We start from the raw sequence: 288,358 nt of genomic DNA on the forward strand, positions 1-288,358 counted from the left end.
AAATAATTAATGAAGCAGCTGGTATTTGTCAGCGATTATTTCAGGGTGGTATCATGGATGTTCACGCGTATCGAGAACTTATCGATGAAATCATTGACTGAAATCATCGAGTTAGATAAAAAAATAAATAATAATGATCATACATAACGCTCACCGTGGACCCGTCGTGGTCAGGGTAATAAATTCACGACTACCTGTTTATAGAGCAATTTACGGAGATGGACTAGGTGATGCTATTCAAGGTTTATTCAGAAGACTAGCACCCAAGGCAGCGCCGATTGCAAAACAACTATCAATGAAAGCTATTGATGTTATTAAAGATAAAGCTCCTGGTGCTATCGGTAATATTGCCAGCAAGCATTTACTGCAATCAAGGAAAGATTAGCGCGATTACGCAGACCAGTCAAATTACCAGCCACCGCAGAGATGCCTGCAGATGTCAGTAAAGTAATAAATCAAGCTGCAAATAAAAAACTAGCAGAGATATTGGATTAACCAATAAATACAAGTATGATATCAGGAAGTGGTTTTCTTTTTAGATGACTATGATTTACTATAAAATGTTTAAACGCGTGTCTGATCCAGCTTTCGATATGGATGCACCAGTACTCAAGGATGAGTCTGTGCGCGATTATCAGTACTATTCTTATGAAGCACGAGAACCAAATCAGCGGGGCAGAATTGAATTACATGTGCAGGATACAAGTAGATATTTCTTGCCCGCGGAAGCATTTATTGAAGTTACAGGTGAAATCGTAACAAATGTTATCGCTAATACACCATATGCAGCTGATGTCCAAGCTGGCTTTGTAAATAATGGCATCATGGCACTATTTTCCAGCGCCAGATATCTCATAGACGGCAAAGAAATTGAGACAATTCAAGATAATGTTGATGTTGCTACGACAATTATTGGGCTGGCAAGATATTCAGATGATTACACTAGATCAGCTGGCCCAACAATGATGTTCGCCAAAGACAATTCTAACTTTCCTGATGGAAGACCTAGCATCGTAAGGCGACCACAAAACAATGCCAGAAATGCTAATGCCGATGTGGAAAATTTACCCTTTCCCAACACTGAATACAACTTAGGGTTTGGAACACGAAAATTAATGTTGAAAGGTGATAATAGAGAATTTTCATGTGCGATTCCACTGTCTCACATCTTTGGATTTAAATGTTTGAAAGGCCATTTTTGGAGCCAAACACACAGTTGTTCTTGTGAGAAAAAGTGATGACAATGATGCTATCTGGCGAGCAGCTGGCGTTGCTGACGGTAAAGTAAATATAAAAAGACTTGCTCTGTGGATGTCGGTGATGACTCCGTCACTCGCTGAAGAACAGCAATTAATTTCTTTCATGGATCAAGGTGGTAAATCAATACTGTCGTGGCTAACAACAACCACTGACGTTAATCAAAATTATGTTGATGGGCTATTCACGTGGCATATTTCACAGCAAGGTGTTGCGGCACCAAGACATGTCTTTTTTGCGTTTCAACTTAATTTACGATTAAACAATCAAGAACGTTCTCATATGATATTTGATCAACTTGGTATCACTGCAGTATCCTTGCGAATAAACGGACATCAAGAACCATCCGAGGATATAATATTGAATTTTGGCACTAATAATGTAGCACGTGTATATCAACGTTTGATGACATTTATGGGACGTGATCAAAATATTGATACTGGTTTGCAAATATCACAGTTGGATTTTACGAGTATGTATCCGATTTATTACTTTTCGCTGGAGCATCTTGATTTAGCTAAACAATCTGTTGTTGATGTACACCTCAGAGCTAACGTAAACTCAGGTAACCCTTACAGAGCAATCGCGGTCATACTCTCTGATAAAACAATGCTACTTGAAGGTGCTGGTGGACGAATGAGTGTCCTTGATGCCCCAGTGGAAAATATGTAACATTGCTAAAAGCAATATGTAAACAATTAGATCAATCTCGTATTAAATAAAATGTCATACAGTCATGTTAATGTCACTCTGACTCCTGGTCAGGTGAAGAAATTACAATCGAAGAACGCGAGCACATGTGGGACACAAATAACACTAAAACACGATCAGCTAATGGGCGGTCCAAACAAACTGTCATTAACTAAACCCCAACTAAAACATTTCAATAAAGCAAAGCAAGCAACGACTGGAACTCAACTTGATTTCTCTCCTGCAGCTGTCAAAGATATGGTTAAAACCGGCGGTATATTTCCTCTTCTCGCCGCGATACCAGGACTGATAGCTGCTGCTGCTCCCGCAGTCGGAAAAGCAGCCGCGTTAGGTGCTGTTGGAATAGCTGCTGGAATGGCTCTAAAGAAAGCAACAGGAAATGGATACAAAAAAAAGGGACGCGGGCTAAGACTTCCAGGAACTCCACCCTCATGGTACCCAAAACGGTTCTGAAAACCGCTGGTTTTCTACCGATGTTGAAGCTTCCAGCTTCTAATTTTGATTTGCTTGATGCTGTTAAACAATTAAATATAAAAAATTTCAGAGGCGTCTTTATGCGAGATCAATTACCAGCACGAACGAATAATCCAGAAACCGGAATTATTAATCTTGATAACAGTGATGGTCCAGGAACTCACTGGGTTGCTTACGCGATCGATCCACGTGGAACTATATATTTCGATTCGTACGGGCTAGCACCGCCACTTGAATTCCTTCGATATGTATCCCGCCGACTTCGTCAATGACAAAGTCAGCAAAGGTTTGGTACTCAACGTTGCCAACACAAACATTAACTGATCCTCCGATATGTGGTCGTGAAGTATTAAATGTTCTTGATGCAATCTCGAAATCAGCGAATTCTCCTCACAAAGTCGTGCATGAATACACGTTGAAATCACAGATGTGATTTCCAAATTTAAACAACCACATAACTAACAATGGTTGATATTTACGGAAGATCAAGCAGAACAAAGGAAGAAAAAAAAGATATCGATTTATCAAAGTATGCGACCAAAGATGAAATTGATAATCTTTTAAATCTGACCGGGATAGACCCAGATGAGATTGTAATTTTTCAAGATCGACATGGCAAGCTAAAAACCAGTAACATTAAGTGGAATGACATAATTCGCAGGGTTATTGGAGCTACCACGGACAACATCGTTGTATTCACTGACAGCGGCAGAATCAGAGATTCGCTGATATCAATCGCGGCGCTTCGAGATGATACACGAAAAGCCGCAGAGGGACGTGTAAGTAAGTCCGGTGATACAATGACAGGTGAACTCAGCATGAACGGTAACAAAATAACCGTGTTGGCGGATCCAACATCCCCGGAAGATGCCGCAAACAAACAATATGTAGACGCGTTGTTTACAACCGTCGGAGGCGTACTCGTTACTCGTTTAAGAAATACCGGCGACACAATGACAGGTGAACTCAACATGAACAAAAATAAAATAACCGTGTTGGCGGATCCAACATCCCCGGAAGATGCCGCAAACAAACAATACGTAGACACCGTTGACGGTAAATTAACCACGTTGCGGGCAGAGTATGATGTTCACGTGAGCGCGTTTACAAGACTTCGAAGAAACTTCGTAAAAACTGATGATGCCGTGGATAAGTTCTTTGGGGCTCCTCCAGTCATCGACATGAAACTTTCTGATATCAAGACCAACATTGACACGATCAAACAAACCCAGCAAGATATCGTAAGTGGAATTCCTGATATCGTTAACAAAACCAGTCTGATTAAAGTCCCCACTGGAGTTACCCCCGGGCATATCACCAACATCGTATATACAATATCATCGGGATCCGCAACATGGTCCCGACAAAATAATACTATCAAATATACAGCAACAGCCACTGGCGTGTATAGACTGTCTGAATTCAGTGCTGCTAAGTTTGAGATCTTTACAACATATCCCTGGAGACATTCCACCGATAAGTATTCCGGGGTTGTGACTATCATATTAAACAAGGGAACCGAAGAAACATTTATGCTGGAAGCCGCAGACAAGAAATTAACCGCAACATCTTACTGGTGGTGTTTGGAATTTGTAGCTGAAACGCCTCAATTGGTTACCGCGTAAAATAATAAAATGGCATCAACGACATCTCTAATGACAGAGTCATTAAATGCTCAGCAATATAGATACGATCAAGTACGCGAATGGCAGTCAGAGTTAAAAAACACTATTGACAAATGCGCAACAAAGATAAAAAAATACAAACGGCGTGTAACTGTATTAGACACAATAGTGTATTCGGTATCCGCGGTAGTTGCATCTACTGGGGTGCTATTATCAGCGCTGACACCAGTGACAACTGCAATCGCGATTACAATTACAGTTTCAACATCAACGACAATTGCAGGAGTTGCTAATATAATTGCGAAAAAAATATCCTCGTGTGCGCTAACAAAATTACACGAGTATGAAAAGTTAAACAGCGCGGCCACAAGCACCTACTCGAAATTGTCCTCGTTGATATCATCCAGCCTTGACGATACAACAATATCAGATTCCGAATTCGCGCAGATGGCAGCCGCGTATAACGATTACAAAAAGAACTTTGATTTGAAACGACAGCAAATAAATAATGACGGAGATACTTCAAGAGATAGCCGCAAATACAGCTCCGGTAAAAACATCAATGATAACAATATCTTCGACGCAACCAGAGTTTAATATTAATTTTCCAACTGCAATTCCAGTAAAAGAAATCACACTGGCACAATTACGAGTATATCACAGCTGGCCCAACATCAGGTCGACATCATTTCACGGACAGTTGCCAGATAATTCATTTGTATTTTCGTATCAGAATAACCCCGACGGTACTCCAGATTGGAACGTCATTCATTTACCAACAGGGTCTTATCAGATAGAAGAAATCAACAAAGAAATACAGCGTCAAATAAAGCGTATCACGGGAACAGAAGCAAAAATATCAATAAGTGCACAGGAGCCAACGTTGTCAACGATCATCGAAGTCGTTTCACCGGGTTACGCCGTAGACATTTATAACAGTTCAATCAGAACAGTATTAGGATGGCCTGAAAATCCACCACCGACACCACCGATATCACCAGAACTAAAAAAGTCTGATTATATCACTGACGCGCAGTCATATCACGGAATTACACCGTCATACAAAGAACATCTGGATGCTATAAAAAGTGCAACGTTGTTTAACTGGATTAACTTTCCTAAAGATAGCAGCGATATTGAGTGGAATTTTGCTTATAGGCAAAATCAAGATAGGTCGCATGATGCACTTCGTATTCGTCTAAGCGAAATTACTGAAAATGTTAAAATTATTAATGTGTTGCATAGAGCGCAACTAGCGCATCTACGGCAACGCTTCCAAGAACATCTTTTTGATATAAGTTCACGCAGCGAAATTATTAAACAAATTGAGATATTAAATCAAATTGCCGCAGATATGGAATATCTTAACCAGCGAGCAATTCAGGTAGTAATTAACGGTAGCCCCTATAATAAACAACTATTTTTGGATAAGTTCTCGCTGAAAGAAGCTGAGCTACCGAATTTTAAATTACCAGGATACGTTTCCCCGGTCATCTTGAAAAAATTTGTTACTGATATCGTCGATGATTACTTCGATGACATACTTGACCAGCACAAAAAAATACTGCCACCGCCAACTACCCTCAGACATGACAATTCCACAGCCAGTGATGGCAGACATATTTCTCCGGGAATCGTAAATATCACTGAAGTGGTCGGGGTCAATCTTGTGTGTGACGCAATTGATGGCAGTTACAACATAGACACAACAGTATCAAATCAAGCCCAGCAAGGGTTTATATTATACTCATTTACTCCTAAAGAACCACCTGGGTTTTTGATTGTACAAGAGCCAATCAATCCAGTATTTCTGCAGTGTTTAAGTCCAATGCTGACAAGGATAAATTTTAAAGTCACTGACCAACAGGGTAGACTTTTGGACCTGAGAAATGAAACTATTAGTATTAATTTGCTGGTAAAATCCTAAAGGATTTTCAATTAATAATATCATATTATAATAATGTCCAAAAAATCTTCGATTTTCAAGTCAAATACTTCCCAGAAATGCAAAACATTTCCGAAAAAATATGATGATGATGATGAAAATGTCTCTGACATTTGCACCGACAGTGACACCGACAGTGATTTTATTGTTAGTGACAGTGATCTCTCTGACATTTCCACTGACAGTGACGACACCGACAGTGATGTCGGCAACAATAACAGTGCCATCACCATTAAAATAAATTATATTAAATAATAAAAAAAATATAGCATGTATCAGCACGTGAAATGTTCCATCCACGACAAACAAGTACTTGAAGAATATATCAAAAAAGTATTCAGCGGATCGTTGATAGGTGAAGTTAAAATAGTTATTGATAAATACGGTAATGATGATTTTTTACTGACAGAATCACAGTTGAAACAACTACAAGAGAATCATATCACAATGATCATGTGTTTTCCAGACCAAATCATGAATTATGCTCACTCGTGTATTTCACGGGATCATCTTAATAAGATATTGCAGTGAAAACGCTAGCGTTTTCAAATCCTTTATTCTGGGGTATTTACTAGTAAATCGGACGGTAAAAAAAGTAATATTTTTTTTTTACTTTCGATTTCACTTCCAAGTATTTGACGAAGTCAGTGACGAAATCAAGGTGAGGTATTTACTTCCTCGTCACTGACTTTGTCATCCTTGACGAAGTCAAGGGACATACAATGCTTTAATTTTCTAACCCGATTATTTATTATCTTTTTAGTTTCATACTCGGCTGCCAGTACCAGCCTGATCTTTTCAATTGCACTAGACAATGGAACAAATTCATTTATTTGTGCTTCTTCTACGCTGGCCAGCGATTTATACAAATTATTTTGAATCATCTTTATGAATCGATATTGAGCAGGAAGAATATAACGCCCTGCGCATTTAGATTCATATAACGATTCAAAATCAGACAGAATTGTTTCAGGATTTAGTGATAAATTAAATTCTTGTTTTTCTAATTTTTTAATAGCATCAATCACATTATTGATATTTTCGTGATTCATATTTATATATATTTTTATATATTTAAAATAAAAAAAATCACATCTCAGGAGCGGAAACACTACCCCCAATGAGCTCCTAAACTGTCAAATAACAGTCTAGAAAGCCCAGAGGGTGTGTTTGCGAACGACGAGACATTCCCCCATTTGTGAACCCCTAGCTTACCATTTGATATGCTAGCAAGGTTCATATAGGGACAACACATAACATGTAGTATTTACATCTGTAAAGCTTCTAAATTGCCACCGCATTTCAGCAAGCTTACACAGTAGTATAACTTAATTCTAACTTATCTTAAGACGGTACAAAAATATAACTTAATTCTAACTTATCATAAGACGGCACAAACACATAGTATTTACAATATTTACAGTAGAAGCATATTTACAGCAGTTGTATTTACAATATTTACAGTAGAAGCATATTTACATCAGTTGTATTTACAATTATATAACTTATCCTAGGACGGTACAAACATATAACTTAATTCTAACTTATCCTAGGACGGTACAAACATATAGACAACACAGACAGATGCGGGGTTATATTCTACGTCCAACGAAGTTGCACCCCCATCCCCAAAATCAATCCCGTTGGGTGGTAAAAGACCACCCTTGACGGGGCGATAACGGAAAAAGTTGTGCAACTTCGTTGGGTTTCGAAACCCCGTATATTATTCGGACGATATTGTATATAAACCAACTGATACCTGGAAGTTCAAAAATAGCTCAGCGTGACTTGTTTAAAATGTTTTTTCTTAAATATGATCGTGTGGAAAATACGGATGAACCATAAACCCGAACAAGTGTAATAAAATAGTGATATTGTCTGTAAAAGAAAGATAAGTACGCGTTTGTCCCTGACAAAGTCAGGGATAAAACCATTCTTGACGCTGTCACCTTGATAAAATCAAGGGTGATAAAATGAAGGGAAGTTATTTACTTCCTTGTGCAGAAAACCGTCTGCTGTTACCTGTAAAATAATATACCTCTGTAGTGGTAACAAACAGATAACAAATTCTCAACTGAATTTTAAAAACTGAATTTAAGCTCTGATTTATGAAAATACTGACAAACGCGAGACTGTGACGCAGTGTATATACAGTTGGATGTAAAAAAAAAAATACCGCACTGGATAAATTTACTTGTCAAGGAGTGTTGCGCAACACTTCCTGACAAGGGGAAATAATTGTATCATTGACTTTCACGCAGTCGCTGTAGAGTTATCTCCGTTTGGAAAATCCTCGGATTATAGTAAGTTACCTAACAATAATGAAAAGTAATCCTTTCCTTGTTATATTTTTTTGACAACGCGGATTTATATACATTTTCTGCGACTTTTCGTACTGAGGGTGCACAGATACCGAAATACTTGCCAGCTGCATATATCGATTGAAATATTATTTCTTCATTTGTACCTAAATTTATGGAAACAACTGCCCTAGACTCTATCTTCCCCCCAGTATTACCAACCCTACAATTTTCGCTCTGCGTCACAGCTCTCAGATTGGATAAATTATTATTAAGTTTCTGTCCATCAGTGTGATCGATCACAAGACCGTCTTTGATTATCCCAAAGAAACACTCGTACACGATCCTGTGATTATGATAATGTTTTTTTCCAGCAGTAAATCTTAGATAACCAGCATTACTAACAGAACCAACTGTTTTTTTTCACTCTGCAGTGTCTCACTATTCCCTCGCGAGATGCTTCATAATTCTTAATGGTTGGATGTGAGACAAATTCTTGATTCATTTATATAATAATATATTTGTCTAATTTATAATTTGTCTGAAAACTTAGTTATATAATCACTCTCGGATTTCAGCGCATCTCCATTATTTTTTTTTATTGTAGTATCGCTTGAGTTCACGGTATCGTTTCCCCCCGCATCCCGCACATAATTGTGTTTTACCCCTGACACCAATGCCACATCGCAGGCATGGGATAGGTCCTGTGCTTCCTCGTTTGATGCTTTATATGTGTTCACCGCAGAATTCCTTCCTGCAGGGCTTATTACAGACTGTTACAGAAACAACTTTTAACCACTTGCAGTTATTCATTTGTATATATAATATTTCTTATTTAAATATTTGTCTTAAATATAATATGGTGGTATTTTCGAAATTATCCGCAGTTGGCGCCGGGAGATTCGATCTTGACAGACTAACCCCGGATTCACGACGACGGAATCTAACTGATCTATTTAATATTATCAGGGATGCCAAAAAAGAATTCCGCGACGACGGCGCTTCTCATGTATGGTCGTCATTTAAAATTATCCGCGATATTGACGAAATCATCGATGACAGCATCGATGTTGACGAAGTCATCGATGCTACAATGACTGATGCCCGAGCAAAAACAATTATTGATTATCTCGCTGATGGACATCAACACGGTAAAAAATATTTTTTTCAGAATAAAATTTATTGTGCAAGCAGATTCCGATACGTGGATTATCCGTGACAAACTCGACCCTGTTCTTGCTAACGGAAAGACCATTCTGTTAAGTAGAGATTCCAAACCAGGAATGCTGACCGGGATTGAAAAACCATATTACGCTCGAGCGTATCCTGCGACCGCAGTCGTTTATGGAATCTATCTGGCAAAAAAAAAACAAAAATTGATAAACTCGCCCCGATGAAAATGACTTCGTCAACATTGACAAAGTCAATGACTAAGTTAAATTGTGTAGCCGAGCGAGTAATGGAACATTTTAAAAAACGCAAAACGAGGAAACGGTTTAACCGATCTGCGACCTGAAAAAATAACAGCATGGGCTGAGCAAGTCAAGGATACTGGAGCATCAATAAATGATGCTGCTGTGCTATCAAGTAAATTAAAATTTTCAATAACAGTAAAAAGACTAAGCGGGGAAATATTATATAATTCGAAGCATTATAAAAAGTCAGGATCACCGATTGAAATTATTGATCATAACTCTCATGCCTGGACTGATGCGGTTACAATATTTCCACGAGATCGTGTTGTAAAATTTTACTCGGAAAACATATTTGATGTTATTTACACGCTGAGTAAAACCGACCCTGTGTAAGTGTAGTTATTTAAGAGTTCCGAAGATGGCAAATATGATCAATTTGTAAAACCCAACGGTGAATTATACCGGACGGAGTCGTTGCAGCAACAAATGAAAAAACTCGCAGAGAAATATGTGAAAGAAAACATTGAGCAGTTATTGGTTAATTGTTTTACAGTTCCAAGTGTTGCCACTCACGCCGCAAGAGAAAGAAATTCGTGGAGACCAACCCGAAGTCAGTTTCTTTCGGATATACAATTAAGTTGTGTCGAGTATGGGCATGGCGAGTTGTGGAATACCCGGTATGACTACCGGGATATGATTTCCGTGGATATGATTGCTTGCTACCCAGGAAGCTTTCTCGGGATGGGCGAGTGTCGCGAATACTTTAAGCGATTTGGACATCCCACGAACTCGATGACACGAGTTGCTATAAACGGTCCTTTACCCGATTTTGACCTGACAGGATTTGCTCATGTGACTTCGTTTGAATTCGCCGCGAGACTTCATCCGTGCTGTTATGTTTGGTTTGGCAGACACTTCAGTGAAAAGCGCTGGGTACCAATAGTGTTATTGCGATATATGCTTGACAGCCGAATACTGGTATCGTTGACTGTCAGTGAAGCAATCATATCATATCAACCGCAGACCTCAGTTTGGTTGCCAACACCGGAGCGTGTCAGTGTAGATGAAGTTATTAGCGAGTATGCACGAGAGAGTCCAAATACCCCGATGGATGTCATTATTAAAGAAGCTCCTAAAGTTCTCAAGATCAAACATAGCAATAGTGAAAAAATAGCAAAAGATCTTGGACGAAGAATAATTGGTAAATTTACTCAAGGTGCTGCATATGATCACAAACTACATCACTTGCGACTGATTGTCGATGATGCTGAATTGGATTTTATAATTGCTGACGCTGTTGCAAAAAATATATTTTGTAATCGGGAGGATGTGTTCTTGTCTGACGGAAAAAAGTAGGGCACAGTTGTAAGTTATATCGCCGGAGAATCGCCTCAGTACACACATCTAAGATCTTCAATGCTGGGTTATGTTTCTATAAATTTGCTATCAATGATAAATCGATTTCCTGACACCGCAGTTAGAGTTGCAACGGATTCATTTTATATCAATAAAAGATATTCAGAATTACTGGCTTTTACAAGCAACGATGAATGGAGTTCGTGGAGAATAAAAGCGGAGATGTTACATGAATATTGTGAATCCGCTGATGTTGCAATTAAGGATGATTATTGTAAATTATCAGAAATGTCGACGACAAAGTCAATGTTGCCATCTGTGTATGATCCAATCACTAGACACAAAACCGTTTATTTAAACGGGCCGTGTGGGTCTGGTAAGACAACTCGAGCGATTGAATTATTTGGAAAATCGGATATGATTGTGCTAACACCTACACACAGGCTTGCCAGGGAGATGAAACAACGAGGAGTCAATTCTTGGACTTATCACAGCTTTTTCAAATACAGCGGCGGTGTGTGGACGTCAGATCGAATGGGAACAAAATATATTCCCGAGAAAATAATTTGGGATGAGATATGTACGGTGCCGTTGGAAACATTAAAAACATTTCTTGATTGGCTGCTAACGAAAAATACTGCAGTGATTATGTGCGGCGATCACGGTCAACCACCTCCGTTTGTCGGCGCATCTCCGCATGATTGGTTAAAAGATTTTGTTGATTATTACGAAGAAGTGTCTGATGATCATAGAGCACTTGATGCAACGTTGAAAGAATTTAAAACATTAATCAGATTACAACCGAATAAAATTCAATGTGAAATTATACGCGAGATGATTCCTGAAACTTCGATGAGCGACTTTTGGGATGTGTGGAAACCAGACGATTTGATAGTGGCAAGTAGAAAGATAGTCAGAGACACACTTCAACAGCAGTTATTTCAATTACAACAAGAAAAGTTTCCAATGTTGCCAGTGCCGTTATGTTATAGACCAGCTGATACGCGGTTACAAAATATAGATGTTGATATTCCTGGTAAAACAGAGAAACAGAATTTAGTACTGAATGATATTGTGTTAGTTGATATTAATGCTGTCAAAGATGCACTAAAAATGAATAAATCCCCGTGGACGCTAGGATACGCAATGACAATTCATTCAGATCAAGGACTAACTATCAGTGATACATCTGTCTGGATTGTTGATGATCGAATCGAATGGTCAAACTCAGTCTACTTGGCTGTGTCCAGAGTCAGAAGAATATCTCAACTGCGAAGAATTGTCTTGGAAGATTCAATAGCTGATAAAATTAATAATGAAAACAACAGCATCACCGATGGTGATGTAATAAGAAAAAAACTCGCCGGTTACAAACAGAGTGACAAAAAAAATAATCGCGACTTTGATCTTGATGTTGAATTTATTATTGAGTTAAAACAACAGCAGAATAATCACTGCGCGAGCTGTAATTGTATAATGCTATGGCAGTATTCGAATAAAAATTCAAGACAATTTACCGTAGACAGAGAAGATAACAATCGCGGTCATACACGTGATAATATCATGTTGACCTGTCTTGAGTGCAATCGACGTCGGAGTGCTAGTTAAGTGATCGCGGTGGTAATTGTGTGTCCTCGGGAATTACTTGTAATTGCTCACGTGTGGATCCGCGTTGAGGAGCAGTTGAATCCAACCTATAGATTGCTGGTCTACCAGTGGATCTTGTTATGTTAGATATCTTGTGTGTGGTAACACTCCAAATAGGATCAGTTGCTCTTCGTTTACCACCTTCAAGTTCACCCGGTTCATATAAATATCTAACTGTAACATCACCCAGTATTGGCTGCGCTGAAGAATCACGTCGTACGGGTATATGTTTTTTTGTGTGATCGCGATGGCAGGTTTCATGTTGGTTGTTCGTGTAATCTCATTATTTAGTGCAGCTATCACGCTTGGTAATCTTGCAACCCATTCGCGAGATCTCGTGTCTTGAATAAATTCCTTCGCGTATTGATATCCAAATAAACGCTCAGCAAGTGTTCGATTAAATCGCTCAACAATTGCCTGATCGCGATGAATTTCAGTATGTCCTCGTCTGATGGTGACGTTATGTTGTTTCATCAGTGATGATACTGCACCCTGAAATTCTTTGCCAGGATCAACTTGTAATAAATTTGGCCATCGCAGACCACCTCGCTGGTAAATTCGTTTAAACGCAGAAGCAACCTCAGATGCTGTTTTAGTCGTTAACGGTTCAGCATCTTTGTATCTACTTGCAACATCAACTACAGTTAACGCGTACCTATATGTACGTCTTCGGATAGTATCATGTGGCAGAAATAATATATCAGCCTGATGAACCTCATTTGGCACACTAACACCAAAATGTGCAAAGTGAATTTGTTTAGGGCGCGGTAGATAAATTTGCCATATTGCCTGTCGGGATAACCAATTTTTAGCAGTAACTTTTGTAACTTTTGCTGCTTCAGCGAGTTTACTAATTGCTGCGCTACCTCTCCAGTATCCGCTTGGGGAATAATAAATCGACTCCATTATATACCAGCACCTAGCGCTAATTTACCTTTCATTGCGGATTTTATTAACCAGGATGCTAACTTTTCTTTGAAAGATTTATCAGTGATGGCATTTAACGCATGAATTAATTTCACGTCTGCGAGATGGCGCTGTTGCAAATCCTTGCTTCGGTAAGCTACATCATGAGCATGACACGCCTTATCAATAGCATTTATCGGATACTCACCTGGATTGGGCTGATCCTGCGCATCAAGTCTGATATCAAGTCGGGTTCCAGGACCACAGTAATTATATCCTGGAAGATGTTTTTCTCCTGGGTATTTAGCCCACGGTGTTCCTGGTAACTTGGCTAACTTGGCTGCGATATCACCTCCTTTTTTAAAAAAATAAATTTAAACTTTTTGTGCCACATCGTTCACACTTGCCTGTAAGCGCTTGTCGATTATTTTTTGTTGTAATTGTTGTCATATCCGCAGTTGGGGTACGTGCTCGGCATTTCACACAATATAAATCCATATTATTTTTATGATATATCTAATGGAGATTACTGACTTTTCTGCTACAAAACGACGAGAGCCAATCAAACATAACTCAGTGCTACCAAATTCAATTCGAATGATAATTATAGGCCCATCTGGGTCGGGTAAGACACAGTTGTTACTTAATTTAATAATGAAGTGGATGAAGTGGGATAAATTATATTTGATAGCACCATCGGTGGACGATCAGCGATGCTACAGCGTGTTAAAAGATTTTAACGAAAGTGCAAAATCGATAAGTGAAGAAGATGTTGTTGATTTTATAACTGATATTGATGAAGCACCGAGTATCGATGATATTGATGGGAGTATTAATAATTTAGTCGTGTATGATGATGTAATGTTGGACAAACAATCAAACCCTGCCAAGATATTCTCACGTGGACGACACAAAAACGTTGATGTGATTTATGTAACTCAGCGGTATACACAAATCCCGAAAGTGATCAGAGATAACTGTAACGTTCTCGCGGTATTTAACGGCGTTGACGCACACACGTTACGAAATATACATCAGACCTGGTGCAGCGGTGACAAGGACATAAATAAATTTAGAAATTTCTTTAGTCGTGCTCAGGCAAAACCACACGGATTTGTAACGATAAATTTACATGATCCTCGGACACGGTATCGAGTTGGGTTGGATACAATTTTTAGTTAGAAATACTTTGCATTTTGAGCAGCACAGAGACTGAAACAACACCGAATGTTTCGTCTAGTAGACCCTTGTATCGAGAAGTAGTTATATAGGTAGATATTTTTCATGAGATAACCCTTCTGGTCAGCGAAGAAAGCCTATTTATCAGTGTTTTCTGAATAGAGGGTTTATTTTGTGAAGACAATACTTCTATCAAGAGTGTTTTCGATAGAAGGTTCTGTTTGACGAAATAGTTGGTGGGCTCAGTCTCTCTGCTGCTAGAGTAAAATCAGGAGTATTTTTCCTAACAGTGATGAAATGTTAAAAAAAAATAAACACCGATTTTGAATCTCCATACTTAACACCTCTACAAAAACATACTAGTAATAGTTTATAAAAAAATTGAAGCCTAAGATGTATTGGTAAATCCAAATGTTCTAATTCTTTGTTAAATATACAGATATCCTTTGGCAAAATAAAAATGTCTCCTACATTGTTACAAAAATGTTTTCCGGCATTGAAAAAATTCCAGTTTTGGAGATTACCCTCAGATTTATTTTTAACCACCACAAATTTATATAAATTCACTTCTAACTTAACATTTCTTTTCGCTTTTTCCTCTGTTGCCAAATATAACAGTCTAGCTTTGATTGTCTTTACTTTCAATCTCCAAATAGAACGCATTGAAATTACTTTGGACGCATATTTCATTGTCGCTAATGAAAATGCATCGTCAGCATTTTGTGGTCTGATCACATTTATCAGTTATACTATTTAGTCGCTAAACGTGGCCAACTCAACTGCTTGATGTGAGTTTAATAAACAAAATCAAGGGGAGGGGATCCTCTTCTATATAATTTAATAATAACGACAAAAATTTTTTTTACAAGTTAACGTTCGCAAAATGTCAACAAAGAAAATCTTACCTAAATCCTGCTATAACCTTTATTTCAATTTTTATTTTCTTTTTATTATATAGTCGACATAATTTATACGATGAATAGAAAATGTAAAACGAACAAAATACAATTAATTTGCTCACGGAGTTTCAGAGATCCCGTGTGAATTTGGTCTACGCCCTAGTGTATTTAACTTGCAAACAAATCGGGCATATATCTTTATCACCAATCCAGACAATGTAGTATTCTGGTTCATAGTACTAACCTGTACTAATACTGACAGTTTGACATGACTGTGAATCGATTACCGCGCGGTACAAAGTTACAACTCATTGGCCACAAATACCTATACTAACCTCTGGAATGTCGGCGGATATATGGGAGTACATGGTGTTTGTAAAATCCTTGTCACCCCTTTGTAAACATGGAATCTTCCAATTGTCCACCAATCAAATTAAGGATTATTATTTGTTTCGGTGGTATGTAGCCACAAGATCAAAGGACTGCGAAGTGGAAATACCTTACTTCCGCAATAGCCAGTTTACTAGAGAACATCAATTATGAATTCTTATTTACACAAAGTGTTTGGCATTCTTGTTGCCTGACTGTAGCAAATGCGCGATTCGACATGGCCTATACGGGTCGGAATTCTTATGAGCGAGGCTACAATCCGGTACCTCCGCCACCCCGGGGACGCGGTGCTGGGTCTTCCCCTGGGTATGCGAACGAGCCCCTCAATCTACACACGACGCAAGCGCCGCCGACGTTAACGACAGGGCACGCCAACGCTCCGATGTATAACGGTCCCAGCATGTCAGTAGCAACGGACAAGATATCTCCAGTTAGCCCCTCCTCACGAAGTCCGCGTTACAAAGATACCACTGATGCTCATAACAGGTTGGCTAATTTATTATTTGGGCTTAACACTTTGACAGATTATTTTCTTACAGTTCGGCGCACCGACGCTTTTACCTTGAATGGTGGTCAGTTATAAATTATTTATGAACCAGTTATCATCTACTTTAGGGCATAACTTTGGTTGTAATTAAAAAATCCGAGCGTTTAAATAGTTTATACGGTAATTCATTGCTTTATAAGTAACACAAGTAACCGTGTAGAGTGAGAAGTAATGCAAGCTAAACGTAATAGCTTATGCAGTTGAATATTGCAGTTATTTATTATATACTTGAGTGTGAAATACATATAAATATATTGGTGAAATAATTTAAGTTTTTAATACCTATATTTGCACATATGATAAATATATAAATATATTTTCACATGTACAAATACAGTATTTCCAAAATACATGCGAACTGCATTAACTTTCAGACATCAGAATTATTTTTTGCTGAGGACATCTGACTCAATGCCACTTATGTCTGTAAAGCTATTTCCCCATGCTACCTTGAAAACAATGATGAACATGTGATGCATAGCTGGATCGGTCTTTCCTTGTGGTATTGTAGGGTCTTTCCTTGTGGTATTGTAGGGTCTTTCCTTGTGGTATGGCAGGGTCTTTCCTTCTGATATTGTAGGGTCTTTCCTTGTGGTGTTGTAGGGTCTTTCCTTGTGGTATTGTAGGGTCATATAGTTGACAGAATTACTGCAGCAGACTAGGTCATATCAACCTTACAGTTCTCTTAAGATGCTGATATTAATATAATTAGCTAATGAAAATGATGTGAATTTAGGAAAAGGGGGTAGTATACTGAAGACCAAGTATATAATCTTCTTAGCTGTGATAGCAGGTGGTATATTATACCAAGAGCTTTTTTCTTTTCCTGCTTAAATGCCATATCTCTCTTCCTCTCTTTATATATATATATATATATATATATATATATATATATATATATATATATACATGGGAAATGAAAATATCCTCTGTGTACACTTTAACATACTGTGATGTCTTCTCAGTTATCTCCCCAGAAATATTTGACAGCATTGCAATAAGTATGTGTTAATTTCATAAAATGCTTTAACAAATACACGTTATCTGTAAAATGCAAAAAATATCAGTGAAATAAAAGAAGTAAATATATTTGCATATTATTCTTCATTTCCCGAAGTTATATTATCATTTAATGTCAAACTTAATTGTCTTTGAATTCAAATAAATTATATCCTTTTTTTGTTTTCTTGACAAATGAAATCTAAGGTTTTTCAGGAAAAATCCGTCTGCATTAGCTGTCATAAGGTAATTCAGCACCTGTAGTGTCCACCTGTTCCGTAACACACTTTTGATTCTTTTCATTGCAGAGAATAAACATTCACAGTTTGAAAAAAAATTAACATCAAATTTATTTTTGGACAAAAAGTTTCAAAGAAACCTACCTGAATCCTACATTCCAACTGCAAGTAGTTTATTGTTGGAGAAATATTTCAGATTTCAATGAAGGAATAATCCAACAGTCCAACTGTTCCTTATTTGGATAGGCAACAAAGAGAAATGAGAAGTTTAGAGGGCAACATCCACTTAAGTTAAAGTTTGACTGGTCCACTATTTTTCTCTTACTCAGACTACACAATTTTACTGAAATTAACGACAACAATCACAGTTACAACTATTGCTAACACCATACCATAGCAACACACAGCTACAATTATTGCTAACATCATACCATAGCAACACTATTATACTGCCATAAGATCTGAGGAATTACACCTTCCCCACCCCCTGTCTCACCTTCAGGATTCTCCACCCCCTATCTCACCTGTTGGTAGCTTAGAACATCTGAACCAAAATTTAGTAGTATAGAAAACAGCAATGAAAACTTTAGGTTATTAGGATTTCCAATGAGTATTGAACTGCATCTACTGTTTCTTATGTTCTTTCTCTGGGAAATTGTGCTATTTGAAACAGAATTGACATGGTGACACCAATCTCTGTTCTTCATGGCCTGGCCAACATGGGACTGGCTGGGCTCCTGGTATATTTTTATTTTTTAAATTTTTTAAAGGGTTTGTGTCATACACAGGCAGATGGCAAGTCATGTACAAAATATATTGGCTAAGTCAGTGAGTAATTAATTATCTGGGGTTATCTTACTTCGGTATGCAAGAAGAGGTAAGAACAGAGCTTTGAATAAAGTGACAGACTCTTATTTAACAACAAATTTTATAAGAATAGTGGGAAATGTAAAAGCATGTGGCATATGTGTGCAATATAGCTGAAAGATTCGAAAGTTGTATAGGCTGACTTAATAGTGTAGTGGGAACTTTACGGTAAAAGGCCCAGGGTGAGAACTCTGGTTTGGTCAACCTATCTGTCCAGGTCTGACACTGGAACTGCCAGATGGAAATGTACCAGATTTAGATTCTCTGTGTGATAGCCATCTGTAAGAAGCGTTAAGCTTTAGGGTCCCAGAGATTGTGTGTTGGGGGAATTGTGGTAAAAGTTTTAATATACAAAACAGGAGTGACATGGACATTTTTGGATCAAACAGATTTTGGGTTACACCTCCCATGTTCATTGGCTGTGGTAAGATGGATAGTGCTGTATAATAAAAGTCATGGAGATGTACAATATTTGTTTCAGTATATTAGTCAAATTAATGCTCATTGGAAACTGAGAATTCTCACTTGATCAGTGTTATTACCTGAGTACAACATAAGCTGCATTGTTAATAGGGCATCAAATGCACAAAGCACATGAAGAGAGAGACGGATCAAAATTGTGTAGTGGCTGGTAAAGCACTAGCTTTGTATTGCTGCAGTTCTTTGTTACATTGTATAAGGGAGATCAATCAGATATTTGCTCCCATATCTTACAAATTCAGTAAGCTACATGTGCCAACCAAGTAAAATAAAATGAAAACACTAGTAACTACAGTAAAGCCTCATTATCATTGTTATTCATTACCAGACCCTTCCATGACCATCACTGTGCCTTATTTGCAATTGTGTAGAATATACATATGACTATGAAAGGCCTGACTTTTAGTGAACAGTATACACCCTAGTCTGCCTGACCATTATGCAACAGCAGATCTGGGTGTATGATGGTATAGAATATATATTCAATTTCATCCTTATTTAACATATTACATACTGTATGTGAACCACTCCACTAACCAACTACACAAAATTACCAACTGGAACAATGCAAACAGACATGAAGTTTTGTTTGTCACACAAGTACTCTGTGAAATTTAAGATAGAGACTGGAAACATGAGGACATGATTGGGCATGGTTTGTAGGTGTCAGCAAGGTTTAGTATTTTTCTCCATGGTGTAGAGATGAGTGTGTGTGTGTGTGTGTGTTGTGTTGTTGAGACTAAATCATATTGTATAAACCATGTATTAATTTTGAATTTTGTTTGTTGTGCAATTCCTACATGGTTCAGGATAGACAACTTCTACATGGTTTAAGACAGACAACTCTTACATTGTTCAGGATAGTTTATATCTTGGCAAATTATAGTTTGTAAATGTGTAGAGCAACTTCCAAATTGCAATTCATCCCTATGGGGGATGGGGTAGACTTAAATAAAAGTAATTCCTAAATAGTTATTTATATTAGAGTCTTCTTGCCACTAGTCAAAACTTGGAAATGACAAGCTCCCTTTATGTTCTGTTGTTTTGTTAAACAGTGATTTCAGAATACTGTAATGTAAGAAGTAAATGAATTTAGTATTACTTGCTTGGGAGGGCTAGACGATTTCCATGGTTACCAATGGAACAATTTGTGTCAAGTCTACCCCTGTAGAAGTTGGAACAGTTTATGTCAAGTCTACCCCTGTATAAGTTGGAACAATTTGTGTCAAGTCTACCCCTGTAGAAGTTGGAACAGTTTGTGTCAAGTCTACCCCTGTAGAAGTTGAATGTTCAACTAAACAAGAACCTTATTTTCATAAAACAATAGATCTATCAAAACATGTAATGATGTGAATTTCAAACATGAACTTCGGCAAATTTTATGGCATGTAATTGAAGTTGGTCCAAACATCTTCTTGCCCATAAAATCTTAAAAAAGTTTAATGTGTCCATAAAATCTTGAAAAGTTTAATATGCCCAATAGCATGATTGGATTGTACTTGAGATTTCAAATGCCATAAAAAAGAGATAACTTAAAAGCCACATTAATTGAGGAAGTTTTCTGTTTGCAGGCAAAAGAGAAAATTCAGTTTAAAAATTAATGTGATAATTTATCTAAAACAATAACATTATACAAATACCATTGAAAATACATGTAATTGAAACAGCCAAATGCTATTTGCAAAGTTTCAGTGAGTTTGGAGGTAGAAGAATTTAGTAACAGTAAAATAATATCATATCGCTGAAATCCTAATGATATGGCAGATAATTTCAATGATATTTCACTTACACAGTTTCACCCTGAAAAACCCATTGAATTTCCCAGTCAGCCTCTTAAAGACTTTTGTTCAGAAAGGCTTGCAGGTGCGCTAGACGTTTGGTTTGAAAGGCTTGCAGGTGAGTAAGACTTTTGGTCTGAAATGCTTGCAGGTGAATCAAACTTTTTGTTTGAAAGGCATGCAGGTGGGTTAGACTTCTGTTCTGAAGGCTTGCAGGTGAACCAGATTTTTGGTTTGAAAGGCCTGCAGGTGAATCAGACATCTATTCTGAAAGGCTTGCAGGTGAGTCAGACTTTTGGTTTGAAATGCTTGCAGGTGAATCAAACTTTTTGTTTGAAAGGCATGCAGGTGGGTTAGACTTCTGTTCTGAAAGGCTTGCAGGTGAACCAGACTTTTGGTTTGAAAGGCTTGCAGGTGAGTCAGACATCTGTTCTGAAAGGCTTGCAGGTGAGTCAGACGTTTGGTTTGAAAGGCATGCAGGGGAGTCAGACTTCTGTTCAGAAAAGCATGCAGGTGAGTCCGATTTTTGGTTTGAAAGGCATGCAGGGGAGTCAGACTTCTGTTCAGAAAGGCATGCAGGGGAGTCAGACTTTTGGTTTGAAAGGCATGCAGGGGAGTCAGACTTCTGTTCAGAAAGGCATGCAGGGGAGTCAGACTTTAGGTTTGAAAGGCATGCAGGGGAGTCAGACATTTGATTTGAAAGGCATGCAGGGGAGTCAGACTTCTGTTCAGAAAGGCATGCAGGTGATTCAGACTTTGAAATCCCTCACATGAACTGTGGCAATTTTCTTGAAGTCCTTTAGCAAATAAATAAGGAAAATTCATAGGACTTTATCATTTTGGACCCCAATGGAATTAATAATGAGGTCAACAGCATACTTATTTCCATTACTCCTTCCTTATTAAAATTAGTAGAAAAAAAAAACTGCTTGATTATCTTTTTTGGGACATTCTTCTTAGCTGAAAATCCATCACTGCAGCAAACACAAATGTTACATGTTTGAATTATAGCATATCACCATCACAACAACAACAAAAACCCATCATTTATTTGATTGCCACAAGTCTCTAATTGTAGAATATCAGACAAGTGCATTAATATGTCTCAAGAACTTGTCTCTAATTGTAGAAAATGCTCATCAGACAAGTGTACTAATGTCTTAAGGACTTGTATCTAACTAGATTATACTCATCAGATAAGTGTACTAATATGTCTCAAAGACTTGTCTCTAATTGTAGAATATAATCATCAGACAGGTGTAGTTATGTGTCTCAAAGACTTGTCTCTAACTGTAGAATATACTCATCAGACAAGTGTAATACACTTGTCTCAGGAACTTGTGTCTAATTGTAAAATATACTCTTAAGACAGTTGACATGTATGCAGATGATACAAATTCATTAGACACAAAAAATCTCAAAGAGAACATGAATGTACCTATCACTAAACTAACTTAAGTCATGGTGAAATAATAACATTCCTTTTAAAACATTGCATTATGCTCTACTGAAGAGTGTTCATTAATATTTTGACTCTTGCATTTTTTATGGGGCTAATTCTGCAACTATGAACCTTCAGAACTGTTAAATGGCAGAAAAGAGCTAGGTAAGCTGTACTTGATACTGCTTTGAACATTATTTAAGTGATGAGAAAGCAGATAATTTTATTTATACACGACTTTGCTAGTCAAGGTTCTGATAACTCTATCTACACCTTGGCATACCAAGCAGATATTTCTGTGCTTCAGGTCTGATAACCCTATCTACACCTTGGCATATCAAGCAGATATTTCCTTGCTTCAGGTGTGATAACCCTATCTCCACCTTGGCATACCAAGCAGATATTTCTGTGCTTCAAGTCTGATAACCCTATTTACACCTTGGCATATTGAGCAGATATTTCTGTGCTGCAGGTCTGATAACCTTATCTACACCTTTGCATATCAAGCAGATATTTCCTTGCTTCAGGTGTGATAACCCTATCTCCACCTTGGCATACCAAGCAGATATTTCTGTGCTTCAAGTCTGATAACCCTATCTACACCTTGGCATATCGAGCAGATATTTCTGTGCTTCAGGTTTAATAACGCTATCTACACCTTGGCATATCAGGCAGATATTTCCTTGCTTCGTGTCGTTGAATTTCATTGTATGCTGCGGCAAGCCACCACATCCAATCAAAATTAATCTGTTCAAAATTGAATGCCATTCCTGCGTGATTGAGACAAGTGGAGCACACAACTTGAATGGACTGTTCATAAGCAATTTTCCAGAGTCTGTCCATGTTTGCACAAATACATTTCACTCAATTACACCTTTAATGGTTTCCCTCTGGTATGTAGTCATATGTTCGATGTTAAACTTACAAAGTATCCTTTTTAGGTCAATTGTCCCTACCGTTTTCAGTGGATGTGCAATGCACCACACTATTGGTTAGTTGGCATTATATACTAAGGGAGGTAACACATGAAATCCCATAGATGTTGCTAGGACAAAGCACCGGTATAGCTGTTTGATCTGCGAAGGTGTAGATAGGGTTATCAGAATCTTGGCTAGCGAAGATGATGTATACATGTACATCCACTTATATTTGTCAGAAAAGCAAAAATGACATGTACAATGTCAAACAAGTCAGTTTCTGATTGTCTTCACCATCTAGACCATATACATACCCCTAATTATTTGAAGGCCATTGTGTCAAATAACTAGAGATTACCAACACCCCCGAAATGAATTTTTTGAAAGAAGCTTTCGTTAGGTTCACTTTTATGGAATAATATTCCAAAGGAATTAAACATGCTTAACCTGTACAATCCATTTATGAAAGGATTGATGAAAAGATGAAATGTAAAAGTTAGATATTTTCCAGCAGCTCTGCAGGCATTTCCATGTAAATTTGAATACATACACTTTTTTGTAACGCATTTGTATTTGTTTTTGCATGCAAGGCAGTAAATATTGAGTTGCATTTTTTTTTCTCATGCAAGCCAGTGAAAAGTGGGTTGCTGGTTTTGCATCTAACAATGGCCTTTTCATGCAGGCCAGTGAAAAGTGGGTTACAGATTTTGCATCTAACAATGGCTCTTTCATGTAGGCCAGTGAAAAGTGGGTTGCAGATTTTGCATCTAACAATAGCCCTTTCATGTTTTGCCAGTGAAAAGTGGGTTGCAGATTTTGCATCTAACAATGGCCCTTTCATGTAGACCAGTGAAAAGTGGGTTACAGACTTTGCATCTAAAAATGGCCCTTTCAAGTAAGACATTGAAAAGTGGGTTGCAGATTTTGCATCTAACAATGGCTATTTCATGTAGGCCAGTGAAGAGTAGGTTGCAGATTTTGCATCTAACAATAGCCCTTTCTATGTATTGCCAGTGAAAAGTGGGTTGCAGATTTTGCACCTAACAATGGCTCTTTCATGTAGACCAGTGAAAAGTGGGTTGCAGATTTTGCATCTAACAATGGCTCTTTCATGTAGGCCAGTGAAAAGTGAGTTGCAGATTTTGCATCTAACAATAGCCCTTTCATGTATTGCCAGTGAAAAGTGGGTTGCAGATTTTGCATCTAACAATGGCCCTTTCATGTAGACCAGTGAAAAGTGGGTTGCACATTTTGCATCTAACAATGGCCCTTTCATGTAGGCCTGTGAAAAGTGAGTTGCAGATTTTGCGTCTAACAATGGCCATTTCATGTATGCCAGTGAAAAGTGGGTTGCAGATTTTACAGCTAACAATGACCCTTTCATGTAGGCCAGTGAAAAGTGGATTGTTAGTTTTGCATGTAACAATGGCCCTTTCATGTAGGCCAGTGAAAAGTGGGTTGCAGATTTTGGAGCAAACAATGGCTCTTTCATGTAAGCCAGTGAAAAGTGGGTTGCATATTTTGGAGCAAACAATGGCTCTTTCATGTAAGCCAGTGAAAAGTGGGTTGCAGATTTTGCATCTAACAATGGCCCTTTCATGTAGGCCTGTGAAAAGTGAGTTGCAGATTTTACGTCTAACAATGGCCCTTTCATGTATTGCCAGTGAAAAGTGGGTTGCAGATTTTACAGCTAACAATGACCCTTTCATGTAGGCCAGTGAAAAGTGGATTGTTAGTTTTGCATGTAACAATGGCCCTTTCATGTAGGCCAGTGAAAAGTGGGTTGCAGATTTTGGAGCAAACAATTGCTCTTTCATGTAAGCCAGTGAAAAGTGGGTTGCATATTTTGGAGCAAACAATGGCTCTTTCATGTAAGCCAGTGAAAAGTGGGTTGCAGATTTTGCATCTAACAATAGCCCTTTCATGTATTGCCAATGAAGAGTGGATTGCAGATTTTGCATCTAACAATGGCCCTTTCATGTAGGCCAGTGAAGAGTGGGTTGCAGATTTTGCATCTAACAATAGCCCTTTCATGTATTGCCAATGAAGAGTGGATTGCAGATTTTGCATCTAACAATGGCCCTTTCATGTAGGCCAGTGAAAAGTGGGTTGCAGATTTTGCATCTAACAATGGCTCTTTCATGTAGGCCAGTGAAAAGTGAGTTGCAGATTTTGCATCTAACAATAGCCCTTTCATGTATTGCCAGTGAAAAGTGGGTTGCAGATTTTGCATCTAACAATGGCCCTTTCATGTAGACCAGTGAAAAGTGGGTTGCACATTTTGCATCTAACAATGGCCCTTTCATGTAGGCCTGTGAAAAGTGAGTTGCAGATTTTGCGTCTAACAATGGCCATTTCATGTATGCCAGTGAAAAGTGGGTTGCAGATTTTACAGCTAACAATGACCCTTTCATGTAGGCCAGTGAAAAGTGGATTGTTAGTTTTGCATGTAACAATGGCCCTTTCATGTAGGCCAGTGAAAAGTGGGTTGCAGATTTTGGAGCAAACAATGGCTCTTTCATGTAAGCCAGTGAAAAGTGGGTTGCATATTTTGGAGCAAACAATGGCTCTTTCATGTAAGCCAGTGAAAAGTGGGTTGCAGATTTTGCATCTAACAATGGCCCTTTCATGTAGGCCTGTGAAAAGTGAGTTGCAGATTTTACGTCTAACAATGGCCCTTTCATGTATTGCCAGTGAAAAGTGGGTTGCAGATTTTACAGCTAACAATGACCCTTTCATGTAGGCCAGTGAAAAGTGGATTGTTAGTTTTGCATGTAACAATGGCCCTTTCATGTAGGCCAGTGAAAAGTGGGTTGCAGATTTTGGAGCAAACAATGGCTCTTTCATGTAAGCCAGTGAAAAGTGGGTTGCATATTTTGGAGCAAACAATGGCTCTTTCATGTAAGCCAGTGAAAAGTGGGTTGCAGATTTTGCATCTAACAATAGCCCTTTCATGTATTGCCAATGAAGAGTGGATTGCAGATTTTGCATCTAACAATGGCCCTTTCATGTAGGCCAGTGAAGAGTGGGTTGCAGATTTTGCATGTAACAATGGCCCTTTCATGTAGGCCAGTGAAGAGTGGGTTGCAGATTTTGCATCTAACAATGGCCCTGTCATGTAGGCCAGTGAAGAGTGGGTTGCTGGTTTTGGAGCAAACAATGACCCTTGTATACATCCTATGCTGTAAGATTTGATCATTTTGAACCTCAAACTTGGGGCTGGGGGTCACAACACATAAACATGGAAATGTGTCTTGTAACTGCAAGATTCTAGTTTCCCAGCACCCTCCATCACTTGGGTGTGCATCCAGGCTCAGATAATTTTTTTCATTTGCTTATCCTTGTGAAAAATCAAACCAGACATGACACCACTCTATTGGGGGCATTTGGATTTTGACCTTCTTGCTGGGAAAGTGGGTACAACAATCCAAATTTTCACCCTGTTACTTGGTTAGAATGATGTATAGAAAATGGTCTCTGAATTAAAGTATTTGTTCTTTTTTTCTGTTTAATAATTGGGCTATTTGCTTGAATTTCACTTAGTCAAATATGAATTTTAGTTCACCAAACCATTATTGATTGCATAGAGGTGTTATTGGTTCCATAGAAGTGTTATTGATTACATATAATTATTACTGAATACATAGAGGTGTTATTGATTGCATAGGGGTGTTATTGATTCCATAGAGGTGTTATTGATTGCATAGAGGTAATATTGATTGCATATGAGTGTTATTGATTGCATAGGGATGCTATTGGTTGCATACAGGTGTTATTGATTGCATAGAGATGCTATTGGTTGCATAGAGGTGTTATTGATTGCATAGAGGTAATATTGATTGCATAGGGGTGTTATTAATTGCATATAGGTGTTATTGACTCCACAGATGTAGTATTGATTGCATGGGGGTGTTATTGTTTGTTCATGGTTTGTAACCACCATGAAATTGCCCCAGAAATACTTTATGAATAATAGTGGAGTAATAGTAAACATGATTGGGCTATCTTTCCAGAGTATAGTTAGAGGATGAGACTGGGTTGTCATTTCTGGAGTATGGTTATAGGAAGACATTGGGTTGTTGATTCCATAGCTTTGTGATCGGAAGAAATTTAGTTGTCATTTCCAGAGTATGATTATAGGAAGCCATTGGGTTATCGATTCCAGAGTATGGTTAGTGGATCACACTGGGTTATTGATTCCAGATTATGGTTATAGGAAGACATTAGGTTGTCGATTCCAGAGTATGGTTATAGAAAGACATTGAGTTGTCAATTCCAGAGTATAGTTATAGAAAGACATTGAATTGTCGATTCCAGAGTATGTTTATAGAAAGACACTGAGTTGTTGATTCCAGAGTATGGTTATAGGAAGACATTGAGTTGTTGATTCCAGAGTATGATTATAGAAAGACATTGAGTTGTCAATTCCAGAGTATGGTTCTAGGAAGACATTGAGTTGTCGATTCCAGAGTATGGTTATAGGAAGACATTGAGTTGTCGATTCCAGAGTATGGTTATAGGAAGACATTGAGTTGTCGATTCCGTAGCATGGTTATTGGAAGACATTTAGTTGTCATTTCCAGAATATGGTTATAGAAAGACATTGAGTTGCCAATTCCAGAGTATGGTTATAGGAAGACATTGGGTTATTGATTCCAGAGTATGGTTATAGGAAGACATTGAGTTGTCGATTCCAGAGTATGGTTATAGAAAGACATTGAGTTGTCGATTCCATAGCATGGTGATCAGAAGACATTTAGTTGTCATTTCCAGAATATGGTTATAGAAAGACATTGAGTTGCCAATTCCAGAGTATGGTTATAGGAAGACATTGGGTTATTGATTCCAGAGTATGGTTATAGGAAGACATTGGGTTATTGATTCCAGAGTATGGTTATAGAAAGACACTGGGTGACATTGGGTTGTCAATTCCAGAGTATGGTTATAGGAAGACATTGGGTTGTCGATTCCAGAGCATGGTTTTATGATAAAATTCGTTTGTCGATTCCAGAACATGGTTATAGGATGACATTGGGTTGTCTCTTCCATAGTATAATTAGAGGATGAGATTGGGATGACATTGGGTTGTCAATTCCAGAGTGTGGCTATAGGAAGACATTGGGATGTTGATTCCAGAGTATGGTTAGTGGAGGTCATTGGACCATTTTTTTCCATAGTATAAGGGATGTTCTTCACTGAAGTGTACAAGTATGGAATGAGCTAATAAGAGTTTAGTTACAATTAAAAAAGTGCTGATGCTAGACCATTTGCTATCTGTATATTAAACTGATTCATATACTTACTGTACAAGCATGGAATCTTTTCCTTGTCAAAACAAAGTTTCTGATTGCCCAGTTTTATTACTTGAGTTTTATTACTTCTTTTCCAGATTTCATCGTGGGTCCAGTACATTTGATCAGATTCGTATGGATTGTCTACGTAAGGGGATAATGTATGAGGATGCAGACTTTCCTGCCAATGACCGGTCCTTGTACTATAGCAGGAATCCACCAGTAAAATTTGAATGGAAACGGCCTACGGTAATTATTGCATTCTTTGCTTTCAGTATATATGAATGTCTATTCTGTTTTCAGTAAGCTGGACCATGATCCTTCCTTTACTTGCATTTTCTTGATTTTCACTGTTTATTTGTGTGAAAGTTTTGTGTACAAGTTTTTGAAAATGTTGTAAAATGCAAGATAGCATGTCATATAGGTTTGACAAAATTCCACCACTAAACACACATACATTTATCAGTTGATTGATTTAGTTCATCGCTGTAGCACCAGGAACAAGAATATTGCACCCTCTATTTCTGTTTATGTTGTAACTTCGACAACCATGGTATAGTAACTTGTCAACATCGTTACCATGTTTAAAAATAGTTTTCTTACTGGCTCCTTCCCGTGAAGTCTCGCCATAGGGGTCAAAGGTCAATAATAACAAAATTCAGACCAAACTTTGTATGTGTAGTCACATAAAAAATACATAATATTTGTAGCATATTTATGATTATGGCCCCCATTTTTTTTTTTGTGGGGGGGGCATTTGGTTCACGTGCTAACATCTGTCAGTATTTTTGTTTCAGTGTGTTTTGGCCTCCTTACTATAGCATAGTACTGCATAGTGTGCAACACAGAAGATGATAATGTAATTTTTGATCATTTGAATTAGATTCTCTTGCACTCTTAATGGACTTGCAGTCTTTAAATTAAGGTATTTTACTACTTCGGTATACAACATGCTATTCAAGTTATTCATTAGCATTCAGAGATTGGTTTCTTAGTCATATTTTGGTATCCTGATCTAATACATATAATACATGTAACACTTTCTATTACATCATATTGCTTCTGTTTGGACATTTCTTTGATATCAACAATTATTAGTGTGGAACATTAGCCGGAAGATGTCGTCTGCTTCTGTTGAAATTGTACATGACTTGAAGATAAAGCAAAGTTGCATTGTGAAAACCCTTCTCATTGACTGCTGGTCATAAAGTTTTCAGTGATTTTAGAAAATTTAGTTGCAGAATTAAATTCACTTAAATATTATACTAAACTTTCAGCATAGAACTTTAATTTGAATTTTTTCCTAGGATTTTCTTAAGATAATGACTACTGCTATACAAAAATGTAAGATTTTGAGAATCATTACATTGTTTGTGTGTTATTTCTAATAGTTTAAATGACTGAAGGAATTTTTACTACAGTGTTATTTCTAATAGATTAAATACAATGGTAATACTAATAGATTAGTTTAAATGACTGAAGCAGTTTTTACTACAATGGTAATACTAATAGATTAGATTAAATGACTGAAGCAGAGTTTTACTTAAGACTTCTTTTTTAAGAAAGCTTGTTATTATTTCTATGAATATATAAAGGTTTGTAATTTATCATGCTATACAACATATATAATGTTGGAACTACTATACATGTATGGCATGGTTTTAACTTGCTGCAGAATTCAAATAATTAACCAAATGGAATGCAGCTATGTAGGTAATTGCATATACATGTGGTAGCTAATGATTTCATACATTGTATGCATGTCATTGTTGTGGCCAATCTAAAAATACATCTTTTTTTAATTGTTTCAGTATTCACAAATTGGAGCTATTATAATCTCAGGGCTATGTACTGTAGCTTCCAATTGTAATGAAGGTTTATCTTTATTCCTACCTGTAATTTTGGTGGACTAAATTGATGACAGGTACACGAAACACTATAAATGGCTTTACTTACCTCTACATGAGCATTCAGCTCAGTATGAATGATCATTCAACCTAAAATACTGGTCATTTAACATAAGTGATAAGTGAGTGGTGTGTGAATATATATATATATATATATATATATATATATATATATATATATATATATATATATATACACACACACACACACACTTGTATTCGGAAATGGATAAATGGTAATTTTAAATGAAAATAGTGAAGTAGTACATGTCATAAATCATATAATATAGAAGTTGAGATAAACCTTTCACCTACCTAGCCCAGCATCGATGTTAGTTTGGGCATTTGAGTCTGCATATAGGTAGCCCAGCATCAATGTTAGTTTGGGCATTTGAGTCTGCATATAGCTAGCCCAGCATCAATGTTAGTTTGGGCATTTGAGTCTGCATATAGCTAGCCCAGCATCAATGTTAGTTTGGGCATTTGAGTCTGCATATAGCTAGCCCAGCATCAATGTTAGTTTGGGCATTTGAGTCTGCATATAGCTAGCCCAGCATCAATGTTAGTTTGGGCATTTGAGTCTGCATATAGCTAGCCCAGCATCAATGTTAGTTTGGGCATTTGAGTCTGCATATAGGTAGCCCAGCATCAATGTTAGTTTGGGCATTTGAGTCTGCAAATAACTAGCCCAGCATCAATGTTAGTTTGGGCATTTGAGTCTGCATATAGCTAGCCCAGCATCAATGTTAGTTTGGGCATTTGAGTCTGCATATAGCTAGCCCAGCATCAATGTTAGTTTGGGCATTTGAGTCCACATAGAGCTAGCCCAGCATGTGTCACTGTTGGTATTGGGGTCAGCATCTAGCCAGGTGACAGTCGGCATCGACATTCTAAATACCCTTTTAATGGGATTAATCCCATACAAAGGGTACAAAGGGTACAAAGGGAACCCTCACTTAACTTGGCCTGAATTCACACTTTAGGAAGTTTTGTTTTTAACTCATTAATTAACACATTTTGTTTCCCCAGCTTCATCATTGTCATAATCTGCTTGTATACGTAGTCATCATAATTAGTACATCAAAACAACCATTGGTTATTATATTAGTCATCATAATTAGTGTGACAAATCAGCCTATGATTAATATACTTACTCATAGTAATTGTCACAGTGATCTCGGAAATGCTAAATCAGGTGTATATGGATGCAATTTTTTAAATCTACGATGTAGAAAATCACATTTGCAGGAGTCCTCCATACTCATACAGTAGCTGGACGGCAAATTCAGAGGCTTGCCAGTCCTACTTACACTACCTGCTGAATGGGAAATTATGTTGGTCAGTTGGTCATTTTAGCTGTGCTGATAATTACAATTCGAGAATTCACTGACTGAAAGATTCCCAAATGTACATGTTGTCATTGTAAGAGTACATCAGAAGAACATGAGACATCAGCTGGGTGGAAAGTTCCAAGACATCAACTGGGTGGAAAGTTCAAGACATTAACTGGGTGGAAAGTTCCAAGACAACAATTGGGTGGAAAGTTCCAAGACATCAGCTGGGTGGAAAGTTCCAAGACATCAACTTGTTGCTGAGTGGTGGGAAAATATGCTGTGTATAATCACTGAATTCAGAGGCAGAAAGACCCTGTGATGTACATGTGATCATTGTAAGAGCACATCAAATGAACAACTTTAGCTTTCATTATTGTGTTCATTTCCAGGGTGTAGCCGAATAAGTAGTGCATCTGACTTCAAAATCAAGATACATTGAGACTTAGACAAAATGCTGTTGCAACTTTAAATGGTTAAATGGCAAATCGACTAAGATTGTAGTGAGATTCAGGAGAGTGCTACTGATGCCTGGCTTAATGAATGAAATAATACCTTTCCTTGGCCTGACTTAATTCAGTCTCACTCTATTGGACAAACAAGAGCTATATGTCATTGTGTGAAAGAAAACAAATTTAGAAAATTAAACTCAATGGCAACCATTGGTTCTTCTCATCCAGAAATTTAGCCACTTCAGGTATGCCCAATATGCTTCTGGAAGAGGACTGTCACTTTTGCTGATTTGACTCCTATTTTTCCCAAAATAGGAGTCCTAGACTCCTAGTTTTAAAAATCTTAGCGGGACCTATGTGTCATATCCATCTGGGTTGGGGTGTGGGATAAATTGTTCATTTTTGTCTCACCTGCAATTCTTACGGATCACTTTTTCTGATACTATCATTGTTAACATTGTTTTTTTTTGCATATGTACAATGAAGAAACTGAATATATTTACATTGTAGGGTACTACTCAACACAGGCAAAGGTTGATCACAGTGACCTACTATTCACACTTCTGGATTTGTTAAGTTTATGCATTCAGCTTGGTTTCTATGCCACTATTCTATGTACAGTCATAAATTGTACTGAACATATTCATCTTGAAGGTTACTGTTTATCATGGGCAAACTTGACCTTGAAAACTACTCTTTCATCGTCTGGTTCTGAGAGAGTGAAGAACGTCCATGATGAAACTCTTATTAGCTCATTTAACACATGTACACTTCAGTCCTGTCAGTCCTATCACCATGCCTGAATCATTGATAGGGCACTGAGTCCACTTTGAGGGTTTTCAGCGCCTCTGGATATGCCAGTTCTTTTTCTTTCCCACCAATAGAACATTAATCCCTTCAAGTGACTTATGCTGGGTATTTTGCAGTGGGTCATGACTGTATTTTGCAGTGGGTCATGACTGTATTTTGCAGTAGGTCATGACCATATTTTGCAGTGGGTCATGACTGTATTTTGCAGTGGGTCATGATTGCAGTGGGTCATGACTGTATTTTGCAGTGGGTCATGACTGTATTTTGCAGTGGGTCATGACCATATTTTGCAGTGGTTCATGACTGTATTTTGCAGTGGGTCATGACTGTATTTTGCAGTGGGTCATGACTGCAGTGGGTCATGACTGCAGTGGGTCATGACTGTATTTTGCAATGGGTCATGACCATATTTTGCAGTGGGTCAAGACTATTTTGCAGTGGGTCATGACCATATTTTGCAGTGGCTCATAACTGTATTTTGCAACAGTCATGACTATATTTTGCAAAGGGTCATGGCTGATTTTTGCAATGTCACCACTCACCAATAAATAGGTTGTACTTATTATAATACTCTCCATTAACAATTTTCTTACATGTTACACTTAAGACAATTCTACATTATGTATAACCAGTCTATCTTACATGTTAAAACGAGGGTACTTCTAGATTATGCTTAGCCAGTCCATCTTACATGTTAAAATGAGGGTACTTCTAGATTATGCTTAGCCAGTCTTTCTTTTATGTTAAAATGAGGGTACTTCTAGATTATGCATAGCCAGTCCATCTTATATGTTAAAATGAGGGTACTTCTAGATTATGCATAGCCAGTCTATCTTACATGTTAAAATGAGGGTACTTCTAGATTATGCATAACCAGTCTATCTTACATTTTAAATTGAGATAATTCTAGATTATGCATAACCAGTCTATCTTACATGTTAAAATGAGGGTACTTCTAGATTATGCATAACCAGTCTATCTTACATGTTAAAATGAGGGTACTTCTAGATTATGCATAGCCAGTCTTTCTTATATGTTAAAATGGTAATTCTGCATTTTGTATAACTAATATATCGTACATGTTACACTTTGGACAATTTTACAATATGCATATTCAGTCTATTTTACATATTAAAATAAGGACAATTTTGCATTTCTTAAATGGGTCACAATCATTTCCTTTATAGTTCTTTAATAGATTCTGGCTTTTTTAAAGAGTTAGGTTACATTAGAAGCAGCTACATACGTCATCCTGTACAAAGGATAAGGAAATTAACCTATGAGTCATTGTTAAACTTGTTCATTCTTTTGAATCAATCTTCATGGAGTTTTGTCTAAGTAAATATAGGAGAAACTAAAAATGATACTCATGGGAATATTCTTTTTGTTACACTAAAATGATTATCCAATATGAATGAATTACAGCAGAGCAGCAAATGTCATGGTGGTACTTGATTCTGTCTTTCTAGGCATACATATAATCATCTGATAATAATTTAGCAGATACATCAATGTTTTTATTTTTAGAGGTAAGTTAACGCAAATAAACTAAGTTTAAGAGTGCACAAGGCAAGTTAATATGGCTAAATTCAGTTTAAAAAGCATAAGGCTACTTAGCACAGCTAAAGCCAACTTGACACAGCTAAAAGCTACTTAGCACAGCTAAAGCCAACTTGACACAGCTAAAGCCAACTTGACACAGCTAAAAGTTACTTAGCATAGCTAAAGCCAACTTGACACAGCTTAAGGCTACTTAACACAGCTAAAGGCTACTTAACATAGCTAAAGGCAACTTGACACAGCTAAAGGCAACTTGACACAGCTAAAAGATACTTGACATAGCAAAAGGCTACTTAATGCAGCTAAAGGCTACTTGACACAGCTAAAGGCAACTTGATACAGCTAAAGGCAACTTGACACAGCTTAATGCTACTTAACATAGCTAAAGGCTACTTAACACAGCTAAAGACAACTTGACACAGCTAAAGGCAACTTGACACAGCTAAAGGCAACTTGACACAGCCTAAGGCAACTTGACACAGCTTAAGACTACTTAACATAGCTAAAGGCTACTTAATGCAGCTAAAGGCTACTTGACACAGCTAAAGGCAACTTGACACAGCTTAAGGCTACTTAACATAGCTAAAGGCTACTTAACATAGCTAAAGGCTACTTAACACAGCTAAAGGCTTTTTGACACAGCTGAAGGCAACTTGACACAATGAAAGGCTACTTAACACAACAACAGGCTACTTAACACAGCTAAAGACTACTTGACAGACCTAAAGGCATCTTGACACAGCTGAAGGCAGCTTGACACAGCTTAAGGCTACTTGACACAGCTAAAAGCAACTTGACACAGCTTAAGGCTACTTAACACAGCTTAAGGCTATTTAACACAGCTAAAGACTAATTGACACAGCTTAAGGCTGCTTGACACAGCTTAAGGCTACTTGACACAGCTAAAGGCTCCTGACACAGCTAAAGGCTACTCTACAAAGATAAAGGCAACTTGGCACAGCTTAAGGCTACTTGACACAGCTAAAGGCTACTTAACACATCTAAAGGCTACTTTACACAGCTTAAGGCTATTTGACACAGCTTAAGGCTAGTTAAAATGGGGTGCAAACCTTTTTTGACAACTAGCTTATCTGTATATTGAAAAGTATTTTGAAAATAAAGATTTGCCAAGTTTTGCAAAGATTGGATGAATCTATCATGAAGTATGTGTTTGTCACATATTAATTAGGATCATTGTCATTATATAGGGAATATGAGAATAACATTAGAATGAAACTAAGGTTGATGTTCTAAAAGAAACATTTAAGCTCAGGTGAAAGTTTTGTCCTGAATAAAAAGGTGTAATGCCACATATTATAGCTTATAAGACGAATCCAACTACAAACTGCACAGGGGGGCCACGAGTGGCTGAGTGGTCTAAAGTGCTCTCCATTACGGATCACTGCCATTTCACCTCTGTCTGCATGGGTTCGAGTCTAGGATTTAGCCAGTGTGGGTATGTGAGAAAGCTTGCCAGTAACTTCTCATGGGTCAGTGGGTTTTCCCGGGTTCTCCCTCCACCATTAATACTGGCCCCATGCATAGCCTATCATGTGCTGAAAAATGGCGTTAAACCTCACAACAACAACAACAACAACAACAACAACAAACTGCACAGACCTACATCTGCTGGTACATAATATGCTGGCAGATCTGAGTCTGTGCAGTTTATTAGGACTAATCAATAGAACAAACAACATAGACCCTGATCTGTGGACACATTATGCTATGGCAGATCAGGATCTTGTTGTTTGCAGTTTGACTCAACTTATAAGTGAGTATATATGGAATGTATGGGGTTTAAGACAATGTATGTGATTGCAGTCAATAGATGGAAACTAGGACTTATGGTCCAACCTGTTTTAACCAGTCTGGAAAACAAGAAAAAAATTTATCTTCAAAATAGATCTCTGCATAATACAGGTTGAATCCCACAATTTTATGGAAGGGATATTAAAATGTTGGTTGTTTATGACAGGTGATTGCTTAATACAGGCAAATTTTTATGATCGATTTGACTGCGTACATCCTATGAAAAAAGACGGAGTTGACACAAACTTTTAATAAAAATGTGAAGAAATTGCAGTCATAACCTTAAATCACTGATGCATTCTCTTTGGGTGTTGAAATCTTGTTGAATGAAATAACAGATTTAGTTAAAGGTAATTTATATCCACCTTATACATGTATGTGTCTTGAATACACATTGATAGATTGTCGGAAGTTAATTTAATGACTGTACATAGAAAAGCCCATACAAAGTGAATACATATACTGTAATGTCTGTATGTTCCCATGGTTACATTATGCACTAAGAGAAATACACATCTGTGAATTTTATGTTATAAACATCCACAGATGTCAGGTCAATGAATCTGTAATTTTAAAATGTTTGAAGCTATCTTCCAGATCTCTGAATCAGAAATGGGCATTATTTATTTCGATAAATCAGGCCCATACCTATTTTTGTATTGATGGGTGGTTTGGAGACTGATCCCACAAACACATTGTCATTAAAAAACTGCACTTTAGTGCAGATAGATTTGTCCACAAGACACAAGTGCACATGTCAATTGTATTTAGATAAGCACTTGCATTTCTTACTACCATTCTTGTCGAATTATGGTTGATTGAAGGACTTGTCAGCAACCTGTACAACATATTACCTCAGACCAGATGTTTGACAATTTTGTAAATTCATTTACTTACTGTAATATGACCCTTCTTTCTGTCACTATTACAAACTACTGGGCTTCTCAAATGGATAATCAGATGTTCCATCAGCAGTGAGGAACCAGTCATATGCAACCTTGTACATTTGAAACGGTTGATTTGGTAATAAGAGGTAAAATATCTATGCAAATAATTAAGGTTGGCATGCAAGTAGAACAAGGTTGGCCATCAAGATGAGTGAGGTTGGCAGGTACATTATCAGTGGCTTGCTAATAAATAATTGTCAGGTGTAAGCTTACAATGCAGATTGGGGAAAGGTTGAGTATCGAATTGGTTAAATTTTACAGCATATTTTTGGATATTACCTGTCTTGTACACATTTAAACATTTTAGTAAATGTTGCAGCCTTATTTTGATTTGTGTGGTTCACCTGAAAAATGTATCAAAATTGTATAGTTTCTATCACCTGATCTGCTGAAGACTGATAAACAGTGGCAGTCATTGCTTTCTGACAGCCTGATTCCCAGGGCCCCACTCCTTTCAGATCATGCCCTTTCTGTATTCTAAATGAAATGCTCATTGGGTTTGTCAAAGATAAATCTAATGTGCCAGAGAAAAATTTGAGTATGCTGGTGAAATGCAGCATTTTATTTTCAAGTTGTTCAAAGACCAGTAAATTATTAATATGTATCCCCATGCATGCCCATTAACCATTATTAAAATTGTCTACTAACCATACTAATATTGAAAGCTGTAGGCTATGTGTACAAAGCAAAGCATGGAACAGGTTGCCTTGGTTACCTATAATTAGTGCTCACTTGGCTTTAACATACATGTGATTCTATCGGTGGTAGGACAAAAATGCAGTTTATTTCTTGGCTGTCTACAATATATACCATTTTGTAGTTGAAATCTACCACTTTTGAAAATTAACAGATTTTTAAACACAATTGAAGAAAACCCCCAGTATTTTCATGCATTTAATCCATGCATTACAGAAACAGTCAGCTGGGTATCCCAGAACTGTTCTGGTCATTACAACTGGTGCAAGTGATGTGCTGTTGAGTAATGAAATTTAGGCTAGCATATGTACACAAGTTGTTAATTGATTACCATACCTATATGTTGTAATCTGGAAAGAATAGGCCAAATATTTTTTGAAGTGCCATAGGTAATAAAGAGATCCATGATGGCTTTCAAAACTTGTATTAAAAATCGGTTGTCCTTTGGCTTTGGTGAGATAAAATTGAAAGACCAGTCAAACATTTATTTTTGGAATAAACACTTGAGTAAGTATTTTCAGAATAATAGAAAACAGACGACAATTCAGAATTTCTTTTCATCCAAAATACTAAGGACTAATTTATTAATTAATTAATTAAAGTACTAATTTACTAGTCATTACATTATTGCAGAAAAAGAGATGCTTTCACATAAAAGTGATCTTTTTGATTCATTGGCTGATACATGTGCATGTACTGCATGATAATACCTTCAATGGATGGTAAACTTTAAGATTTGTCTTTTGGTTTTCTTCATGATAACATGTATGTATGTATGTGTATGTGTATGCGTTTCTGTGTGTGTGTGTATGTATGCAAATTTGTTGTTTTTTGAGAGAAAAAATTTACCACTATATATGAGTTCTGACAGTAGTCATACCAGTATAAATTGTTTACTACATGTATGTCCAGCATCATTAACATGGACAAGTACATAAACATATTGAAAGATAAACAAATTACGAATTTGGATATAACAATTTTATAACAATTTTCTTTTTTAATGTTCCAAAATTCTGTCCACTCTGAAACACTATAAACTCTCTTTTTGATATATATATATATATATATATATATATATATATATATATATATATATATATATATATATATATATATATATATATATATAGGCACTACGAAGATATTGTTACATACTGTATCTTAAGTTATGGGTCACTATTTCAGTATCCATGTGTACATAAATCCTGTGAGAATTTATTATAAGCAAACACAATAGTGGGAAGTGTTTTCTATACTGATTACACATAGACTGTTTGTATTCATGCAACTGGTACTTCTGTAAACTGGTCAAAAATATTTCAGAAAAATCAAGTCAAGATTTATCAATATTGAAGCATTTTTCTTTCTTTTGATATGAATGACATCATACCTAGCTCAAGCAGGTAATTTGGTAGTAATTGGCATGTTCCAAAATCAATAATGGCTCTCATACCAGGCATATTATCAACTAATGTTGTTTTTGAACACCTTTTGTGCCTGGACAGTATAGAAAGTTGCAATTTTCATACCAGTCCTTCAACAGAGAACAATGGCAAATGTTAAGATCCTGTTATGTACCGTATATACTCACTTATAAAGTCATGTTGAACTGCAAACTGCGTAGACTCAGATCTGCCATCCCATAATACTCCAGCAGATCTGGGTCTGTGCAGTTTGTTAGGGTAACCAGTATAACAAATAACATAGACCCTGATTGGCAGGCAAATTATGCTACGGCAGATCAGAATCTTTGTTCTTTGCAATAAGTGAGTGTATATGGTACTGACATCACTCTGTAATATGTGTATATTATTTATGTTGTTTGCTTTGGTTTTGTTGTTTTATTGTACAGCAACATATGAAGGTGATTCATTGCCAGTTGGAGCCAAGTGCCTTGCTTAGCAACATACCCTTATAGCTGTTGTTGTTGTTGTAGGGTTTAATGCCATTTTTCAGCACACGATAGGCTATACATGGCGGCCAGTATTAATGGTGGAGGAAGAACCCGGGAAAACCCCGGAAAGAACCACCAACCCTGGAGAAGCTACTGACAAGCTTTCTCACATATTCACATTGGCCGAATCCAAGACTTGAACCTACGCAGACAGAGGTGAGATGGCAGTGATCCGTAACGGAGAGCGTTTTAGACCATTTGGCCACTTGGGGCCCTCTGTTATAGCTGACCAGGCCGACTAAATGATAGGACTAAAACACATGCACCCTTCTGGTCAAGAGTCCACATACTAACCACTGAACCACACTGGTCATTTTTAGTTCTGTACAGGCGGGAGCATCAGGCCTATGGTACATCCACAAACTCCCAGGCAATAGCCTCCATCAGGCAGCACCCTCTATCAGGCCTATTGTACATCCACAAACTCCCAGGCAATAGCCTCCATCAGGCAGCACCCTCTATCAGGCCTATTGTACATCACTGAACTTATTTTTAGTTCATTCCCAAATATTAAAATCTGTAAAGTTGAAATAAAAAAGTTCTTTATCCCAGGAACAACAAATACAATTCATAATCTCAATGGATTAATGAAAAGAAAGATTATAAAATCAAAGACAGTAGAGAACTTGGGAATATATTGGGCTAGGATGAACCTGGGGTGGAATGCAGTGAGGAAATTGATTTCAGTTGGGTCAGCTTTATAGAATAATCTGAATAAAGTATGTTTTCTTGGTGTTGTACGTTTAATGAGAAGGCGTACATTTGCCTTTATGCAGCAAACATGGAATATTCAGTCTGCTTATTAACAATACAATATTTTTTAGGGTCTTATTCTGACTCCCATGGGTCCCAATATCTAACTAGTCACAGATGATATCAAGCATGCAAAACCATATATTGTTGTATATTATTTTTTAGGATCTTATCCTGAGATCCATGGGTCCCAATATCTAGTCACTCCATGGTATCAAGCATGCAAAACCATATATTGTTGTATACTATTTTTTAGGGTCTTATCGTAAGACCCATGGGTCCCAGTATCCAGTCACACCATGGTATTAAGTATGGAAAATCATATACTATACATTGTGAACATATTTTTATGTCATATGTTTTCATTGCACATCTTTATCCACATGTTTCATCACTCATCTCCATGCACATCTATATCCACATGTTTCATCACTCATCTCCATGCACATCTACATCCACATAGTTCATCACTCATCTCTATGCACATCTATATCCATATAGTTCACCACTCATCTCCATGCACATCTATATCAACATGGTTCATCACTCATCTCCATGCACATATATATCCACTTGGTTCATCACTCATCTCCATGCACATCTTTATCCACATGTTTCATCACTCATCTCCATGCACATCTATATCCATATAGTTCATCACTCATCTCCATGCACATCTATATCCATATAGTTTATCACTCATCTCCATGCACATCTATATCCATATAGTTCACCAATCATCTCCATGCATATCTATATCCATATAGTTCATCACTCATCTCCATGCACATCTATATCCATATAGTTCACCACTCATCTCCATGCACATCTTTATCCACATGTTTCATCACTCATCTCCATGCATATCTTTATCCAAATGTTTCATCACTCATCTCCATGCACATCTATATCCATATAGCTCACCACTCATCTCCATGCATATCTTTATCCACATGTTTCATCACTCATCTCCATGCACATCTTTATCCACATGTTTCATCACTCATCTCCATGCACATCTATATCCATATAGTTTATCACTCATCTCCATGCACATCTATATCCATATAGTTCACCACTCATCTCCATGCACATCTTTATCCACATGTTTCATCACTCATCTCCATGCATATCTTTATCCACATGTTTCATCACTCATCTCCATGCACATCTTTATCCACATGTTTCATCACTCATCTCCATGCACATCTATATCCATATAGTTCATCACTCATCTCCATGCACATCTATATCCATATAGTTCACCACTCATCTCCATGCATATCTATATCCATATAGTTCACCACTCATCTCCATGCATATCTATATCCATATAGTTCACCACTCATCTCCATGCACATCTATATCCACATGTTTCATCACTTGTCTCCATGCACATCTATCTCCACTTGGTTCATCACTCATCTCCATGCACATCTTTATCCACATGGTTCATCACTCATCTCCATGCACATCTATATCCATATAGTTCACCACTCATCTCCATGCACATCTATATCCACATGTTTCATCACTCATCTCCATGCACATCTATATCCATATAGTTCACCACTCATCTCCATGCACATCTATATCCACATGTTTCATCACTCATCTCCATGCACATCTATATCCACATGGTTCATCACTCATCTCCATTGCAAATCTATATCCACACAGTTCTTCTTTGATCTCCATGCAAATCTATATCCACACAGTTCATCTTTGATCTCCATGCACATCTGTATCCACATGGTTCATCACTCATCTCCATTGATGGGGCCCTGAGTGGCCGAGTGGTCTAAAGAGCTCTCCGTTATGGATCACTGCCATCTTACCTCTGTCTGCATGGGTTCGAGTCTGGGATTCGGCCAATGTGGGTATGTGAGAAAGCTTGCCAGTAGCTTCTCATGAGTTGGTGGTTTTCCCAAGTTCTTCCTCCACCATTAATACTGGCTGCCATTCATAGCCTATCATGTGCTGAAAAATGGCATTAAACCCCGCAAAAACAACAACAGCATCTCTATTGCACATCTATATCCATATAGTTCACAACTCATCTCCATGCACATCTATATCTACATGGTTCATCACTCATCTCCATGCACATCTATATCCACATAGTTCATCACTCATCTCCATTGCACATCTATATCCCTATAGTTCACAACTCATCTCCATTCACATCTTTATCCACATGGTTCATCACTCATCTCCATTGCACATCTATATCCATATAGTTCACCACTCATCTCCATTGAACATCTATATCCACATAGTTCATCACTCATCTCCATTGCACATCTATATCCCTATAGTTCACCACTCATCCACATGCACAGCTATATCCACTTGGTTCATCACTCATCTCCATGCACATCTATATCCACATGGTTCATCACTCATCTCCATGCACATCTATATCCCTATAGTAGTGAAAGAGAAAACTGAAAGATAGAAATGGATCATCCAATCCAAACATCTTAATTTTTTAAGCTATAAGGCCATTGGGGTAAATACCATTTGAAAATTTTGGTATTTAAACATGGAGCAAATACCATTTGAAAGCTTTTACATTTGAACATGGAGTAAATACCATTTGAAAGTTTTTACGTTTGAACATGGAGCAATTCCATTTGAAAGTGTTTACATTTGAACATGGAGTAAATACCATTTAAAAGTTTTTGCATTTGAGCATGGAGTAAATACCATTTAAAAGTTTTTATATTTGAGCATGGTGTAAACACCATTCGAAAGTCTTTACATTCGAGCATGGAGTAAATACCATTTAAACGTTTTTACATTGAGCAGGACTGTAACAGAAAAAGGGCTTGCAACCAGTCATTGTGCAGTACATGTACGTCCATATTTTTGTGTACTACAGCAAATGATAATAAGCACTGTATTGCATTCATCCAGGTTGTTGGAAACAACTGGATTAATGTGACACATGACATGCTGTACTGTACCACCATTAGTTACATGTCATTTTTCTGTAACCATCGCAGTGTAGGCTATTGATAACTTGTCGTGACAAATAGAACTAATGAGAAATCCTGATAAATGAGTGTTGTAGATTCAAAGAGTCATGTTAGAAATTGTTATCCATCTACATGTACAGTCTGTTTTCAGGGTATACTTCTGGATTTATCAGTTCACTGGACCTTTCACTGAGACTGAGGATTTGTTGTAACATTTGAAAACTTTTTCTCGATGATTTAGGTCAATAAATATGAAAATATGTGATCTTTGAACATGTTACATTAAATCACCTTAATCTGATGACAGATTATTTCCCTTGCTACGTCAGTTTCACACTGCATTTTTGAAATAATCAAATTATTCCCCATGTTATGTCAGTTTCACACTGCATTGCTGAAATAAATTATTTCCCTTATGATGTCAATTTCATGCTGCATTTCAGGAATAATTAAATTATTCCCCCTGGTTAAATCAGTTTCACACTGCATTTCTGAACTAATCATTTGCATGTGAAATTAAATGCTGTAATGCCAAAAGAAACTTGCCATTTATCCTTATTATTAAACCAGTGGAATTTGATCTGTGGATTTTAAGCGTTTTTTTGATTATGGATTTTAAGGTGAACCTTTTTAATTTTCTGTAGAGTTCTTAGTTGTCTAAACTACACTTTTTTATGCAACCATTCAATTTACAAGACACTATTAATTTGAAATAATTGTTTGCAGACCATCTAATATCTCCTTCTTGCCTGAGTTCCAGGTTAATTTTTACATAACTTGGCCATGGGCCAGATGAGCTGGTGTTATGGCCCCATGTCAATCACGTATGTATCATCTGTCAGCCATCATCATTCAAGAATTGCTTGTTGTGATAGTGGAGGCTTTATTTTTGATCAAATCTTGTTAGAATTCATAATTTGGGCTTGTGCCACAAAATCTTGGATGAGTTAATCAATAATCGAGAGACAATGAGTTTGTTACTACGCAGGAAGCTTATATCAGATCTGATTTTGATTAAACTTGGAATATGTGCTTATCTGATAAAAATCTTGCATGACATTGATAATGAGTGAGATATGTGGTCGTGCTTAATAATTTTGCTACATTGAATCTGACTGATTTTAACCCCTATAGAAACTACTTTTTGATTGGATGAGTTTGTTACCCATACATCTGCTTGGCTGCGTTTGTTACCTGTCTAAAGTTCACATTATATTTCTCATTCAGTTGCAATACAACTTAACTAAATATGAATTTATCATTTTTATCAAACTAGTAAAATACATCAAATTATATATAAAGTTTGGAAGATAGTTTGCTATGGATTGTTGTTCTTGTAATACTGCTGTACATACTATAAACCAACTTTGTGAAATGGTCAGCTGTTATGTTATGTAAACCAGTTGAGTGGAATCATGTCCATTTGGGGCACTTGTTACATTAATGGATAACAGTTTGCTTTGGATTTACCCTCAAGTTTAAACTAATGATATCAGTACTTAGAATCACACAGATCTTGTGTTCAGGCTGCTACCATATATTAAATTCAGGTAGCCCAATGGGCTACTTAATACATTATTATGGTTTGTTCATTTTCAAATTCCAGTTAAAAAATATTTCACAAAGTAGAATGCTTGTTACTACTTATAACAAGGAAACAAAGGAAAATGTATAAGGAACAATTTCTTATTTAGGTACCATCACAAGATCACTGAATTTAATGGGCTACCTGATTGTTTTCATGGATCTCTTCTTGGCTACCGTCTACATGAAGTTACTGATCTTCTATGGACACCTGTCTTGTTGGAACCAATAAACAATACTTGCAGTGTGTGTGTGTGTGTGTGTGTGTGCATCAGTTATACAGCATCCTATCAAAGTATAGTATTTATGATTAATTTTTATTTGAAAATGCATTTGTTGGTCTCTGAGAGCAAATATGAGGGTCACTATTCTCTCTTTGATATCAGATGATATACATGAAATGTTGATTCATATGTAGATACATGTAGCCATGCTATAATAACTGTGCCAGGTGATAGAATAGCCTGTGCACACATGACAGCTATGACCCACACAACACTGATATGGTATTGTTATGTTATTTCTCATCACCCTACATTGGAGGAATGTCAACTTGTCACCTATAAAATGTACTCCACGCTCACATTTATTGGTCCTTGGGACCAGGGTTCACATGAGCTGAGTATTTTATTGATATTGGTTGATGAAATTTATTGCCAATACATGTATTTACATCCAGTTTGATTGAAGAAGATGGGCTAATTGTCATTACATGTCTTTGCATGCAATTTGATGGAAGAAGATGCACTAATTGCACTATTTTAGGCAATTGGATAAATGTTACTGCAAGTGACCCCCCCACTTTGGAACATGCACAACAAGTATTTAGAAAATAGAGTATCTTATGCAGAATACCCAAACATACAGGAATACTTAGCTTGTAAATGACCACTGGTCATCACACAACCATATACAAGAATATTTACCTTGTACATGATCATAGTACTGGTCATCATGAAGGAAAAGCAGAGAGAGAGAGAGAGAGAGAGAGAGAGAGAGCTAAGTCTATTTTTAATGCCATGCTTGGACATAAAAATGACAGGACTTCTTAAAACAGTAGAACATTCTATGCATATGTAAATAACCTTTGACAAGGGCATACACATGTATTTTATCAAATTCCTTTTTGGTGTGATCACATTAAGCATGTTCACATTTGGAGACCAATTACTGTTGGTTAGAGAGAGGGAAAAAGTGCAGGCTGTCGTTCATGTGAACAGTAGTGTTATCTTGAGACTAAAATTGCAGTACTCTTTTAAATGAGATCATCTTCACATGAAATGATTAGGATATTAGTCTCTACTATGTGTTATAGTCAATTGGAAATGGATTTACTTGGGCTGAGGATGGTTGGGTGATATCTCAAAGTTTTATGGTATCACTGATCTATAATTTGTTTGCCTTAATCATCATTAATCTGAGTCTGACGATAGTACATTGTGTTGACTGTGTATAGTACATTGTGTTGTCTGTGTATAGTTCATTGTATGGACAGTGTATGAAACATTGTATTGCCAGTGTATAGTACATTGTATGGATAGTGTATGATACATTGTATTGCCAGTGTATAGTACATTGTATGGATAGTGTATAGTACATTGTGTTGACTGTGTATAGTACATTGTATGGACAGTGTATAGTACATTGTATAGACAGTGTATAGTACATTGTATGGATAGTGTATAAGTACATTGTATTGACTGTGTATAGTGCATTGTATCAACAATGGATATTACATTGTATGGACAGTGTATAGTACATTGTATAGACAGTGTATAGTACATCATATTGACAGTGTATAGTACATTGTATGGACAGTGTATAGTACATTGTATGGACAGTATAAGTACATTGTCTGGACAGTGTATAGTACAATGTATTTACAGTGTATGTTACATCATATCGACAGTATGTATTATATCATATTGACTGTATAGTGAAATGTATTGATAGTGTATAGTACAATGTACTGACAGTGTGTAGTACAATGTATTAACAGTGTATAGTACATTGTATGGAGAGTATGTAGTACAATGTATTGACATTGTATAGTACATTGTATGGACAGTGTATAGTACAATGATTGACATTGTATAGTACATTGTATGGACAGTGTATAGTACATCATATGGACAGTGTATAGTACATTGTATGGACAGTGTATAGTACATTGTATGGACAGTATAAGTACATTGTATGGACAGTGTATAGTACAATGTATTTACAGTGTATGTTACATCATATCGACAGTATGTATTACATCATATTGACTGTATAGTGAAATGTATTGATAGTGTATAGTACAATGTACTGACAGTGTGTAGTACAATGTATTGACAGTGTATAGTACATTGTATGGAGAGTATGTAGTACAATGTATTGACATTGTATAGTACATTGTATGGACAGTGTATAGTACAAAGATTGACATTGTATAGTGCATTGTATGGACAGTATGTAGTACATTGTATGGACAGTATATAGTACAATGTATTGACAGTGTGTATTACATCATATTGACAGTGTATATAGTACAATGTATTGACAGTGTATAGTACATTGTATGGACAGTGTATATTACAATGTTTTGACAGTGTATAGTGCATTGTATGGAAATTGCATATTACAGTGCAACCCCACTATAACGCACCCCACTATAACGCGAATTTGGATATAACGAGGTCGTGGCGTGGCTCCCGAAATTTTGTATATTCATTTGCACATGAAAAATCTGTGTGCAATTTTTCAATGGAATTACATGCATTATAGATGAACTGAATGCTACAACGGCACGATAGTGAACGGTGTTGATACCCTATTCATCATATACATTAGACAGGAGTACACGTATATGTGCAAATGAGTTATTCTCTCAAAAAAGTAAAATACTGTAAAACCCCACATTAGTGCGACCCCGATATTAATGCGATCCAATTTTGTGGACCCCAATTATCGTGTTATAGCGGGGTTCCACTGTTCCACTGTACAATGTACTGGCAGCGTTTAGTACAATATATTGACAGTGTATAGTACATTGTATGGACAATGTATATTACAATGTATTGACAGTGTATGATAACTTCCCTTATGATAAGTACATGCATTTGGCTTTGTCAGGTGTAACCATACTAATATGCGTGCAATAGAATAAGATAGATCAGCTCTGATGACATTTGTCATGGCTTCAGATTTAAATGACGTATATTTTATTTGTCTTTATAGTAAAAGTCACACTGATCATGTATGCGCATTTACTCATTTTACATTAAATATAAATTGTTCTTTTAAAATTGAACAAAAATTTTCTTTAGCCAAAGACTATTCAGTCTTGATTATTGAATGCTGTGCACCTTAACTGTCATCAAGAAACTTCCAGATGAAAATTATCAATCTCATAGGTCTTTTTCAATGGTGGCCATGTACTAAACTTTAGTCAAGAAAAGAGCAGGTCAAGTGGAATTGTCACATTATATGATAGTACAGATTTGTTTGTCAATATAAATAGCTTTCATTGTGACATCACAGCATGTGACATTCAATCTGGATTGTTCTGGATCACAACTTTAGATTCATTATGTCCAAAACTGTCTTTGTACTTTAACATTAAGTTTGCTATATGCACTTTTGGGGGTGTCTAAATAATGACCTTCCAAAGGAATGTGGATGTATAAGAATCCAAATGAAGTGAATACTTCCCACTTAAAGATATGTAGAATGAAATTCTAGAAAATGACACCCATGACCCATGTACTTTAGATCTTATTTATGAATATAGATACATGATCCACAACAATCAAAAAACTAATCCTTTATTCTCGTATGACCTGAGTCTCTGTACAATTATTACAGTCCTTTATTTTCATATTACCTGAGCAGTTGCCAGTAATAAAATTTGCTCTCTCTGTGATCCTGCATATTCCTTTATTCTTGTATTACCTGAGTAGCTGCAAGTTATTAAACTTACTTTTTGTATGATTAGTACAATTCATTATTCTAGTATTACCTGAGTGATTGCAGTGTAATAAAATTTACTTTCTCTATGATTATTAGAATCCTTTATTCTCATATTACCTGAGTGGCTGCAGGTAATAAAATTTACTTTATAATTATTAGAGTCCTTTATTCTCTTATTACCTGAGTGGCTTTAGGTAATAAAATTGACTTTTTCTATGATTATTACAATCCTTGAGCCGCATATGACCTGAGTGGCTGCAAGTAATACAACTTGCTCTCTGCTTGATTACAGTGCATGTAACTAATGACCATCAACTTCTTTTCTAGGAAATAGCAGGGTATCATCGAATGAAGCCTCAATTTTTTGTTGATGGGGCCACAAGATTTGATGTCCAACAAGGAAAGCTTGGTAAGAGAGTGATTGGGAATGATTGTAACCTTTTTCTTGTTTGAAAATGAACAGCATGTTGTTGTCTAGCTAAGCGTTGTATTTAATGCAAATTGTAAAGTAAAGAAAGATAACTCTTATATACTAAGATCTGAAATGCAGATTTCTGTTCAGATTTATCTCTCTTATGTTAAGATGTATCATATTTCCATTAAATTGCTCTTTCAACATAAAATTCTGAAACATCATTTAAGGAAGCTGTATGGGAACAATGTATAGCTGTTGTTTGCTGTCTTTAAAGCTATTAAGCAATTATTCATAAAATATGATAGCACTGATTGGTCCAACTACAGGGCCAAATGTGGCCCACAGGTCATTAATTTTTGACCCACACAAATACAGTCACTTTTTAATTGATGTATAATTGTCTCTCTCTCTGTTTCTCATGTATGGCCCATGAACTTTACATTTTTGGTCCATGTGGCCCATGGTTTTGAAGATGTTGGATGACCCTGTGACAGCATATTCTACTTTATTAATTACTATTGAAGATCCTGTAAAGTTACCTTGATAACATTTTGATGAACCTTTCTTCATTAAGATGCAATTTACATGGGTAGTGGTGAAGATCAGACAGGGAGAATTATTAACATTATTATCCTGTGACATTATTCTGTTGTTTTCATTTAATAAAAAAGGTTATAATTATGCACTTTGAAAAAAAAGATGCTTTTCTTCACCTGGTGCTTCACTTTGAAAAGAGGAAGAGTGTTGCCATGGTGATTTATTAATTAGAATGCTTGGTAATTTATGTTTTAGTTGAATGGTATTTTATTCTTAATAAGTGACATTTTTGGTGTGATTGGAAAAATTTTTTATACCATTTTTAAAGAAGAATGTCATTAAATGTTCAAAATATTTTTAATGAAATTTGGCACTGTGGAATTATTTTTGTGAAAGCAAACCTCTAGTAGTGGCTTAGAGCTGATGAGAGAGTGCCATGCCTTAGGTAATCAGTGGGCATATGCTCCCTTTGAGCATGGCCTTAAAGTTTGTAAGTCAAGATACATGGGGTTTCATTCAGTTTTGACTTTGATGTGTTTCCATTCCTTGTCATGTTGCCATACCAGTTGTTAACAGTGATCAAGATTACTTGCTTATCAGTTTGGCTGGCCAGCTGGCCATCCAGCTCACTGCACAGTGTTCTTTCCAGCCTTTCGGCCATTCTTACTACCTTCAGGCCAGGCAGAATGGATTGCTTGACCACTAAACATTTGCAGGGAGAATCTTGATCTGTTGAGTCATGCTGATCCCACCATGGAAAGGATGGAACGTAGCAGACTGGTGGAAGAAATTTATAGAATTTAAACTCTCTTGAATTCCCCACTTCCTCTGTCTACATGCCACAAGTACAAAGTCAATACTTTGGTAAATGTTGGGGATGAGGAAGAAAGTCACTCAGTTTGTCTTAAGCAGTTGGCAAATATATGATGACAGCTTTGGAGTCTTTTAGGCAAAATCCATGAGCAATGGAAGTAACATGCCTTCTTTTCTGGGAGGCTGTTACCAGTATCATATAATACACCATGATACCTTACACACTCAGAAATTCATAGCACTGACATTCTGAGTGTTGAAAAGATGTTGTTGTAGGGTTTAACACCATTTTTCAGCACACAATAGGCTATACATGGCAGCCAGTATTAATGGAGGAACCAGGAAAACCCCTGAAAGAATCACCGACCCACGAGAAGCTACTGGCAAGCTTTCTCACATATCCACATTGGCTGAATCCAAGACTCGAACGTGCACAGACAGAGGTGAGATGGCAGTGACCTGTAATGGAGAGCGCTTTAGACCACTCGGCCACTTGGGGCCCCAAGTGTTGAAAAGAACATTGTTGCATTACACATGTTCAACATGATGTTCTGTGAAGTCAACTGCATAGTATTTGACATGATTTCAAAACTGTTGTTAAATAGTGAGGTGAAATCATTGATGCTAGACTTCGTGTCTTTGGCTTTTCTTGCAAGTCAATAAAAGTGGTGAATGATCATGCATGGGAGTTGACAGTCTGCATAACCAAACTGTTTAATATAGCACTTCACCAGTTCATGGGAAACACCCTGATGACTTCATGAGATCTTGATCCGATAGGGCACAGCACTTTTCCAACATGAATATAATGACTATTGATGACAGTGTCATAAATGTATGCAATGTTTACATGATAACAGTGTATCATAAATATATTAAATGGTTACATGATCGCAGTGTCATAAATGTATGTAATGGTTACATGATAATAGTGTATCATAAATGTATGTAATGGTTACATGATAATAGTGTATCATAAATATATGTAATGGTTACATGATAATAGTGTATCATAAATGTATGTAATGATTACATGATAATAGTGATCATAAATGTATGTAATGGTTACATGATAATAGTGTATCATAAATGTATGTAATGGTTACATGATAATAGTGTATCATAAATGTATGTAATGGTTACATGATAATAGTGTATAATAGTGTATCATATATACATCTGCATTGTATCGTGAAGGGCAAAAAGAAGAAAAAAGAAAAATGTAAAGAAACCACTTGGAATACATACATTCCACAAGTCATTGTAAAATGTAAAGAAACCACTTGGAATGCATACATTCCACATTTTCCCTAAAGTGGTTGGAATAAACATCTACAGCATACCCTTTTCCCTTGAATGGTTGGATTGAACACGTACAACAGATCCTTTTTCCGTGACTGGTTGGATTGAACATGTACAACAGATCCTTTTTCCCTGACTGGTTGGATTGAACACGTACAGCAGATCCTTTTTTACCTGACTGGATGGATTGAACACGTACAACAGATCCTTTTTCCCTGACTGGTTGGAATAAATGTGTATTCAGTTCCTTTTCATTCAGTGGCTGGAATAAATGTGTACCACAAATCCTTTTCCCTGAATGGATGCTAAATATTTATTGGATTCAATGTCTTCTTGTATTATGTGGAATTTTTTCCCAGTTTGTTCTGTTCCACAGGTTTGGCTTGAAAATTTCCATCACTTCATATAAATGCAACTCCTGTAAATTTCATAGACTTCATGGATGACATGTCTATGAACCTTTTACCTTCCTTTGAATAAAACTTCCAGAAAATTTTTGGGCCGTCTTTTCCTTTGCATTCTATCAAATGATTTCCATTTAGCTTACCACAAACAAATTGAATTGTTTCAAGGGCAGGGTGTTCAGGCGTTCCTCTAAATATAAATAATTTGCAAAGTCAAGTCATCCACGTCTTCAGAAGTTGTAAGAAATTGAATTCGCAGCTGTGATATCTGTCCATTTTCATCAACTGCGCACTGAGTGAACCAGAGCACCTACCCTATTCTTTCACATTGAAAAACACAAAAGTTTATACAGTTGTGAGAGTATGTGCTTTATATGCTGTTTTTGCATAGTATCAACTCTGGGACTCTGCCCTTGGAGATACTTCACGGCATGGTTGATGGAACATAATATCACTTCAGGGGCTTCACACACACACACACACACTCCGGAGACATTTCACAGCCAGCATTGGTGATGGTACATAGCATCACCTCAGGAGATTCATCCCCCTCGAGATATTTCACAGTCGGGGCCCAGAGTGGTCGAAAGTGCTCTCCGTTATGGATCACTGCCATCTCACCTCTGTCTGCACCGTGTATAGCCTATCGTGTGCTGAAAAATGGCGTTAAACCCAACAACAACAACAACAAGATTTCACAGTCAGTATTTGTGATGGTACATAGTATCACCTTGGGCTTCACCCCAGTAGATACTTTATGATATATTGTTTTGTGTCATTCTGTAACAATTACAAAGAATGAGTCTTATGATTTGCAACATGCATTTTAAAGTTAATAGATATTGGGAAGGATATCATCTTGAAAAATTAAAGTTTAGTTCTAGACACATATTAACTTTTCAAAATATTCATAGAATAAGATTAGTTAACATTACAGTGAAGTATGGAGCTTAATCTTGTACAGTAAACATAATTTAATGCTAGCTTTTTCCCCCACAGGTGATTGTTGGGTGCTAGCAGCAGTAGCTTGCTTAACAAGCCCAGATCATCGGGAGCTTTTCCGACGTGTTATGCCTGCAGATCAAGGATTCCAAGATGGCTGGTATGCTGGTCTGTTTCGATTCAATTTCTGGCATTTTGGCAAGTGGGTAGAGGTTATTGTGGATGACCGCCTACCTACTTATCGTGGAGAGTTGATGTATGTACATTCCGGCCAGAAAAATGAGTTTTGGGCTGCCCTGCTAGAGAAGGCTTATGCCAAGTACGTTAACTTTACTTTGTACATGTAGACAGTTTTTCCTGCCAAACATGGCATATGTCTCAGCATTATTCATCAACAACTTAACATTTTGAATAAAATTATCGTGCATATATGTAAATCTTGTCATGAGTTCTGCAGACAGAAACTGGTCTCTCTCAAGCCTGGTGGTCTCAATAGAGGTTGGTACTTTTTACAAAGCTTTGATTCATGGAAGAATTATTGGGTATTGCATGATAGGTGGTAATCCAGAATAGAGATCTTGCAAGAACATTTTACTTAATTTGAACAGGTCTCTATTAGTTTACTGAGAAAATCAATTAAATCATGCTATATTTTTATTTGAGCTTTGGAGAATGTTCAAAAGCTTGAATTTGAACCAGTGCAGTTCTATCTTGTTTATTTCACTCTTTGAACTTCCATCATTTCCATTTATTTATTTCTGTAACATTCTTGCACTTTTCTTATACTGGTATTTGTGAAGTCTAATGATGTTCTGGACTGCTTCATGTGACTGGTTGTTGTACTAGTATTATTGATGCATGTTGGTATTCTGGGACTTGTTCTTATACTGGCAATATTGTTAATTTATTTGGACTTTTTCATGTACTGGTATTACTACAGTTTCTTATATTGCATAGGGTTAGAATTTTAATGAAAATAATTTCCCCATATTTCCTCACTGGTTATACTGGCTGTTTAAAAAAGGCCTTGTATATCTTAGGTATTGTTCAAAGAACCTTTTATTCCCATTCTATTTTGGTGAATGATTGATGGCTGTAATATGGGTTATATAGTATGCAGCTTGGCTTTACTTCAGATGTGTACCTCTCAAAAAACTGCTAGCTCCAATTGGTCATTTTCAATTCCTGGACTTGAGAGGTAAATTATAAAAAAGGAGCCGAGAACCTATTTTTACATGTTATATATTTGGTAATTCATTCATTGCACTTTTAGAAGCTGGTATTGTCTAGTCCAGCAAAATATATTTTTCCTATTTTAATAACTGCTAAAGATAGTGTACTTTAGACTAATTCAGGCTGATTTTTTGAGCACAAAGGAGCAGTTTGTTATAGTTACCTGTGTGCTTAGTTCATGTAAGATGTACACAAGTACAATATCCAAAGAAATTTCAGCAACAGTACATGAAAGTAACATAGAGGTATTCCAACATTCTCTCCATAGTGCGTGTTGCAATTGTAAACAACTTCGCCTTATACTGGCACTCTCTCAGAAGTTCGTAATATTTATAGAGCACCTCCTGTTGCAGTCTGTTGATATTCTGGGACTGGTTCCTGTACCAGTATTTTTGAAATCTGTTGTCTTGGACTGGTTCTTGTACTGGTATTATTGAAATCAGTTGTCTTGGACCGGTTCTTGTACTGGTATTATTGGAATCTGTTGATAATCCTAGGATTGGTTCTTGTACTGGTATTAAGTCTGTTGTATTCTGGGACTGGTTTTTGTACTAGTATTATTGAAGTCTGTTGATAATTCTTGGACTGGTTCTTGTACTTGTATTTTAGGAGTCTGTTGATATTCTGGGACTGGTTCTTGTAATGGTATTGTTGCTATTATTATTAATCCCAAGTATAAATCTTCCATAGCAAATGAGAATTGATTACATTCAGATACTGTGTGTGGGAAACAGCATAATTCTCTATACAGGCAAAAGTGTCTTTAGCATTCTGTCATGGGAACAAGCCAGTAGTGGTCTTTATTGGCAGGTGGCTTTATACAAGCAAACTTGTTTATATCAGTCTTGTCATGGGGAATAGTCAGTAGTGGTCCTTAAAGACAGGTGACTTTATGCAGGCAAATTTATGGTAACCACTCATGGATGATCTATTGGTGGTCTTTATAGACAGGTGGATTTTGTCCCTCCTGCTATAGCATGGACAAGACTAATAGAACTCAAAATAAGTACTGGTATGGGGTAGGGAAATTACACTTGAGGGCAGAATTTGTTGATAGGAATGAGTTCTTATCAAGTTTTATTGAATTTTTGGCACCTAACATTTGTTCTAAAATATAATTTTTGTGAAACCTATTTGCTTTGAGTATTTTCAACTAACATGTATACAGTGAATCACTGTAAATAATCTTTTATTGTCTAATTGCATGTTTTGCACACCATTTATACCCCCCATTGGTTGAGAACTTTCATATATTATCCTCATCATCTCATCACTTTGTTCTTTTATCACTTGTTGATTATGAACCACTTTTCATATATAAATCACTCAATCATATAAACATTTTTTTGGCATTATATAGCCTTACAGTGCTGGTGTGCCATAAAACCACAATCAGTTAGTTGTTACTTTATTGCAGACTGTACGGTTCCTATGAAGCCCTGAAATCAGGAAATATGGCTGATGCACTGACAGACTTCACAGGTGGAATCACTGAAGGTTATGTGTTGCGAGGACCAAACGCTAATGTGCCAATAAATATTGTCAACATTCTCTTTAAGGCACTGGACCGGCAGTCTCTTATTGGATGTGGAATAAATGTAATCAGAATACTTTGAAACAAGTTGTTTGCTCCTTCAACTATTGTACTGAAAGTACACCCAATATATTGTCTAATTTTACACTAGTTGTTTGCATCTGCAACTACTGTAGTCAGAATTACACAGAATATGGTGTCTACTTTAATGCTGATCATTTGCTCCTACAACTACTGAGTCAAAGTACACGAGGTGTGGTGTCTAATTTGACACTAGTTGTTTGCATCTGCAACTACTGTAGTCAGAATTACACAGGATATGGTGTCTAATTTAATGCTGATCATTTGTTCCTACAACTACTGAGTCAAAGTACATGAGGTGTGGTGTCTAATTTGACACTAGTTGTTTGCATCTGCAAGTACTTGAGTCGAAATATACTCTATATATTGGCTAATTTGACATGTCTCATGTTTCATTAGTAAATCGTTTGTTAACATGTTCTTAATAAACTATTATTTCCTGCACAATACTCAGTATATTCTGCATGCATTTGTCATCAGAAACTGCTTTTAAAATGTTTTAGATGTAAGATTTGGTGGGTCACGAAGTCAGAGTTTAGTGTTGAGTTAATGGTATCTGTTGTAGAGAAACATATTTATTAAAATGATTTCTTTTTATTATGAAAACGGTATTTCATCTTCCAAATCACATTATTTTGATGTTCATAACTCTAATAGGCATTCTACATAGATTATCAGTTTTTTATTTGGATTTAATGTGAGTTGTGGCAAAAACCGATTGGGTATCACATTAGACGGCTTTACTCTGGATATACTGGACATAGATGTAAACTTGACTGTTGCTGTTTTGTACTGATCAGTTCCTAAACCTTCCCTACAGATGCTTGATTCAGCACACAACCAGGTACTTAGACTCTGTCTGGGTGCATTTAGAACTTTCCCTTCAGAAAATCTCTCATAGACAGGCAAAAACCCATCACTTTATTACAGACCCATGAAATAGGCTCTTTATTATGCTACCAGACTATCTAATCCAGACTGAGGAAGTTTCTCACATAAGAGAAGTATAATGCATCAGTATCTGTCTCTATATTTCTAACTATTCTTCGGTCTTATCTTTTTAAAACTAGTTTTTCTAGCTTTCTTAGAAGAACAGCTTTGTCCTATGAGATACATGTTGGCACCATTTTGTTATAACCTGCCTAGGTCACTAATTTATTCTTTCAGTTATGTGTACTGGCTTATTATATGTTCACAGTAACTAAATGAGAATTAGAAGATCAGAAATGTTGTGTAGACAATTCCTGTAGACTTTTATTTGTTTATTAGCATCCACTTCATAGTAAGTTTATGTGGTAAGCAATTATAAACCACAGGCCCAGCGACCCTCCCAGAACAAGTAACAGAGAATCACAAAAACCCAACCCTCCCAGGTCATGCCCAATGGGAAAACAACATTATAGGCCCTGTATGCATTCAAAGGGCTAATGATATATGAAACTGTGATAGGAGGATCATTTATTCCATTGTTTCTTTCGATGCCTGCCTCCTTCCCTAGAGAATGACTATATGGTCACACTGCCATTGTCACATATTCTGGTGGTGGGGAAGACTAGGTCACTTTGCTGTGGAATGGAAAAGACTTTGCCACAATGATTCATGGATGCTACAAGTTGTCTTGATACCAGATTACATTCATCACCCCTCCCAATTGTCCAGGGCCCCTCTAATTCCCCCAAATCCTTTCAAGGATAATGTTCTGCAGCAGGAAATAGAAAAAAACAAGAGTAGAGATTGCATTTTATTCAAGACTGTTCCTAGTGCTAAATGCCAACAGCAATTTTCAGTTTGTTAGAGACTTTAACTCCCACAACTTTTTCTTATGGGCATCATGGTTCAGAAAAGAGATGCCAAGACTGGCTCTAGATCTGCAAAACGCATACTTCCTTTGTCCAATACACAAGTCTTCCAGGAAATTCCTGAATTTTGATTTCAGAGATAGAGTATTCCAATTCAGGGTCTTGAAAACAATAATGTATCTCACTTCAGGATTATCTCCACATGCAAGACATCCAGATACCTGATGCCTAAAAAACATGAAGTGGGTTATATTTTAGGTCAAGACATGAATTTCCTTTTTCAAACTCTACTTCACCTTGGATTCCCTGTAAACAAGGAGATCTGACATTTTGTTCCACTTCAACATTTCATGCATGGAGTTTTCATCTGAAGACTATATCAACATGGGATTTTCATGTGAAGACTACATCATCATGGGATTGTTATCTGAAGACTATATCAGCATGGGATTTTTATCTGAAGACTTTATCAATATGATGTGATTTTCATCAAAAGACTATATCAACATGGGGATTTTCATGTGAAGACTATATCAACATCAGGTTTTCATCTGAAGACAATATCAACATGGGGTTTTCATCTGAAGACCATATCAGCATGGGGTTTTCATCTGAAGACCATATCAACATGGGGTTTTCATCTGAAGACCATATCAACATGGGGTTTTTATCTGAAGACTATATCAACATGGGAATTTTCATGTGAAGACTATATCAACATGGGGTTTTCATCTGAAGACTATATCAACATGGGGATTTTCATCAGAAGACTATATCAAAATCGGGTTTTCATCTGAAGACTATATCAGCATGGGGTTTTCATCTGAAGACCATATCAACATGGGGTTTTTATCTGAAGACTATATCAACATGGGGTTTTCATCTGAAGACTATATCAACATGGGGATTTTCATCAGAAGACTATATCAAAATCGGGTTTTCATCTGAAGACTATATCAACATGGGGTTTTCATCTGAAGACCATATCAACATGGGGTTTTCATCTGAAGACTATATCAACATCGGGTTTTCGTCTGAAGACCATATCAACATGGGGATTTTCATCTGAAGACTATATCAACATGGGGTTTTCATCTGAAGACCATATCAACACCGGGTTTTCATCAGAACACTATGTCAATATGGGGATTTTCATGTGAAGACTATATCAACATGGGTTTTTTATCAGAAGACTATATCAACATCGGGTTTTTATCAGAAGACTATATCAACATCGGGTTTTTATCAGAAGACTATATCAACATGGGGTTGTTATCAGAAGACTATATCAACATGGGGTTTTCATCAGAAGACTATATCAACATGGGGTTTTTATCTGAAGACTATATCAACATGGGGTTTTTATCTGAAGACTATATCAGCATGGGGTTTTTATCAGAAGACTATATCAGCATGGGTTTTTTATCAGAAGACTATATCAACATCGGATTTTCATCAGAAGACTATATCAACATCGGGTTTTTATCAGAAGACTATATCAACATGGGGTTTTTATCAGAAGACTATATCAACATGGGGTTTTTATCTGAAGACTATATCAACATGGGGTTTTTATCTGAAGACCATATCAACATGGGGTTTTCATCTGAAGACCATATCAACATGGGGTATTCATCTGAAGACCATATCAACATGGGGTTTTCATCTGAAGACTATATCAACATCGGGTTTTCATCTGAAGACTATATCAACATGGGGTTTTCATCTGAAGACTATATCAGCATGGGGTTTTCATCTGAAGACTATATCAACATGGGGTTTTCATCTGAAGACTATATCAACATGGGGTTTTCATCTGAAGACTATATCAACATGGGGTTTTTATCTGAGACTATATCAACATGGGGTTTTCATCAAAAGACTATATCAACATGGGGTTTTTATCAGAAGACTATATCAACATCGGGTTTTCATCTGAAGACTATATCAACATGGGGTTTTCATCTGAAGACTATATCAACATGGGGTTTTCATCTGAAGACTATATCAACATGGGGTTTTCATCTGAAGACTATATCAACATGGGGTTTTCATCTGAAGACTATATCAACATGGGGTTTTCATCTGAAGACTATATCAACATGGGGTTTTTATCTGAAGACTATATCAACATGGGGTTTTCATCAAAAGACTATATCAACATGGGATTTTCACAAGAAAACTAATAACGATATCTAGTTGGTCCGGAATGAAAATGTTAACCTCAAATATAGTTGCCCTAATGAACAGAACTAAAATCATTTGGCTGATTCTCATTGATGGTAATGTCAACATAAGAATTTTACCAAAAGTTTTCTAATGGTATCAGGTGTACTGTAAATGAAAATGGTGATGATATTATGTCCAGTATGTCTGACACTGTGGGTAGTTTAAAAATATTGTTGCACAATACTATCAGAGAAGGTTTCAAAACAAAGCAGTTACACAAGAAGGAAGCGTCTTATCTCAAATTTTTAGAAATTACTTTTGAAGCGTAGAACATCAGTACCTTCAAGGTATTCATGTATATCTTTATATATTTATTTCTAGAACTTTTAATTGGTACTCTCTGGCCAGAATTGTGCTTGTGTACCATTAAACCCAGTACTTACATTAATAATGCATGATTATATCATTGTACAGATAAATGTATACATTAAGTAAGAGAAACCGTATCGATTTCTTCTGGGTAGTGAACCTACAATCTCAGTACATGTATCTTGTTTTCTTTCAGCCACTGAAAGGAGGTGCTGGTGAATCCCAGTTACCCAATGGTCTGGTAGCTGGACATGCCTACAGTATTACAGACTTACGAGAGGTTGGTATGACAAATAGCATAGTGAGAATAGAACATGGCTTATATCACAGCCGTGATTACACCAACATTTTGGTTTATCTTTAATGGTATTCAGTTAATCGGATAATCTTCCCTATTCATGACTTAGTATGAAGGAAGTCAAATCACTTGAGTTGCTTTTTTGACTTCAAGGGATTATGAACTTGCAACAAAAAAAAAAATTCTATTAAAAGATCGTAGAGAAGAAAAGGAAAAAATACTTTGATAACCAGGTTACATGTTCTTAGAACAATATTAAGTTTTGCTTATGATCATAGAATAAAACAGGTCCATCCATATCTCTTGGTTCTGTTCATCCATATCTCTTGGTTCTGTTCATCCATATCTCTTGGTTCTGTTCATCCGTTTTGATCTTGTAGTTGAAACAGCACTTGTAGCACTGTATTGTCTTTATCATGCTGAGGAGGAAAGGGGAGCTAATCACTTTTGCTGAGGGCACATCAAGGCAGCTAAGCGTGGAAGGCCTGTGTGGTATTGATCCTAATAATGTACTGTAATCCCCCCACCAAGTTGTCAGAATTCATGAAACATTTTGTTGTGACAACTTTTATAAAAGTACCTAAAATTCGGTATGAATAAGCAGACATTTTTACATTATAGAATGAATTGGAATTATTAATCACAATTTTCTCAATTTTATTGTCAGATAATTTTTTTAATTTTGTAAATTTTACTCAAGAAATCAGGAGTTTGTAGCAGACATGGGGCAGAGTACACTGTATTCTGGAGTCCTGAGAATCTTGTACTCTTATTGTTAGGGAATTTCATGATCTCTTACTTTGAAATGGAATTCCAGGCAGTTATAGTTGTGAGCCTTTCATCCCGAACACTTCAGGTTAATAATAGAAGTTAGTGTATAAAACTAAGCTCTGCTGATTACACAGAATTGTTCTTCTTGAGTGACTTTTATTTGTGAACCTGGAAAGAATCCTATTCCTGGAGAAGATGAAGAATGTTTAATTGCCTGTTTCATTTGGAAACCATGCACGTGTGTATATAGTGTGGAGCAAGTATAACATACCTGACTGATATATCAATTAATTTAATCTGTCTTAGCCACTTGTATTAGAACACCTGAACGGTAGAATATATTTTGAAACCTAGTATTTTTAACCACACTATCGTTAAATCTAAAGTTTTTCTTTTGCTATTTTTAAAAATTACATTTTCAGATATATCTGTGTATCTAGCTAAACAGTAATATATTCGAAGATATACGTTTGCTGATGGCCATTATAGCCAGTCAGTACAGTCAAATCATTAAAGCTAACAGTTTTCATTATTATTCTAAAATTAAGTTTTAAAAGATTGAATTACATGTATTATTACATTACCGCACTCCGTTGAAAATAAAGATACACTTATGCATAGGATTTACCATTTTGTCATTTCAGTGAATTATTCTTGATTTAATGGTTAACTATGGGAACCTGTTTCAATTAATGTTTGCTTTGTTTTTATTGTTAATCATATGGTCAGAAAAAGTAAAAGTAACACATTCTTTTAAAACTCTTGTTTAGAAGAAAGGAATTTAATAAGTAATGAAACATGGTGTGATTCTATTTTTCTTTTATCCAAATAGTACAAGCTTTTGAATTGTTTGCAATTTTATGAGTACACTTTCTATACTTGTGAGTACTTTTGAACTTTCATACCTATACTCCTAATAAGGAAGTACTTAAATATAGTGCTTCTACTAATACTTGAGCACTTCAGAAGTACTTGGCCCTTGTCTAATTTGTAGATTGCCTGTTGAGTTTTTTCATGCAACAAGGAACACTGTATATCTCTTGCTTTCATTGTATTTGCAGATCTTGCTAATGTCTGAGAAAGGTCAGATACCCATTACATTAATACGAGTGCGCAATCCATGGGGAGTACACGTTGAATGGCGGGGGCCATGGGGAGACAGGTAACAGAACATTGGAAGCTTCTAAGATAAATTTCAATAAAACAAGTTATTTAAATGAGCAAATAATACACCTTATGAGTTATTTGGAATATATTGAATCTCAAGAAAAGTATAAAATAGCAATATAACAAGTAATACTTTTAGTAGATTAATTGGAAAACAATGTCATGCCAGTGGGTCATTTCCAAATGGTTTGGAACGAAGGAAGATGTATCTTCCAAGAATACATTGTAAGCAGTTTACCTTGTCTCGCTCTTGTGTCTTGGTATTTGGATCATTTGGGACTTTTTGTATTAGCTTTAAATCTTAACTGATCAAAATCTGATCAAAATCTGTCTCTGAAATGTTTGAAAAAAATCTAAGGAATTCAGACTTAAACCAGCTGGGCTCAATAATCTCTATTTTTGCATCTTTGTACACTATTTTGTTTTCTGAAAATATTGTTTAGAGGAAAATTAGAGACTTGAACTTAACCTTGAGTACAGTGGCCCGACTCTTGAATGACCCCACCCCCCACCAGCGGCTAACCACTTCTTATGGCCAGAATCCCTAGGCACTGTGTGTTCAAAAGCACCCCTCATGAAAGGCCACCCTGCTAATGTGACCAGCGGCCAGCATATTGGTGCAAAAATGTAAAATTTACCCCTCACGAACGGCCACATTTTGTTAATATGTATCCAGAACCAGTATTTAATTCATAACTTGTTAAGTAATCCGATTTGTGTTTCCCGGTTTTCGTTACTGAAAGAAGTGTTGACTAAAGTACATGTACCATTAAAGTTAATATTATATCATTTATGCCTCACGAGAAGCCACAATTATTCCACAAAGCTGATAAAGACTAAAATTTTAATCCATACAAAAGGGTAAGTACATGTAATCTGATTAGCCTTACTGCTGTGTTATCATAAGATGTCCGGTTTAGTCACTGATAATTGTTAAGATTACAATTATTGTAACAGTAGCAACAGCTGAGAAGTGGCAGTATTGATGTACACAAGTCAGTGGGAAAATGGTTTGATAGCCTTTATGGCTTCCCATAGTTAGAATGTTGAGCTTGTTCACTTTGATAATTAGTGGCTATTACCACTGACAATAATTGTGAAGATTATAGAATCCTAACGTCCTGAAGGTGCTGTTTTTCAGGCCAAACCTAAGTGATGTTAATGGTATCAAAGCTGTTTTGGCTTCTATCATGTAGTGTAAAGAAATGTAAAAACGATAGGGTACCAGACTGCGACCAATGATTCACATGACAAGATCACTTACTTTAAAAACACATGGCATTTTGTTTAAATGCAGAAAAATTGTTTATCAGTCTTGTAATTGGCAACATAGGAATAAGTTATTGCAAAAGATCAGCATGTCATCAGATAAAAGAATATTTCTCAGTTTAGAAGATAAAGTGAAAGTAATTCAACTGAACAAAAAGGGTGAGACTTTGAGGATCCTTGCAGAAATATTTTATGTAGGAAAGACTCAAATAAGCAATATTGTGAAAGGGAAACAGTTCTGAGGAAATGGGAAGGTGGCATGGACAGAAAAAGGAAGATTGTTAGAGCCAGGAGATGTTTGTACCCTGATTTGAATGACAAGGTTTTTGAATAGTTTTGCACTGCATGCTAAGAACATTCCTCTCACTGGTCGAGTGATCCAAGATAAAGCAATAATTTTATTAGTTGAAATGGGATATAACAACTTTACCTCAAGTAACAGATGATTGCACAGATTTCAAGTCCGACACAATATTAAGTGTTCTGTCCTTAGTGGAGAATCAGCTGATGTTAATAATGAAGTTGTCAAAGATTGGAGCAAAAGACTGAATGATATATGCAGGGAATATGACAGCAAGGATATTTTTAATTGTGACAAGACTGGTTAGTTTCTTAGACTGTTGCCAACAATGTCACAGGTACAAAAGGAGACTCGTGTAAAGGTGGGAAAAAGCAAAGGAGAGATTTACAGTTTTGTTTTGTGCCAGTTGTTCTGACAAGAAACTGAAGTCAATGGTGATTGGAAAATTGCAAAATCCAAGATACTTTAAAGGATATAGTCGGACACATTTAAGAGTTACATATGAAGCAAACAGAAAAGCATGGATGACAGGACAGATATTTGAGTCCTGGATCAAAAAACTTAATCAGCAGATGAAAGTGCAGAACAGAAAGATCCTGCTTTTCCTCAATAACTGTGCCACACACCCAAAAATGGATTTGTCAAATGTCAAGGTTTCATACTTTCCTTTAAATACAACTTCAAAACTTCAGCCCCTGGATGCAGGGATAATCCAGAAGGTCAAATTGAATTACAGGAAAAAGCTGCAGAGACAGGTTTTGTTCCTGATGGATAATATATCAACTGCATCAGACATAGCACAAAAGGTGACTCTGCAATCCAATGGCTGACATCAGCATGGGATGTCCTGACAGCCAAGACGATTCAAAAGTTCTTTCAGAAATGTGGGGTTTTACAAGAGGTATCAGGTGTACCAGAGGCAGAGGATGAAAACTGGGATGAAGAGGACTATATTCCTCTTATACCACCTGGAACAAACCTTAAGGATTATGTTCAGTGTGATGATGCATTAGCTACAGAGAACACAATTAGTGATGACTGGTAGTCGTTAACTCATTTGGCCCCAATCCCGCCTCTAGGTATGATGAGGCTGTACCATATTTCTGAGCTCTGTAGCATCAAGGTCATTTAAGATACACCAGCGTGGGTGGTATTACAAAAAAGCAGACAGATATAGCTCAAAAATGATACCAAAGAATCTGGAAGTTCTAGTTGCACTACAAAATACGGAGGGAAAAACCTCATTTTTTGGACCTGTTTTTTTCTCACCCAAAATTCGCTCGTGGTCGGAATGTGATTTTGTGTCAGGATTTTAGACCTTTTGGCCTCAGATCTAAGGCAGACTGGTCTGAACTGCACACAGATAGGTGAACCTTTGCAAAAACTAGGATATGGTGGGCGTTTGGAATAAAGAGCAGTTTCCATACGAAAATGACGGGTCCATTAGGCAAAAAAAAAGAACTCCAACTTTTACCCTTCTGCTCATGCGCAAGCAAAATAACCAATGGAAAATGATGTTTCTAATACAACTAGGCATTAGTCTCATGTAAAATCTGTTGAAAGCCAATGTATGATGATGTATTCAGAAATAGCCTCCCTCAAAATTACAAAAACCTCTGGGGTCGAATGAGTTAATGACAGAAATTTCTAGAAATTCCTGTGAAACATTGCCAGGATGAGATAAGTGGCTGGCAGAGTGACACATGTGACAATCAAACCCCAGCCAAACAGTGCATTACTCTGCAGACTGCATGGTTACATTCCACAGAATTGATGGATTATGGCCTCGCAACAAACAAATGTTGAACTTGTGGACATAATTATGAAAACACAAGACATTCTTAAACAAGACAAAAGGAAAGCTGTAGAAAGCATGGGACAAATGACGCTGGATAACTGTTTCAAGCCAAAGAATTCTTAGGAACATCTGTATTGTATTGAAGGGTCTACTGTTGATAGATGATGTGATCTGTAGCAGACAGTTTTAAAACTATATCGATGGTTTTTCATAACATTCTTTTGAAAATGATGAAACAGTTTGTTTCACATTGATTTCACAACATGAATTTAATTTGTAAATACAAATATTAAATATTTTCAAATTATGTATTTGTGACTTGTGATCCACCTCTTGAAGACCACCCTCATTATAAGGCCATTTCCCTGCTGCAATAGGGGTGGCCTGATAAGAGGGGGACCACTGTGTAGCATGTTTTTGAAGATGATGGAGCAAGTTTTTGACTATAATTATACTAACGAGTGTTTCACAGAAATGATGTAGCGCACCAAAGATGCCTAAGTAGTAGTAATGTCAGCATTTTTTTGACTGATTTCTTTTAGACCAGTTGTTGCAATTGACCAACATAAAATCATTGTGGCATTGAAAAAATGAGATTGATTTAGCTGAAACTACAATCAAACCATCATTTGATGGATGGGATGGACACTGAGTCATTATTATGATACGCATGTATTTGGAAAAGGACCTTTGCCATTGAATGTGTGTGTGTATATATATACACCACTCCCTCAATAACTCGCAAACCCGCTTATAACGTGAGTTATCAAGGGAGAGGTATATATATATATATATATATATATATATATATATATTGTTACGAGTCTAGATTCTTACAAAAGGTAACAGAAACGAGTGAAGACAACAAGCATTGTAAAATTTAACAAATAATTTATTTCCCTAGAATATCATTTCAAAAATGAGAAAACAGAACTTAAAGTTTACGAATAAAATCCAAAATTATTCCAAGAATTAAAAAATAGAAGTAACAGTAATAAAAAGTCCTGAATGAAACTGAGTTCAAATCCTGATGAAAATCCAAAATGGAAGATGATGACGTCTGTTGTAACCTGCAAAGTGCTGTTATGTCAACAGCTTCTTGTTGAATCACAGAAAATATTATTCCAGTTTTGAATTCAGTATAAATTCCAATAAATGTTTTTATCCAAGAATTTTATAGGAGCACTTATGTATTTCCAGGGAAAAGAATCACTTGAATTCAAAATAATTTGAAGAAAATAAAATAATTAGCCCAAACTGGTCACAACATAAAACAGCTTACTTTAAAAGTGTTAAGGCATGACTGACTAAGTTCTTATCATAATATGAGTTATAAGACTAACTAAAATGCAAAACAGATGCCCGGATGGGGGTCAAGAGTTCACCTTTCCAGAAGGAATAGAAGTTTGTTACATGATAATTATCAGGTCATCTAGGTATGGCCTTGACTTAACTTAATAATAATTCTTACTCTGAGAAAGATTTTTAAAAAAAAAGTTGTTTACCAAAACTGTCACTGGTTCTAAATCAAGGTAAGAAACTAGATACAGTGTTTCTATTATTAGGTGTTTATCAATTAAATAAAAAAGTCAGGTCAAACAGAACTGAACTTTAAAAAATAAAGTCCAGTAAACAATATTACATTACAATAAAATGTAATGGAATTTAAAAAAATTTAAGCTAACAAACAAATAATTAAATTACATATACATAACAATATATATAATTATAGATAGATAGATAGATAGATTGTTTAATATTACTGAGGCAACTGTTTCAAAATAATTGCCCTTCCTTATCATTTTAAATGTAAGAGTTATTATGCCTACACTTTTTAAAAAAGTGTTGGGAATATTGCAGTACAATCTGTCTGTCCATTTACTGCATCACCTTCTGAACCAATGGGTAGAATTCAATAAAAACCTTTGTCATCCCTGTAGTAACCATTGGCAAGAGTGATGTTATTTTTGATACATGCTGTGGGGTCCCTGGATGGGGTGGTCGATACCACTGTGGTCCCTGACAGGGATGGTTGATGCCCATGTGGTCCCAGTGAAGGGCAGTCGGTGTCCCTTTTGTCCCTATGAGGGGTGGTTGATGCTCCTGGGGTCACATGGAGGGGTTGATGGCACTTTTGCCCCAGGGAGGTGGGGGTTTAATGCCCTGTTATCCCAGGGAGGTGGGTTTATACCCCTAGGCTCCATGGAAGGTGTGGTCAATGCTGCTGGTGGGGAACTTTTGAGGGGTGGTCAGTGGCACAGGGGTCCCTGGGAGGAGTGGTTGAACATCAGATATGCAGACATTGCAGTTACAGTCACATTTTCAACGATTTTGTAACTTTATATATGCAGTCATAGTTGAGCAATGCATCATTTGTGAGATGGACTTTGCATTGTGACCTCTGGTGACTCTTGGCGGAGAATTAAAGGGGATCAGGTGGCAGGTGTTTGGAATATGGTCGCATGAAAGTGTGTGGATTTGAGATGGGGAGCCAATGCAGTTGCTTAGTTTATATATTACAATTGATGAATATATGTACAGTAATTTATCCGAATCATTAGATCATTTCCATTTTGTTATTCATTTTATATTAAGCCTTAGGCCACTCCTTTTCTAGAGACTCAGTCTTAATCCAACTGCATTGGACACAAAAATGTATATTTACAAGACCTGTTGCTAAGCAGGACAGTAAAAACCATAGGTCTGGTTGCCAATGTCAAGTCAAATAATTTTGCTGGGTGATTAAAACTGTTGCTTACCCAGAATTTCATTTAAAACATGGAAGAGTCTGCTATCTGTTCAATGTCATGCAAAGTCACTGTTGTGGGCATGTGGTTTTATTATGATTTTTCAATTCCTTTGACTGTTGATAAATTGTTGTACATCTTCAGGTCCTCTGAATGGAACAGTATTCCAGCAGATGAGAAAGAGAAAATGGGTCTCATCTTCAGGGATGATGGAGAATTCTGGTGAGCATGAGTTCATTTATCAATTAATAGATGTTAAGAATTCTTGAGAACTAAATGAAATTCATTCTTCCATAAAATCTGTGTTTGTATTTACCCTACAGCTGGTTTTTCAGGTTTAGATCCTAGAACTGGTCAAGACATTTTCATGTTGCATCATTTAGCAATAATCAGGAGTGATGGTTGGCTTCCTTTATTTCAAGAAATGACATCAAGAAAATATTCTCAGCTGTTTTCCAGTGATTTGAAATTGTATGCCTGTCTAATTACTTTTGTTTTTGAAGTAAAACCAGTCTATACGGACTCTCAAGAGGTCTTTATAAACAGGTAGTTCTTTATTCAGAGGTAAAATAAATACAAATGAAGTAATTTCCTTTATGAACAGGCATTTTTTTTATAGAAGTACTGTTAAAGCAGGTTTTATTATCAATTTTTTATGATTGATAATAAGAGATGCATTATTTACACCATCACACTGTCTGCAGCAAATAAAACTAGTAGCACTGTTACCACTACAGTGGGGGGCCCCGAGTGGCCGAGTGGTCTAACGCGCTCTCCGTTATGGATCACTGCCATCTCACCTCTGTCTGCGTGGGTTCGAGTCTCGGATTCAGCCAATGTGGGTATGTGAGAAAGCTTGCCAGTAGCTTCTCGTGGGTCGGTGGTTCTTTCTGGGGTTTTCCCGGGTTCTTCCTCCACCATTAATACTGGCCGCCATGTATAGCCTATCGTGTGCTGAAAAATGGCTTTAAACCCAACAACAACAACAACCACTACAGTGGCCTTTGTGGTTAAAGCATCCATTTCTATAATGGGAGGTCATGGGTTCGAATCTCAGCTGAGTTATACCAAAGACTTTTGCGCTAGGCACTCAGCATTAAAAGGTTTGTGTTAGGATTTGTTGGAATGTTGTCATGATAATGTGATTGGGTGGGAAATGATGCTATGTGTCTGTGGAATGATGCTTCATTGCTAGACATCACTTATAAACTGCAGACATCATAGCAATATAATGAAAAATTGTTAAAGCTACATTAAAAATTCAAATTACACACACAGTAACTCTTAGTTTAGGAGAAAGTCATGCAAAGATCTGCATTGAATCTGTGATTGTTTTCATCAAGTTGCGTTTAATCACAGATGCTTTAAATACAGTATATGGAGAAACTTCCAGAAGCTTCAATTTTTGCAATTTTTGCCGTCCGGTTAAAAAGTCAGGAAATTTAACCTCGAAGAATATTAAGCTAAACAGAACAAATAGCATGCATGAATATTTATATCTGTCATTTGACAAGAAAATGCAAGCAATGATAGTCTACAACTGAGATAATAAAGTTAGTATACATGAATATTTATATTTGCCTTTGGACATGAATATTTTCTATTTGTCTTTGGACATGAATATTTATATCTACCTTTGGACATGAATATTTATATCTGCCTTTGGACACGTATGTTTATATCTGCACTTTGACATGAATATTTATATCTGCCTTTGGACATGAGTATTTATATCTGCCTTTCAACATGAATATTTATATCTGCCCTTGGACATGAATATTTATATCTGCCTTTTGACATGAATATTTATATCTGCCTTTGGACATGAATATTTATATCTGCCTTTTGACATGAATATTTATATTAGCCATTGGACATGAATATTTATATCTGCCTTTTGACATGAATGTTTATATCTGCCTTTTGACATGAATATTTATATCTGCCTTTTGACATGATTATTTATATCTGCCTTTTGATATGAATGTTTATATCTGCCTTTTGACATGAATATTTATATCTGCCTTTTGACATGAATATTTATATTAGCCATTGGACATGAATATTTATATCTGCCTTTTGACATGAATGTTTATATCTGCCTTTTGACATGAATATTTATATCAGCCTTTTGACATGATTATTTATATCTGCCTTTTAACATGAATGTTTATATCTGCCTTTTGACATGAATATTTATATCTGCCTTTTGACATTATTTATATCTGCCTTTTGACATGAATGTTTATATCTGCCTTTTGACATGAATATTTATATCTGCCTTTTGACATGATTATTTATATCTGCCTTTTGACATGAATATTTATATGTGCCTTTTGACATGAATATTTATATCTGCCTTTTGACATGAAAACACAGACATTAATAGTATACAACTGAGATAATAAAGTTAGTGTACAACTCCCTCACAATAATAACCATTATCAGCAGGTGTATTTTGTATCTCTTTAGTGTCAGCATGATGGTAGCTACTTGGTTACATTAGTTGAATGAAGACAAACTTTTTTCTTTCATTCCCATATATATGTGAGATGCACTTATCTCACATGTGAAAACTCATGGACATTGTAGACAACATGATTTTCATGAACATTTGTATTGCTAGTTTTCTTTTTAGTATTGAATTTTGATAGGCTATTAACAGTTATTTCTGTTTACAGTGAATTCAGTGTTGTAAACTCAATTATTTGTGCTCTTTCTAAAAACATTTAGAAAATACTCTGTATTTGTAAAACTACATTCATGCTGATAATAGGTCATATTTTTCCTATTGAGAAATGAGAGAAAAGTAATCCATTATATATGCTGGTAAGGTATTTAAAAATTCCATCCTCTTGATAAAAAATTATGGACAGTAACTTTGCAAAGTTTTGTTCTTGCCTAAGATGTCTGACATTTGAGATGGATTTCAAAATCATATACACAACAGTGTACATGAAGAATTCTATTAATTTTTAAATATGCCGCTTAAGAAACACACTTTTCGAGCTACAGTAAGGTTTAAAAACTGTCAATTTACTTTCTCTTATGGCTTAGGTGAGACTTGGGGATATACTTGTCTGCCTTTGTCATTTTTGTCTCAATTTTGCTGTTGTTTGCATTTGCATGAAAATGTTAAATTCATGAAATGAGCTCAGTTTCTCATTCACATGTATATTTATAAAACTTGATGTGAGCAGGGATAAAAAAAAACTCCACTGGTTCACATGTATGTACAAGCGACATGAGAGGAAGGGTGAATCACTTTTTCAAGATGCTTGCCCAACTGGACTAATGCAGTATCAAGCCAGTTTTCAAATTAAAAGAAGGGGGTGTTTTCTTTTATCTGTAGCATCTGTAATTTATTGAAATAATATTATTGCTGTTTTCTGGGCATTTGGAAAATGCCGTGTCTGAGCAGGTGATACATGGCACTTGGAATATACCATGGCTGAGCAGGCGATGCATAGCATTTGGAATATGAAATGGATGGACAGGTGATACATAGCATCTGGAATATGCCATGGCTGAGCAATTGATACATTGTATTTGGAATATGCCTTGGGTGAGCAGGTGATACATAGCATCTGGAATATGCCATGGCTGAGCAGGTGATACACTGCATTTGGAATATGCCATGGCTGAGCAGGTGATACACTGCATTGGAATATGCCATGGCTGAGCAGGTGATACATACGGTCTGGAATATGCCATGGCTGAGCAGGTGATACACTGCATTGGAATATGCCATGGCTGAGCAGGTGATACATACCATCTGGAATATGCCATGGCTGAGCAGGTGATACACTGCATTTGGAATATACCATGACTGGACATGTGATACATAGCATCTGGAATATGCCATGACTGGACATGTGATACATAGCATCTGGAATATACCATGACTGGACAGGTGATATATAGCATCTGGAATATGCCATGGCTGAGCAGGTGATACATTACATTTGGAATATGCCATGACTAAGCAGGCAATACATTGCATTTGGCAGATTCTTTTTCTCGTTTCCATTTATGTATTCATAGATGTCATTGTTCTATTTTTGCATTTATCCCAGTATCTCAGAAAGTTTTCTGTTTACTGTTATTGAACTTGATGGATGAATTCTGATTATTAATGACTGCTAGCAGAGAAGGTCATATGGGACTGCTTTTTTTCAATGATTTTTGTATCCTCACACTTTAGTTGTTGATATTATGATACCCCCCCACCCCATCCATCCATCTGCCTTTATCTGTCCTTTGCCAAATGTCTTCCTTAACCACTAGTTGTAAATTCACTAAACTTTGTAGTTATGTTTTTCTTGGAGTAACCATCGGCAATAAAGGTGATGTCTTTGGCTCCCGCACCTGGGGTTCCTGGAAAGAGATTGAAGATCAAATATACAAACATTTCAATTACAATGACAGTGACATTTAAAACCTTCTGTATGCAGTCAAAGCTGGTAGATACATTAGCTGTTTTATATATTTTGCATTATGACACCTGGGTCAGTGTCTGGGGTTGAGGATGAGTACTGAGAAAGCAAGGTAATGAACATGCAATAAATGGTGTGGGGTGTGGGGGGATTGTTGTAGAGACCCATTGCAGTTAATGTTTTACATTAATTATTCTCTTTGATGACTCATAAATTTTATGCTAAAGTACTACATTATTTTCATCTTATTAAACCTTTACCAGTGTAGTGGGTGAGACAAAGTATTAAATTTAACATTTCATTTGCTGTTTTATTTAATATGTTTTTCTTAAACAGGATGGATTTTAGAGACTTTCTGGAGAATTTTGACACAGTAGACGTATGCAATTTAACCCCTGATTCACCAATAGATATGCCACGTCAGTGGCACACATCAGAATACCATGGGCAGTGGGTAAAGGGTTTCAGTGCTGGAGGCAGGCCAACATTTACAGGTATTCTGGATTTTATAGTAGGAATAATAAACTCAAATATAAGACTGTTGTTTCCTTTTTTATTATGAGTAAATACATATCAGTTGCTATTGCATAGCTAGTACTTTTCCAGGGGGTGGGGGGAAGTATCCTAACCATGTGATGAGAATTTGTTCTCCCTTTAGGGTGAGCCAGGAGATTACAGAATACTGTATCGCCCCTGGGACACCTCATAGAATGTTGCTTATGTGTACCAACCACTATTTTTTGTCACGTCGCTGTAATGTTTGTCTTGTTTTAAATCTATGAACATTTACCTTCATTTCATGGGTCAGCAAGTGAAATTACTGTATCTTGTATGTACATTATCTTTAGGATTGTACCCCTGATCAAGATTTTTTACTGTTGATTTAAGCTCTCTTGAGAATTATTACCTCTACATGTTGTGTATGGCTGTGTTTTATATTTTTCTTTTTTCAACCATCTAGTGTCGGTGTTCAGTCTGGTTGTGCATTTTTCTATCTCTCTCCTACACATTAGTCCACAGATTCTCCTCCTTCATGCTTGGCTTGTCTCAAACCAAATGATTTCTTCACAACAAAAAGTTTTCAATCAAAGTTGACAGATGCTTCATTCAGTACAGGAGACAATGATATCTAAGGTGTATAATCCCTAATGAGGAATCTTTTGTGATTGTTGTGGTAGAAAATGTGTCAGTCCTTGCTGTCCCTCTAAGAGCTTCATGGTTGATTTTCCTATGTTCTTTTTTGAAGAGAAACATTAATTGGTTTTTAGCATTAAGGGCAATCAAGCAGCCTTATTCAGCACTCATAAATTTTCCAATGTCCCAGCCATTAGTACAGACTTTCACTCAGCAGACCTGATAAGGTATCTCAAGTTGCAAAGACCAGTGTCTTGCTTGCTAGTGCCTGAATGGAATCTTTCTTGTGCCTTGTGGTCTCTTTATAAAACCCCTATGAACCTTGCCATCAAAACCTTTACCCTCAAGACAGTTTTCTTGCTGTCCTTAGTGTCTTTGAGATGAAGGGGCAAGCTTCCTGTCCATAGAGTAGGATTGTATCAGTTAAAAATCAGTTGTGATTATTCACATACTTGGTCATGCTTGAGAAAAAAGTATACAAGGTGACTGTTACATTTATTACTTGTTTTGTTGACTTGAGCATTGCCAGGGTGAGCTAGATGATTGTCACTGCCATGTGAATTTCCCCCAAAATACAGAATTCTTTGCATTGAAATCTAGCTGTAAGTCACTGATCTCTTTGGGATTTGGATCTGTAGTGAAATCTAGCTCTAATTTGCGGAGCTGTATGGGATTTGGATCTGTATTATCAGAAACTGAACTGGAGGTCACAAAGGCTGAAATCTGTTTTACAAACATTTTAGTTGTGTATATTGTTGTAGTCATTGCATCAGATCATGCTTTTAAATTATTCAAAATGAATGTTTCCCAAATGGTCATTAGCAAATGGTTATCAATTGTAGTCGAATGGAAGTTTTTTGCCATTGTATTACAACATTGCAAGTCAATTCAGGAAGACATTGTGTTATGACTCTATGATCTTAAACTTACTAACAGAAAAAGAGTAAAATCAACAAGTTTTTTAAAACTTCACAAATAATTTAATTCTCTAAGTTATGAAATTACAATTTAATAAGAACTTAACAGTATTTTTATTTAAATTTAACAGTATTTTTATTAAATTCTAAATAATCATACAAGTTTGATCAAAAGTCCATAATAATAGTGTTCCAGGTCTTGAATATGCTAAGTGCCAGTAGTCTTGATCTATCACAATGGCATTGTCCAGAGCTCCTTTGAATGTATTAACAATCCCACCATTGTGTTTAGTCCAAACAGTAATATGAGCACTTTGTGATTCCAATAAATAATTTAAATGATTCCTCTTAAATTAAACTGAAACACAACATTAAATAATTTTTCAGACTTAAAGTGAAATAAGAATATTAATAAAAGAGGAAATGGGAATGAATTAATTGTTCTCTTCTTCCTTCTTTCTTGTTACAGTCATCCCAACAATTCTATTCTGATTATGTATTGTTGATACCTTCCATGTGACTTAGGTTTCAATACAACCCACTTGACCTATGTTGCAACACAGCCCACTTGGCATATGTCAAACACAACCCACCTGACTTAATCATCCAATGGATAATTACCCCAAAATGTAAACAGGTTCATTACATAGAACCTGAATAAATAAACCATAGCTCATTATCTTAAAATAAAATCTCAACTCAGGGACAAATATTAGCTATTTAATATCTTGTTTGTAAATGATCATTACAATCTATAATCATGAACAAAAATTAACAATACATCATCTCAACCCTACAGCATAGCAACTGATGGTAGCAATGATTCTGGCAATTTGTAGCAGTTGCCTCTAGTTATTTTGATCACACATTGGAGGCAGTAACTGAAGCTGTTTTCTCAGGTCCATGTGATGGAACCTCTATTGGGGGAAATAGTTTTACTGATTGGATGATCATTTGATAAAGAGGAATGTAAGCTGGGATAACTGTATTGCATTTGAATCAGACTGTGCTGCAGATGAGAGGATTGCAGTAAAGTGTTTGGACATAAAACTAGGAGAATCATTCAGTGTAATTGGGTGGATGTTCGTGCCATTTGATACATTTAGCAGCTAAAAAGGGGGGCTGATAAACTGTGAGTCATGATGGCTTGTTAGTGAAGATATATTATTTGGATAAAAGTATGAATTGACAAATGGAACTGAATACAAGGCTGAAAGTAAGCTGTACGAAATGGGTCTCTGTGAATTATATAAAGATGTAAGGGACTGTTACTTAAGGTGGCGCTATACAGTTTCGCATTTTGCATAGGGTTAGGAATTTAAAGAAAAAGAATGTCCCCGGCTTTCTTCACTGGTTATACTGGCTATTTAAAAAAGACCTTGTATATCTTAGGTATAATTAAAAGAACCTTTAATTCCCTTTATTTTGGTGTATGATTGATGGGTGTACTATGGGTTATAGAGTATACAGCTTGGCCTTACTTCAAATGTGCACCTTTCAAAAAAGTGCTAGCTCTACTTGGTCATTTTCACTTCCTGAACTTCAGAGGTCAATTGTATAAAAAAGAGCCGATAACTTTTTTTACATTTTATATATTTGGTAATTCATTCATTGCACTTTCAGAAGCTGGTATTGTCTAGTCTGGCAAAATTCATTTTCCCTATTTTAATAGCTGCTATGTATAGTGTACTTTAGACTAATTCAGACTGATTTTTTAACACAAGGGAGCAGTCATTTTAGTTAGCAGTGTGCTTAAATCATGTAAAATTTCCAAAAGTACAATATCCAAAAGAAATATCATCCACATTACATTAATGTAGCATAGAGGTATGCAGACGTTCTCTCCACTATGCATGTTTTAAATGCGAACTACTTCACCTTACATACGTCACTCTCTCAAAAGTACATATTATCTGGTGAGCGCCACCTAAGTGGTGAGTGTGAATTCTTTAATGATGTAAGGGACTATTACACAAGTGGTGAGTGTCAGTTCTTTAAGGATGTAAGGGACTATTGCACAAGTGGTGAGTGTAAATTCTTTAATGATGTGAGGGACTGTTACACAAGTTTTGAGTGAATTCTTTAATAATGTAATAGACAATTACACAAGTGGTGAGTGAATTCTTTAATGATGTATAGGATTATTGCACAAGTGGTGAATGTGAATTCTTTAATGATGTAAGGGACTATTACATGTGGTGGCGCTCACCAGATAATATGTACTTTTGAGAGAGTGACATATGTAAGGTGAAGTAGTTCGCATTTAAAACATGCACAGTGGAGAGAATGTTTGCATACCTCTATGCTACATTAATGTAATGTGGATGATATTTCTTTTAGATATTGTACTTTTGGAAATTTTACATGATTTAAGCACACTGCTAACTAAAATGACTGCTCTCTTGTGTTAAAAAATCAGTCTGAATTAGTCTAAAGTACACTATACATAGCAGCTATTAAAATAGGGAAAATGAATTTTGCCAGACTAGACAATACCAGCTTCTGAAAGTGCAATGAATGAATTACTAGATATATAAAATGTAAAAAAAAGTTATCGGCTCTTTTTTATACAATTTACCTCTGAAGTTCAGGAAGTGAAAATGACCAAGTAGAGCTAGCACTTTTTTGAAAGGTGCACATTTGAAGTAAGGCCAAGCTGTATACTCTATAACCCATAGAACACCCATCAATCATACACCAAAATAAAGGGAATTAAAGGTTCTTTGCATTATATCTAAGATACACAAGGTCTTTTTTAAATAGCCAGTATAACCAGTGAGGAAAGCCGGGGACATTCTTTTTCTTTAAAATCCTAACCCTATGCAAAATGCAAAACTGTATAGCACCACCTGTGGTGAATGTGAATTCTTTAAGGATGTAAGGGACTATTGCACAAGTGGTGAGTGTAAATTCTTTAATGATGTGAGGGACTATTACACAAGTGGTGAGTGTGAATTCATTAGTAATGTAAGGTGGCACTCTACAGTTTCATATTTTGCATAGGGTTAGGATTTTAAAGAAAAAGAATTTCCCCGGCTTTCCTCACTGGTTATACTGGCTATTTAAAAAAGACCTTGTATATCTTAGGTATAATTCAAAGAACCGTTAATTCCCTTTATTTTGGTATATGATTAATGGGTGTAATATATGTTATAGAGTGTACAGCTTGGCCTTACTCCAGATGTGCACCTTTCAAAAAAGTGCTAGCTCCACTTGGTCATTTTCACTTCCTGAACATCAGAGGTAATTTGTATAAAAAAAGAGCCGATATCTTTTTTTACATTTTATATATTTGGTAATTCATTCATTGCACTTTCAGAAGCTGGTATTGTCTAGTCTGGCAAAATTATTTTCCCTATTTTAATAGCTGCTATGGATAGTGTACTTTAGACTAATTCAGGCTGATTTTTTAACACAAGGGAGCATTCATTTTAGTTAGCAGTGTGTTTAAATCATGTACAATTTCCAAAAGTAGAATATCCAAAGAACTATCATCCACATTACATTAATGTAGTGTAGAGGTATGCCACCATTCTCTCCATTGTGCATGTTTTAAATGCAAACAACTTCACCTTACAAACGTCACTCTCTCAAAAGTACATAATAACTGGTGAGTGCCCCCTAAGGGACTATTACACAAGTGGTGAGTGAATTCTTTAGTGATGTATGGGACTATTGCACAAATGGTGAGTGTGAATTTTTTAATGATGTAAGGGACTATTACACAAGTGGCAGATGTGAATTCTATAAAGATATAAGGGTTTATTTGCATAAGTGGCCAGTGTGAATTCTATAAGCATGTAAGTGTTTGTGATTACATGGGAGGTTTCATTTGAACAATGTACATCTCTAGCACATTGCAGTTGCTGATATGTCAGGAAGAATTATGAATGATTTCAGCAGTGTAATGCATTTCCCAAAGAGATTCGTATGTATAGAACCCAAAGAAGCCAACTGGTAAAATTGCTTTGAAACAGTTTTCAAATTAACAAGTGGAAAAGTTGAATCCAAAGATCATAAGCACTGAAAAAGTTGACAAACAATGGGATCTTATCAGTAAACTCAAAGATGCAAATGGCCAGTCGAAATACAAATGTTGTCATGGAGACAAGACAATGGTAATTGTTTCATATTCAGATGTAGGTTATGAGAGTATATTCCCTTTTTGTTGTAAAAAATAATTCCCACTATGTCAGTTGATAACATGGAAGCAATACTAGTCATAAAGTTTCTCAGAAAGTGCAAAAGTGTCACATGCCAGTCACAGTATATGGTATAGGTTAAAACAAGGAAATAGTAATGGCACAAAATGTGACCCAAGCTGATACCAACTTACAGCTAATCAGATCTTCAAATATCAATAATTATGATGGTAGTAAATTTTAATATGCTTACAAATTTGTGAAGTTTTTGAACTTTTTTGACAAAAACCTTAATAGCATAGTTAAGCAAAACCACTCCATGTAGACACTTGTAATTTATTATGTGTGTTTATATTATGTGTAGATAAACCAAGCTTAGACTTTTGCTTTGTGGAAAAACTGTTTGGCCCTTTTATGTGAAACCTGTTTCAGTGGAAAATGAAATTTGTCAGGCATATTTTATGTATATGTAAATGACCTTATTTGGCACAATTTATGACAAGTTGATGACCTGATTAGATTTTTATGTCATTGCGGTCTGTCCAGTTTTAAGAAGACCTGATTAGGCATATTTTATGACAAGTTGATGATGTGATTTTGATGCCATTATTGCAGTCTGTCCAGTTTTGTAGAAGACATGATTAGGCATATTTTATGACAAGTTGATGATGTGATTAGATTTTGATGCCATTATTGCAGTCTGTTCAGTTTTGTAGAAGACATGGTTAGGCATATTTTATAACAAGTTGATGATGTGATTAGATTTTGATGCCATTATTGCAGTTTGTCAAGTTTTATGAAAAATTCCTTTTGGACTTCATCATTTTGTCTGCATTTAAAGTATTTTGTGTTTCATAATCACAATCTAGTACCAAGTTTGAAATTCAGCTTTGTTCTAGATTTTTAAGTTTATCATATAACAATTAAAAAGGAAAGTGTGGAAAACACAGTGCAACCCCACTGGTTGGGGTCCATCATGTGGAATATACATTGAAATTTTACTATAATAGCACAATTTACAGAGTGTGGAAAATACAGTGAAACCCCACTTTAGCATAATGATCAGATTGCATTGTATGGAAAATAGCAATACAACCCCACTATCACATTATAGCTGGGCTCCACAGAGTGGAAAATACAGTAAAACCCTACTATAGCACAATGGTCAGGGTCCATACAGTGTCAGCTTGCTGTATATTGTATCATGATATAACCAATTAAATCAGATTAAAAAGATGATGCATGCAGTTTGAGGGGGAATTAATAAAACTGGGCTAAAAAATGTGCTTCAGCTTAAATCAATGCATATTAAACAAGAAATTCAAATGTAGTGAAAACAGAGATATTTCATGTGTATTATTTTACTTTATTCAGAAAACTTTGCATTAGTACATATATATGTACATGTCTAATGTATATGATGAATAATTAAAGTATTAATACATGTAGTCACCAACTGATCTCATTGCATCTGTATGAGTCAGTACATAATAATTAAAGTATCAACATGTGTACTCACTGACTGATTTCATTGCATCAATAAAAGTCAATCCATAATAATCAAAGTATCAACATGTGTACTCACTGACTGATTTCATTGCATCTGTATGAGTAAATCAATATAAAGTAATCATACATGTACTTACTGACTGATCTCATTGCATCCATAAAAGTCAATCCATAATAATCAAAGTATCAACATGTGTACTCACTGACTGATTTCATTGCATCTGTATGAGTAAATCAGTATAAAGTAATCATACATGTACTCACTGACTGATTTCATTACATCCATAAAAGTCAATCCATAATAATTAAAGTCTCAACACATACATAGGCTAAAATCAAAGTGCATTGACTGACTATTGACACAGTTGGAATTGACATTCTTTAAAAAAAACTCCTTTTTTTTCTACAAGAGCAATAAATATCTTACTATATTATTAAATCAAAGTCTTGTTTAGCACTAAATCTTTGTATTACTTAAATAAATCAATGAAATTGTTGTAAAATTTTGGGGACCATGCTGTGATTGTGTTATATCTGAATTAATGTTAAATGCTAATGTGGGGTTTCAGTACACATTTAATGCTTCTGTCATCAGAAATTGTCTGGTTCAATTTTGTCTTATATTCCAGCTGATTAAGTTTGTCTGTGTCATATCGACATGTTTTGATACCTTTTGGGATTAAAATAGTTTATCATAATTGTTGAGTCTGCATAGGATGCAATACACTGACTATGTATCAGCAGATTCAGTTTTTTGGTTAAAGTTCTGTTTTACATGAATTTCCTAAACTTTCTGATAGATTTTCTATACTTGGCATGAATCATTATGTAGTTAAGACAATTCATTCTGTGACAAGCTTGCATTCTCCTTAGGGTCAAGGTCATGGTCATAATTTTGCTTAAATTATGGTTTTGGTAAAAAAAAAATCATTTGCTTATATTTCTAAAAACCCTGATGGATTTTTTGTACTTTGGGCAAATCTATATAAAGCTGTGACAGTTCATTTTGTGACATACAAACTCAGCCTTTTTTCCTCATGGGGTCAAGGTCACATTATGCCCTGATGCTTTAGTCCTGGGCAGGTCATGACCATCCTGATGTTTATTTACAGTCTTAAGAATTAGTTTACTTGGTGATGAATTGATAGTTGGATTAATAGACCAATGGAAGTTTGGTTAGAAAATGACATAATTTCATTGAAATCATGATTACCAGTTTTCTTTTCATGTAGATACCTTTTGGACAAACCCGCAATATAAAGTTACTCTCCAGGATACAGATGAAGATGACGATCATGTGTGTAGTTTTATTATTCAGCTGATGCAGAAAGACAGCCGGAAAATGAAACACAAGGGACAAAAGTTGCTGTACATAGGATTTGTTGTATATAAAGTAAGTCATCTTTTATGATGAAAGAGTACCATATACTAAAACATTTGAAAATGAGACCTTGATTATTAATGATATTTAAATCAGTTGACTTTCTGAGGTGGGCACATTTTTAATGGATGATGAGATAATGGTTTCTGTATATATAATATTAAGTTCCAATTAAAGATGCATGATACCCAGGGAAGGCACATTTGTAAACAATATATGCCAGAGTAATCAGATTGACTAGAGTTCATATGAAAATGATAAAAAATTTCTAAATTGCATCTTTAGGTTGCTACTTCTTGTTAAACTCCATGCCTTCTCTGGGTACAATGTATGTATTACTGGAACAATACGTGTATACTACAAGAAGAGGTATGATTTTAAAAAAAAGAGAAATTTAAGTACTGAAGAATATTTTATCTTAATACATAGTTACACTTAGATGACATAGTGTTTATTCTGTCTGTGTTCATTCTGTGAAGACATTGTTGGTTGTTGTTGTTGTTGTTGATTTGGAGTTTTATAGCACATTCTATGAAGACATTGTTGGTTGTTGTTGTTGTTGTTGATTTGTTGTTTTATGGCACATCAACACAAGTTGGTTATTCATTGCCTGGGCAATTGAAGTAAAGCGCTTTACCGAAGGACACAGGGCATGATGGTTGACCTAGGATTATCCATTGGTAGGATGAGTCTAGTTCTGTATGTTGACTTACGTACATACAGGATATGTATTTAAATGTATTTAATTTCAAGGTTGCCTCAAATTACCAAGAAAAACTTGTCAGCCTTGCCTAATTTTGAGTTTAGCTTCAGTTCACATTTTAGGGGTATTTTTCCAGTGTATAACACACATCCATCAACATCATGGTCTGCATTGTTGATGAAAGTGACACAGCCATCTGCACCTGTATATCAGGGTCTGCATGGTTAATGAAAGTGACACAGCCATCAGCACTGGTATACCAGGGTCTGCATGGTTAATGAAAGTGACACAGCCATCAGCACTGGTATATCAGAGTCTGAATGGGTAATGAAAGTGACACAGCCATCAGCACTGGTATATCAGAGTCTGAATGGGTAATGAAATTGACAAAGCCATCAGCACTGGTATATCAGAGTCTGCATGGTTAATGAAAGTGACACAGCCATCAGCACTGGTATATCAGGGTCTGAATGGGTAATGAAAGTGACACAGCCATCAGCACTGGTATACCAGGGTCTGCATGGTTAATGAAAGTGACACAGCCATCAGCACTGGTATATCAGAGTCTGCATGGTTAATGAAAGTGACACAGCCATCAGCACTGGTATATCAGAGTCTGAATGGGTAATGAAATTGACAAAGCCATCAGCACTGGTATATCAGGGTCTGAATGGGTAATGAAATTGACACAGCCATCAGCACTGGTATATTAGGGTCTGCATGGTTAATGAAAGTGACACAGCCATCAGCACTGGTATATCAGAGTCTGAATGGGTAATGAAATTGACAAAGCCATCAGCACTGGTATATCAGAGTCTGCATGGTTAATGAAAGTGACACAGCCATCAGCACTGGTATATCAGGGTCTGAATGGGTAATGAAAGTGACACAGCCATCAGCACTGGTATACCAGGGTCTGCATGGTTAATGAAAGTGACACAGCCATCAGCACTGGTATATCAGAGTCTGCATGGTTAATGAAAGTGACACAGCCATCAGCACTGGTATATCAGAGTCTGAATGGGTAATGAAATTGACAAAGCCATCAGCACTGGTATATCAGGGTCTGAATGGGTAATGAAATTGACACAGCCATCAGCACTGGTATATTAGGGTCTGCATGGTTAATGAAAGTGACACAGCCATCAGCACTGGTATATCAGAGTCTGCATGGTTAATGAAAGTGACACAGCCATCAGCACTGGTATATCAGAGTCTGAATGGGTAATGAAATTGACAAAGCCATCAGCACTGGTATATCAGGGTCTGAATGGGTAATGAAAGTGACACAGCCATCAGCACTGGTATACCAGGGTCTGCATGGTTAATGAAAGTGACACAGCCATCAGCACTGGTATATCAGAGTCTGCATGGTTAATGAAAGTGACACAGTCATCAGCACTGGTATATCAGAGTCTGAATGGGTAATGAAATTGACAAAGCCATCAGCACTGGTATATCAGGGTCTGAATGGGTAATGAAATTGACACAGCCATCAGCACTGGTATATTAGGGTCTGCATGGTTAATGAAAGTGACACAGCCATCAGCACTAGTATACCAGGGTTTGCATGGTTAATGAAATTGACACAGCCATCAGTGCTGGTATATCAGGGTCTGAATGGGTAATGAAATTTCTGTTGAATTCCTTTCACACTGTCAAGCAGAAAATATGTGGACAGCATCAGAGGGGGGGATTAATTAGCACCAATACCAAACCATATTTAAATTTTGTTTTTTGTTGTGGAAAGAAATCACTTGATGTTTAAATTCAACCATATAAGGAAACATGCTTTTTATCTTAATGAAGACTCATGAAGCTTTTTGCTAATGATTCAGTCTACTGAGCTTATTGAGTAGGTTCTCAAACAAAATTTTAAATTCTACATTTTTCTCACAATTTCATACAGCTCACAGTTCATAAGGGGGATAACTCTGTTAACAAAATATACATGATCTTAAAAAGAGCTAATTATGCATTACCAAAAATTGACTTTAATGTTACAGTGAGAGTTTATTTACCTAAAGTGACACAAATCCTGAAACAGGTTATGTTACAGTTGAAACTAAAATGAAATTCAAACAGAATGCAGAATGAAAGCCTATAAAATAATGAATGCAGAATGAAATAATAGAAAACACAAGTATGGAAAGCTGAGCAAAGAACGATAAATGAAACTGAAGCAAAATGCAACTGGTATAGCAAAAGTCACATGGGTCATGTATGTGCATTTACTCATTTTAAATCAAATATGAAGTGTTCTTTTAAAATTTAACACTAATTTTCTTTAACCAGAGTCTATTCAGTCCTGATTATTGAATGCTCTGCACCTTAACTGTCAATCAAGAAACTTCCAGACAAAAATTATCGATGTCTGTGGTTTTTTACAATGGTGGCTATGTACTAAACTTAAGTCAAGAAAAGAGCACGTCGAGTAGAATCGTCACAATACAGGGTAGTACAGATTTGTTTATGAATATGCGTAGCTTTCATTGTGACATCCCAGTGTGTGACATTCAATCTGAATTGTACTGGATCACACTTTTAGGTTCATTTCATCCAAAAATGTCTACGTACTTTAACATTAATTTTACCATATGCATTTCCCTGGGCATCCAAGAATCCAATTGATGTGAATACTTGCCACTGAAAGGTATGTAGAATCATTCTAAAAATTGACACCCGTTGCTGAAATAGTTGGTGTTAAAATGGTTACTTGACCTACCGTATTTACTGTATATGTATTTGTTGGGAACAATAATTTTGAATTATTTATTTTTTTGCACTATATGTTCTGGGACACATTGTTTTCTCAAGTCGTAAGTTGTGGGACACCTTTTAAATCATTCCAAAATTACGTCAGAAACTGCACTCCAACTGAAATTTTATTTGAAAAAATATAAAACCGTGTACTTGAGATAAAACTCTTTAATCCACTGAAGCAGCATCTCATCAACTCAACCTGTCTCCTGCACACATATGGTCTATTCTTTTGGTGCATAAATATTTATTTTAGCTTTCTCATACCATGAAAAATTATTGTAAGAGGCAACACATCACCTAAAACAGAAAAAGCAAGGACTAAAGTCAGATTTTTTTCAAATCTGCAGCAGTCATGCTAATTCTCACACATTTGACCACCATCTTATCATCAATCCATCCAGGAAAAAGATCAAAGTACACTAGAATTTCATCCATGTTAATGATCATATTGTCAGAAAAATCATCTGCTTCTTTTCTGGCCTTCACAAATTCATCAAATGATTTTATTTTCTCCAAATCTTATGGGCGATGCAGTGTTATCAATGTCTATGCACAAAGCACTGTGTTGCATCACTTTAAAAATTGTTCCATTGTTTCAATTTATTTTCAAAATTCCCATGAATACTGGTGAAAAGGAACCAAAGTTATCTTCCATATCTTGGCCATCTTTTTATATTAAAAGCAAAATCAAAAAACAAAACATTGGCAGACTTAAAAGAATCCAATGTTGGCTTCTGAGGTCAGCTTGCTTTGCAATAAAATAATCTTTGCATTGATATCCTTTTAAAAAAAAGGAAAATACCAAACCAGCTTCAAAGTATCCAAAGTCGGTATCCGAGATCGCTGTTATTTTAATTCACCACCCGGGCTTCTATGTGTATGGCATCTGTAGTTATAATTAATACAAATGGGTATTGATGTTTGCAGGTAAATATAATACACAGCAATAACTTACTTTATTGATACTTTTGTAACCTGTGCTAGCGAAAAAATTGTCACTTGCACTCAGGTGAATGTATTTTCAAATAATTATTTTTATTTGTGAGATACTGTCCTATAGTTGACCTTGATATATTTCAGTCTTGGTTATTTTGCACCTAACACCATGTCATGCATGAATGATGGTTGTCTTCAAGATATCCGTTGATTATTTCCCTCTTGTTTACAAAATCATCTGCTTCTCTTCTGGCCTTCATGAATTCATCAAATGATGTTATTTTCCCCAAATCGTCTGGCGACACAGGGTCATTGATGTCCAGGCATGAAGCACTATATTGTGTCACTTTAAAATTTGTTCCATATTTTCAATTTATTGTCAAAATTCCAATGATTGCTGGTGAAAAGGAACCAAAGTTAGCTCCCATATCTCAGCCATCTTTGTATATTTAAAAAAAAAAATTGGCGCATTTAAAAGAATCCAGAGTTGGCTTCTGAGGTCAGCTTGCTTTGTAATAAAAATAACCTTTGTCTTTGATGTCCTGTCGGTAAGTTCAGATAATGAGTTTGCTGCTTGCTGCCAGTTGTGTTTATTCACCACCCAGGCTTCTGTGTGCTTGGCATCTGTAGTAATAATTAATATAAATGAGTAATGATGTGTGAGGGTAAGTAGTATACAGAGCAATAACTTACTTTATTGATACTTTTGTAACCTTTGCTAGTGAAAGATTGTCACTTGCACTCAAGTGAATGTACTTTCAAATAATGATTTTTATTTGAGAGATACTGTCCAATAGTTGACCTGGATCTAATTCAGTTTTGGTTATTTTGCACTTAACACCATGTCATGCGTGAATGACAGATGTCTTCAAGATATCGGTTGATTATTTCCCACTTGTTTGCAATTTTGTTGGATCCAGTTTTCAGTTGCATAACATATTCAGACCTTTGGGCACAACCAAGCACAATTTGTTTTTCAATGTTCGTGTCAATGAACAGTGTGTTGTGTGTTATTGGACATAAGCGATATACACTACATGTACAGAGTTTGTTGATATATTTTATTCCTTAATGCTCATGATGAATAAAAAGGAATAAATTATAACAATACAAGGTTATTTTCTGTCTTTTTATTATCAGATAAACATTTTGTTTATCTATTTTATTGCAATGTGAAGTCGGGGTGGGGTCACAATGTCAATACAAATTCATTTTGTTTCTCAAGTCTTGGGACATATGACCTGGTGAAAAAGTTTCACCATAAATTCTTAGACAGGAAAAAAACTATGGTATATAACTGTTACTAAAGTTGTATCTGTACAAATGTTATTTAAATGTATTGAAATAAGAAATCAGATTTGCTGGCAGATATTCTACAACTATATTTTTATATGTTCTGAATATGTTGTTATATTTGTATTTATCATAAATTTATTCCCGTTTTTAGATTAAAGCACACTTATAAGAAGAGCATACATAGCTCATTCCATTTAATACTGTAAAAAATGAAAACCTTGCCTTTGGTAAATGCATTCCAAATGAAAAAAATAAACGAGAAAGATAGATGCAAGCAATTAACACAAAATCAGATTGCATTTCAAATCAATACTGGTCAGTGTAACAAGAATTTATAGTGTATTTTTTGCCCATTTCTGTTCTTCATTTCAGTATTTGAAAACCTATCCACTACCTTTGAAGAAAGACTTTTTTGACCACAACGAAAGAGTTGCCAGCATTGATTACTTTATAAATTCAAGAGAGATAATTCAGCGTCTTGTGCTAGATCCAGGAGAATATGTTGTGATACCATGTACATATGAGAAAAATGAAGAAGCCAGATTCTACCTCCGATTCTTTTTTGAAAACAAAAACAGCTCAGAGTGAGTTTCTAAGAATATTTTTATTTTTAAATCAAGCTTCTTTAGTAGTTGAATTCCAGTAAGGTTTATCGAGTTTCTTATGGACTTATATGTTGAGCTCTACAAGGTCTAAGATAGTTAGAATCAGTTGCTCATTTATGCAAGACACAGTTTTAACATCCGAGCAAACTAGACCATTGATAATTTCATGCATTCATCCACTGTAATTTATTGTATGTGTTTTACAGATTATAATTTAGATGTAAAGATAAAGACAGGTTGTTGAAGTTTTCATTCACAGAATGTCTGTCACTGATTCATCACAGTCTTTGAAGTATTTGAGGCAAACTTGATGGCTTTTATTGGTTGAACTGTCCTTACTTTGATTTTGGACAAATCGCTTATGAATTTATGATGCCTTACAATCCATATGTACACTCAATCTGTCTGATATCCACACTTAGAGGTCAGTCCATGCTTAGAGGTCAATCCATTTGGTTCTCCACACTTAGATGTCATTGCATCTAAATACTCAATCTGTCTGGTGTCCACACTTCGATGTAACTCCATCTATAAATTCAGTCCCCCAGGTGTCCACACTTAGATGTCATTGCATCTAAATACTCAATCTGTCTGGTGTCCACACTTCGATGTAACTCCATCTATAAATTCAGTCCCCCAGGTGTCCACACTTAGATGTCATTCCATCTAAATACTCAACCTGTCTGGTGTCCACACTTTGATTTAACTCCATCTATAAATTCAGTCCCCCAGGTGTCCACTCTTAGATGTCATTCCATCTAAATACTCAACCTGTCTGGTGTCCACACTTTGATGTAACTCCATCTATACACTTAGTCTCCCAGGTGTCCACTCTTAGATGTCATTCCATCTATTCATTAAGTCCATCTATTGTATATATGTTGATGTCAGTCCATCTAGACACTTTGGTGTTCACACTTAGATTTCATGTTTAACTCAGTTTGCAGATGCCTTTGTCAACAAAGTCATGTAACCTGACAAGACGTATCATGGATTACTAAAATATTCATACAAAATTATGTAACTAATTTTTATTTATGTTCCAGGCATTTGCATTACATTTTGTATTTAGTTTCTTTGATTTTTGCTTTGCAATCCTTCATTTTCAGTATTGGCAGTTTTTGTTTTCATCTACTGTCAAGTAATAACCTTCTCAGTTAAAATGCTGTCAGGTGGTTACTTTCTCAGTTAAATTGCTGTCATATGGATACTTTCTCATTTTAATTGCTGTTATGTGGTTACTTTCTCAATTAAAATTTCTGTCAAGTTGTTACTTTCATAGTTGAATTGCTGTCAAGTGATTACTTTCGTAAAATGCTGTTGTATATCACTTAAATTCAACTATTACATTTTCTTGAAGACTATTCCAATTACCATACTCATTTTGAGTCAAAAATAGAATGTAATTGACAAAATAATATCCTTTTATTTTATGACAGGGTTGTGGATGAGAAGCCAGAGAAGGTTGACATTCCACTTTCTTCCCCTGACACAGAAAAAGAAGAGTATTTCAAGCGCCATTTCTACAGCATGGCAGGAGAGGTAGGAAACCATATGTGACTCATTGATATTATAAAGAACTATCTCTTATTATAAATTTCCTTGCAGTTAAATTTGCAACATTTTTGTGAGGTTTTCATCAATATTGAATATTCAACCTCGCAGAGAGGAATAACATAATTGAAAATTTGCATGGTCATAAATTTCTTTAAATTTTACATCTGTGAAAATTTATAGACTTTACAATTATTCCTTAAACAGTGAATTGTTATTATGAATTTAATGTTGAAATACTCATGATTGTGTGTGTTAATATACATGAAAAGATACCTTGCTTCATTTTGGACATATTTTTTATTTGTCCTACCCAGCACCTCGAAATCATTGTCATTGTTATCAACCTGATCATCTGATAAATCATCTTTTTTCTATTTTGAATGACCTTTCTGTTTTCCAGTAATGACATTTTAATAAAACAATAGCAAGAGAAATGTTTGTTTAATGTGACAGGATTTCAAACACTCTTCATTCCTGCATCTATAAGTTAGGTAGTCCAGTGGACTAATTTATGATATCACATTTTTTAAAAAATTTTACACTTAAATTAATAAATGAAAAAGTTTATGATGCTTACATTCAGTGAAGTAGAAAAGACACAATGCAAATCTTTACAAAGGCTTTGAAGGCAAAATATAATATGAGAATAATATTTCATTTAAGCTGTTTATTTATGCATAAATATCAAACTGTTAAGCACTTGAACAAAGAAAATGTTATTTCCAGTTTTCTGTTTAAAAATCAGTCTCATTGCTGGTATTTGGACATCTAAGTCTAATGTAATACTAATTTACTATTTTTTTTATATAGGATATGGAGTTAAATCCATTTGAACTTCACAAAGCAGTAAACGAAGCGCTGAAAAAAGGTAATTCCCTATTCCATACCTAAAATCTAAAAAAAATGACATGTACTGGACTGCAAAGCTAATTGCACTCTAAAGAATCGCTGCCAGTGTCTTGAAAAAAATGACATGTACTGGACTGCAAAGCTAAACGCACTCTAAAGAATCGCTGCCAGTGTCTTGATAAAATGACATGTACTGGACTGCAAAGCTAAACGCACTCTAAAGAATCACTGCCAGTGTCTTGATAAAATGACATGTACTGGACTGCAAAGCTAAACGCAATCTAAAGAATCACTGCCAGTGTCTTTAAAAAATGACATGTACTGGACTGCAAAGCTAAACGCACTCTAAAGAATCACTGCCAGTGTCTTTAAAAAATGACATGTACTGGACTGCAGAGCTCTGAGTAGCTATACTGACTGGCTCTGAGTGTTGACAACTAAATATATATATTTTATAAACCTAACTGTTGGTTGATTTCACATTCATTAGTGACTTTCTGTGTTAATATTGACACTGCTCAGCCTGCCAGAATGCTATACATACCTTTGTAACACTATATTGTAATAATATGAAGAATTAAGCTATGCAGGGCTGTGTTGGTGATTGTCAGAAACCTATAAAACTGAAAAGACTTATGTTCAACAGATTATATGTATGTAAGTTTAGGGTTTAATGGCAGGTCAGGAAAATATTGACTATAGGGTGCTGGTTTAAAAAGGGGAGATCACTCTAACTGCTACCTAGGTTGGCAGATAACTTTTAGCTATTTATTTAAAAGTTTTAACCTGGGAGGGCTGGATTTGCAAGGTAGTACTATTGATTCCAGATAAGGGAAAAAAAATACAGAAACCTACAAATTGGTCAAATATGGTCTGAAGGCATCAGAAAAAGTGTGATACACTATTTTAAGAAAGATTTCTTACATGAGAGGGCAGATGCAGCCCTGTGATAGAATGTGCAAACTGTATGTTGACAAAAGTTGATAGAAACGTAGTTGGTCAGTATGTAAGAAAACTGAAATGCCAGAGGACTTGTATTTTGCTCCACAACAGCCTGGATCTATGACTATCAAGGACTGGATAGGGTGGTCTATTTTGCCAGTATACTTTGACCCTGGTTCAAGGCAGATATCAAACAGCAACCAGTCAGTGCTAACATTGTACAGCTGCCAACCTAAACCATTCCTGGATAATCCATCAATAGAATTCAGCTGTCCGTCATCATCTCTAGGACCCACTTATAGTACAGTGTCCATGGCACTCCATCATGACACAGACTACTGGGTTAGTACCAGCATGGTAGCCTGACACAGCTGAACTGTCCCTGCACTTTTAACCCTTAAAGTGCTAGTCGCGACAATAGTCGCGCTGATGTTCGAGGTCTCGTAGTGCTTGTTGCGACTTAAGTCATTTTCCAGGTAGGCAACAATGTACGCGTCCTATTACTTCAACTTGCCATGACTGCTTGTAAAACTATATTTGATTGATTTATAAAGGCCCGGAACAAGCATTCTGTTGTACTTTACTAAACATGGAACAAAGAAGTTTTACAAATACTCTCTTTTGAGCACGTGGTACCTAAAAAAAATTAAATTGGCTGACGCTGAATACGATGGTGATTTCTATCAACAAATACTGAATTCTGATAGTGATGATGACAATGATTTTGAAGGATTTGAGGAGGATGAAATTATTGGAGCTGGCGAATGGAAATACCCATGAGTGATTTTGAGACAGGAATTGACGTGGAACTGGAGTCAGATGTACATGCTGGCTGGACGAGAAAAGATGGCACGCCTGTCAACCCCCCATTCACTGGTACTTCAAAATTAAATGTTGAAATGGCAAAAAGTGAACCTATCGACTACTTAAGACCTTTTTTTGATGACGAGTTATTGCATTTGATAGTACATCAAACAAATCGTTGTGCAGATCAGAGAGTTCATGGGGCAGACTTGAAGGAGAACAGTCGCATGAAAAAATGGCAGCCTGTCACACCTGAGCAGCTAAAACTCTTTTTCTCATTGATTATAGCAATGGGTTTGGTACATAAATCTGATCTCGATTCATACTGGGCTACTGATGATGTGATATCAACCCCGTACTTCAGCAAAAAAATGAGTAGGGATAGATTTCTAGCTATTTTAAGCAATTTACACCTGGCAGACAACGAGAACAATCAAGGTGACACTTTACACAAGATCCGCCCAATGATTGAAAAAACTGAAGCATTTGCTGAGGTTTATTCACCAGATATGAACCTCAGTTTTGATGAAGCTACCTGCCCTTGGAAAGGTCGTCTGAAATTTCGAGTTTATAACCCTGCCAAACCTAACAAATTTTCATGAACATTTACTACTGACTCTGAGGGTCTAAATTTACCTCTGACATTCATGGATTGCATGTTTACAAAACTGTTACCTTTTCTTTACCTGTGATTTTCACAATTTAGATATAACATTGTGACAGACATAACATGTACATGTACATGGTTGAACTACAAAAGAATATAACATTTCTTAGATATATTGGAGCTTTTTCATTAAAAAACAAACAAAAATACAGATGAAATGCAGTCAAAACTTGTAATTTTACCTGTATTTTCACCTGTACATGCAAATATGTTGAACTTGCGCATGTACCTTGATGCTAATCTTAAAGTTTACACATCCACCATCATTTTTCATATAGGGTTTGTGTGTCTATTGAGTATATTTATTGAAATGCATGCAGTTTAAAAACTGTTCAGTTTTCTTCCTTGTTTTTCTCAAACAATTCAGCACTGAGGGATCTTGTGGTGCAAAACAATATAGCACTTTAAGGGTTAATCACCTCACAAAGATCATGATATTGGCTGATCATTCTCAATAACTGGTACCAGACTTGGGCACCAAAACATATGGGTCCCAAATCACATCTCCAGCTCCAACACTGCCTTAACCTATGCAGTCTACTACCAGAACTGTGTTTATCAATCTTAATAGAATATTCAGTCCAGTCCCAAAACACAGTTGGCACTTGGTCGTGTCATATCCAGTGTCACCCCTGTTGGTTGACAGGAAATAGCTGCGTTCTGCCACAATAGCCCTCATGATGGTCACTACTTTCATTGTCAAGAGCAAGCTCCCGCTCATGGAGGTAAGCCCATTGTCGACCCTTCATCTCAGGCATCCACAGAACACTATCAAGGCTCCAGAGGGATATTTGAAGTGAAGTGAACTGATCAGAAGAAGCAGACCCCACTTTTTTTTAACACTCAAAAGTGAAATGGTTCAAATTTTCACTCAGACTCCATATTTCCACTCAGAATCTCTCATCCTGGATTTTATGCTTTGTCTACAGTTAATAAACCCATGTCCAGTTGAATTTCTTATGTATATCAGCTTATGAGGTTAGGGCTGTTTAACGCAACAGCTCCCAAACCAACATAATCCAAGCCATGGGATTGAATTCAGTGAAGATATTGTCAAGATTTTAACTCTAAGACCTTCCATCCTTAATGGTTCAGTTTGACCCAGTAGGACCTACACCAGCAACACAGCAGGCTCCCATCCCAAATCATTTATCGGCTTATTAAATAATATGTACTCTACTTCTGCTGGATTTGATGGAGTGACATTTTTTTGTCCTCTGAGCATTGTCCATGCATAAACCATGTGCTAACCCTAGCCCATATCTCATGAAACTCAAAGCTGTTTTACATGCAGTTGGACAGTGGAGACAGTCCAGGAGTATGGGATGTAACTCCATCCTCATCTTACCTATTCCCCTAATGTTTATGATATTTACATACTCCAAGTAAAAAATTTCTTCAATAATACTTAACTAATCACAGTATGGGACATTCTGGCAAGAGCGTGAACATCCACTCCAAAAGTAACTGATGATTGATAGGATTTGGTGCCTGATTTCCACCTTGTTAAACAGATGACCTTCTGTTGCTGAAACAGATGTCTTGTTTGATTTTTGATTATTGGACTTGTGCGGTAGTGGAAGTACTGCCAACATCTTACATCAGATGAGTTTATTGAAGAAACATATTTTTAATTTAAAGCTTGTTTATTTTCCTGCATAACATGTAATTGTTAAATGGGCTTTTTTATTGAATCAATGCTATTAAATATCATTTAGAGGAGTTATAACTCCTTGTTTTTCCAACTAACTCACTTTTGTTGCCCCACATTACCTCTTTTTGCTGTTTGGATGTCAATCAGGGTTTCAGGCAGCTTTGGCTCAATAAATCTTGGACAGGTTAGGATGTCAGCATTTTACATAATCATTCATTTTATGGTATTATGACCCTTGTGCACTGCATAGGTGTAATAATGATAGTTATTATTGGGCTTTTGTATCAACTTTGTGGTGTGACTGTTTTTTGAGAAGCTCTTCAGGGACCTCCATTGTTAGCATTCTTTTAGAAGATCTTCAAAGATAGGGTTCCCACACTACTGGGAAATCGGGAAAAAAGTCAGGAAAATTATAATTTTTTCCCAACCGTGAAAAGTCCTTGAATTTTGCAAATGTTGACAAAAGTCGGGAAAATCCCAGGAATTTTCCTTCACAACTTGATGCCCGAAACAATTACATGACTGAGTCGTAACTGAACTGATCATGAGTTAAATTTATTGAGTTCTAACCAGAATATTAGGAAGCTGCAGTATGGATCATTTGGGTGTTTGCCATATCTAAATTTGAGACAATCCAAACACTCAATGGATTAGATTCATCTGGTAGACTTTTTATTTCATGCATATCCTTATATATTTTTATATGGAAGGTATGAAAACCAGTCTAGCATCACAAGAGGCCAACATGGTGGCGTTAAAGCATAGTGGCTTTGCAGATGGCTAGCAAACTTAAACATTGTTAAATTGAGTTATACCTGGATGAAATCGATATGAAAATTATCTATTGTCTGAGAAATTGCAAGTATTAAAATTGTTATGTCTTTTATCTGCTGAAAGATGATAAAACTAATGCATTGATGATATTTGAGCTGGTACTAGTGATTTTGATTGCTAGGTGCATGAGCACACAGAATCTCACAACCGTCATTTTCCAATGTTGCAGAGAAAAAAAATTAAAGTTGTATACTGGTTGTAATAAATTTAAAAAAATGAAAGAGCACAAAATTCTCCATATTTATTCTGAGACCAACTTCCGGAGTTTTGTTGTATCATGTGACTACCACATTGACATGTGCTCTCTCACGCAGGGAGCATACGAAGCAGGGAACCAGACTACTCAGCTTGATGAATCAGACTGGCCAAGTTTCTTGTAATTGTTCTCAAAATAAATATGTTGAGAATTATATATTCTCTCTGGTTTTTGCAATAGGTATCAGACTTTCATTTAATATAATTGATATTTTGTACAATGACATTAAAAAGGAGTTTGTTGTTGATATCGTGTGACTATTGGACTTCCCATGTCGTTGTTTGAGAGTTGTGAAGTCATGTGACTATTAACGCAAATGACGAGTACTGGGTCAGATTTCTGGGTCAGATTTCATCTATGCCGAGTTTTGTCTAGTTTGTCTAGTTTGTCAGCGGATTAAAGACATAATGATTATAATACTTGCCATTTTTGAGAAAATAAATAATTTTCCAATCGATTTCATACAGGTTTAAGTTGATATACCATAGTTTAAATTTGCTAGGCCTACTGGTAAGCTATCTAGCGGTGGCAGCAGATTCCAAATATTTTACATATAATTGCTCTGAACCCACACTCCATCCTAAATGTCCAAATGTGAAAAATGGGGTTGGAATATTCAGAGGAAACCCGAATTAGAAAAATTTCAAATCTCTCAACTGAACTTTGGTGTGAAATTATTACACAGTGACATGTAGCGTGAAGCATTGGTTTCATATCTTAAGTAGAATGCAGGTGAAATGGGAAAGTGTCGTCCCTTTTATTATATGTTAAGAAACGATAAGAGCCCATGTATCAATACAGGTTTTGGGACTGGTTTTTTAACTACAAGAAGACAAGTTGATTTTACAGAAAATTCAGTCCTTTTTTGTACAAGAATATATAATTTTGAAGGTCTTTATTAAAATTTAAATCAGCCCTTTTTAAATGTCTTTAATTGATGGAATTTTAAGATTTCATTGGCACACATAAATTCAGGGTTAAACTTTGTTTGTTACAAGATAAGATTCTAATACTTTGCATTTTTTTTCTTCTTCTTTCTGTGATAGGAAATGTTTACTTTGTATAACATGCACATATATTGTTCTAGAATTCTTTGGAATCAAAGGTTTGAAAGGAAACAAAATAATCTATGCTCATTAGGTTATTTCCACGTAGCAACATAATGCAGGTCAGCAAAGTAAAGTTAGGATTTGTATTCAGCACATTGAAATGGCTTTAAATGCCAATTTATAGGAATACAGTCAGATTTGTTTCGTGTGACTCATTTTGTGGTTTCATACATGATCATCTTTCCTGACATATATGTTTTGGAGAGTCTTGAAAGAGAAACGTCTTCAGATTCGGAAATTGCATGTTTTATAATCCACCTGCATGCACATACTTGTATATACAAAAGACATGCACACACAATAAGAAATGTTGGCATTCATCCTGAAGGTTTTTCTTAATTACTCTGAGAGTTAATATCTGGGGCAATTTCATCATTTTTACATTTTCACAAATCTATGGATTGTTTCAATTTTTCATGATTTTGCAATTTCCTGTTGCAGTACTTTGTATTTTATAATATTAAAATTGTTCGATTTGCAACCACATCATGAAAATTGCAACCTATTAAACCATTTGAAAATTTCTCCTGTGATTGTTTGCCTTGTCTGAAACCTGGAAAAGACCTTGAAATTTATATTTTGAGAAGCTTGGGAACCATGCAAAGAACTCCATTGTCTGCATTCTTTGAGAAAATCTACAAGGAACTTCATTGTCAGCATTCTTTGAGAAAATCTTCAAAGAACTCCATTGTTAGCATTCATTGAGAAAATCTTAAAGGAACTACATTGTCTGCATTATATGAGAAACTCTTCAAGGAAATCCATTGTTAGCATTCTTTGAGAAAATCTTCAAAGAACTCAATTGTCAGCATTCTTTGAGAAAATCTTCAAAGAACTCCATTGTTAGCATTCTTTGAGTAAATCTTAAAGGAACTCCATTGTATGCATTATATGAGAAACTCTTCAAGGAATTCCATTGTTAGCATTCTTTGAGAAAATCTTCAAAGAAACTCCATTGTCTGCATTCGTTGAGAAGATCTTCAAGGAGCTCCATTTTTTAAATCAATCCACATTGTTTAGCAAAAAATGTTTTTGAAATCAATCCACATTCTTTATCTACAAATGTTTTTGAAATCAATCCACACTGTTTACCAACAAATGCTTTAGAAATCATCGCAATGTTTACCTAATCATCCTTTTGAAGTTAATCCACACTGATTAGCTAAAAATGTTTTGAAATCATTCCACACTGGTTAACTTTCGGTGTTTTCAAATCAATCGTCACTGATTAGCTACAAATGCTTTTTGAAATTAATCCTTTACAGCATAAAAGAGGGTTAATATAATAAATACAAACTTCATCTTTGTGTTTTATTCCAAGTCAAGGGAAAGAATTCAGTAGTATGTCAAAAGATTTGTAATATTTACAAAAGTACATTTATGCTTTGTTCCAAGTCAAGTGAAATAACTCGTTTGTTAGGCATATGAATACATTGTGGCCTGATGGCTTTAATGAGTCTCTATGCCATTTCAAACTCATTTGTTAGGCGTATGAATACATATTGGTCTGATAGCTTTAATGCCATATCAAACTCATTTCTTTTGACTCGGAAAAAAACATGCATGTATGAATGAATATTCAGGACATCTATAGGACCAGGATGTATGAATATTCAGGAGATCTATAGGACCAAGACATTTGTTCCTTTTGCACAGTTGTCTATTATATAGAGGATCAAAATATGAGTGAAATTATAAAAATGGATTTCATAAAACAATATCATATATGAGCAGGTCTTATATGGTTTTGTCTACTAAGGCAGGTACCAGTATATATATTGGAAGAAAGTTAATTGAACACCCAGTTATCCAAACTGTTCTTATACCCCCATATTATTTTGAATCATCAGGTTGTCATATGGTATGGTTGTTGTTATTTTGTTATATTTTGTTTACAGAGCCTCTACACCGAGAGATTGGTATTGATGCCTGCAAGTCCTTTGTATCATTATTTGATGTATCCTTTGTCATCAGAAAAAGTATGGAATGCATGACCTTTTGAATGGAATGCATGCTATTTTGTATGGAATGCATATTTTGAATGGAATGCATGACTTTTTGAATGGAATGCATGATATTTTGTATGGAATGCATGAACATTTTAATGGAGTGCATGATATTTTGAATGGAATGCATGACATTTAGTATGTGATGTATTCTTAGAATGGAATGCATGACATTTTGAATGGAATTCATGACATTTTATCATGGCTTTTGAAAATTAATTAATATCATTAGCTTCGTTGTCTTAAATGAGTAACCATGGTCACATGTAGGAATCACTTTTTTGTAGGCTATTATGATATTGGCATCAATATTACAGCTTTTTTTGTTAACGGGTTTGTAAATCGTTACAGTTGGAGACTGCATGAATGCATGTGAGATACTGTGCATCATCAGTAGGAGACCATTGTATGAATGCATGTGAGATACTGGGCATCATTAGGAGACTGCATAGATGCATGTTAGATACTGGGCATTGGCAATAGGAGACTGCATGAATGTATGTGAGATACTGTGCATCATCAGTAGGAGACCATTGTATGAATGCATGTGAGATACTGGGCATCATTAGGAGACTGCATAGATGCATGTTAGATACTGGGCATTGGCAATAGGAGACTGCATGAATGCACGTGAGATACTGGGCATCAGCAGTAGGAGACTGCATGAATGCATGTGAGATACTGGGGATCAGCAGTAGGAGACTGTATGAATGCATGTGATATATTGGGCATCAGCAGAATGCTTTTTTAAAATCCCAATTTGAAAATTCAAAGAAGAATATGTTGTCCAAAGGAGTCTGGACTTTAATTTTATCTTTTTAATAGTTTGCATACCTGGCCTCAGAATCACAATATTTTTTGAATAGAATAATTTAACTCAGACTCAAAACTCTTGAATTAAAAATCATACTTAGAATTGCTTGATCTTGTTAAAATTTGGCATGATTTTATAGAAACAAAAAATGAGATACTTAAAATTTGGCATATTTGTATAGAAACAAAATATTAGACACTTAGAATTTGGCATATTTGTATAGAAACAAAAAATTAGATACTGAAAGTTTGTAATAGTTGTATAGAAACAAAAAAATTAAATACTTAGAATTTGGCATATTTGTATAGAAACCAAAAAATTAGATACTTAAAGTTTGTAATATTTGTATAGAAACAAAAAAAATTAGATACTTAGAATTTGGCATATTTGTATAGAAACCAAAAAATTAGATACTTAAATTTGGCATATTTGTATAGAAACAAAAAATTAGATACTTAAAATTTGGCATATTTGTATAGAAACAAAAAAATTAGATACTTAAAATTTTGTATTCTGTCTGTCTCAGAGTGAAGTTACTGAAGATCAGAAGATTGCAAATTGTAACACGAGTGCAGATTTTGTTCTTAGACATTTTTGTGACTATGGAGCTTGATATCAGTGTTTCAAAGAATAACTCAAAGTTCATGACATTTAGCAAATTGCCCCTTAAAAATGATGCTTTAGATAAGTGTCCATTTTAGCAGGTTTTCGGGTATTAAAGCTCATCTTTCTATGTTTGTTCTTTATTGAGAATGAAAATTTGACTATGCTGTACATTTTTAGATTAAAGAAAAGTTCCTTAACATATTTAAGGTAGATAACTCTGGGAAAATAGGTTACACGGAATTTTTATATATGTGGAACATGTTAAGGAGTTGGAAGGTAAGTGGAATTTACAACTTCAATTTATTTGCATGCACATCATATATCTTTTGTATAGTAATTATGGTGAGACATAAGAATCACTTTTCGGAAGGCAAGAACAGCATCTTGATAAAGACAACATTAGCTATGGCTTACTGAGATTATGTTTTAAAGTTTTGTTTTAAAGCTTTTGAAACTTGTTCACTGGGCTGGGTATATCATAGTTTGGTATCATAGCATGAAACAAATCATTCCATGGATTCACTGGTATTTCAGTTGTTTTAGGTACAGATTCATTTCTAAATGAATTTGTTTCAGAAGATTTCTACTACACATGATCTCATATTAATGTATGATCTTTTGTTTAGAGGCAAGTGCTTGAGAAAAAAAATACTTAAAAATATCTGATCATGAAAATTATGTCCTATCAAAGTAAGATAGAAGTTGGGATCATATTTCTCTCAGATTATGTCATAAAAATGAAGAATTTCTTTTAAGCTAAAAAAAATGAGATGCATGCTGTTAGTTGGATATTTATATAATCAGCAAAATGTTATTGCCAAGTCAGCAACATTGTATTGCCAAGTCAGCAAAATGTTATTTTGGAGGAAAATTGTGCTATGCTAAGAATTGTTAATTTTTTTTAATGATTTAATTAAGTGAATATTGTATATAAATAAATTCATCAGACAGGAGTAATAATATTTCGTTATTATGGAGCTGGGTTAGCACAGTTGGTAGTGTATTGGAATCATAATCCAAGGTTAGCAAGCTCAATACTTGCCCAGCCCAGGTAAGTTGTTATGGTGTATTCTTGGGAAGGATTCTTAGTTCCGTGTCCCTGGCATGATATAGTCAGTAAGAGCTGTTCACATCCAGGGCCACCAACTAGATATTAAGTTTCAATGAATGGTCTTAATGAGGTCTATACATCACTGTAATTCCAAATGTATTATATATTCTGTACACCCATTTGGAAACCACATAAACCTGGGCCTTACATTAGATTATGTATTATGTACACCCATTTGGAAACCATATAAACCTGGGCTTTACATTAGATTATGTATTGTGTCCACCCATTTGGAAACCATATAGACCCGGGCCTTACATAAGATTATGTATTGTGTACACCCATTTGGAAACCATATAGACCCAGGCCTTACATTAGATTATGTATTGTGTACACCCATATGGAAATCATATAGACCCGGGCCTTACATTAGATTATATATTGTGTCCACCCATTTGGAAACCATATAAACCCAGGCCTTACATTAGATTATGTATTGTGTACACCCATTTGGAAACCATATAGACCCAGGCCTTACATTAGATTATGTATTGTGTACACCCATTTGGAAATCATATAGACCCGGGCCTTACATTATATTATATATTGTGTCCACCCATTTGGAAACCATATAAACCCAGGCCTTACATAAGATTATGTATTGTGTCCACCCATTTGGAAACCATATAAACCCAGGCCTTACATAAGATTATGTATTGTGTACACCCATTTGGAAACCATATATACCCGGGCCTTACATTAGATTATGTATTGTGTCCACCCATTTGGAAACCATATAGACCCAGGCCTTACATAAGATTATGTATTGTGTCCACCCATTTGGAAACCATATAGACCCAGGCCTTACATTAGACCATGTATTATGTCCACCCATTTGGAAACCATATAGACCTGGGCCTTACATTAGATTATGTATTGTGTCCACCCATTTGGAAATCATATAGACCCAGGCCTTACATAAGATTATGTATTGTGTCCACCCATTTGGAAACCATATAGACACAGGCCTTACATTAGATTATGTATTGATCTGCTGATACATTGTATGATGACTGTACAGTGCAGACCTCAATATGTTGATAGATTGTGTGATGATCGTACAATATATACCTTGATCTGCTGGTACATTGTGTGATGATTGTACTGTGTAGACCTTGATCTGTTGATACATTGTGTGATGACTGTACAGCATAAACCTTGATCTGCTGGTACATTTTGTGATTACTACTGTGTAGACCATGAGCTGCTGGTACATTTTTGGACAACTGTACCATGTAGACCTTGATCTGCTGGTACATTGTGTGATAACTGTTCAGTGTAGATGTTTATCTGCTGGTACAGTGTGTGATGACTGTTCAGTGTAGACCTTTATCTGCTGGTACATTGTGTGATGACTGTACTGTGTAGACCTTGATCTGCTTGTATATTGTGTGATAACTGTACAGTATAAACCTTGATCTGCTGGTACATTGTGTGATGACTGTTCAGTGTAGACCTTGATCTGCTGGTACATTGTGTGATGACTGTACAGTATAGACCTTGATCTGCTGGTACTTTGTGTGATGATTGTACATTGCAGTCCTTGATTTTCTGGTACATCGTGTGATGACTACAGTGTAAACCTTGATCTGCTGGTTGATTGTGTGATGAATGTATGGTGTAGACCTTGGTCTCCTGGTGCATTATGTGATTAATGTATAGACTAGAAGTGGGCAGTAATTTTTGTAGGGGTTGGGGGCATTCCAGGAAATTTGGTTAGTCATCACGGGTTGCACATTTCTACAATAATAACGGTTAATACACAGTGTTTGCTGACACAGTAAATGTGTATTGCCATAAAATCATTTCCATGTTGCATCTTCAACAGTGTTTTAACAATTATTTTAAGTGTTTTTAAGTCTTAGTGATTACAGATGACAATCTGATTATGTTAGTTTTAACGGAAGAAGATTCTAGTAGGTTCCTCAATTGCTGGGAGTCAGGGCAGGCCAGATAGAAATGTTAGACAGGCCAGATCCAGTGTGCAGGCAGTTATTTGCTAAACCCAGGTGTAGACTCTGATCTGAAGATCCATGATGACAGGCCTGAATATGTGCTGACATGCTAGTGCATTGTATGACAGTCCTGAATATGCAGTGATCTGCTGGTGCATTATATAACAGATCTGAATATGTACTGATTTGCTGGTGCATTGTGTCATAACAGATCTGAATATGTACTGATTTGCTGGTGCATTGTGTCATAACAGATCCAAATAAGTACTGATTTACTGGTGTATTGTGTCATAACAGATCCAAATAAGTACTGATGTGCTGGTTTATTGTGTCATAACAGATCTGAGTAAGTACTGATGTGCTGGTGCATTGTGTCATAACAGATCTGAGTAAGTACTGATTTGCTGGTGCATTGTGTATCATGACAGATCCAAAATAAGTACTGATGTGCTGGTGTATTGTGTCATAACAGATCTGAATAAGTACTGATTTGCTGGTGTATTGTGTCATGAGAGATCTGAATAAGTACTGATTTGCTGGTGCATTGTGTCATAACAGATCTGAATAAGTACTGATGTGCTGGTGTATTGTGTCATAACAGATCTGAAAAATACTTATTTGCTGGTGCATTGTGTATCATGTCAGATCCAAAATAAGTACTGATGTGCTGGTTTATTGTGTCCTAACAGATCTGAATAAGTACTGATGTGCTGGTGTATTGTGTCATAACAGATCTGAATAAGTACTGATTTGCTGGTGCATTGTGTATCATGACAGATCCAAAATAAGTACTGATGTGCTGGTGTATTGTGTCATAACAGATCTGAATAAGTACTGATTTGCTGGTGTATTGTGTCATAACAGATCTGAGTAAGTACTGATTTGCTGGTGCATTGTGTCATAACAGATCTGAATAAGTACTGATTTGCTGGTGCATTGTGTATCATGACAGATCCAAAATAAGTACTGATGTGCTGGTTTATTGTGTCCTAACAGATCTGAATAAGTACTGATTTGCTGGTGTATTGTGTCGTGAGAGATCTGAATAAGTACTGATTTGCTGGTGCATCATATCAGCCAATCAGAAACAAGCTTTCAACAGCAATGTTGTTTGTGATTGGTCAAAACAAAATTTTTATGACTTCCAAGCCTGATCCTAGTTGATACAGATGGTGAGAAAGCTGGGGTATCATTTAACAGATCAATTTGAGTGTTAATAGATAATTTATATTCTGTTCATATGTATAAACATGAAAGTTTGAGTATTTTTCTTACAAGTTGCATAATATGATGGTTATCTTTTTCAGAATTTATTTCTGCAGTATGATGAAGACAAGTCTGGAACTATGGACAGTTTTGAACTTCGAAAGGCGTTAGGAGCTGCTGGTATTGATTGAAAAAGAAACACTTCCACCTGCATGCACATACTTGTATATACAAAAGACACGCATACACAATAAGAAGTGTTGGCATTCATCCTGAAGGTTTTTCTTAATACTCTGAGAGTTAATATCTGGGGCAATTTCATCATTTTTACATTTTAACAAATTTCTTATGGATTGTTTCAATTTTTCATGATTTTGCAATTTCCTGTTGCAGTACTTTATATTTTATAATATTAAAATTGTTCGATTTGCAACCACATCATGAAAATTGCAACCTGTTTAACCATTTGAAAATTTCTCATGTTATTGTTTGCCTTGTCTGAAACATGATCTTTCTGTCCATATGAAGTCTTTTCCCTTAACTGGAAATTTATCACAATAATAATAAAACAAAAGTGAGTTTGACCTTATTGAACTATCTCATTCAGTCCCAATATGTTTGATTACATCAGGGTTATATGTGTTTCTTTGTAGACATGAACAAGACCTTGTTTGGAAAATAAAGCCAACTGCATAGTTTGTCTTTTCATATTGCCTTGCTGTTTGAAATTTTAGAGTTTTTGTTTCTCATTCTCACAGACATAGACACACACACAATAGCCTTAAAACAAATATTTATTTGCCAAATATTTTGCCAATATAACCAGTCAACATTTGTCATTTGAAGAAATGATTATTCTGTTAGAACAAATGGTCAGAATCTTGACTGAATTAAAATCAACCTGAAATCTTGACACCTGTACAGAAAAAAACCTTTCTTGAGTGACTTTTGCTATAAACAACCACCGCCATCAATGATCATCATGCATGGATCAATTTTATTTTATAAACCCACTGTCGTCAGCAGCCACCTGCATAATGAAATCAGCTACTATGAATTTCATTTTGACACTGCTATGAACAACATTTTGCAAAAGCAAACAAACACTCCTGATGTTTATTAAATCCATTGTAATCACAGCCCCATTGAAGTGTCTGCAGACAAAGTGCAGATTATTCTAAAAGAACATTGCAATATATGACCGCATCACAAAAACAAAGATGACTACTGGTCTTTATTTAATCCTTTGCACCAATCACCATTTATGAGAGTGTTTGTGCTATATAAAAAAATTGAGTGTGGCTATTGATTTCTGAAATCTATAAAATGATGCATGTAGCCATCGCATGCTTCAGACCATACATAAACCCAACAAAAATGCATGTCACTAACTGCCAATCTGTAAATCCCCATTATGGTTAACTTGTTTCTTTAAAGGGACTTGTCAAAAATGTACGTAGTTCAAATGTTTGTAGTGTTTCTTTATCTTTTGGGAAAAACCGCAAAACCCTGATAATGTTTTAAAGAAAACTCTTTTGAAGTAGCTGTCAAGTATTTCATTTTTATTTGGCGTTTATCCATAATGCTTTGGATGAATGAGGTCTTATCTTTAATAAGTGATTATCATTTTCCAGATTTCACTGTCATTGTTAAATGACCATGTGGTTTATGGTTTGATGTTATTGTTATTAAATTCCAGACCAAGTCATCATCTGTTCACTGTGGTGCAGGTCTTTTACACCCTTTGTTTGCTGACCTAATCTCTTTATGTCATCGGTGAATTAAGAATTTTAGTTTTGTACTAAACAAATTTATTTTATTTCTGGATGGGTTAATTCTGTTGTTTGAATTTCTTGTATTGGTACATACATATTCAATATTTAGCAAAACCCTGATCAAATTCATGAATTCATACACAGGATGAATATGTGTTATCATAGCTAATTGTACAGTTCTTACGCTGCATTTAAATTGAGTCTGAATGGACATATCAAGGAAACTTGTGGACTAGATAAATAAATATTGTTAATTTTGCAACTCTTATGCTAAACTGCATGTATGCATGAGCTTTAAATACAATTGTAAATGTTTTTTGATAGGCGTATATCTTCACTGATATACAGAATTACTTTCAGATGAAATGATTGCAATATTTTTTACAAGAACTGTAAATAATGAATAAATTGCATGTACAGCAGTTGCTGATATTTTCCTTTATTAAACCTGCAGCATTTTGACCTTGAAAAATGGCAGTCTTGCACAAACCTCTTAAGAGACATCACCTTTCTTGAGAGACCACTTTTTTTTGGCCAAAGTGGTAGACTCACAAGACATGTTTTACTGTATTACCATTATAAAAGTGGATAATATAGGGAGACAGAAAGCAAATAATTACATTCTGACTTTTAGATAGTTTTGTTGTGATTTTAAGGAAGAAAATTTATGCTTGAAATTTCAAATAAGAGTTCAACATTTTTTAACAGCATGTTATCTAATACTGTACAAATTTTATGACTTTTTGGTCTGCACTTATTCATGCTTTATATTTCAGGTTTTAAAGTGAACAACAGTACAATGAGTGCACTAGTATTTCGGTATTCTAATTCCAGTAACCGAGTCACCCTGGATAACTATTTGATTTGTCTTGCCAGATTAACAAAGCTACTCAGTAAGTTGAACCATGTTCAGAGCCATTGAGAACATCAAGTCCTAAGATACATTTAATTTTTATTTCCAATATTTTAAATTTTATATTGTACTGTAACAAATAAGTACATTTGAATCTGCTGTACTTCTATGAAGTGGAGTTTAAGATTTTTGTTGTAAATTACATACAATTTTAAGACAGTATTATGTAAATAAAAGCAATAGCACTGGACAACAAATTTTTACAAAAGTCATGTTACTGAAATAAAATTAGTCAATTCTTATCAATTTTTATGTGCTGAACACGAATATGACAGTCAAATTGCAAAATTGGCTCTATTTTTTTTGTAATCTGCAAGAAATTAATGTTTACATAACGAAATGCATTCCAATAGTAAAAGGTCAACTGTAATAGCCTACCTATAAAAAATCAAGTCATTGACTACATCTTAGATTTCTTCGCCTGTCTCTTGTACAGCTGTTCGGGAGCATCTCTGAGGAGTGTCCAGCAGTAGTCAGCCAGCATTGTAGTGGACCATTTTCCCTGGTATCTTTGTTCCATTGTTGCGATATCTTGATGAAAACGTTCGCCGTGTTCATCACTAACAATACCACAGTTGCTAGGAAAGAAATCCAAATGGGAATGAAGGAAGTGAATCTTTAGAGACATATTGCAGCCAAGTTTCTTATACTTCATCAACATGTCTTCTACTAGTTCCTTATAGTTTTCTGCCCTAACATTTCCGAGGAAGTTTGTAGAAACTAGGCGAAAAGCATTCCATGCTTGTTTCGCGTCACCTTCCAGCAAGTTGTTGAACCGGTCATCTTTGAAAAGCTCTCGAATCTGAGGACCCACAAAAACTCCCTCTTTAATCTTTGCTTCGCTGAGTCGAGGGAATTTTTCATGCAGGTATCGGAATGCTGGCAAAGTCCGGTCAATGGCTTTCACGAAGTTCTTCATCAAACCTAGTTTGATGTGAAGGGGTGGTAGCAAGATTTTCTGAGCCTCAACCAGAGCTGGGTGTTGGATATTCTTCTCTCCAATGGCTACATTCTGCCTGTGAGTCCATTCCTTCCTCATGTAGTGCATTTCCCTTGCTCGGCTATCCCACTCGCATAAGAAACACATGTATTTTGTATATCCTTGCTGCAGTCCCATTAAAAGGGCAACTACCTTCAAATCACCACAGAGGTGCCAGCTGTACTTGTTATACTCAATGGAATTCAGTAGCTGCCTTAAGTTATCGTATGTCTCTTTCATGTGGACAGCATACGCTACTGGAATAGATGGAAGAATGTTTCCATTGTGCAAAAGCACAGCCTTGAGACTCAGTTTCGAAGAGTCCACAAATAGTCTCCATTCTTGTGGGTCATGAGTGATTTTTAAAGCATTCATGAGGCCCTCAATATCGGAACAGAATATCAGATTACTTTCCTTTCTGAAGAAAGGCTCCAATTGCTGGTGGCGCTTTCGATATGCAGTAATTGTGACATCTTCTTCTAGAAGATTCCATTGTTGGAGTCTTGATCCTAGCAATTCTGCCTTGTTCTTTGATAAGTCCAAATCACGAATCAGGTCATTTAGTTCTTCCTGTGTTATTCTGTGTGGGGTTGATGATGCACCACAGTGAAAATCTGGATCACTGCATGCTGATGACCAGGAGAAGAACAGGTCGACTCACCTTTGTCTTCGTCAGATGAATCAAGAGAATATTCTGCTGGAGGTTCTGGAATAGGAAGTCCCTCACCATGTGGAACTGGTCTCAATGCAGACGGAATGTTTGGGTAGACTATTCTCGACTTCTTTCGCTTCGTTATTCCGCCGGAAAGAGGAGGAACCAAGCAGAAGTAACAGTCATTTAGGTGGTTGCTTGGCTCTCTCCACACCATTGGGACTGCAAACGGCATTGATGACCTTTTGCAATTCAACCACTGTGAAAGCTGTGTTGTACATGTAGCACAGCATATATGCGGAGCCCAAGGCTTGTCTTGGTCACCAACCTTGCATCCGAAGTAAAGATGATATGCCTTCTTCACTTGAGAATTGATACTTTTCTTCTGGTTGGCAAATGTCACTTCCCCACAAATATAGCAAAAATTGTCCGCGGTATTAACACACTTTCGAGGCATTACTGTTCTTTATTGTACGTAAATGGATAAAATAATAAGTTTTATGTAACAGTAGCTTGAACTGTCTCGCACAACGTCTAAAATATTTTAAATGCTGAACCTATCTGATTGGGCTTTATATAGTACACTGCTTACGTCAGCTTCAGCAGCCGCCTGGCATTAGTATAATAGGCCTACACATGTATAGTACACTGCTGACGTCAACTTACTTCAGCAGCCGCATGGCATTAGTATTGCATTCATCAGAAAATGATGCAATCAACTGTGGATGATGTGAGCATGATGGTATTATGCAATGTTACATCATTATTCCAGATGTTGCTGCAGTCCTACTGGAGAAATTTACACAGTGAAACATAGAAAATGAGGTATATGAATATCTTCAAAACGAGAGCCAATACAAATTTTTCACGGTTATATTCGTGTTCGGCACACCAAAATACTACAGATTAGGGCCTTTTCAAGTCAGTAATGATTTCACTGTTGACCAGTGTAGTTTCCTTTCCTCAATTTACATACTGTTGCATCATCATCTATTTGGATGTCATGATACTTAGTAACATATTTATTAGGTCCTTGTTATGCATGACAAAGTCCAGTAGGTGAACAATGTACAGGATCATTACAAACTTTTTGCTTAGGATGTTTTTAGATAGGTATAATACAACCTTTGCACCTTACTAGTCAGCCTCATAGCCCCTGTCAATTCATTTCCACTTCTCTGCAATATTGAGCAATAATAACAGAGTTGCATCTTTCCTTTAATCAGTCATGTCTTGAGAATTAGTAAGTGTCATCAGTAGATTTAAGTTTTCTTATATATCAGTAGTTATGCGCACAGGTAATTCCCATATATATATATAAATAGTTATGGTCACAGGCAGTTGTCATGTATAGTTATGGTCCATGGGTAATTCTCATATATAAATAGTTATGGTCAGAGGCAGTTGTCATAAATAGTTATGGGCAACTGTCATATATAAATAGTTATGGTCAGAGGCAACTGCCATAAATAGTTATGGGCAACTGTCATATATAAATAGTTATGGTCCATGGGCATTTGTCATATATAAATAGTTATGGTCAGAGGCAGTTGTCATAAATAGTTATGGTCAGAGGCAGTTGTCATAAATAGTTATGGTCAGAGGCAGTTGTCATAAATAGTTATGGGCAATTGTCATATATAAATAGTTATGGTCAGATGCAGTTGTCTTAAATAGTTATGGTCAGAGGCAGTTGTCTTATATAAATAGTTATGGTCCATGGGTAATTCTCATATATAAATAGTTATGGTCAGAGGCAGTTGTCATAAATAGTTATGGGCAACTGTCATATATAAATAGTTATGGTCAGATGCAGTTGTCTTAAATAGTTATGGGCAGTTGTCATATATAAATAGTTATGGTCAGAGGCAGTTGTCATAAATAGTTATGGGCAACTGTCATATATAAATAGTTATGGTCAGAGGCAACTGTCATATATAAATAGTTATGGTCAGAGGCAACTGTTATATATAAATAGTTATGGTCAGAGGCAATTGTCATAAATAGTTATGGGCAATTGTCATATATAAATAGTTATGGTCTATGGGCATTTGCCATATATATTTATGGTCCACAGGCTGTTGTCATGTATAAATAGTTAAGGTCCATAGGGAATTGTCATATATAAATAGATATAATCCATGGGCAATTGTTATATAAAAACTGTTATGATCCATGGGCAATTGTCATATATAAATAGTTATGGTCACAGGCATTTGTCAAATATAAATATGTAATGTCCGCAATATTGGCACATGGCCAGGAATGATTCTTTGTGTGCTTTTTGAGGAATATTGGCACTGGCCAGGAATGTCTTCATTGTCCTTTGTAGAGTGAATTTGCCACATGGCCAGGAATGTGTATTTAGCATACTTTTTAGAGTGAAAATTTGCCACATGGCCAGAAATGTGTATTTTGCGTACTTTGTAGAGTGAATTTGCCACATGGCCAGGAATGTGTGTTTAGCATACTTTTTAGAGTGAATTAGCCACATGGCCAGGATGTGTATTTGGCTAAATTTGTAGATAATTTACTTAGCCTTAATATAAGCATTGTGATATTATCATAATGAAATCTTGTGAGATTGTGATAAAACTTAAGTGTCTTGGTGACATGACTAGTGTAGACCCAAGTATATTGTTACATGAATTTTAGGGTTATTATAACATGCTACTTTCTTGCTTCAGATGTGTACCAGAAATTCAGGAAGAATGGTCATGCTGAGTTTACACTTAATCAGGTGAGGATCACATTTACCGTAGCAACATTAATATATATATACTTCAAAGTCATAAATAAGGATTCACGTTTACTTGTGGGATACCAGGTTTTCTTCATTTCTCACTTGCTACAAACACAACATTTGAACAACAAGGTAAAACAATCCAGCTGTGAAGAAAATGTGCCCCCTCCCCCGCTCTTAGAGGTAGGATATACAGTCTTATATCAGGATGAAAAATGTCAAATGTCAAGAAATATATAAATAGATGTGTAAATTCAAGGTAGCTAGACTCGATGTAAGACATAAAAAAAATCAATTTCATGTACATCATGGATTTATTGGCATCTTTTGCATAATATATATTGTATGACACTTTGCATGATAACTATTTTATGGCATATTGCATAATAAATGTTGTATGACAGTTTGCATAATATTTTATGGCATATTGCATAATATATATTGTATGACACTTTGCATAATAAATATTTTATGGCATATTGCATAATAAATATTTTATGGCATATTGTATAATAACTGTTGTATGACAGTTTGCATAATAAATAATTTATGACATTGTATAATAAATAATTTATGACTCTTTTCACAATAAATATTTTATGATATATTGCATTCTAAATATTGTATGAGCTATTTGTGAAATAAAACTTCAGGGTGAGAAATGCATTTCTTGTACTTGTGTAATAAATAAGATATCAAATATGGATTTTTTAGAAATCTGTGAAATACAGCAATCAGATTAAGATCAGATCAACACTTTCCTATGTGAAGATCTGACATTAACTACTTAGGGGTCTTGTTCTGGTGAACCTTGACTTAGCCAATGGAAATGCAGCTTTCCAAAATGTGCAAGTGAATCAAAATGTTGTGCTCTTCAACCACACTGCTCAGTCTTGCAAATGCGAAGATGTAAGACTCCATCAGATTGTCTGATAAAATAAAATTAGCAATTATGATAAAATTAACAATTATGGTAATAGAATAGGTCACCAGAACATGACCCCTGAACAATCTGTCAGATCTTCATGTAGGACAGTGGAGATCTGATTTTAATCAAATTGTGAAATACTGTAAACCACTTGCTGCATTCAGTTCATGGCATATCATACATTTTTTTTACACATTTAATAGAACATTATATATATATATATCTGATAAACACTAGTGTGAGATTCTCTAATAGTTCGTTTCACATTTTTAATTTATTTTTAAATGCTAAAACAGTTGTAGTTTAACATGTTTCATCATTAGATCATAGGTTAGATTAGAAGATCTTTCATAAATGAGCAGTACATTGCAGTCAGATCTATGACAGTGACTTTCTGGTGTACAAAGTCAGACCTATAGTGATATTTTGGTATGCAAAGAGCATGTATGTTAAATCTGATATCGGCATTAATTATAAATACGAAGGTAAATACCTTTACCAACATTCATCCCTACCCCTTTTTTTGTCCTTATATGGTTCATGTAGACATGATCAGTCTTTGTTGAAGATCTTTTTTTTTGGTTTAATTATTTCAGTTTTTGGAACAGTCCATTTTATGAGAACCACAAGGTAAAGAGAAACATGAATGATATCAGAAGCTATCAGAGGACTTAATTCAATATTGGATGGATGACACAGAAATGAATTGAAGGATGGTAAACTTGTGGAGTATTTGTAAGATGTTGAGGACCAATATGTTTTCCATGAATTGTCTTTCTTGGCACAGAAGTGATATAAATCTGGATTCCTTGCTGGATTTCTGTATTTTTAAGTATTATCCTACCTCTGGAGTCTGTGCAGAGTGTGTCCTTTCATTTTAATGGAAACATACAGTTTTGATGCTACAGAGTTTATGCACCAATGGCAAGACATGAATATTCATGACATGGTGATGTTCACAATATGTTCAGATGTTAGTTTTGAGAAAATATCTTTCTTCGTTTTCCAAGTTCATCCTTTAAATAGTTGTAGACCCAAGAATGTGAAAGTTCAAGACTTCGGTTTTCTGATGTATTAGATGCTTGATAATTCAGAGATAAACACATCATCTTCAAAAGCCACTTGTAATGGACTAGGTGAATAAGATATGGCATTCCATCAAAATTCCAGTACATAATATTTCTTATGCTAAATTATGTGATCTTTACATTTTCATGTCATAGATGATTATTTTAAGCAATTTATGAAGCAATGCAAACCAGAAATGACAGAACAACAAATGTATCCAGCTATACATTTTCAGCTCATATTTGCATTTGTGTGCACAGTTAAGACATTTTGCTTGCAACAAATGTAACCTGTCTTTATGTTGTAGAAAAATCCTATGCAATAGGATTTAAGTACAGAATTGTTGGATAAAAGTGCACAAGAAAGACACAGACTAGTTAATACAAAAGTGCGTCCAAAGCCTTTAACCTTCACTTGTTTATCTCTTTTTCTTCTGATTAAGTAAAACTTACAGTCGGTAAAATATGTTTCATTAATTTTTGCATATATACAACCCCAAGGCATATCTTTTTAAATGTACTCAAAGAAATAACTTTGACCTTTCCTGGTAACTTTATTTGTTGCATTTAACCCTTTACCTCATAGAGTGTATGGCTTTTTACCTCTTCGATACACATGTAGCAAAGTTATCCAGTGCAGTGCGCTGTAAATAGAACACCTGTTACCTATTCGACTCCATATACATAGGCCTGCCTGTTAAATGTTAAGCAGTGTTGTGTATTTTACATTTAACAGCAATTTTAACCATTTTACATTTTTGGAACACTATTATGTATGGAAAAATTTAAGAGTAAAGTCTGATCATTATAGCTGTGTAATTTTTTTTTATGGAAGAATTTTTTTTATGTGCTTTAAAATCTTGAGAGAACTTGTTCACCGTCAAGTCAGTGAAGCCATGTGACCAATCATAGCTGCCATTTCTCATACTCGAAATTTACAAGTTCTTTGTCTGCATCTACATGACTAAATCATCTGAATTTGATAAGTTATAAAAACTAATTGCTGCCTACATCAGTATCAGGGCCATTACCTAAGTTATTGAAGCTTTCATAGTTGTGATTCTGATCATGAAAACTCCGTAAGTACTGAGTGAAATCTGTGACCTCCATTCTGGAGAGTGGAGAATACTACCCAGTTACTTTAAATAGCAGATTTCGACCAGAGAATAAACAGTGGCCACGTGATCTGATGTAATGGTCATCCACAGCAATTAATGTAGTATCTAATAGGGGTTTTCCCCCGAAGATGGTGCTACGAAAATCTGCTCAAAATGGCTGATGTTTACAGCAGGCATCAAATGGTGCTTGTATGTGAATCCGGTAGAGGTGTCCAAAGGTGCTTGTATGCAAATCAGGTGGAGGTGTCTAAAGGCACTTGTATGCGAATGGAGTAGAGGCATCCAAAGGCACTTGCATGAGGTAAATGGTTAATACAGTTCTATCTTGGTTGAAACTTAAATTTGTTCAGTATTGCATATTTACAAAAAGAACTTCAGTCTGTTCAGTATTGTATAGTTAAAAAGAGAAGAATCCTTTGTACTGTTTCAAAATTATAATATGTATACACCAACAGTACAACTGTATTTATGCTCCATGACATGGATAGTCTCAGTGGGACATAAATCTAAGCATCATATTAGTTTTTTTCTGCTGCAACACTGGGAATACTATTCTGCAGTGATATAGTGGGGACTTGGCCTAAGTCAGTGATACAGTGGGGACTTGGCCTAAGTCAGCGATACAGTGAGGACTTGGCCTAAGACAGTGATACAGTGGGGACTTGGTCTGAAGACAGTGATACAATGGGGACTTGGCCCTAAGACAATGATTTATTGGGGACTTGGCCCTAAGACAGTGATACAGTGGGGACTTGGCCCTAAGACAGTGATACAGTTGGGACTTGGCCCTAGACAGTGATACAGTGGGAACTTATCCCTAAGACAGTGATACAGTGGGGATTTGGCCCTAAGACAGTGATACAGTGGGGACCTGGCCTGAAGGCAGTGATACAGTAGGAACTTGGCCTAAAGACAGTGATACATTCGGGACATGACCTGAAGACACTGATATAATGGAGACATGACCAGAAGACTGATACAGTGGGGTCTTATCCCGAAGACAGTGATATAATGGGGACTTTCCTCCGAAGACAGTGATATAATGAAGACATCACATGAAGTCAGTGATACAGTGGGGACTTGACCCAAAAGACCATGAAGAACAGAGCCATATGTTGAAATATGCAAGTTGAAATAGAATCATGCCTAAAGCATTGTAGTTTTGAATGTTCTTGAACTCAGATTTGCAGAGTGACATCAGACTCTAGATGTGAACATTATTGACCACTGTCTAATAATACACTAACAGTTTAGGGTCTGTATTCAGTATAAACTGTTAGTGAACAAATGACATAGATCCTGGCGTATCTTGGCACAGAAGATCAAGATCTCAACTGTATGCTTAATTAATGTAATTGCTTCTTAATTAATGTTAACTGCTTGTTACTCGTGAATATTTACGTCAGCGGGATGGTTGCATGATGAGACATCTTGTGTCAAAGTGTAATATGTTTTAATTATTCCATTGAGTGTGTTACATAGCATAAGGGGTATCATTGACAGTGATACTGTTATATATGCTGGCATGTTAGATTAGTTAGAAACAAATTTTAGAACACAGCAGTTCATGAAACCTTTTCATGGAATAGGCACCAAAAACTGAAAATTTTAAATGGTAATTTTTCACTACCTGGATAATATGAGAAAGACTGGATTGAAGAAAGCAAGATCAATTGGAATCAGAATTCATGCAGTCATTTGAGTTTTGTTGAACTCGGAATAAATATGTTTCAAAACATTAATTGAATGTCTGAATTCTAAACAAACAGTTACCATAATTTTAAGTAGATAAACCCACATTTATTTCCTGAATATTGAGAGAATGTGACATGTGCACTTGATTTATCCAGTCTGTACTTTTCTTAACACATTTACAAGTCATATAAATTCTATTTTGATAATTTACCCCAAACAACAAAATTTTATTGAATCAGTCAATTTGGATCAGACAAAGGTTACATAAATCAGTTCACTTCAAATCAAACCTGCTGACTGAGAGATACAAGTTAACTGGTAAACTGTGAGAAAAATCAATGATACTCTGGTTGCACTTTATTTTAGGACTCTGGCTGCACAATGATATGTGCTCCCTTGATTGAAATAACATCATTGGTCACATGCATTCTTTGACTTTGTGAGCACTGTTTATAGCTTTTGTTGAGATGCTGAAATGAAATGAATAAATGTATTTGTGATATATTTATTTTATTTGTATGATAACCATTTCAACAAGATGACAGTTTCATGATGCACACACATGAATTATCTCCCTTAATAAAATTTGCTTGGTCACAACAGTTTACAGATGGCTGTACTGTGCCAAGTTACCAAGTCAAGGTCAGTCAACAAAAAACATGTAAAGACATTTTTTTATACTATCACTAGACAACCATTGACAGATGATTCCAGTGCATATTTTTCTCTATAATATTCTTTAATATTCAAGAACTTCAGACAGTTCATGGATAAATGAGCAATGTTCTGTTGCAGATGAAATCAGGTTCTGTAACCAGTCAGTGTTATATTGAAAATGAAACCAAGTTTTTTTTATCAGTCAATGTTGTGTTGCAAATGGATTCAAATTCTTTATCAGTTAACATTGTATGCCAAAAGAAATCAAGTTCTTTATAATCACTGGTGTATTACAAATGAAATCAAGTTCTTTATCAGTCAGTGTTGAAGGAATATGATAAAAGCATTAGAACTAATTTGTTTTGATCTTTTCCCAGGTATAAGGTATTGGGGATGGGGTATAACGTGTTGGTGACCAGGTATAAGGTATTGGGGAATACATAATCTAGAGGATTTGTGTAATAATGCAGTCCTTTGAAACCTTTATGGTTTTTTTTTTAAATCTTGTGAAATTCTGGAGGTACAAAATATAAGTTATCATTATTATAGGTCCTTGATGTCACATTGTAATTAAGCTCTTATTGGTATCTTATAGATTAAAAATGGCATTATACAATTGACTGCCAGAAAATATTATATGATCTCCATCAAGTCATAACCCAATTGAAAATGAACTTGAGTCTGTTCAGCGCTCAAGATCCTTGTGCAGTGATAAAAAAGACAAATTTATTTGATCTTGCAAGTGAATGTCTTTAGCTTGTAATAAATGTATATGTTCCAAACATTAGTACAGTAATTTCAGATAATTGGTATTTTAGTACTTGTTAAAAACATAAAAGGATTTTTGTAAAAGTGTATTGTACAGTTATACCATTTATGTACGTCATTGTGCAATTGTCATCAGTGCTTTGTGCTGGTATACATGAAAATGCTTTGTTACAATTAGGAGTACATCGTTGTGACTAAGTAAGTATACAGTGTTGCCTTAAAGTGTTTCCTTTGTCGTGGTGAACTGTAATTTATTTTTCATATCATGATGACTTTTTGTTCATTGCTTGGCACACTTTTCAAATCAGTCAAACTTGTTATTAAGTAACCCTTAAGGACAAGTTAAATTTGTTTGCATGAACCAACAGTTTAGCAAACTGGAATAAATACATGTATTGCAGTTGGATTTAGATTTAATTTAGCTGGAGTTAGATTTGATTCAGTTGGATTTTGATTTACTTCAGCTGGATTTAAATTTGATTTTGATAATTTGTGTTACATACAGATGTAATCTGCTTTAAAAATACTTATTGATTTAATACAGTCTTCCATATCTTTGTATAAAAAGCACTAGCAAATAGTAGCCATACAGAATCTGTTTCAGATATGTCAGTCAAGTCATACAAAATCTGTGTATCGAAGATGTCAAGAAAGTCAAACAAAATCTGCATCAAAGATGTCAATCAAGTCAAAACAAAATCTGTATCAAAGATGTTAATCAGGTCACACAAAATCTGTTTCGAATATGACAATTAATTCATAAAGAATCTGTTTCTTAAAGATGTCTCTCAAGTCATACAAATCTGCATATCAAAGATGTCAGTCACGTCATACAAAATCTGTTTCAGAGATGTCAGTCAAGTCATAAAAAATCTTTGTATCAAAGATGTTAATCAAGTTGAACAAGCTCTGTGTATTAAAGTCATCAAACAAGTTGCTGTTTACTTGATTTACCATGATGAAACATGTTCCAGACCATAATCAAATGATTTATGCTCTCCTAGTTAGTATTAACATAAAGATAGTTTAGCTCATTTTCAGATGACCAATTGATGGCAGGCATCTTTTTATGCAGACTGTCAGGCTGACATGTGTTTAACTGCTTGAAATTAATGCCATTTATGATATCTTTGTAAACATTGATCAGACAAACAATGTCAAATAATAACAACTCTTCCTTTTTATTAGACAAGTAGATAACCATAAACATCTATAAATGTATTTTTCAGGGTAAGGTTTTGTGGGAGCTAAGTGATTATGGTTAGAGTTGAATACATCCACCATCATTGGCAATGAGAAACCCCTGGCTGTATGGAATGCCTGTCTCAGTTTTTGTCTGCATAGAGAATTTGCAGATATCTGATGGGAGAAAATTTGAAAAAACTGAACCCCCATTAGTTTGTTTACATTAAGTGGTCCCATTCCTTGAAACAGTATTGATATCATCAGGGCTGTGATGTGATAATGTGAATGACATACAAAATGATGTAAGGCTAAAATGCAACTAAATTGATCTTATGGTATTCCTTCTGACATGTAAATTTTACTTGAGTTTACCTTATGTTATTTGTTATGCTTTGTATTTATTATTAATTTAACTAGCATAAGTGCAGGCTTACAGTGTCTTCTAAAGCCCAACAATTTGGGGTGTCTTGTTTTCATTTTTTGGGGGTTCTTTTCTCCCTGAGGTCCATCTTTGGCTTTCCGTTACTTAGCAATGAAAGCTGAGACAGGCGGGATGATGAACCAGACTATTTTGTGGAACACTGCCCGGTTTTAGGAAAACATGGACACATTTATTATGACATAGAATTTGAGTGTGTATCCATGCATAATATGAATGTATACTGTTCCATAAATTTAAACATACATATCAAATTAATTTTCACCAGTTTTCATTTTTCCTTCATGTGATATTGTCAGATATTTTTGTATGTTATAATTAAATAGTTTGAATGCACAACATAGAGTCCATCACATAGTAACTCACCAACCTGCCTCTGTGTCACCATCCATTAACTAATGAAAGTGTACGTTTTTGTACAAGGCATTTTAAAATCGTTATTCTTGCGGTAAATGATAAATGTAGTGCATGTACTTTGTACTCAGCAGATGTTGTCATGACAACTTGACAGTTATTTATCTTAATGGACACTGTAATACCACCCTTAATACAGTATTTGATATGTTTTTATATCTCTATATGAAATCTGTATGGAATCTGTATAATATTTATTTTTATCATATGAAGCTTTCTTGTAAGGTTTGGATTATTTTATGTTTTGTGGTTACAGGCAAGCTTGGATTTTGTGCCAGCACTGAACAAGTCATTGCATGATGCATAAGTATGTTTTTGATCAAAATTTTTTTGGTCAGAATTTTATTGTAATATTTTGTTCAGAGTGGAGATGTTTTCTAGGTAAAAAGAAGATACAAGTTTTATTGATTTCAAATATTGTTTAAAAACTTAAATTTATTGATGAGCCAGGAACAAGCCTTATAAAAAAAAGACTCAAAAGTGCAGTCCTTATGTATTTGATTGGTTAATGTATATTAGATTTTACATCCATGTTACAGGCAGCTTGGTAAAAGCCTGGTGCAAAAATCTTGTGATATAGTACTAACACAGTATTTTTGTAATTTAATTATTAAAGGTTTGCCTGAGTTTATTTAGACAAAAGATGTTAGTTTATGTGTATGACAACTACATTGATTGTATCATTTTTATATCACATTCATTTCAGTGGACAAGACTTTATCATACTTGTATCCTTAATTTACTCCTCAGTAGATGCAGTATATATGACAAACAAATTGGAGTTCACTAACCTCACTTCCAGTAGTTTCAAAGAAAATTGTCTAGAATTTTTGTATTTTGGGAAAATTATTTGAGGCACTATAAATTAAGTATATTTCATGGGGTACCAATTTTCATGGATCTTGAGACACTATAAATTAAGTATATTTCATGGGGTACCAATTTTCATGGATTTTGAGGCACTATAAATTAAGTATATTTCATGGGGTACCAATTTTCATGGATCTTGAGACACTATAAATTAAGTATATTTCATGGGGTACCAATTTTCATGGATCTTGAAGCACTATAAATTAAGTATATTTCATGGGGTACCAATTTTCATGGATCTTGAGACACTATAAATTAAGTATATTTCATGGGGTACCAATTTTCATGGATCTTGAGGCACTAAATTTAGGGGTACCAATTTTCACGAATTGTGAGGTACTGTAAATTTAGTATATTCCATTGGGTACCACTTTGCATGATCTTGAGGCACTATGAATTAAGTATTTTTAATGGGGTACCAGTTTTCATAGGTCTTGAGGATTGTGAATTGAAAGACCCAAAATACCGCTTCCCAAATCCAGAAATGTAAGTATTAATGAAGATGTCAATTTACACAAAACCACAACATTGTGATGCCCATGAAAATATGTATAGATTCCCAGTACCCCCTTTTTTTAATAACTACACTCTGATAATATGAATCCATTTATTTGTATCAATTGGGGTGGCTTTTGCTAAAAGTGATATTTTACACAAAAAACAAAATTGTGATGCCCATGAAAATATGTTATAGATTCCCAGTATCTTTTTTTTAAATTACACTCTGATAATATGAATCCATTTATTTGTATCAACTGAGGTGTTTTTTGCTAAAAGTGATATTTTCATCAAATTTTAATTTTTGGTTGGGGAAGTGCTGCCATTGTTGGATGTATCACTGTTCATATGGTCATTAATTTAATAATTTTTTAGCAAGAATGAAGTTTGTATCTCACAATAAATGGTGATTGAACAGTACCCATTATGTGGTTTTATTTTTCTACTTCAATATTTGAGACCTGGTCACAAACAACAAAATAATTTCATCATGCAGAAATTTTATAATTAATTGAAAAACTGCCAAATCATAAAATGTATGCACACAAATTGATCAAAACAAGAAATATGCAAAATTGTATTTGGGAATTTCACCAATTCCAGAAAACCCCATTCCCAGAACACTCTAATCCCAAAACACTCCTAACAGTGTGTCAGATGAACCAGTTGTTGTTATATGCCAGCCTAAGGCAGAGCATGTTATGTCATGTGGATGGCTGCACTTGCGGTACGGAAGAATCCTATTTCCAGCACAAAAGCTCAGTGGTCAAGGTCACTGTGACTAAAACATGGGAAACATTTTCCACACGATAACACAGTTCTCTACCATTTATTGTTAGCAAAACTATGTGAATAGCTTGCACTTAAGGTAGACAGAACCCTATTGATTTCAAGGTCGAAAATCAAGGTCACTGAAAGAAGAAAAATGGTTTCTACGCAAAATATTTTATTTAAATAGAGGACTTTCAAAGATTGGGTGGACATATACAGTATTCCTGTTACAGATGATTCAGTCAGTTCACAATATATATCTACCTTTATAGATTTAAAGTCAGTCTGGTTCTAACAAATCAAATAGTAAATTTAAACTTTTAAATAGCTTTTTATTTTTATTTTACATCTTACTACCTTTTGCGATTCAATAATCTTCATTAAAACCAAAATATTGATGACATTAGAGTAAGAAGTTTGTAAATGGAATTTATTTGGGATCCAGGTTTTAGTTTTCTTCTTCATTTTATTTGTTTAAAAAAAATGGCAGCTTGTGATCTTTTATAATCACCCAATTCACATTATTCATGTTTGTTTTTCCATGATCTTTAACCTTTATGCCAGGGAAATGAATTCTTTTTTATATCTCCACATGGAATCTGTATAATATTTATTTTTATCATATGGCTGCTTCAATATCTAGATTAAAATGACAATATCATGTTTTTTCCTCAATATAACACATATAATAAATGACATCATATATGGTAAAGTCCTTTTGATTCTTTTTATATGTATTTTACAGTAATTTTACTGCACTATTCTTTGCATTCTTCAAATGAAAAAAAATATTTTATATCATGTGATAAATAGAATCTTACATTTCTGTTCATCCGAAGTGAAATGTATGACACAAATAATTTCAGTATCTTTGCTCACCAAGGCATGCAGTTGGTAGAAATTATTTGAAATGAGCCCTCCTTGAAGATCCTCTGTAAATGGAATTGGGAAGTGACCATTTTTGTAATACAGTATGTATTGAAGTACGTTTTGCACTAATTACAAACAGCATAGACCCAGATATATTTGCTCATAATTTTCTGGCAGATCAGACTGAGAGGTCTGTCTGCTTATGATATGCTGGTAGATTAGGGTTTAGGGTCTGCTCATAATGAATTGGCAGATCAGGGTCTAGAGTCTGTCTGCTCATGTGCTGGCAGATCAGGGTCTCAGATATGTATGCTCATAATATTCTGGCAGATCAGGGTCTAGAGTCTGTCTGCTCATGTGCTGGCAGATTAGGGTCTCTGATGTGTATGCTCATAATATTCTGGCAGATCAGGGTCTAGAGTGTGTCTGCTCATGTGCTGGCAGATAAGGGTCTCTGATATGTATGCTCATAATATTCTGACAGATCAGGGTCTAGAGTGTGTCTGCTCATGTGCTGGCAGATCAGGGTCTCGGATCTGTGTGTTCATAATATTCTGGCAGATCAGGGTCAAGAGTCAGTCAGCTCATAATATTCAGGTAGATTAGTGTCCAAGGTCTGTCAGCTCATGATGTGCTGGATGATCATAGTCTAAGGTCTGTCACCTGATAATATGCAGGCAGATTAAGATCTAGGTCTGCCTGCTTATTTTATGCTGGCAGATTAGGGTCTTGGTCTGTCTCTTTATAATGTGCTGGCAGATCATAGTCTATTGGTATTCTATGATCCATCATTAAAACAAGTTTTGAAGCACATTAATATACATTTTATAAATCCACCGTATCATATCGACATCATTCCATCCATTTGCCTAGTTTGTTTGTCCGTCTGACTGTTCTTTGTTATATTTTTGCACAGTAACTCAAAATCACCACCATCTACCACTACAAATGTTTGTACATAGCTTGCATTTAGAGTAATGAAGAAGACTCCAGATTTTGGGGGTGAGAAGGTCAAAGGTCAAGGACATTGACTGTATGAAGAGAAGTCTATTCAGTGCAGTAACAATGCAGTCCTGGACCAAACTTTGTGGATGGCTTGCACATGAGGTCAAGAAGAAGCCCATCTATTTTGGGTTGAATTAGTCGAATATCAAAATCACTGTAACAGAAAGAAAAGAAATGGGTTTTGCATGATAACTTCAGTTTTAAACCATGTACTTTGACCAAAGTTTGTTTAGGGCTTGCGCTTTAAAATAAAGAAGAGTCATGTTCATTTGGAGGACAGAATGTTAAAGGTCAATGTCATTGAGACTGTAGAAAAATCAAAAGTCTTGTAAGATTATGGTTTCTGGACAGTAAGTTTATTTAAAGATGATACAGCTTGGTGAAAGGGTGAGGTCGTTGAGACATATTCATCAATAATTTATCAGAGTCAACTGTCTACATAAAGGACTATTAAATAAGGGATAGTCATATAATGTACTATTTATGGGACTCTATTTATTTTCATCTATTTCATGGTTGCCATAAATTGAAAGATTCATTATAAAATGTCTTTGTCATCATTTCAGTTTCTGTCAAATGCATGTCAATGAATTTAAATGCAATAAAAGTGTCATATTTTCAAAACTATAATAACAGTTACGTACAGAAACAAATTCACAGTATTAAGTATGCATGTTTCTAATATTGTAATATTTATGTGACCTGTGTTGAAAATTTAAAGAAAATACATACTGCTTTACACATTAAGTGCGATTTCGGATGACTGAGTAGTCCAAAGTGAATGCCTTTACTGATCATTGCCATCTCACCTCTGTCTGTATTGGCCTCAGCAAATATGGGTGTGTGAGAAAGCTTGCCATTAGCTTCATGTGGGTCTGTGGTTCTTCTTGTGGGTCAGTGGTTTCCTGGGTTCTTTCTCTGCCCATTATACTGGCTACCATGTGTAGCTAATCATTTGCAGAAAAATCGCATTAAACTCACAACACAAATAATAAAAGGGAGAACCAAATAAAAATATCTTATTCATATTGAACAATTGATTAAATTCTATATATTTGACTGTTAAAAAATGTTGTGAATTTGACTGTTAAAAAATGTTGTGAATATGTCATTTTATTGCATTTATGAGGTTAGCAATATGGAATGTGTCATTTGATGTGCCAGATTTGATCTTAAGTTCTTAGCAAAAGCAGATTATGCACTTAAAAACTTGTTTATGTTATCCACTTATTCTAACTAATGATTGACCATTCCAAGGTATTCTTTTACATAAGACTTTTTCACATTCTTTATTTATTATGTTGTATATATAATCACTTCTTATATTGTTGCCTTTTAATTAATGTGGTACTCTATTGTGTTTTACTACATTTTAACTAAGATGGCATTCTGTTGTGTTTTATTACATTTTAATTAAGATGGTTTTCTGTGGTGTTTGATTACATTTTAATTAAGATGGTATTCTGTGGTGTTTTATTACATTCATTTGAATGCCTTTTGCTTCATTCATCCATAACTGTTAGTGTATGTATTATTTTGAGAATACTTGTTCTTTTATACATTTATAGTAAATCAATGTTTTTGACTAGTATTATTTATCACATTACTTTAATCATCACATTACTTGAATCACCACATTAATCATCACATTATCACATTACTTTAATCATCACATTAATCATCACATTATCACATTACTTTAATAATCATCACATTATCACATTACTTTAATCACCACATTAATCATCACATTATCACATTACTTTAATCACCACATTAATCATCACATTATCACATTACTTTAATCATCACATTAATCATCACATTATCACATTACTTTAATCACCACATTAATCATCACATTATCACATTACTTTAATCATCACATTACTTTAATCATCACATTACTTTAATCATCACATTACTTTAATCATCACATTACTTGAATCACCACATTAATCATCACATTATCACATTACTTTAATCATCACATTACTTTAATCATCACATTAATCATCATATTATTTTGATCATCGCATTATTCATTGCATTATCACATTACTTCAATCATCATATTACTTCAATCATCACATTACTTCAATCATCACATTAATCATCACAATATTTTATTCATCACATTATTGTTGAAGAGAGATCTTGCCGATTGCACACCAGACAAGTTGCAAGAATGACAATCTTTTAGTGCATAAAGGTTGATTATATTACTGAATGTAGTTCATGGGATAATAGTGATTTGCTTTTTTCTCTTGATACATGTACTTCATATCATGCCTGGAAGTAGTATGGACATTGAGAAGGTAATTCATTTAGACTAATAGTGACACTGAAGAATGGAGAAATTTAAGAAGAAGAAACTCTAAGCATAAGTTAGGAAAGTGTTAGAATATCTTACATGGATTTCACACTCAATAGAATTAAACGGCATACAGTATTTACTTAAATGTGATACTTTTTTCAAACTGATGTGAATAAGGATTACACTGTTTATCCACAAGGATATTACTGGTTTATTCACACACTCTTCCATTTGTTTGTACCCCATACCAATTTTCAAAACGAAAAGCATAACGAATATAAAAAATGCACAACGTTTAGTAATTAAGACGTGAAAGTACTGTAGCAGTCACATTTTCCATCCTTCTGTCCATTCGCTCTTGGAACCAGCATAAGCAACCCATAGACTTAATTGAACCCATTCGGCAGATGAATTGCCTATTGTATGTAGCTATGCCATTAAAAGTTTCATCTTTTCATGCCCTAGGTATTGCCAATTTTCCATCAGTATTACATCTCGGCAAATGCATATTCTTATAACCAGTATAAGTCAGGAACCATTCAACATATTTAGATGCAATTTGGTGTGTACATAGTCTCATAGCCTTAATAGTCCTTTTTGAGTTTTGTCAATTCCATTTTGTAAAGGGTTATGGCCCTTGATATTTACGTTCGTATATTCACATGTAGATGTGTCTTTTAAAGGGTTCATTTTTTTCAGACCCAGTTTTGATGGAGTTATTGTTCTTTTATCATCAGTATTAAATCTCTCGGGCTTCGCTAATGTGGATACGTGAGTAAGCTTGCCAGTAGCTTCTCGTAGGTCGGTGGTAATTTCAGGGGTTTTCTCGGGTTCTTCCTCCACCATTTATACTGGCAGCCATGTTTAGCCTATCTTGTGCTGGAGAAGGTCATTAAACCCTACAACAACAAATCTTCACTACAGCAGATCCTTTTGACCAGCATGGTCCAGGAACTATGCAGTATATTCTGATGTACATGTGGTATGTCCGTCATCTCCTAGACCACGTGTCTTTTATGAGTTTTGTCTTGTCAGTTCCATTTTGAATAGAGTTATGGTACTTGATAATTACCTTATGGTGTGTTCATTATCTCAAAGTCATTGTTGTCTTTTATGGGGTTTTTTTTGCCAGCTAGACTTTGGATATAGTCATATAAACCCTGGACAATAAATTGGATATCATCATATCGGATGTTGATTGTGACCAACATGGCTCTTGAACCATTGATCATATTGAAATGTAGTTTTTGATGAACACTGCCACCCAAAATTACATGTGCCTTCTATGGCTTTAGCGTCGTGTACAAGAATTGCAGCACACTGAATGCATATCCACCAGTCTTTAATTTCTGCCAGATAACTTCACCAGCAATTTTTTTAACTTCAGTTTTGACAAATGACTTCATATTGATGAGTAACTGAGTGCACTTGATTTAAAGTTTTTCACATCATCATTTATGGCCACTGATATAATCGTCATCATGACTTTAAGTCTGTACAGCATAACATTATTAAGCTTTTATGGATTTAATTTAAATTTAAATTTAAACCAAATTTGGAATGAAGCCATTTATTGGCGAGACCTTAAATGTGGTAATTGCAAGTGTTCCGCGTTATCATTTGGAAGAGTCATTACCCCCTGATTTCCCCATACTCAACTTTGCTTTCTGAAGCATGATTTTACTACAGAAACTCGCATTAAGCCAGTTATTGTGCACCTTTATATCGATAAGACCTTGATCGAGTTGGATTGTCAGCATTTCACGGTATCATTTTACAGATTTATAGCCCCTGAATTCCCATCTTCAGTAAATTTTGATTTTCCGACAGATGTTCTTTCGTTAAAGGCCATGCAAAGCAAATTGCACAGAAGTCTGTGATGCACCCCACGCTGGATGGTCCTAGTTATGGCCCTTTAGTGGTCTTTGAAGTATGTTTCCAACGTTTATACTACCGTCCATCAATCAGCCAGTTGTCTTGGTAACGTGATTGGAGACGGCGATCATATCAGGGATAGGTAGATGACGATAAAAATTTCGGATCCCAGACATAACCATAGTGTGTGTGTGTGTGTGTGTTGCGAACATGTATATTTTCAGAGTTAATAAAATTTCTTTTTTGTAGGCTGAATTTCATTTTCATAGATTGTTTGAGGGGTTTATATTTGTTATGATTCTTGACAAAGAATAATTAAATGACAGGGAAGGTTTTGGAGCTTAGAAGCAGCACTAACTGGCTTAAGGATACCATTTTTATGGTTCCAAGATCTAAACGTGTTTTCTGTACGTGGGCTGGGCAAGCAGGCATTGAACTTCATGTCTTTTCGGAACATTAATTATACCATCTTTAAACAAATAAATGTGTAATCGAGTGATAGTAATATAGCTCAGATCTTAGTATGGCCTATTTATAATTTACTTGGTCAAGTAAATTGGTAAAATTTAGTTAAAATTAATTTAGTAAGATACATTTTCATTCTCAAGTAGTTTAGCATTAAAGCTTTGTAATTAAAATACTTTTGATATATACGAGTGTTTTTTTAATAACACGTATTGGAGTTAACAAACTGTCTTCTGGAGTATTAATGTGTTGCCAATTTCATTATTTTTAAACTAGGATTAGAATTCATAGCGGAATATGGTGTTAATGTTTTGCATACATATTTTATGGGAAATAAATTATTTTTCTTCAAATTTTTCAAATTCATTGTGTTTCTGCTCTCAGCTTTAGTATCTTTAGGAAAGCATACATCTAACAAAAATACACCCCTGCTGCACATGGCAGCGTTCCAACATTTAAAATAAGTGAAGTGCTTACAGGCCATATCTTAAATCACAACTCGGAACTGTGAACCTTATGGCAGCGTTATCCTAGTTTTTATAATTCGTTGTATAATAGTTGCATCAACCATAACACATAGCCAGGAGTGTGCTGACGTGCCGTTAAACCACATACATACATGCATGCATACATACATACAGACAGACAGACAGACAGACAGGAACCTAATAACTTGTCACGTTCAGGTTTAAGCAATTTATACATAATTCATTATTATAATACAATGTAATTTTTGAAATCATTTTTAATCTTTCTACCGAGCCCAGCGTCTCCTGCTTCACTAAATGTAAGTTTTGTTTTGAACTGTATAGAGTATATAGCACGGCATTTCTCCTGCCATTCACTGTCATAATCCATGTAGACTGGGCATCCATCATCACTCCTAGCCATTCACTTCATAATCAAGCATGATATTATTTATTTTCTTGAGAATCTTTTTGAAACGAGAAAGATATTATCCTCAACATGAGGTGGAACTTTATCTCCCTCCCTCACCCCCCCCCCCCAAAAAAAAAGTGATATGAATACTTTAAATCTTTATTGAAGAAGCCTTGGTTTGAGCTAGTTGGCCGACAGTATTGTTAGTGAAGGACCATTTCACTTACAGGTTGATGACTTAATACTACTATAACAAAAAAACAAAAAAAAATTATGAGAAGTTTACTTAAATGGAAAGAGAGTCTCGTTTTCAGTATTTTTACATTCAATACAATAATTTGTCCGCAATGCCGGAGTTTTCTTAAGCCTAACAGGACGATCAGGATCACGTTTGTGGGAATACAGTCTTTACAAATACTAGTAGTTATGAGCTTCAAAGATCACGCTCGCTTAGCAAGAAATTTATTTCCGGAGGGAATGGGTACTACCGGGTCGCGCTTCACTGTCATTGGGGGGGGGGGAGGGGGGTTGGCACTACAGTATATGTTGAGCATTGATAAACTTTCCATCGAAGATGCTGGCGGTGCGCCTGTGAAAACAGACCATTCTTAAAAGTGTGCAACATTCTGTCTTTGAAAATTTCGCGTAGATAATAACCAGGCAATAAAAAACCCGTCTGAAAGACGAAGGAAACTGCTCTCCAGTATTTGTTTGAACTGGGTTATCGATCCGCAGACCGTATAAATTCAAAAGAAAATGTGTTAGTTCAATAGAACAGCGGACAAAAAGGGGCAGGGATCCTAAAGTCAGAAAACAGTTTTAACATGTAAATTACTGTTTGAAAAGAAAGGAGAAAATTGGGGTATTTGAAAATTATCAATATCTTTCAGTTTCATTTTTAGTAACAACATCTATATTTAATAGTGGATTGGCAATAATTTGTAAAATTTTGAAAGCCCTTTATTCCAGGATGCGTTCTGACAATGATTGGTCTACTTTGCTAAGCGATTGCTTAGAAGAGGTCTTTTAAAGGCTGTTCTCATTTTAGTGTGTGGTTTGGATTTTTAACGTAGCTTTCTCATTTTAGTAACAGCTGCCAAATTTGATGGTCAATCGGAATCAATTGACTGTAAAGATTTTATTTTTCTGCTTTAGCAACAGTGGTCATTTTCGACATTTTAATTAATTTTAAAAAAGCTCCATGCCAGGGTACTGTCAAATTTGGTCAAATACTTTTCAGCGGTTTTTGAGAAGTTTTAAATTGCGATTGTGAACGGACGACGGACTATACCATAAATTCACCTGGTCTAATGGCTAGGTGAGTTAAAATTTGCAAAGTTAGGAAGTCCGGATAAAAACGAATATCTAACATTAAGTTTTCATTTTTGATGTAATGTAGTCATGTGACTCAGAATGCAAATGGCGATTTCCAGGTCAAATTTCGTCAACGTTATTGTTTCATATTGTCTGTCAGCTATAAAGGATACTATACTCGAAATGTCTGAAAAAATAAATCATATTCCTATCAATTTCATGCAGGTACATCTGGATAAAAGGTCGTTCAAGTTTGCTAGTCTGGTTAGTAAGCGGCTACCCTATGCCGACACCAAATGGTGTCGGTGAATTCCAACTTTTCAATAGGCAGTGAACTCTGACCCTACATTCCCACATAAATGTCAAAATATCAAAAGTGGGGTCGCAAGGGTCAGAGGAAACCGGACTACTGGAGCAGGTCAGAAGTGACAAGGATTGACCCAAAATTCACGCCGATTGGGCTGTTTAACTCTCCTTGTAATGCCAAGGAAATGTATATACTGTAACAGTGGAGCTGTCAACAGTTTCTAAGTTTTGGATTTGGGCCAAGTCTCCAGGGGCTGCGAGAAAGAAACCCAGAGCACAATGCTGATGGTATAAACGAAAAATTACCACCCAGTCTTGTGTGTGTGTGTGTGTGAGAGAGAGAGAGAGAGACAGAGAGAGAGTCTATTTGTGGCAACTTCAGTTTGCAGTAAATCGCGATCGATTCCAGTGAGGACGGTGTATCTATTTGCTCAGTAGGTTTTATATTTTATAGCGATCAAAAGGTAATATAAGAACGGGTACAGCTGTTGCCATTAACGGTAACAGCTGGTGCAGCCTCTGCAATAAAGTCAATACAAGGTTTTCCATGCTAATATTACAACACTGTCTGATTTGAAAGGAGGAGAAAATCGATGCTTGATTTAAACCAGGTTCATGTAAGAAGGTTATATGTGTAGTGGAGAAGTGGGATGTGATCTGTGTAGGAATAAGACCAGGAAAGAAAGAAAATTATAGTATTTATAAAGAATTTTACAACCTGTAACCAAAGGATAAGTTTTAAGATTTTCAGAACGATTTTACTATGTTTGTGATATCTTTCTCAACTATTTACGTTTTTCTGGCGACCTTGCACATGTGCCGCGCCAGTGGAACCGGTATAACGTTCGAACTGCCAGACCAACAAAAGATATGCTTTCAGGAACATTATGAAGGCGTCAAGAGATATGTAATGGAATACCGTGTCATCCGAGGTGGAAATAACGACGTGAATATGTATATCTCGTCTCCTAACGGCAAAATTCTTTTCAATGAGAAAAAGTCAAGAAAAGGGAAGTTTGTATTTGAGAGCTCCCGTGGTGACTATACCTTCTGCTTTAGCAACGAGTTTTCCACTTTTACACACAAGGTGGTTTATTTTGATCTCAAACCCGAAGATAAAGAGTCGCTGGCGGTGGAGGCGGGCAATAAAAAACCTTTTGCAAAGACGGCGAGCGAGACGTCGTGCGACGCTATCCACGAAAGCTTCACGACTGTCATGGAATACCAGAGGGACTACAGACTGAAGGAAGCATTGGGACGCCACTTAGCGGACGTGCTGCTACAAAGGATCACGTGGTACTCTATCGGACAAACTTTGGTCATACTTATATCGGGGTTCGGACAGGTTTTCATCCTAAAGAAATTTTTTACGGAAAGATATGAAACTATTGGCGTATCATCCATTCTAACATAAATGAGCTCGAAAATACAGCGTTACCAGATTAACTCTGTTTATTTTTAAATAATGTTAGTAAATAAATTTGATAAATATTCTTGAATTAGTAGAAAGAAGAATCTGACAAAGTTTCATATAATACACAAATTATAAAACTACGCACGTTTGTAGATGTGTCATCTGATCGATTTTTGTTAGCAGCCCACGCATCCATTGGAGATAATTCGTCCAGATTTGTCTTCCTGATTTATATACATGTTTATCCATGCCAATTATTTGTGTCTTGTTTGCAAGAAGGACGTACCAGAAATGTTTGAAGGCATACTGGTTTTTGATGCGTTACTGCTATATATAGCCATAGTGGCTAATGGATATTAATGAATTGATTTTCAGTGTTTTTATTTTTAGTCAGATCTGTTGAATATTTCATGATTTTGTAAAGGACATGTCTCATGGTATGGTAATCTGTTTAAATCAATAAATAAAGTGTCTAGAAATAGGCAGAGTTGGCCTTGTGCATGTTTTCTTGCAGTTACATTTTAAAAACTTTATATGCATAAACCCATCAGTTATCATACCTTATATCTTGCACAATGTGACAACAGAGACTCGAGCGTGATCTACGGTAGTAAACCCACTTATTTAGCGCCTAACCAATAAAAATCGTCCCTAACTGATTTAGCGCCCTCCCACCCTTAAAGCAGTCCCTCACGTATTTAACGCCCAGCCAGTTAAAACCGATTCCTCACAATACATTTCTAAAATTACGATACCAATCGATATTGACGGCGACAGCCTTTCGTTCTGTCAAATTTAGTTGATTATTTATTCTGTGACTTTTTGAGATGCAAAGAAAATTATGATTCGATGATCAATAATTTAAGTTTGCTATCCAGAAAACGAAATCCAGTCCTTCGATCATAAATATTCTCTGTCCGACTGTCAATCTGCCAGTTAGCCATCAAAACTTGTTATATTTTGCAAACGTTTGAAAAATCTCGACTGGATCAGGATATATTATTCAACGTTTCATGTACATTTGTACTGGAACAGTATAACAATATACATCTTGTAAACTTAGATTTTAACTTCCTAAACTACTCAGGACTTTACTCTTTAATCTCAGAGGCAACACACAATTTATCTCACGTATACAGGTGTCACATGCTGGTTTTATTTGATGTCTTTGATTCATTATCGATATAATTAGAGATCTTTTGATGGCTACTCTTCTGATTTCACAAACTCTTATATATATAGGTGGGGGAGGGAGTGTGTTCGCGTGATGCAACTTTTGGTAGGAACTGTGCATGGTCGAGTGGGTGTTGGGGTTGGTGTGGTGCAGGGAAGACGATTCTTGAAGTAATCCGCGGGTTTTAAAAATTAACAAACTTATATGATAATATTTTTTCCCAATAAGTAATTTCACTCTGTGTAAGTTGAGATATTATGGGAGTTTGAGATCTATGATACTTTTTTCCAATAAGTAATTTCACTCTGTGTAAGTAGAGATATTATGGGAGTTTGAGATTTTTTATTACTCATCAGGATTATCACCTTCCATACCCCATGACTATTCCTCACCGGGATTGGCTTGGGATGCTTTGCATTAAAAAATACGATAGAGTTGTAATTACTTACATCGATCAACATTTGTTCTTTGAATGTGGTATCTTCGGCGGGATTCCTGTGGTGAACCAAGACTACGATAACGAAAAATGACCCGCGCGTGGACAGATACGACAAGGGCCTGCAAAACAGTTACGTCGTGTATCATAACGCCAACAACCAACATGCCCAAAACAATTATTTACTGACCTCGAAAGCGCTGTTAATGCCTCGCGAGAGGTTGTTCCCTCACCAGTGTATGCTCGTGGACGAGAAGCAAATCTTCAGCGGGAGCAAGTTCATCGAATGCACCAAGCCGGTTCCGGATCTGCGACTGAAACTCATCTATGTTGTCCACGTGCAAAACTGGAAGTTATAGCTGATGTTGGGACTGCATATGTCGTGAATCCTTCGGTAATGCGGTATTGTGCGCGCGGATGGTAACTTACGTTCGGGTGAAGCAGCAGAGAGGGCGAACAGACCCAAGAATTCCGACAAAAAAAAAAAAAAATAAACAAAAATAAAATCATCTCGTAGAAAGGTTCAGATTTTCACAAAAAACGTTTCCTGGGAGGTTTTTATTTTTGTTGAAACCAACCCCATCAATAAAACCTTAGTTCGAAAAGGTAGCTGAAAAATGAAGTACTCTACGTGTTTATTTATTTTTTTTGTTTAATTTCCACGGACGACCAACATTGGTAGGCGCCCTCTCTGCTGCTATATTAATTAAAAAATTGTTATATTAAAATAATGGTATATCCGGAATCTCATACTGCAAGAATAGCACGAGAACGATTAGAAGCAATTAAAAAATTTCTTCCTGTCAGAGACTCATTTAGAAAAAACTTGCAAGCGCAGCAAGAAGCACAAGTTGAGTATGAAGAGGACACTAAAAAACTGTTTAAACCCGTCACTGCAGCTACTAAGAAAGTTTCATCGGCTGTTGAAAAAACTATATGGGGGGATATTGCGGAGGAAGATGAGAGGAGGAAAGGGGTATTTTTCCGGTATTAGAACAAACTGCGGCACAAACCGAAAAAATAGCAAGAAGAACTAAACAAACGAAGAAGATTTTACGAGATCTTCCAGTTGATATAGCTGCGGCTCAGCCTCCACCTGGTGGTGAGGAAATACTTAAAGATATTGGAAAACATTATACTGAAGTCACAGGCGTAGAAAAAGAACATACACCTGAACCCTGGCCAATAAATGAAAATATAAAATTAATTACAAATTTCAAAGAAGGGGTTGTTGAAGAAATTAGAAATACTGAAAAAGAAAAATTACCCGAAAAAATATTAGATTATATATCTGACAAATCTGGTGTTTTAAACCCCCCTTATGAAAAAACAAATAATGAAAAATTTATTAAATGGATATATCGCATATATGCAAACAAAAAACAGGCTAGAAATAATGATTTGGAATACAACGTTCTTCGTGAAAAAGTAGATATACTTCATAGAGAGAGAATGAGACAACAAAAACAAGAAGAATTCTCCCAGTATCAGCTTCCTCCACCTTTACAACGTAAAAACATTTCTGCGCCGGCAATGACATATTCACCGGTAGATTCACCACATGGATTTCGAAGAAGTGACTCACCTGACATATATCCGGTCACCACTGAAGTACTTTCTCCGGTAATGCAACCCCAGTATTTAAAACACCTCAAGATGAACCTAAAACAGGATCTGGTTTATGTCCTGATAATATCATTAATGATGTGTCACGGTTAGAAGTTCTCATGGGAGGAAAACGAGCTGGAAATAATTCACCAGAAATAATTAATGAAGCATCTGATATTTGTCGACGATTATTTCAAGGTGGCATCATGGATATCGGCGTTTACCGAGAACTTATCGATGAACTTGTTGATGACTAGTTGTTAGATAAATAGTAAATAAAATAAGATGATAGTACACAACAATCATCGTAAATCCGTATCGGTCAGAGTGGTAAACTCGCGATTACCAACTTATAAAGCAATTTACGGAGATGGACTTGGTGATGTTATTCAGGGATTATTCACAAGGATAGCCCCAAAAGTAACGCCTGTTGCAAAACAATTATCGATGAAGGCTATTGATGTTGTTCGTAAAAAAGTTCCAGGTGCAATTGTTAATGTTGCTGGTAGGGCTTTCTCGGCAATCAAAGAAAGACTAGCACGATTACTGCGACGAAAATCACAACCGGTAAAATTGCCAAGTACTGAAATTATGCTAGCAGATGTCAGTAAAATAATAAATCAGGCTGCAAATCAAAAACTAGCTGCGTTAGCAGGTGAATCAGGGAATAATATTTCAAGTATGATATCAGGAAGTGGAATTTCCCGAACGCGGTAATCAACGTGTTAAACGGAAAATAATTATAATAAATGTTCAAGCGTATATCAGACACAGCATTTGACATGGAAGCACCTGTCCTTAAAGATGAGTCTGTACGCGATTATCAGTTTTATTCTTATGACGCACGAATACCAAATCAACGTGGAAGACTTGAACTACAAGTTCATGACACAAGTAGATACTTTTTACCCGCTGAGGCTTTTATTGAGGTAGAAGGTACAATTGTAAAAACGGATAATACTAATTACGCAGATGAAGTAAAAGTTGGTTTTGTCAACAGCGGGATCATGGCACTGTTTGATAGCGCCACTTATATGATCGATGGAAAAAATATCGAATCGATTCAGAAAGATGTAGACGTTGCTACAACAATAATAGGATTAGCAAGATATTCTGATGATTATACAAGATCAGCAGGTCCCACAATGATGTTTGTGAAAGATAATTCTGATCACCCTGAAAGCGATCCGTATAATATAAGACGACCAAGAAACGATACCAATACCGCTGATGCTGCTGTGTGGCCAGTAGTTCATGGTTCTAATGAAAATGTCAACTTGGGATTTGAAGTGCGTAGAAAAATGTTGCTAGGAGACAATAGAAGATTTTCACGTGCAATTCCCCTATCGCATATTTTTGGATTTTGCAGAAATTTTAGAAAGGTTATTTTTGGAGCTAGACACACGGTTGTTCTTGTAAGAAAAGGTGATGATAACGATGCTCTTTGGAGACCTCTTGGTGATGCTGGTAAAGTAGTATTATCGAAAATTTCACTGTGGATGCCAGTAATGACTTCAACGATCGCAGAAGAACAAAAGTTGATTTCTTTCATGGACACTGGTGGTAAATCCTTGTTGTCATGGTTAACAACAAGCATGGATAGCATACAAACTAACGTTAACGGTCAGTTTACATGGCATATAGCATCACAACAGGGTGTTTCTGCACCACGACATATTTTTATTGCTTTTCAGGAAACTAATCGATTAGGTGATCAAACTCGCTCTCATATGATATTTGATAAACTAGGTGTCACAGATATTTCTTTAGGGATAAACGGCCAACAAGAACCAGCAGAAAATATACAACTAAATTATGAACAAAATAGTATAGGACGTGTATATCATCGTTTAATGTCATTCATGGGACGTGATCAAAATGTAGATACTGGGTTGCAAATATCACAATATGATTTCAGAAAATTGTATCCGATTTATTATTTTTCACTAGAACATCTTGATCTATCAAAACAATCTGTCGTTGATATACATCTTAAAGCAACATTGAATACAGGTGGTGTTGATTATGGAGCAATCGCGGTCATACTCAGCGATAAAGCCATGTTACTTGAAGGTGGTAGTGGTCGGATGAGGGTCGTTGATGCACCAGTGGAAAATCTTTAATTATTCAGAAAAATATATTTTATATAAAAATGTCGTATGGTCATGTTAATGTTACTCTGACTCCTGGTCAGGTAAAAAGGCTTCAGTCAAAAACCGCCAACAAATGCGGAACTAAAATATCACTAAAACGAGATCAGATTGGTGGTGGTCCAAACAAACTATCGTTGACAAATAATCAGATTAAACATTTCAATAAAGCCCTAGAATCAAAAACCGGAGTTCAATTTCATCTTTGTCCGAGTGCCATCAAGGACATGGTTAAAACGAGTGGTATATTTCCACTTCTCGCGGCTATTCCAGCGTTAATAGCTGCTGCTGCTCCAGCCGTAGCAAAAGCAGCCGCATTAGGTGCTATTGGAACAGCTACTGGAATGGCTCTAAAGAAAGCAACTGGAAATGGATACAAAAAAAAGGGACGCGGTCTAAGATTAATGGGATCTCGCTGGGGAAGAGGTTTGAGGCTTCCTCGTTAGACGTTCCAGCATCAAATTTTGATTTACTTGATGTTGCTAAAAAATTAAAAATAAAAAACTTTAGAGGTGTTTTTATGCGAGATCAATTACCGGACCGACCAAACAAACTCGAAACAGGTATTATTAATCTAGACTCGAATTCAGGGCCCGGTACTCATTGGGTATCATACGCGGTTGATCCACGTGGAATTGTTTATTTTGATTCATACGGGTTAGCTCCACCCATTGAATTTATCATGTATGTCGTACCACTCCACGCAAGAACCTCTGGTTGTAAAGTTTGGTATTCAACGCTTCCCACACAAACAATGACAGATCCGCCAATATGCGACCGTGAAGTAATTAATGTACTTAACGCTATATCAAAATCATCCAAACCGCCACGTCGTGTATGATTATACAAGCAACCGATTCGTTGCGCGTAAGGTGGCGCTATACAGTTTCGCATTTTGCATAGGTTAGGATTTTAAAGAAAAAGAATGTCCCCGGCTTTCCTCACTGGTTATACTGGCTATTTAAAAAAGACCTTGTATATCTTAGGTATAATGCAAAGAACCTTTAATTCCCTTTATTTTGGTGTATGATTGATGGGTGTACTATGGGTTATAGAGTATACAGCTTGGCCTTACTTCAAATGTGCACCTTTCAAAAAAGTGCTAGCTCTACTTGGTCATTTTCACTTCCTGAACTTCAGAGGTAAATTGTATAAAAAAGAGCCGATAACTTTTTTTACATTTTATATATTTGGTAATTCATTCATTGCACTTTCAGAAGCTGGTATTGTCTAGTCTGGCAAAATTCATTTTCCCTATTTTAATAGCTGCTATGTATAGTGTACTTTAGACTAATTCAGACTGATTTTTTAACACAAGGGAGCAGTCATTTTAGTTAGCAGTGTGCTTAAATCATGTAAAATTTCCAAAAGTACAATATCCAAAAGAAATATCATCCACATTACATTAATGTAGCATAGAGGTATGCAAACATTCTCTCCACTGTGCATGTTTTAAATGCGAACTACTTCACCTTACATACGTCACTCTCTCAAAAGTACATATTATCTGGTGAGCGCCACCTAAAGCGTTTTAAACAACAGGTCTTATTATAATGGATGATATTTACGGAAGAAGATCCTCACGCGTTGAGAAAAAAACCCGGCGACGTTGATCTGTCAAAGTACGCAACTAAAGATGAACTCGCTGATATCATGAATCTTGCTGGAGTTGATCCAGATGAGGTTGTTATTTTTCAGGATCGATACGGAAAAATAAAAACGAGCAACATCAGATGGAATGATATAGTTCGACGAGTACTCGGTGCAGTTACGGATAATATTCCCTTATTTACTGACAGCGGCAAAATCAGAGATTCAAGTATGTCGTTTGCAACCATCAGAAATGAAATTGCAAGAAGCGTTGCTAATCGTGTGAGAAACACCGGCGACACAATGACGGGTGAACTCAGCATGAACGGAAATAAAATAGTAGTTTTAAGAGATCCAACATCCGACGAAGACGCAGCAACAAAAAAATACGTCGACAACGTAGATGGTAAATTATCCACGCTGCGGGCTGAGTATGACGTTCACGTAAACGCGTTCACAAATCTTCGCAGAAATTTTAGAAAAATTAATGAAACCGCAGAAGAATTTTTTGGTAATCCGTTGGTCGCTGATATAAAACTCGTTGATATCAAAACTAACCTAGACACGATCAAACGAACACAGCAAGACATCGTAGCGGGGATTCCTCAAATCGTTAATAAAACCAGTTTGATTAAAATTCCAGCTGGAATAACTCCCGGACATATCACAAACATCGTATACACGGTATCATCGGGATTTGCAACGTGGTCGCAGCAAAATAAAACTATCAAATATACCGCAACAGTCACTGGCGTGTACAGGTTGTCTGTGTTTAGTGCTGCAAAATTTGAGATTTTCACAGAATATCCATGGCGTCATTCAACGGATAGGTTTTCCGGGGTTGTATCTGTTATATTAAATAGCGGAACCGAAGAGGAATTTATGCTGGAAGCAGCTGATAAGACATTAAACGCAACATCTTACTGGTGGTGTTTGGAATTTGTAGCTGAAACACCTCAATTGGTTACTACATAAAAATATATGGACGGTGCACAATACAGGTACAATCAAGCGCGTGAATGGCAGGCAGCGTTGAAAGATCGAGTCGATCAATATACAGTAAAATAAAAAAATATCGACGACGATTAGTTATCGTTGATGTAATTGTTTATTCAGTATCCGCTGTTGTTGCTGGAACCGGTGTTATATTATCAGCGGTGACAATGATGGCACCAGTAGCCGTAACTATTTGTATTTCAGCAGCAACAACGATTGCAGGTGTGCTTAATATCATCGCAAAAAAAATATGTACTTGCACGAACGAAAAATTATCCGATTACATAATAAAATTACACACAGCAACGGTAGCATACTCGAAATTGTCTTCGTTGTTATCAGCGAGTCTCAGTGATGGAATTATATGTGATTTCGAGTTTTCAATGATGACTAAAATATATGACGAAGGTATCGGTATTAAAGATACAAGTACTAATATGACAGAATTACTCCAGCAGATCGTGACTAATACAACTCCGCCAAAGATAACGATGATCTCGGTAAGTTCAACTAATCCTGAATTTAGTATTAATTTTCCTACTGCAATTTCAGTAAAAGAAATAGCATTAGCGCAATTACGGGTATATTACAGCTGGCCAAATATCAGATCAAAATCATTTAATAGTACACCAACAAATAATTTGCTTGTATTTGCTAACAAGAACAAACCAGATGGTACTCCTGACTGGATAGATGTTGGAATACCCACTGGTAGTTATGAGATCGAACAAATCAATGAGGAATTTCAACGTAGAATAAAATCAATAACCGGAAAAGAAGCAAAAATATCGATTAATGTTCATGAGCCGACGCTATACTCGACGGTTGAGATACATTCTCCCGATTATGCCGTTGACATTTATCAATCCGCGATAAGATCCGTACTAGGTTGGCCGGATGTTCCCCCGGTGTATGAAGGACCACCAGAACCGAAAAAATCTGATTATATCACAGATGTACAATCATATCACGAAATTAATACAGTGTATAAAAAAACGTTAATTAATGCAAAAAATTCAAAGGCTGGTGATAAGTATTTTTACCCTGATAAAGATATATTTTATTGGTCATTTTCGTCTGGAAAAACAGAATTCGGAACAACTGCCCTAGTTATTATTAACACAATTGAACTTACTAAAATATTTACGGAAATTAATAAACATCATAAACAACAACTAGAGCAACTACAACAGTACTTTCAAGAACATCTTTTTGATATAACAAGCTCACGCAGAGAAATCATTACGCGTATAGAAATATTAAATCAACTTGTATCCGACATGGAATATCTTAACCAGCGATTAATTAATACAATAATTAATATTAAAGCAGACAACCATGACAAATAGATTTTTTTAGACAAGTATAAAATAAAGGAAGCTGATCTACCAAATTTTAAATTCTCCGGATATAACGCGAATGAACTAAAAAAATCTGTCAATGATGTCATTGATGAGAATTTTCCTAAAATACTCGATGCGTGGAGAAAACTAGCACCACCTCCAACTGTTTTAAGATATAATAATGATCCACACGGCGGCGGCAGACACGTATCTCCGGGAATCGTTAATGTAACCAGCACGATCGTGGTCAATATTGTTTGTGACGTAGTCGATGGCAGCTATCAAATAGATCTCGGAAAATCAAATCAGGCTCAACAGGGATATATTTTATATACATTTACACCACAAGTTTCCCCTGGAAGTTTAATCGTTCAAGAACCAACTAATCCTGTATATTTGCGGTGTCACAATAATATGCTAACACGAATAAATTTTGAGCTCACAGATCACCTTAATCGCTTAATTGACATACGTGGAGAAGAGCTTGTGATAAATCTGTATGTGAAATCATAGATCTTTGATTTTAAAGATACAGTAAATATTATATAATGTACCAGCACGTGAGGGTTTTTATACATGACAAAGAAGTACTTGAAAATGCCATCAGAACAGTGTTTTCACAAAGCACAGAACAATTTAACGTTAATTTAGTTATTGATGAATACGGAAACGAGGATTTATTATTAACACAAGAACAGTTAGATGAGCTCCGTCAAAAACATATTATCGAGATCATTTGTAGCAGAGATCAGATTCTAAATTATACACACTCCTGTATTAAAGTCGATCAACTTAAAAAAAATAATATTCCAGAATAAATAAAATAAGGGGTGGATCAGAAATATTTTATTTTATTTTATTTTATTTTATCAGAAATATTTTATTTTATTTTATTTTATCAGAAATATTTTATTTTATTTTATTTTATTTTATCAGAAATATTTTATTTTATTTTATTTATTTTATCAAAAATATTTTATTTTATTTTATCAGAAATATTTTATTTTATTTTATTTTATCAGAAATATTTTATCAGAAATATTTTATTTTATTTTATTTTATTTCTGAATTTCAGTGAAAAATCAACAAATTTCGTGTTTTTGAGGTGTATTTTACCCATCTTGGGTGATTTTGTCTATTAGATCGTCGGGTAAAGTTGCTTGATTCTCTGATTGATTTTAATTGAATAAAATATCAAAACCAGTAAAAACCAGTAAATCAGTAAAAAAATTACATATTTTTTGAGCTAATTTTACTGATATTTGAGCTAATTTTACTGATTTTTTTGTAATTTTTACTGGTTTTGATATTTTATTCAATTAAAATCAATCAGAGAATCAAGCAACTTTTCCCGACGATCTAATAGGCAATTCAGAAAATAAAACAAAATGTTCAGAATAAATAAATCTGAGTACCAACTAACCCATCAGAGTCATAAATTTGATCATTTTACATAAATCTGAGTACCAACTAACCCATCAGAGTTATAAATTTGATTGGTCTGCAGGATTCTAACCCATCAATTTCAGAAAAAAATAAATAAATAATAATTCAAAATAAATATAATAATTCAGAATAAATCTGAGTACCAACTAGCCCATCAAAATTACAAAATTGATTGATTTGCATGATTCTGAGTACCAACTAGCCCATCAAAATTATGAATTTGATCATTTTTGCATGATTCTAACCCATCAATTTCAGAAAAAATAAAATATTTCAGAATAAGTATAATATTTCAGAATAAATATAATATTTCAGAATAAATATAATATTTCAGAATAAATATAATCTCAGAATAAATATAATATTTCAGAATAAATATAATATTTCAGAATAAATATAATCTCAGAATAAATATATTTCAGAAAAAATATAATATTTCAGAAAAAATAAAATATTTCAGAATAAATATAATATTTCAAAAAAAATAAAAATTTCAGAATAAATATATTTCAGAAAAAATAAAATATTTCAGAATAAATATAATCTCAGAATAAATATAATCTCAGAAATAAAATATTTCAGACAGGGTTCTTTGGTCGTTACTTGTTGACATAATTTTTCTTAAGTATCTTATGCGGGTACTGATTGTTTTTTTCGTTTCGTACTCGCTGGATAATCCCAATCTGATCTTTTCTACTGCGACAGAAAGAGGAACAAATTCATTTACTTGATCATCGTTCACCATAGCCAGTGACTGAAACATAGCTGCCTGAATCCGCTTTATGAACTTATATTGAGATGATAGAACATACTTATTTTCATTCTTCTAACGTTTCAAAATCAGATATTGTTTTTTCAGGATTTAGTTCATCAGATATATTAATTCCGTTTTCTTCTAGTGTTTTGATAGCAGAAATAATGTCTTTGATATTTTCATGGTTCATTATATAATATATAAATCTTTAAAATAAAAAAATTATCCCTTAGAACCCCTATCGAGTGTTTAGCGAGTTCGTCGGAATGTTTCAAGGACGGCACAACATATACAATGAAATGGATATATACAATGAATGAAGAGCCCCTATTCGAGTGTCTTAGCGAGCTCAGATTATGGATATATACAATGAAATGGATATATACAATGAATGACGAGCCCCTATTCGAGTGTCTTAGCGAGCTCAGGTTATGGATATATACAATGAAATGGATATATACAATGAATGACGAGCCCCTATTCGAGTGTCTTAGCGAGCTCAGATTATGCATGGGACGGCACAACATATATTATGAAATGAAATGGGTATGTACAATGAATGAGGAACATTACAAACATATAATGAATGAAGGACAATACAAACATATACGCTCAGAAAAACCGCACCCACAATAATCAAGCCCGTGGGTGATACGAAATTATGTATCAACCACCGGTTGATATGGTGATTGAGTTTTGCTGAGCGGGGGTTTTGCGGTTCCCCAATTATTATAAAAATCGCAATTATGCGTACACCACCGACCAGTTGTCAGCCATGGGGATTCGATCCTGGACCGCGAGCATCACAGTCCAATACGATACCGATTGAGCCATCGAATCTTGTTACAAATATATGTTTCGGAAGTTAATATATAGCTGAAAAGGAACTAATTTCAAATATATTTGCACTAAAACAACGGTTTCTGAATAATAATAGTTTCTACATTTAAATAACTGTTTCTGCATTAAAATAACGGTTTTTGTATTATAACAGCGGTTTCTGAATATATCTGTATTATAAAGCAGACTGCAAATACAAACCTGCGAAATCAATAACGGATTATGAAATACACCTGTGCACCATAACAACGGTTTCTAAGCTGATTGTAAATGCAGCATACACAGCTACCTGCGGATCAATAACAGCGGTTGTACATTGCCCTGATTTCTCGTAATGGATTCGCTATGTTGTATGATGGGAAAATACGTTTATATATTTAAAAACCATAAATATACTTTTACGAGTAATTAATTACGACGTAATTAGTTAAACTGACTAATTACGACCATAAAAAAATCAGAAATTTGCGAAGAAAACTATATATTACAAAGTAATCTCCCTTTTGTATAATCAAAAATTCAGTAGTATACGATTATGCAGTACTGGGTCTCCTCAAATAATAATATAATTTAAGGTAGTGACGATAGTAACAATACTGAAAGGTGATTTTCTGTTTATATTTTTTTGAGAAAGCAGTTTTATATATATTTTCTGCTACCTTTTGTGCCGAATGCGGGTGAATATTAAAGTATTTCGCAGCAGAACATATCGAACGAAATATAATTTCTTCACCAGTTTCTGTGTTTGCAGCCTTGATCACCCTTCTAGAAACTGTCTTACATCTTCCAGTATTACCACGTGCAGAGTTCTGACTTTGCGTGACAACCCTCAGATTGGATAAACTATTGTTCTGACGATCCCCGTCAATATGATCGATCACAAGACCATCTTTGATCACTCCGAAGAAACACTCGTACGTAAATCGATGACAAAGATATCTTTTCTTCCCAACAGTAAATCTAAGATAGCCAGTATTATCAACAGTACCAACCGGTCTCTTCAACATGCAATTTCTAATCATGCCATTACGATCTGATTCGTAATTCTTAATGACAGGATGTGGGACAAATATATTTTGCTCTATTTATACAATAATATTATTTGTTTAAATCATTGTTTGTCTGAAATCTTGATATATAATCCTCCACGGATTTTATAGCGTTTTTACTATTATTATTTTTTTGGTCATAATATCTTTTAAGTTCTCTGAACCGTTTTCCACCGCCCTTTCCACATAATTCTGTTTTTCCTCGCACCCCAATACCACTTCGCAGACACGGTATTGGTCCTGGACTTCCTCGTCGTATACTTTGTAAGTCCATCCAATAAAATTCCTTTCTGCAGGATTTTTTGCATCGATTTACTGAATCGATCATCAGCCATCTGCATTGAGACATTGTATATATAATATTTTTTATTTAAATATTTGTTTTAATTATATGAACGAGTTTGAGAGATTATCCCAAACTAGGCCTTCTAAATATAAATTTAATCTCGACAGATTATCTTCTGACTTACCAGTACGAGATCTGGTTGATCCGAAAAATAAAAGTTTGATCTCGAAAATTCACGACGCCAAGAAAGAATTTTACACGGATGGTGCATCTCATGTATGGTCAACGTTCAAGATTATTCGCAATACTGTCAAGGACGCCACAATGAATGACAAACAAGCGGCAACTATCATTAACTACATCGATGAGTACGAGGGCAATCAAAAATATTTCTTCAAAGTAAAATTTATTGTATTAACAGAAACGGGTAGTTGGATTATCCGTGACAAATATGATCCTGTCCTTGGTAATAATAAAACTGTCATATTAAGTAAAAATTCCAGACTGGGTCTATTGACGGGTATTGACAAACCGTATTATGAGCGAGCGTATCCTGTAACAGCAGTTATTTATGGAATCTATGAGATAAATAAAAAACCTAACGTTGATAAACTGGCACCCATGAAATTTTCAAGGTTAAATTGTGTAGCCGAACGAGTAATAGAAAACTTTACAAACGCGATGCGTGAAAATGGATTAATTGATTTAAGGCGTGAAAAAATAAACTCATGGGTTGATTCAGTTAAGGATACCGGTGCTACAATAAAATATGTTGCTGAATTAGGAAAAATATTAAAATTTCCAATAACCGTAGCGACAAAAACGGGAGAAATACTGTACGAATCGAAATATAAATCGAAAGGAGCTCCAATAAATATTATTGATCATAACGCGCACGCATGGACCAGCGCAGTAACAATATTTCCACGTAATCGAACTGTTAGATTTTACCCCTCAGATATGAGTATGTTTGATTTTATTAACGAAATAAGTAAAAATGATCCTGTATCGGTATGGTTATTTAAAAGTAATGAGGAAGGTGGATTTGATCAGTTTGTCAGACCAAATGGTGAAATATGTCGAACAGAATATCTCCACGACGAGATGAAAAATCTCGCGGAGAAGTTTTTAGAGTGCAAACACTCCACGGAAAATACTGACAAATTACTAACTAATTGCTTTACCGTTCCATCTGTTGCGGCTCATTTCGCTAGAGAAAGAAATTCATGGAAACCAACACGATTTGATTTAATCGAGGACGTACGCGCAAGTTGCGTCGAATACGGACACGGTGGATTATGGAATACCAAGTATAATTACAATGATGTCATTTCGGTTGATATGGTTGCATGTTATCCAGGAAGTTTTCTGGGATACGGAGATTGTTCTGTGTACTTTAAAAGATTTGGTCACCCTACAAACGAGATGACGCGAGTGGCAATTAATGGACCATTACCTGATTTTGATCTGACTGGATTCGCTTGTGTTGAATCATTCGAGTTTAACGAAAATCTTCACAAGATTTGTTATGTTTGGTTTGGCAGACATTTTTGTGAAAAACGTTGGGTGCCTATAGTTTTATTACGATATATGCTAGATTGTGCGATACTGACATCGTTGGTTGTCAGTGAAGCAATTATATCACACGCAGACCGAAGTTTGGTTGCCCATGCCAGATTCTATCAATCTCGATGAAGTTATTAAGGAATTTAAGGAAAAATGTCCTGGTGTTTCCGAAGATAATATTATCAAAGAAGCTCCTAAAATTCTCGAGATTAAACTCAAAACCGCAAAAGATCTCGGTAGAAAAATTATATGTAAATTTACTCAAGGTGGTGCATATGATCATAAAAGACATCACGCACGATTCATTTTAGATGATGCCGAGTACGATTTTATAATCGCTGATACAACAGCGAGAAATATATTTGTAAATCGAGAAAGTGTTTATTTATCCGACGGAACAAAATTGGGTACGATCGTTAGTTACATAAATGATGTCTCCCCACAGTATACTCATCTAAGATCGTCTATGTTGGCTTATGTTTCTATAAATTTATTATCGATGATTAATAGATTTCCTGAGACCGCAGTCAGAGTCGCAACAGATTCGTTTTATATTTCGAGTAAATATTTAGAATCTGTTATGAAATTTACAGGTAATGATAAACGATGGGGTTCGTGGAGAATAAAAAAAGAAATATTACACAATTATACAGAATCAGCAGATGTTCCAATGAGAGATTTTTATCGTAAGGGTAATAAAATAGCAGAAATGTTGAAAGCGCCGTCGGTGAGTGATCCAATAACTAGATATAAGACAGCATATCTCAATGGACCTGGTGGATGCGGCAAGACGACTCGAGCAATTATTGTTTTAGAAATTCAGATATGATCGTGCTGACACCCACACATAGACTTGCACGGGAGATGAAACAAGGGCAAGTACAATCGTGTACGTATCATAGTTTCTTTCGGTGGCGCGGGGATACATGGACTCCTGAACGAATGGGAGAAAAATATATACCTAAAATAATTATTTGAGACGAGATATGTACGGTGTCATTGGATACATTAAAAACGTTTCTTGATTGGTTGCTGACGAAAAATACCACTATAATAATGTGTGGCGATCATGGTCAACCGCCGCCTTTTGTTGGACCATCTCCACATGATTGGTTAAAAATTTTTGTCGATTATTACGAAGAAATAGATGATGATCATAGAGCTCTTGATGCAAATTTAAAGGAATTTAAAAAATTAATCAGATTACAATCAAACAAAATTCAGTGTGAAATAATACGCGGAGTGATCTCAGAGACCTCAATGAATGATTTTTTAAATTTATGGAGACCCACCGATTTGATAGTAGCAAGCAGAAAAATAATCAGAGATGCTTTACAACAGCAGTTATTTTAACTACATAAAGAAAAATATTCAGAATTACCCGTACCGTTATGTTATAGACCATCAGATACACGAAAACAGAATATTAATGTTGATATTCCAGGACAGACTGAAAAACAGAATCTCGTATTAAATGATATTGTCGCTGTTGATATCAGTGTAGTCGAAGATGCATTACACGCTGACAAATCTCCATGGGTGTTGGGATACGCTATGACGATCCACTCGTCTCAGGGATTAACTATTTCTGATACACGAGTTTGGATTGTGGACGATCGCATCGAGTGGTCAAATTTAGTCTATTTAGCGGTATCGAGGGTCAGAAAAATATCTCAATTACGTAGAATTATAATTCCTGAAATCGTTGATAAATTTAACATCATCGATGATGATATAATAAGAAAAAAATTAATCGGATACAAACAATCTGATAAAAAAAATAAACGTGACTTTGATCTTGATGCTGAATTTATTATTGAGTTAAAACAGCAGCAGAATAATCATTTTGCAAGTTGCAATTGTATAATACTGTGGAGGTATTCGAGTAATGATTCAAGACAATTTACCGTAGACAGAAAAGATAATAGTCGCGGTCATACACGAGAAAATGTGATGTTGACCTGTCTTGAATGTAATCGGCGTAGAGGCGCTAGTACTAATTAAGTGATCGCGGTGGTAGTTGTGTATCCTCGGGAATTATTTGTAGTTGTTCACGTGTAAATTCACGTTGAGGAGCAGCCGAATCTAATCTGTAGATTGCAGGTCTATTTGAGGATCTTGTCACAGTGGATATTTTGTGTGTGGTAACACTCCAAATAGGATCAGTCGCTCTCGCTTTACCACCTTCAAGTTCACCCGGTTCATATAAATATCTAACTGTAACATCACCCAATATTTTTTGTTTTTCAATATCTTTTCGTTGTGTTGGTATATTTTTTTTTGTAATTGCATTAATGGGTTTCATGTTGGTTGTTCGTGTAATCTCATTATTTAATGCAGCTATCACACTTGGTAATCTTGCAACTCATTCGCGAGATCTTTTATCTTGAATAAATTCCCTTGCGTACTGATATCCAAATAACCGCTCAGCAAGTGTTCGATTAAATCGCTCAACAATTGCCTGATCACGATGAATTGCAGTATGTCCTCGTCGTATTTTGGTATTATGTTGTTTCATCAACGATGATACTGGACCAAGAAATTTCTTACCAGGATCAACCTGTAGTAGCTGTGGCCATCGCAGACCACCTCGTTGATAAATTCGTTCAAACGCATCGGCTACTTCAGATGATGTTTTCGTTGATAGCGGCTCTGCCTCTTTATACCTACTTGCGACATCAACAACGGTCAACGTCTGCGTACAGTATCATGCGGTAAAAACAGAATATCTGCTTGATGAACTTCATTAGGAACACTAACATCGAAATACGCATACTGAATTCGTTTCGGTGGTGGTAGATAAATTTGCCATATTGCTTGTTTGGATAACCATGCTTTAGCAGTAGAATGTTTAACCGCTGCTGCACCAGCAAGTTTACTAATTGCTGCTTTGCCTCTCCAGTATCCTCTTGGTGAATAATAAATTAATTCCATTATATATTACCAGCCCCTAATACGAGTTTACCTTTCATCGCAGATCTTACCAACCAATTAGCTAATTTTTCTTTGATATTTTTATTTTTTATAGAATCTAGCGCATGAATTAATTTTACATCTGCAATATGTTTATCTTGTAGATTTTTACTTTTATAAGCTACATCATGAGCGTGACAAGCTCGATCAATAGCGTTTATTGGTTCCTCGCCTGGTTTTGGTTGATCTTGATTATCAAGTCTGATATCAAGTCTGGTACCAGGACCGCAATAATTATATCCTGGTAGATGTTTTTCTCTGCTGTATTTAGCCCATGGAGCACCTGGAAACTTTGACATCAAATTAGCAATATCACCACCGCGCTTATTAGGTAAAAACAAAAATTTCTTTCTGCTGCACACAGAACATTTTCCACCATACGCTATTTTTTTACTTTTTGTCGTAACCGTAGCTAAATTAGTAGTTGGAGTTTTAACTTTACAGCGTAAACAATATAAATTCATGTTATAAAATATATGGATATAACTGATTTCTCAGCGACAAGAAAACGAGAACTTGTTAAGCATCATCCTGCGCTACCCAATTCCATCAGAATGATTATCATAGGACCATCTGGATCGGGTAAGACGCAGTTATTACTTAATCTGATAATGAGATGGTTGAAATGGGATAAATTATATTTAGTAGCACCATCCGCCGATGATCAGAGGTGTTATGATGTATTAAAAGATTTTAACGAAAATGCAAGATTACTGGACGAAGGTAATGATGTTATAGAGTTTATAACCGATATTGATGAAGCACCGTCTGTTGATGTTTTAGACGGATTAATTAATAATTTAGTTGTATACGATGATGTGATGCTAGATAAACAATCAAATCCAGCCAGAATATTTTCTCGCGGCAGACATAAAAATACAGATGTGATCTATGTTACTCAACGGTATACACAAATACCAAAAGTGATCAGAGACAATTGTAATATTTTAGTTGTGTTTAATGGCGTAGACACACATACGCTGCGAAATATTCATCAAACTTGGTGTGGTGGTGACATGGATTATAATAAATTCAGAAATTTCTTTTCACGAGCGCAAGCTACTCCGCATGGATTTATAACAATAAATTTACATGATCCAAGAACAAGATATCGTGTGGGTCTTGATAAAATCTTTTAACGTTTCTGATTTTTAAAATTAATGTTGGTCGTCCGTGGAAATTAAACAAAAAAAAATAAATAAACACGTAGAGTACTTCATTTTTCAGCTACCTTTTCGAACTAAGGTTTTATTGATGGGGTTGGTTTCAACAAAAATAAAAACCTCCCAGGAAACGTTTATTTGTAAAAATCTGGACCTTTCTACGAGATGATTTTATTTTTATTTTATTTTATTTTTTTGTCGGAATTCTTGGGTCTGTTCGCCCTCTCTGCTGCTGGTGAATATAAATCTGTGAACAACTGCCATGAATGCAATTGAAAAGGACTTGTTCAAATTCATAAACAATGCCATTTTCAGGAAACCCATGAGAAATCTGTGAAAATGAATTTTGGTATTGATGTTGTCCAGGAGAGTGACGAAGGCAAACTTTGCAAGGTCATATACAACCCGACATTTGAGTCGGGCAAGATATTTAATGGCGGACTCATTGTCATACACCTTAAAGAGTCTCGGCTATAGTTGACGAATCCCACATATGTTGACGGGTCAGTGCTGGATCTGTCAAAGTTGCTCATGTACGAGTTTTGTTACGACAAGATCAAGCCGTGATACGAGAACAACATCCAAATACTCTAAACGGATACAGACTCCTGGCTGATGTACATAACCACCGACGACATCGATGCAGACATGGGTGCAACTTCGCTTGCCTGTGAGATTAAGATCAGCGAGTGCCCGAACGGCCATCCACTGTTCAGCAACGTCAACAAGAAAGTTGTGAGAAAGTTCAAAGACGAGTGCTCAGGCAAATATGCTTTTTCGGGGTCAGAACGCAGAATGGTAAAATATTAAGAAAGCTAAAGGAGTTGCCCCAGTTGTGGTAGAGGAAAGATCTCAAGCACATTATGTACGTGGCATGCCTTCAACAATGACATGAATTATCGCACATGACAAATCTTATTCTGTCAAGGACAGATGTTTATCATTGCACCAAGGTGAGTTCGTCCCTACTGGATACCATGCGGTGAATTTTCTCTGAAGGAATCACCACTAACGCGTAAGGGCATCAAACGATAACGGTCTTTTAGCTGAATAAAATAGACCATTGCGATAATTCAGTATTCATGGGAATGACTTGTAATTCCTCTTTTACAGATGCTCTAATTGGTTGCTTTACCGCTCGTTCGTCCGTAGGCCCCAAATCGTAGCGTTTTTCTGCCCTGGAATGTCCAACATTGTATATGTCGACGGATGATACTTGGCCAGCAGCACCATGTTGTCCACCTTCTAGCTTCCTTGGGGCATACATGTATTGAAACAGGTTTTTCCTAACTTAGTCTAAAGTGGGTGTCCTGACACTGCTCATGGAGCATGTGAAACAGTTTTCCCCGAGAACCGCAGGTCTCAACCCGTTTGTGAATGTAATTTCATTCCTCAATGCTGTTATAACCGACCCCATATGCGTCAACCACTCACGAGACCAATCGTAAATCAACAATTCCTGCAAGAACTGATCGTGCCACAGGAATACAGTTGAATCGTTCAACAATGGCTTGGTCGTGATGTATGTCAGCATATCCACGTATTTCGACAGTAACGCATCAACAGATCAGATCAATTTGTTGCCCGGATGCACCTACTGAAGCTGCGGCCATGTTTATGGGCCACGTGCATTGATGTGTTTGAACATATCTGTGACACTTGTCAATTCTGAAATGTAAATATATGGGCTTTCTTGTATCTGCTGGCCACATCAACAATAGTTAGTGCATATTTGTCTGTATGCACTCGAATTTGTCCTTTTTTTTTTTAAACATCTGAGACCACGTACCTGATTGTGTGCGAAAAACAAGATGTCAACCCAATCCAAAAATTACACTTTCTGTGGGAAGTTTCACGGGCATTTTTGTTATATGGTCACTTTGCTTCCATGTGCACTCTTGGCCTTCATGCCTCCTTCAATGATCCAGCTGGTGTTTCGTTCTCTAACAGCCGGTCCCCAATCGCGTTCAAATTATTGATGACATCGCAGTCGACTTTTGGACGAGAACTGATATAGATTAATGCTTTATAAACAAGATTATGTTGGTTGCAGCATTGACGAGGTTTACAGGTTCTTTTCCTGGTTTATGTTGTTTATTGGCATCCAGTCTAGTATCTAGCCGTGATCCACACTGCAATAATTTTACACAGGGATGTTGTTTTTCACCAAGATATTTACTCCACGATACTCTCAGTTATTTCTTTAACACGGCAGTGATACTACCACTGATTTTGTTTCACGAACGTAAACTTAGTTGTTCCACACTGGGAGCAAATTGCAGCAATTCCGGCTTTGCCATTGTGCGCTTAATGACCCCCCCCCAGTGGATTTTCAGTACACGTTTTCATAAGCTTCACACACAATATGAAGATATGATGATATGTATACACCAATTGCCATTTATCATATCCTCATGAAAGAGGAAAAGCTCCAATTTCACCGTCATTGACTTTTGGCATCGTCGAAGCCCTATAGCCACACAAGCATAGTATCAATGGAATATGTTTCTTTATCCCAAACTCAGTTCATTCGCTGATCATTGGCCAATCCGGTTCGGGAAAACTCAGCTATTGCCGAATCTGATCATGCGTTAGTTAACCTGGGACGGTTTTATGTGATTACAACTTCACGGATACAATTGCATTTTCGATGAAGTCCCTAGCATTGAAGACATTGATGCGGAACATAATACTCTTGTAGTGTAAGATGATGTGATGCTTGATGGAACAGGCATAAAACGCAGACTTGATCTATATGATATAACAACTCGCACACGTGCCCAAAGTGATCCGGAACAACTGCAAGTTTGCTGCTAATATTTGGTGGGGTTGACGCGCATAGCCTTGCAAACATTTATTGTACATGTGTGGCATCGATTTAAAGAGGGATGCGTTCGGAAATATGTCCTTGGAGATCACCCATATAGTTTCCTCACGATCGACTAGAGTGGTGTAGAAAAGCGTATTGAGCAGGTTTGGAGACAAAGATGCCTTTCGTAAAAGCGTTTACACGAACGTGTAATTTAACGACCATGATAAATGTGTACTATCACAAAACCCTCCAATGACGTTATTGCAGAGGGTGCTGACCGACGCTGCAAAGCTGCTCAGAATCAACAGGAACTATAGACCTCACGGGAAGAACACGCAGTGGGTTTCGAACAAATGTTTGCGCCGATGATCAAGCCAATTAAAGACAATACACCCTTGAGATACCGTGATTAGTGCAACAGTTGATATTGTCGGCGCTGAATACTTTTCAGTAATGCAAAATAGGCCACCACCACCACCTATTATCGAATATCCCAAATCAACATGCTGTTAAATTAAGACCCAAGAGAAAGAAGAAACATGGCACTGAAGCATCTAGCACGACTGAACCAGATAGCGCATATGAAATAACTAGCATGGCCTAGCAAAAATGAACTGATGAAGAAGAAAGCATTAAAACAGTACCAGAAAACCCTATCCCTTGTCCCAAATCATTTTTTAATGACCAAGCTCGTTGGGCGAATTTGATAATCCCATACACGCCACTGTTTTTAAGACCCACCAACTGGAAACCTTTGTTGCCGAAAATTCCTGTGAATATGAGCAAAGCGATCAATGACACTCACTGGCCCAAAATGGAATTTTTGGAGTCAAAAGCCACCAGCATGAAGTGGACAGGTTTTGTTTTAAGCTGCTGTCAAAGACTTTAACACTGGAAGGAATGATTTGGGGCTGGGCACTAAATTGTTGAAAATTGACTGATAAATACTGCCAGCAAAACCAATAGAAGAATTTTACTTCCTTCCAATTTCGATCAAACATGGGAAAGGTATTTGTACCTCCTCAGGAAAAAGAACTTACAAGAAAAAAAAGGATTCAAATGAGGGACTGCTGACTGCAGCAAGTCAATAAACTTGTGAATCGGTTGGATATACTCATGGGGATGATTCACGCTGGCAACAATGCACTAGAAATCGTAAATGAGGCCATATCAATTTGTCAGCTATTGCTCACTGACATCATGCACACAGAGACATATTGCATGTTGATGCACATACTTATTAAAGACTTCAACGACGCATACAACACTGATGTCAAGTTCTAAGGCACTTTCTTTTGAAACAGTTTGCTTCGTGAAATCAATGCCGTGATGCAGTGTTGTTGTAAATAAAACCACCGAGTGTTGCAACGGTGATTACAATCTCATCAATTAAACCAGAATTCCACTTGGTTTTCCCTATGTCTATCACCACGAGGTAATCCCACATACATGAGATCACAATAGCATCATTGTGCAGTTATTACAGCTGACCTAATATCCAAGCGTGGTGGTTTGGGGGCCTTGATGCCAATAAATCGTTAGTGTTCTCACTGGGTTTGGGCATGACCTGGAAAGGTGTTAGACTTTCCAAAGGCATGTATGAGATTGACTCAATCAATGACAAGATCTGACAGAGGAGTACAGTGGCAACTGACAAAGACTAGAAAATTTACGTATGCAAACACCAGCCCACACTTTGCTCTGCCATTGCGATTGAATCTCCACTGTATGCAATATGCAGTTAACATCACATAGTTGTCACCAAGAAAAGTATGGGTTGGCATAATGATATTCCAAGATTCCCATGGACAAACAAATTTTGCATGCTGGAGCAGGCATTACCTGTTACAATATCACACCAGACATTGTCAGGATCACCTTGACAATGCTGGCCAATCTAACATGACGCCATCAGTGGCAGTTAACATTCCAGTTTAGCCATAGGCAGCATTGTTACCTAGAGTTACATACTGAAATGTAGAAACCCTATAGCAACTGCATTTTCCACACACATATATGGGTTTTACAGAGTCATTGTTAACCCATAAGAGCAATGACAATGATACAATTTGGCATGATCCTGCCATTGCTGATGGTACAATGACAATGATACAATTTGGCATTGCTAACAGTAAAGTTGTGTTATCTAAACTTAAACTTTGGATGCCCTCATTGAGTCCATCACTAGCCACAGAAGCATGTTTGACATCATTTATAGAGTCTGGCAGAACATATATGATTTTGTTCCTTGCAACGATGACAGAATCAGTTCAAAGAGCTGTTCAGTGAGAATGCTTATGGCAAATAAGTACCCAAAATGTTGTCAGCATACTGCATCTCATTTTTGTAACATTTGAAACCATGGACAATCAAGACACATAAATGGAAATATTACATTTGAAACCATGGACAATCAAGACACATAAATGGAAAATATTATATTTGAAACCATGGACAATCAAGGCACACAAATGGAAATGTTACATTTGAAACCATGGACAATTAAGGCACACAGATGGAAATATTACAATATTATCAGTGACTGAGGTTTTGCAGAAGTTGGATGAATACCAGGAACCACATAAGACATTTTGCTCAACTTTGACTAAAATCATGTGTATCATGTGTATCATGGGCTGTTAAAATACATAGACTGAGATTCAAACATTGACTCAGGTTTGCAGATTTCCCAGACAGGCTTCACTACATTGTAACCTATTTATTTCTTTTCTCTTGAGCATCTAGAACTAGTTAAGCAGCCCATGGTAGACATTCAAAGCACATGTATTAGGGGATGCCAGAGACCCAGAATATAGATGTTATTCTCTCCAACAAGGCTCTATTGCCAGAGAGCGTCATTGGTGCACCTTTGGAAATTTATAGTTATGTCAAATGTATATTGTTTTCACAACCGTGCAAGTGTACCTGGAATGTTTCAAATAAAATGTTGCAGCAGCAAAAACTTGTCACATTAAGTTGAGGTCAACTCAGAAATATCTCAGCTGTGATGAAAAAACAAATTCGAGTTCATTTGAAATATTCCGTCGACAAGGTATTTGAGAATACCCCATTTGATGCTGACACTAACACAGGTACAAGAGTTCAAAGCAGCCAAATATCAATGCTATAGGATAATCTTCGAGTTGTCAACAGACAGGGTCATTGCAATGAAACACGATGGTGTAATATTTCCAAAAAGTTATTGAAATGATTCCAGTCTGCTGTCAGCTGTAGTTGAATTGTTTTCTTTCCTACATATAGCTTTGATGCACCTAAACATCGCTCTGTCTGGTACATATTCATACCCATCTATCCCTCTCTCTCCATGGGCATTCGCTTGAATTTTTACATGGGTTTGTGTAAGGTAGGGGCAAAACCATTTTGGAAAAAATATAGTGGGTCACACTAATACTGCACAATAAAATCCTTTGGTGTAACGGAATTGCCAACTTCCACCTGAGGTCCCGAACAAGGTATCTGGGACCACCCTGTTGATGTTGACACTGATGTCCTGTTAAGACCTTAGAGCTGTAGCTGTACACACACAGATATATATATATATATATATATATATATATATATATATATATATATATATATATATATATATATATATATATATATATATATATATATATATATATATATGTATATATATATGTATATATATATATGTGTATATATATGTGTGTATATATATATATATATATATATATATATATATATATATATATATATATATATATATATATATATATATATATATATATATATATATATTACATATACATACATGTATATAGTTACAGTTCTATGGTCTTAAACTATGTAACAGAAAAAAGTGAAAACAAAACATTTAGTAAATCGCAAAAATAGAAAGTGAAAATTCAAGACACATACAGTATTGTGAATTAAATCCTAAATGATCCTAAATGTTCTATCACAAGTAAAAAAGAATAGAAGGCTCTGATTGAATTCCAATAAACTTAGATGTCTTGATGTACAAAGTCTTGAATTTTCTGATGTACCACGATGATATAATCCAGAATGTCTTTGAATGAGTTCTCAATAAACCTAAAATAGTGTTTTAGTCTTGAAAAAAATCAGTGATCACTTTGTAATTACAATGAATAAACTAAGTAAACAATTCCACTCAAATTATATTACACAACATAAAGTCTGATCATAGATTACCTATTAGGTTAAATACTTTGGTTCTCATTATGATGGCAGCATAACATAACTATGTAGTTTACCAATTTTAAGACTGTTTATTAACTTTGTCTTCTTTCTTTCTTCTGTTTGTTATCATGTTGTTTATTTCCCTATCATTGAAACATGTAGGAGTTCAAAAGGTTTTTCTTGGCTATTGTGCTTAGTGATTGTTTTGTGGATATAAATTCTTTTTACCCTCACAAAGAGCTCTTTTAACTCTAACTCTCTCTCTATCTCTCTCTCTCCGTCTCTCTCTGTGTCTCTCTATGTCTCTGTCTGTCTGTCTGTCTGTCTCTCAATATATATAAACAAAAAGGGATGCCAATGGAGAGCACTACTGGTTTCCACTTTAAACTTCTTTTGGAGCATTTAAGTTTTCAGTGAAGCAAAATAAAGTCAGTGATTATTCTAGATAGTTATTCAAGATAGTAATTATTTAATCTAATGCTTTGCACACACACACACACACATGCACACACACACACATGTATGCATGCATGCACACACACACACACACACACACACATCAAATTATCGGTTTACCCAAAATAATACACATAATCCAAGTACCAGTTTTCAATATTTGCAGTATTACACTTGTAGTAACAGCTCAGAGCCTCAACGTGATCATCCTTCATCCTGGAAACAAAAAGCTTTTCTGCCAAATGTTTGGATATAAAGGTTCCATTATGTATTGGTAAGCTTTCACACTGCATGGAATGAACAAAATTATACATATAGGTTGTGCAATGACAGAAACAAGTATGAGCAACAAATATCACAGCCATCACTGCTGTACAAAAGAAAATATCCATGAAAAGAGATGCCAAAAATGTATAGTAAAAATAAAAATGCATTACTATCAAAGGTTTCTTGATTTCTAGGAACATATTAGAAACTTCAAAAAGATCAACAGCATTGCCTCTGTAGCCAAAGCACAATTACACCCGACCTTTACCTTTGACCTAGTACATATACCAAGGGGTGGCTTAGATGTGTATGTATTGTATTATCATTAAAAAAACAAGAAAAGATGATAAATAATTAGACTTATCTCTAAAAACTGGTAAATTAAATTCTAAGGAGGCTATTGGGTTGGCACTAAATTGTGCCCATGTTTGTGAACAATATGTCAGAATGGATTCTGGAAACTTAACACAGAGTTCAATTTTGCTAACATTAACTATTGTATTATTGACTCTAAAGATAATGTTTGTCTGTATTTCACATTTGGATTCAATTTTTTTTTAAAAATAGCACTCAACTTCTGAGTGGTAACTTGCTTGAATGAATATTCCTGTTTCAAACTCCAAAAACACAACATGTCTTACTAACCAAATAATAAGATTATTTTTTGAATATTCATCTTCCTTTTTTTTCTTCCATTTAATTATTGGGTGAAAAGTTAGTGGTATGGATAGCACAGCAGAATAAGGGTTTCTTTGTATGCAGTCCCAGGTTTGATCACTGTGTTGGTACATGTCAAAGATACAGATCCAATTGTGTACATGGAATTTATTGATGAGACATCCATTAATACCATCAAGCATATAAATGCATCCAATCAAGTACAGAGGCAGTTCACACCCTTGTCACATCAACTCTACTGTCCCCTTTCCCTATACCTTACTGTTTGCAATGACAAACAGAAATTATATAATACCATATACAGGCTGGTAGTTATATCATAAACTTATATTTCATTTTTACAATTTCAATATCATTCCTTCATCTAGGTTTGAGTTTTAAAAAAATGACAAAAACTCTCCATAAAATCAAAGAAAGAATTTATTATAATTTCTTCCTTGTATTATCACAGAAAGACATGGTAGCCAGAAGTATAGGTATGCTACAATGGAAGTTTTCTACCTAACTAAAAACAACTCAGTGTAACAGTGTTTATGGTTTTAAAAAAACGGCTAGCAATAGTGCAATAAAAACAACAGCACAATTGTGCATTTGAAATTTATCAACAAGATAAATATATTAATACTGTGTTGGCTTGTAGATCATTATGAAAGAAATAAATAGGTCTGTAGCACATTTTCATTAATACTGACACTTTCATCAGTTAATGTAAATAAAAATAAAATCTGTAAGTATAATACTGATGATATATAAAATACATGATGGCATTAATTGCATAAACAAAAGAAAGGTGCATAAGTGATGCAATTAAGCACACAAAAATCACACATTTATACTGTCCACCACCATATGTAAAAACTTTCTTCTTTTTACCCTAGAGTGAAGAATAAATTATTCAAAGACTGAAAAGAAGTTTTTCAAAATATCTTGACTGCCATTAAAACATTGCATTGACTGGCCATTAAAAAATGTTTTTATGAATTTTATTATGCAAAAATATATCTTAAATTTGCAAAGACTTGAGATTAATGAAAAATAATTTCTGTGCTTGTATTGAGACAGTTCAGCAGAATCATCAAACTGTTTGACTTGCTCATTTTTATAATGTTCATAAAATCCTAAATGTGGATAATTCATTAAACTTATTATATATAACGTGATCTACTGGTATATCTTTTTGGCAACGTTAGTAAAACCTAATTAAATACTATGGTTTCAAAGCTGAGAAGAGATTACAGACCAAGACATTAAAAAAATATAAGTCCTTATAACAGAATTTCTGTAAAATTATATGAATAACTGAGCAATCAGAAAAAAAGCAGACTGACTTTTTGGTGCCATGGCTTTCAGGTTTAAAAATAAAAAACTCTGAATTTGCTGAAGATTAATGGTAGTGTGAATACTGTATTCACAAAACAAATCACATTGGAATCATGATGAAAAATGTGCATTGATTTCACAGCTAGCAAATAAACTTTTACAATATTATGCAATTTGCGAAAACCACCCCCCAATAAAATATATTGACTGATGTATAAGAATTACCCTTTAATATTTGGAGATCACATTGATATAACATAAATCAAAAGGTTTTGTTGTCATGACTTAATCTTTTCTCCAGCAGAAAATTGGCATGTTTTAAATCTTTTCTGGTTGACCCAAATTTAAAACTGTAAATTTCTGAAAAATTTACACATCCTAAAATTGAAGTGTGATACAACAGAATGACAATAAACTGAATTCAAATTAAGAGGAATTGTAGAAATCTGATGCCAATTACATACTGTTTACAATCTTTCATTGTTGGTATTTGCTAGATTACTGTATGCAATTGAGACAGGCCCTGCAATAATATAACTGAAGAATTTAGCTGATCTAACTACAAATGACATATAAATTCAGGCCTGGGATGACTTGCATAGCCATTGAACCATTATTACATTTTCCCTTGGATCATGATCCTTACTGATGGAAAAACTAACTTTTCTAAAAAGCTGTTCAAACACAAAAACATTAGGAGTCTTCAGTTGCATAAAAGGTTATATTTCATCTCTCCAAATTCTAGGTAAATATACACAATATCCACACAACATTATTCAATCTTTTAGCAGATAGTTTTTCAAGTGACAGAGAGATGAACACAAGTAGATGGCAGTTCTTGAGAAAGTTGATGTCTCCATCATGCCAAGAATATTAAATTTCTTCTGTGTCTTCAGTGAAGTCTAAATAATCTGTTGGTTAGATGCATGTCATCTACATACCTGAAAAATATAATAAGTAATCATTTGTTTCATCTGATATTTGAGCTATAATAAAGGGGATTCAATTGTGATCCTTCATTTACAATTAAGATTGAAATCAAGCACAATTCAATTCAAGCATAATAAGTGCTGTTGTTCTACATTCCTGTACATATTTCGTGCATCATTGTGTTTATCCTGGATTCATTTTTGTAAAAAATATAAGTGCATATACAGACATATAATCAAAACTGTCAATATATATATCATGACAAATGTTTCTTTTTTACCTATACCCCATTTCTAATTAAGTGATAACCACAGGTATTTACTAACTATACTCTGATACTGCCATTTCTTTTTTTCAATCGATCATTAGCAGTACTGCTCAATCCACTAAGAATAACACAAATGGGTGCATTCCCCACTATAAAAGCACAAAAAGCAAGTGTGTTACCCACTATAAAAAAAACTCAACATGCAGGTGTGTTACTAATTAAAATGAAAATATGCTCATTATCCAGATTTTACATAATTGTGACTTTTGTCTCTTATTGAAAAATAACAATGCTTATATATACAAAAACAGTTCTATGAAAAAAATGATCAAGTATGTAACATATTGGAAAATCAATAAGAATTCCTGAACTACCTAGACCCAAAACTACATAAAAATATAAAATAGGCAACATTTTAAATACTCTAACAGCTCACAGGTGATCATTCTGTAAATATTATCATCCCACACCCTATTCTTAAGCTTCCCTAAATTGATCCAGTGTCATAAACTCACAGTTCTTGTGAGAATGCACCTCTCGGTGCTCTCACAGCTATAACATTTGTTTACACTGATCAGCATCGAGTCACGTGGACTTTTGTTGGAAATCTAATAAATATCAGTTGTGAATAAATGAACACATACAATGAAGAAACTCCAGTTCACTAATCCTCATTTTTCCAATCAGTAAGCCTTTAACAAAAATCCGTACCAACTATTCCAACATGGCAAGCCAACTTCCCATGATAATATGCATCCAGCCTACTACTTAACAAGCCATGTGACTCACAGCTGATAACTGTATCAGTAACACTGATTAAAATGATGCATAGCATTATAAAGTTTTATGTGGAATTATCATTACTGATGTTCATATTTTTATTATGTATTTCATAAATAAATAAGCATCCTCTGTATGTTTGCTTATTTAAATAAAAGTATAAGAATTATGTACCTGATAAATAAGCAATTTTACTTTAAAGTAAATTTTCAATTAGCCTTTAAACAGAATCTTGATAATAATATTTTTGGAACAATTTAATCATATTTTAATTTTTTTAAATTTGTATGATAATTGTAAGAATTATCGTAAATGAAAATAACACCTTTCTCCTGTAATATTATGTCTCTTATCTCTGATATTTGCACTTCTTGGGAAATCAGTTTTGAAGGATGCTAAACAGATCTGATGATCCAAATACAGTACATTCAACGATTCAGGTTCTGCATATTCAAAATGTCATTTAATTGTTCAAAAAAAGTTGTACACTGTATCTAACATCTTTTGTTAAAAGTAAACAATTTCATCATATTGCCATTATGATAATTCCCTAGTTGGTTCTTTTAACTTTTGAGACAACATCAAAGAATTAAATATAAGAAAAGCTTTAGGAATGCTAACTGTGATTTGCTTATATAATTTTGCATATGAACTTGAGTTTTCTATGTGCTATTGATGTTGCTCTGCAATATATTAATTTTATTGGAGCATATGTATAATGGTGTTAAAATAAGAAATAGACTTTCTGTCAGGTGCTCCAAAATGGGTGAAGCAATCTGGCATTCCTTATTGGCTGGTAGCCAGGTGGTTTACCTGAATACCTTTATTGTATGCCTCCTACTTAAAAAAGCCTGCATCCCTGAAGGGAGAGGTCTCCCAAACCCCCTGACTACTTTGGCAACACACCCTTTAACTTTAAATCTAATGGAAGGTCCTGTGTAATTTTCAGACAAGGAGTCAACTGGTTGAAAGCATGCCAAGAAGTGTATGAGACAATATATCATTGTTATTTGTTATCCATACTTTTCTAAAGCTAATAATATTTCTAAAGTAATGGGAGGTATCACTATGAAAGAAGTATATTTCTGCAAAGGTGGAAGTAAGTGCTTAAGTGCATCTAAACCAAGGAATCCAAGATCCTAAAGTAAAATTCTGATTATTCATATGCTAATTTGTATTACTTATTTAGCATATGGAGTAATCAGGTGTCTCCAAGATAAAAAAAAAATTTGGGAAACAAAATCAGTTATCTGAATAACCAATAACCTTGGCAAAATTCATGCGTCCCAATGGGTCAGGATGGTCGATGTTCTAATGTAATTGTAACTAACCAGTTCATGCTTCTTAAAAAATAATGATTTGCCACAAATAACAACAATTGACAACATGATATGGAATACCTTGTCATAGGACTGTTTACGAGGGGAAATCTTTTTGGTGGTTGGTCCATGTAAAGTGAGGGGAAGGTATCAGCTGTGCCCCAGTTTGATGGGTGGGGTTTCCAAATGCTTCCCCTAGATGGTAGCATCTGACGCAGGGTAGAATAGTGTTCACAGCGTGTTGATGGATGAGATGAAAATATTCTCCTCTCGGGTCCACGTACAAAGCTCCTTAGGGGCGGCTCTCCGATTGGAATCCAATTTGGGTCAGGAGGTGGGAGTTCCCTTGCAACCAATTTATGTCTTGGCACGGGCGCAGTTAAGCGAAGATCTGTTGGAATGTATCTTTTGGTCACCCAAACTGTTTGGGATTTTACATTTTCTTCATGTTGTCTTTCTTGTTCTTCCAAATATCGGCTATACGCTAGTTTGTAAGCACCAAAATTGCCCATGCTAAGGGCCGCCATTTTGATACTATCGTTGTTAAGGTAGTCTTTCTCATTAGAACGCTTTAATTCAAATAACTAAAAGTGTGATATTTGTGTTTAATACGTCCTAATGATCAAGACAAGTTTTAAACGTTGTTGCTGGGCAAAGACTAATGGTATCAAGAATACGTTTGTTTTTCCATAGATCTTAATGTTTACTTTTGGTGAAATAAATAAACCGTCCGTCTACTTTTGTACGCGTTTCAAACACTGTCATTGACATCAATGTAAGATTGTCAGCTTGACATGGACAGAACCAGGTACTTCATCGCACTTTAAAAAGGAGAGATAACTCGGCTGGAACTGAACAGATGTAATAGTTATCTAGAAACAGATATATAACAAATCTTACTGGAAAGATATTTTGGTGAATTTTCATCGGACTTAGACAGAATGCACGAAAATATGAGAATATGTGCTACATTAAAGATACAAATAAAATTCAACCACGATTTATATTTCTATATTGTGTGGTTGACATGGGTCAGAAATTTAGTTTTAGTTTTAGTTTTGGGCCTTCCTGACTAATGTCTTGTTATTTTGTAAATATCATATCACATAGCTAATATTTCTCTATTATTTTAGATTATAAATTAAGATCATCATTAAATGGTGGTGGACATGTTTTCAGACGGTGAGTTCAATGTATTTTTTATTTTAGAAATTAAGAATGTTCTAGACGCAAGTTGTTCACAAATTTTAGGCAAAACGAACCTAATCCTGGCTTTGTTGCTGTGTCTTAGAATTTTGATATAAATGTTGTTTAATTCAAAATTACTAATTCCTATCTTAAGATCCAAAGTGGAATCAGTCTCATTGTTCAGTTTTAAATTTGAGAGGATATATTTATTGAAATTATTCGCTGGAATTGAAACATGCTCAATATTTTCGGACCGAATAACTTATTTCGGATTATTATTAATTCATTCTGTGACATTTGGATTATATCATTTGGGATACATGAAGACTGTTGGCATATTTGGCACATTCGAGGCTATTGGAACATCAGCACATTCAAATTAGAATTCTCTTGGAACACCAAATAGAATTCTATTGGAACACCAAATATATTCATTCGGAACTCTAAACATTTGGACTTGTGATATAACGTTTAGAACTATTTGGGATTTAATTCACAATACCGTATGTTCTTTTATAAAAATTCTGCGAAAATAAATTATTTGTTGAAGTTTAGAAAACTTACTGGATTTTACTCTTTTCGTAGTTTATACCATTGTCGTAACAATGCTTTTCAGATTTTAAGCTAAGCATTCAGTTTATTCCTTGTACCATGGCTGATTTTAACCAAATTAAGGGCTGATTCGGACCAGATTACGACCATGTGAACTATTATTTGAAAACAATGGAACACACCAGATTTATTTTAGTAGATAATACTGCTTTCGCAAACATAGTAAGAGAATGTAGATGGCTGATGTTCATCTCTTACATATAGTTCTTCACATCAAGAACAAATTAGATATGAATTATCAGATTTAGATTTTTACCCACCCACCCCTCCCAAAAAACTTTTTCAATGTAATAATAAAGAAAAGATTGCTACTTCCTAAATTATATTTAAAAACATTTTGAAACTTTTCATAAATCAGGTCAATATAGTCAACTTTCGACACTATCAAACAATACTGTATATAAACTCAACCCTGGTTTTTCTTGTTATCTCATCGTTGCTTCGTATTATGTTTACCAGTTAATATTGTGCAAAGAGTTATTGACAATAACATAATATTAAAAGGTACTTTAGTACTGTCGTCAAATTTTTATCTTGAGCTTAAAATCTCGAACAAGTAAACAAACTCATTTTATTTCATTCCAGTCTTTGCAAATTTGGCAAATATTAATGAACATAAATATTTAATTAAGAAAATAAACCTATTAAATCCATTATAACTTTATTTCGAAAAAGAGATTTTGTTATATTAACAGAAACAAATATAATAACATTTTCATGCAAGAAGCCATCAGAATTTTTTTAAAATGAGAATTCTATTCCGTGTTTTTGAATTTTATTAAATTCATAAATTGTAAAAGTACTTTAATTGATGAAAAAAACAACAAGTTTTGCAAATGAATGGTCAGATGTTCTTGCTATTATCGATTGCAATTAATTTAAGAACACACACACACACACACACACACACACACACACATATATATATATATATATATATATATATATATATATATATATATATATATATATATATATATATATATATATATATATATATATATATATATATATATATATATATATATGTATGTATGTATGTATGTATGTATGTATGTATGTATGTATGTATGTATGTATGTATATATATATATATATATATATATATATATATATATATATATATATATATATATATATATATATATATATATATATATATATATATATATATATATATATGTATATATGTATGTATGTATATATCAAACAATGTATTAAGCAGACGACGATAATGTGATATTTAGTTACAGTGGCAAGAATCAATTTAGTCTTAGTCTTAGTAATTTGCATACAGTTAAATGATACATTTTCAATTCAGGAGGAATTTTGGAATTTACTTTGTGTACTTGATATAGTCCAGGTTCTATATTAATTTTAGCAATATGTTTCAAATAATAACTAACATTTTTTTATTTTATAAACATAAGGATCATTCCAGAAGGTTATTTTCCATTAGGTAATGTCTTTTTTAGACAATGCTAATTGTGACCTGATGTCAGGTACAGAACTTTACAATCTTTTAACTGAGAGGATTTCTCATTCGTGCTTTAAGTTCTATCACAGTTAAGTTGTAATTTCAACGTTGTCTCGAGTATTTTGTTGGGGTGGAATCTATTTCTTCAAATTACTTAATTCAAGCGTTTTGTTTCTTTGGAAATACAAAATTTCTCTGATAAAATTCTTGGATAGAGACATTCTGTGGAATTTATAGTGAATTCAAACCTGGAATTATATCACTGTGATTCAACAAAAGACTGTTGGCACATCAACACTCTAGGATCTAACACAGACAAATCATCACCTTCAGTTTTGGATTTAATTTGGACTTCTACTAAAGTTTATTCAGGACTTTAAATTATTAGGACTTGTATTTTAATTTCAGGATTATTTTGGGTTTAATTCGCATTAACGTAAGTTCTTCTTTTTCATACTGACTTTGTATTTTAGGGAAATAAATTATTATTGAATTTTACAAAGCTTATCACTATTCTCTCTTTCTGTTACTTATTTTTAAGAACATAGACTCGTAACATACTGTATTGATTTGACAGGACCCCGGAAGAGACGAGGAGATGGTTAGGGGCGTATTGGGGCAATGTTTTTTCGTGGTGATCATACTTTGCTACAGAGAACAGATTTTATGTCAGTTGCAAACCTTCGTCTCTCTTCTCTCCTAAATATATGTGGGTTTTTGTTTCTTTTAAAGAATTGCCCCCGGAATAATAAGGCTATGGCGAAATAATATGAAAATTTTAGCTGCTAGAAAGAATATATGAAAACAGTTCCCGACGATGGCCCCCTTCGCCTGGCACCCAGGGGCAATCACCCCCTCGCGCCGAGATTGAAGACCACTTTCGATTTTTAGCATACAAGTTTTATGTTAGCAACACACAACACAATATTCAGAATGAAGATAAATTCTGCATAAACATTGAAAAAGTGTTAACATGCTCAGATCATTATATATTGTAAAACAAAATATTTTCTACATGGGATATTTTCACGATTATTTGCTAGTTTGAGTAATTTACATAAAAAATCAAATTATACATTATGAATTCAGAGAAAACAAATAACACATCACTTTAAACAAACATAAGTATTTAGTCTTTATAAAGAGATAACATCACCATTTTCGTTATCATTTTCTTTATTATAATTAATATCAGGTCTACAACATTAGCATGGTTTATGCGTATGATATTGGCGTATGATATTGGCATATGATATTGGCGTATGATATTGGCATAAGAGTGTTTCCTTAATCTGATATATCATGTTATACTTCAATCTAAGAAGAAACTTAACAATATTTCACATGATCCAAATCGGCCCGAAATATGGTCCGAATAAGCTGGGTCCGAACCAGGCTGTTACATCTTGCACAACTATAGCTTTAACGCTAACACTGTCTCAGCGTTCATTTTGACAGTTAAGAGTTATTTCGAATTTTTTCCTTTAACAAAGCTGATCATACAACCAGTATTTGCATCGTGCATGTTTAAAGTTGCCCGGCATTGTAACAATTTGTAATGATTATAATTACCCCTTAACCATCTAGATTTTGATATATTTACCTCTCTAGCAGACTACATGAATACGTAAATGAAGTCTTCCGTTCATTTGCAGTCCAAGTTACGCATTTGATATCCAAAGCTAGTTATGAGAGGAAGTCACCAAACAAGCCAACCCATTATCAAGCCTAACTCAATGTACACGCAAACCAAATTGCAGATTTAATTTCTGTGTGAATTTATAAACACAAGGCTTAAGCTCTCTATGTTAAAAATGTGTGTGTGTAAATACAAATCTATCCAGTGAGACCTACAGTGACGTGTATCCCATTATAAACAATCACTGAGTACACAGCATGATCTAGATGTGTGTGTGTGTGTGTGTGTGTGTGTGTGTATCTATGTGTGGTTTTGATTTTTAACGTAGCTTTAACAATTTTTCAGTCACATCGCTACAACATGGCAGTTAATATTGATATCTAGTACTGGGGCATCATGCCGCAGACATGTAACATGATTTCCCACCCAGTCACATTACCCTGACACCAGACCGACCAGTCCTAACACTAACCTGTTAATGCTGAGTGCCACACAAGGTAACTGTTAGTACCATTTTTATAAATTTTTGGTTTGATTCGGCCGGTGTTTGAACCCGAGACCTCCCGCATCCGAGGCGGACGCTCTAACTACTAGGCCACCGGAGAAGTCATCATGATCTAGATATGAATTAACATAATATCACATGTTACCAAGCTACTTAACCTTTTTTATTAAGCCCTACAGAAAGTACAACTCTTACATAATGCTCCTGCAAGATTTGTTGTTTTGCTGTGGTGTTTCCTGAATAAATTGCATTAATACATTACACCACCCCAGCCTTGAGCTTGCGCAATTGGTACAGTGTTTGCTAATGATAATCTCTCTCTCTCTCTCTCTCTCTCTCTCTCTCTCTCTCTGTGGTAAAAAACCCCACAATCTTTCGATTGACTTTGACTTGATATTTCTCCTACAGCAACAGCAGTAAGAAGATGAAGAGGTAAGAAAAAAACAACAACAAGAAGAAGTAGCAGCAAAGAAACAAGAGGGTGAAAATCAAACCGTCACGGTACTGTTGGACATTTTAGCGGAGTTAAGAAGTCTGAAACAAATGTATCAGACTTCTTTATCACGACCGAAGAGAATACGACCTTCCCGAGCTAAACACGTCAACCCTGTGACTAAGCCTACCGTACCACCCTTAGTGATTTCAACCAAATCATCATCATCAGAAGTAGGCCTTGGCCGTGGCAAAGGCTTGAGGCAGTTAAAGTTGATTGCTTAAACTCACCCCTACACCAAAAACCAAAGGCCCTTTTCAGGGCCACCCACTTCTCTCGAAAAGAGATACACTTTCAATTGCCAATAACTCAAAAATCAACAAAAAAAAACCCCATTTTACCCCTATAGTACGTGTATATGAGTGTGTGAGTGTACGTTCTTATTTAAAATCAAAACTCAAAGACACTTACCTTTTTATAGCTAATTTATTCTTTTATCAATAGTTACAATCCAATTCACAATTCACAACAGAGCACTTTAAAAAGTACATTCACTTCTTCTGTCTCACTGTTTAGTCTCTCTGTTTTTTAAATTTCTTCACCGTCACAGTCTTTTCATCCTCTTCCTCCTCACTTTCTTCCCTTCTTCTTTTCTTCTCCTGTTTCTTTTTCTTCACCTGTCTGCTATCTTCCTCCTCTTCTTCCTCTGAAGAAGAATCCCTCTCTTCTGAAGAAGAATCCCTCTTTCTTCTGACTCCTTTTGTTTCTTTTTTGGGCAATCTGGAGACCAATGTCCTTTTTCTTGACAATAATAACAGGTATCTTGACTTTTGTCTCTTTTAACCCTTGTTTTTCTTTTTTGACGGTCTGGACACTCTGAAGACCAATGCCCTTTCTTCTGACAGATATAGAAAGTATCTTCACTTTTATCTCGAAAAGAAGGAGAGTAGTCCGTCGGCTGGTCTGAAGAAAATTTTCTAATGACCCCTCGCAACGTTCTGATGAAACGTTCAATCTGGGTAGTCTCTTCCATCGTTGTGCTCGGTTTGAGAGTGAAATGAATAGTGAAAGGACAAGACACATACCCTTTATATACGCTGGTCTGCCATGACTATAAATTAGTCCATGGTGTTTAAACTTGAGTCATTTGACGTTTTTCACTCAAGATGAAACGATCCCATTCATTCGAGAAGAAAGAAGAAGAAGAAAGTAAGAGGCAGAAACGTGATCTATCGCCTCGTACCAGGGCTGAAGTCTTGGCACAAATTCATGCCAGTGATTTTGAAGAGGACATGAGTGAACCAGAATCCGAACCCTCTAAACAAAGTTCACCACCCATAGTTAACCCTGAAAAGTACTTTTCCATTCGAGAGACGGAAAAGCGATCCTCTAGAAAATTTAGAACCACGGCTTACAAATACACGGTGAAGTTTAAAGATTTCAAGGCTGAAGTACCGTTAGAGAAAGCAGAAGGGTTCATTACTGGGGTGTGGGATTCTTTGCTCACCGCACTCAAGCGACAATGTCAACCCAAAGAAGGTGATCGCTTGAGACTTTCCATACAACACGACGGTTTGAAATCCCCTGTTTGGATCGAGTTTAGCAGACCCGCAGAACTAACTGCTTCCAAAGTCATGGACAAGATTCAACACGTGCAACAATCTAATGACCAGTTTGACATCACCGATGGAAAAGCCACACTGGACATGACCCACGTCTCTCCTCCTCAAGGGACCGGACAACGCAATAAGGTGTTACTGGTGAACAACCTTCGCAGCACCAAAAAGTGTCTCGTCCAAATTCACAATTCTCAAGACCAGATGTGTTTAGCCCGAGCCATCGTGGTGGGACGAACCTATGCCAACAAGAACGACACGGTAGAATGGAAAAGAACCTGGAAAACTATTCAACGATCAGACCGAGCCAAACAACGAAATGAAGCAGAACTCCTGTTGTAACAAGCTGACCTATGCAAAGACACACCCTGCGGCATTCCTGAAATGCAAAAATTGCAAGATGTCCTAGCTCCACGCTACACCTTGAAAGTGCACCCTCAAGAAGTGCGTGGGCCTCTGTTGTTTCGAGGCCAAGACTTTAAGGACGGAAAATACATTCATGTCTATTATCACGATGAAGATTTCGATACCATTACCAGTATCACTGCATTCCTGGGATACGGTTATTACTGTGAGAAATGTGACCATGGTTATAATAATCGAGAGCAACACAGACATTGTGGATTGAAATGCTCAGGATGTTTGGCCTCTCCACCCTGTCTGAGCGAAGGACAAGAAAGAGTACATTGTCCTGCTTGTCTGCGCACGTTTGTCAGCCCTGCCTGTTACCAACAACATCTGAAGACGCAAGGTTCACAGCAGAAATGTGCTTGTCAACTCCTGAGATTGTGCCCTACCTGTGGACAAGACCTACGTGCCAATAATGTCAAGGCACACGTATGTCAAGGAAAGAAAAAATGTCACATTTGTCATCACATCGTGGACTTGGAACACCAGTGCTACGTGCAAAAATACCAACCCCCACCAGAGAAAGAGGACGGTCACAAGAAGAAAGGCAATTTCATCTTTTTTGATTTCGAATGCATGCAAGAGACCGGCATTCACATTCCTAATTTCTGCGTGGCTCATCGAGCGTGCGAGAAGTGCATTCAGGAACGTATCTTCAGTCATTGCCCTCACTGCAGCAAGATTCCTGGAGGACGTGAAAAAACCTTTCGAGGGTCGAACACGCTAGCCGATTTCGCCCAATGGGTTGTAGACCCCATCGACAAGACGTGGAGCCAAGAGGACATCGAACGTTACGGAGATTGTCATTGTCATGCCACGGTGATGGCTCACAATTTCTCCGGATACGATGGACAGTTTCTTTTGAGATACTATACGGAACAAGGCACCAAGCGTCCTAAAGTGACTTTGAACGGAGCCAAAATCATTTTCATGCAAGTGGGACAAGTACAGTTTAAAGATTCGATGAGTTACTTGGCCTTTGAGTCGAATGCCTAAAACGTTTGGAATGACAGAAATGGCTAAAGGGTATTTTCCACACTTTTTCAATACGGAAGCCAATCAACACGCCGTTCTACTCCATTTACCTGAGGCTCACTATTACGACCCTGACAACATGCGTACCGAACAACGAGAAGCTTTCTACGCTTGGTACCAGGCTCACGCCTCCGACCCTTTCGACTTTCAGGAAGAAATGCTAAAGTATTGTCGTTCCGACGTGGACATTTTACGGCGATGCTGTGGAAAATTTCGAGAACTGTTCATGGAACACGGAGGGGTCAATCCTTTGAAAGAAGCTTGCACCATTGCCAAAGCGTGTTCCTTAGTGTACCGGCAACGATTCATGCCTGAAAACACTGTGGCTGTCATCAGTCCTCAAACGACCCACTATGTCAAACGTCAATACTCGGTCAAAGCTCTACGCTGGTTACATTACTTGTGCGACAAGGAAGACAAATGGATTCAGCATGCCCGCAACGGAGGAGGTGAAAAGACCATCGTTCCGCATTCGGTCGATGGTTGGGACTTAGAAAACCCCAAGATCGTGTACGAGTTTAACGGTTGCTTATTTCACGGATGTCCCGTCTGTTACCCTGACCGCGACACTGAAAATCAGTTTTTACAACGAACCATAGAAGACTTGTACCAGGCCACTTGTCAGCGACGCTTGAAGTTAGAACAGGAAGGATACCAAGTGGTGGAAATGTGGGAACACGAGTACGATCACCGTTTGAAAACCGATCCCGAATTTAAACGCCTCGTGGAAAGTTACCAGTTCGTGGACCCCCTGAACCCGAGGGATAGTTTGTACGGAGGAAGGACCAATGCCATCTGTTTGCTGTACCAAGCTGACGAAGAGAAAGGAGAAGAAATGAAATTCTTGGACGTGTGTTCGCTGTATCCCTACGTGTGCAAATATTGTCGCTTTCCTGCAGGGCACCCACAATTGTTGACGGAACACATCGACCTGAAAAACATTCGACAATTCGAAGGTCTGATCAAGTGTAAAGTTTTGCCGCCCACGGACTTGTACCATCCCGTGTTACCTCACAATTGCCAAGGCAAACTGATGTTTCCTTTGTGCCGTACTTGTGCCGAAACGTGCAACCAAGATCAGCCTTGTCAGCACACCCAGGAAGAACGTGCCTTGACGGGGACGTGGGTTAGCGTGGAATTGTTCAAAGCTCTGGACAAGGGATACCAACTGTTAGAAGTGTACGAAATTTGCCACTTTCCCAAGACACAACAATACCACAAGGGTGACCCCAGTCAGAAAGGCATTTTCGCCGACTACGTGGATGCCTTTTTGAAACTGAAGCAAGAAGCGAGCGGCTATCCTTCCTGGTGTCACACTCCCGAAGACCAAAAGACATTCAAAGAGAAATACTATGAACAAGAAGGCATCACTTTAGACCACATCGAGAAAAACGAAGGCAGGCGATCGTTTGCCAAAGTGATGTTAAATTGCTTGTGGGGTAAAATGGCACAACGCCCGTGTTTACCCATGACGGAATATTTGACCGAACCTTCCCGCTACTTTCAGATGATTCACGACAAAACCAAATTCATGAAACACGTGGACGTCGTTCGCGAGGATTTGATCTTAGTCAATTGCGAAGAAGATCTGGACTTTGTACAAGACGACCCTTTTGGAAATGTCATCATTGCGGCTTACGTGACAGCCCATGCTCGCTTAAAATTGTACGAAGCTTTAGAACTGTTAGGGGAACGCGTCCTGTACTTTGACACGGACAGTTGCATTTACATCCATCACCCGAGTCAACAGCACCCTGACATCGAAAGAGACCGTTTAGGAGCCTGGACAGACGAGCATCCCGACGACAAGATTCTAAGTTTCGTCAGTGGCGGTCCAAAAAATTACGGCTACCAATACCGGGACCCACAAGGAGAAGTGCACACGCGGTGTGAAGTAAAAGGATTGAGTCTGAATTATCGTACCAGTCGTGTGGTCAACTTTGGGGTATTGAAAGAAGCCTTGCAATCTGGAGAGGATGAACACTTTAAAGTGACCACCTATCAACCGAAAAGATTGTACGTTTACCCACTCACCACATCGTCAGTCGACCCTTGGAAAAAGTCTATCAAATCGTGTACCAGAAGCGAATGCGACTACCCAACCACTTTACTTTGCCGTATGGACACGTTTGTATAAAACATTGGTTGGAAGAGGATAGCCACCCACCAGAAGGATGACTTCGCCACAGCAAGAATCGAGTGAGAAACCCGATGAGAACTCCAAGTTCAAACCCTACCCTTTTCCGGTTTTCTTGCCTGACTATTGTGATTGTGCAAGTCGATTGGAATCGTTTCAAGCATGGCCTACGGATAGGAAAGGATTACCTTGTTCGCATATTTTAGCTAGAACAGGATTTGTCTACTTGGAACCTGAGTCAGGATTGGGATACGAAGTACAGTGTTTCGCTTGTGGCCTGAAGTTACGAATGGATCTATGTATCTATAAAGATTCAGCTATTCTGGAACATACTCGATAGTGTCCGCACTGCCCTTACCTTTCTATGGCCTTTCCACCCATGACATTACGGTACAATGATGACGGTACCTTAGAGACGTACCTTCCAAAACAAGACATAAAAAAGGAACGATGTACAAGCTTGAGACTGCATTGCGACTAGTATAAAAAGGGGCTATGGTCAAGATCGATAGTTCATTGGGACTACCTAGACCGAGCTAACAAGATGAATACTTTCAGAGAAACACAAAACAAGTTTAGACAGGCACAATTCAAGTGTGGGGCTTCGGAAGTGGAATGCGATTGTGAGCCTTGCGATGGGTACGATGCTGTACATTGTGACCTTAGCGATGCCGTAAAGCATCATGGGAACTTTGTTCTCACTACCCCTATCATGGAAAGTGATGCTGTGCGTGTCAAACCTGAGGGATGCGAAAGCGATGCCGCTTGTCCTCTTGGACATTTTACTGGGTTTCGTTTTAAAGGTGAATGTTCACCTTCACGTCTACCCCCCTACGGATGTCATCCAGCTCTGAGCAAACTCCTGCCCATGTCACTCAACCCTCATCGAAACGAACCTGTGAAAGACGAATATACGTTTCCTGTGCGTTTGTCGGAATACTGCGACTTTGAAAATCGTCTTCAATCGTTCAAAGGAAAATGGCCTAAGTATCTGGGAGGCCCGACCCCCGAAGAATTAGCCAGAGCCGGATTTTTCTACTTGGGCGAAGGAGATAAAGTCAAGTGCTTCAGTTGCGGTGTGTCACTTCACCACTGGGAACCACAAGATTCGGCCTACGTAGAACATGCTCGATGGTCACCGAATTGTCATTACTTACCCTTAGTGGGACCGAGACATTGAAGTAACTTACCATAATCTGTTCATGGATACTTTACACGAGAACATTCGTGCTTTGCCTGTGGAGTTGAGAGAACGCATTTACCGAGAGCTGGTCAAAATACAAGTCAAACGTAAAGAACAATTGCATCCGTTACGTCACCAGATGTTTAATCACTGGTACCTGAATGCTATAAAAGGACTGATTCAGTTGAAAGTGTTCCATTGGACAGACATTGATCAACAACCCCCTGGTTTTAAAAAGGATTGGTTTGTTGTTGACGATTCTATCTACTACAATGTAAACGTACTACATCGAATTCCAGAGGAAGAGTTAACGAATTACCGACATTTTTTACACAATGTCAACTTAGTGAAAGAGGAAACTTCTGAACGAATTGTAATGTGTAAATTAGTGACTAAACGATTTAAATTTGGCACTGAAGTAAAACCATGTCTGTGCAAACGGTACATTTCTTCTGTCAGACAAAAGAGGATTTAGTATGACCTGTTTATGGATACTTTACAAGAGAACATTCGTGCTTTGCCTGTGGAGTTGAGAGAACGCATTTACCGAGAGCTGGTCAAAATACAAATCAAACGTAAAGAACAGTTGCATCAGTTACGTCACCAGATCTTTAACCACTGGTACCTGAATGGTATAAGAGGACTGATTCGTCAGAAATTGTTTCAGTGGTCAGACCTTGTTCAATACTTCCATGTCCCCGATGATCCACGTGTTGATTATTTTGGTTACTTCGAGATTCACCTACAGCAATACATTGAGGAAGACAAGGTAAAGGATTACCGACATATTTTACGTGGAATCTACTTAGCGGAAGAGGAAACTTCTAAACGATCTCTGACGTTTCGGTTACAGTATGTAACATTTAAATTTCCCACTGGAAAACGAAGATCTCTGGCTAGAAAGTACGTGTATTCTTTTCGAAACAAAGAGACTATAAAAACAGGCTGCCATGCCACGACTTTTATCACATGTAATCCAACAGATTCCGTGGAAGAAACTCAATGACCATATTCAAACCGTGGATCATTACCATCGATTATTACAAGAACTGTATCCATTCAATTTGGGTCGACAAGTGGTGTGTGTCTTAGTGACTTGTTTTCTGGGATTTCGTTTACCAGCCGATTCCTTGTGGACTCTTTACGAACAGTATTTACCACCCCATTCAACATGAAAGTGGTGCCTTTAAATGTTCACGAGAGACTCCTTTTGCTCAAAGCCTTACGTTTTCATCTGGATACTTCTCAACCTCTACGGGAAAAAAAGATTCGTCAACTTTTAGCTACCCAAGACGTGTATGACTATGTGTGTGTAGCTTGTGACTTACACCCCCATTGGACAGATGTCCGTGCCTGGAAAGAATGGGATTTTGAGGCTTGGACCCAAGAAGTGGCCCAGTATGCTTGAGAGTTGTGATCCTTCCTTTCAACGTCCAAAGAAAAAAGTTACTTTTCAACCTGTGTTAGTGACGGTGCCAGAAGAACCCGTCACCCAGGACGGGACTCTCGTGGACACGCCTGAAAGACCCTATCGGGAGGACACTTGTGTGACCTTACCCCCTATAGAACTGGTCGGAACATTACCCAAAACATGTTGTACAGACACTTGTTTTTATTCCACGTTGATGGTTATCATGTGCCTTTTATCGTTGTACTTAAGCCTTTGGCTTTTATGTATTTTTGTCTTTCGTATTCATGTTTAAAATATTCAATAAACGTGTTCTGAAAAAAGTATATAAACTCTCGTCTTGTTTGTTTTCGTGTCACAAGTGACATTCCTGACACTATGGCTACTTCTGCTGTCTCTGCTCCCTCTTCCTCTACTGTCAAAGTCATCGACGAACACTTAGATCGTGCTAGTTGGGAGACTTTGTATCTTCGCCATCCCTTTAACATGCTCATTGCTGGACCTAGCGGTTCAGGCAAAACCGAATTCGTCAAACGTTTGATCGAACATAAACATCATTTGATCGATCGGCCACCTCAGCGGATCGTGTGGTGTTATAAAGAGTGGCAATCGGCGTACAGCCTCTTGCGAGAAAGTCAAGGCGATTCCATCGTGTTTGTGGAAGGCATTCCTAAAGAAGACGACGGCATCGTCTCTGACTCCCGTCAAACCCATTTGGTCATTTTTGACGACATGTTAGGAGAAGACGAAGAAGAAATTAAACTGTGGTTCACGCGCAAAGGGCATCACCGTAATGCCAGTGTCGTTTACATCACCCAAAATTTGTTTCAACAAAGTAAAGCCCATCGCACCATCAGTCTCAATGCGCATTACGTGGTCTTGTTTAAAAGCCCTCGAGATAAATCGCAAGTGCAAGTCTTAGCCAAACAGATAGGAACGCCTTGGCTGACTCAGGCGTACGACGATGCCACTCAAACTCCACACGCCTATTTACTCGTCGATTTGAAACCTACGACCCCCGAGGATTTGCGATTTCGTACCCACTTGTTTCACCACTGGTGCCAGGACGGAGGGCCTGTCCTGTACACGTCTCCGTCCTCGACTTAACTTCACTCCACAAAAAATCTATAAAAACCTCAGACCCTTTTCGTCTGTCTCACACAGTTTGAACATGACGTCCCTTCAGTCGCATCTTCCCGTCAAATTGATTCGTGCCTTGTATGGCATCAGTCGAGAAAAAAATCCACAAACACGAGCTCGTGTCTTAGAAGCTAGTCTCAAAGAAGTCGTACGATGGTTCACGGTGACGGCACGTCAATTACTCCAAGGGATCATTCAGATTCCTCATCAAACCAAACGCTTTTTTGATCGAAACAAAGTTGCTTTGACCCAACTGGTCGATCCCCGCATCGACACTCAAACCAAAAAACAAATCATTTTGAAACCTGGAGGGAGCGGTACTCTAGGAGGGGTCATCATTCGCTCTCTCTTAAGATGGGATCCTAATGCCCCCAAAGTTCTCCTCAAGAAAAAAGTCAAACGAAGCTCCAAGAAGAAGAAAAAGACCAGGTCCCCAAGGAGAACTTCTCCAGTGGCGGGACCCTCCTCTTACCAGACACCACCCCGGAGAAAGAAAATAAGCCCCCAGAAAAAGAAACAGAGAAAAAGTCCCCAGAAAAAGAAAAGCCCACAGAAGAAAACTAGTCGCAAGAGAGGCACTTCGGCCAGGACGCAACCTTACACTCGCAAACCACGACCTGCCACGGCGGTGACTGCGTCTCCGGCAGCCTCACGTTCATCCACTTCTCCGTTGATGACACCAAGAACTGAAGAGTACTTGGAGACGTTGATCACACCAAGAACTTCTCCGTTGATGACCACAAGAACTTCCCCAGTGGCAGGACCCTCCAATTTAGTGACAGTGGCTGCTGCTCACAAAGTACCTGCTCCCAAAATCAAAGTCCAAGAAAGATCGGGCATGTTACAAAGTTTACTGGATTTGTCCAAGCAAGAACTGGCTCGATTTAGTCCGTTGCGTACCCCTGCACGAGGTGTCATGCCTGTCCTGAAGTTAATACGACGCAAAGACAATCAGTGGCGACGCGTTCCAGTATAAAAAAGATCTGTGACCAAGTCGGTATATCAGTGTTTTGGTGCTCCTGAAGATGTCACCCTCCAGAAAACATCCCTCTTCTAAACATTCCCAAGGAAAGAAAAGGAAAGGACTGCCTCCTCGTTTAGTCAAACATGGGGACATGTTATCTGTCCTGTCCAAAGCTTCTCCACCCTTACGAAAAAAACTCATTCAATCAGCTTCCAAAGAGGTCATCGATACCGTGTGCGAATGTTGTTTGAACGTCTTGAAAGGCACGATCCCTTTGTCCAAACACCAGAAACAATGCTTAGGCAAACATCGTCACGTTCTTCGCCAAATGGTTCAAAAGAAAATTCCCCTTCGTCAAAAGAGGAAGATGTTGGTCCAACGTGGAGGCATTTTACCCCTCTTGTTAGGTCCCTTACTGAAAGGAGTCTTGGGAACCATGTTGGGAGGACTGGTGGGAGCAAGATAAAAAGGCCCTCTGAAGTCCCAAGATCTCAGAATCGACCCCTGACAACCCCATGGAAGGACGAAAACTAGCTTTAGTGCCTTACAAACGATGGATGGAATACCATCGTTGGCAAGAACAACACACCCCGCATTTACCTCCCAATCCCCATTTGACTGAGATGTCCCAGTTACAACACGAATTGCAGTCCTTGATGGATCGCCAAGATTTGTCCGAAACAGAAAAATCGCAAAAGTACGGTCAACTCTTGCAACGACTGCAACTCTTTCACCAGAAAGCTTTAGAGGAAACAGCTCTACCCACTCTGAAAGATTTTAAGACCTTGATGAAAAGTACAGCACCATTACCAGTACCACCACCGCTACCAGTGACCAAGACAGAAAAAGGAGAAGAAGAATAGGAAGGGTTTCAAACTCCACCAGAAAAAGTACGCAAGTTAACAACACCACCTACCTCCAGAATTGGATGGATTAAAAAGATGATGACCACCCCTTCTTCATCACAAGAGAAAAAGAAAGTGAAGACAGAAGTGAAACAAGAAAAAATATCCCCTGTTCCGACATCCTCCTCCTCGGCACCTATTGCCGGTCGCACACGCAAAGCATTGCAATCCAAGAAAGTACCCCAAGATAAAAAGAGTAGCATCTTCCAAGAGTGGGTGCCTTATTAACACACAAACCAACACATGGAAAAAGTCTTAGCCAGCATTTACTACGATCCGTCCCATCCTGCAGGTTACGCAGGAGTTCAAAAATTGTATCGTGCTGCCAAAACGCGACTGAAAAGTCTCCGTTTACCTCAAGTGCAACGATGGTTACAAGAACAAGCTACCTACACTTTACACAAACCCATTCGACGCAAGTTTTCCGGAAGTCGCACCCAAGTGGAAGGCATCGATCATCAATGGCAAGCCGATTCAGCCGATGTCTCCCATTTGGCCAGCTACAATCGCGGCTACAAATATTTGTTTTGTGTCATCGACGTCTTTCCCAAATTTGCCTGGGTCGTACCCTTGACTTCCAAATCGAGCAGCGAGTTAGTGCGAGCTCTGCAACGAGTGTTGAAACAAAGCGGTCGTCACCCTCTTCGATGGCAAACGGACAAAGGCACCGAATTTCTGAACCAAGCTATCCAAAAAGAATTAAAGAAACGTGACATTCATTTTTTTACCACCGAGAATCCCGAAACCAAAGCCAGCATCGTGGAACGTTTTCAACGCACTTTGAAAGAACGCATGTGGAAATATTTTACGCAACACCACACTCTGAAGTACATCGACATTTTACCGCACCTGGTGCAAGCGTACAACCAATCTTACCATCGAAGCATCGGATGTGCCCGCAAGACGTGACTCCCGAGAACGAAGTGTTGGTGTTTGAGCGCCTATTTGGTACGTCCCCGACGAGGGCTGTCCCCAAGAAAAGTGGAGTGTTGGTCGTAGGAGATTGGGTGCGCATTGGTAAAACCAAACGCACTTTCGACAAAGGTTACTTACCTAACTGGACGACCGAATTGTTTCGTGTCACTGGACGAGTGCATGGCCGTCATCCTGCCTTCTATAAATTGGAAGACATGAACGGAGAAGTGCTCAAAGGAACGTTTTATTTGCCCGAGTTACAACGTGTGATCAAAAAAGAAGACGACGTGTACGACATCGAAAGCATTCTCGAATGCAGAACCCGTAAAGTGGGCAAACGACGTGTCAAAGAAGTCAAAGTACGTTGGAAAGGATATCCACCCAGTTTTGATTCTTGGATCGACGCTTCGCAAGTCATCGACTATAAAAGGAAGTGACCATCATGCCCTTTCACACAGACGCAGCTACGTCGACCACTCCTTCACCCAGTTCTTCTCTGCAAGATTTACAAAAACATCCTTTGTGGGTGTGGTGTGGAGAACGTGTACCTAAAACGCAAATCGTCTTTTTCTGCCAAATCTTCGTGGTGTATTGTGTCATCGGGGCAGCCATCGCCAATTTGAGTTTGCAGCAAGGAGACAAACAATTGTGGACCATTTTATTGAGCAGTTGCATCGGTTACCTGCTTCCCAATCCCTCCCTGAAATTCTCCTCGAACGGGAACCTTGTGTCCAGTGCCAGTGCCAGTCACCACTCCAATAACAACAACCCCATTTTGAGCGGAGACACACCTCTGACGTCCAGTAACCCCTCGGACAGCCACATAACTCTGGAATTATGAGTCACACTAACCAATTTTACTCAACCTTACCCAGTGACAATTCCATGGAGGTGTTTCCCAATAACACGTTGTGCTGTTACACGGCCAAATTACCTCAGGCCATCCCATTAGATCACGAAGCCCATTGGGAAGTGGCTTTAGTAGAAATCATTCACCCGACTCAAGTCCTCAATGTCCTTCCCAATCAAAATTTTTTTCCGTGGAAGTTCATGACGAGGAAATGCAACAGTACTTGAATACCCACGTCAAATATGATAACAAAATATATAACCCAAAAACTCAAAAGACGACCTATCGTTTGATCATTCCCCCAGGCTATTATTTTAGTGGTCAACATTTGGTCAGCACCATAAGCTCCAGGTTTAATGTCGTGTGTCTGAAAGCTTTGGAGAGTGTCAGAAAAAGTGTCACCCTGGAATACCACAAAGCAGCTCGTCGCTTCCTGACGAAATTTCCTGAGGGGCACAAAATGTTGCCTTTCTTATTTTGTCCTGAATTGTTTGACATGTTGGGCGGGGACATGGACATGAGGATGGCCATGATCAAGAAAAACAAATTGCCAGTCATTTCCGACAACGATTCTTCTAGCAAGTTATTTCGTGCCCCGTTAGAACTGAACCAAGGACTGAATTTGATTTTTGTGTACTCCAGTGTGGTGGAGTATAACGTGGTGGGACACACCTCTGTGCCGTTACTGCGTGTCATTCCTTTCAAAGTCGATTCTGCCACAGTCGCTGACGAGGAAGGTGGAAACACTTACCACGTTCACCGTGAATTTGTGCATCCTCACTATTTACCTGTCAGCAAGTCGTATTTGGACACGGTCAACATTGCTATAAAAGGAGATCTGGGACAAAATATTTCATTCACCAAAGGGAAAGTCACGGTGAAACTCCATTTTCGAAAACGGTTCTCTCACGACTCGTAAGTCATGTATCCAGTGTACCGAGGGGTTGCTCGAGAGCGAGGACACGGTTTAGGAGATATGTTAAAATGATCCTTTCGTTCGGTGGCTCCGGTGTTGAAACCGATGGTGACACGCGGATTGCACGCCTTGAAAGATGCGGCACTGACACACGGCAAAGAATTTCTCCAAAATGTCATCATCGACAAACAAAACCCCAAAGAAGCTTTCTTGAGGGCAGGCAAAAATGTCTTGTTGCAAACGGGTAAAGACCTTTTAGGCCGACGAGACACACCTATAAATACTCTGCACGCTACCGAATTAGGCATTCCACGGTAAGGGCAAGTCAGAAAGAGACGACGAAGAAAACACCCTTTCACCAGTCTTCACAGGTCTAAAGCTAGAAAGACAAAGAAAAGAAAAACTGTCCGAGACTTAGACGTTTTCGATTATTGAGACACAGAAAAAAATGATGCACCGAGAGTCTTGCGCCTGTTCCAAGTCGGAACTGGATCTGTTTGCCATGCCCCCCACGATGATGACCATGCAAGAATCCCAATGGGTGGAATTTCACCCTGTGTCGTCTTTGACGGATTCTGCTCCCATCGAGTTTGACATCAAAGGGCAGCCCGAAGATTACATCGATTTGAATAGCAGTTACTTGTACCTGAATGTCAAAGTTCTTGATAAAACAGGCGGTGTTATAGATGACGAGCCAGTAGCTCCCGTCAACAATTTCATGCATCCCTTGTTTAGCGGAGTGTACTTGTACTTGAATAACAAACTGGTCAGTAGCAACATGGATACTTACCCTTATCGAGCGTACCTGGAAAATCTCTTGACGTACGGAATAGACGCCAAGAACACTCATCTCAATGCTTGTGTGGTATGGGAAGCTGACGATGCAGACAAGTTTGACCAAACCGAAATTGATGCAAAGAAAGACCACAATGAGGGATTTGTAGAACGAAGAGACAAAATCATAAATGGACAGAGTTTAGAACTGATGGATCGTTTGCATTTGGACATGTGGTTGCAAGAAAAGTATTTGCTGAACGGGGTGAATGTTCGCCTGAGACTGAATCGTAGCAGCGCCGCTTTTCATTTACTGGCTGCTAGTGACAATTACAAAACCATCATCCAAGAAGCCAGACTCTACATATGTCGTGTGGAAGTGTTACCTAAAGTGGGAAACGACATTAGTCAGACGTTGAGCAGAACGACCGCCAAGTATCCCATACGTCGCGTGGAAGTGAAAACCTTAACCATTCCTGCTGGACAGCGATCCATGATCGAAGATCATCTGTTCCAAGGGCAGTTACCCAAACGTTTAATCCTTGGTATGGTCGAGAATAGAGCCTTCAACGGAGTCCACGATCAAAATCCTTTTGAGTTTAAACATTACAAAGTGTCCAAGATCGAAGTCAGTCGCGATGGCAAAACCTTGTGTACCCAACCTTTCGAACCTGACTTTGAGAAGAAGAATTACTTGAGGTCGTACTTGTCCCTGTACTAAGCCACAGGACAGTTAGGAACCAACACCAGTCACGGCATTACGTACGAGGATTATGAAGGAGGCTATGCTTTGTGGGCTTTTGATTTCACTCCAGATCAAGGCAGCGACGAGGGACATTTCCACCCTATAAAATCCGGTCAGATTCGTGTGGAACTTCAGTTTGCAGAAGCTCTAACTGAAACGGTGAACGTCCTCCTGTATGCAGAATTCGATAATACCCTAGAAATCAACAGTTTGAGAGAAGTCATTCTAGACTATTAGAAGCCATGGAAGACTGTTATCCCTCTTTACCTAGTGGAAAAACTTTGGAGATGGAATGTAAGGAGACCGTGGAAGGAGAATCCCAAGACAAAGACGACGAAGTTATGATGAAGTCAAGATGGCCAAAACAAGAAGCCCATTTAGTCTCCTGTTTTGCCAAACACTTGGTCGAAAAAATGACGGAATTGATCAAGAAAGATTGATATGGATGTCAAAACGATCATCCCAGTCAAATTCAACACGATAAATGCCTGATGCTGAGTCAAGAAGAAAAATTGGATGAGTATCTGGACGAAGCTTGGAGTCTCATCTCGGACGAAGTCGTGTTGCATCAGTGGTATAAAGACTTGCGTGAACATTCTTGTCCACCATTAACCACTCAAGAGATCCATCGTATCGAAGCTTTCCTGAATCATTTTCAAGCAAAAAGTCAGGATCGAATTGATGACTTATTATTACCTGTGAAGAAGAAAAAAAACACACAAATGGATACCTGGGAACTTTATTACCTTTTGAACCACAGTTCGTATACGGCTTCTTGGAATCCTGTCGTCTGTGCTAAAGATGAACTCCCTCATTGCAAACCTCAAGACCATCCAGCTTATGTGATCAACACGGACGACAGTCATCTCCCAGGAACCCATTGGGTAGCCGTCTACTTTCCTCAAGAAGGATGTGTGGTATATTTCGATTCGTACGGATTGCCCCCTTTGGAAGACGATATCATCGACTTTATGAGAAGAAATGCTCAGACTACCCGATTCAATAATGTGAAATTACAAGGCACAGATTCCTTGGTGTGTGGACAATATTGTGTGTATTTTCTGCATCATCGCAGCCTGGGCTATTCCTTAGAACATTTAGTGACTCACTTTTATCCTCGTTCTTCTTCTAGAAATGATGTGAAAGTAGATCGATGGTTTTGTGACCATTATGCTTATCTTTTGTCTCAAGCTAGGAAACGTAGTGTCCATCAATGGCCTAATGACTTCCTACAGTGGAAATCACAATTTCATTCACAACGTTGTCAGCCCTGTTTAAAGTAGAGTGTGAATTGAAAAAAATGTTTGTCATTTGAAAAAAATGTTTGATGTTATATTGTTGGATTATTGTTAAAAAATGTTAGAGTTGTTGGTTAGTGTTAAGTGATTTTTGAATAAAAAACGTTGTGTTTTGAAAAAATGACTTTGACTTTTGTTTCGCTATAAGAATGTTGATTCATGCTCTTTGACTTCTCTCTATCTCTCTCGAAAACCGTGGAGGGATGTTTTCCTTCACGTCCGCGCTTTGACTTTAAGAACCGGGGCAGTTTCCAGTCAAACCATCCATTGTCGATTCATCCTCCTACGAAGATGTGCTCCAAACTAGCTAAGCTAAACGAAGCCTACGTGAATTTGCATAGGGTCAGACACAGTCTGATACCGAAGCCAGAAGAGATAGAGAATGTGAGAATGTTAAAAGTCATTGAAGACCTGATAGAAGAGCTTTTCAGAGAAGAAGTGAACAGGGAGAAAGAAGAATGGACAGAGAAGTACAGACTTCAGAGACAGCAGCAGCAGCAACAACAACAGCAGCAGCAGCAGCAGGAACCTGAACCTGACAGAGGCTTTGTCGATTGTCGTATCGACACCAAAGAGTTCTTCTTCTCTTTCCGAAGAAGCAGACCTATCGTCAGAAAGTTTATCCTCAGACTACGTCGCATTCTTAGAAACTAAAAGATTGCCATAGCAAACAAAAAACAGCCCTTTTCAGGGCTACCCAATACTCTAGAAAAGAAATAACAATCCATTTGCCAATGTGTGTATGTAGAGTAATGGTAGAATATAAACACTGACTCTTTTGTGGTGTGAGTGTATGTGTTTGTGTGGATAGATCATGATCATGTTTTTTTGCTGTTTGACGTGCGTGGAGAGTAGATTTGGGGTTTGATTGGATTGCTTTGCGTATGTGAATAGTACATTAAAGTGATTAATGAAAATTTTTAAATTTGTAATGGGTAGTATAAAAAAAGTGAGTGAGTGTTTCTTTCAGGTCCGCGCGTTTGTTTGGTCATGATCTAGGTAATATCAATTTTGTTTTAGGGGATGTTTTCCTTCACGTCCGCGCTTTTAGTATAAATTGAAACTCGTTCGGCAGTCTAGCTACCCTTGTTGATTGATCAAGAGAATGAACACCAGACTAGCAAAACTGCTTGAACTTCATGTACACCTGGAATATGCCAGGCGTATAGTGAATGAGCTGGCTGCAGAGGCCCTAGTAGAAGAGGGAAGGATGAAAGAGGAGGAGAGAAGAAACAAAGAAGAGGAGGAGAGAAGAAACAAAGAAGAGGAGAGAGGAAATTTCAGAATCCCAGAGACAGAAAATTGGGATTCTGAAGCCACTTATCCCGCCTCTGCTCTTCCCCCAAAACGAGTGAAAAGAGACTGGGGAAGAAGATGTGTGTGTGGTGCCAGGCCTGGAAGGTGCCATCATTAACCAGGTGTCATGGAGTTCAAAAAAAAACAAACAGCCTTTTTCAGGGCTATCCCAATCTCTAGAAAAGATATAGTAATCTATTTGCCAATGTGTGTATGTAGAGTAGTGTGAATATAAACACTGACTCTTTTTTTCCTAGTGTGAGGGTATGTGTTTGTGTTTGTGTTTGTGTTTGTGTGTTTGTGTTTGTAAGCGCTCACGTACGTTTGTGTGAGTAGTAGATTATGGGTTTGTTTATTGTTTCTTAGCGTATGTGGAGAGTATAGTTTGGGTTTTGTAACAGCTCAAGTACGATTGTGTGGATAGTAGATTATGGATTTCGTTTTAATGATTTTCGTGTGTAAATAGTAGATTTGGTGTTAGTTTATTGCTGCTTCACGTATGTGAATAGTAGATCATATGAAATGAGAAAAGTAGGGGATGTTTTCCTTCACGTCCGCGCGTTGTTTGGTCATGATCTAGGTAATATCAATTTTATGTCTTAGGGGGATGTTTTCCATCACGTCCGCGCTTTCACTATAAGAACCCACAAGGTTTGATGTTAGAACCATTCTACGGAATAATAAAAACAAAAATGGTGGTTGCAAGTGAGTTGTTCAACAACTTGGTACATATATATAATTGGATAATGGATGGTATCTATGTATTGGAGAGACTAGAAAAAGAATGGAAGATAGCAGAGTATCTGGACTACGCCAAATGCCTAAACGTAGCAAAAGAAGTGATAGCAGAAATGATAGAAGAGGAGGAAAAGAGATTGAGAGGTATGATTAATCCCACCTATGTCAGAGTGGGAAGCCTAAAGGAAGCACTTGACAATGCAAGCAAAGTCAGGTGCTTTCTTGAAAATATGTCACATGGGATAGAGTGCTCTTTTGTGGAGAGAGGTCAGGACAGACTGAAGAAAGGAGACGAGTTGATGAGAAAAGTGATGGAGGTAGAGGTAAAGAAGATTAAAGAGAGATGGAATAAAGAAAGAAAAGATCAGGAAAACAAAAAGAAACAGGCAGATTTTGAGAGGCTCAAACAGAATTGGATCAAAGTCCAGGAAAGGTTTAGAGCCTTGGGCATCCATACTGGATGCCAGAGGAGGAAAAGAAGAAGAAGGAATAATGGAAAAAGTGAGGACTTGGTGGAAGAAGTGGAGGAGTTAGAAGATGAAGAAGAAACCCAAAGGCCCTTTTCAGGCCCACTCATAGGTCTCGAAAAGAGATTGACTTTCAATTGCCAACCCTCTTTTTTATTTTTTTTATTTTTTATTTTTTAAAAAAAATCCCATGTTAAATTTCCCTCGACGCTATATAGTCCCACCCTGTTTAAATTCCTTTGACGCTATACAGTCCCATATTCCCATGTTCAATTCCCCTTGTCGCTCAACAGTCCCAAAATCTATTTCCCATGCTAATTTCCCTTGTCGGTAAACAGTCCCACGATTTTTCTCCATGTTAAATTTACATAGTCGCTAAACAGTCCCGGGGGGGGGGGGGGGTCTGTAATGCTAATTCCCATTGTCGCTGAATCGTCCCCCTATGCTACTACCATGACATCGAAGGAGACCGTTTAGGAACCTGGAAGGACGAGCACACAGACAACAAGATTTTAAGTTTTGCTAGTGGCGGTTCTAAATATTACGGTTACGAATACCGTGACCAACGAGAAGTGGACACCGAGTGCAAAGTTGAAGGATTGATTCTAAATCATAGAACCAGTCAAGTGGTGAACGTTTGTCGTGTTGTAAGAAGCTGTGCAATCTGGAGAAGATCAAGACTATTAAGTGACCACCTACGAGCCTCACAAAACAGTACGTTTACCCACACACCAAACTGTCAGCCGAGCTTTGGAAAAACTATCAAATCGTGTATCAGAAGCGAATGCGACGTCCCAGTCACTTCACTCTGCCGTACGGAATTGCCGATGTTGGCCATCATATAAAAATGGAAAACATCCAAGACCGATAGTTCATTGTGATTACAATTGCCAAGCGAGAAAGATGAATCCTTTCAAACAGACACAATTCAAAATCAATCATTCACAAGTGGAGAGCAATGCTGTGCCTTGCGATTGCAGCGAGGCCGTGCGCTGTGACCTCAGCGATTAAGCACGACATAAGGGGAACATCGCAATGACTACTACAATGCCTACTTGGAAAGTAATGCTCTGCGAGTCAAACCTGACGGATGCGAAAGCGATGGCACTCATAGATCTTATCACTTTACTGATTTTTATCCTCAACGTCATACTACTGAGCAGCTACCACCATACGGATGTCATCCATGCCTGAGCAAACTATTTCGGGTATTACCGCAGTGTCATCGAAATGAGTCTGTGAAAGTAGAATATTCGTTCCCTGTGCGATTGCCTGAATACCGCGACTTTAAAAGTCGATTCCAAACGTTCCAAGTAAAGTGTCCTAAATATATCTGAGGACCTACCCCCGAAGAATTAACCAGAGCCTGATTTATCTACTTGGACGAAGGTAATAAAATCAAGTGCTTCAGTTGCGATGTGTCACTTCACGAGTGGGTGCAGACAGACTGAGCTTACCTGGAACATGCTCAAAGGTCTCCGTACTGTCACTACCTACCTTTAGTGGGACCCCAGTAATCTCTTTCTGGATACTTTACAAGAGAACATTCGTGGTTTGCCTGTGGAGTTGAGAGAACGCATCTACCGATAGTTTGTCAAAAAACAAGTCAAACACAAAGAACAATTGGATCCGTTACGTCACCGACGTTTGAACCACTGGTACCTGAATGCTATAATTGAACTGATTCTGATGAAAGCGTTCCAGGGGTCAGACATTGATCAACTACCCAAGGACGAGAAGTATTTGTTTTTGCTACTGATCATATTTACTACAAGGTAGACTTACTGCATCGAATAACAGAGGAAGAGTTAGAGCGTTACCAAAAACTTGTACACAATCTAGTCTTGGTTGGAGAGGAAACTTCTGTACGGTGTGTGGTATGCTAGTTAGTGACTATACAATTTAGATTCACCACTGAAGTACAATCAGCTCTGTGTAGAAAGTACACTTATTGCCCCCAACAAAAGAAAGACATTGCTGTGAATGTCTAGTTTAGAAGAGTACTTTCAGAATCTACCTCTGGAGCTGAAAGAACGCATTTACCAAAAGTCTGCCAAAATACAAGTGAAACGCAAAGAACAATTTCATCATTTACGTCATCTATGTTGAAACCACTGGTACCTGAATGGTATAAGAGGATTGATTCATTTCAAAGTGTTCCAATGGTCAGAGGTTGATGTATCACACTGGATTCAGAAAGCTTTGGATGCGACTCATTTTACTTGCAAGGTGATCATAGTACACCGAATTCCAGAGACAGAGTATTACTAAACTCTTTTTACACGAACAAATCATCTTGGTTCAAGAGGAAACTTCTGTGTGATGCGTGTTGTGTGAGTTAGTGACTAAATAATTTTGGTAAGGTACTGAAATAAAACCGCTTTTGTTCAAAAAGTACAGTTATTACCTTCAACAAAAGAAAGTGCGTATAAAAACTTGCTTCCATGCCACGACCTTTATCAGTCGTGACACAGCAATTACAGTTGAAGGAAGTCCATGGCACTATTCAGATTGTGGAGGATTACTAACACTTTTTTCGACAACAGTGTCCTTGGAATGGGGGTCGTCGTGTGGTGTGTGTCTTAGTGACTTACTTTCTGTGATTTCGTTTACCAGCCGATTCATTATGGACTCTTTACGAACAGTACCTACCACCAAAACACGAGTGTGGTACATTTAAATGTACAGGGGGACTCATTCTGTTAAAAGTCTTGCGGTTTCATCTCGATACTTCTCTACCTGTTAGGGAAACGAAGATTCGTCAACCTTTAGTCACTGAGGATGTTTACGAAGATGTGTGTGTAGCTTGTGACTTACACCCTCATTGGCAAGATGTACGTGACTGGAAAGGTCATGGTTTCGAGACTTGTACAAAAGAAGTGGTTCAGTATGGCAAAGATTTGTGTTAATGATTGCAAGCGTTCAGTGAAAAATGTAACTTTGTAACATGTGTTTATCGCAGTGTCACAAGAAGAAGAACCCGACATCGAGGAAAACCACTCCATTCAGGACAGGACAGTCATCGACTTGGATATCCTTAAAAAGCCATTCCGGACGGACACTTGTGAGACTGTGCCAAGTGTAGAGACTCTAAGAACATTACCCAGTGTCTATCAAAAACAACACAACTTCGACACAAAAATTGTTGTATAATGACTTGTTTACATTCCACTTTGATCGTTTTGATGTGTATTTTATCGACGTACTTAACCTTTTGGCTTTTATTTATTTTTGTCTTTCGTGTTCATATTTAAAACGTTTCGAATAAACGTGTCCTGAAAAAGTATAAAAACTCTTGTCTTGTCTGTGTTCGTTTCAAAAGTGACATCATCTTCGTTATGGCTACCTCTGCTGTCTCTGCTACCACTTCCTCCACTTTCAAAGTCATCGACGAAAAGTTCGATCGTGCTAGCTTGGAGGCTTTGTATTTTTGCTATCCCTTGAACATGTTAATTGCCATAACCAGCGGTTCAGGCAAAACAAAATTTGTCAAACTTGTGATTGACCATAAAAATCATTTGATAGATCGTCCACCTCGGCGTATCATGTGGTGTTACAAAGTGTGGCAATCGGCGTACAGTCTCCTGAGAGAAAGTCAAGGCGATTCCATCGTGTTTCTGGAAGGGATTCCTGGCGAAGACGAAGAGATCGTGTCTGAAACCAGTCTAACTCATCTAGTCATCTTCGACTTCATGTTACGAGAAGACGAAGACGACATTAATCTGTGGTTTACGCGCAAAAGACCTCCTCGTGATGTCAGTGTCATTTACATCACCCCAAATTTGTTTCAACAAAGTAAAGCCCATTGCACCATCAGTCTCAACGCTCATTACGAGGTCTTGTTTTTAGAGTCCTAGAGCTAAATCTTAAGTGCAAGTGATAGCCAAACAGTTAAAAACTCCTTGGCTGACTCATGCGTACGACAATGCCACTCAACCCCTCACGCCTATTTACTCGTGGATTTAAAACCCACTACCGCCGATTATTTGCGATTTCGTACCCATCTGTTTCACCATTGGTGCCACGACGGAGGGCCTTTCGTTTACACGTCCTTGTAGGCTTAAAACAAATCTATAAAACCTCGAACGTTTTTGGTCTGTCTCACACATCGTCAACAAGACGTCCTTTTAGTACCGTCTCCCAGTCAATTGATTCGTGCCTTGTACGCATCAGTCGCGAACTAAATCCACAAATACGTGCTCGGGTCTTAGAAGCCAGTCTCAGAGACGTTTTACGAGGGTTTACGGTGACAGCACGTCATTTACTTCAAGGCATCATTCACATCTCGCATCAAACCAAACGCTTGTTTGAGAAAGTAGTCTTGATGCATCTGGCAGATCTCCGCATCGACACTCAAATCAAAAAGCAAATCATTGTGAAACCTGGAGGTAGCTGTTCTCTAGGAGGTGTCATCATTCACTCCCTCTTAAAATGTGATCCCAATGCCCCAAATATCATCCCCAGGAAAAATGCCACTCCCCAACCCAAACGTACTCAGAAGAAAAAGAGTAGTGGTGTCAAGACCAGGTCACAGCCCCAAACAAGAAAAGTCCCAAGAAAAGACCCGGAGACCACGTCTCCAGTAGCCTAAGGTTCTTCCACTTATCTTTTGCTTGTGATGCCAGCCAAACCCAGTTTGGCACGCGTCTTTCCTAATTCGGCGATGACATCCTCCCCCTCTTTAGCGGCTGCTTAAGCTGCTAAAAAGTAACCTCCCCCAAAATCAAAGTCCAAGGGAGATCAGGTATGTTACAGAGTTTACTGGATTTATCCAAGGAAGAACTGACCCGATTTAGTCCGTTGAGAACCCCTCAACGTCGAGTGATGCCTGCCATGAAAATGATACGACGGACAGACAATCAGTGGCGACGTATTCAATCACTATAAAAACAGACATTGGGCAAACGATGGTTTTCAATGTTTTCGTGCTCCTGAACGCAAAAAGCTGTCACCGACTAGAAGTGTACACCACCACTATCGTCATTATCCTGTCCAAAAGGGAAAAGGAAAAAGAAAAGGACAGCCTAGTCGTTTGATCCCGCATCCGAAAATATGATTAGCCAAGCAATCGACGTCTACTCCAGAGAAGACCCCATCCTACAAAGAAAAAGATCAACCAAAGGGGAGGATTTTTGTTTGGCGATGATACGATAATTAAAGAGGTCGTCAAACAGACTGGTCACAAACCCTTAGACCTACTAAAAATACTACTTCAACAAAAATAAGATAAAAGAACGTTAACCAAGTCATTAACGTCAGTGTATTTTGTGTGTGCTCCGGAACAAACAAAGATGTCACCCCAGAAGCAATCCCTCTTCTACCCCCAAAGGAAAGGAAAGAAAGGACTTCCTCCTCGTTTAGCGAAACATTGGGACGTGTTGTCTGTCCTGTCAAAGCTACTCCACCCATTCAAAAAATCCTCATTTAAACCTTCTCGAAAGACGTCGTAAAAGCCATGCGTTAATGTTTCCTGAATGTCTTGAAAGGAACGATACATTTGTCTCAATATCAGAAGGAATGCTTAGCCAAGAATCGACACGTTCTTCGCCAAATGGTCAAAAAGAAAATAACAATCCATCAAACGAAAAAGTCGTTGGTACTACGCGGAGGATTTATGCACCTGTTGTTAGCACCCTTGCTGAAGGTAACATTGGGAACAATGATGACAGCTCTCATGACGAGAGCTGCTTCACAAGAGATAGGTCAGAGATAAAAATGGATCAAGAAGATAAAAGGGACCTCTGGGGTAAAAAGATCTCTGACGTGTCCTTTGGAATCTGATGAATGGACGAAAACTGACTTTAGTGCTTTACAAACGATGGATGGAATTAGATCGTTGGCAAGAACAACGCACTCCGCATTTACCTCCCAATCCTCATTTGACCGAGATGTCCCAGTTACAAAGCGAATTGCAATCGCTGCAGCGACTTTCACCAGAATGATTTAGACGAAACAGCTCGACCGACTCTGAAAGATTTTAAGACTCTGATGAAAAGTCCATCACTACCACCACCCCCAGTGACCAAGACAGACGCAGCTCCACGGATGCCTGAGGAAGAAAAGTCACGAGAAGTCTTTCGAACACAGTCAGCGGCTCACATCACTTGTAAGATTTCATCGTCCTTGTTGACCATTTCCCTCACACTTAAACGAAAAGAACTTAAAGCTTGGGTTAAAAAGACGATGTCCACTCCTTCTTCGACAGAAGTGAAAATGAAAGAAGGAAAATCAGAAGTGAAGAAAGAGAGCAAGATAAAAGCCACCCCATTACCACCACCACTACCACGACTTCTCTCGACTTCTTTTCCCTTGGCATGTCGGACACGTAAAGCCGTTTCTAAACCATCACCTCACCCGTTAGAGTATCATCAGTGAAGAGTGGGTGACGTATTAAAGAGAGTCCTGATGGAGAATTCGTTAGCCAGCATTTGCTACTATTCATACCATCCTGCGGGAATACGGAGGAGCTCAGAAATTGTATCGTGCTGCAAAAACCCGACTGAAAAGTGTCCGTTTTATCTCAAGTGCAACGATGGTTGCAAGAACAATCCACTTACACCTTATACAAACTTATTCGACAAAATTTTTCCTAACATTTTACCCGAGTGGAGGGCATAGATCATCAATGGCAAGCCGATTTAACCGATGTCTCTTATTTGGCCACCTACAATCGTGGCTACTACAAATATTTGTTTTGTGTCATCGACGTCTTTTCCAAATTTGCATGCGTGGTGCCATTCGCTTCCAAATCGAGCACTGGGTTAGTGCGAGTCCTCCAACTGGTGTTGAAACAAAGTAGTCGTCACCCTCTTCAATGGCGTACCAACAAAGGCACATAATTTCTAAACCAAGCTTCCAAAAAAGAATTAAAGAAACGAGACATTCATTTTTTTTTCACCACCGAGAATCCAGAACCCAAAGCCAGCATCGTGGAACGTTATCAACGCACCTTGAAAGAACACATGTAGAAATATTTTATGCATCAACATATTCTCAAGTACATCGACCTCATATCATCTGGTCAAAGCGTACAACCAATCTTACCATCGAAGCACCGGTTGTGTCCCCGAATAAGTGACTCTCGACAACGAAGTGACCGTCTTTGAGCGCCTGTTTGGTACGTCCGCGACTGTGGCTGTCCCCAAGAAAGGTGGAGTGCTGACGACGAGAGACTGGGTGCGCATTGGCAAGACCAAACGCACATTTGACAAAGGTTAATTACCCAAATGCACAACCAAATTGATTCGTGTCACTGGACAAGTTGGCGGCCATCATCCTGCCGTTTAAACATCGGCAGACATGAACGGGGAAGTGTTTAAAGGAACGTTTTCTCTTGCCCTAGTTATAATGTGTGACCAAAAGAGAAGACGACATCGAAAGACATCGAAATCATTCTCGATCAAATAACCCCTAAAGTGGGAAAACGACGTTTCAGAGAAGTCAAAAGTACGTTGGAAAGGACATCCTCCCAGTTTTGATTCTTGAATCGACGCTTCGCAAGTCATCGACTATTAAAAGAAGTGACCACCATTCCCTTCAACACAGCCTCAACCACCGATGTGACCACACGGTCTCCCAGTTCTTCTTTGCAAGATCTACAAAAGCAACCCTTGTGGGTGTATTGTGGATAACGTGTTCCTACAACGCAAATAGTCTTTTTCTGCCAAATCTTTGTGGTGTATTGTGTCATCGGTGCTGCCATTGACAATCTGAGTTTGCAACAAGAAGACAAACAATTGTGGACCATTGTACTGAACAGTTTCATCGGTTACATTCTCCCCAATCCTTACCTGAACTACTCTAACGGTAACAACGGGAGTCTTGCGAAAAACGTCAGTCACCCTACCAACAGTCACCACCAAAGCCACAATAACCCTCTTTTGGACACTTCTCTGACGACCTCGAGTGACCCCTCGGACAACAGAACTCTGGAATTATGAATAACCTATTTTATTTAACTTTACCCAGTGACATGTCCATGGATATGTTCACCCTCAAAACTTTGTACTGTTTCTCGGCTAAATTACCTCAGGACATTCAGTTGGGTCGCGAAGCCTGTTGGGAAGTGACTTTGGTCGAAATGATCCACCGTACACAAATAAAAAGCATCACTGAAAATCAAAACACTTTTGAGGTCGAAGTTCTGAACGACCAAGCGCAACAATACTTAAAAAAAAACGCAACTGTAAATTCCTCTATGAAACGACCAGTGTCACCCGATACTCCACGGTATATCTATTTGTTCAGTGCGTGGTTTGTCAAAGCGTTGGAAAAAACGAAACTAAGTGTCTCCATCGAGTATCATAGAGTGTTTCGTCGCCTGCTAATGAAATATTCGGATGACAAAACGTTGTCCATATATTTTGTCCTGAATTGTTTGACATTTTGGGTGGAGACTTCAAGATGGCCAAGGGTCCGCTCATACCACCCATCACCAACAACTTGAATGTTTCGAAGTTTTCTCGTTACCCTGTAGAACTGACCTAAGGATTAAATTTGATCTTTGTGTAGTTTGATGTGGTGGAGTACAACATGGTGGGACACACATCTGCACCGTTACTGCGATTCTACCAAGAAAAATGACGAGGAAGGTGGAAGCACATATCACATTCACCGCAAATTTGCACATCGTCAATCTTTGCTCGTCAGTAAGTCGTATTTCGATAGTGTCAACATTGGCATAAAAGGAGATCTGGGACAAAATATTCCATACTCCAAATGGAAAGTCAGAGTGAAACTCCATTTTCGAAAACTATTCTCTAACGACTTGTAAGTCATGTATCCTGTGTACCGAGGAGTCGCTTGACAGCGTGGCACTGGTTTAGGAGATATGCTGAAATCGACGTTTTGTTCCGTGGCCCCGGTTTTGAAACCTATGGTGACACGAGAATTGCACTCCTTGAAAGATGCCGCTTTGACGCAAGGCAAAGAAGTTCTCAAAAATGTTATCATCGACACCCCCCCCCCACCAAAAAAAAAAGAAAACAACCAAAGAAGCCTTCTTCAGAGTAGGTAAAAATGTCTTGCTTCAAACTGGAAAAGACATTTTGGGCCGACGAGAAACTCCTATAAATGCAATGGATGCTACTCAGTGAGGCATTCCTGCTTCCCTGACACTACGTCAAGGACAAGGTAGAAAGAGACAACAAGGACACCCCTTCAGATAATTTCACACACACATAGCTAGAAAGACCAAAAACAGAAGAACAGTCAGAGAATTAGACGTTTCTGATTATTAAGCAGAAAAATGATGCACCAAGAGTCTTGTGAATGTTTCAAGTCGGAACTGGATCTGTTTGCCATGCCACCCACTATAATGAAAATGCAAGAATCCCAATGGGTAGAATTTCATCCCATCGTCTCTTTGACGACCTCAGCACCCCCACCCCCACCCCCGAATCGAATTTGAAATCAAAGGACAACCCGAAGATTACATCGATCTGAATAGCAGTTACTTGTACTTGAAAGTAAAAGTGATCAAAACGGACGACACCGCTCCGGGAGCCGATGCTAGATTAGCTCTCGTCAACAATTTCATGCATTCCTTGTTCAGCGAAATGGATTTGTACTTGAATAACAAACTAGCCAGCAGCAGATTGGGTACGTACTCTTACCAAGCGTACCTCGAAAATCTCTTGACGTACGGAAAGATGCCAAGAAGACTCATCTGGATGCTTGCTTACTATGGAAACCTGACTTAGCGAGCGAGTACACGCTTAAAGACACAGCATTGACAGCAGCTGATTATCCTCACAATTTAGGATTTAACGACCGTCGAAAGAAAATCCAGCAAAGACGTAGTTTAGAAGTGATGGTTAGTTTGCCTTTGGACATGTGGTTGCAAGAAAAGTATTTGCTGAATGGGGTGGATATCCACTTGAGACTGAATCGCAGTAGTACCTTTTTCCATTTGATGGTCGATGCAAAGAGTACATCAAAACCGTCATCCAAGAGGCCAGACTCTACGTGCGACATGTGGAAGTGTTACCTAAAGTGGGAAACGACATCAGCCACACTTTGAGCAGAACGACCGCCAAGTAGCCTATACCACGCGTGGAAGTGAAAACCGTCACCATTGCCACTGGACTCCGATCAAAGATCGAAGATCATCAATTACAAGGACAGTTACCCAACGAAGCCCTAAACGGAGCCGTCACTGTCAATCCTTTCTAGTTTAAGCACTACAGAGCGTCCAAGATCGAAGTCAGTCGCGATGGCAAAACATTTTGTACCAGACCCTTCGAACCTAAGTTTACCGAGAATTACTTGAGATCGTATTTGTCCAGTTAGGGACCAACGCCAGCCTCGGCATTTCGTACGATGATTATGCAGGAGGCTACGCTTTGTGGGCTTTTGAATTCACTCCAGACCAAGGTAGCGACGAGAGACATTTTCAACCTATACAATCCTGTCAGATTCGTGTGGACCTTCAATTTGCAAAAGCTCTAACAGAGACGGTGAACGTCATCTTGTATGACAAACTCGACAGCACTCTAGAAGTCAGCAGTTTGAAAGATGTCATTCTAGACTATCAGAACCTATGGAAGACTCTTATCGCTCTTTGAATGGTGGAATCTCTTTGGAAATCGAATGGAAGTATATCTTGGAAGCAGAACCAAAACACAAAGACGAAGAGAACATGCTAATGTTTAGATGGCCAGAACAAAAACAACATTTAGTCTCCTGCTCTGTCAAACACCTGGCAGAAACAATTAAGGGGTTAACCAAGAAAGATTGCTATGGATGTCAAAACATTCATCCCATTCAAATTCAACACGGTAAATGCCTAATAATGAGTCAAGAAGAAAATTTGGATGAGTATCTGAATGACGTTTGGGGGCTGGGAAGAAGCAGTGTTGCATCAGTGGTTTAAAGACTTGTATGATCATTCCTCCCCTTCATTGACTACTCTGGAGATCCATCGCAATGGTTCTCTCTTGGCACAGAGTAGGGAGACGAAGCAAAGAGACGTGTACTTGACTGAGATTTTCAAGCAAAAGGTCAGGAATGAATTGAGTACTTATCATTACCTGTGAAACAAGAAAAGACAACAAATGGGGTACCTAGTACCTTTTGAAAAACAGTTCGTACACTGCTTCTTAGAATCATGCCGTGTGCGCTAAAGATGAGCTTCCTCATTGCAGACCTAATGATCATCAATCTTATGCCATCAGCAAGGACAACTGTCATCTCCCAGGAACCCACTTGGTAACCGTCTACGTTCCCCACGATACCTGTGTGGAGTATTTTGATTCGTATGGATTACCGCCTTTGGAAAACGACATCATCGACTTTAGGAGAAGAAATGCCAGACGACACGGTTCAATAATGTGAAATTACAAGGCACATATTCCATGGTGTGTGGTAAATACATCAACGGAGTCTTGGGTATCCCTTAGAACATTTAGTGACTTATTTTGATCGTAACTGTTCTAGAAACGATCATAAAGTGGATAGATGGTTTTGTGACCATTATGGACATCTCTTGTTTTTAGCTAGGAAACGTAGTGTACATCAATGGCCAAATGATCTCCGTCAGTGGATGTCTAACTTGACTTCACAATGTTGTCAACCTTATCGAAAATTGGTAATTTGAAAAACAAATGTGTTGATGTTATTCATTTTTGATTGTTTATTGGTTGAATACAAATGCTGTATTTTGAAAAAAGGTGTCTGTGGTTTGTTTCAAAATTTTTCTTTATCAAGATGTCTGCTTTTTCACTTCTCTCTATCCCTCTTCATTAAATCAGGTATAGCGTTCCTACCAAAAACCGTAGTGATGTTTTCTATCACCTCTTGAGACGTATAAAGCGTTTCGGTCTCCAGTAGAGAAGAAGCCATATTAAGATACGGAGCATGTCTACCCAAGGAAAATCCCATCCAACAATGAACATTATTAAGAAATGCAATGTGGCATTCAGTCGGAGCCGTGTACCACTACACCCAGGAGGGAAAAAATACATAAATTAGCAAAAGAACTGGAACTACCTAAACTCCAAGCAGAAGAAATTGAGTACATTGACCCAACCCCATGGATAGGTTAGACCCCAATAATCAACCTTGAGGCTTTAACCTTTGGGAACAAAGATCTCGAAGCTTTGAATATGAAATCGGAAATACGAAATACAATAGGGAGCAAATATAAAGATCACACAAAAATATGTGCAGATGGGTTCAAATCTATTGAAATAAACAGAACAGCAGGAGCAGTCTATATACAAGGAACAAACGCAGCACTAGGAAATAGATTACCAAACTACTTTTCAATATACACTGTCGAAGTTTTGGCAATTATCGAAGCCCCCAAATGGATATTTGGCAACAAAATATAAAAAAACCCAGTTGTATTAAGCAACTCCCTAAGCGTGGTAAAAACCTTAGAAACAGGAAAATCATATAGTAGATCCAATTTCATAAATGAAACCTATTTACTACTTAAAAAACTATATCGAAATCAACAAGTAGTGGAATCCACGTGGATTCCATCCCGAATAGACATATCAGGGAATGAAAGAGCTGACAAGGAAGCAAAATTAAAATTACAAGAACAGAAAAGCATAGAAATCAGATATAGTATACAGGAAATATACAGCCAAATCAGGAGGAAAATTGAGGAAAAATGGCAAACCATTTGGAACAAAACCACTAAAGGAAGAATTTTACACCGTATTCAAACACAAGCATTAAGAAATATCTCGATCCCAATATTAAAAACAATGAAAGATCTAAAGATAATCAGCAGGATCAAGACAGGAAAAGCCCTCATAGCAGGAAGCCTCGGTAAATACTTACCATTTATTACCTTAATTGAAACTGTTGTCTCCACTGCCCCCAAGTAGAAGACTTACATAATGTCTTCAATGTATGCAACCATTATGCAAAACAGAGGAAAGTATTCCAGGAAATACAAGAAAAAATGGCCCTCAAGGTACATGTCAGGAATTATTTTATGCCAAAAATCATTAACAAAAGCTCAAATTACCAAAATATTACCAATTTTCTCTCAGATATAGGAAAAACAGGGAAAACACAATCACTGACCCAATTGCCCTATATCTCGTAACACTCAGTTAACAACAAATAGATCTTAAATAAAAATTAACTTGCACAATATAGCCTTGAAATAAGTTCGATTTAGATAGTTAAATGAAATTAACTCTAAGGTGGCAATGCAATAGTAGAGGAATATAAATAGGAAAGTGAAAATTATAACCAAGAAACCACACCCCCAACTACTCCTCCTAAATGAGTACATAAGCGGAAAAATCGTACAATTTAGAGCCTTGCTAGAGGGACAGTGGAAACAAAACAGTCGATGAAGGACGCGAGATGTCGGGGTACATAGGGCTCGGTTCGGCCAGTGCGCAGACTCAGACCCAACATCGAGTGTGGAAGGACAACTGCCTCTCGTACGCCTATCGGTTGTATGGGTTCCGCCTAAGATGCAATGCAATCAGTGGCAGAAATAATAGAATAGGGGGATAAATATAAACTGATAGGAAACGATAAGTATACCCTAATAATTAATTATTAGGCTGTTGTTCTGTATGACTCTATTTCAAAAATTAAAAAAAGTCTGTTACATTTAATAAACAATCATTCCTTTCAGTATCTGAAAAACACCAAACACAAGGCACCGATGGACCGTTGGTGGGTTGAGTAACATAAAAATAAGTTGAGATTATTAATAAATAAGAGGCAGTTCAAATAATTAGTATTAACAAGGAAGATATGGTCCCACATTAAGGAAATATAACCCAAAACCATCAAGCCCACCGTACAAGGCGAGCTAAAATAGAATAAGTGAAAATATATAGGAATAATACGGCAGATAAGGTCATAAATTAACGATATATAATGTGGTTAATAGCCGAAACCATCAGACCCCCTCGCCCCCCACAATGCGGACTAAAATAAATAGGAAATGAAAAAAAAAAACCATACACAAGGCAATATTGAGACAACCCAGAAATTTCTGGTCTATGAACATTTTAATTATAAGGTGGTTAAAATCCAAAACCAGCCATGTCAATTATAACGGTAATAGCCCAACTGACCAACGGGACGCAGAGGTCAAATAAGGTCAGGGAACAATACAGAGCACAGAGAACTATTTCCGGCAAGACGACAATACCATGTAATACAAAATAATACCATGTATAGGAAGCATCACCGGTGGAGTCTTGGAGACTCCCTTCCTTGATTTTCTTCCGTTGCCCCGTCCGGACCAGACTGACAAGTGAGCTTTGCTCACGATAAGCGCACGGGAGTGAGGCACTACCCCCCACCCCAGTGGGAGTAACTAAAAATCCGACGGTGTGGGAATTAATGGGTCGCATATGCCCGAGTAGACGAAAGCGACCATAATCATAATCAGTCAGTCAGTCAGTCTGGCCATCCATTGTTGACTCTTCAACTCGTGAAGACGTCTTCAAAACTAGAAAAAGTGAATGAACCCCACGTCCATTTACATCTTGTCTGGCAAAACCTGAAGCCAAAACCTGAAGAGATAAAAACATTAAGGATGCTTTAAGTGGCACAAGACCTGATAGAAGAGGTCTTTAGAGAAGAAATTAAAAATGAGCAAGAAGAGTGGACAGTGAAATACTGACTTCAGAAGCAGCAGCAACAGCAACAACAACAACAGAAGCAGGAGCCAGAAAGAGACTTTGTGAACTGTTGACTGGACACCAAGGAATTGTCCTTCTCCTTCCGAAGAAGCAGGCCGTATCCCATGGGAAAGCCTGCAGCGAGACAAGGACGAAATCGCAGACGTTGAGAGAGATTGTCAAACTCTTAACAAGCAAAGCAGCCCTTTTCAGGGCTACCTCAAAGCTCTAGAAAAGATATACTACTCTATTGCCAAATTTGTCGGTATTTGTGTGTTGGTCTGTGAGTGTGATTGTAAGTCAAAAATAGAAGTGTGTCTATAAACACTTCGTTTCCCTGGTTTTTAGGATCGTGTGTGTGCGTGTTTTAAGTTTGTATGTATGAGTGGTAAGAAAGTGTGTTTGTAGGAAAAAGTGGACATGAGTGTTTCTTTTAGGTCCGCATGTTCCATGTTTTGGTTGTGGTGTGGGTATAGTTGCTTTTTGTGTAAGGAGGTGTTTTCATTCATGTCCGCGCTTCAGGGATATAAAGCCGAGCGTTCGCCAGTCTATCAACATTCATCATCATCATTCATTCTATTCAATCATTCTCAAGACATCGAGAAAGGCAGACATATGTACGTCACTCGTAAGAAAGTTGTAGTTTGGAGCATTCAGCACATCACTAACCACCGAGTCACCATCTTCAGATATTGCAGCCCGCCAAGCAGTTAGATCAGCAGACGAGGACCAGCAGCCCGCCATCCAGTAACGACCAGCGCGGAGGTCTAGCAACCCACCAAGCAGAGATTCCATACAGCTCTATCTATTATTAGTCTTATTTACCATTGAACTAGCAATCAAACAACTAAATAACTAGCATAAAGTCTGATATATGTAGAAGTAAATAAGAGGACAACAACATACATAGTGAAATGAAGCTCACAACATGTATCGGGAATCATACTGACATATACCTGGGAGGAATCCTTACAAGTTAGCAAGAAGGTGCAAACAATGCGAGATTTTATGCCAGTGACTACAGCTCACCTTCTGATTAATTAAAACCATACTATCCAAATAACTCCATTTACAAAAGCTTAAAATTCCTTATTATTATCACTTCTATTATTCATTAGGAACTAAGTAAATACATATTTCTATTTTTCGCATTGACTATTTAACCAAGTAGATATTAAATCATATGGACTGCTCCGATAGCCTAGTGGTTAGAGCGTCCGCCTCGGATGCGGGAGGTCGTGGGTTCGATCCTGGCCGAGTCATACCAAAGACTTACAAAAATGGTACAAAGAGCTTCCTCGCTTGGCGTTCAGCATTAAGAGGTTAGTGTTAGGACTGGTCGGCCTGGTGTCAGGATAATGTGACTGGGTGGGACATCATGCTACATGTCTGTGGTATGATGCCTCAGTGCTAGACATCACTATAAAACTGCCATCTTGCAGACATCGCAGCGATACGACCGGAAAAATTGTTAAAGCTATGTTAAAAATCCAAAATCACATCACATCACATTAAATCATAGGAAGTAGTACATTGACTAATATTCCTGACCACTCTGATTGAACTAAAACGAAACTCTAAAACTAGCAATTACTGGAAATGTTGCAACAAACTATGAATAAGATCAGTATGAATAAGGGGTTAGGGTTATGAATAAGATCAGTATGAATAAGGGGTTAGGGTTATGAATAAGATCAGTATGAATAAGGGGTTAGGGTTATGAATAAGATCAGTATGAGTTCAATTGGAAACCTGTTAGGAAAACCAGTAAGGTTTTGAACTTGGGTAAAACAAACTCTTCCCCTTCAGTTACCCTTACCAGCACCCCAGTAATAGTCCCCATTAAAAAATATGGTGATGTTATCAGTGGAAAAAACACCCCCACCACTCACCTAGCCTCACCCAGCGACTTTCGCGCCATTATGGGACAATTTCAGTCCAGTCCAACTGCCCGCGTGCTTTTGGAAAGAGCTTTAGAGGTTGTAGTCTCTATGCCGTGACCCCCATTTAACCATCCGTGGTACCGGGAGATTTCAAGACATCCCATTGTCTCCAACGATTTGGAAATCAGTTGACATGGCTGACCAAGTGCACACCCCATGTATCCCTATTAATATAGACCAACCAAGTGCCTTGACATTACTTTTTCTAAGCAACCTCAATCAAGATAGCCATTGAAATTAAAGAATGTAAATCGGTAGACCTCAACCAGTCTTTAATTCAAACAGAAGAACAAATCGACAAGTGGCCAAATACATGGAAATTGACCGAATTGGTACTCAACAAAAACCAGAACAATAAGAAAATTCCAAACCAAACCGGAACAGAACAAGCGACGTTCCTGAATGAACATACACCAACTTGCACCTACAAAAAAGTATTTAAGCTAAGTAGAAGATACCTTCAAAATACCAATGCGGAAATCAAGAAGAACTGATACAGCAAGGAGTTAACATCAAAAAATCAATTAGGATGAAGAACAAACAAGGACAAGAAACCTCATCAATACTCATATAATTTTTATCAACCCCACCCCTCCTTGTTAGATTTGGCAATAAGGGGCAGTACTAGAGACTGGAGGATTATGTTAACAAACCCAGATTTTGTAGCAATTGTAAGGCATGGGGACACCACACCAGAACATGCACTTACAAAACAAGGTGCAACACCTGTGGTGGTAACCTTGGCTGCAAGTGCACATATCAAGGTATCCGTTGCGAAAACTGCCGAGAACCACACCGCCCTAAATCAGATGAGTGTATCTATACCACAAGGGAAAAGGAAATGATCCACCTCATGGAAACGGACCATGTACCTTATCAAAAGGCTAAATCCACAGTGAGGAAACTCAGTGAAGGAAAATTAACATAAACCACTAAACCGTCAAAAGACGTAAGGCAGGACAAAACAAATACTGCAGTCTTATCCACGTCAAAATCCACTAGCCCCCGAAAAGAACACCGTTTTTCCAACAAGAAGTGCAATGATACGGAAAAAATAGGTAAACAAACATAGCAATGCAACCAGGAGAACAGGTGATGATAAGACAATAAGCAATGCCAGTAGAAAACAGGAATTATTACTAGCTCCTAACCAAGAACCATTAATAAGCGGTAGCAAGGCTATATAAAACAGGAACCAATACCCATGTTACCTGAAGTAACGGTTGCAACAGGTGGCGCTGCAGACAACGCGGATGGTAAAAAGGTCAACGACAAAGTTGATATTAATTGAATAGACCCGCTAAACGTTATGCTTCAGTTAATCGGACAATATATATATATATATATATATATATATATATATATATATATATATATATATATATATATATATATATATATATATATATATATATATATATATATATATATATATATATATATATATATATATATATATATATATATATATATAAATTAAATATAACCCAAAATAACTTATCTCCAACACAACCTACACTTAGACTATTATCTGAATTACTTGAAAAATATAAATTTAACTAAACAAACTAATCGTCTCGATGTTCCTTACATATTATATCAGAGTATTACCGATAAACATTTAGACTCTAAAGGTAATAAGGACAAGAAACAATCATAAATTATATGGCAATGGAATTGCCGCAAATTAAGTAAGAATAATCTAGCATTAATAATTAAATTAAATAAGGAAAAATTAAACCAGACATCATATGTCTGCAAGAGACATACCTATTTAGTGTCACTAGATTCACACCAAAAATCGTCAGGTTACGCAACCAATTATATTCAATAGAGAACAAACGGAAAAATGAGGGGGATTGACAATTTATATTCACGAATCCATTCACAACTCCACATTAGACCTATCCAATCAGAATCTAACAATTAAGATTCACTCGAATTTCAATCTGTAATAATCCACACAAGACGCTCAGATATTGAAAGTTTCAATATTTGTGACCCAGGGAGTAGCATTTCTACCTCAATCAAGACCTACCAACAACTGACAAATAACCTTACAGATTACATCGTATGTGGAGACTTTAACGCCCATAGCGATAGATATGTGTGGCGTGTAACCATGGGGATAAAAGAGGAAAACTAACAGAAGAATGGATCTTTAGCTCAGACCGAGCCATTTTGAATTTAGGAGCTTGTACAAGGATTAACCCGGAAAACGGTTCCTTAGCAACTATAGACCTCACTATCTCTACACCCAAATTGGCTGAATAGACGACTGGAAGTGGACTAATCCAGCATGCTAGGAAGTGATCGTTTTACAATAATATTCACCCGGAACCTAACCGTCCCTATCACTAACTCGGCTAGGATTCCAAAATGGAAATTAGATAAGGCAGACTGGTTAGTATTCAGGTCTACACTTGAAGACATAAATTTAGAGTAACATCAAGATATGAATATCAGTAAATACAACCAGAATGTAATAGATGCGCTCTCATCAGCGGCTGCCATAAGCATCCCCAAAACGGGAGGAGGCAATAATCACACATCGAAAAAGCCTGTACCATGGTGGAATGAGGAATGTAAACATTCCCTTGAGTAAAATAAAAAGTTCAAACACACCGGTCTTTCCTCGGATTTTATAATCTACAAAACCAAGGAACAAGCAGTCAAACTTACTATCCGCATCGCAAGGACGAACTCCTGGCAAGGTTACTGCTCGTCTCTGGACTTTAGAAGCAATGCACAATATGTATGGATCAGAATAAATGCAATTAGAGAAGAAAAAGCTACTCAAACTACGCAAAATATAACCGGAACAATCTCCAATAAGGAAAAGGCTAACCTACTATCAGCGCATTTTGCAGAGATGAGCAGTAATAAAAACAATTCTACCAGGTTCCAAACCCATCGGAAACGCGTGGAAGAGAAATACCCCGAACTGTTCACCGACAGTCCTGGGAATGAGTTTTACAAGAACCTACCCGAAAACATCGAGACCATAATCAACACTTCCTAGAAAAACGGAAAAATCCATAACAAGTGGAAGCAATCAATATTTATCTTAATTCCAAGCGGGAAAAGATCCAACAGAATTAAATTCCTATAGGCCAATCTCCCTAACATACAATATATGCAAAGTGACAGAAACTATGATTAACAACAGGCTCAGATACCACTTGGTATGCAATAACCTAATCTCAAAAAATCAAAGCGGCTTCCGCAGTAAAAGGTCCACTCTAAATCAATTATTCCGGCTGAAATCGAGTATTAAACTAGCATTTAACACTAAAAGAAAATGCGACCGCTATCTGATAGCGATTTTCCTCGATTTAGAGAAAGCATTGTATCTATTGTAGACAAATGGCCTAATTGCGATATTAAACCAACATGGTATCAACGGTTGCATGCACCAGTGGATATCATCCTTTCTCACCGGACGAGAAATTAGGACAAAAATAGGGGACCAATATCCGGAGAGATATGTACTAAAAAATAGCATTCCACAAGGCAGTGCCCTAAGCCCCACCCTTTTCAACATTATGATAAATGACATGGAGCGCGCTGTCGACCTCATAAAAATAAATTTGCAGACAACAGCGAAAACGCTAGATGTATCAATAGCAATAGTGACAGGACCAAACTAATTAATATGGGGCAATGCATGTAGTAATAGACCGTATAAATTACCTTTTCACTGTAATTAATAGTATTAGCAATAATTAATAAAAGGCGACTGTTGACAGCACAGGGGCATTGTGGGGGTTGGGTAGGGTGTGTGTGCAGGCCAAATGGAACAAGAGGTATGGGAAAAGCTGGAGACCAGCCGCATAGGGGAGTGATGTTATGCCAGTGTTCATAAGGCGGACCCCATACCGATTGAGACAAACCTGCACCCCTGCCTCATGCTGTGGCTGTGGCTGTGAACTCTCGACTTAGCACTGTCACTTGTTACAGGTTCAAATTACTAAATATTATGCAATTCACTTAGTACTAAACCATATAAATTAACTATATAACAAATCTAACAATAATATAATTGATTGATAGGTAATTTATCATAATTATCCATTATCATAGAGATTCAATACTTTTCATTACTAACAACTTCTATCTTCTGTCATCTACCCCATCTTTCAGCACCAAGTGAAGTGGAGTAAATATATACTATATATTCATTACATTATTAACTTTGTCCATAAATATTAGAAATTATAAGGTGGCTATAATGATTGAGAAATAAAAAAATCCAAATATTTTATGTAAGAACCCCTAAATTAGAATTATAAGGTGGTCAAAAATCTAATGGCCATCAGGCTCCTCCGCACAATGCGGCACCCAAATTATTCATAGAAATTAAGGTCCCAAATAAAATATATAAGGTGTCTAACACCCACGACATCAGGACCCCCATCCCCACCCCACGGACAAGGCGGAAAATAACATGACAAAACTATCAAACGCTATAAATAAAAACAATATCAAAATAAAGTAGAACTTAATGCCCGCTTCACAAAAAATGTCATCTCTTTTATTCCTTACCGGGGAGGGGTATAATCCCCCAATAAGCAAAACAAAGGATATAGATTTTCTAACGATGAGCATGGGTGCTTCTAATCCCGCACGTCGTTTGTCCCGTTTGATTTCAATGTCCCGAAAACGGGCACAATTAAGTAGCACACCGTGTGTGCATTAAAGTATTCGTGGATGAGGCTCTTCTTCATTCCCCCTCTAACAAATAATTAGTCCGCTATTGCGGAATTTAAATCGACGCGCATGCACTATGTGCATAAGCGCCGCTAATGCAATCATCATCATCTTCATCATTAGTCTGGCTACCCATCATTGACTAGTCAACATCCGACATGAGCAGAATATTCAAATTGATAGAACTCCAGATGCATCTAGAGTATGCCCGACGCCTGCTGCATGAGTTGGCCATGGAGACAATCCAGGAAGAAGCCAAATTTGAAGAGGAGGAGAAAAAGAAGAAAGAAAAAAAGAAGAAAGAAATGATCTTGCCTCACCTGATGCTAATAAAGAGCTGTGAAGTCAAGCCAATGGTGAGGACCCTCCACAGCGCCAAGCTCCACAGCCACAGACACTGCCACCACCAAGACCCTTGATCACTTAGATTGAAAATTGGGACGAAGAGTTGGAGATGTAGTGGAAAGAGTGGGTGCTTCAGCGTCCGCAGGAGGCCAGGAGGCTATCACATACACGGATGTGAAATAGGATAAGGAAGGAAGTCTTCACTATCCCTCAAACTGAGAAGTGGGATGATGAGGCCACTCATCGACCATCTGCGCTCCCAGTCACACGCATAAATTGGACTAGGATTGAAGTCGACGCTGCGTGTGTGGTGCCCGGCCTGGAAGGTGTGATCTTTAAGCAGGTGCATTTGGGGCTCACAAAAACAACCCTTGTCAGGGCTAATCAGATCTCTAGAAATTGGAGGTTGATCAAGTTGCCAATAATTGTAGTGTTTGTTGGTAGTATGTGTCTGTGCGTGTATTTCCCTTAACCAAAACCCCATGTCCCTACACTCATAAGTGTTTTTTTGTGTGAATGTGGTGTAGTGTAACTACAAACACTAACTGTTTGCTCATGTAGTGTGTGTGTGTGTGTGTCTTTTTTCTCTTTAAAAACCCTTGTCCCTACACTAAAAATGTTTGTTTTGCGTAAAAGTGAAGTAGTGTGACTATAAACACTGACTCACCTGCCTGGTGTGATCGTAGGTGAGGATGTGTTTTGTAAATGAAAAGTTGCCTTCTCCACTATTTGATGGTATGGAGTATTTTGGATTTTGTTGGCATTAGTATGTTGGTTTGTAAAAAAAAATTATTTTAGGTTAGCACTCTGATCACTTATGAATTTTTAATATATGTTATGTATAGTTAGTGTGCAGGGATGTTTTCCTTCACGTCCGTGTTTGAAGTATATAAATCATAACGTTCATCATTCACGCCATTCAATACTGAATAATCGATGATGGCGAGCAATATCTTAGAGAAGTTACAGAACTTGCAAGGGGTAGTGGATGATTTGATGATGGTGGAGGAAATGATAGAAAGGTTGCAGTATGGTTCTTATAGTCCCGACAGAGTTAACATGGAAATCAACGATCTGAGGAAGGCAAAAGAAAAACTAAAGGAACTAGTCAAACAGAAAAAAAGAAGAAAAGTAGGATCAGGTGGAAAAAGAACAAATGAGAAGACACAATGAAGAAACAATGACAGATGAGGAAAATGACGAGAGACAAAAAGAGGAGGAGGAGGAGAAGGAGGAAGAGAGAACGAAAATGATGAGAAGAAGAGGAAGAAGAAGAAGACAAAGAAGTAGAGAAGAGAGACAGTAGAAGAAGAAGAAGAAGAAGAAGCAGAAGAAGAAGAAGAAGAAGAAGAAGAAACCCACAGGCCCTTTTCAGGTCCCCTCAGCTGTCTCGAAAAGATGCCTCTTCTTTCGTACCTAAATGTTTTTAGTCGGTTGTATACTTTTTTGTTTGATAGATTTATATCGATAAATCTGTGTATATCTATGTCATTGTGTCTAACCTATGTCGTCACCCCTCTCCAATTACCCTTGTCGCTAGACCTGCCCAACACATTGTTGCTATATATTTCCTATGTTAAGTTTCTCCAGAGTGCCGCGGAACTTTCTAACATGGAAGCTCCATTGTTTCTAGGGTGCCCCCATTCACTACTAATAATGCTCGCGAAAAAATCGTTTAGACTGAATTAAACATATAATATGAAAGCCAAATCTGATGATGAATTTTCTGTGTCGATTACATTACCACGAAGGCATCATTTTTTGAGAAGAAGTATGGTTTGTAACAACATTTACACCTTCCATGATGTTGTTTAGCATCCAAGAGTTCATCTGGGGTTCATCTGGGGCTTGCAAATTCGCTTTTGATTGATTAGGACACATCTGTTGACTGTCAGAAAATATGTGCAACAGTCCAGGGTAGGCGCGTGCCTCAGTTATGAAAGAAATACTATCGACAGCACAGCCTTAGTGAAAACTTCATATATATATATATATATATATATATATATATATATATATATATATATATATATATATATATATATATATATATATATATATATATATATATATATATATATATATATATATTTAGTTAGATTTTGCCTAAGTGACCTGAGTCTGTTAAGAGCGAAAGAGACATAGGATCTCTGTAAATAGAATTTTACGTATGTGTTGACAATTATTAATAATACTCCTAATAATAAGACTTAACGGCGCCTTTGGATTAATTTCTTATCAGCTGTGGGGTTTCGCTCTTTCTATAAGAATTTAATAATATCGCATTGGTTGGGCTGGGTCAAATTTGAGGCAAAATGAGTAGTAAGATCCATGAGGTGGGGTATATTGTGAAATCTGATAACGTATATATAAGAAGAGAACTGAATTATTCAAAGGTCCAGACGACGCCATCTTGACATGGTCACGAGTCTAGGCGGACCAGTACATTTCCGGCTTTGAAATTTACACAGAACTTTTCATTCATTTAGGACTTTCATAGAACTTTATCAGGATTATTCCGGAATCACATCGTTATGCTCTCACATTTTCATTTATGACTTTAATAATTAAATTCTTTGTTAGGTTTTAGAAAACTACCTTTGCTTCTTTTTGTTACTTATATTGTGACCATAGATTCGTAACAATATATTAAAAATATAAACTTCATGTACATAGGAAGTCTGGTGGCATATGGACACAATAGGTGCAATGCCAATTGTTTCGGAAAGTGTGAACTTTGCAGACGAACATACCGTTATGAATATTGTTAATCCCACTTGCTCGCATTACGTATTTGAAAGGGTGGCTTAAATGTGGCGTCTGAGTCAAGTCGCGCAATCAGCAATGCCGACCATGATGATCTGTAGACGTGTATTTTCGCGCACTCGTGAGAAGACTTGTCAAAATGAATATGGATGCTGTCGAAGAACAACTCGCTCATGTTTTCGTTCGACTCGGGCAGTACCTGGAATGTTGTTTGATTTCCCAGGGAAGCGTGCGAGATTGGCTCAATCAATGATGAGATGAGACGAAGGATTTCATTGTTGACAGGCAAAGACTCTAAAATAGTCATACGTGTACACGATCTCATACTTAGCTCTGCTATCTCAATTGATTCTCGACAGTACGCGGTGTAAGTCGCACAGTCGCCACTGCAAAAAGGTTCATAGTTGGTCTGAAGCGAATGAGATTCCCGAACTTGAACGAATCTTAATTGCGGGATACAATATCGCACCAGGTATTGTCAACATCACCTCAACGATTCAAGTTCATCCAACATGTTACACCTTCAATGGCAATATAACTGCCACGTTGGGTTATATATGTTCAGGTTCTCCCTAAATGCGCACCATTGTATAATGTTCTCTATTACAACAACTTCGTCGGTGTGTCTTCCATGCAACAATCACTAATTGATGCATGTTCGGTTTTCCCTAGTGAACTAGGATGGGCTGGTGTTGGACCTCTGCGGATGAATGACGAGTAGGGATCGACCTGACGTTTAATACATTCAACGACTGTTGTATGCGCACGTATAGTGCCTATTCAGGTAAGAGTGACATATTTAGGAAATATATCAATCAATTTTGCAGGCCTGTACCAAACCCTGCAAAAGTTGTATTGCGAGTTGCTGATAGTATCAAAAGCGCCCTTGCGGATCGGTTGAAAAATCAGGGATGGCGGGTAGTTCAATTTTGTTTGGTGACTTGAGATGCGAAGCTTCAACAAGTACAACCAAAGGTTCTAGTTTCACTCCGTGAAGCGATGCTTCCATGGACAACAACAATGCTAGCCCTTATTAGTGAAATCATTGATAAAGGTTTCCAATGACGGATGGCTGAGTTGGCGCATCCTAACGCTGGTTCGACGATTGCAAATCTGTCGATAGGGAAGCGGATCACAGTATGTGGACGGCAAAGCCGTGTCATAAAAGGTATTAGACAAAATTATAATGTATAAAGAATGGTTCAGTTTTAGATTTGTTTGTAAGCCGTCATTGGTGGACATGTACTTCAAAGCATGTGTAGGAGGAGTTGTCATTGATCCAGGATATAGATGTATTGCTGTGATACTTTTTCTGTTTATTACGCTATTGACAAATTTGAAAGAGATCTTAGCATACCTTGTGGCTTTTATACATCATCATCATCATCATCATCATCATCATCATCGACAACGACGATGATAATAATAATAATAGTATTAGTAGTAGTAGTAGTAGTAGCAGTAATAATAATAGTAGTATTAGTAATTAAGTTTATCAAAAACAGCGACATATCTGCAGTTCATTTGGTGATTACTTGTAGGCTTTTTAGCCAAGAGGAAGCACTCTTACAAAATTCTTGAGAACATCTCATAGGCTTATCAATTTTATCCCCCTCTGACCGTATTAATGTTACGTTTCTTTCTTTTTTCTTATTTTTTTCAACGAAGATATAACCCTAAAGCATGAAATAATATATTGATGAGACAGAGATAAATGCAAACAAGTGAATATATATCGAAGACAGAAGAGGTAAAGAAGATTTATTAATTTGGATATTTTGGTATTGAAGGAAATTATATACAATTATGTGAAAATATATAAGTACACGAACGAAGAAACAAAAATCATAAAAATAAAGACATCTTATCACTATCATGGAAGTCTCTACACATGTTCAGTTATCTATCACCGTCTAATTCATTCTTTTTCCCATACTAATATTGTGCAGCTTTAAAAACATACGATTTATAAATTTTTGTCACTTCTTTTTCACACATTATCAGTTACGTAAATATATCAACCAAAGTGAAGATATTATCTTCGTTTAACTGCGCATTGCCTCTGTGTGTGTGTGTGTGTGTGTGTTCACACACACACACACACACACACACACACACACACACACACACACACACACATATATATATATATATATATATATATATATATATATATATATATATATATATATATATATATATATATATATATATATATATATATATATATATATATATATATATATATTTCAAAGTCAAATACAAAACATGGACAAGACAAACAAAGCAAACACAAAAACCGTTGTATTTGCAAAACTTTACATGGCTGTTTCTACAGGAATTGAACCTTTAAATGTATTGTTTCAACTAGTTCATTTCAACTTGTTGTCGCAACAATATGCCTACATCAGTATATCTATGAGCGTATATATCTGCAAATGCATACGTCTATATATCTATGTGTGTAAATATGATATGCCTACGTCTATATATTTATGTGCATATATATATGCATATGCCTACGTCTATATATCTATGTGCATGTATATATGCATATGTACACGTCTGTATATATATGCCTGCATATATGCAAATATCTACGTCCGTGTATCTATGTGTGCATATATGCATATGTATACGTCCGTATATCTATGTGTGTATACATATGCATATGTCTACGTCTGTATGCCCATGTGAATATATATATATATATATATATATATATATATATATATATATATATATATATATATATATATATATATATATATATATATATATATATATATATATAGATATACGGACGTAGACATATGAATATATTTTTCACATAGATATATGCATGTCTACATCTGTGTATCTATGTCTGTATATATATACATATGTCTACGTCTGTGTATTTATGCGTGTATCTATGTGTGTATATATATGCATATGTCTACGTGTGTGAATAGGTGTGTGTTTATATGCATAGGTCAACGTCTGTGTATCTAGGTGTGTGTTTATATGCATATGTCTACGTCTGTGTATCTATGTCTATATACATGCATATGTTTACGTCCTTGTATCTATGTGTGTATAAATGCATACATCTAGGTTTTGTGTATCTATGTGTGTATATATGCATATGTCTACGTCTGTGTCTCTATGTGTGTGAATATGCATATGTCTACGTCTGTGTCTCTATGTGTGTATATATGCATATGTCTCCGTGTGTATATCTATGTGTGTATTAATGGCTATGCCTATGTCTGTGTACATATGTGAGTATAAATAGATATGTCTATGTCTGTGTATCTATGTGTATATAAATGCATATGTCTAGGTCTGTGTATCTATGTGTGTAGATAAGCATATGTCTATGTCTGTATCTCTGTGTGTATATTTGCACATGTCTATGTCTGTATATCTATATGTGTATATGCATATGTCTATTTGTGTATATCTATGTGTGTGTATATGCATATGTCTATGTCTGTCTATCTATGTGTGTATATATGCATATGTCTATGTCTGTCCATCTATGTGTGTATATATGCATATGTATATGTCTATCTACACGTTCTAAAACTTTAGAAGTCTTAAAAAGAGTAAGTCATTTTTCTGGTCTAGAATTATCACCTTAAGACAAATTGTCAGAAACTGCATATTCATTTAAGTTGTATTTGATTAATATTGAAATATGATCGCCAGTATAGATACATTCATTAATTCTTTTTCATATTGTTCGTACTGCAAACTCGTTCATGTTTGATTTTTCTCAGGTCTTGCTTTTTACATTTACCCATAAAGTTACTCATATGGGATTGTCGTTCCGGCTTCAAGTAAAAAGGTGACCGTACCATCTGTGTTCTGAACTGTCAGTGGCACACTGGATGCCCCATGGTGTTGCTCTATAAATAAAGGTTATTCTGCAGTTGTGAGATTTACGATGCTTGCGCTTTTTCACTGCATCTTCAATTCTTTTCAGTTCACAGAAGGATGGGCCTGCGCCATGAAGACCGACCCTGTGCGAGATTTTTCCAAGACTCAGGATCAGTATTGAAATGTTTCAAGGATGAATTGATAGCATCTTTCAAGCATTTCTTCTGGCCTACTTTTCCTCCCTCAGTACGGCTTTTAATGTCGATCTCAGTGTCATTGTCACGGAAGGTATCTGTAAGCATGGCAGAAAACGTCACACCGAAGAGTGTTGGGACCAACACGCAGCCTTGCTTGACTAAACTTGTGCCTTGAAACGGTTCACCGGGGATGTAATGATGAAATTTCTAAATCATTTCTATGAAATTTCTCCGGGCAGCAAAATTTTGCCAAGATCTTTCAAAGGCCTACACGGCTGACTGTGTCAAAGGCTTTTGTGAGATCGACGACTATTGCATATAGAATGGAATTCTGGTTTTGGCATATCTCTTGGAATTGGAACATCATAAAAGTTATTCATGTTTTTTCTTTTCTTATCTGCATTCTTGATAAGTCGTTACTCTTGTAACTCTCTGAGTTTGCATTGGGTAGTCTTGATGTTGTTGACGACTGCTTTCTTAGATAATTAAGTGCTATCATCTAAACTGGGCTTTTGGAACTGACGTGTCCCTTCACTAGTCTCTCTGTATGGCAGCATCGTTCTCATCAAATCAATTCTGATGTTTTCTTGTGGTGGGTCTGACGATTTTGGATGCAGCCAAGTACATAAGGTCTCTAAAAGATGACCAGTTTTCCTCTATGTTCTCAGAGTTCGCAATGATTGCTTCTAGTCGACTACACTGCTCTTCGGCAAATGCCCGTTTCACATTCGCCCGTTTCAATTTCTAGACATTTAGGTTTTGGCGTTTTGAGGTCGTCTGCTAGACTGAATGCGGACATTGAGCTTGGAGACTATGCGCCTGTGGTGAGTCCAGCATTCTGCACGTTTCGTGGATTTCGTGACTCGGACATCCTGGGTGTCCCTTTTCTTGGCGATTATGTAGTAATACTATGCATATGCTTGGAGAGCGGGTGCATCCAAGAAGTTTTGTTTCGGTCTTGCAGGCAGAATACTATTAGAGTCCGTTGTTGTTACAGTTGCCCAAACCATTTTGTCGATGAGGCCTGGCTTTGTCTGGTGATCTGTGCCAACTCTAGAAGTGAAGCCACAACGGATCATAAGCTAACCTGCCTTTATTAATTCTGCGAAAAGAGATTCCGGGTATTCAACAAATTTGTCATTGATATCACGTGGGTTGGTTATGGTGAGTGTATAGGCTCTAATGATAGTTGAAAATGGAGTCCTATTTACGTCATTCTGTCATTCAGACCTTATGGGAGACTTGTGTCCTTGCTGATTACCTGTGATATGATGCCATTTAAATAAGACTGATTATCATTACGTCATATTTTGACCTAAGATTTTTTAAACTTTACTCCTAAACCCACAATAGTGTGATTTTATGCCACTTAAACAGCTTGATTTAATTTTGTCGTGACGTCATAATCAAACAATGATATTGTACCAGGTGAATTTGTAAGCTTATGGTTGGACAATTAAGATTCAGGATTGGGAAGTCTACGACACAGCCATAAGACCTCGTTCCAAAGTTAAAAAGAACTTAAACATGTCTTCGGTAATTTATCTTGATAGGTAAATTATAGTTATTTTTACGAATTATATAAATATCAACAATAATCTACAAAATGTATTATTTCAGAAACAGAGTTTTTAAAATATAGATCAGTAAATTTATGCTATAAGCTCATGTTCTTCGCGCCTTAACAGGGATATGAATATCAATGTTTACTTGTAATTATATTTATAACTTCCTGATATAGCTAGATTGATCTTTGTTTCTATCCATACTTCCTTGTTTAGTTTATATGATTTATTGATCAGCTGGACTAGCAATACAGTATTTATTTTTATATACGTTTTTAATTTTTTTTAGTTTGAAAATATAAATAAAGGTATGTAAACATTTATCAGTTGTGTTAACATACTGATTTTAAACCTATCGCATATCGTCACTATAGAGTAACAAAGATATCTAGCATTGCTCAGGAAATCTGAACTAAAAAGCGGTATGACTTAATTGTGATTGCTGACGTATGACAGTTTAGTTTTAATTGCTGACAGAAGAATTTTGTATTTTATGCTGAATAGTTTTGTTTTGCAGGGTTATGATATAGGTTTTTAAAATAATGTGATTTATAGCTGAGTCAGGTCACACCGTTTAAAAAACAATTATCTGTGGATATGGCGTTGGTTTAGGTAAAACAATTTCTCCTTGGGGTAGGGTTGGAGTGCAGATGTTTAAAAAATGAAAAGAAAGGCTCTTTGAGACCTTATGGCCTTATGCAGGACTAAATATATAAAACAAATGCGTGTGTTTGTTTTTCACAAAAAAGATGTGGCAATGTCCTTGGATTCATGGTTATTATTAGTTTTCTTTTGTGGGGGATAGGGAACTGGTTGAAGAAAAATGAAACGCAGGCAATACAGTGACTGTAATATTAATGAAGCAATGCTTTTAGCTCGAATAACTTCATTGCAAGTTATAATTGATCCGGTGGAATATAAGAAGCGTGATGTAGAATTATCACTGCTTTTCGGAAAAAAAATTTTAAGCCATCAAACATGAGTATGGGCAATTGTAAATGCACATAATGGTCCTAACATTTGATTCCACTCTTCAAACATGACTGAGAAGGTGCATTACAAATTCTCGGACGGATGGGGGTGGTGTGATTATTAACGAAAGACGAAGAATAGCACAGGGATATGCTGCTTTCACATTTTATCTAGGGAGTACTATCACATTGTCAATGGAAAATAAAGTTAACAGTAGCCAAAGCTTTGCCAGACGAAGAATAGTGTCAATAATTAGAATATTTGAAATGCGATGCCATCTTCCTACAATTAAAAGAAAACGGCGTGAACTTGAACTTAAACTGGTACTGTAGGTGTATCATGACTCACTGTACTGTAGTATTATTGTACCATTAACGATCATGATGACAGGAAATAACGAGGTGTAATAGGACTCGCTGTACTTTAGCATATTACCAATTACCTGTCATGACAGGAAATACTGAGGTGTGACGGTACTCATTGTACTGTAGCATGTTACCAATTACCTGTCATGACAGGAAATACTGAGGTGTGACGGTACTCATTGTACTGTAGCATATTACCAATTACCTGTCATGACAGGAAATACTGAGGTGTGACGGTACTCATTGTACTGTAGCATGTTACCAATTACCTGTCATGACAAGAAACAATGAGGTGTGACGGGATACATCGTACTGTAGTATAGTACCCAAACTATCACGATGACAGGAAATAATGAGGCTTTTCTGAGCTACACTATCTTTACAAGCAGAAGCCGTATCGACAATCTTAAGATTCATGTTAAATTCGATTTAACTGTGGTAAACAATACGTAGATTGAAGGGCATTCTTGCGTGTCGTCTTTGATTCTGTGTCAGTCTAATTCAATTTTTAATTAAAAACATAAGTAATAATTGTTGCTAGATTAATTATTTAACTTGCCTATAATTTTATCAATGTGATCCTTTAATTAACTTGTCCAAAGATGCATTTTTATTTTAAAAATGATGTATCATGTTAACTTCTTCAGTTTAAACAATTTCTTCTCGAAACCAAGTTTCAGTTCTTAATAATATTCCACAAAAGAGGGAAACACATATTTCTTGGATTTTCACTGTTTTACGGCAAGAAAATATTTCGGGTCAAAGAAATATACCTTGCAACTTGTGGACTACAACTAATTAACACACACACACACACACACACACACACACACACACATTCGGTAAATGGGCCCTAACAAACATGTGAACGTTATGAATAACTCAAGACAATTGTGTTTTATTAATGTTCATATATGAGGTGGGAAAAACAATTAATACCGCATGTGGATCGGTTATCATAGTGTCCCAAAAAGTTAGCATTTAAGGTCAATTCCAAGTTTTTGGCGGTTGCAAGCAGGCAATTTAAACAGACTCGTATATAAGCATAGTCCTAGTCACAAAGAAGTTTTTCGATTCCAATATCTCTCACTATATGCTTCCACCTGTAAAATAATCTTCTTCAAACTCTTGCGAAGAAATTTCCGGCAAGCATAATATTGGGTTTTTTTTCGTTGTGTAAATTACTGCCCCGACATATATCTGAGATATTTTTTTGTGCCTTGTAGTATTAATTTAGGTGATCCAAATGCCTCAGAGTGGTGGTATTGCGTCGATTAGCCATTTCCGCCAAGTCGAGAAATAACATCAGATGTAGTTGTATGAATACGCATACATTTAATGGGTTTAGTGATTCGCCTCCGGCATAGTGCACCATATATGTTGCGAAAGAAAAAGGCGACAATGTTCCGATTGTGCATTTGTCTTCTTCCACCGCAATATATCCGGCTTAGTTTTTTAGTTTACATCCTCCCCCATACGCCAAATGTCTGAGCTTCGCCTACTGTATATAATCCCTACGTTGATGAGAAATTCACCAGTAATGGCTAGAAACAGCGATACAAAACACAGAGCAGTCAAAGTGTCCCTGTGGAAAATGCTGCACTAGAAGCTATGATACAGAACAAAAAGCATTCAGTGTGTCCCCACGGAAAAGTTGGGACTTAAAGCATCGATACAGGGCACAAAGTACTCAAAGTGTCCTTTTGGAAAAAGCTGGACCAAAAGCATCAATATAGAACACAGAGCAGTTAAAGTGTTCCCTTGGAAAATGCTGGAATGAAGCTTCGATACAGAACATAAAGCAGTCAAAATGTCCTGTTACGAGTCTATGCTCTTAAAAAAGTAACAGAAAAGAGTGAAGACTACAAGCTTTGTAAAATTGAACAAATAATTAATTTCCCTAAAATACTAAGAGACAAATAAGAAAAAAAAGAACTTACGGTTTTACGAATTAAATCCAAAAATAATCCAAGAATTAAAAAACACAAGTCCTATCAATGATGAGTCCTAAGTGAAATATTTCAAATCCTGATGAAAATCCAAATTGGAAGGCGATGACGTCTGTTATAGTCAGCGTTGTACTGATGTGTCAACAGTCTCTTGTAGAATCACAGAGAATATTATTCCAGTTTTGAATTCTGTATAATTTCCAGGGAATGTCTTTGCCCAAGAATTATCAGAGTACTTATGTATTTCCAGGGAAAATAACCACTTTGAATTCAATAATTTGAAGAAAATAGAAACTCAACCCAAACTGGACACATCATAAAACAACTTGATGTCTCAAGTGGCAAGGAACGACTAATATAATTATTATCATAACATCAGCTATAAAACTTACAACAACGCAAAACAGATTCCTGAATATATATCACGTCGACCAGCTGTGACCTTGACTCAACTTAATGAAAAAAGTTGTTTACCAAAACTGTCACTGATTGTGGAACAAGGTCAGCAAAAAGATACAATGTATCTTTTATTATTTGTTTACATCGAAAATAATTTTTTTAAAAAAACCAGTCAGAACTGAACTCTATTTGGGACAATATAAAATCCAGAAAACAGTATTACATTACAATAGCATGTAATGGAATAAAAAAAAATTGCATATACATAGCACTTCCCCCATAAAAGAAAAAGAAAGATTTATATAATAGCGCTTTCATTTTGCCATAGGTCAATTATAGATGCGGTTTATAAAAAAATAATATAAGAAGAAATCTCATGATTGATACAAAGAATATATGAAATAATACATTTCTATACACAGGAAAGTGCATATTCTATTAAAATTTCTTTTTCCTTAATGTGCCTGAGGTAAATTTATATTCCTGCAATAACAAACTCAACCTTAATAATCTCTGATTTTGTTTTCATCTTGCCGATGAAAGTACGGGGGTTGTTACCATTAAACTTAATAATCGGAGAAGGAGCTGAACTAATGTAATCTTCAAAGTGTTGTTAATCCAATATCAAAGCCATAAATTCCTTCTCGATAGTAGAATAATTTCTCTGGGGCTTATTTCATTTCTTAGAAAAATAGCACACGGGATAATTAGCACCATTTTTATCTTCCTGAATCAATACTGCTACAACCCAACATCACTTGCATCAACAGACCGTTTAAATGATTGACTGAAATTTCTAGCTGAAAGAACTGGTGTACTTTTAGGTATGGCCTTTAGCATATCGAAAGCCTCCTGACATTTTTCAGTCCAAAGAAACTTGTTTCCTTGCTCAATAAATTTGTCAGGGGTTCAGCAATTATAGAAAACTTGGAATGAAATTTCCGATTGTATCCAGCCATACCTAAAAATGGCATCAGTTGCTTTTTACTGATAGGCACAGGGAATTCAGAGATAGCCTTAACCTTAGCATCTATTGATTTAACTTGTCCATGTCCCACGATATGTCCTAGAAATGTTAAACAAACACGGCAGAACTCACTTTTGGATAAATTAATTGTCAAACCTGCATTAGTGAGTCTGTCAAAAAAATTCCGAATTATCGCTAAATGCTTTTTCTACGTGTCGTTGTAGATGATGACATCATCGATAAAAGCATCACAATTATCTAGACCAGAGATAATCATGTTCATTAAGCGTTGAAAAGTACTTGGCGAACCCTTCATCCCAAACGGCATCACTTTATATTGACAAAGTCCACCTGGAGTCACGAATGCCGAAATTTCCTTTGCTCTTTCCGTCTGTGGAATTTACCAAAAGCCTTTCAGAAGGTCGAATTGGGTGACATACTTTGCATTTTGAATTTTATCAATGCAGTCATCGACTCTTGGCAATGGAAATGAATCTGTTTTTGTCACACTATTCACCTTCCTATAATCAGTGCACATACGGAAAGTTTCATCCGGTTTCGGAACAAGCATACTACTTTTACTGGGCTCTATGAAATCATTTTCCAGCAAATACTGAATTTCTATTTTCAAGTATTCCTGCTTGAGAGGGTTCATCCAGTACGGGTGTTGTGTCATAGGTGTGGAATTTACAATTCATTGTCATGGTAAATTTTGTTTGTTATTGTAGGAACATCTGAAAATAAGGGCTCATATTCAAGTAATAACTGTTTAAGTTCATTCCATTCTTGCTGTTGCAAATGTGAAAGTTTCTGGTCCAGATTGTTCATAACTTCTGAATTCCGAAGATGTGTCACTCCAAAATCAGTAGAATCTGATTGCATTCGTTCGCTTAAATCCTCTATGATTGGGACAGATACAACTAAATTAACTGAATGTTTTACATGGCTATCTCTCTCAACACACTGGTACTCCTATACTTATTTTACATCACAGGAGTACTATTATTATAATTTAACTCATTTACTTTCTTCTTAACTTTATAAGGGCCGTAATACCTAATTTGAAGAAAATTTTGAAAAATAAGCTTGAGAGACAGAACTCTATAACCAGACTAAAGGTTCTCTCCATTGTAGTTCTGTCAAACCATAATTTCACTTTTGACTTGAATTTCTGGATGCCAAATTCAAGCATAATCGGCTGGAAAATTCCAGACCTACAGTTTGACCCTTGATCCGATTAGACAGATGTGGGAATGCCTAATTGAGTAAGAAACTTTATCAAAGCTTTTGCTATGGTTTTAGTTTTAATATTCCTCAAAGGAATTACCTCTGGAAATCTTGTTGATGCACACATTATGGTCAACAAGTATTGGTTACCTGGCTTGGTCGTAGGTAAGGGACCGACACAATCTACCATTATTCTGCTAAATGGTTCATCAAATGCAGGAATAGGTTGCAGATGAGCCTCAGGTATATTCTGATAAGGTTTTCCTACTATTTGACAAGTATGACACAAAATCTGCAGTATTTACAAACATCACTTTTAATTTTTGTTCTGTAGCAGTGATTCAAGATCTTGTGTTAAGTCTTATTAATCCCTAAATGACTAGCCAAAGGAGTTTCATGGGCCAGACTAAGAATTTCCTGTCGGTATGATTTTGGAACTACAGTTTGATAGTTCACTGACCACTCGTCACCAGCAGGTACTTCGGGAGGTTTCTATTTTCTCATCAGAATCCAACTTTTAATGAAATAACAGATAGATACTTCAGTGGCTTCAGTTTCACTAATGGCCCTTTGAAACACACATGAGATATCATGATCTTTTTCTTGTTCCACGACAAGTGATTGTCGTTTGTCACCCTGATTAGAATAAAGAGAATGAGTAGTTAAAAGAGGATCAATGTGATCAATACCTTTTGATTGATCCAAACAAGGAGTGAAAGTGACCTCATCAAAAGCCTGACCAATACATGTGTCAACTAAAGGAATACGTTCCTGATCAAGATCATTCTCAAGAGCGTTTTTCTTTTTCTATAGCTCTGGTAACTGTACAAGCTGGGTATAAATCAGGGAATTCCTTTTCAAGAGGATCGACATTCTGATCCAAATAAGCTTGTCAGTTACAAGTGGATTAACCACATCCTTATCTCTAGTTAGGTCGATGCCCTCAACGGGTAAGGAAGGCACTGTTCCGACTATCACATGTCCTGAAACTAAGTCTGATAATAAATTTACACAATGGAGAGGAACATTAACAAAGCGGTTTACTCCCTGAAAAAGAACACTCTGATTAGAAGAAGACTTTTCAGAAAAAGGCAAAATACCTGATAATAAAAGACTTCGAGAAGGTCCTGTGTCCTTTAAACTTTTAATAGGGATGCGATTGGCTGAATCGCCCATGAGTGATATTGAACCCTTCTAATGAATGGTTCAAAAGTCTCCATAATGAAATCAGCTGGGGTTTATTAGACCCAACAAATGTATTGATTTCAATACATGACCGTGACCTTGGCCTTTTAGAAATAAGAGCATTTGGAATAAGTCTGTCTTGATTCTGATGCTTATTTTTCAATCTGTAGTAATCAGAAATAACGTGTCCTTTCTTCTTGCAATAGTTACACATAGGAGGAAATAAAGACTGAATTTAGAAGGGCTCTTACTATGCTGACATTTTTCTACCAGAAGGCTGCTGAGGGAAAGACTTGCTTACAAAAGAAACGTTACGAGCTAATGGATACTCGTTAGCAGTACGAGCAGTATTTTCCAAAGTTTTGATCTTATGCTCATCCAGATGTCTTAATGTCACTATGGACACAGCTCTTGAACTCTTCAAGTAATACAAGTTGTCTGAGATTTTCGTAATCTTGATCATCTTTCTTGGCTAAGCATCACCTATCACATAACTGCTCTTTTTCTCTAGCAAATTTGACATGACTTTGTCCAGGTTCTTTTTTATAGTTCCTGAAATTTTGCCGATAAGCCTCATGGACTAACCTAACTCATAACCCTTTAAGATGCATTCCTTAACCAGATCATAGTCAGCACTTTGCTGTACTGACAGGGATGCATATATATCTCGGGCTTTGCCAGAAAGTACACACTGTAATAATTGAGTCCAATGCATTTGCAGTTGTTTCTCTCTCTCTCTCCTATTTCTCAAATTTCAACTGCTTTTGTTTCTCTTCTTTCTGAAGTTCAAGCTTTTTTAACTCTAATTCCATGCTGTATTTTAATTTTAATTCCTTTACTTTACGTTTGAGTCTGATACAGACGTACTGATCGAAACCAAAGCTTTTTTATCCAAAACATTCTTTTCGCCAAATACTGGACCAAATTTTTCTTTTTTCTTGCTGTGTTAAAGAAGCTTTCGCATCAGAAAGATAATATTTTCTGGCAGATTGAATCAATTCGTCTTTTTTTCAATAAATATAACTGTTCCTGGGTAAGATTAGAAAAAATCTCCACTTTTGATGACATTGTAACAAAAGGCCTGTTGGTTTCACTAAAGATTTCTAAAATGTGAAATAATACCTGGGATTTAAAAGACCGAAACTGGGGGAATTTAAATTTCAAAAACAAAGATTTGAAATGTTTTAGCCAAAATTCGTATTCCGGACGAGCCCCCTCAATTTTCTGTTACGAGTCTATGCTCTTAAAAAAGTAACAGAAATGAGTGAAAACAAGAAGCTTTATAAAATTTAACAAATAATTCATTTCCCTAAAATACTAAGTGAAAAATAAGAGAAAAAAAAATTACGGGTTCACGAATTAAATCCAAAAATAATCAAAGAATAAAAATCAAGTCCTATCAATGAAAAGTCACAAGTGAAACACTGTTCAAATCCCGATGAAAATCCAAAATGGAAGGCGATGACGTTTGTAATAGTCAGCGTTGTACTGATGTGTCAACAGTCTCTTGTTGAATCACAGAAAATATTATTCCAGTTTTGAATTCTGTATAATTTCCGGGGAATTTCTTTGTCCAAGAATTATCAGAGCACTTATTTATTTCCAGAGAAAAATAACCATTTAAATTCATTAATTTGAAGAAAATAAAAACCCAGCCCAAACTGGACACAACATGAAACAACCTGACGTCTCAAGAGGTAAGGCACGACAAATAGAATTATTATCATAACATCAGCTATAAAACAAACTACAACGCAGAACAGGGGTTGAAAGTTCAACCTTCCAGAAGAAATTAAAGTTTGTTACATGATAAATATCACTTCGACCAGCTGTGACCTTGACTTGACTTAATGATTCTTACTCCGTAGAAAGAAAAGATAAAGAATAAAAAGTTGTTTACCAAAACAGTCACTGATTGAAACAAGGTCAGCAAAAGATAAAATGTATCATTTATTAGTTGTTTACGTCGAAAATAAAAATAATCAACAACAAAAAGTCAGTCAGAACTGAAAAAAAATCAACAACAAAAAGTCAGTCAGAACTGAACTCTATTCTGGACAATATCAAATTCAATAAACAATATTACATTACAATAGCATGTAATAGAATATTTAAAAAAAATTAAAACTAACAAACAAACAAACAATTAAATTACATTTACATAACAGTCCCCTTGAAAAATACTGTACTAGAAGCTTTGATACAGAGCGCAAAGCACTCAAAGTGTCCCCTTGGAAAATGTTGGACTAAAAGCATCAATACAGAACACAAAGCACTCAGAATGTCCCTTTGGAAAATGCTGGACTAAAACATCGATACAGAACATAAAGCAGGCAAAGTGTCCCCTGGGGAAATTCTGGACTAAAAGCTTCGATATAGAGCACAGAGCAGTCAAATTGATATCTTAATAATATTCGTCATAAAATTTGCGAATCAGAAAAGTTTGAAAGACGGACATCATACGCGAAAGGAATACAAAACAACCAGAAAACTGTGATATTTTATGTTGTATATATTTAATTTACATTGTTTGTTATTTTTTAATAATAATTTTGTTAAAAAAATTTAAATTCATTATATGCTGTTGTAATGAGGTATTGCATGTTGGACATAACCTTGTCCAAAATCGAGTTTTATTTCTACTTAACCTGAATTATTGATTTTTAAAAATTCTGTAAACAATTAATTCATAGCTCAAGTATTCTCTATGTTTATGGGTTTAATATCAGTATAATTATTGATAGCAGTAAACGTGTTTATTTGGGCCTGAGTCTAGGTTATTGGAGTCCCCCCGCCCCCAATTTACCTGGTGTACCTGACATAGTCCAGGTTATAAATTATAGTTTTATTACCGCCTTTCTAAAAATAACTAACATTTGATTTTCTAAACATTAAGAACTTTCTAGAAGGATATTTCCCAGTAGGTATTGCATTTTTTAAGACAATGATAATTGTGACCTGAGGTCAAATGAAAGGCTATATGAAGATCATTCATTCGTGCTTTAAGGTTTGCCGAATCAATTTTGTAATAGTATTGTGTCTAAAAGTTCATTTGGACTGGAATTTTTTCTTCAAATTATTTAATTTAGTGATTATTTTTTGGTGATTATTTTGTCTGGAAATGCAGAGTGCTCATAACAAATAATATTCTTGGACAGAAACAATTGCTAGTATTTATAGTGAATTCAAACTGGAATTATATTACTGTGTTTCAACAAAAATTGTTGGTACAACAACACGATACAGGCAGCCATAGGCACATCAACACCTTCAGCGTTGGACTTAATTTCGATTTCCACAAAAGCGCATTCAGAACTTTTATTATTAGGACCCGTATCTGTAATTCTATAATTATTTTGGGATTTAATTCTCAAAACCATAAGTTCTTTTTTGTTTTCACTTTGTATTCAAGAAAAATAAATTTATTGCTGAATTGTACAAAGCTTGTTGCTTTTCACTCTATTCTGTTACTTATTTTAAGAGCATATACTAATAACATTTAACACATTTAATTGAATCCAGTATCAAATTCTACGTCTTGATCTAGAACACAGCTGATGGAATGGTTGTTGGGCTTTTTATGCACGAAAACAACAGAGTGCCCGACAAAGACTTGTTTAGTTAAGGTCTTCGAAGGAATACAATATTACTTCATCACCTCTGTTAAATGTCATCCTAAATGAAATGGACTCTTTTTTGCCATACGTTTGCATTAATTATATTTCTAAAAGTGTTATTTGTTGTCTGTAATGCGAAAGTAGATTGTTCCTTGTGGTCCAATTAATCAAACCAACGAAACTTGCCATCCATCAACATTTTGTGATTGGATTACTGTTTCTAGATAATATTGAAGGATTGCTGCCCACCAAATACCGCGTGTCCTGTCCTGAGATGTATTTAAATTACACGCATTTAAACTGTTTAAGCGTCTTTTTCTTTACAATAAAATATGGGGGTTTTGCAAAACGTTTTCATTAATTTGACAACATTATAATTATTATAAGACGTTTACAAGATTCAAGCATACTCACTTTCAAGATGACAAGATGGCAGGCAGATGGGTGCCAAGGGAAAATGGAAGCCAAACACGCAGTCAAATTCAGCTATAAAACATATTCAAAGTAGTTTTGAATGTTTTTAGTTCTCACAGGCATGACAAGAATTGACTTTGAAAAAAGATAAAGATTTGTGAAATTCAGAAGTCAAATTAGAAAGACGATTGTTATGTTTTCAGAATTAAAAAGCTTCTTAAATATTTTTTTTTACGAATGAATGCTGATATCATAACGATGCTATTATCTATCGTTTTATTTTATGACAGAGACAGATATGTCATTGAATGGATTCATTTGAAAGATCATGTCCATGGGTGAGGAAACATATTTTGAACTGATCTAGACAGATACTAAATATACACTTGGGATATTGGAGAAATCCTGTCAGTCATTAAATTTTCATTTATGCAAATATGAAAATGACTTTGGTTGAAACGATGGCTTTCATTGGACATTGTGGTTTTTAAAAAATAACATTGACATTGAGACTTGCGCGACTAGAAATTTAGTATTATGCTATCTAACCGGTAGTGTATATACTTTAACAGTTACTAATAATTAATTGTACGTTTCATTTCAGCGCTAGTAATTACATTTTATTTTGTTTACTATTACAACTTTTTAAGTACTATTTGAAATTAGACCGCCGTTGGTGGCGTTATCAATTAACTAGTAGTATGTAAATATTCAAGCTAAACTTCTTACTTACGAAGTAATCAAACCTAAACACCAAGACATATAAATGAACAAAAATCTTTGCAATATAAGTACAATATCAAAATTATTCAGCCAATATTCACAAAAGAAGAGAACATAAAGTCAAATTGATAAAAGACTGAAACGAAAATTCAAATTGGTCTGGCAGTTGGTAACGTGACTATGGTCTATATAAATTTGCTTGTTAAATTTGCGCACTAAGATAAACTGTCAAATAAATCAATGCGTCAGCAGTTATAATTAAATATATGTCTGATAATATATATGGTTCAAGCAGAAGCAGGATGTAGAATTGGTGGTTTATAGGATTGTTTCCGAGAGAATGTATTGTACAACCAATCAAAACCATCGTTTTCAGCCGGTACATTTGCATATCTGAATATATGATTATTTAACGACTGGCAGGATTTCTCCTTCATCACAACTCATATGTCAGTTTTTTCTACATTTTTTAAAATAAGTTTTGTAGCCTATCACACAATCAGCCCTACCACCTTAAACGAACCAGAGGCAGTAGTGTGTGTGCGTTTGTTTTCTTCACTTTAAAAAACACAAAGTTTAGAAAATTCCGTATAAGATATATAGTAATTCCCCTTGTTTGAATTTATCTTCTTTGATTTATTGTTACAAATAAACAAAGATAACACACATAAAATATTCAATGCAGTGACATCCTAAAGGTAGTTCCTACACGTAATACACAGATGCAACAAAGCGGTATTTCACAGTGCTTTTGGGGTTTCTCTTTAGCTATCTACTTTCACAATCACATTAGTGACACTGACGCTAATAGGTGCTAGTAAGTCAAGTTTGATTCCTAATGCCGAATAAGCATAACAGAAAGAAATTGCTTGCGTGCTTTGTTGCGTATTTCCACAGGTTACTGGTCTAAGATGCTTAAAGACGGAAAATTAAATTTTTCATTTCAAATATATTTTTATTCCATGATAGGGGAGATAACCTCACGTTTAACCTTCTTTTCTTTGTCTTGATTTGACTTGACGTGATACACATGAATGAGTATTTTTTCCTTATAGAATCGACTGTATTTCTGGCGGTTGAAAAAATGTCTTGTTAAAGACGTGCACTCAATCTTTGAACAATTAAAGTTATTATATTTCAGATTTAATTGACACTCTTCTATGTGTATTAATCGTTTGAAATTCTGAAACATGAACTCTACGAAAATGTTGTGTCCTGTATATTTTATCTCATTTTACTTTGCACATGAAAGTTTCCTTGAGTTAATTTAGCTCTTGTTTAGCCACAGTTAACTAAAGGTTAAGACTACGTATGCTTTCACATGGAAGATCAAATATTTCTCTTGAAGGAAGAATTCCGACAGAAGCGGTTATCTTCCATATCCTTTAATTTCAATTTAAGGCACACAAAGCGAATCTCCGAAAAAGGTACAGCTTGTTACATAATACGTACAGTTTGTTACAAAATAGGTACAGCTTATTACAGAGTGGGTCAAAGAATACGTACAGCTTGTTACAGAATACGTATAGCTAGCTTGTTACAGTAATGAACAAGGCGGCATGATCATACACGGTATGATAGCAATACTTGGAGTAACATTCATGACGTCAGGTACAATAATTCGTAAGTCACAGAGTTGTTTATCATCCAGGAAGTTTTACCAACTATGCATAACATTAAACTTAGTATCTAATTCTGAAATATTTGCAACAGAAACATTCTTCCGGGTAAAGTTTTGGAAAACTATAATTTAAAACGCATGCCTTCAGTCTAAGCTTCAAGTTAGTAATAAATGCGATTCGTGATTAATTGGTCTGGAGCCGATGGTGTCTTGCCGGACACACTATCCGTAATAGTTTTTGGCACTCAAAATAGATTACAGGCATATATCATTCTTTTCCAGACAGGTCTGTTAAGTGGGAATTGTCAAAGAAATAAAAAATCTTTACATTTTATGAAGTAAGATTAATGTAATTTTGCCAGAACTGTCAAACCTATATTTAGGAGACAGCTCCAGAAGTTGACAAAGGGGTATTAGCAAAGAGGTGTTGGCCTAATAGTTGCGTATTATCTTCAACAATTAACTTCTAGGGACCTGCCAAACAGCTTTTATTGTGTTTACAAACGAAGAAATTGTTCAAATGCATTTGGTCTCTAATTCCATTAAATAGTCTAGCATCATCGGTTATATCCCACCTTATGGTAACTGTCAAGGAAGCAGCATTAATGCAAGCACTGTATGGGAAATGATAACTGACAATGCAGCAATTGCAAAAGTTATTGACGAGGCTGTGCCATGCAATCTATCACCCTCAAGGGAGTTTATAAAACGCATTTGATAATAGAGCGATAACTTGAGAAAAGTGATCAATCATCCTGTGTTCTTAATTGAATTGGGGGAAAAGCTATGCTTGAGGTTTGAAAGAAAACACGTAATTGACTTGACACATTCAATACTACAGTAAAATTCGCTTTATTTTTGGACCTAAAAGACTTTTCGGGATCATTTAACATGATTTTCTTATTTTTGTTGTGTGCAATATCAAACAAAATTTGCATTAAGGAGGAAGACACTGAATTAATTATTTTGTATTTGTGACGGCAGAGTTCTTGCACGGATTTCTCTGAAACGGCGTACGTCAATAACAGTAAACAACCAACCCTTCAGTAGGATATGCAAGTCGTAGTTCAGTAAACCACGAACATTTTAATTTGATATGCAAGTCGTAGTTCAGTAAACCACCAATATTTTAATTGGATATTAAGTCGTAGTGCAGAAAACAACCAACATTTTGATTTTAGATGTAAGTCATAGTGCAGTAAATAACAAACCTTCAAGTCGATGTGGAAGTCATAGATCCGTAAACGACCAACATTTCAGGTTGTTATGTAAGTCATAGTGCAACATCATCATTCACTGCGTCCACCAGGAGTACAAAAAACCATGATATCGTACCGATACAATGTTAGCTCCAATCTTAATGGTGCACCTACAATTTTGCTAGTCTCCGGCAAGGATTATTCAAGACTCGATGTCTTGTCTAGTTTGATACTAGATTAACTTGCAATAAAACCACAAAAAAGTCGTTCATTGTCTTTTTTTTTATACTATTCTATCAATGCTTTGATCCTATTCCTCTTGTATGAAAATAAAATGTCTGGTTGGAAGATGAGTATCCAGTCTGCAGAGCTTCATACGGATGACAGGACCGCGTCGCATACGCTACAGTAGACCAAATGAAATTAAAGATAAATGGGAACGGGTGATACCAAATTGGTCAAAATAAACCTTTAAGAATCGAATAACCTTACAACCCGATACTCATGATGGTCACTTTATACGGATTTATCAGGATATACCCTCTTTATAATTTGCTGCCACGTTAGCTTTACCATATTCGTAATCGCTGTACTGACAAGTGCTTAATTGGTCAGCCTCGCCGTCATCTGTATCAACGTTCATTTTGTCACTGTTGTGTCAGACACAAGTGTAGTCATAGTTGTTCATGCAAACTGCATTAGACAAGATATACCAATATCCAGGAATAATACAGCAGACAAAATATATCAATATCCATAAATAATACAGGAGACAAAATATATAAATATCCGTAAATAATACATTGGACAAAATATACCAATATCCACGAATAATACTTCTTCATGCAAGCTGCAGTAGACAAAATATATACCAATATAAAAGATTCAAACATGTATACTTGTTTTGCAGAAACGCCAACTTCCGCAACATGCAGACGTCTATAAAAATCTGTTATATCTCTAGCAAGTCTTCGATACTGATGATGCAGCCAGTCATCTCGAGTTATCAGGAGTCACATAGAGTCATCTGGAGAATGTACACGTCTGAAAGACAGAAAAAGAGAAACGATAAAGTAGCTTATTCACATGCAAAATGCATTATGAATCCACATAAATATATAAAGTGAAAAATCCACATAAATATCTATAGTGAAGAATCCACATAATATCTGTAGTGAAGAATCCACATAAATATCTATAGTGAAGAATCCACATAAATATCTATAGTGAAGAATCCACATAAATATTTAGATAGATACTAGATATATATACCACATACATTAAAAATAACATGACATTTAAAGTGTTGATATAAGGCAAATTGATATAACGATACTATTGATATATATCAAACTGCGATCCGCCCATGGCGCAATAATAGGAATATATAAACATTATTTCAACTACAGGCCTAATGATCAATGGTTAATGTCTACTCATTCATTAATCATAAATGACATATGAAAATAGCGATAAGAATTATTAATAGTCCCTGTTTCCTAAATGAAATTAAAATGGTGCACAATTTCATCGGAATCCTTTCTTTTTTCCATTCCCCTCTCCCATCTCGTGCGAAAGGGACAAAATAAACAAAAATATGGAGTGAGAGAGAAAAACATATCGCGCTGGACGAAAACATTAAAACTTAACTTGTACCAAATAACCTACAGTAATCTGGTTCCTCGTAACGATATGTTTACACTTTCCTTGGGATCTGTCTACATTGTTCATAATATCAATGATGCATAGTTGCAATAGCCAGTCGACACTATATGTTAAATTTGTCGGTTACGAGGAACACATAATGTAGCGAATTTAATGCTTTGTTGTAGTTGTTTCTAAAACCTATTATCATGATCAAAACATCGATTATTAATTACTAAATATAAAAATGTCCAACTGGTCGCTCCCCCCCCCCCCGATTATCGTAGCTAGATAAGGGCGAAAAGCCATGAAAATACGAGCATTGGGGATTTACGCTTGCGTGATACGACGATGTCTCTTGACCTACGAATAATGGTAAAGTTTAGTCAAACCGTCAGAGAGAGAGAGAGAGAGAGAGAGAGAGAGAGAGAGAGAGAGAATTGTATAGTCTTTAGAAATGTTAATTAATGCAGAATAATGACTTAGATGATCTGTGAATATATTAAAATAGTTTAATTACCTCATACTGGTTCATCATTCGCTTTGTTTCTACTCCACGCTAATTTCCATACACCGGTACATGAATGACTGACAGTTCAGGTTCAGTGTAAAAGAAGCTAACAGTGTTTGTAGTGCACTACTTTCTTCATAAAAACCAAATTTTATGTTTAAATCATGAGTGTGTCTTATATTGATTTAATACTTGTGAATAAAAATAGAAACTCATAAAGAACACGATCAACTTATCAATATGCGTATGTGATTATGAACAACATGATTATGCGTAGAACTACATTTTTTAGCGGACACACTCGCAGGGATGTGAGAAGGTCATTCAACCGGTCGATGCACAGTTCCCTGGAGGATATAGTAACTCCATTCAAAGAGCAAATATGTGTATTTGTATGTGATATAAAAAAATATATCTATAGCATGTACGCTGTATCAGTGATATACCACTCGTTGTATACATTTTTCATTAAAAGGAAACGAGGCAAGCCTCGTTTGTTATTAATTGTTGTTGTTGAGTTTAATTATAGTGGCGTGCGCACAATTGTGCATATGCCACTTTTCTCTGACTGCACCGCAGCCTGCTAGTTGTTCCTGGGGAAGGGGTTGGTGCCACCTCCCCGAGGCTTTTATGGATTCAAGGAACCCTGATAGTTTGGCCTCAATCTGTGGGTCCATAAAGGTCCCTTACAGTTGAATGGTTGGCTGTCATTAGTGGGAAGGAAAGCTCGGGAACGGTCCTGCTTGCTTTACATCGCTGGTTTCTTGTTGCATTTGCCTGGTGTTTCTTGCGATTTTTTTTTTCGATTTTTTTTCCTTCTTCAAAATGTTCTAAAGGGGGGGATGTTCTATGCTGTTTATAGAGGTTCTTAGTAGAAATCATGTATGAAGAGAGATTTTCAAGGTTATTATGGTAGTCGAGGTGTTTAGGGTGTGTTTCCTACGTTATGTTATTTATAAGTTTTTAGATATTACCTCTTGAAGTTATTTATTAATTAATGTTTTTAGAGATTGAATGTTATTTTTACTTTATTTAGCAAGAGACCGTAGTCCTAGCCGATTACACGGTTCGTTAAGGACATTTAGTACCGGAATCCTAGCTGATTACTCGGTTCGTTAAGGACATCTAGGACATCCGATTTTGCGGTTTCCTTAGCTTTTTATAGGTGCTTCGTAAGTGAATTATTTATTAATACTTTTATAAATTGAATGATATGTTATGGGTTTTTATGTGGTGGCTTCTAAATTTATTTAGCTAGTTACTGGGTCTTTTGGTTTTGTGGGGATAGTAATTATATTTTGTTCCTAAGTCCTGCTGAGTCTATGAATTGATTTATATTTTTATATGCTGATTGTTTATTTTTATTAGAGTCCATAAGTAACTCTGGGTATGTGTGTGGTAATCCAATCTCTTTTTGGTTTTTGATAAATATTTTCCGAGCGGGTTGATATTTTGGGCATATATTGAATACGTGGTGTAGATCTTCCTTGGTGTGGCAGTTAAAGCAGTTAATGGTTGCTGGTTTGGGTCCTATAAACCTTCCAAAACTGCTTGCTAGTTTAGTTTTTCCAGTTATTATCCTGTTTATGGTTTTCTGTTCTAAATAGGTACCCTTAGGTAGCTGTATGTTCCTATCTATGTTTTGGGGGTTTCATGGTGCTTTTTACCTTTTGTGGAGGAGTTCCAAAAATCTTGCCATGTTTGGTCTATATATGTTTGTGCGAAGCTTATTGCTTCTGTAGAGCTATAGTTAAGCTTGATAGAGTTTTGATATCCTAGTTTGGTTTTTGCAACTTTGTCTGCTGTTTCGTTGCCAGAGATTCCAATGTGCGACGGTATCCACATGAGCTCGACTAATTTATGTGCTGTGGTGATATCGTCGATTAATTGGCATGCTCTGTCGAGGAATTGTTCCCTAGAGTGTGTATTGCGATTTTGGATCGATTTGATAACGCTTAGGGAATCGCTTATAATGACTGCTTTAGGTATTTGGTTGTCTTTGATCCATTGTAGTGATTCAAGTATAGCCCAGAATTCAGTGGTGTAAATGGAGCAATAGTCAGGTAATCTGGATCCAGTTTGTATATTGAATTCAGGGATGACTATTGCTGCTGCTGTTCTTGGTGGGTTGTTTGTTTTTGATCCATCGGTATATATTTTAACATAGTCCGGGTATTTTTGGTTGATTTGGTTTACCAGCACAGGTTTTAGTAAGTTTTCTTGTCCTTCTTTATTGCCTAATTTGGTAGCTCTAATGTTAATCCTTGGTGGTCTTTTTACCATGGTGATTTGTTCTGGTCTGTGTTGTTTGTTACCTGGTTTTTTTTTAGTAGAGGTATCTTTTCTCTTAGTTCAAGGATTACTTTGCCACTTGGTGTGACGGGTATGATTTTGGATTTGAAGACAACTTTACACTTATTTATAGCTATTTTGGTGGGATGGTTGTCTGGGTGGGTATCTAATCGAATGGAGTATCGGAGGAGCAGTTCTTGCCTACGTAATTTTAAGGGTAGTTCTCCTGTTAGTGTTTGTAGTTCTTCTAATGATGTTGTTTTTAATGAAACTTTTACACATTTCATTGGTATATCATTAATACATTGATACAGCATACATGCTATATATATATATATATATATGTATATATATATATATATATATATATATATATATATATATATATATATATATATATATATATATATATATATATATATATATATATATATATATATATATATATATATATCACAATGTCGGCCAATTCTGCGGGTTGGGTAATTTTCACAACGATACGTCATTTCTGTAAATATTGAATCACGTGTTATTTGGGGTCAAAAATCCATTTTATATCAAGAAAGAACAATCGTACTTTAATTAAGAAGAATGATATTCATAAAGTGTAGAAAAATATCCCACATTGCGAATCGAAATGCATACGAAAATGTGATTTCTAAATCTCAACATGAAGACCCACTATGACCTTCTTTAACCTCTAACCACAAAATCCTATTTACTTGGTATCTTTTAGAATCACACAAATAAAAACATAATATGAAAGATGGAAATGTATACCTTAAACAAATTCTGCATCTTAAGCCAAGTTTCCAATTTTGCAAGATGTTGTCTCACATGTACAAAATCGTCTGCTACGCAACGTGTCAACTTGCCGCTGGAACGGGATTCTCAAGAAATTCACCGGCGTATAGTCTGTTTCCAAATTCTTTAGTAATTTTTCCCCATAAACAAGGCGTTGTAAACATATTACATCCTATTTATTGCTGTTTCTCTTCCACACTCTAGCTTATTTTTTTTAGTATGTTGAACTTTACTAATTTTTTTACAAGATCGGTTTAGTTTGCTTAATATTTCTTGCCATTTATTGGCATTGTTGCGTTGAATTTTGTAAAACTAGCTATAAACCTGGCCTAGTTACTCGACTGAACTGTTGACCGAAACAGTTCAAATTAACATATTTCATTTCTATAGCCCGATGGATAAACACTACATCTTTTCAAAGCTATGCACAGAATAGGCTGACATATCGCGAGTAATGAAAACACGGGGGTGGTATCCCATGTGTCCAAATTTAATATTATTTTGAACGGAATATTCTGGTGACAGTTGCCTCTTTTCAAATGGTAAGCATTGCAGTATTTTGTTTTCGTCAATTGGTTGATTTCGGTATGCATTTCGCTTCTATATTGGAGACGGAAAACTTACGTGCGCAGCAATGCCAGACTGATCCAAAATTATTTCTATTATTTAAGAACCCGCATGAATAAGATTGTTATTATCCTTGTCCATTCTGCGTTTAGATACAAGCTAGCATCTCCAATGGCATAACAATTTATATAAATTAAGAATTCTTCCAAGTTTCGTCATGAAAAATTGTATAAGGTATTTAAAAATCCCATCAGACATACTGGATTAAACACCCCAACCGACCTACTGGATGAAACACCTCAACAGACGTACTGAATTAAACACCCACACATACGTACTGGATTAAACATCCCAACCGACCTACTGGTTGAAACACCCCAACAGACCTACTGGATTAAACACCCCAACCCACGTACTGGATGAAACACCTCAACAGAGGTACCGAATTAAACACCCACACAGACGTACTGGATTAAACATCCCAACCGACCTACTGGATGAAACACCTCAACAGACGTACTGAATTAAACACCCACACAGACGTACTGGATTAAACACCCCAACCCACGTACTGGATGAAACACCTCAACAGACGTACTGAATGAAACACCCACACAGACGTACTGGATTAAACACCACCAAAATATATTGGACTAAACACCCGAACAGACGCACTGTGAACACAACTCGAATAATTATATAGTTATACAGGTTAGAGATTGACAATAATTGGAGTCAATTCGCCAAAATTGGCTTCCAGGTATAGATTAACCTGGATATAGGTAATCTCTGGATAAAGTTAACCATGCATTTCTGTTCCTTGAGTACAAGACCCCCCTCAACTGCAGTTCCCTTCTTTTTACCCTCCACTGACTCTACACGTTCGCTTCAAAATCAAACACAAAATCATTTCTCTATTTTATATTTTGCTGACTGCCTCCAGTCCAAAATACCTATCTGACCTCACCCATGTGTAGACCGCTTCTAGAATCTTACGCTCGTCTTTTTTGTTATTCGTATTCTTATTATTCCAACCATGAAAACCAGTTCCTACTGACAACGTTATTTTGCGTTCCAGGATCAGCCTCTTAAACGTAGACACGATAACACTGTGAGCTCTTTCAAGAGTGCTCTAAAATCTCACATATGTCGACTGTAATATAAAACTTAAGACTTAACAATATTTCCTTACCATGAATCATTTTCTTCATGCTTGTGTTCGTGAATTCTCTGTGTTTTTAATCGTTGTAATGTTGTATTTATATGTCCCTATTTGGTAATTAATAAAACACTTAGAGCTTTTCAAGATTAAGCCTCGTATTAGGTCAGTAACCAATTATAAGAAAAGTAGCAGGCTATACGGCTCTAAGTCTGTTGGTGGCATAGTATTACATTCGCGTTGCTCATACCCGTATGCGTTCTAAATTCAATAATCATTGCAGGAGACAAGGCAGAATTGATGCCTATATGGAAATATCACTCTCTTTTGTCGGTCATCCATTATGACATGCATCCAACTGTTAAACAAGATATGACACGAATGGAGCTGTACATTCCATTAAAATTTCAAAGATGGAAGATTTAGCAGATTCTTCAAGGCGAGAGATGGACTGAAAACATAAAATGTCTATAAATGTCTATAACGAATTTACGTATTCGTAAAAATAGCATTCTTCACCAGATAAGCATACAAACATGTCCACAATAATCTTTAATTAAAAACATCTCTCCAGATGGATGGTTGATAGAATCTAAACGCGAAGAGCTAGACATTGAAAAATCGGGGTATGGATCTTACACAGTCTTGTTAAAACTGATACAATGGGTGGCCTAGAATGCAAGTTTATTTGAACCAAAATGATGAGCAAATAAACGATGAAAATTAAAAAGTGTTACCTGCAAGTCTTTACATTTTACCTGGATTTAGCTGCGTGAAACGCATTGTTTTTCCAAGCTACTTAGTCAGAACAAAAATTAATTATGTCACACATTTTCGCTTCGCTGTGATTATGTGAAGTTTTATTTTCTGGACTGATCACTTTGTCTGCTTCAAGAAACTGTGGCTACGTCCACTCAAAATTGTGTTCGCATGTCAAAAGCTGTAACTATAGTAAATCAAGATTGTGTTTCTATGCCAACAACTTTACGTCCAATCAAAATTGTGTTCCTGTGTAAAAAGCTTTAACTATGGTCGATGGCGATTGTGTTTCTATGTCAAAAACTGTAACAACAGCCAATCTAGATTGTCTTCCTATGTTCAAACTACTATACTTAAAGCTTATGTTCCCTATACATTTCATTTCTTTCATCCACGTCTAAGACTATAAAAAGGGACAAATATTTCTAGACATTTTCTGCAGCTGGGTGGGTTTACAATATGACACTTTCCCGACAACTACTGAATCGGAGCACGCGAGCAACCATACAGTACGAACCCATTCCCACCCCCAAGCATACGTACAGAGACTGGAAACACAGCTTTATCGTAGGTCAAATTAAGTGATCAAAATACCAAAGTTGAAACAGCCAGAGCTTAATTATATTTGTATGACATTAGAATTCACGTAATGGACGTTACTGACAGCTTGCACAATACATCTAGACCTTAATTAGAGGAATATTGAATTGCCACTCAATTCAAATAAACCAATCAGTGTGCCCGACAAGGCATTGACAGATCCATGCTCGGCAAGGTGAAGAGTGGTCTATGTTAATGTGTATAAATTGCAAGCTGAATTGAAACGGCAGTTCCGAAAACGATATATTTTCAACTGAACGTCATTTTGTTGCTGAAAGTATCCAGAAATGTCTGTGATTGGGAAAAAGGTCCTTTGCTTTCTGCCAGATTATTTAAAAAACGACTCAATTTGCCTCCAGTCAACAGCGTATGACTGTGCCGTTCATGTGCACAATTTGAAAAGTTGAAGGAAAAAGATGACGAATACATATCACATGCTACAAGGCGTGGCTTTTATTTTGGAGCTTGTGAGAAAACAATTATCGGGCTCGGATATTTCTCTCCCTTATGGCGATATGTTTTGTTCATGATTAAATTATTTAAACAGCGCAACACCATTGGTCAAAAAATGGTAAGGAAAACGTTCGGTAAAAAAGTCAGAAAGAGTCTAGATAGAATATATAACGAACACGAAACTTTGTGTAATACAGTTATCAAAAGATGTGAAGTACTTTTGATTTTATATAGAATAACCATCCAAAATAAATATCAATATAGGTGTCATAAGATGTAAACTACTTTCGATTTCCCATGGAACAATAATACTTTACTACTGTCGGTCTTAAATTATGTAACTGAAAGAAATAAAATCAACAATTTGAGCAAAATCAACAAGTTACTTATCTTTCTACAATCTAAAATGAAAATTCAAGAGACACTTAAAGTTTTGTGAACTAAATTCCAAATAATCGTTGTGTCCTAACACAAGTCCAAACATATAATGTTGTGAATTCAGATCCCTATTTATACACATTTTGACTTGACCTATAACGTACTATAATGTGAAGATTTCCAACTGAAAAACCTCGTCTAACTGTAAACGAAACTGATCTTGAACTCTTGCTCGCAAACATGTCTGCTTCTAGAATTGAACTAAAAGTCATGAAAGTATGTTATTTACAACTTACAGTCATGGATAAAACAATTTTTGTTTACAAACGAACATTATCTTAAAGTAACTCTACAATCATGGACAAAAGTTACACTCTCAAAAGAGATATATGTAAAACATCCCAAATAAATAGCTGCAGAAAAACATGCACGAAGTTGTTCACCTAAGAGAATTTAACTGCTGTGATAGAAGACTAATGCTTGACTTGTTTCCTCAGAGAGAGAGAGAGAGAGAGAGAGAGAGAGAGAGATATGATATTGCACTTTTTTAAATGCTAGAAAATCATATTTCATTAACTAGCATCCGCCACGATGATTATCAGAACGTCAAAAAAGTCTTTATTTTCCTACGAAATGTTTCGTTTGTAAGAAAATGAAGGAATTCATGGAACGCATAATAAAGGGTTATCTTTGCCACATTCCTTAACAAAATGGCTTATTGTTAATAATGACCTAACTTTAATAACTTTAAAACAGCCAGACACCCACTGTACATTTATAGACCTTACGTTAGAATGTAGAAAAGTCTTTCTCTGAAAGATTCAGCATAAATACATATGAGCATTCGAAGAACAGAGGACCGGTCAGTTAATGTAAAGGTAACACAGCGTCCAAATTGTGCAACGATACAAAATGTTAGCATGTAAAACAAATATCGTCAACCATCTCCAGGATTAAACCAGACTGGAAATAAAAAACAGATCCTAGATCCAACTTTGCTCTAGAATAAAAATTCCTTTCATAAATACTAATGAGTAGATGAATTTGAAATAAAATTACTTGAGTGTTTTTGTGTTTTTTATATAATGGAAATGGGACATCAAACATCTGTACAATGGAGTTAGATTCGATCAATGCAAATCATCCCGTTTCAGGACAAAACATCAGCCATTGCACCTTTTCAGATGTAGAATATTAGCAATTAATGTTTATCCCGATTAATGTGAAACAAATGCTCCAGTGATGAAGAAAATCGGATAGTTTTTGCACTGTGACAGCCTTACAAAGTCAATGATAAACAAAAACGTGACGAAAGATAGATTTCTCAATCCTGGTTCTACGCAACAAAACTCGAACATGCGCACACATGCGAATGTGCAAACATCGCTTATGCGCTGGCGGATACTTGGATATATATATTGACTCTAATAAAATGACTCCTGAGATATGGACGAAACCATATCAAATACTATCTCAAACTAAAACAAGAAAACACTTCTTTCTATCTTTTATTATGTTTACTTTATATTTTGCGATTGACCTTTGTCTGTGTTTGAGTGTAAAGTTTCGTTCTACATGATAATTGCTATTATTTTTAATATGTTTTCTTGAATTTGAGTTCAAGTTCTAACCTTGATTAAGACCTTACAATGTTTGGAAGCGAACTTGTGGGTAATATTGTGTGGAATTTTCCATTGGAGGGCACTTTGTTTTAGTCATAGGTCAGTTGACAGTCTGTAGATAAAGGACTAGGTAAACAAATTGTTCATTCCTGGTTAAATATCCAATTGTGGAATCACTTTTAGACTTTTTGTTGTGTTCAGATATTATTTGAGAGGAATTATTGACTCAAATTGCTCATTGTAATTACAAAGTGCTCACTGACCTTTTGGACTTCACATTTGAATTACTGAAGACTCATTAAAAATATTCTGGGTTATATCATTATTGTACATCAAGACTACCAAAAATGGTACTAACAGCTGCCTCGCTTGGCGCTCAGCATTAAGAGGTTAGTGTTAGGACTGGTCGGCCTGGTGTCAGGATAATGTGACTGGGTGGGACATCATGTTACATCATGTCCCAGCGCTAGACATCACTATAAACGTCGTAGCGATGTGAATGAAACATTGTTAAAGCTACGTTAAAAATCCAAATCACACACACACACACACACACACAACTGTTTAAAAACTCCTCAAATGCACAGGAACATCAAGATTTGACAAGTACTTTCGTGCGTATGAAAACTATGAAACGACAAACCAAACACGGTGAAGGGCTTCGTCATCCCGTCCTAACCAGTGCGTACAGTATCCTGGGTCGGACAAACGTAAGTTGCTACCTGCAAATTTAATGATATTAGACACAATGAAATAATCAATACCAAGCGGAACTGCAGGTGGCGTTAATGGTAGATATGTAATATAGAAATTTACTTTGTTAAGGCTAATGACAACTCCGACACTAAGTCTAAACCTTGTTAGAAGAATATTGATTGCTCGCTCAAAACTAGTGAAACAATAGCGATTCCAGACAAAGCTAGTGGAACAACATGCATGGCAGACTAAGTGACAGGCTACTGACAGAGAAGTTGTCACTAATTAAAGGAAATTGTTTTTAATCCAAATCCCTAACAGCTCAAATGAAATGACTACTTCTAAATTAAATTTCTTTTCATGCATTTCCGGAAGAGTTTATAGATGTCTGCGTTTTGGAAGAGATAAATTGATCACACACACACACACACACACACACACACACACACACACAGTGTCAAAGATCGCTGATTATGTTTTTAAAAGAGCCGTTCCAACAATATGGCAGTATTATGTAATCATAAATTGACGTCATTCATCTTATCACGTACTCATTTATTCTCACATTCCTACATATTCATAACTGTATTTTCCAGCGTGGAACATCGGTGCAGAAAAGCTGTATCTCACGTGACCTTTATCCTGAATCGTGGACTATTCAGACCTTCTGGTGAGAGCATAGTGTACACAAAGTAGCAAAAACTTACCCATTTTAATCACCACTTTAACTTTTTTCTCTTACAGTAACCAAGATAAACATCAAATGTGACACATCAACATGCCAAGACGAGCAATGATTAAAATGAAGTGTCCCACGTTTCGCACAGATCATCCTAGCTACCTGTACGGCTTCCAGAGGCGCCGCAGAATTATTTTCCGGAGAGGGGGCAAACGTGTAGTGGTCAGCTCTTAAATTTTACGTTAGACCAAAACATATTTGGAGGTGAACTCCGGTGTGGGGCACATTGCTTCCCCTTGCCTCTATGTGTGGACGCCCATGACGGCTCCCTTAGCCGAATGAGCCATTGTTGTAGATGTTATTTTTTTTAAAAAAAAGAATTGATATTGTCATTATTATTTTTGAAAAGGTATTGAATTCGAGATCAAAGCTAAATCGAGGGCTATTAGTTTTAGTTGAGGGGGCAGAGTCCAGTTCTTATGTACAAATTTAATGCCGCAATCAGCGACCTGGTATAAAAAAGTATCATAAAAAATCAAATACACAAGTGACGTCAAAAAGGTCCACGTTTTTGGATACCTATATTAAAACAAAGCATAAGAATATTATCCACCTGACCAGAGAAGTCTATGGCAGTTCAAACCAGAAGTTAATGCACCCCAACCCCAAATTTCTACCAGCAATTTTCATGCCCGAAGGTAATTTTTGACACCATGTGATGCTCACAGTGCAAACACAAGCCCTTTCTCTAGATGACAATCTGCAAAACAGTGTACTAAACAGGCTGATGCAACTGAAAATAGTTGTCACCCAAGCCGCTTTTGAGATTTTCTACTTACCCCAAGCCTATGTGTTTAGGTGGCAGGGTCCAGTTTCGTAAATTGGCCCCTGGCAAATTTCTTAACTTCAGGCTATGGTGTGACTTTTTCAGCTATTATTGTTTACTGTTTATAGATATGGATATATTTGTGAACTAGGTGTTTTGGGCTTGTGTTGTTCTTGAAATTGATGTCAGGCATGTACACCTTCCATAGTTGCTCTGCAGTATGTTGATAGTGAAATACCAATAGTTGGCTAGGAAGAAGAGCTAGCCTCCCATAGCAGTAGACACGTGGGTTCAAGGCAAGCCGAGTATCTCAAAAACGGCTTGGATGACAACTATTCTGAATTGCATCAAACTATTTAGTAGACAATGTTTTTCAAAATTTTCGTCCAGGGAAAGGGCTTGCGTTTGCACTGTGAGCACTACATGCTGTCAAAAATGGCATTTGGATGTGAAAAATGCAGGTATAAAATAAGGGTTGGGGTGCATAAACCTCTTCTGCTATGAACTGCCATTGACTTCTCTGGTCAAGTGAATACTATTCTATTGCTTTGTTTTAATATAGGTATCTAAAAATATGGACCTTTTTGACCTCACTTGTGTATTTGATTTTTTATGATTTTTTATACTAGGTTGCTGATTGCGGCATTAAATTTGTACATAAAAACTGGACCCTGCCCCCTTACTGCTATGGGAGGCTAGCTCTTCTTCCTAGCCGACTATTGGTATTCACTATCAACATACTGCAGAGTAACTATGGAAGGTGTACGTACCTGACATCAAGTTCAAGAACAAACAAGCCCGAAATACCTAGTTCACAAATATATCCAATCTTTAAATAGTAAACAATAACAGCTGAAAAAGTCACACCATAGCCTTAAGTTAAGAAATTTGCCAGGGGCCAATTTACGAAACTGGACCCTGCCACCTGAGGGGAGGAATCTGTCTCGATTAATGGAAGTGAACTTGTTTTTGGACCTGTTGACAGTCGTATCACTGCGCGAGTTAAATGCAGTACACAATTCAGACGCTGTGTATTGCCCTTACCCTATCAATTTCAACCACTGTTCTTTGAAAGCTAAATTATGTTTCAACGTAATTTGGATCTGTTTAAGTGTCTTAGTTTCCTCCTCAAATTATTTTATATTTCATTCACACTACATATCGAAATATTTAGAAAAGAATAAAAAAAGTGTATAATAGCTACAAACCCATATTCTTTTTCTGTTCTGAGTCGGAAAGAGTTCGCTAGAAATAGTGTACAATTACGTCTCGGTCTGACTGCTCGACCTATCCGTACGCTACGTCCCAACTATTTTTCGTGCTGTTTTAGAATATAATATGCATGTAGTTTTTTATGTCACGCGCTGATACAGAGTATCATGTTCACCTTCATATTTGGTTTCTATGCTACAATTAAACAAACGATTAAATGGAGGTGTTTCAAAAGAAGAAGAAGAAGAAAAAAAAGACACAAACAAACAGAAAATATACATTTTTTGTGCGTAAATAAAACTCAGTGATCTATAGGTGAATAATGCTGCTCTATTTAGTAAGAGATCTATTGTTTATCGATAGAAATCCTCCAGAAAACGTTGGAAAACAAAGAAAGCCGTCAATTGGATTATGATAAAAATAATAGACAATTAAAGGTCAGTTGTATATATCATACCTTTTCTGACCAAATAAATTCATCAGAAATAATTCTGCTTTGCAGTAAACTTAGATGTTTTGTTTTTTTTCTTCATATGTCACCGAACGTAAAGTGAATCAGTAGTTCAGATAGAGTATGTAGACTACCAGACATTGCAGTTGAAAGCTAGTTTTATTGCCGAGAAGGCGTTTAGTTGAGAAAGAAACATGTTTAAAACTAATATCTAAAATTGTATTTCACCACTCCGATAAGAATGTCATTAAAATCATTATTTATGCTCTCAAAACGTTTGCTGGCGACAATGCGTACTGAATTACTTCCCTTTAATCACCCACGAAATATATGTAGACTGATGCTGGTTTGTAAATCAATGGAAATTACCCATGTTTTGTACCATTAAATACAAACAATTTTATAAATCGTAGGTTTTAAAATATAACATGGTAAGAGAGTATTATTATACGTGCATGGACCTTTGCTGAGGTGAAGATGAAGTTTTATAAACCAGTAACCCTAATGTTGAATGGCGCCAAGTCAATATAATAGTTCTCTGAACCAGTAACCCTCATGTTTAATGGCGCCAAGTCAGTATAATAGTTCTATGAACCAGTAACCCTAATGTTGAATGGCGCCAAGTCAATATAATAGTTGTATGAACCAGTAACCCTAATGTTGAATGGCGCCAAGTCAATATAATAGTTCTATGAACCAGTAACCCTCATGTTTAATGGCGCCAAGTCAATATAATAGTTCTATGAACCAGTATTCCTCATGTTTAATGGCGCCAAGTCAATATAATAGTTCTATGAACCAGTAACCCTAATGTTGAATGGCGTCAAGTCAATATAATAGTTCTATGAACCAGTAACCCTCATGTTGAATGGCGCCAAGTCAATATAATAGTTCCATCAACCAGTAACCCTAATGTTGAATGGCGCCAAGTCAATATAATAGTTCTATGAACCAGTAACCCTCATGTTGAATGGCGCCAAGTCAATATAATAGTTTTATCAACCAGTAACCCTAATGTTTAATGGCGCCAAGTTAATATAATGGTTCTATGAACCAGTAACCCTCATGTTTAATGGCGCCAAGTCAATATAATAGTTCTATCAACGAGTAACCCTCATGTTTAATGGCGCCAAGTCAATATAATAGTTCTATGAACCAGTAACACTCATATTCAATGACGAATAGTCAGTATAATAATTTTACTGGTTCAGTATAATAATTGTTCTGGTTCATAAAACTTGGCATTTTACCAAAACAAAGGTCTGTACATGTTTAATTTCAAGATCTAGAGAAAACATAAAAAGCAATTAATTTCTTTCTTAGTGAAATATTTAATGATTGTGTCCTTTCAACCACTACATAGTAGAATAAGACAGTTTGAAATAGAGATATTAATGAAAATAAGTCAGTTTCTATAAAGAATTAAGAAATTTTCTTACCTTGGGGTCAAATTCTATAATTATACTCACATCAAATGTTTTGCGTTTTGTGAAATATTAGTCGGATCATTTCATAATCGAAATTTCATTGTCTCCAACATGACATGTGTTACTACTTTATGGTCTTTAAGTAACAAGAAAGAGCAAATCCAACAAGTTTTGTGTAATTGATAAATATTAATTTATATCCATGAAATAGAAAGTGAAAGCATTAAAATAATTTAAAGGATGGTGAATTAATTTCTAAAATCCTAAAATTTCTATCAATTAGACTTCAAAATTTATTCCTGGTTCTCCAGAGGCCACCCCCGTCCCCCAGCAGGTTTAAAGCTATAAAAAAAGATCTTCTCTGTTAATTACGCTTTCCTCTTTGATATTGGGTAAATTTTTTTATATTAACTCAGTATTTGATACATTTTATTCAAAAGTGCCCCAAGAGGCACTGATATCAAAGGAGTCAGTAGGGTCCAAAATAGAACATCACAAGACATGTCATCATGGGTGACAAATCAAAGGTCTTTGAGAATGTTTTAGCATAGAATGAAATTTAATCTTATGGAGATAAGACATCAAAACATATGATGGTACTAAGCCGTATTGTCGTGGTATTAAATTAAAGGAACTCCTTGTAACACAAAACATTTTTACAGTCCACAATAGAGCTTTCAAAGTCAGCAAGTGACCCTCCCATGGGACTTAGGTTGGCAATAACATTTACAACTTTAATTGCAACTCCAGGGTCTCCACCGAACATCCATCAGAGCTGCTGAGCAGAGTTACAACGTTAAAATACACATCCACTTTTCTCTGTTTATTAAGCTTTTCGTTATTCTTTAATTAAAATTATTCTATAAATCAAGGCATGTCATTAACTGCATACGTGTCTGACAGATCTAGTATTCTATACCGATGATCAATCCATATTTTTGCATCGCGTATACAGATTGGAACTATTCGGTGTTTTCATTGTCATTAGCCTGTTGATAATCTCAGTTCCACAGAGTTTAACTTTTTACAAATTCCAATTTTGCTTTTTGAAATCCCTTTAAACTGTGGAGCGAAAAACAGTTGGAAAGCGTAATAATGGGTATGTAATAAATAGAAATTGACATGTTTTATTTGTATTTAGGGTAAATAACTCGTTTAATAGTGTATGAATATGTCTCGGTATAACAGCCTCGACGTATCCCCTACATAGTACCAACATCCTTCTTTCTGCCTATTCGAAACAAATTACGTATGTAGTTTTGGTTATATGTGTGACACCATTTATGGGGATGGGCTGGGAGCCTGATTGGAGGCGGAGTGGTGGGAATTGAAGCTTGGGAAAGGAAATCAAAAGCAAAACCAACGAAAGTGCATCATCTAAGCATGCTGTTATGGATTTTATTCTTCTATTCTTAGAAAACGTAAAAAGGGGTAAAAAGCTGGGAGTTTTGAAAACTTAAAGAATTGATTGGTGCATATTTATATATACTTACTTCACATACATTAAAAATAACATGGCTTTGAAGATGTTGGTATAAAGCAATTTGATATCCCAATACTATTGGTATATCATAGTGTGATCCGCCCATGGCGCAGTAATACGCATACATAAACATTATCGTGACCGTGTGTAGTTGAATCTAGATCAATGATGAATTTCCACACGTATCAAAATAACGATAGAAAGTGTTATTAAATTGTTTATTCCTCAATTTAGACTGAGATCCTTTCGTATTTAGATAACGTAGTTGATAAGTGTTTAAGTCAGATCTAATTATCCCCTATTCTTTTCATAATTATTCCACAATGATCACATACCGAGTTTAACGCATGGCTTGTGTCCATCGTGTGTGCTGGATTGGCGGCATCTCGTCGTCAAAAAAAATTACTTGATACCACTCTACAGGTTTTTTTATATGAAAACCAATTTGAATGTAAGCTTTAATAGTTGCAAGGTTAGATGCGTACAATTAAAAGACGTCTTCGCATATTGATAAGGAATATGTCTTTACATTAGATGGGCTTGTACTTTGAATTAACTTGGTATGTCGTACTTATACATATAATTAATGGGCTATGTGAGGCCCTGAACCAGGTTACTTGGTATGTAAACAGTATCATCAAGGTCTCAAAAAAAGATTCATTATTAACATCACTGGTTCATATGTATGTTGTGGTCTGGCATTACTTAGATGAGTTACTCGCATGTTATCTAAAAGGGTTTCTCAGATAAGACTTAGAAGACCACGATAAGAAAGCTTACATTAAGAACGGGTTACATTGAAAGAATGGCGTCATTTAGCGATAATTCCAATGTAGACTGAGATCAGTTGTATCCTAAAGCCTCATTTTCTATTACAGTGTTCATAAGACTGTATATATCATCTCATATATGAAAAACATATTTGATTATACATGCTTTTCCATAAGAATGCTAAATTACAAAGTTATCTGCAGCAGCATAAGCTATATGAACGATATTAGCCGAAATCAGACGTTTTGATTTACAATAGCTGATCCGTTGCAAATCATATTCAATACGACGATGCGAATACAAGCTACGGTAGCTATTGTGGGACAGTTTAAAGCTAGAAAGTGACTTTGCATTATGTCCACCATCCTTATCTCTGACAAAAACATTGTTATTGTTCTCAGTCGTCGCGCTTACAGTTACAGGCGCCGCATAACTTTTTCCGTTGCACACCAGTTATGTCACGACGCACTTTACGCCTTATATGTCTGTTTTCAATCTTTTCGATACCAAAATTCTCGTTTTGTTTTGGGAACTTATGTCCAGAACATTTTGACGTAACACACGGTTCAGTGCGTCTTCTGTTTCTCTTTCAGACTGAGACCGTCATTTAGTTTCAAGTAATTAAGACAACTCTTGACTATATTTTGGCATTTGGATGGTCAAGTGGAGACCTTGCTATGTTAGCGCTGGAATTGCCACGGCTCTCTCTGCCAGTGGGTGGCTTTACTCTTGCTAAATGAGCCACGTACTTGACCAGAGACAGCCGAGATTATTCAACTGCATATATTCGTTCACTATCCACACCTTATGTTTTTCATCTATGATTCCCTGGTGCTTTGCAGCGTCATTATATAACCTAGGTGTCAGTCATCAGTTTGGGTAGCCTATTGGGTCGCAACATTGGGTGTCTGTAATGGTTACCATGCACCTTTGCTTTCATGAATTCTTGGGGTGGTAAAATAAAAGAAATCGTCGGTCTCAAAACATCTGTTCGCGATGCCACAATTACGTATTTGGGGACCCGCGTCTTCAACAAACGGCCTCTTGAAAGCATTGGAGTAATTCTGAAGTCAGTCTTGCTGACTCCTTTGGGTTTGACCCTGATTATCTCAACAGGTGACCTGACAGTCCCTTTGAGATGATATTTCCAGTGATTAATTATTTGGCCCATCCACGCCAGAGCTCAATTGTTTTGACTACTAAGGAAAAAGCTATGGTCAATTTTTGCATAAACGCCATGTTTTGTTCGCTGCTTCTTAGCGAGTTAGTGGGTCAGCGTAAAGACGGTGGTATTCGTATAGCGAAAGATCTCAATCAAACGGGTGGTCTTATATGACCCACTACCACCACTAGGTAGCTGAAATATTGCGAACTGTCCGCGGATCGTCCGGTAATTGTGTGGTTGAGTCTGTGATGTCTTTGGTAATCCCATTCGCAAACACCAGTACTCCGGTCTGTGCACGTAGGCAACATTCTCTAGTGACGGATGGAGCTCATATGTCACGTTTTTGGGCTGGGGCCGCTACGCGGAGAAAGTGATTGGATCCTGGTGGAACAGGTTTTGGGTCGTACGCTATTGTTTCTGAATGTAGAATAAGGCAGATGAGCTGCAACATCGCTACTGGTGGGTGTCATATTCTACAAAGGCTTTTACAAACGTGCATAGATATGTTGTTCCCTGTCCCTCAAAGTTCCAGACACCCGTCCTTGGACAATGCATTTTAAGAAGAAAAAGATGTCATGAATGTTTATTCTCAAAGTCAAAACTTTCTCTATCCGCAGAAAAAAAACTTGGATTGACTAATGGAGAACATTAAAACATTGAATTTCGTCTGGAAACCCCCTCCCCTTATTTAGCTTAGCCAATCATGATTAAATATATCTAACCGGCAAAAACGAACACACGCATATCCAGGATTGAGTAACTGCTCATATATCTGCACTTTTCTTAATAAACCGATTTCTGGAAAATCTCATCTTATGACTTTTATTTCAACGAGTACAATGTTGTCTCTGCATCATTTTAACTCTGGCATTTTCCGATACCTAGACCCCAAATTCACCTTGACTCGTCAATCTTTCTGACCGTTATCAAATTGCCCTTAATTGAAAACCAATCACAGCACAAAGCACGGGACATTCAAACAATGTATTCTAGCAAGCGCACTAGCCATAACACGTTACCTAAACACATTCATCAACTTTATTTTCTATGTGTCACGCTGACCCTGCAGTGTTCACTAAGTTATGTGTTGTCATAACACACACACACACACACACACACACACACACACACACATTTCCATAGAGAACTATGCGCGTGGAAGATGATGTTTTATCCTGATGAAAAAAAGAAATGGATTCATACAAGCGAAAAAAAAAGTTGTATTCGAATAGTTCATAACAAATACACATTTACACTTGCTTCCGTGTGACGTTTTTGCAGGACGCATCTCTATTGATTTTGCTGTTTATATATAATTTTATATCTTGTGTCTTTTTAAGTTTTTACGTCATCATGCACGACCAAATTACCAAACAATATTAAACCAATCAGCGCTTGTCTTTTTGTTGCCTATATGATCATAACTTTAAACCGGATTAAGCCGGCAAATATTTATGAATCTGGTGTAATTTTGGTCAGTATGAACACAGACTGTGGCAGGGGACAGAATATCATGATCATGTAAAAGTATAAAAACATAATGTGGCAAGGGACAGAACAGTCTAATCGTGCAAAAGCACTGTTTTCCACTCAGTGCCAAGAAACCCGGCTCAAGACCATGTGCTCGCGAAATTTGCCAATCATTAATTAGAGTATAGCATTGACTACCAACAAGAATATACTCAGACTCTGTCGACTGGTAGCAATGTTTTCTCGCTTCAGTCAATATTAACAGAAGCAAATAAACCTTATTCAAAATCACAGACATTTACAAACAGTATCGGAAATGAAGTGACATGAAATCAAAATGATTTTTCATTTAGAGAGGGTAATTTCATTGGTTAAAACTATGTTAAAACAAAAACATATTTTTCCTTAACATGAATCAGAGTGCTTTTCTTGGAATTTGCTTGACCAATCAATATTCACATCTGAAGTTACATGTAGCGAATTTCAAATTTGCTGTTCTCGTCATGTGAAGTTAACATTTCGTATCGATATTTTTATTTTCTATACAATGATTATATGAATTCCATATTATCTTAATTACAGAGGAAATGCTTTTTTCTTCTTCAAGGAACAATATCTCTATCAATAACTCATTGACCTTGAATGCAGGGAAAAGACAGTCTTTGTGAAACGTAGTTCGAAAAACAAATATTTTGAAGATTTTTACAATGATACACTCTCACAATTAAAACGTTTCTGATATTTTATGATGTGGCACAGTTTGCTGTTCTCCATTTTAATCTAGATATACGCAGTAAAGGAACTCTAATTCTCATAAGAATTCTAAAAACGCTTAACCTCGATACACATTCTTATCTTAAGATATCGTAAGAACTCTTTTAACTCCTAACCTTCATATGATAATCTTAAGATATCGTAAGAACTCTAACAACTCCTAACCTTCATATAATAATTTTAAGATATCTTAAGAGTTCTAATAACGCCTAACCAACATTATTATGCTAATCTGAAAATGTCGTAAGTGCCTTACTGCTGTAATCATGCTTATATTAAAGATACATCTGAAGTAAATCTAACTTTTCAATGTCAATACTTTTAAAGATATTTTTTTCTTCTTCATTCAGATAAATTCTATAACAGACCAATGGGAACATTTAAAAAAGCATATCTGAAATCAATTACTTTGTTAATTTTGAAAAAGCGTAAATCAAATGCTTTCGATTGTTGCATGAAAGTTATCTAGTGTATTTTTGTATTCATGACAATTTAGAAGTCATCATGGAGGATATTGCCAGAACAAGTGAATTTTTGTGTGTGTTATTTTCCTTGCCACAATGACGACAATTAACAGGTGGAAAGTTGTCATTCATTTAGAAAATCTTGACGGCCGCACCACTGTTACTAGAAACCGAAACATCGCAAATATACAACTTTATTTTGTATCCAACCCAAGCTTGAGGTTGCATTCAGTAAACAAAAATTCACCGATGTTATAAACTCATTCTCATGGAAGTCATACTAAAGACTGTATAATTACTTTCCTCAATCGGCATGGGACGTAGTTCAGGTTACAACTACCCACAGGTTTCCTTGTTACCTGTGTCTTACAATTAACCACTAATTGGGAAGAGAAGGAGAAGAAGGATGCAGATCCAGGTTTCGGAAACCATACAAAACACTAATTACTCTACCCCAGTCAGCATGGACTTAGTTCAGGTTACAAGTACCTCGAGGTGTAATTGTTACCTGTGTCTTATCGATGACTGGCTGGAGAGGAAGAGGCAGATCCAGGATCAAAAAACCATACAAAAGTATCCTTTTTACCTGTGTCTTACCACTAACTGGCTGGGGAGAAATAGGTACATTCAGAATCCGGGCATCATACTAAACACTGTATAATTAATTAATTATAATTAATCAAGCAAATACCCCTGGCTTGTAACAATATTATTGTGCCACGCTTTGAATTACCATTGACTATCTCACCTGTTACCATATAAAGTTCAAAAGCCACCTACAATATACAAAATCCTAACATGGGTCCGATTATTTTAGAAGTAAAATAAATGTATTTTTATATATATATTTTTTCAAGCGTCCTCGTTTCTTCTCGATTGTTCTCCCCCCCCCCATCAGATGCTAAATTATTTAATCAGCCAATACGGATTCAAATTTAATGGTAATATGCCATGCTAAGAACTACATTATTCTACTTTTCTCATTAAGCTACGGATGGAACTCATACATCACCTTTGCTCTCTAGATTGGCTCTCTGTTTCAATATCCTTTGCTCATTATTAATAATTCTTTATTGCATAAAGAACCGTAAAACCCCAGTGCAACACCGTAAACCCCAGTACAACACCATAAAACCCCACTACAACACTTCATGGGTAAAATCAGTATGTGGGCGAACTCCATTAAAAACTGGTGCCAAAAGTAAATTCGGTTAAGAAATGCAACGATGAAATTTATGTTTTGCTAAAGGTATTGAAGGGATTGAGCCCTGGAATTTGTCAACCCTCGCGGAATTATTTACCGACTTTATAAGTTTAACTCTAAGAAATATAAATGATCTCTGTTTACTGAATGGCGGAAAGACAGATCGCTTTGGGGACCAAACGCTAACACACAGCAGGACTTTATTGAATACTGCTGTGAAAATTGAGGAAACCAGAAATCATTACGCTTTGTTAATTAAATTTTTCTTAATTTATGAGAAATTTTCGTATCAAACATCTTTTCTGTGTTAGAACAATGACGTTCCGATATCTCGTGGGAATAATCAAAGTAACGTACTCAATAACGGCCACGATATACACGCAATTTGCTCTAAAATATAAAGGAATTCATTAAGACCTTCAGTTTTACTCGTTTAACCCATTTACACACGTCTCTCTCTACACACACACATACACACACGTATTTTCGCACGCGTCAACGCACAAATACAAACATACATACAAGAAGCGTATTTTCAAACGTCTCCACACTTGAACTGATATTACACATATATGATATTATGCGAACATCAGTAAACAAATGTACCAATGTATAACGATAAATCTAAATTTCTAAATTTACTGTACACCTATACTGACTTTGAAAAACTGCAAGTCAATATTCGCTGCCTTACGTGAAAAAACTACAGCTCAGTATTCACTGCCTTACGTGTCAAACAGTGAAGCTTAATATTCAAAATTATATGTATATTTAATTTATAGTGCATGCTTGATCTTTGTCCGTGAATTATGGTTGTGCCTACCTGATTTTTGTCATAATTATTTGCAGTAAATAAGATATTTACGAAAATTTGAGTTTAAGGCCTAACCTTGTTTACGAGTTTATAATGTTCTCGATGCGAAATTGTTTACAATTTGGTGGAAGTGCATACTTATTTCAGATGTTTATGCAGTGCTTATCTCAAAGCTTATACGTTATATAAAAATAAATTAACTATGTTGATAACAACATTTGCAGGTGATGCCACTTCTAAAACTGTGATAAAAGCAAATCTAGTGCTAGTTGTAATATTGAGTGTTATTCCTTAGTTATGAAATCGATATATGGTGCATGGAAGCTGGATAATAAAAAAAATCAAAATTAAACACAATTACCAACTTCTAAAGCGATGAAAAAGAAGCCACTAAACTACGTGTTTGAAGAAATAACAAAACTCCAAACGAAAGTAACCTATGCAGAGCTCTTAGAAAATATTACAAAATTGTACAAGTTCAACAGATATGAGGAGAATCAGACTCATTTTTAAATAGTTTAATAGAAATAATCAATTATGATATTGATAGAAAAATAAAGAATCAAAATACCAAGCACCACATCTTGTTGCCAGTCTACCTTATTATCTTGGTTTGCACAAGTGGAACTGGTAAACAAATCGTACTGTTGAATATATTATTATAAAACTTCAATTATAACACAGTAACTATTTATACACACACTGGTAAACCAATCGCATTACTAAATTTATTATTATTATAAAACTTCAATTATAATACAGTAACTATTTATACACACACTGGTAAACCAATCGTATTACTAAATTTATTATTATTATAAAACTACAATTATAACACAGTAACTACTTATACACACACTGGTAAACCAATTGTATTACTAAATTTATTATTATTATTGCTATAAAACTTCAATTATAACACAGTAAATATTTATACACTCAATGATGACCAACCAATGTATGGTACTCTGAAAGAATTATATTAGATAACAAAAAAAATTGATATTATTTCTCCGGAAAATGTTACCGGAGTTGAGGAAAGAGTTAAATAATGATACAAATAATAATAATAATAATAATAATAATAATAATAATAATAATAATAATAATAATAATAATAATAATAATATTGTGAAGTGGCAAATTTTACGTCGATTTAACAAGAATACATTAGTTGAGAGTAGTGAATAAAGATACTATAGCGACAATGGGAATTAGCATTACAGACCCCCCCCCCCCCGGGAACATATAGCGACAATGGAAATTTAACATGGAGAAAAATCGTGGGAACATATAGCGACAAGGGAAATTAACATGGAGAAAAATCGTGGGACTGTTTAGCGACAAGGGAAATTAACATGGAGAAAAAATCGTGGGACTGTTTAGCGACAAGGGAAATTAACATGGAGAAAAATCGTGGGACTGTTTACCGACAAGGGAAATTGAACATGGGATTTTTTTTTTTTTTTAAAAAATAAAAAATAAAAAATAAAAAAAGGGTAGGCAATCGAAAGTCATTCTCTTTTCGAGAAATGTGGGTGGCCCTGAAAAGGGCCTTTGGGTTTATGTTAATATTAATATTAACATAGATGGCATCTGTCACATCTTCTTCTTCTTCTTAAACTCCTTCTAACTGCAGGTCCATACACAAGTACCCTCTTGAGACATCCTTGTCTTTCTATGTAAACTCTTCTCATCCATAGACTAGTATCTGTCCTATCAACAACAGTCCACTTGGACCGGACATACATGAGCATGTCCGTCCTAAACATCATTGAAGACGGGGGCCCCGAGTGGCCGAGTGGTCTAAAGCGCTCTCCGTCACGGATCACTGCCATCTCACCTCTGTCTGCGTGGGTTCGAGTCTCGGGCTCGGCCAATGTGGATATGTGAGAAAGCTTGCCGGTAGCTTCTCGAGGGTCGGTGGTTCTTTCCGGGGTTTTCCAGGGTTCTTCCTCCACCATTAATACTGGCCGCCATGTATAGCCTATCTTGTGCTGAAAAAATGGCGTTAAACCCTATAACAAAATCATTGAAGACACAAGGGTGGATGATTCAACTGTGGTCCACATCGTGAGGCGACGAGAACAGGTGAATCAATGCAGTGAACTGCGCTTATTTATAGGTACAGGAAGGATTGAAACGGATTGAGTTCATTCACCAATCCCAACACGCGTTACAAAATTCAGTCAGCCCGCATCCAATCCGAAGAGAGCAGTCTGTGACGTCACGTGGTCTATATAGATTCGCTAGCGCCTGTGTGCAGTCAGTCTATGCGACAGTGATTCAACATGACGGAAACTCAAAAAACGATTCATTGGGGTGCACCAGCAGTGGAGACCGCCCAAGGGAACCCGGACTTACTTTCAGAAGAGGTGAATTGGGATTTTGTGGATTTTCTTACCTCGCAAGAATTTGTTCCGGAACCTTCGTTACCTTCTTCATTACCGCAAGTGGAGAATTTTAGACAGAGACAGAAAGAAGAATTGGAGAAATTTATACAACGACAAAAGGAAGCGGAACAAGCTTTTCTCCTACAGCAACAGCAACAAGAAGAAGAGGTAAGAAAAAAACAACAACAAGAAGAAGTAGCAGCAAAGAAACAAGAGGGTGAAAATCAAACGGTCACGGTACTGTTGGACATTTTAGCGGAGTTAAGAAGTCTGAAACAAATGTATCAGACTTCTTTATTACAACCAAAGAGAATACGACCTTCCCGAGCTAAACACGTCAACCCTGTGACTAAGCCTACCGTACCACCCTTAGTGATTTCAACCCAATCATCATCAACAGTACGCAGTCCAGAAGTAGGCCTTGCCGTGGCAAAGGCTTAAGGCACTTAAAAGTTGATTGCTTAAACTCACCCCTACACCAAGAAAGGCCCTTTTCAGGGCCACCCACGTTTCTCGAAAAGAGATAGCCTTTCAATTTGCCAATAACTCAAAAAAAAAAAATTTTACCCCTATAGTACGTGTATATGAGTGCGTGAGTGTAGCTTCTTATTTTAAAATCAAAACTCAAAGACACTTACCTTATATAATTAATTTATTCTTTTATCCATAGTTACAATCCAATTCACAATTCACAACAGAGCACTTTAAAAAGTTCATAAACTTCTTCTGTGTCCTTGTTTAGTCTCTCTGTTTTTTAAATTTCTTCACCGTCACAATCTTTTCATCCTCTTCCTCACTTTCTTCCCTTCTTCTTTTCTTCTCCTTTTTCTTTGCCTCTTGTAAATAGAATTGTCTTCTTTCTTCCTCTTCTTCCTCTGAAGAATCCGTCTCTTCTTCTGAAGAATCCCTCTCTTCTTCTGACTCCTTTTGTTTCTTTTTTGGGCAATCTGGAGACCAATGTCCTTTTTCTTGACAATAATAACAGGTATCTTGACTTTTGTCTTTTTTAGCCCCTTTTTTCTTTTTTGACGGTCTGAACACTCTAAAGACCAATGCCCTTTCTTTTGACAGATATAGCAAGTATCTTGACTTTTATCTCGAAAGGAAGGAGAGTAGTCCGTGGGCTGGTCTGAAGAGAATTTTCTAATGACCCCTCGCAAAGCTCTGATGAAACGTTCGATTTGGCTAGTCTCTTCCATCGTTGTGCTCGGTTAGAGAGTAAGATGAATAGTGAAAGGACAAAGACACACACCCTTTTATATACGCTGGTTTGCCATGACTATAAATTAGTCCATGGTGTTTAAACTTGAGTCATTTGACGTTTTTTACTCAAGATGAAACGATCCTATTCATTCGAGAAGAAAGAAGAAGAAAGTAAGAAGCAGAAACGTGATCTATCGCCTCGTACCAGGGCTGAAGTCTTGGCACAAATTCATGCCAGTGATTTTGAAGAGGACATGAGTGAACCAGAATCCGAACCCTCTAAACCAAGTTCACCACCCTTAGTCAACCGTGAAAAATACTATTCCATTCGAGAGACGGAAAAGCGCTCCTCTAGAAAATTTAGAACCACGGCTTACAAATACACAGTGAAGTTTAAAGATTTCAAGTCCGAAGTACCGTTAGAGAAAGCAGAAGGGTTCATTACGGGTGTGTGGGATTCTTTGCTTACCGCACTCAAGCGACAATGTCAACCCAAAGAAGACGATCGCTTGAGACTTTCCATACAACACGACGGTTTGAAATCCCCTTTTTGGATCGAGTTTAGCACCCCTGCAGAATTGACCGCTTCCAAAGTCATGGACAAGATTCAACACGTGCAACAATCTAATGACCAGTTTGACATCACCGATGGAAAAGCCACACTGGACATGACCCACGTCTCTCCTCCTCAAGGGACTGGACGCAAAAAGATGTTATTGGTGAACGAGCTTCGCAGCATTAAGCGTAGCTTCGTCCAAATTCACAATTCTCAAGACCAGATGTGTTTAGCCCGAGCCATCGTGGTGGGACGAACCTATGCCAACAAGAACGACACGGTAGAATGGAAAAGAACCTGGAAAACTATTCAACGATCCGACCGAGCCAAACAACGAAACGAAGCAGAACTCCTGTTGCAACAAGCTGACCTATCCAAAGACACACCCTGTGGCATTCCTGAGATGCAAAAATTGCAAGATGCCCTAGCTCCACGCTACACCTTGAAAGTGCACCCTCAAGAAGTGCGCGGACCTCTGTTGTTTCGAGGCCAAGACTTTAAGGACGGAAAATACATTCATGTCTATTATCATGATGACCATTTCGATACCATTACCAGTATCACTGCATTCCTGGGATACGGTTATTACTGTGAGAAATGTGACCATGGTTATAATAATCGAGAGCAACACAAACATTGTGGATTGAAATGCTCAGGATGTTTGGCCTCTCCACCCTGTCTGAGCGAAGGACCAGTGCCTTGTTCAACTTGTCTGCGCACGTTTGTCAGCCCTACCTGTTACCAACAACATTTGAAGACGCAAGGTTCACAGCAGAAATGTGCTTGTCAACTCCTGAGATTGTGCCCTACGTGTGGACAAGGCATATGTACCAATACTGCCAAGGCACACGTATGTCGAGGAAAGAAAAAATGTCACATTTGTCACCACATCGTGGACTTGGAACACCAATGCTACGTGCAAAAATACCAACCTCCACCAGAGAAAGAGGACGGTCACAAGAAGAAAGGCAATTTCATCTTTTTTGATTTCGAATGCATGCAAGAGACCGGTATTCACATTCCTAATTTCTTCGTGGCTCATCGAGCGTGCGAGAAGTGCATTCAGGAACCTATCTTCAGTCATTGCCCTCACTGTAGCAAGATTCCCGGAGGGCGTGAAAAAATCTTTCGAGGACCGAACACGTTAGCCGATTTTGCCCAATGGGTTTTAGACCCCACTGACAAGACGTGGAGCCAAGAGGACATCGAACGTTACGGAGATTGTCATCGTCATGCCACGGTGATGGCTCACAATTTCTCCGGATACGATAGACAGTTTCTTTTGAGATACTGTACGGAACAAGGCACCGAGCGTCCTAAAGTGACTTTGAACGGAGCCAAAATCATTTTCATGCAAGTGGGACAAGCACAGTTTAAAGATTCGATGAGTTACTTGGCCATGCCTTTGAGCCGAATGCCTAAAACGTTTGGAATGACAGAAATGGCTAAAGGGTACTTTCCACACTTTTTCAATACGGAAGCCAATCAACACGCCGTTCTACCCCATTTACCTGAGGCTCACTATTACGACCCCGACAACATGCGTACCGAACAACGAGAAGCTTTCTACGCTTGGTACCAGGCTCACGCCTCGGACCCTTTCGACTTTCAGGAAGAAATGTTAAAGTATTGTCGTTCCGACGTGGACATTTTACGACGTTGCTGTGGAAAATTTCGAGAACTGTTCATGGAACACGGAGGGGTCAATCCTTTGAAAGAAGCTTGCACCATTGCCAAAGCGTGTTCCTTAGTGTATCGACAACGATTCATGCCTGAAAACACCGTAGCTGTCATCAGTCCTCAAACGACCCACTATGTCAAACGTCAATACTCGGTCAAAGCCCTACGCTGGTTACATTACTTGTGCGACAAGGAAGACAAATGGATTCAGCATGCCCGCAACGGAGGGGGCGAAAAGACCATCGGAACGCATTCGGTCGATGGCTGGGACTTAGAAAACCCCAAGATCGTGTACAAGTTTAACGGTTGCTTATTTCACGGATGTCCCGTCTGTTACCCTGACCGTGGCACTAAAAATCAGTTTTTACAACGAACCATGGAAGACTTGTACCAGGCCACTTGTCAGCGACGCCTAAAGTTGGAACAGGAAGGATACCAAGTGGTGGAAATGTGGGAACACGAGTACGATCACCGTATGAAAACCGATCCCGAGTTTAAACGCCTCGTGGAAAGTTACCACTTCATGGACCCGCTGAACCCGAGGGATAGTTTGTACGGAGGAAGGACCAATGCCACCTGTTTACTGTACCAAGCCGACGAAGAGAAAGGAGAAGAAATCAAATACTTGGACGTGTGTTCGCTGTATCCCTACGTATGCAAATATTATCGCTTTCCTGCAGGGCATCCACAATTGTTCACGGAACACATCGACCTGAAAAACATTCGACAATACGAAGGTCTGATCAAGTGTAAAGTTTTGCCTCCCACGAACTTGTACCATCCCGTGTTACCTCACCATTGCCAAGGCAAACTGATGTTTCCATTGTGCCGTACTTGTGCCGAAACGTGCAACCAAGACCAACCTTGTCAGCACACCCAGGAAGAACGGGCCTTGACGGGAACCTGGGTCAGCGTAGAATTGTTCAAAGCTCTGGACATGGGATACCAACTGTTAGAAGTGTACGAAATTTGCCACTTTCCCAAGACACAACAATACCACAAGGGTGACCCCAGCCAGAAAGGCATTTTCGCCGACTACGTGGATGACTTTTTGAAACTGAAGCAAGAAGCCAGCGGCTATCCTTCCTGGTGTCACACTCCCGAAGACCAATTACAATTCAAAGAGAAATACTATGAACAAGAAGGCATCACTTTAGACCACATCGAGAAAAACGAAGGCTGGCGATCGTTTGCCAAAGTGATGTTAAATTGCTTGTGGGGTAAAATGGCACAACGCCCGTGTTTACCCAAGACGGAACATTTGACAGAACCTTCCCGCTACTTCCAGATGATTCACGACAAAACCAAATACATGAAACACGTGGACGTCGTTCGCGAGGATTTGATCTTGGTCAATTACGAAGAAGATCTGGACTTTGTACAAGACGACCCTTTTGGAAATGTCATCATTGCGGCTTACGTGACAACCCATGCTCGCTTAAAATTGTACGAAGCTTTAGAACTGTTAGGGGAACGCGTCCTGTACTTTGACACGGACAGTTGTATTTACATCCATCACCCGAGTCAACAGCACCCTGACATCGAAGGAGACCGTTTAGGAGCCTGGACAGACGAGCATCCCGACGACAAGATTCTAAGTTTCGTCAGTGGCGGTCGCAAAAATTACGGCTACGAATACCGGGACCCACAAGGAGAAGTGCACACGACGTACAAAGTGAAAGCACTGACTCTGAATTATCGTACCAGTCGTGTGGTCAACTTTGGGGTATTGAAGAAGCCTTGCAATCGGGAGAGGATGCAAACTTTAAAGTGACCACCTATCAACCGAACAAGATTGTACGTTTACCCACTCACCACATCGTCAGTCGGCCCTTGGAAAAAGTCTATCAAATCGTGTACCAGAAGCGAGTTCGACTTCCCAATCATTTCACCTTACCGTATGGACACGTCGGTATTGGTCTGTATATAAAAAGGAACCCTAGGCAAGATCGATAGTTCATTGTGACTACCAAGACCGAGCGAACAAGATGAATACTTTCAGAGAAACACAAAACAAGTTGTTTAGAAAGGCACAATTCAAGTGTGGGACTTCTGAAGTGGAATGTGATTGTGAGCCTTGCGATGGGTACGATGCTGTACGTTGTGACCTTAGCGATGCCGTAAAGCATCATGGGAACTTTAGTGTCACTACCCCTATTATGGAAAGTGATGCTGTGCGTGTCAAACCTGAGGGATGCGAAAGTGATGCCGCTCGTCCTCTTGGACATTTTACTGGGTTTCGTTTTAAAGGGGAATGTTCACCTTTACGTCTACCCCACTACGGATGTCATCCAGTCCTGAGCAAACTCCTGTTCATGTCACCCAACCCTCATTGAAACGAACCTGTGAAAGACGAATATTCGTTTCCTGTGCGTTTGTCGGAATACTGCGACTTTGAAAATCGTCTTCAATCGTTCAAAGGAAAATGGCCTAAGTATCTGGGAGGCCCGACCCCCGAAGAATTAGCCAGAGCCGGATTTTTCTACTTGGGCGAAGGAGATAAAGTCAAGTGCTTCAGTTGCGGTGTGTCACTTCACCACTGGGAACCGCAAGATTCGGCCTACGTAGAACATGCTCGATGGTCACCGAATTGTCATTACTTACCCTTAGTGTGACCGAGACATTGAAGTAACTTACCATAATCTGTTCATGGATACTTTACACGAGAACATTCGTGCTTTGCCTGTGGAGTTGAGAGAACGCATTTACCGAGAGCTGGTCAAAATACAAGTGAAACGTAAAGAACAATTGCATCCGTTACGTCACCGGTGTTTGAACCACTGGTACCTGAATGCTATACAAGGACTGATTCAGTTGAAAGTGTTCCATTGGACATACATTGATCAACGATCCCCTAGTTTTAAAAAGGATTGGTTTGCTCTGGATGATTCTATCTACTACATTGTAAACTTACTGCATCGAATTACAGAGGAAGAGTTAACGAATTACCAACATCTTGTTCACAATGTCAACTTAGTGAAAGAGGAAACTTCTGAACGAATTGTAATGTGTAAATTAGAAACTAAACGATTTAAATTCGACACTGAAGTAAAACCATGTCTGTGCAAACGATACATTTCTTGTGTCAGACAAAAGAGGATTTAGTATGACCTATTCATGGATACTTTGCTAGAGAACATTCGTGCCTTGCCTGTGGAGTTGAGAGAACGCATTTACCGAGAACTGATCAAAATACAAGTGAAACGCAAACCAAAGTTATTGAACCGTTTTTAAATTATGCCCTGCTCCAAAGTATAAGAAGACTGATTATGAGTGGATATTACATCAGGCACAAAGGTAAACGAGGCTATTGGCCACCACCCAAGGATTCCAAAAACAGTGTATATACTTATGGATACTTTACAAGAGAACATTTTGGGCTTGCCTGAGGAGTTGAGAGAAAGGATTTACAAAGAGCTGGTCAAAATACAAGTCAAACGTAAAGAACAATTGCATCCGTTACGTCACCAGATCTTTAACCACTGGTACCTGAATGGTATAAGAGGACTGATTCGTCAGAAATTCTTTCAGTGGTCAGACCTTGTTGAACACTTTCAGTTTGTGAATGATGAACTAGACGTTCGTAATTTTGGTTACTTCGAGATTCACCTACTGCAACGTATTGAGGAAGACGAGTTAAAGGATTACCAACATTTGTTATGTGGAATCTGCTTAGCGAAAGACGAAACATCTAGACAAACTCTGACGTTTCGGTTACAGTATGTAACATTTAAATTTCCTACTGGAGAACGAACATGTCTAGTTAGAAATTACCTTTATTGTTTCCGAAACAAAGAGACTATAAAATCAGGCTGCCATGCCACGGATTATGTCACATATTATTGAACAGATTCCGTGGAAGGAACTCAATGACCATATTCAAACTGTGGATCATTACCATCGATTATTACAAGAACTGTATCCATTCAATTTGGGTCGACAAGTGGTGTGTGTCTTAGTGACTTGTTTTCTGGGATTTCGTTTACCAGCCGATTCTTTGTGGACTCTTTACGATCAGTACTTACCACATCCCCCATGGCCTTAAATGGTCACGAAAAACTCCTTTTGCTCAAAGCCTTGCGTTTTAAACTGGATACTTCTCGACCTTAACAGGAAAAAAAGATTCGTCAACTTTTAGCTACCCAAGACGTGTATGACGATGTGTGTGTAGCTTGTGACTTACATCCCCATTGGACAGATGTCCGTGCCTGGAAAGAATGGGATTTTGAGGCTTGGACCCAAGAAGTGGCCCAGTATGCACGAGAGTTGTTCAAGGAAAAAAGTTACTTTTCAACCCGTGTTAGTGACGGTGCCAGAAGAACCCGTCACCCAGGACAGGACTGTCGTGGACAGGCCTGAAAGACCCTTTCGGGAGGACACTTGTGTGACCTTACCCCCTACTATAGAACTGGTTAGAACATTACCCAAAACATGTTGTACAGACACATGTGTTTATTCCACGTTAATGGTTATCATGTGCCTTTTATCCTTGTACTTAAGCCTTTGGCTTTTATGTATTTTTGTCTTTCGTATTCATGTTTAAAACATTCAATAAACGTGTTCTGAAAAAAGTATATAAACTCTTATCTTGTTTGTTTTCGTGTCACAAGTGACATTTCTCACACTATGGCTACCTCTGCTGTCTCTGCTCCCTCTTCCTCCACTGTCAAAGTCATCGACGAACACTTAGATCGTGCCAGTTGGGAGGCTTTGTATCTTCGCCATCCCTTTAACATGCTCATTGCTGGACCTAGCGGTTCAGGCAAAACCGAATTCGTCAAACGTTTGATCGAACATAAACATCATTTGATCGATCGGCCACCTCAGCGGATCGTGTGGTGTTACAAAGAGTGGCAATCGGCGTACAGCCTCTTGCGAGAAAGTCAAGGTGATTCCATCGTGTTTGTGGAAGGCATTCCTAAAGAAGACGACGGCATCGTCTCTGACTCCCGTCAAACCCATTTGGTCATTTTCGACGACATGTTAGGAGAAGACGAAGAAGAAATTAAACTGTGGTTCACGCGCAAAGGGCATCACCGTAATGCCAGTGTCGTTACATCACCCAAAATTTGTTTCAACAAAGTAAAGCCCATCGCACCATCAGTCTCAATGCGCATTACGTGGTCTTTTTTAAAAGCCCTCGAGATAAATCGCAAGTTCAAGTCTTAGCCAAACAGTTAGGAACGCCTTGGCTGACTCAGGCGTACGACGATGCCACTCAAACGCCAAACGCCTATTTACTCGTCGATTTGAAACCTACGACCCCCGATGATTTGCGATTTCGTACCCACTTGTTTCACCGCTGGTGCCAAGACGGAGGGCCTGTCCTGTACACGTCTCCGTCCTCGACTTGATTTCACTCCACAAAAAAAATCTATAAAAACCTCAGACCCTTTTCGTCTGTCTCACACATTTTGAACATGACGTCCCTTCAGTCGCATCTTCCCGTCAAATTGATTCGTGCCTTGTATGGCATCAGTCGAGAAAAAAATCCACAAACACGAGCTCGCGTCTTAGAAGCTAGTCTCAAAGAAGTCTTACGATGGTTCACGGTGACGGCACGTCAAATACTCCAAGGAATCATTCAGATTCCTCATCAAACCAAACGCTTTTTCGATCGAAACAAAGTTGCTTTGACCCAACTGGCCGATCCCCGCACTCAAACCAAAAAACAAATCATTTTGAAACCTGGAGGGAGCGGTACTCTAGGAGGGGTCATCATTCGCTCTCTCTTAAGATGGGATCCTAATGCCCCCAAACTTCTCCTCAAGAAAAAAGTCAAACGAAGCTCCAAGAAGAAGAAGAAAAAGACCAGGTCCCGAAGGAGAACTTCTCCAGTGGCGGGACCCTCCTCTTACCAGACGCCACCCCGGAAAAAGAAAAGAAGCCCCCAGAAAAAGAAACAGAGAAAAAGTCCCCAGAAAAAGAAAAGTCCACAGAAGAAAACTAGTCACAAGAGAGGCACTTCTTCTTCGGCCAGGACGCAACCTTACACTCGCAAACCACGACCTGCCACGGCGGTGACTGCGTCTCCGGCAGCCTCGCTTTCATCCACTTCTCCGTTGATGACACCAAGAACTGAAGAGTACTTGGAGACGTTGATCACACCAAGAACTTCTCCGTTGATGACCCCAAAAAGAACTTCCCCAGTGGCAGGACCCTCCAATTTAGTGGCAGTGGCTGCTGCTCACAAAGTACCTTCTCCCAAAATCAAAGTCCAAGAAAGATCGGGCATGTTACGAAGTTTACTGGATTTGTCCAAGCAAGAACTGGCTCGATTTAGTCCGTTACGTACCCCTGCACGACGTGTCATGCCTGTCCTCAAACTGATACGACGTAAAGACAATCAGTGGCGACGCGTTCCAGTATAAAAAAAGGTGTGTGACCAAGTAGGGTATCAGTGTTTATGGTGCTCCTGAAGACTCAAAGATGTCACCCTTAAGAAAACATCCCTCTTCTAAACAGCCCCAAGGAAAGAAAAGAAAAGGACTGCCTCCTCATTTAGTCAAACACGGGGACATGTTATCTGTCCTGTCCAAAGCTTCTCCACCCCTACGAGAAAAAACTCATTCAATCGGCCTCCAAAGAGGTCATCGATACCGTGTGCGAATGCTGTTTGAACGTCTTGAAAGGCACGATCCCTTTGTCCAAACACCAGAAACAATGCTTAGGTAAACATCGTCACGTTCTTCGCCAAATGGTTCAAAAGAAAATTCCCATTCGTCAAAAGAAGAAGATGTTGGTCCAACGTGGAGGCATTTTACCCCTCTTGTTAGGTCCCTTACTGAAAGGAGTCTTGGGAACCATGTTGGGAGGACTGGTGGGAGCAAGATAAAAAGGCCCTCGGAAGTCCCAAGATCTCAGAATTGACCCCTGACAACCCCATGGAAGGACGAAAACTAGCTTTAGTGCCTTACAAACGATGGATGAAATACCATCGTTGGCAAGAACAACGCACCCCGCATTTACCTCCCAATCCCCATTTGAGCGAGATGTCCCAGTTACAACACGAATTGCAGTCCTTGATGGATCGCCAAGATTTGTCCGAAACAGAAAAATCGCAAAAGTACGGTCAACTCTTGCAACGACTGCAACTCTTTCACCAGAAAGCTTTAGACGAAACAGCTCTACCCACTCTGAAAGATTTTAAGACCTTGATGAAAAGTCCAGCACCATCACCAGTACCAGTTCCAGTACCACCACTACCAGTGACCAAGACAGAAAAAGGAGAAGAAGAAGAAGAAGAAGAAGAAGGGTTTCAAACTCCACCAGAAAAAGTACGCAAGTTAACAACACCACCTACCTCCAGAATTGGATGGATTAAAAAGATGATGGCCACCCCTTCTTCATCACAAGAGAAAAAGAAAGTGAAGACAGAAGTGAAACAAGAACCGATATCCTCCGCTCAGACATCCTCCTCTTCAACACCTATTGCCGGTCGCACACGCAAAGCATTGCAATCCAAGAAAGTACCCCAAGAGAAAAAGAGTAGCATCCTCCAAGAGTGGGTGTCTTATTAACACACAAGCACAAAAAAATGGAAAAAGTCTTAGCCAGCATTTACTACGATCCCTCGCATCCTGCAGGTTACGCAGGAGTTCAAAAATTGTATCGTGCTGCCAAAACTCGACTGAAAAGTCTCCGTTTACCTCAAGTGCAACGATGGTTACAAGAACAAGCTACCTACACTTTACACAAACCCATTCGACGCAAGTGTGCCAGAAGTCGCACCCGAGTGGAAGGCATCGATCATCAATGGCAAGCCGATTTAGCCGATGTCTCTCATTTGGCCAGCTACAATCGTGGCTACAAATATTTGTTTTGTGTCATCGACGTCTTTTCCAAATTTGCCTGGGTCGTGCCCTTGACTTCCAAATCGAGCAGCGAGTTAGTGCGAGCCCTGCAACGGGTGTTGAAACAAAGCGGTCGTCACCCTCTTCGATGGCAAACGGACAAAGGCACCGAATTTCTGAACCAAGCTTTCCAAAAAGAATTAAAGAAACGTGACATTCAATTTTTTACCACCGAGAATCCCGAAACCAAAGCCAGCATCGTGGAACGTTTTCAACGCACTTTGAAAGAACGCATGTGGAAATATTTTACGCATCACCACACTCTGAAGTACATCGACATCTTACCGCACCTGGTGCAAGCGTACAATTAATCTTACCATCGAAGCATCGGACGTGCCCCGTAAGAAGTGACTCCCGAGAACGAAGTGTTGGTGTTTGAGCGCCTGTTTGGCACGTCCCCGACGAGGGCTGTCCCCAAGAAAAGTGGAATGTTGGCCGTAGGAGATTGGGTGCGCATTGGCAAAACCAAACGCACTTTCGACAAAGGTTACTTACCTAACTGGACGACCGAATTGTTTCGTGTCACTGGACGAGTGCATGGCCGTCATCCTGCCGTCTATAAATTGGAAGACATGAACGGAGAAGTGCTCAAAGGAACGTTTTATTTGCCCGAGTTACAACGTGTCACCAAAAAAGAAGACGACGTGTACGACATCGAAAGCATTCTCGAACGCAGAACCCGTAAAGTGGGCAAACGACGTGTCAAAGAAGTCAAAGTACGTTGGAAAGGATATCCACCCAGTTTTGATTCTTGGATCGACGCTTCGCAAGTCATCGACTATAAAAAGAAGTGACCATCATGCCCTTTCACACAGACGCAGCTACTAAGGCTACCAATCCTTCACCCAGTTCTTCTCTACAAGATTTGCAAAAACAACCCTTGTGGGTGTGGTGCGGAGAACGTGTGCCTAAAACGCAAATCGTCTTTTTCTGCCAAATCTTCGTGGTGTATTGTGTCATCGGGGCAGCCATTGCCAACTTGAGTTTGCAACAAAGAGACAAACAATTGTGGACCATTTTATTGAGCAGTTTCATCGGTTACCTGCTTCCCAATCCCTCCCTGAAATTCTCCTCGAACGGGAACCACGGGAACCTAGTGTCCAGTGCCAGTGTCAGTCACCACTCCAACAACAACAACAACCCCATTTTGGGCGAAGACACGCCTCTGACGTCCACTAACCCCTCGGACAGCCACAGAACTATGAGTCACGAAAACCAATTTTACTTAACCTTACCCAGTGACAGTTCCATGGAGGTGTTTCCCCACAACACGTTGTGCTGTTACACGGCCAAATTACCTCAGACCATCCCCTTAGATCACGAAGCCCATTGGGAAGTGGCTTTAGTAGAAATCATTCACCCGACCCAAGTCCTCAATGTCCTTCCCAATCAAAATGTTTTTGATGTAGAAGTTCATGACGATTCATTGCAACAGTACTTGGATACCTATGGCAAATATGACAAGAAAACCCCTGGCACAAAAAATCAAAAGTCGACTATCTATCACTTGTTCATTCCCCCAGGCTATTATTTTAGTGGTCAACATTTGGTCAGCACCATAGCCTCCAGGTTTAATGTCGTGTTTTTAAAAGCTTTGGAAAGTGTCAAAGAAAGTGTCACCATGGAATACCACAAAGCAGCTCGTCGCTTCTCAATGAAACTTGACGGGAGTAAAATCCTGTCCATTTTATTTTGTCCTGAATTGTTTGACATGTTGGGCGGAGACATGGACATGAGAATGGCCATGCTCAAGAAAAACGAATTACCAATCATTTACGACAACGAGTCTTTTAGCAAGTTATTTCGTGCCCAGGTAGAACTGAACCAAGGACTGAATTTGATGTTCGTGTACTCCGATGTGGTGGAGTACAACGTGGTGGGACACACCTCCGTGCCGTTACTGCGTGTCATTCCTTTCAAAGTGGATTCTGCCACGAATGCTGACGAGGAAGGTGGAAACACTTACCACATTCACCGCGAATTTGTACATCCTCACTATTTGCCTGTCAGCAAGTCGTATTTGGACACGGTCAACATTGCTATAAAAGGAGATCTGGGACAAAATATTCCATTCACCAAAGGAAAAGTCACGGTGAAACTCCATTTTCGAAAACGATTCTCTCACGACTCGTAAGTCATGTATCCAGTGTACCGAGGGGTTGCTCGACAGCGAGGACACGGTTTAGGAGATATGTTAAAATCGGCTTTTCGTTCGGTGGCTCCGGTGTTGAAACCGATGGTGACACGCGGATTGCACGCCTTGAAAGATGCGGCACTGACGCAAGGCAAAGAATTTCTCCAAAATGACATCATCGACAAACAAAACCCTAAAGAAGCCTTCATGAGGGCAGGCAAAAATGTCTTGCTGCAAACGGGCAAAGACCTTTTGGGCCGACGCGAAACACCTATAAATGCCCTGCACGCTACCGAGTCAGGCATTCAGCAAGGACAAGGCAGAAAGAGACGACGAAGAAAACACCCTTTCACCAGACTTCACACTTCTAAAGCGAGAAAGACAAAGAAAAGAAGAACCGTTCGAGACTTAGACGTTTTCGATTATTGAGAAAGAGACAAAAAATGATGCATCGAGAGTCATGTGCTTGTTCCAAGTCGGAACTGGATCTGTTTGCCATGCCCCCCACCATGATGACCATGCAAGAATCCCAGTGGGTGGAATTTCATCCCGTCTCCTCTTTGACGGATTCCGCTCCCATCGAGTTTGAAATCAAAGGACAGCCCGAAGATTACATCGATCTGAATAGCAGTTACCTGTATTTGAAAGTGAAAGTGATCAAAACGAACAACACCAATCCAGGAGGCGATGCTAGAGTAGCTCCTGTCAACAATTTCATGCATTCCTTGTTCAGCGAAGTGGACTTGTACTTGAATAACAAACTGGTCAGTAGCAGCATGGATACTTACCCATATCGTGCCTACTTGGAAAATCTCTTGACGTACGGAAAAGAAGCCAAGAATACTCATCTGGATGCTTGCGTGGTATGGAAACCTGACACGGAAGGTGTAGGCACGTTTAACGACACAGTCCTGACAGAAGATAACAATCCTCACAATGTCGGGCTTAACGACTGTCGTAAGAAAATTCTGCAAGGGCGAAGTTTAGAACTGATGGATCGTTTGCATTTGGACATGTGGTTACAAGAAAAGTATTTGCTGAACGGGGTTGATATCCGTCTGAGACTGAATCGTAGCAGTGCCACTTTCCATTTGATGGCCCATGCCAATGAATACAAAACTATCATTCAAGAAGCCCGACTTTACGTGCGTCGTGTGGAAGTGTTACCTAAAGTGGGAAACGATGTCAGTCAGACGTTGAGCAGAACGACCGCCAAGTATCCGATACGAGTTAAAACGTTCACCATTCCCGCTGGACAGCGATCCATGATCGAAGATCATCTGTTCCAAGGACAGTTACCCAAGCGTTTGATTGTTGGTATCGTCAGGAATGCAGCCTTCAACGGAACCCACGATCAAAATCCTTTTGAGTTTCAACATTACAATGTGTCCAAGATCGAAGTCAGTCGCGACCTTGTGTACCCGACCCTTTGAGCCCAACTTTGGTGTCGCAAAGAATTATTTGAGATCGTACTTGTCCCTGTACGAAGCCACCGGACAGTTAGGAACCAACACCAGTCACGGTATTTCGTACGACGATTATGCAGGAGGCTGTGCTTTGTGGGGTTTTGATTTCACTCCAGACCAAGGCAGCGACGAGGGACATTTCCACCCTATAAAATCGGGTCAGATTCGTGTGGAACTTCAGTTTGCAAATCCACCTCCAGATCAGGCAGTGAACGTTCTCCTGTATGCAGAATTCGATAATACCATAGAAATCAACAGTTTGAGACAAGTCATTCTAGATTACTAGAAACCATGGAAGACTGTTATCCCTCTTTACCTAGTCGAAAAACTTTGAAGATGAAATGTGAGGAAACTGTGGAAGAAGAATCCCAAGACAAAGACGAAGAAGATATCATGATGAAGTCAAGATGGCCAGAACAAGAAGCCCATTTAGTCTGCTGTTTTGCCAAACACTTAGTCGAAAAAATGACGGAACTGATCAAGAAAAATTGCTATGGATGTCAAAACGCTCATCCCAGTCAAATTCAACACGATAAATGCCTGATGTTGAGTCAAGAAGAAAAATTGGACGAGTATCTGGACGAAGCTTGGAGTCTCATCTCGTACGAAGACGTGTTGCATCAGTGGTATAAAGACTTGCGTGAACATTCTTGTCCACCATTAACCACTCAAGAGATCGATCGTATCGAAGCTCTCCTGAATCAAAGTGAGGAGACGAAACGAAGAAACGGTTATTTGTCAGACATTTTCAAGCAAAAAGTCAGGATCGAATTGATGACATATTATTACCTGTGAAGAAGAAGAAAAAAAACACACAAAACATGGATACCTGGGAACTTTATTACCTTTTGAACCACAGTTCGTATACGGCTTCATGGAATCCTGTCGTCTGTGCTAAAGATGAACTCCCTCATCGCAAACCTCAAGACCATCTAGCTTATGTGATCAACACGGACGACAGTCATCTCCCAGGAACCCACTGGGTAGCCGTTTACTTTCCTCAAGAAGGATGTGTGGAATATTTCGATTCGTACGGATTGCCCCCTTTGGAAGACGATATCATTGACTTTATGAGAAGAAATGCTCAGACCACCCTATTCAATAATGTGAAATTACAAGGCACATATTCCTTGGTGTGTGGACAATATTGTGTGTACTTTCTGCATCATCGCAGCCTGGGCTATTCCTTAGAACATTTAGTGACTCATTTTGATCCTCGTTCTTCTTCTAGAAACGATGTGAAAGTAGATCGATGGTTTTGTGACCATTATGCTTATCTTTTGTCTCAAGCTAGGAAACGTAGTGTCCATCAATGGCCTAATGACTTCCAACAGTGGAAATCACAATTTCATTCACAACGTTGTCAGCCCTCTTTAAAGTAGATTGTAAATTGAAAAAAAATGTTTGTGATTAGAAAAAAAATGTTTGATGTTATAATGTTGGATTATTGTTAAAAATGTTAGAGTTGATGGTTAGTGTTAAGTGATTTTTGAATAAAAAATGTTGTGTTTTGAAAAAAATGCCTTTGTCGTTTGTTTGGCTATAAGAATGTTGATTCATGCTCTTTGACTTCTTACTATCCCTCTCATGTCACTCATTGAACGTTCCGGCTCGAAAACCGTGGAGGGATGTTTTCCTTCACGTTCGCGCTTTGACTTTAAGAACCGGGGTAGTTTCCAATCTAACCATCCATTGTCGACTCATCCTCCTACGAAGATGTGCTCCAAACTAGCTAAGCTAAACGAAGCCTACGTGAATTTGCATAGGGTCAGACACAGTCTGATACCGAAAGCTGAAGAGATAGAGAATGTGAGAATGTTAAAAGTCACTGAAGACCTGATAGAAGAGCTCTTCAGAGAAGAAGTGAACAGGGAGAAAGAAGAATGGACAGAAAATACAGACTACAGAGACAGCAGCAACAGCAACAACAACAGCAGCAGCAGGAACCTGAACCTGACAGAGGCTTTGTCGATTGTCGTATCGACACCAAAGAGTTCTTCTTCTCTTTCCGAAGAAGCAGACCTATCGTCAGAAAGTCTATCCTCAGAGGAGGACGCATTCTTAGAAACTAAAAGATTGCCATAGCAAACAAAAAAACAGCCCTTTTCAGGGCTACCCAATACTCTAGAAAAGAAATAACCATCGATTTGCCAATGTGTGTATGTAGAGTAGTGTGAATATAAACACTGACTCTTTTTTATAGTGTGAGTGTATGTGTTTGTGTATAAGATTGTGTGTTTGTAAGTGCTCACGTACGTTGGTGTGGATAGTAGATTAAGATCATGTCTTTTTTTTGCTGTTAGAGGTGTGGGGAGAGTAGATTTGGGGGTTTGATTGGATTGCTTTGCGTATGTGAATAGTATATTGAAGTGATTAATGAAAATAATTTTTTTAGAATAGGAATGGGTAGTATTAAAAAAAGTGAGTGTTTCTTTTAGGTCCGCGCGTTGTTTTGGTGATGATCTAGGTAAGATCAATTTTATGTTTTTAGGGGGATGTTTTCCTTCACGTCCGCGCTTTCACTATAAATTGAAACTCGTTCGGCAGTCTAGCTACCCTTGTTGATTGATCAACGCCACCAGAATGAACACCAGAATTGTGAAACTGCTAGAACTCCAGATGCACCTGGAATATGCCAGGCGCCTGTTGAACGAACTGGCCGCGGAGGCTATTGTCGAAGAGGGAAGGATGAGAGAGGAGGAAAGAAGAAAAGAAGAGGAGGAAAAAGAGAGAGAAAATTTTAGAATCCCAGAGACAGAAAATTGGGATTCTGAAGCCACATATCCCGCCTCTGCTCTCCCAAGAAAAAAGGTGAAAGGAGACTGGGGAAGAAGATGTGTGTGTGGTGCCAGGCCAGGAAGGTGCCAGCATTAGATAGGTGCATCTGGAATTAAAAAAAAACCAACAGCCCTTTTCAGGGCTACCCAATACTCTAGAAAAGAAATAACCATCGATTTGCCAATGTGTGTATGTAGAGTAGTGTGAATATAAACACTGACTCTTTTTTGTGTGAGAGTATGTGTTTGTGTGTTTGTGTTTGTAAGCGCTCACGTACGTTTGTGTGAATAGTAGATTATGGGTTTGTTTATTGTTTCTTAGCGTATGTGGAGAGTATAGTTTGGGTTTTGTAACCGCTCACGTACGATTGTGTGGATAGTAGATTATGGATTTTGTTTTAATGATTTGCGTGTGTAAATAGTAGATTTGGGGTTTGTTAAATGTTGCTTCACTTATGTGGATAGTATATTATATGACATGAGAAAAGTAGGGGGATGTTTTCCTTCACGTACGCGCGTTGTTTGGTCATGATCTAGGTAATATCAATTGTATGTCTTAGGAGATGTTTTCCATCACGTCCGCGCTTTTCGTATAAGAACCCACAGTATTCGTCGTTCAAACCATTCTACAGAGAAGATGGCTTCAAACCACCTGGATAAAATGCAAACATTACAAGACGTCCTGGACAATTTGGGCATGATGGAACAAATGCTAGTGAGACTAAATGAAGACCACTATTCTTATAGTCCCCATCGAGTAAAGATGGAGATTAATAACTTAAGAAAAGTAAAGGACATGATAAGTGGTGTGATGAAAGAAATAAAGGAGGAGAAGGAGGATGAAGAGGAAAGGATAAGGATAAGAGAATGGAATGAAAAAAATTGAAAAAGAAGAAGAAAATGAGAAGAAGAAGAAAGAAGAGGAGGAGGAGAAGAAAGAAGAGGAGGAGAAAAAAAAGAAGGAAAAGAAGAGAAAGAGTGTAGGAGAGAAAATAAGAAGTTGGTGGAGAAATAGAAAAAATTAGAAGAAGAAGAAAACCAAAGGTCCTTTTCAGGGCCACCCACATTTCTCGAAAAGAGAATGACTTTCGATTGCCTACCCTTTTTTAATTTTTAATTTTTTATTTTTAAAAAAAAAAATCCCATGTTCAATTTCCCTTGTCGCTAAACAGTCCCACGATTTTTCTCCATGTTAATTTCCCTTGTCGCTAAACAGTCCCACGATTTTTTCTCCATGTTAATTTCCCTTGTCGCTAAACAGTCCCACGATTTTTCTCCATGTTAATTTCCCTTGTCGCTATATGTTCCCACGATTTTTCTCCATGTTAAATTTCCATTGTCGCTATATGTTCCCAAGGGGGGGGGGTCTGTAATGCTAATTCCCATTGTCGCTATAGTATCCCTATTCACTACAGTTGAGACCAGAGAACCATTAATTAGATTTATGGAGACAAGTGCGTATCATATCGCCATACTACCGTGTACGGTAATGTCCTTTAGAGGGAGAATTCTGTTCCTAATTAAACATTTGTTTATACAGCAGCCAGGCGGACAATTTAGGACAAGGAAAACTTCATTTTCATGGTAAAGTTGTCACAAATTGAGAGAACGCAGAAACTCTGTTACTCAAACTACCAGGTCAAGCTGACCCTGACTTTGGCGCCTCTGGAAAAAGGCGGCAGAGATATTTGATTCTGATTGGTTACGTTAAATGAGAGGGCGTGTTCCAACACAAAATTTCATAGGTTTTAATATCGCCCGCATCGAATTTTAATCAGTCTAAGCTCTCCCTGCAAGAGGAGACCCAAAAAGTAGGACGCCGGGAATTTGCAAGAAATTTCCGTAAAACAACTGTTGTCCAAAAAAAAAAAAAAAAAGGGGGGGGGACTATTGTCGAAAGGAACCGACAAACTAATTTACCGATTAGAGGGAGGAACGCTCAAAGCAAAGGTAGTGTGACAATTCCATGTAATTTGTTGATGCCATATATAATGCTTTGCTGAAATTATTTACTTGTATCTGCATGAATCTTTTTTCTACATTCGTGTAATAATTTGCTTTATGAAGTATACTGTGTGGAGTTTATGCATAGGAAGTTGTACATTAATCTTCTTTAGATAAGTTTGACGAACTGTTTGAATTTGTTGCCTTGTTTACATAGGAATTATGTTCTAAGAATTTAATTCATTACATTAGTTAATATGATTACAAGAATCCGTGTGAATTCGCCGAATTTAGAAGATTTCACGTATGATTAAGAATAAGTGTGTATTGACGGAAATGATCTAGTAATTGATTGATGTGATGTATCCTATTTATTCGCTGTGTAAATTGAGGCTGGCTCAGAACCCCAGGCCTCGCGTATGTGTTAATGTGTAAGGTCAAGGCGTAACGAATTAGCCATTCGACTAACTAGGGTCATTATAGGACATGTGTAGTCGATTGATAGCCTTAGCGTCTGTTTAGCACTGAAAGTGAAATCTGATAACGAGGGAGAATAATGAAGAATTAACTGTTTCAGAAATAACGGGAAATTTAGGTTGTCTCTGTTTATATTTATTTAAAAGGGAGAAAATAGCTCCTGAGACGTATGAGACGTGTTATCCTGAGACGTATGAGACGTGTTATCCTTAGACGTATGAGACGTATACGGAGAAGTATAGAGAGAAGTACAGTGGGACGTAGAATCCTGTGACGTAATCCTGCGACGTATTAATTTCTGAAGACGTATTCTGAGAATATCCTGAGACGGATGGTAGAAAGTATCATCCTGAGATCCAAGAGTTTGAACAGCTACAGAGGAAGCAAAACAGACTGTGGACGAGCAGGTTATGAAATCGTACAAGACGTTGACTTCGATTGTCCACTCGATCCTATGATGAACTAAATCTATCAGTAAACAGATCGACTATTTTATTTAGATCTGTTTGCGTTTTCTTTGTATTTCGGCGGAAGTTTAAATTTCTAAAAGCAGAGTACATTCCTGATGTAATGAATTTTCACAGTGTTTGTATGTAATTGATTAAATTGTTTGTTTACATGTACGGGGGCTCGTGTTGGTTTGATCTATATACCTGCTCAGATCTCTATCTATTTCACCTGTAAGTTTCACCACTTATATTTACAGTTATTCGAACAGGGCAATAACATCGAGGGCGGTCAACCCCTAGATAACGAACCAAATACGAAGGGACAATCACTCCACCCGTTTTAACAAATAATAATAATAATTATTACACCACCAACAACAAAGAACATTTTTCACTATCACCAAATAAAAGACTGAAATTCTATGTAGCTAATGTGTCTATAAAAAGATATTAGGTATATAACTAATGATATTAGGTATATAACTAATGATATTAGGCCTATAATTAATGATATTAGGCCTATAACTAATGATATTAGGTATATAACTAATGCTATTAGGTATATAACTAATGATATTAGTCCTATAACTAATGATATTAGGTCTATAACTAATGATATTAGGCCTATAGCTAATGATATTAGGCCTATAACTAATGATATTAGGTATATAACTAATGATATTAGGTATATAACTAATGATGTTAGGCCTATAACTGATGATATTAGGCCTATAACTAATGATATTAGGCCTATAGCTAATGATATTAGGCCTATAACTAATGATGTTAGGTATATAACTAATGATATTAGGCATATAACTAATGATGTTAGGCCTATAACTAATGATATTAGGCCTATAACTAATGATGTTAGGTATATAACTGATGATATTAGGCCTATAACTAATGATATTAGGCCTATAACTAATGATATTAGGCCTATAACTAATGATGTTAGGTATATAACTAATGATATTAGGCATATAACTAATGATGTTAGGCCTATAACTAATGATATTAGGCCTATAACTAATGATATTAGGTATATAACTAATGATATTAGGCCTGTAACTAATGATCATCAACTCGAATAACGCTAGCAAAAATAGTTTGCAGATATGTAGCAATAATGCAGTTTTCAAGAATTTAGTTTCATGATTTTTGATAAAGCAATTATTCAAACACTACAGCGATATATGTGCGGCTTTCGTGCGCTGTTTTATGCCACGATATAACAAATATAAGCATCAGGACATCTAACTTATCCAGTCCACTCAAAAACACATAAATATTTAGTTTTAGTGGAAACACTTTTTCTATCATTTAATACCTTATAAAATTATATTTATTTATAGCTTGAAAGTCATAAAGACCATTAGTAAAACGCATACAAACTCATCCGAACACCATGCAGAACACATTCAAATCTATTTTTAGTTAATACACATTTCGTCCATTGTTAACTTGAAAAAGAATAAAAAAAGGTTGTTTGCTAAGACGAAGAGCCGCATGATATTGTCTTTTTCATGGAGGAGCCTTAACGGAAAATATCACACTGCTTGCATATCTAACAAATAAGGTAGTCCACTGTTGTGAAATTAACAATTACTGCGCAGCTTCAAATGATCATTACATTCAACGTCATTAATATGATGTCACATTTTACCTAGTTGTGTCTTAACGTTAACACCTCCGTTATAGATTGGTTCTAAAATGTTTGGTACGGACCTAAATTGGGAGTCAATATCATAGGCGTGTAATTATTAACATCTTTGTCTCTCAACTCGATCGGTTCCCATAACGACAAATGTGTAAATTTCACCCTAAAGTGCAGTGATTGGTTGGTAGCTTCACATTGCTACAGTGATTGTTGGTAGCTTCACATTGCTACAGTGATTGGTTGGTAGCTTCACAATGCTACAGTGATTGTTTGATAGCTTCACACTACTACGGTGATTGGTTGGTAGCTTTACATTGCTACGGTGATTAGTTGGTAGCTTTACATTGCTACAGTGATTGGTTGGTAGCTTCACATTGCTACGGTGATTAGTTGGTAGCTTTACATTGCTACGGTGATTAGTTGGTAGCTTTACATTGCTACAGTGTATAATGTGCAAAAAGCACGATTTTGTTTACAGTTTTGAAAGTTGTCGGTTTAAAGTTACTGTCTTATGAGCGCCGGAAGTCCAGCGCAGTTGTCAGTGAAGGGTGTAAAATTATATACTTGAGACATCTGTGTAATGGTTTTTATAAAATATTAAAATACCTTTTCTATAATTTTAGTAATTGTATTCAGTCTAATTTGAAACAACTGATAAAGTCAACGAAAAAGTGTGCAATCTTCAACAATCGACGATCTACAGTAAATCGGCCCAACGTGTTTTCTGTCGATGAAAACTAATATGATCTCAGTAATTGTGTAACTAAAGAAATCCACTCACCTGCATTTGCATTTACATGCCTTTTCATTAAAAGGAGACTAGGCCCTTCATCCTGTTCAAAATAGTATTATTTGAAGCCACTAATTCAGTTATTACTTTATGGACATTTTGTGACATGGTACATTTTCAAATACTTTTTTCACTCATGGTCCTTACACGTGGGTAGATATTCAACCTATATTGGCGTAAGACAATGTGCACCAACCTATACATTTTTTTAAGTAATTTTGTTTTGCTTGCATCCCGATTTTTTTTCAAACTAATTTAGTTTTTTGAAAGTTTAATATTCGTACATTTTACAAGCAACTATCCTTAAGGCGACAGGTGAAGAGTGTGAAGCTCAGTGCCAGTGCAGATATTTTATCATCCTGGTTTTTCCCATGCAATCGCTCTTTTCGCTCATACGGCATGTGTGCAAAAGAAATCCCGAGAGCATCGAAAAAATGCAGCAGTGGTATTTTTTAGATGAAGAACGCATCTACTTCTGCTTTCGGAGCAGGTGTAGCCTGGTTCCTGGAGCATATTTGATGGACAAAATGCAGATAATTGAAAATAAAGAAGGCACGTAAACCATAATGAATATCACATGCTACACAGTTGTTTCTAATACACAACATTTCTACCCCCACGACTCAATCCTCTTAGATACATGCTTTGAATAACTAACTGTCAATCCTAGCAAGTACTAGCAATCCTAGCAAGTACTAACAGCTTCTTCGTGGCCACCGATGCGTCTAGCATGGAAGGTGCATTCGTTGAATATGATGCTGAGTACTCAAACAAAAAGAAAATAAACAACTTCGTTTTTATACTGACTAACAATTAAGGTCATTTACTAAAGCTAGTACCAGCTGATAATGGTCAAGCGTCTCACATGTCTGCCTACTAGCAAAAAGTTTGCCGTTTGAGAGTAAGAATGTATCATACCACAGTAAAAGGATTTATAAGGTAATAACGACAAAACCAGATGTTTATCTATTGATTACATCATAATGGGACGAATTTCTAAGTATGTACAGGAAAATGTATAATTGGTTCTTGTATGCATTTGCTCTTTTCGGGTATAAGGCATAAGTGTACTTAGTTAAGAGATTGTGCTTACAAGATGCAGAACGGCTAACTTTCATCATCCTGGGAGGGCATGGTAAAGTACGTAGGACATGGTCAAACGATGCAAAGGTTAATGGAAGCCACATAATACCAAGGTCATTATAATACAGAAGTTAATGGAGGTCACATAATGCCAAGATCATTTTAATACAGAACAAATCACTTTTCAACAAACTTATATTTCGCAATTATAGCCAGGATTACAACCCGTGAGAGGAAAGCTCCTGTGAACGTTTTTTCTTGGTGAAGTTTATTGCATCTGGTCTGAAGGTCATCTGTTGTTAATATTTCGAGAAATATTTGAAAGTCATTTAAAAATTGCTACACCGGTCACAACTGAGAGTTCTGGAAATCATTTAGAAATAAGTGTGTCAGGAGTAAGTGAATGCAGGCGTAGAGGCGTATTTTTTTTTTCTTCTCATTTTCACCATGACTTTTGGAATCACGTCACTTCAATCTAAGTGATTATTTTACTGATTAATTTGGCAATTGGTTGAATAATGAAACAGATAATCAATCCAGACGAAAATCATCATAAAGGAAATTATAAAGAGGAGAATCCGGAAATCATATTGTAATTATAATTCATTTTTCAAAGCAATTTTGTACACATTGTTTGGATTTATTTCCTTTCATATTTGCCGAAGACTTTATTTACTTTGAAGGATTCTAACCAGACGAGGTTGTAATGTCAAAATGTTGACAACGTTATATTTAAAAATATATCAGATGAAGTAAAAACAGAATTGTAAGTAGTCATTTAGCTTCAGATTTTAGATTTAGAGTCATAAAGAACATTTAATTCGAAATTGCTGAACTAAATTGTTTGACGCTTGACAACCCTACCCAAAAACCACAAAATCTATTTTAAAAAAATAAAGAAAAAACAACCATCAAGTATGAAAATAACCCGCCACCTTTCCTCAAAAAAAACCCCTGCAATTAGTTTCCTTCTTCAATTTTCAAGAAAGAAATGTTAGTCTTGATGCCTGCAATGTACAAAGTTACACAATTTAATAACCAGATACTCCCCATTAGTGTTGATAACAGCCAGATACTCCCCATTAGTGTTGATAACAGCCAGATACTCCCCATTAGTGTTGATAACAGCCAGATACTCCCCATTAGTGTTGATAACAGCCAGATACTCCCATTAGTGTTAATAATAACCAAATACTCCCCTTTAGTGTTATTAATGTAGTGTTATTAATAAGAAAATACTCCCTATTAGTGTTATTAATAAGAAAATACTCCCATTAGTATTAATAATATCCAAATACTCAACTTTAGTGTTATTAATGTAGTGTTATTAATAAGAAAATACTCCCTATTAGTGTTATTAATAAGAAAATACTCCCTATTAGTGTTATTAATAAGAAAATACTCCCATTAGTATTAATAATAACCAAATACTCCCCATTAGTGTTGATAATAGCCAGATACTCCCAATTAGTGTTGATAATAGCAAGATACTCCCAATTAGTGTCGATAATAGCAAGATACTCCCAGTTAGTGTTAATAATAACCAAATACTCCCCATTAGTGTTATTAATATAGTGTTATTAATAAGCAAATGCTTCTTATTAGCGCCCCGGATGTGAGAGGTCGCGGTTTCGAACTTTGGCCGAGTCATACCAAAGACATAAAAACGGTACTAACAGCTGCCTCGCTAGGCGCTCAGTATTAAGAGGTTAGTGTTAGGACTGGTCGGCCTTGTATCAGGATAACGTGACTGGGTGGGATATCGTGCTACATGTCTTCGGCATGATGCCCCAGTGCGCGACATCACTACAAACTGCTACACTGGAGATATTGTGGCGACATGACTGAAACATTGTTAAATCTACGTCAGAAATTCAGATCACACACACACACACACACACACACACACACACGCACGCTACATATTAGCGTTATTAATAATCAAATACTCATGATTAGTGTTAATGATAAGCAAATACTCCCCATTAGTGCTATTAATAAGCAAATACTCCCTTTCCAGAAGTACTTTAAATGTGTTGATAATTGTGGTATTAATAATGATCTTATGCATAAATCTAGCAAAGTATCTTCACCCGTCACTTTAATTCTGTCATTCCTCGTTCAACATTGTGTTTTCAGTCCCCACATTTAAGACAGGCAACTCGATTGATGGATATGCTGAACTCTAAATAAAAAAGCTATATCTTCTTACTAATTCTATTTTGCAGCAAACATTGGCTTATTAATTGGGCTTCCTATCCATGCATATTCTTAACTGGGGTTCGTATCCAAAGATCTTATTAATTGGGTTTCGTATCCATAAATCTTATTAATTAGGTTTCGTATCCATAAATCTTATTAATTGGGTTTCGCATCCACAGATCTTATATCATTAGGTAACTCAGTCTATCATCGACTATGGAAGAACTAAGAGCCATACAGAACAAGAAAGGGGTGATATGGAGCGATAATTTTGCTCACCATTACTTGATGCACATTCCTCAGCTTAAGTAGGCGTTGCCAGAATTTTA

At 36.9% G+C, this 288,358-nt stretch overlaps 2 protein-coding genes and 1 pseudogene across 2 annotated transcripts; 2 read left to right on the top strand and 1 right to left on the bottom strand.

The window, feature by feature from the left end:
• The first annotated feature begins 16,189 nt into the window (after nt 1-16,189).
• On the top strand, nt 16,190-129,905 carry LOC149804534 (calpain-9-like). The gene is made up of 19 exons (XM_089941289.1): nt 16,190-16,590; nt 28,762-28,912; nt 49,735-49,816; nt 53,878-54,139; nt 56,471-56,651; nt 61,202-61,285; nt 63,136-63,236; nt 69,501-69,578; nt 74,129-74,286; nt 82,727-82,887; nt 88,946-89,157; nt 90,618-90,720; nt 91,546-91,603; nt 99,749-99,807; nt 101,484-101,552; nt 105,650-105,728; nt 108,100-108,216; nt 112,555-112,607; nt 114,135-129,905. The coding sequence occupies exons 1-19, from the start codon at nt 16,322-16,324 to the stop codon at nt 114,156-114,158; spliced, it is 2,301 nt and encodes a 766-aa protein (XP_089797415.1). The 5' UTR covers nt 16,190-16,321; the 3' UTR covers nt 114,159-129,905.
• A 2,714-nt stretch (nt 129,906-132,619) lies between these two features.
• LOC149804535 (transmembrane emp24 domain-containing protein 3 pseudogene) lies at nt 132,620-133,952 on the top strand (annotated as a pseudogene).
• Nucleotides 133,953-161,636: 27,684 nt separating this feature from the next.
• On the bottom strand, nt 161,637-166,403 carry LOC149804536 (uncharacterized). Its single transcript, XM_089941296.1, has 2 exons — nt 165,933-166,403; nt 161,637-163,495 (listed from the first exon to the last, which is right to left on the bottom strand). The coding sequence occupies exons 1-2, from the start codon at nt 166,376-166,378 to the stop codon at nt 163,447-163,449; spliced, it is 495 nt and encodes a 164-aa protein (XP_089797422.1). The 5' UTR covers nt 166,379-166,403; the 3' UTR covers nt 161,637-163,446.
• Between the last annotated feature and the right edge of the window lie 121,955 nt (nt 166,404-288,358).

Source organism: Sinohyriopsis cumingii, chromosome 2 (assembly GCF_028554795.1).
Source record: "Sinohyriopsis cumingii isolate HCF-2022 chromosome 2, ASM2855479v2, whole genome shotgun sequence".
Lineage (NCBI taxonomy): Eukaryota > Metazoa > Mollusca > Bivalvia > Unionida > Unionidae > Sinohyriopsis > Sinohyriopsis cumingii.

Coding starts and splice junctions, on each gene's coding strand:
- LOC149804534 (XM_089941289.1), top strand. CDS start 16,322: ATGGCCTATACGGGTCGGAATTCTTATGAGCGAGGCTACAATCCGGTA. Junction 69,579..74,128: donor AGGGATGATGGAGAATTCTG/GTGAGCATGAGT, acceptor TTTCTTAAACAG/GATGGATTTTAGAGACTTTC. Junction 108,217..112,554: donor CAGATTAACAAAGCTACTCA/GTAAGTTGAACC, acceptor TTCTTGCTTCAG/ATGTGTACCAGAAATTCAGG.
- LOC149804536 (XM_089941296.1), bottom strand. CDS start 166,378: ATGGCGGCCCTTAGCATGGGCAATTTTGGTGCTTACAAACTAGCGTAT. Junction 163,496..165,932: donor GTAAACAGTCCTATGACAAG/GTATTCCATATC, acceptor TATATTTTTCAG/GTATGTAGATGACATGCATC.